Source organism: Corvus hawaiiensis, chromosome 27 (genome assembly GCF_020740725.1).
Source record: "Corvus hawaiiensis isolate bCorHaw1 chromosome 27, bCorHaw1.pri.cur, whole genome shotgun sequence".
In the NCBI taxonomy this organism is placed as follows: domain Eukaryota; kingdom Metazoa; phylum Chordata; class Aves; order Passeriformes; family Corvidae; genus Corvus; species Corvus hawaiiensis.
The window spans coordinates 183993-432477 of NC_063239.1; the positions used below are offsets into that span (position 1 = coordinate 183993).

The window sequence follows — 248485 nt, forward strand, 5'->3', positions numbered from 1 at the left end:
TGTTCTTTTGGAAGTGCATCTTATTTTCTCTCCGAAATAACTTCAATTTTTGCCCTCCCAAACACCCTGTGGCAACGAGCTCCACCACTGGATAACACAGGGAAAAATAACCCCAAAAGTTCCTTTTTTTTTTGTTTTTATAACCTGCTGATGAGTTTTAAAGGACCACTGCATGAGGCCCTGCAGATGCTTTTAAGTTTGAAAGAGGAATAAGTGCCAAATCATCATTCCTACCTGTGGGCTGAATTTGAGTCAGTTCAGGCTTAATTTCCATAAAACTGCACCGGTGTCGTTTTCCTTAAGTGCCACTTCCATAAGGAAGAGCTGATAATGGACCAATTTGTGCTGTTGTGTCAATGTAAATCCACAGCAACTCCATCACTTTGTTAAACCATAAATTGAACCAGGCCTTAGTTGGACTAAAAGCAGGATTGTGCAACTCACGGAGCTTTTCCTTCCAAACGCTCTCCATGTTTTCCATACCATTGTACCAAGAGCCTCTCCTGTTTTATAGCCAGATTATTTATCCACAGCTGCACATGATGGATTTCACCGCAGAATTATGGACATCTCTGAAAGTTTACAGCGTAAATGAAATTGGAGCCATAGCCTAAATAAACTGAAAGTTGCCTTTTAAACACCCCCTTCCAGGCAAAACCACCACCAAAGTAGAGGAATTTTAAACCATCTGAACAATGTCACCGTGTTTTTCAGTGCCTTTTACTCTCCTGGCTCCTAACGCTTGGTTTCCTGAAGATACCCAAGGAGAAAAACTCCTTTACATTCCTGTTCCCACTCTTTCAGGTAAGAATTGCAGGAGATTTTGACCAATTTAAATTCCCACGTGAGATTTTAAGATTGAGATGCTCCCAATGGTCTGTGGTCATTCCTCTGCCATCTCCCAAAGGGAGATATCCACGGTTGGGATAAAGATGAATCTAGAACTGAGAGTCCCCACTCCCATAAATCAGGAGATTCCAGGTGTGAATCCGTGCCCTGAGCACCTTAAATCCAGGAGAAATGCAAAGCACCCGTTGGGACCATCAGCCTTACTCATTTCAGAGTTCACGGGGGGTATTTATATCCCAAAGACATCACTGGCGAGGGCTGTTGGCTCTCAGGCTGGAAAAGTCATTTTCGTGGCAATTCTGCCACAAAATACAGCTCCTGTTAACAGAGGTCAGGAGAAGTGCGTTCATAAAATATTCCTTTCTGCTGACACCGTCCTTGGTCAAGTGCTGGGGCTGATCTCAGCGGTCCCTCCAAAGGCCTGTTCCTCCTCGTGTTGTGGCTGGGACATGACAACCTCATAAAAAATTCTAAAGGTCAGGCCTGAGCTTCAAGGAACCCATCAGCAAGAAGCAAAAGCTGAGCTAAATCACAACTGGCTGCACAAACATTAAATATAAAATTAATGCTGAACAGCTGTGTTTCCACAAAGACGAGCCAAGCCAAGGTGACCCATTCCAGGAGATAAACACCTCCCATCTCCCTCCTTCTCTCCCTCATTAAGGCATCACTGTGGCCTCTTTGGGTGCTGTTGCAGTGAACAGTTGGAGGCAGTTCCAAGATAATTAAGCCGTAGATTAACACCACTGTCCTATAACTGACTAATTCTACTTTAATTCACCTTGAGGATACTGCCGATCTTATTTTGGATCTGAAATCCCACCCCGATGCAGCTTTAAGCGACTTCTGCCTTGTGTTAAAGATGATTTGTCCAGGTGTTTCAACAAGTGGCCGCCAATGCCTCAGACCCAACATTCATCCTGTGTGATATCAAAGAGCTTCGAGATCTCTGTGAACTTTGGATGAAGACAAAAAGAAGTTCTGCAAAGCCACAACAGCCTCCCAAGCCTTTGCTCTGGCACTACTCCGTCCCTATTCACTGGCCCCGAGGGCTCATCCCACCCGTGGTCCATGAGAAGGATCTGCCAGCAGGGTCAGCCTCATTACTACATCCTCCGTGGCATCTCCTGCCCTCCAAGGTCAGGCAGGTTCTCCTTGTTGTGGCTCTCCACAGTTTATTGGGATAAGGCTGAGGAGGAGCACAAAGCTGCACAAAACCTACCCATGGGTGTGTCGTGCACTCGCCTCTGAAGCGGCGACTTCCGAGCTGTGACAACCTCTCAGAACCTTGACTTTCAGGTTGTCTCTGTAGTGGCCTCTTCAAGGCCCCTTTCCAGGCCTTTTCATCCAAGTCAGACAGTCACATCTCCTTGCGTGGGTGGCTTTGAACACTGCTGTAGCGGGAGGAAAGGCTCCGTTCTCCTGGCCCATGGCTCTGTTTCATTTATTGTGCCTGGAACAGCAGCACAGCACCCAGTTTTGTCAGGCAGGTCAGGAGGTTAAGAAAAAGGTCCAAGGAAAAATTTAACCTCCCTGAGATAGAAATTAGTGCTCACAAAGATGTGTGGGGGAAAGAAATATTGGAGGATAAAAGTGGCTACTCGTACGCCAAGGGCTGCAGTGACTTCTTTTAGTACAAGACCCACCGCAACTGACCTAGGACTCCACAGCCTGAAAAAAGGCAAAACTTTACCATATAAATAGTGAGAGTGAGGACTAAAATCAGCACAACCCATAAACATGACCTCCAACAAACTAGAAATAAGTAGATCTTGTGAAGGAATCCAAAGATGCTGGACTGGGATGTAGCAAAAAGCATCCCAATTGCCCACAGTGACTCATCAACTACTTCTGTGGACTTCAATCTAACTGAACATTATCCCCATCTCTAAAACAAACTTATTCCTTCGCCTTCCTGTCCTTATACCTGAAAATGATTCATTTGGGCACCTAAAAGCCACTAAAAGCCAAGTGCAGGACTCGTTTCCCTCAGTCCCTGCTCTCTGCCTGGTGCTTCCTTTCAGGCTCTGCCAGAGCCCGAGGCCTTGTCACTCGGAAAAGGTCAGGCAGGATTTACAGAGCCTGAACACGGCCTCTGAGGCACAGCCTGTCCCAAACCTCTGTGAAGCTCCAGCTGCATTGCAAATGGGCAGCAGTTCTGGAAATCAGGTTGCGGAAGCGTCAAACTTGTAGAGCCTGAGAATTCCGAGCAGGTTGCACGGCAAGAGAGAGGAGCTCTGCTGAAAGGCTCACATATCGAGGTGAATTAATTTCCTCCAGCAAGGCACAGCTTTGCCATGTTGGGACTGGTGTTACTGCCTGGGAACAGTCCCTTCTTTTCAGGGTTCTGGTGAAGGCAAGAGGTCATTTTCCCCTTTTCGTGTGGCAGCAGCTCTGTGGAATGTTAATGCTGGCAGACACTTGATTCCTGGGAACTTCAGTGAGACTCCTCATGAGGAGGATCAAGAGCTGCTGCTCTGGAAGTGACAAGGAGCCCAGGCTGACACACAGGGATTACAACCCCAGGCACTGATTCCTGGCGTGGAAATCTGCTCCTCTCTGCAGCACGACTCTGAGATCAGATGCACGACAGAGATGGGTTGAGCAGTGTGAGATACCAGAACAGGAGAGGAAGAGAGAGGCAAGTGGGGAGATAAAAATTCTGTACCACTGCATAAATACAGATTTCTCCAAAAGATCCCACTTAAAGGCTTCACTTCTGTCTTGGCCAGGGTGAGGCATTTATTTCTCTGCCCATGGTCAGCGATGCTGAAAACGAGGAGGCAGGAGAAGGGTTCATTCATGAACAGGAGTCCCACTCACCCCATCTGCTGCTACCTCTGCTGCCCAGGCTCTGACAGAAGCTCTCTCCACGCTTATCACAGGAGGGGATGAAATCCTGCTCTCTCCCAGCCCTGTCCAAGAGTGAAACCATCTGCAGCAGCAGCAGCCATGGCTTAGGTTTAAATTCCTATGTGCCAAGGGCTCCATTCAAGCGTTGCTGTCTCATCAGCCACAAGCCTGAAGGACCCCAAGGGTTTGGGAAAGGGCAGAAGAGCAAGAGAGGGGATATAACTGTCCTTATTAACAGATCCTTCATTATCTACACCTGGTTCGGTGGACTGAAGCTGCAAGGATTCCAAGAGCAGCAGGCACTGAGGATTAACCTGGTTGCTGATAGGAATCAGCCAGGTGCAACATTTCCAACTGCAGTAGGGCTGTGCCCAACCCCAAAATTGCTGTAAAACACAGGGGAACAACACAGAGGCAGCTGAGGAGGTGATGTGGGGTTGTCAGAATTCAACTTACAGGAGGTCGAAGAGTCACAGAACTCAATTTATTTGTGTCTAACTACGGCCATGGACGTGAGGTTTGCCCATATTTACACAAGAAAATGTTGCACAGGAGAGTTCAAGGCTCAAATAATCAAAAGTGTCTGAATTCCCCTTGGATTTGACAAAACGTGAGTGTTGAATAAACTCAGAGGTGGTCGTGGAAAGTGTTACTCTGCATCTCCAATATTTACCCTGTGCATTTATAAAGTGCAGGTACGTAAAATTCCACTTGGCCAAAGGATCTTTCCTGGAAACTCCAGCATTAAATCAAACTAAACTAAAGGTGGTCCCCGATCTATGAATCCCATGTACTGCACAATGGATAAATCTGAGTTTTGGGGGGATTTTAAAGGCATCTAAAAATTGATGCTGAACTGTGCAGCAATTCCCAAGTGATTTTTTTGAGAGGTTGAGGTTTGGGGCCTTTTTTCAGACACACTTGTAGAAAACTTGTAGATGACGAGAGAAAGTGCTTTGAAAACTCGGATTCTGTTTTCCATAAAGGTCATCCAACCCCTCCCCCTCGTGGTAAAGCTCTTCATGCCCAGGAGGAGAAGAAGGCAAAGCGAATTTGGAGCCTGTGGAGGGGCTGGTGGGTTGGTGAGGCAGGAGTGGGGAATATCTGCAATCCATTGGGCAGCTCCAGGCCACATCCCTGCGCTCCCTTTTCCCATCTCCTGCTCCTCTCTGTCTGCCCAGCATCGGGAGAGAGGCTCCCACTGGGCACCTCCGTCACGCTCACGTCAGTCCTTCCCCCGGCTCAGCTCAAATCCTCAGATCCCCACGGCTCAAGGAGTCTCAAACAGGCCAATTTCAGCATCACAAGCTACACAGAAACCCCCAAAATGTGCACACATTTGCAGTCTTGCATATTTTTGTCCTCCTTAGCTCTGCATTATCATAAATCAACACTGCAACGGATCCCCGGCCAGGGTAACTGGGACAAATTAATTGCAATGTTTGTTAATTTTACCTGAACTTGCTCAGGAACTTCCAAATTCATTCCAAAGGAATTAAATTCCAAGGCTGCTGTAGCTCTTACCACCTTTAAAGTATAATTTGAAGGAAAAAAAATGAAAATAAAACTACGTCAGCAGCATCCTGTTGGTCCTGTAATAGTGTGGAAGTGTGGGAAGGCAAAGACCAGAAATGATCTTGTCAGGAGAGGAAAGAATCGCTGGCACCACAAAGAGTCTTTTACTGCTGCGTCAAAACCAACCCCACAGCAGCTCCTGGAGAGCGAGAGACGTGTTTGTCCCCGGAGCTAACGGGGGTTTTGAGGCTGCTGGGATACGGGGAACGTATTTTCTCTAATCGCTGCTTCCAGGGCTGCGCAAGCACGAGCGGTGCGAGAGCAGATGAAAGCCCAGGTCCGCAGCAGAGCTCAGCAGGGTGGCCCCAAATGCTTCTCACAATGTCGGGCAGGGACAAAATGCAGAGAGCAGGCAACACACGGAGCAATTTGGCAAAACAAGCCCTTAGGCCTGGGAGGAGAAGGGGGATTTAAAGCCAAGCTGAGCCCAGTTCAGACCACACAGCCCAGTGACGGCAGCTACTGGAAATACACAGGGAGGAGGAACGAAATTCGTCCGTGGTCTGCATGTCTAAATCCTGTGGGAAAAGTAAGAATAAGTGACCATATGGAAAGTGGAATGCGATCAGCATCTCAGCTCTGCCCGACACAGCTCGAGGCCTCTCCATCGCCATGGACACAGAGAGGACACGCAGCACCAGCGGCGCTCAGGGAACGAGTGCTGCTGGAAAAGGTCACTGCTGAAGTGTGTGTGAGGAACAGGGCGCTTGGCACCAGGATTCCAGCTCTAAACGAAGAAATGGAGCAGAAATTCATTCCCAAATTGAAGATGTTTGCAGGCAGACAGTAACTACAGAGCCTCCAAACACAAAGCTCATCCCAACACGGACCAGGACCCCCCCCCCTTCATATCCAGGAGCAGACACAAGGCCAACAAAAACCAAGCACTGTACCCATTATTTCATTTAATCCCTTGCACACAGGGGCACCAAAACCACTCAGAATTTGTACAACCCTAAAGGCAGCAGAATCAATCCCTAATTTATTGCAGACACTGACGTCACCCAGCTCACCCCCAAAGAGGATTTGGCTCCCTCAGTTAAATTTAGCTGCCGTTAACAGGCGCCAATTTCCCTGCCTGTGCATTAATAGATTTATTCTTCCTGCTGGCTGCAGAATTCCTGGAGCTGGAGGTGACAGAAGCGAAGCTGCCAACGTGCCCAGGATTGCTGGAGCTGCAGGTGGGACCTCTGAAGAGCAGGACAGGAGTGCCGGATGGAATATTGCCTTCCAGCAGAAATCATGGAAGTTGGAACTAAAACCTGGATCCCAAAGGTTTGAGCGAAGAGGGGAGGAAGCCCTGCACTGCCATCACCACATGGCCACTCCAGCAGAAGATATTTCATGGGATTATGGAATGGGTTGTGTTGGAAAGACCTTAAATCCCACCCAGTGCCACCCCTGCAGGGGTGGACAGGGACACCTCCCACTGTCCCAGGCTGCTCCAAGCCCCATCCAACCTGGCCTGGGACACTCTGTCAGTTTGAAGCCATTCCTCATGTCCTGTCCCTCCGTCCCTTGTAAATCCTCTCTCTCCATCTTCCCTGCAGGTTCCTTCAGGCACTGGAAGGTCACAGCTCGGTCACCCCAACCCTGCAGGCTGAACCATCCCGGCAGAACAAACCAGAAATACTTCCCGATGTTTTAAGTCGGGAGGAATAAAAAGCAGGGAAGGTTCCCAGCTCTCACTGTGCGTTTCTGGGGAGCCAGGGGCCCTGCTTGTTAATTCCACTGGAAAACTGCAATTGGCAGTTAACTGGTGCCATTCCAGAGCTTTCCTGGGGGCTGCCTTTTCCATCAGTGGATTCAGCTGGAGCAAGAGCAGGAAGGAATGAGCTCCCTGCACCCATGGGAGAGGATGGAGAGGATGCAGGACCCTTTCCTAAAGTGTCCATTCCACAGGCACCTGTCCCAGGTGTGGCAGCATTCCCACAGGTGAGCTGGAGACAACTGCCCTGGGGTGGGAATGGTGGGAGGCTCTCCTACAGCAAGAGAAGGAGGCTTCCCCTCAATTTTAAATTATTATTTAAAGGATCAGGATGTCTTCTCCACCTTGAAATACTCCGGCAAAATTTCCTTCCAGGCCTTTTGGGTGCAGGAGTTTTGGGGAAAGAAGAGCCAAATGGGGGCTGCTGTCAGTGCTTAAAGTGACGCTGATTGCAATAACTTGATTTTTGGGGGTGAAGAGGTTGGAAGAAACAACAGTAAAATATTTTATTTGGACACGTGCAATTGAGATATCCCAGAGTTTCTCCTTTAAGTTCTTTTTAACTGCATTAGATGAAGTTAAACATGACACAGCTACAGAAATAGGGTTGGCCTCGGCCTTGAAGGCCTTTTCCACCCTAAATGACTCCAAGATTCTGTTTTGAAATGATACATTTCAATTTGAAACATTCGAATCTCTTTATTGTCCTGTAAAAAAGAGCGTTAAAGACATTTAAAAATATCTTTGTGAAAATAAAATCAATTTTTTGAACCAAAGCAGCTGTGGGGGCTGTCCTGAAACTGCTGGAAAACCAAGTGTGTGTTTATCTTTCCCCTCATTCAGTTCTGCTGCTGATTAACATCGCCCTGACTTCAGACCAGGTTTTGGAGCCCAGTTTAATCAGCCTGTGCACAGCCTCTTGCAGAGGTTTTCATCTCCATCGCTTGGGTTACTCAGAGGACTTTCTAATGCTGAATATGTGGAGAAGTAAGTGTTTTAAACCAAAAAATGAGGAAAAAAAGCAGAAAAATAAATATTTTTATTGTTTGCTCCCAAAATGTGCTGAGCAAATCTCTGCCACTCCTGAAGAGGTTCAGGACAAGGTGTGGGGAAGCTCCACAGAGAACTGAGCACCAATTCCCAGATTTATGGAATTCTCACTCCAAATGAGCCCTAGAAATGAGATTATTTTCTAAACCTGCCACCTTTCCTTTGAGACTTCCTTTGTAGATCCCAGACAGATTCCCACCTTTCCCCAGAAAACACAAAATGAAGCAGCCAAACATTTAAGTTGCCTTTTTTTCCTTCCCACTATTGAAAACCAAGTTCAGCTCTGCCGCCTTCTTCACCAGGACCTGTTATCCTGTGGGAAACAAAAAAATCCAACCCCAAATTCCTGTTTGAGCATGGAGATGGATCCCATTTCTCTGGAAAAACCCAAACTCCTCTTGTGAAGGAGAAGCTGTTCAGAGTCTCCGTCTGCTCAGCAGATCCTGGGATCCCACATCCCTGCCCAGCTCCTCGTCCTGCCCGGCCTCCAGCAGCTGCTCCCGCCATCCTCACAGCTGCTGCTGCCTCCCAACGAGATTTGGGGGATCTGAGGGACAATTCCTGTCAGCTGAACCTGCCACGGCAGCTGGGAGCGCACAGGGAGGTGGTGGGGATGGGAATCTGAGAACCAAAGGGAAATCATGGAATCCTGGGATGGTTTGGGTTGGGAGGGACCTTAAATCCCACCCAGTGCCACCCCTGCCATGGCCAGGGACACCTCCCACTGTCCCAGGGGGCTCCAGCCTGGCCTTGGGCACTGCCAGGGATCCAGGGGCAGCCACAGCTGCTCTGGGAATTCCATCCCAGCCCCTCCCCACCCTCCCAGCCAGGAATTCCTTCCCAATGTCCCATCCATCCCTGCCCTCTGGCAGGGGATTCCATTCCCTTTGCCCCCTCTCTGAAGTCTCTCTCCTCTCTCCTGTACCTTCAGGTCCTGGAAGGTCACAATTCCATCACCCCACATCTCTTTTCCAGGCTGAATATTCCCAGTTCTCCCAGCCTTTCTGTTTGCTCCCAGTTCCACCCTGATTTCAAACACCCAAATCCTGAGCCCCAATCTCAGCCTGACCCAAGGAGAGAAGTCCTTAATTTGAGGCATTATTAAGGATAAACCTCCCTGCTTCTCCTGGCCCCCTGAGCTGGGAGAGCTGAGCCCTTGGGTTTGTCCCTTCCTGGCAGACCCCACAGGGAGGCTCCTCACCTCTTGCGCATTTTGGGTGAATGAAGCAAACCCTCCCCTCCTTTTTTCCTTGCTGTTGCCAGCAAAACTCCCCTATTCTGTTGATTAAAATTCCTCCCCAGGCTCCAGTGTCCCTGGTTCCCGCTGCTCCAGCTGGGGATTCCAGCTCTCAGCACATCACCAAACAAAGATTGTCTGATTCCTTAGGGTTTGTCCAAAGCCAATGATCTTTAGGAAAATAAAAGATGTAATTCAGAATGTTATTAGTGCTGATGTGTTTTAGAGCCTCTGGTTTACCAGATCCACCTCTTTTACCTACAAGTTGTAGGTTCCTAAAGCAGAACCTCCACGTTTGGAGTAACCCAAGCTCTGTTAAACCCAGCAAGGAAATCTCCTGGTTTCACTGGCAATTCCTGCTGTGGAAATTGAATTTTTGAATATTTTTGTTGAATAGATTCCGTGAGGAGCTGTTGCAGGGAGGGTTGATCAGCTCATCACTTCCCCTGGTTCCAGCTCTCTGCCTGGTTCCATAAGGCTTCAAAAGGGGTTTTTTCCTGCTTGTTCACTGGTGACTCTTATGCCCAAAGGCTACAGAGAGCATTTGGAGGAAGACACTGAGCCCAGCGAGAGCTGCTCACTTGAGTGTGGCTCAGAGCCAGGGCCAGGCTGTGCTGCCACAGCCAGGAACCCCCAGAGGGGAACCAGGCCCTGCTCCAGGTGCTGGATGTGGGGCTGAGCACCCTCATCCAGGGAAAGCGTCCCTGCCCACAGCAGGAGGGGAATGGGATGGGCCTGAAGGTCCTTCCCAACCCAACCCAACCATTCCAGGTGCTGGATGTGGGGCTGAGCACCCTCACCCAGGGAAAGCGTCCCTGCCCGTGGCAGGAGGGGAATGGGATGGGCCTGAAGGTCCTTCCCAACCCAATCCAACCCAACCCAACCCCACCCAACCATTCCAGGTGCTGGATGTGGGGCTGAGCACCCTGATCCAGAGAAAGCGTCCCTGCTCACGGCAGGGGGGGAATGGGATGGGCCTGAAGGTCCCTCCCAACCCAACCCAACCCAACCCAACCCAACCCAACCCAACCCAACCCAACCCAATACATTCCCCAGTTCCCTCCCCGCTCCCCTGCCTTAGCACCAGCCCAGAGCAGCTGAGGACCATTTTTAAACATCCCCAGAGCACCAGTGTCACTCACCAGGAAAGGGTGGCGCAGAAGGTGACAAAGACTCAACAGGCCTCGTTCTGTTTCTTTGGGCTCACCAAATTGCCAACAAACACCAACAGGCACCAAATCCCTGCCGGCTGTCACTAAAATCCGTTTAAAGCCAATCCATTTAAAGCCAAGTCCCTGCCCTCACCACGTGGCACTGGGTTAATGCTTCAGTTTGGATAGCTGGGACATCTCCTCTCCTCCTGAATCTGTTCCTGAACCATTTTCCAGCCCGGCATTTTAAAGCAGCCAGCAGCTGAAGGCAGGGTTGGTGCCTGGGGACTGCAGCATCCCCATCCCTGGAAAAGGATGGATGGGGCTCTGAGCAACCTGGTGGGGTTGAAGACGTCCCTGCTCATTGCAACCCAAAACAGTCCATGATTTTATGATCCGCACAATAAACTGGAGCAGGATCACTCCCTAACACAGCAGAATGTGCCAAAACAAAACCAACAGCAAGATCCTGCGAAAATGAAGCGCCTGACTACTGAAGGGAGAGGAATAATTCACCCAGAAAGGAGCACAGCAGCTCTGATTCCAGCCTAGAACAAATCTTTTCCCTGGGAAGGGAACATCTTCATGGCTGCCTCAACTCATCCCTCGCCTACCTGCAGCGACACCAGGAGCCTTCACATCAGGTGACACTGGGACAGTCACTCATCCTCGGGGAGAGGCTGAAACCCAAACAGAGCTGGCACTGGAGCTGCACGCCCACCTTCCTGGCAGGGAGGGTGTCAGCTCCGCTCCTCGGGGTGCCCAACGCCCTCCCTGTGGGCTGCCTGAGGAAAAATAAATCACATTTCCTGAGGAAATCAGGGTTTGGTGTCTTTGTTTTCATGGCACAATGGAACAGAACGAGGCGTTCTGAAAAGGACGTTAAAAAAAGCAACAACCCAAGGCAGAGGATGGGTCAGAGACGGCACCTGAAGCGATGGAGGAGATTGAAGCTGGAATTCTCTCCCTTCTGGGAGGATGCAAGGAGGCTCAGCTGGATCACTGCTATCCCAAGGGAATGTCCTGCTCCTAAAGCTGCCTGTCCATAAATACACAACAAGCTTAGGATAACTCTGGTCTGTTTGGCACCCAAGGTGAATTTCTGGGATCTGGGAATGGGGCAGGGCAGAACTGGGCACTGGGCTCTTCCCCAGGCCAGGGGAAGGAACACCAACAGCTTCAGCTTTTCACCTCCTGCCTCACACTGCACCTTCTGCCAAGAGCAGTTTCCAAGCCATAAACACTCCACTTCCCTGAAAGCTTTGTTTCTGAGAGACAAACCCTCTGCACCAGCAGGTTTTCCTAAGGAAAACACCTCCCCGGGTCCCCGAGGATGTGCAGCGTGTGCACAGGAGACAGACAAATTCCCTCTCCAAACCCTGGGAAAGACTCAGGGAACAGCTCAAGGCATCCGAGGCGAAACACCTCCAGTTCCCAGCAAATTTATCACAAGTGAGAACACAGCAAAAGCCAAAATTGCTTTGCAAGGTGGCAATTTATAGCCAGGCTGAGGCCTCGGTTCCGTGTCAGTGCCGAGTTTAGCACATTCCCTCTGCCCCAGGCACTCATTCCCCTTCTCCACCTGAGGATTCCTGTCTACCAAGTTCCTCCCACACGGAAAAACAGGCAGGAAAACATCTCTGCTGCAATCCCAGCCCCTCAGCCTGTTGTGTAAGCAGACAGGCCCCAGCTGAAGCACAGACGCTGCTGAGCTCCCTGCAGTCCCAGCGCCTCCATCCCAATTTCCCGGGATATTCCCAGAGCAGCCCCGCGAGGTTGGATCCGCAGGCGAACGCCCACTGCTGCTCGGAGCCGTCCAAGCTGCTCTAATCCGATCAGGCCCACTCTGTGTTTGCCACCAGCTCTGCAAACCCACAGCACCTCCCCCCTGCTCCCACACACATCTGGTCACCAGCACTCCCCTTCCCAAACAAACTCCAGGCAGCAGAGCCAACTTCCCCGGGTTTGGGTTTATTTATTGATTTTCCTGCCATCTCTGCGCTCCAGCTGCCTCATATCCCATAAATTGTGGCCGTTCCACAGCTGGATGTGCCCTGTCAGGGGTAGGAAATGCTCCTGAAGGCTCAGCAGGGCTCAGCCCCTCTGTTTGGCACTGAAGGATTCCCACCCAATGGCAGCTTCAACGAATTCCTATTCCAATGCCAAAGGCAATTCCAGGGTGGGCAGCCCTTACAGGACCCACACACAAAGGAAATCCAAGGAGCTCAGCCCAGCTCTCAGTCCCATAATCCACATCTCTCCTTGGATCAGAGCCTCCCTGGGGATTTATCCCAGTTAAAGCTGGCACTGCAGCAGCTGAAAGGTGCAACAATGCAGCACAAAATGGGAAAAAGCTGGGATGCTTAAAGCCAACAAATCTCGCAGATGGAATTGAGCTGAGTTTTAGGGTCCAATGTGGAGTGGAGCCTGTTTGTCCTGGAGGTTTCCCCAGGAAAACCCCACACCAGCACCAGGTAATTCCCTTTCCAAGGGAAAGTTCTCTTTCCAAGGGAAAGATCCCTCTCAAAGGGAAGATGGTCAGTTCTGCTGCTGCCCCAGGTCTGTCCCAGCTGGTCCCACACAATCAGCTCATGGACAACTTTAAATGAAGCTCCTCATCCCCCGATTGGAGCCCACTCCAGAGCAGAGGTGCATCCCATCGGAGCAGGTTGTTTTTGGGGGAATTTACAGGGATTAAACCATCCTGGGGACACCCAGGGCACGCTTAGGACAGGCTGAGGTTCTGCAGAAGGAAACAGGCTGGGGAAGAAGCCAGAGTTTTGGGGAACTCCCTGCTCTTCAGCCAGCTGAGGGGGCAGAGCAAAGCTCGAGTTTGTATCAGACTAAAGAGAATCCCCAGCTTTGCAGAAGGAAGCAGGGATTGCTCTCAGAGATTGTGGAAATAAAAATCATTAAAATCCCCATCAGCTTCAGGAAGAGATTTGCTTTTTATACACAAACCTCCATTTATTTATTTTTAATTGAGACAGATGATCCACAGAGCCGGGTCCTTCAGAGCTGCAGCTCTCCCAAGTAAAGGGAAAACCTGGCAGCAGCTGCTTCTCCATCAGGGAATGTGGCAGGACAAGGTCCCTGGAGCTGCAGCCAGGACCCCTCACCTGGCCCAAATATTCCTAGGTGCCCTAAAGCCCCTCCCTGAGGCAGCTCCAATGCCCAGTGCCTTTGGAAGGATCAGGATCAGGAGGGAAACAAATGTTTGGTCCCAACCCCATAAATCTGCTCGTGGATGTTTCCACCCTCCCCTCCAAGTGACCGAGGAGATCACGTTGGTGTCACAGGAGTGCCAAAGCCTCTCAGTCCTCCAACACGAGGATCAACAGATTCTCAGAAGACAATTTGTGTGGCCACCCACTGCAGGGAGGGGAATGGTATCAGCCTCTATCTCACACGAATGTGCTGGGACTTCTTATCAGCTGCGTTTGTCGGTCTCTGGTTTCTGCAGCGAGTGGTACAAATACTCCAGAAAGTGCTGGATTCTAGCAGACCCCAGCTTCTGTAGGAAACCTCGCCTAAAAATCCCAACAAACCACTCGGTAACAGTTGAGAAGCACTGGAAACCACCGTAAATTCATTTGGAACAAGAGCTACAAGTGCAGAGCTCGCCCTTACAGACAGCGGGCAGGCAAAACCAGGAAAGGACATGGGAAAACTAAATGGATTTTGAGTGATCATAAAATCACTTTATCAAGCCTTAGCCTGTGGGGCTTTAGCTGTTCTCAGGCTGGTCACAGAGCTCTGCTGTGTGGGAGGGGGTGTTTCATTTCACCTGCTTGTTCAGGTGTTTTTAGGCCCTGGTCAACACCAAAGCTCAGACAGATGTGGGGCGCAGCAAACACAGCAATTCCATCCTGCTTAACCAACGAAGCCCCGGAGCTTTCTGGGGGACAATCCTTCCTCTTTCCAGGCACAACATCAAACACCAGCACAGAGTCACACACACTTTAATCAGTGCCATTTCTGCAGCAAAGCAGCCCTGAGGGATGGGAGGGGATGGAAGGCGCAGTTTGATCCTCACAGAGCACAGCAATTCCTATTTGAAGTTCCTGTGCCACTCAGTGAGCACTAAGGAACGCTCAGGACAGCAAAAGGAACGAGAAAAGGCCTAGGCCCAGTCTCATCTCTCCTTCTGAGAGCAGCTGGCTGATTTCAGAGTCAAATCTGTATGGTTGTGTCACCAGCATTCCGAAAAAGCCAGGTCTGAAGACCCTGGGTACACAACTGAGCTCTTGAACTTCCCTGCACACCCCAGCAATCCCAAAGCCCTGGAAGTAGGGTGGATGCAACACCACAGGCTGCAGCACAGCAATTCAACCCCAAACACTGGTGGTTTTTCCACCAGAAACAGCCCAGTTCCCCTTTTGGGTGCTGCTCCTGCATTTCTGGGGCTGATCAGGGGTTTTGGGATGTGCAGAAGGGCCTTGTGCCGACCCCACTGATCCCAAGCCTTCGGCCACACCTCCACGAGTTTCCTGCAGCACCTTCCAGCTCTGCAGCGCCCATATTCACACACTTGCAGGTATTTCACACCTCGCAGGCCTCTTGTCACCTCTGCCCCAGCTGGTGCCAGGCTGACAGAGCCCCAGTGCCCCCAGCCCCTCGGAACGCGTCACCCAGTGGGTTTTGTTTCCTGTGCAGAGCAAAACTCACGACTGTTTTATTTCTTTGTGCTCCCTCTCCGTGCGTGGCTCAGGCAGCCCCTTCTCCTTCTGCTTGCCCATCTGGGGGTGGGAGGGAGCACCTCCCTTCCCACAGTGGCAGATGCCTCCTGAATTCCAGGATGGAACCCAGCCCTTCCCAGCGCAGGGGCTGGAGAGCTCTGGAGCCCTGGCTGAGGTTTCGGTGAGACGGCCCCAGGGAGGCTGTGAATGTGAAATTCCAGCTGCTGAGCTCAGCTGGAGTGGGTGCAGCTGTTACTGAGCCACGAGAGGAGCGTTCCCATTGCTGTCTGGGCATCACAGCCACCATTCCTCAGGTTTAATGGAGCTGCTGCCTCGTTTGGGCTCATTAGAAACCCCCACATCGCTTTTCTCACCCTCCTCAGAACTAAAACCTTCCCTAGTTCTAAATTTAAGCCAAGCCTAACGCAACTCACCCAGCGCCAGCATCCTAAGCAGCACAGCAATGACACCGGCGGCTCCAATCGAGCCCCGTGGGGACCATCCCCAGTTTGTTTTCCAGGAATACAACATTCCCAGGCAAATGCTTCCCTCCCTCCCCGGCACTCTTTGTGCTCTCCAGGGCTATGGAAACGCTTCCCTCCGGGGAGCAGGTGCCATATGGGCGTGTAGGCTCAATTAGCACATGCTGACAGATAGCAAGACACTTCAAAAAAGATTAAAAAAAAAAAATCCCAAGCCTTGGCAAGCTCGGAAAGTTTCTCTATTGATTATGTCATGTTGCATCTTGTGGTGCCTTAACTTCCGAGGTTTGCTGGGAAAGAAAGGAAAAAAATCAGAGGAGAGAGGGAAAGGAAAAGATGGAGCGGGCTCCTGAAGGAGGCAGAGGGATGGGAGGGAGCCGCAAAGCCGTGGAGGAGCTTCTTGCCAGGTTCCCCTGCCAAGGGTGGGCACAGGCCCTTCCCGGAGCAGACGTTTCATTACTCACACATCTCTGACTGCCCAAACTGATCTTAAAGCACTTTGGCATGTCCCGAGGGTCATCAGGGACGGCTTCCTCCCTGCATCCTTAATGGAACGGCTCTTAACCAAAATTAAACCGGAATGCCTTAATAGCTTCTGAAAATTGACAAATCTGGAAGAGCTGATTTCTTATTCCCCTCCTGCCCATACAATTAGAACAGGAGAAAACAGCGAGGCTTTCTCTCTGAAGTGCTGAGGAATCTTCAAAACTTCTCCAGGAGCCCAAAAAGAGCAGAATCCCCTCCCTGATGAAAGACCTGACCCCAATTTCAGGGACCCCACGGTGGCAAAGCAAACCCAGAAACGGTGGCTGCTTCTCCCAGTTGGAAAATTGGGGTTGGGGTGAGGAAAAGGTTCCTCCCCTGCTCTGTCACAGATGGATGAGTCACTAAATTGCTCCCAGCTGGGAAGAGCACTGGGTTGTGTCCCTGATCCCGCAGCCAGGGCCAGCTGGGGCTGGCATGGGACCCCTTCCCTCCTGGAAAACCAACACCTGCCCCTGCAGACACAGCCCTGGCCTTCACAGCACAGAGGGATTGAGAAAAGCCCTCCCCACTCAAGCCCACCTGGGTGGCCTAGAAACCACTTCCGATCCTCACCCTGGAGTTTGGGTGCCTGGAGCCCTCAGGGAAAGCTGGAAGGGTTTCTGAGACATGAATTGGGTGCTTTTTTATTGGGATGAAGCACAAGATGCTCTTTTTTCTGGGAGAGTCCCGTGGCCTGCCTCTCAGCCCGTGAATTTATGGAATTTGAATTCCAAATTGATGGGGAGGGAAGGCACGAGCTGAGCAGGGAGCAGCTGATGCAGCCAGGCAGGACAGAGCACGGACACTGCAGCAGCTCAGGGCTCTGCATTCCTGACTCATCCAGCAGGAGCAAATGGAGGAAGTCACTGTGAAAACCCAGGAGGAATCAAACGCCACTGCAGTGATCTGACGAGCACAGCTTCCCTCCTCCAGAAACAGCACCCAGCCCCTCTCCGCAGGGTTTTGCCATGGAATCTATTCCTGCTCTGGGGCTGTGAACACCACACGTGGCACCTGCACAGGTGAGAGCTGGAGAGCCACAAAAAGGCTTTTCCCTCCTGCCTCTCTGCCATTAAATGAAAGGATGAAACCCATCCCCTCCACGTAAATACCAAACGTGCCCAGGAAAGGAAACAACAAACTCTGGCTGGTCCATCCCATGCTGAGCCTGCAGGGGCCCGGGGAACCAAATGCCAGAATAAATAAGCACTTAGAGGTGTTAATGGCCTTGTGACAGCAAGGGGGGAATTGGATGTGGGAGAGGCACGTGCGGCCTCGCAAACAGAGCTGCCCCACAGGCAGCACCACCTGAGCCACCAGCACCTCCCTCTCTGCTCCAAATAAACGTGGTGTGTTCAATTTATCCTGGATGGCAACTAGCTGAGCAGCTGAGACTCACAGCGAGGGCACAGCGCACCACAAGGGCTCAGGTCCAGAGGGTGTTGCGCCCTTCCTCATGTCACCTCAGTGCTTAAATACGGAGCTGTGGCTCTGGGGACTTCAAAGCTCCGAGGAGGTTCAGTGTCCCTGCACTAAAGGTGCTGTTAAAACTACAAAGACTCAGCCACTTGCGGCCCAGCACTCAGGGAAATAGCTGGGGACTTGCTGATCAAACAGCAGCAAGCAGAGAGCCCCTGCCCTGCTCCTGAAATCAAGCTGGGAACCTCTCAGCCACCTTTACAGGAATCAGTCTGAGGGAAGGGATTTGAAGATCAAGGAATTGTCTCACATCTGATGGTGGGGACCAGTGAGCTCTTCCAGCTTTGATGGAAGAGCAAAGGGGAGCCATCTTTGGCTGTTTGGGAGGGGCTGTGGAAGGAAATGGATTTCTTAGGTTGGACGAGCACAGGGACACTGCAGAGCACATTTCCAGGTTGTCTCCCAAAACCTGCTGTAAAGCCTGTGGCAAGAACCTCAGCCTGTGCCACATGGGCTGTAAGTGATCTCTGCTGCAGCCCTGCCACTCTCACAAACATTCCTCGTGCCAGAAGTTCTCCCACCCGGTGCTCAGCTCCCTCCCCGCTGCCTCACTCCCTTCGTGCCAAGAAACGCACAGAGAAAGGGCTCAGACAGGAGCAGTTGTTTATCCCCGAGCGGTGCCTGAGCCTGGATTCCCTGGCAGCTCCTTCCCCCTGTGGTTTCTGTGCTGCACAGATGTTCCAGGGACGCCTCTTTGCCTCAAGTGCCTCAGCGCACAGCTGGTCCCTGTATGGGCATTGTCCCCCGGCTCTCCTGCTGTCACCGGCACAAGGGGGCTGCTCTCCTCCTCCTCCTCCTCCTCCCTCAAGCCCTCCACCTCCCAGTTGATGCCAAACTCTCAAAATTAAGGTTATTTCCCTCCCTTGCCTTGTCTGTGGGGTTTTTTTTGCCCACGTTTCCACTACAGATTCCAGAGCCTTCATCCCATTCTTGCTGCTGCGCCAACTCCATCGATTCCACCCGCCCGGAGAGGCTGGGGGAGAAACTTCCAGCAGATTTTGGTGCAATGGCCTGGAGTAAAATTCCATTAGGGCTGAGATCCAGCAGAACACCGGCATTCCCGTTGTTCCCATAAGAAACAGCTGCGGGGAACTTAGCAAGGCACGACAGTGGTGGGTGGTGCCTGCACCGCGCAGTCAGACAGGAGATAATTCACCTCTCCCTGCCAGGCCCGACCAGAATCACTTCAAAAAGTGCTGTCAAACAAGAACCTGTGTTGATGGGATCAATTGTTGCCCTTCCCTGGGAAAATGGTAACTGAGATATAAAGCAAAATTGCTGATTTAAGCAGCTGTGCACAAAGCCTTGTGTTCTGCTGCACCAATGACTCCGGGGTAAACCGAGCTCCTCTGCCGCGTTGGGTTACATTTTAGCCATATCCCCAAAATACCAAATTCCTTCAGTTTGATTACCATTGAAAAGAAATCTGTCAGAGGGGTATTTTCCTGACACGCAGTTCCAGAGCAGTAGATTTTTTAGGGATGTAATTATTCCAGCTCCTCGTCACAGAAGCACAAATCCAACCTGCAGAAATTGTCCTACCACAAGGCCCACGGAACCCAGCCGATGTTAACCATCAGCAGGGCTCCGTTGCCAGCTTTTGCACCTGAACATGGTCATATCAGCTATTCCTTTTTTATATTAAAGCTGGATCTTCGGGAGACAATTCCTTCCCTCGGCAAGTCTGGTTAATGGGAACTCCCTGGAATTTTCCAGTCCCACATCCATTATGGATGAGATTATGATCTGCTCAACAACAACGGGGAAAAAACGAGAGAGACAAAAAGATTTGTTTTGGGAAAGATTTCCTTGCGTTCCCAGGGAAAAACCACACAATATACATGGAAAAATATGCTTGGAATAACACATCAAGTCATCTTCCATGGGATGCCAGAATCTGGTTTGGTGTTTTGGAAAGAACTGAATTTTGCAGAACAACACTGAAATACCCCTGGTTTGGGTACCTGTGAGCAGCTCTCCCTCGGAAAATGTAAATTATAGATTTCCCTGCTTTCCCAGCAAGCGAAGTTCTGTAAACCAGGCTTAGCTTCGGCTTTAAATGAATGTTTACATTGATAAGTAAATTGAAAATTACATCTCCTGCATGCATTACCCACGCTAATTCCACAGGCCTGGCTGCAAATATTGACAGAGCTCTAACTCATTCATTAGCCCAGATACTTACAGATCATTTGGATACTCCCAGTTTATGTCAGCTCCATTTTCCATGCTGGGATCAGGCACGAAAGGGCAGCAAAGCACCTGAAACTTCAGCGTTTCTGCTTCCCACTGCCAAGGCAGGAAGGTGGTTGTGGGTGTTCAGGCTGAGGATGGAGATTTAACTAATTCTGGCACCTTATGGAGCTGCTGTTTTCTACCTTCCCCCAAAAGCAGCTGTCCCTTCCCATTCCTGACCTTTTCCCAGTCCATTTGCAGCTGGATTCACCAACTGGAAGCACAAACAGGGAATGTGGCGCAATGAACTGGGAAGCTGCTGAAGGGAACAGAATGGTTGAGGTTGGAAAAGACCTTGAGGATCATCGAGTCCGACCATGACCCAGCACCACCACGGTCAGGACCAATCTGTGTCCCCAGGTGCCACATCCAGAGGTTTTTTGGACACTTCCAGGGATGGGGACTCCACCACCTGAACAGGCAGGGCTGGGCAGGTTTAGAAACTTGTATTAATCAAACTAATTGCAGAAGGAAGGGATTTAATGCACCACCAGGAGATGTTGGTGTATTAAGTCCTGGAAGCTGTTACTTTCAGGGATCCCACTGGATCTATTCCCTCCTGGTGCAGGACTGGGATGTCCTTTCTCACACCATGAGCAGTGCTTGGCTTTTTCCACACTGCAAGTATTTCACTCTCCCAGTGCAGCACCAGCAGCGCCACTGCAATCCAGAATTGGATTCCACATAAAATGCCACATAAACCCGGGATATACTGTAATGCTGACTACAGACAGACACTGGGGGTAACCCTTGCTGCTCTATAAACTGGTTTTATTTTAAAAAGTGCATCCATGATCATAAAATCCTATTATATTCCAAGCTGGAAGGGACCCACGAGGATCATCAGTGGGAATTGTTACCGGTGCTCTTAAAACCCCAAAGGTCAGAGGACGTTTAATAATGTTTCTGAATAGATTTTTAAATGATATGCTCAGTGCTGGCCATTCTTTCTGCTATAATCTCTGGGGTTTTAGGTGTAAAAACACCTAAAACAGGTCATCAGGAAAGGAATCAGTAATCGTAATGTGGAATCAAAAAAGGAAATAATCACCATACCCGCCCCCCCCTTCCCCCCAATCTTCTGAGTTCTCTCATCAAACTGCTGGTGGTTTGAACAAAAATGAGTTGTAATTTGTTTGGGTTTATTTCTCAATCTTTTGGCCACTTTAGGCAGGAATTTTGAGCATCACAACCTTCACAGGACCCCTGGAACCAGCCCTGCCTCCAGCAGGGACAATGTGAGGGAGCTGTTGGGATTTTCACATGGACGGGGCAGGACATTCCACTGCCCATCATTTCACTGCCACTTCTCTGAGAAACACGTACAGATCTCTGTAAACTCCCCCTTGAGGGTAAAATAAATGAATTTAGGCTTCCCCAAGAATGTTCAGCAAAAAGTTTACCACAAAGTAAAAGCCAGTATTGAAAATCATTTCAAGGAGGGCCCAAACATTTGATGGACACAATAGAAAGAGCCCAGAAAAGAGCTGTCGACATTTCTTTAGGATTCTTTCAGAGCTAAACTTGCAGGAGCCATTGATTTTTTGTTTTCTTCACAGGTATAGATATATTATTTAATACAACCCAACAGTTTGTAAACCAACTTTCTTGTGCTTCTGAAATATTGATGGCTTTTAGAAGGTTGGAAACTTGACTGAAAAAACTCAGTTCCACATATGAGGCCTAAAATGCTGCAGCTAAATCTATACCAAAGCACCAAAAACCCCCCAAACAAGCCACATTTTTCTTAACTGCTGCTTTTTATGGCTTTTAAAAGCTGACATTCGTCAAGCTCTCCCTAAAAAAAAAATCCCCCAAAAAGCCAACATGTTTTTTCTTTCCCTTGCTTAAATGGGACTCGTTGTCTTTTCCCAAACTTTCCTTCTTGCTAGTTCAAAAATGTTCACGTTAGGCCTCTTTAATTGAATAACATCACTCCTGCTCTGGCCCAAAAATCAATTACTTCAGAGAACACATGGAGAAAATTTGGTCTAAACAAGTCTGCAATAATCCTGACACGAAGTTATCAGCTTCCACTGTGCCTCAAAAGGCTTTTATAATAATATTTCCATATTTCCACAGGAATAGAGATGCTTTTGCAGGGAAGGAATCCACTGTGCTGTTATTTACACTAAAACAACCACTAATATTCCAATATAAATATACATAGCTGAGGTTCCAGCCTTCCTTCCTTTCCCTGGGATGGTTACAGAGCTGGGATTCACAGGAGAGGGGACAAATATTGAGGGGGCCTCGAGCTCTCCTGGGGTCCCCTGTGCCATCAGGGGAGTGTGTGACACCCCAGCCCCCACCCAGAATTGCTCACGGGACACTGGGGAGCCCCTGAGCAAGGAGCTCAATATAATAAAATATAAATTATTGGAGTTGAAAGCAATCTTCACTCTCGTGCTGCAAACCAGCTTTTCTCAAAGGGTTTTCTACAGTTTGAAGGGTGAGACCAGGGCTACACAAATCCCACGCAAAAATTCCCAAGAGTAAACCAGGGTTACAAAAATCCCACCTGAAAATTCCCTCAAACAAACCAGGGCTAAACTAATCCTACCCCAAAACCCCCCAGAACAAAGCGGGGCTAAAAATCTGCCAGAATTCTGTGTGCTGGTCACGCACACGAGAGGGAAAAGCTTCTGATGTTTTCCATGGATGCTCCCCACATAATTTAATTCTGAGGAAGTGAGTGCGGAAGAGGCAGAACTCGGAGGGAAAAGCACTTAAAACTTGATGGATTCAGCCTCTGGAAGAAGAAAAGGGAGGATAACTGGAGTTTATAGCACAAATCCCAGCTGCTTTGGGCCTTTCCAGCCCTCCCAATCCATCAGTGCTGTTACCAGCGAAGCCTTTTCAGCCACTGGCACAGGGCGGGTTTAAGATCCGCCTGATCCCAGCCTCGTTCCCTGTGGAATCCCCACACCTGTGGAACAGCTGCTGGTCTTTGCAGCAGGATTTTCCTCCCTTGACAAGTCAAAAAACTGCTGAGAATTCAGCTTTGCGTTCGAACAGCCACACCCTGGGCCTGCTCCTGCCCAGCACGGCCAGCTCTGCCCTGGCTGCTGCCCAAAATCCACTCTGTGCATAAAAATGAGCAGAAGCATCACATAAAAGTGGAGGGTCAGCTTTTAAAACCCACCCTGAAGGGTTCAAAAACAAGCAGAGCTGGCACTTCATGATAGGATTTATGGGCAGGGTGAGATTTGTTCGAATGTTGGACTTGGAGGCCTTTTCCAGCCTTAATGATCCAACAATAGGGTTCCTGCTGGGGTGAAAACTCACATCCCTTTTTTAACCTTATCCCAAAATACAACTAGTCTAAAGGCCCTCTGGACCTGATGCCAGTGAGACGCTTTTCCTCTGCTGCCAGCAGCTTTCCTCCCTCAATTTCCACCCTTTATTTCCCACACCACATCTGGCTGCTAAATTCAGACCTGTGCCTGCATTTTCCTGCACTTCTTAAGCTATAAACTGATTTTCTTCCTGATGGGCACAGACAGAAATTCCCTGAACACGGGGCTCGAGGGCTGAGCAGCTCCAACCTTAACGAGGCATTCACAGCACCAGGTCCTGTGCAGCTCTAACAAGCAGCCCTTTATCATCTCCATCAGTTAATTTAACTCTGAGCCTTCAGATGCTGCAGCACAGACTTGTTTTACTTCATCTACATCTCTATCGACCTGTCTGTCATTTACATTATTTATCAAAGTCTGGCAGAGCGTGCAGAGCTCCACCAAAAACCTGCTGGAACTGCCAGGCCCTGCCCAGACAAGCTGCTCTTCAAAGATACAAGGTTTGACGTGAGAGGAAGGGCAGGTGTGGCACAGAACACCTGCCACAGGTGCTGGACAGGACAAATTCCATGTTTTTCAGTGTAATACATCGATCATGTCAGGGCTGAGGTCAGGGGTGCTGAGGAGGAAGGGATGGCTCCCTGCAGTGCTTCCTGAAGCTTTCCCAGCTTTTAAACTCATTTTATTGCCCAAAATACCTGACATTTCCTGGAGGCCCTGCCCAGGGCTCTCATGGAAGGTTTGCTCTGCGTGGTTATTGCAGCAGGAGGCTGAAAAGGCCCAGCAATCACAGCAGCCCCGAGGGTGGGGGTTTCGCCGAGGCCTGAGGCTTGTACACAAATCCGACCTGAAAATTCCCACAAACAAAGCAGGGCTGCACGATTTCCATCCAGAAACTGCCACAAACAAAGCAGGGCTGCACGAATTCCATTCTGAAATTGCGACAAACAAAGCAGGGTGACACAAATCCCATCTAGAAATTGCCAAAAACAGAACAGGGCGACACGAATCCCATCCAGAAATTGCCACAAACAAAGCAGGGCTGCACGATTTCCATCCAGAAATTGCCACAACAAAGCAGGGTGACACAAATCCCATCCAGAAATTGCCACAAACAAAGCGGGGCGACACGAATCCCATCCAGAAATTGCCACAAACAAAGCAGGGTGACACGAATCCCATCCAGAAATTGCCACAAACAAAGCAGGGTGACACAAATTCCATCCGGAAATTCCCACAAATAAAGCAGGGTGACACGAATTCCATCCAGAAATTGCCACAAACAAAGCAGGGCGACACGAATCCCTCCCAAAAATTCCCAAGAACAATCCAGGGCTACACAAATCCTGCCTGAAAGTTCCAAAGAGTAAAACTGGGCCACCAAATCCTACCTAGAAATTCCCCATAGTAAAACAAGGCTACACAAATCCTGCCTGGAAATTCCCAAGAATAAACCAGAGCTACACAAATCCCACCCAAATTTTCCCACAAAGAAAGCAGGGCTACACAATTCCCTCCTGAAAATCTCCAAGAGTAAACCAGGGCTACACAAATCCCGCCTGAAAACTCCCACAAACCAAGCAGGGCTACACAAATCTTGCCCAAAAATTTCCAGGAACAAACCAGGGCTACATAAACCCCACACGAAAATTCCCTGGAGTAAAATGGGACCACCAAACCCTACCTGGAAATTTCTCATAGTAAAACAGGGCTACAAATATCTCACCTGAAAATTCCCAAGAGTAAACCAGGGTTACAAAAATCCTACTTGAAAACTCCCACAAACAAAGCAGGGCTACACAAATCCCACCTGAAAATTCCCAAGAGCAAACCAGGGCTGCAAAAATCCCACCTGAAAGTTCTGACAGACAGTCCAGGGCTACACAAATCCCACCCGAAAATTCCCAAGATTACAACAAGGCGACAGAAATTCCATTTGAAAATTCCCAAGATTAAAGAAGGGCTACCCAAATCCCGCCTGAAAAATTCTCTTAAAGCAAAACACATGGCTACACAAAATTTCCTTTTTCAGAACAGTTTCAGTTTGCTGCAATTGTCAACCTAAAACTTTATTAAATGGGAATAAACCACCAATTCCCTGCCACCAACCCAAAGATCCTGGAGTGAGTGTCCAGGTTTGTAACTTTGTACTCTGGTATCCTCTTCTTGACTGAAGTTGATGGATTTTAATTTATTTATCCAACTTCACCGGGCATTATCACATCTCTGGATGTTTCTATCACCCATCACATAATAGCTAAACCCACTTTAAATAACTTAAATAACTTCTTGCACCTTAAGAAACCTGTATAAAACCAATAAGCAGAGAGGGATGCACACTCTACCCAATTAGTACAAGCTATTTTCATTTCTAGAGTTCTAAACCCAGCTCCAATTAGAACTTTAATGAGTTTAAGCAACAAGAGCCCCACGCTGATCACTGGACCAGAATGAAATTCAAGCACTACTTCAGAACTAATTTGCACAGAGAAATATAAACCAGGAGGCATTTGCATCTCACCAGGGGCAGTGCCAGTTCTTTAAAGATTAATACCTCCTTATTTTAGCTGATTTTAGAAGGAGAAAGAGGTGACCAGAGCCCCCCCAAGCAGAGCAAGGAGCTTGTGATAAGCTCCAGATGAAGGGATTCAACCACTAAACCAAGCCTAACAAACCTTTTAAGACCCTCACTTGGGTCTTAAAAAGCTGCTGCAAATTTGGGGTGTTTCTTTTTAATCAATGTAAAAACCCTTTGGTGAGGCAACTTTAAACTTTCTTTTAAACATGTTTTAATAATTCAGTGTCTACAGAATGTTTTCTAAGACCTCCAAAGCTCTCCAGAAAGCACAGGATGGGCTTAAACCACTCCCAGCTTTCCAGCAGGCTCAGCACCTCTGTGAGGTTCCCTCTGAGGGTTCACCCTCGGTGTTTCCAGCTCTTCTTGGTCGTGGACAGGTTGGAGAGAGCCCAGAGGAGGCCTCAGAGTGCGCAGAGGGATGGAGCAGCTCTGCTGCGAGGAAAGTCTGGGAGAGCTGGGATTGTTCACCTGGAGAGGAGAAGCTTTGGGGTGACCTCAGTGTGGCCTTCAAGGACCTGAAGGAGCTGCAAGAAACATGGAGAGGAAATTTCCAAGGGCCTGGAGGGACAGGACACCAGGAATGGCTTCCCACTGCCAGAGGGAAGGGATAGATGGGATACGGGAAGGAATGAGGGGGGTAAGGGTGGGGAGGGGCTGGGATGGAATTCCCAGAGCAGCTGTAGCTGGATCCCTGGAAGTGCCCAAGGCCAGACTGGAGCACCCTGGGACAGTGGGAGGTGTCGCTGCCCATGGCAGGGGTGGCACTGGGTGGGATTTAAGGTCCTTCCAAGCCAAACCATTCCAGGATTCCATGATTTAGTCTTGCAGGGAGAGCAGAGAGAAGGAAAAACTCATTCCTGGAGACACTCAGGGTTATCCTGCCAATCCCAATCCTGCTCCAAGGGGTCTCCAAGGACGATGCACAAACCAGGGGCAGATCCAGCTCTGGGCAGAACTGGGACTGTGAACAGCCAGGCCTGGCCCCAGCCTGAGCAGGAATTCCAGCCCCTCAAGCATGGGGCTGGAGAGAAAGTGAACTGTAAATCATTCCCAAGGCACTTGCAGATAAAGCCTAAACTAATTAATATCAGAATTATTGATGCACAGCAAGTATTTTGCAACGAATTTATCTGAAACTCTGCCACCACTTCCCATTTTCCAGCATTGATTTATAAATCACTGAACAAACAGTGGCATGTCCAATAAATACTTTATGAATGTTTGCCAGCCATTTATCTTACATAATATGATATAAATACATTGCAAATACCACAATGTTTGAGGAGACTGTTTATAAATTACAACTTGAATATCATCAACAGTTTATGGGAGTGTTGCTCCCTTTGTCCAACACGAGGAGTTTAAAAGGGATTTTCCATCCCAGGCCATTCTATGATTTTATGACATGACTTTTATGATGTATTTCGCTCTAAAGTATTGTGACCACATTCTCTATCCCAGCAGAACACTGACATCACTGTGTTTGCCAACCTGCCCTCTCTTTCAACCCTAAATCTCAGGAGAATTTGGGAGGAAAATGCTTTCTTTTCCCTCCTTCATCAGCCTCTCAAGATGCCCTGGATCCTGCTGTTCTGAGCACACCCTTTTAGCAACGAGAGCCCTCCAGAGCACTGGGGAGCCCGAGGCACTGATTGAAAGTCACGAGCTGCTGGAGTTTGTGCCTTATCAACTTGATTTTCCTTTGCCTTTTTAATACACAAAATATCACTGGGGGGTGGCAGGGGAGGGGGGCAGGCACAGAGCCTGGTTTGACTTTGTCACTGATTTCTGTCTCACTCACACCAAAAGTTGTCACCGAGACCAAGCTTGCAAAGAGCTGGGTTTAAGGTATAGACTCGGCATTGGAAAGCTCCCACTTACAGCCAGGAAGGAATGGAAGAGTTAAATGCATTCCTGAAGTGTCCCAGTAAAGCAGAGACTCCACAGAGGTGAGGCAGCAGGACCCCCCAAGCTCCTGCAGGGCCCCTGCTCCACTCTTTTCCCACAGTTCCATAGGAATGCCACAGGAACGGGATCTGCTCCCCGGCCAGGTGGCAGCTGAGCACCTGCACCTCACCTGGGGGAGAGGCAGTAACTCCTGACTTACTCAAGGCTGCCTTGCAGGTGCTGCTGCTGAGTTTGGAATGACTCTGTTCCTTTCCTGCCCAATTCTGGGTAAATCCTGGAGGAAAAAAATTCCAGAAATTACTAAAAGAAGCGTGGATGGACATGGCAGTTTAATTGTGCCTGTTTAGAGAACTTGTCTTACCTGTAGTTCAATCCTGCAACTTTGATAAACATTAAATTATATAAAGATATTGCTCAGTTAATTGTTGAAGTCACCTAAATAATTCATGGGATCACAGAACCTTGGAATGTTTTGGGTGGGAAAGGGCCTTAAAGCCCACCCAGTGCCACTCCTGCCATGGGCAGGGACACCTCCCACTATCCCAGCTGGTTCCAACCTGGCCTTGGGCACTTCCAGGGATTTCCTTATTGACCCTTCTGAGGTTTTCTGTTTAACCCTCACAGTGTGGGGTCAGGCTGAAATGTTTTTAATCAGAGAATCATGGAATGGTTTGGGTTGGAAGGGACCTGAAAAATCCATTTCCAACCCCTTGCAGGGACACCTGCCCCTATCCCAGGTTGCTCCAAACCCCGTCCAACCTGGCCTTGGATGGGGATGGGGCAACTGCAGCTTCTCCCCCAAAAGGGGCTGCTTTATTCTTATTCGCCACTGGTAATGACACTTTTTAAAATCAAGATACTCAAGTCTCCTCTTCCCAGTGACGAGCAGGGTCTGCGGGGATCAGAACATTTCCTGCCCTTGCCCTGAGGAATGGCTGGTGTGTCCCTGAAATCTGTGTTCCTCCATTTTCTGGGGATCAAGGAAAGATCTTAATTCCTGCCCTCCGACAAGCCCAAACTCCAAGTCAGTCCGAGCCTTCTTTATTGCTCCCACTCTTATGAGGAAGGCATTAATATCAGACAGGTAATTTATTTTTCTTAATTTAAGGCAAGGTTCCAGCTTGATGGACTCACAGCCCCACCAACCCCCCCTTCCATTCTACAGCTTTAAAAGTGACAAGTGACATTTAAAGGAGCCAAAACCACCCCAAAATTAATAACTTTCAATACACACTGCATTAGACCCTTAAATCTTCATGCAGCTTGAAAATATCTATAAAAGCACTAGATTTGCCATGGCCAACGTGCCAAATTCCTTCAGGGACTTTTTCCAGTAGGGAGTCAGGATGAAATTGTGTTTATCAATCTTCGGAACACTTGCAATTCATTACGGAAAAGGGCAGCTTATTCCGAAAGATTTTCAAATCTCACAGCAAAATATTGCCAGCCTTGGAAATAACTCTGAACAGGAGAAGGGCTGGGACAGCCTCTGGGATGCAGATCCCACCCCAGCATTCCCAGGACAGGGGAATTTCAGTGCCCCATGGACAGCTGGAAGATGGTTTTGAGTGAGGGAGAAAAGCAGGAGCCAATTTTCCCAAAAAGTCTTCCAAAAACCTGGTATTTGGTCCCATTGGTTGCTGTTTTTTTGCAGAGCACGGAGCTCACAGCTCAGCAGCTCCTCTGGGGGCTCTGTGACCTCCGTGGTGCCACCAAAGCGAGGCCCCTTCATTAACGCCCCTTTTGCTGTTTGCTGGGAGAGGAATCCCTGGGAACAGCATCAAAGTTTAATTTTGGGGTCTTACCTGGAGATCTGGCGAGTTTCTCCATCCTCCCTTGCAGAGCAGCCACTTCCCTCACCAGAGCTGTGTGAAGAGGAGTAGAAAGACCTTCCCTAAGGAGAGTTGGGACACGGATTGAAGCTGAAGGTGCAAGAGAATCACATGAATCCAGGAACCGACACTTTAAAAACAAAACAACAAATATAAAACTCATAACAAAAGGCTGGAGGTCAACACATTAATCTTGGCTTCTGGAATAATGGATGAAGAGCAAATTTTATATAAATTTCTTTGGCTTTAATTGCAGGCAGGAGAGTTAAAATTTCAATTTTTGTTAAATCTGGAGCCCCCCATCAGCTTGTAAAGAGCCCTTTTGGTCTGATCACTTGAGCTCGGTCCAATGGCTTCTGCTTTGATCCAGAGCAATCCAGGACACAAATTTTTGGCTCCTCAGGACCTTTAGCACTTGAGGAAGGTTTAACTTCAGCCTTCAACTCATTCTTGGAGCTTTTTCTCCTTAATTTTTAAGGATACAAACAGGAGTTATGGGGTTCTTACCCAAACTGGCATCAGGGTATAAACAGAGGAAACCCGGCAACATTTCAGGCAGAAAACCATGAATTCACCCGGAGACTGAGCCCACAGGAGTTTATTTTGTTCCCACAATTCCCACTAATTGCCAAGAAAATCTGTAATCTAATGTCAGTTCCAAACATCCTCCAAATCGATGCTAAAATTAGGTTATTTTGAAATAAGGACATGAAAAAGGGGGAGTTTGTTTAATTTTCAGGATTCTCTTCAGGAGCTTTTCCCAGAGCACGAGGGGAAGCTGCATTCAAGACAATTATAAATGGAATTAAAAAATAAACAATATATTCTCCAATATCCACATGCCCAGCAGGTGGGGGGTTAAGGAAAAACACACCAAGACAATGAATATTTCTGGGTGACATTTCCTTCCTGGGTCCTGGCAGACACAGAATGATCCTCTTAAAAATTAAACCTGGATTATACAACTGCTAATTAATCATATTAATGATCCTGACAATAAAAATATTTCCATTCTCATCTTTCAGGAGCATGGGAATGCTATTCCCCTTTGGATATTTCTTGGAATGCATCCTCCTGCTGACCTGGAGCTACCAGGAATGGATGGAAGCTCTTCCATTTTCAGCTCCATGGGTCAGTGTTTCAAACTCCATTTGAAGTGTTTGGAGCAGCTTTTTCCCTCCATCCGTGGCACTGCCAAGGCTGGCAGATCTCAGGAGATCTGATCTGCAAGCTCCTCACCTGGATTTTCACTCCATTTGCTCTTTATTTCCCGCCCAACATTTAATTCTAAATGCGTTACCTTCCATGCATCACATTGACTCCGTGTGTCCACACCTCCCTGCGCAGCCCAGCACATCCACCCACATCCTTCCTTGCCTTCCAGGGAAAAATAAATCACTTTTTCAGGTGAGAAACACAGGAGACAATAGAATATTGTATTTATGAGACAGCACTCAGCGCTTGCAGGAACTCATTCATCCTTGTGGCCAAGATTTCTCATAACACACCCAAAGAAATACTTGAAATAATCACCAAATGCATTCTATCCTAAATGTTGTTGATGTGTTATTCCCCCTCCAGATAAAAACTCATCCCTTGTGTTCTGATCTGAGTTGGGTTAGCTCCAGTTCAGGTTTGCAGATGAAAAACCTCTCTTCTGATTAAAAACCCAACTTTTAGTTAAAAAAGAAAGTTGTTTTCCCTCTATTCCCCTCCCCCAGGCCCCAAACCACCTCTTTTTTCAGACAAACCAAATAAATTGAGCTTCTCCAGACTCAGGTTGTTTAAATTCAGAACAATTCCCTGATTTCCTTCCAAGGGGGGAGAAACAGGACCCAGCGTTGTCCCCTCTGTCCACGGAGTCCCCATGTCCCACACCCAGAGAAATCATTCAAACAGTAGCTTGGCTGTGGTGTCCCAACCACAAAATAATATGTTTATTTTTTTTTCCATCACTTTTTTTTTGTTGTTGTTTGTTGTTGTCATTTTATTGATAAAAACTACACAAAAACTAACTGATCATAATAATTAATTAAAAAAACCAAACCAAAACCAAAACCCAAACCAAAAAACAACGTTACACATTCTGCTGTGTTTTAGAAATTGTGTCAGCCAGTGAGTTGCACTAAATGCTCTTTAAAAGATTTTCCTTCTGATCCGTTTCAAGCGCTTCACTTCCATTTTGGTTCCCAAACGTCCGTGAATTTTGCTTAACAAGCACCACTGGCCTGGAAATCTGAGTCGTGACTCCGTTGCAGTATTTCCCCCTTTTTTTTAGAGCCCGAAAAGGTATTAGAGTGTCAACAATGAAGCACAATGAAGATAAAAAATCAAAAGCCCCCTCCATAGTGTACAGCCTGTGTCTTAAATGTACATGCACCCGAGTTTCTTTGTTTCTGCTGCATCAATTGCCAAGGTCCTTTTGGTTCAACATAAGCTTTAATGCCCATGTCTGAAGGTTGAAATATTAATGCTCGACCACTTGAAAAACAACCAAAAAAAAAAACCCCAACCCAAAAAACCAATCCCCGAAAGGAAAAAACAAAATATAGAGCTATCTTTTGTTGGTTTAAAAAGAACAAAAATAGTCAACGGATCTTTGTAATAAACACTTAATAAGGGAACATGGCTGACCCTCCCCAGAGCCTCGCCCTCCCCACCCCGTTTATTTTTACCTGTGGTTCTCCTTCCCTGGAACCGTGCAATGTAGAAAAATCAAATATACAAACAAAACTCTTAATCCATCCCTTTATGTAGCTAGAGTGAAATCTATTTGTTGTTGTTGTTGTTGTTGTTCTTTTTAATAAGAACTCGACAATCTCTCTCTTTAATATTTACATTGAGGAATTTGTTTGAAAGTTTAAAGCAAAGAAAATCCTGAAGTTCTCGGCGTGTGTTCCGCACGCCGGCGTTCGCGGTGCGCGGAGGCCGCGACCATCCCCTGCCCTCAGAACATTTGCCGCTGGAATGGTGGGGTTTTAGCGCCTTGCCTGGTCTCCTCCCAGACGAAAGGTCCCTCCCAGAGCTGTCCCCCGGAGGTGGCTTCGTGTTAGTTGGGTATTCTCTCGATGTAGATGGCGGGGGCGGCGGAGCGCGCGATGGTGGCAATGAAGCTGCGGTCCCGGCCCAGGTCCAGGTTGGAGGTCTCCGCCTGCTCCCGGGACACCGTCTCGTAGCCCTTGTTCACGTGGAGGGGCTTGTGGGCCTGGCAGTAGCCGATCACGGGCTGGTCGTAGCTGTAGTAGGGTAAAGTCTTCATGTGGTGAGGGACCTGCACCAAAAAACGGGACCAAAGAACAGCAACCATCAGCACCGGGCTGAGCCTCGTGTTCGTGCAGCATCACCAGAAATCCCAACGCGGCCTCAACCCCCCGGGATCAGCCCACAGGAGAAACCCCTGAGGGTTCCCAGCTCCCTGCAGCACATTCAGGTCCCTCTGGAGCAGCACTGCCAGGCTGGAAGAGCTGCAGCTGTTCAGCCTGGAGGAGGAAATGCTCCAGGGGGATCTTAGAGCCTCTTCCAGTGCCTCAAGGGGCTGATAAAAAGGAGGGAGAGGGACTCTTTATATGGATGGTGGTTTTACACTGCCAGAGGGCAGGGATGGATGGGATATTGGGAAGGAATTCCTGGCTGAGAGGGTGAGAAGGGACTGGGATAGAATTCCCAGAGCAGCTGTGGCTGCCCCTGGATCCCTGGAAGTGCCCAAGGCCGGGCTGGAGCACCCTGGGATAGAGGGAGGTGTCCCTGTGCATGGCAGGGGTGGAATGGGATGATTTTAAGGTCCCTCCCAACCCAAACCATTCCAGGATTCCGCGGTCTGTGCTATGGGTCCCCACTCCTGGATGGATCTCCCACCTGGCAGTGCTGGAGCCAGAGCAGAGGGAGCTGCTCTGCCTCCCTTTCCCAGTGTGTGGGCAGATGTTCAGACTGCTCCATTCTGGCTCTCTTGGACAACCTGGCTCTGAAGAACAAACCAAGGGGTTTGTAAAGCCAGCAGCTCCCAAAAACTGTCCCCTTTTTCCAGCGCCTGGAGAGGAGCTGAGCATTTCCGGAGTGCCCAGACCAGCCTGGGAATATCAAAGGCAGACCCAGCTGGCAGCGGGGTGGTGCCAGCACAGCTGGAACACGGGTTATTCCTTGGTGCCAGCACAGCTGGAACATCTGTTTATTGCTGCCAGGACAAAGCTGCTCACCCAAGGTCACAATTCCCTGCATTCTTTATCTTCCAGCCTCCCCAAGATAAACACAATGAAAGCAGCTCCACTGCTGCTCACCAGAGCTGAGCACATCCACACCTCGTACAAATGTATTTCCAAACGCTGCCAGATCCATCCTGAATCCCAGCTCTCCCTTATGTAAATCCTCAGAAACTGCCAGCCCCCCACCTGCTTTTTCCTTTTTTTTTTCCTTCCATAAATATTCTACGCTTGCAAATGTTAATCCTACGACTAAATATGATTTATGGCACAACATCAGATACAAATCTTTGCAGATAATTTTATCATCTGCAAGAGATGAGCTGATCAAGTCGAAAGAAATATGCTCTGAGGGAGAAAAACACACACGGCAGGAGAGAGAGAGGCGAGAGTTGATTCTAACGCTGCCAGCAAACCTGAGCTCATTATAGCTGGAGATATCCTACACATAATCCAATCTTGGAACAAATGCCTTTTGATTTTCCAGGCTGAACTTTAAGTGAAGACCACAGAGCTAATTTCTCCCAAATTTTCATTGCCCGGTGCTCTTCATCCCGAAAAAGCATGGAAAAAGCAAAGGCATTGAGGCTAATTGGGAACTTTTGCAGGGTCAGAGTTCCTCTTGATGTGGATCCCCTGCAGAACGCTGGAGAGATCCCAAAATCCTTCCAAGAGCTGGAATTCAGCTGCGAATATGATTTGACATGCCAGCTGAGCGGCAGGGATGCGGAGGACAAGCTGCTGGGGGGAATTTGGTGGGACAACTGTGCTCACGAGTGGATCCACAAGACCCTGGATGTCCCCTTGGATAGAGCAATATCTGTGCCAGTTCCTGTCAGGCCGGAGTTTGGCCTCAGCTTTAAGGCAGCTCTTTATGATTCCATAAAAGCCAAGGACTGTTTGTGTTGTGCAGAGCTGAGGGATGGAGGTCCTGACTCGGCAGCAATAACACACAGCCCATTAAGCACCTGAGGCCTGACTGCGAGCTCCAAATGGAGTCAGAGGGATTGGGATCTCCACAACATCCCTAAAAAGTGATAAACACGGGGTTTGCAGCCCTTTTCCAGTGGCATTATAGAATCTCTCGCTAATTTTCACTTCCAAGGTCTGTGCACATATAAATCACAGCAGTAAGGGTCGCTGGGTGGAGGGAGGGTGGATGTTCTTTATCAGTGTAAAAAATAAAACAGAACAGGTGGATCAGGTGAATTTGCAGCTTAAATAAAATCAGGATGTTGCAGGTTAATCTGTAGAGCTTTTTTAGGATAAGGAGGCCCAGCAAGGGGTTCTCAGGCCTGGCCCTCGCGCTGCTCTTCCTCTTCCTCTTTTGGGACCTGGGTTTCACTAAGGGAAATTAAAGAAATAATGGTGTCAAATGACTGTGGGAAGCTCTGTCCTTGGTAAAGACTGAAGGCAGAGATGCCACCAGCCCCTGGCACCCCTGACAGCCCTTAGGATGCCTCTGGAATCAAGAAAACACCACAAGAACGATTCAAACCTTCCTGGTCAAAGGGAGGAGCTGAGGACTGTCCCACAAAGAGCCCTGTCCTTCCCCGGAAGATAACTTTGCGTTTGCAGGAAGACACGAGGGCTCGGTTTTATTTACACCGAGGTGACCACAGGTGACACCTGAGCCCCCAAAGCTTTTCCAGGACACAGCCTTGATGGTGGAAACTGCTGCAAACGTGGGGACAGCTGTACCAGCACTCATCCCGTGAAACGATGGAAAACCCTGATGATGCTGCTCACTCTACACAAAGCTGTTACTATTCTATTTTTACAGATTCAGAGATCAACAAAACATATTCGAAATCATCTAAGCTGCAGAGAATTAATTTTAGAAGTGTTTTTGTTCCAGCTTCTGAGGTAATTTCTTTTTTCTTTCACTCCTGCTATGGAACTAATACCTGAGACACTCAGATGTGACCTTGCACAAGTCATTTTATGAGCTGGAAAATGAGAAGCTTCAGTCCTGCCCCTGCTTGTCCTTGGAGTCTGGAGCTCTTTGAGGTGAGGGCTATTTGTGCAGGGACTAAAACAACCTGGCTGTGGCCTAAGCTGGGCCTTTTCAGCTGCTTTGGGCTCCAAGAGACAAAAAACAAAAAACAACAACCAAACAAAAAATAGCAGAAAAAATTCCAGAGAAATAAATACAAAAATTCCAGACAAATAAATACAGCCCTGGGATTGTGTCCTCAAGAACTGGAACAGGCTTGTGGTGGAGTCCCCATCCCTGGAGGGATTTAACATGGAATCCTGGAATGGTTTGGGTGGGAAGGGACCTTAAAGCCCATCCAGTGCCACCCCTGCCACGGGCAGGGACACCTCCCACTGTCCCAGGGTGCTCCAAACCCTGGCCTTGGGCACTTCCAGGGATCCAGGAGCAGCCACAGCTGCTCTGGGCTGATGTATCTCTTCAGAGCATTTTCTGAAAATTTTGTATTTAATTTTTCTCTTTCATTCACATTTTAATTTCTCAAACCAGCACTGCCCAATCCTTTCCTGAAGTACTAAAAGTTTTTGTGGCAGGAAAACACAAATCAGCATGAGAATGAGCTCCAAAGTCACCGACACACGATGAACATTTAGGGTTTAGGCCATGTGTGCACCAGGTAGAATTCTCTGCCACACTGTCCGTCCTTCCCTGAGAGGGTGGGGAGGGGCTGGGATGGAATTCCCAGAGCAGCTGTGGCTGCCCCTGGATCCCTGGAAGTGCCCAAGGCCAGGCTGGAGCAGCCTGGGACAGTGGGAGGTGTCCCTGCCCATGGCAGGGGGTGGCACTGGGTGGGCTTTGAGGTCCCTTCCCACCCAAACCATTCCATGATGATTTCATTATTCTAGCCAAAGCTGCAAAGAGTTAATTAAGCAAAGCCTGGAGTCATTCCCCTGTGAGAGCTGTGAGTGTTCGGGCGGGTTTGGGCTCTAGGCCTGGATTAGTTTCCCAGTATTGACTTCTCAAGCCCACACCCCACAGATCTCCACTCTAAACATAATAAATGTTGCATCCAAGCAGCCACACACTTCAGCCAGAGCTCCTGTTACGAGCACAATTTACATAAATCCCCAGCCACGGGAGGAAGACAAAAGATTTAGCGGTGGAAATTTAAGGAATGCAAATCCTCCCTGTCACAGTCCAAGCGACACTGGAGAGGTTCCCAGCTCAGCAGCTTTGCTGGAGCACAAGTGCTCCCCTCAAAACCAACTGGAGTTGCTGGAGCTACCTGACATTGAGGGAGATCCTGGCCTGCATTGGAAAGGTGTCACCCAAAATTCAGAGAGATCCTGGCCTGCATTGGAAAGGTGTCACCCGAAATTCAGGGAGGTTCTGGCCTGCATTGGAAAAGTGTCACCCGAAATTCAGGGAGATCCTGGCCTGCATTGGAAAGGTGTCACCCGAAATTCAGGGAGGTTCTGGCCTGCATTGGAAAGGTGTCACCTGAAATTCAGGGAGATCCTGGCCTGCATTGGAAAGGTGTCACCCGAAATTCAGGGAGGTTCTGGCCTGCATTGGAAAGGTGTCACCTGAAATTCAGGGAGATCCTGGCCTGCATTGGAAAGGTGTCACCTGAAATTCAGGGAGGTTCTGGCCTGCATTGGAAAGGTGTTTCCCAACACCCCCTGCCCACTTTTCCTCTGCCAGCCACTACCGATGTTCAGCTCAACCCTCAGGCATCCAAACATCCAAATCCACAGACCCACACTGCAGTTTGGATTCTTTGTCTTTTACATTCCTTTGACACTGCACTGAATTTTACCAGCAGTTTTACTTAGGTTGAAAATACCTGGGAGTTAATTAGCTGTGATCGTCACACAGGAAAGTTCTATTAAAACTAGTCAGAGATTAGAATTTAGCCTGGACTTCTGTTTTTTGTAGGTGCAGCCATCAAACCCTAGATTTTTAGCCAAACATCAATAAAAATCCTTATTCTGGAGCTTGGAAAGCACAGCAGTAGGGACATAACCTCACCCTATTTCCACTGGAAGCAGGGAGCTGTAAAGGATTTGGGCTGGGGTCTGAGTGAGCACCGAGTGACCTCATTTCCAGAGTGCTTCTCTCTCACCTCTCCTTTGTTAAACACTCTCACCCATTCTTAATTCCTTGCTCTGCCTCCCAACAGGACACCTCAGACAAGCTGGAGTCCAGACCAATGTGATCTCTAGGATGTGGCACCTCCCTATCAAGCAATTCCAGGAGGGAATACTGAGTTCTTGGACCATCTGCAGCTCCTGCTCCAGTATTTCCCTCTGTGCCCACAGCAGCAACCTCACTGCAGGGAAAACTCCTCGAGGATCAGGCAGAGATAAACTCTGCCTCACCCAGAATCATTCTAGCCAGACCCAATCACCCATCTCGGGCTGAAACAATTCCCTGGTGTTCGATAAATCAAAATTTGGCTGCCTGGGTTTTGGGAACAGTTCTTTTCCGTGCTGGAAATACGATGAGTTTGTTCTTTATGCTCAGTTTGGAAGAAGGATCCCTCCCCATCCATTGTCCTTCAGAGCAGGAAAGTCTTTGTGGAGACACAGGAATGGCCGTGGGTGTCTGTGTGACTCACTGCCAGCATTCCCAGCAGGAGACAGGAGTGTAATCTGTGCAAGGACTGGCAAGCCCAGCAGTCTCTGGGGAGAAGTTTGGATGGAGTGGAGTTTATTTTATCCCTGAAAGGAGATGGTGCAAAGGCTCACGCTGTCACAGGAGCCTAAACCCCGGATCCTGGCAAGGGAAATGATGCATGTTTGAGTCCCAGACTGTCTCAGCTGTGTCAGTCTGGACACCTTGGCTTTATCCAGGCACTGTCTGGACCCTGCAATTCAAACCCTTCCATTCTGGTGCCTCTGTTTTCAAAGAGGAGGAACACCCTGGGTGGAAAACTCAGCACCTGCTCCATCCCTCCTGCTGGGAGCTGCCATGGGACAGCCAGCCCTGCCTCACAGGGGACACATTGCCCTTTTTGAACAATAAAAATGCAGCATGGATATTCTCTGGTAGTTGAACATCGCCTGGTTTCACATTTGCTGGTAATCTCTAATCCAGGTAAGATGATTCCTGTGGAAGTGCTTGCCCAGTTAATGATTACATGAATTAATTACACGCAACTTTAGGAGCTGTCCATATGCAGGGGAAACTCGGAGTTACAAAATGTGGAAGCGATGTTTTCTCATTAGTGCTAATATTTAGTCTCAGAGCACCATGACTTCATTGGTGAATTAGCATCAGAGCTGTTGATAAATCAAATTCAGAGTTCATTTCCAAGCCGATCATAATTTAGAGTAAAAATAAGCAAGATGTTCAGTGGTAGCACGGCGATTAGCGGAGCACGCGGCTTCACCTCAGAGACAGATTGATTGGGCACATTAGGCAGACAGAGCTGGGATAAACAATTCCAGCGCATTTCCCGCCGCTGAAAAATCACAGGCAACAGTCCTGGAACATCTCTTTGGAGTCAGTGCAGAAAAATATCCCTGTTCAGGAAACTGCCTCATCAAACATTCCCATCAAACCCATTCCGAGGGACAAACGCAGGCTATGAGCTCGGTGCTGAAATATGAGCGGGTCTGTGTGTTCTGCCTCCACTTGGAACAAACACAGAAGTGCCTGGCTGCTTTTTGGAACAGGCCTTTTGTTCTGCAGTCTGTGTTTCCTCAGGTAATGCTCATATTGATAAAAAAAAAAATCAAAATCTCGTTTATTAAAACGTTTCGGCACTTGGGTGTTGGAGCGCTCGGCTCTGATGAGGGTTTGTGAGCTCTGCTGTCACGGAGCTGTCCCTGGGACATCTGAGCAGCTCAGGAAATCTGCCAGCTGCAGTTTTAGGTGAAAGCCTTCAAGCTCCTTAATTAGCCCAGGTTTTCTGAGAGCTGCAGAGCCCACGGGGAGCTCCACCTGGGGCTGGTGCCTCCGTTAGGCACAAAGGGTGGAGCAGGAGCTCTGGGGAGCTGGAACTGGAGGTGCAATTCCCACAATCAACCTCCTGCAATCTCACCTCCAATTTCCTTCCCGCCGCTCAGAATCCGTGGCTGTGCCTCCTCGCTCTTCTGTCCTCCCAAATCACATCCCCAGTCTCTGCAGCTGCCCCTGGCACTGAGGGAGGAGGTGGCAGCTTCAGGCTGGAGGGAAGGTCCCCCGTGGCACTGAGCCACTGCCCCAAAGTCAGCAGTTCCACAAGGAACACCAACCATCTGCCAGTTTTCTCCAGGAAATCCAGGACAGCCTGCTGAACGTCCACCAAGGGCTGGTGTTCCACGGGGATGGGGCAGTTCCTGGTCAGTTCCTCAGGGATGGGGCCGTTCCTGGTCATTTCTGCAGGGATGGGACAGTTTATGGTCAGCTCTGCAGGAATGGGCAGTTCCTGGTCAGTTCTTTGGGAATGGGGCAGTTCCTGGTCAGTTCTGTAGGAATGGGGCAGTTCCTGGTCAGTTCTTTGGGAATGGGGCAGTTCCTGGTCAGTTCTTTGGGAATGGGGCAGTTCCTGGTCAGTTCCATGGGGATGGAGCAGTTCCTGGTCAGTTCCATGGGGATGGGGCAGTTCCTGGTCAGTTCCTCAGGGATGGGGCAGTTCCTGGTCAGTTCTTCGGGGATGGGGCAGTTCCTGGTCAGTTCCATGGGGATGGAGCAGTTCCTGGTCAGTTCCATGGGGATGGGGCAGTTCCTGGTCAGTTCCTCAGGGATGGGGCAGTTCCTGGTCAGTTCTTCGGGGATGGGGCAGTTCCTGGTCAGTTCTGTAGGAATGGGGCAGTTCCTGGTCAGTTCTTTGGGAATGGGGCAGTTCCTGGTCAGTTCTGCAGGAATGGGGCAGTTCCTGGTCAGTTCCATGGGGATGGAGCAGTTCCTGGTCAGTTCCATGGGGATGGGGCAGTTCCTGGTCAGTTCCTCAGGGATGGGGCAGTTCCTGGTCAGTTCTTCGGGGATGGGGCAGTTCCTGGTCAGTTCCATGGGGATGGAGCAGTTCCTGGTCAGTTCCTCAGGGATGGGGCAGTTCCTGGTCAGTTCCTCAGGGATGGGGCAGTTCCTGGTCAGTTCCATGGGGATGGGGCAGTTCCTGGTCAGTTCCTCAGGGATGGGGCAGTTCCTGGTCAGTTCTTCGGGGATGGGGCAGTTCCTGGTCAGTTCCTCAGGGATGGGGCAGTTCCTGGTCAGTTCTTTGGGGATGGGGCAGTTCCTGGTCAGTTCTTCGGGGATGGGGCAGTTCCTGGTCAGTTCCATGGGGATGGGGCAGTTCCTGGTCAGTTCCTCAGGGATGGGGCAGTTCCTGGTCAGTTCTTCGGGGATGGGGCAGTTCCTGGTCAGTTCCTCAGGGATGGGGCAGTTCCTGGTCAGTTCTTCGGGGATGGGGCAGTTCCTGGTCAGTTCCTCGGGGATGGGGCAGTTCCTGGTCAGTTCCTTGGGGATGGAGCAGTTCCTGGTCAGTTCTTTGGGGATGGGGCAGTTCCTGGTCAGTTCCTTGGGGATGGGGCAGTTCCTGGTCAGTTCCTCGGGGATGGGGCAGTTCCTGGTCAGTTCCTTGGGGATGGAGCAGTTCCTGGTCAGTTCCATGGGGATGGGGCAGTTCCTGGTTAGTTCCTTGGGGATGGAGCAGTTCCTGGTCAGTTCCTCAGGGATTAGGCAGTTCCTGGTCAGTTCCTCGGGGATGGAGCAGTTCCTGGTCAGTTCCTTGGGGATGGAGCAGTTCCTGGTCAGTTCCTCGGGGATGGGGCAGTTCCTGATCTCTTGAGTGCTTGTGCACACACACACAAAGTGGAATGTAAGTCCAAGTGCTTTACAGAGCTAAGCCTGTCTTAAATAAAGCCCAACTTCTCCTTGGCTTCCCTTCTCTGCAGGCTGTTTTCCCTTGCCTTACGCTAATGCCCACCTGTAATAATTCCAAAAATTGATCCTATGGGCATCCTGTATCCATTGCCATCCCTGGAGCTGTCCAAGGCCAGGCTGGACTGGGCTTGGAGCAGCCTGAGATAGTGGGAGGTGTCCCTGCCCATGGCAAGGGGTTGGAATGAGATGATTTTAAGGTCCCTTCCCACCCAAACCATCCCAGGATTCTGCGATTCCATGTCCCACCCTGAGCTCCACTCACTTGGATCCTGCCAGTCCGAAGATTAAATCACGGTCTTTGGAGCCAAGCCTGGAATATTTTGCAGGGTGATGGGGTTGGGCACAGGCTGGCTTCTTCAATGTATGGAACGGAAACCTGTTCCTTATAAAAATCTAAGCTGGAGGCAAAAGGTTGTTTTGGCAGGTCTCAGACCATGTCCTAGTGAAAAAAGTTGGTGTCAGTGGAAATTTGGAGCCTAAATTCTACAAAAAGATCATGAATCTTATTCAATTCTTGTATTTCTGTGGAAAAGGGATCCCAAAATTGGCATGGACTGACAGAAGAGAGGCCTTGGTACAGAAAATGTAGAGAAACAACAGACAGGAGACACGGGACAAAGATGCTGCAGCCCCCAGTTCCCTCTCCAGGCCCTATTAAAGGTTTATTTGTAGTTCATTAAAAGGCTACTGATAATTAATAGCTACAGGAATGAAACAAACATCATTGTGTTAGATGTGATTAGAGGCAGATTAACCCAAGAAATTGCGTATCTTGCTAATAAGCAATTTAGGAATCTATGGGATTATATAATACTTCATAAAATTGGTCAATTTAATACAAACTGAATTAAAATGCAGCTATTAATTTCTAATTTGAGATGAAAATATTCACCAACTTTAAACCATCTAGAGGCCTCACCAAAGAGAGAATTTTATGAGTTATTGGGTCACCCTTGCCGAGTGCATTCCAGGTTTTTAAACCCTGGAACATCACCCTGACAGTTCCACTGACATTGTGAACTGGATTTGAAGCTTTCCTTCCCTTCCCTACAGATAAATTCCTAATCCTTCTCTCCAATCACACAAACGCCTTTCCCTTTAAAGCAGAACCTCTCCACGGACTCTTTAACTGAGTGTGTTTTTCTAGAGATCAGGAGAAAAATCATCCACACCCCACTGCTCCCTCCATGGGCAGATTTGATCTTTCAATCAGGAAATGAAAAGGTTTCCCTAAAGGAAACTCCCAGAAAGAAGAAAAACCCTTCTAAGCCTTGTTATTGTTCCTCGGGCAAAATATTTCTTTTAAATGGCTTGATCTGTTTTTTATGGCGTGTCTGGCTTCCGACAAAAAGCCGCACTGATGAAAAACTCGGAGTGAGATGCACGGGAACCTTCGATTTTCCGCCGTGGAGGGCCGATCAAATAAACAAACTCTCCAGATATTCTAATTGGAAAGCCATTAATAATTGCTGTGGGTGCATTGGGATCGTTTCCTATGGAAGTCGATAGGGGTGGAAGCCTGGGGGGTCAGCAAAGCTTAGGGACAGCAGTGAGTCCCTCAAACACGGTGCAACTCCTTGGAGTAATTCCTTGTCCACGTCCAAAAGAATCCTATTGGGAGCCTCTCCATGTCTTTGGGTGCCCAAATGCACAGGGCTCCCAAAATTTAAGCCAACTCAGTTCTTATTTAGACACCTAAAGCTCTGTTTCCCCCAGGAATTTGTGCTCCCCACTCATGGCAGAGCTGGAGTTGGTTTGAACTCAGCCTCTCAGGCCAAGCCAAAGGTGCCTCCAGCCCAAGGCACCACAAAGAAAGAGCAGAGCAGGTGTCAAGCATCCCATAACAACTCCCCCAGAGCATTCTCCTGACCTTCAACGCTCCCAGCTTGCTGAATTCCTACCATTTCAGCCCCAAAATCCCATGGAGCTGGACCTTCCATGGTATTCCAGAGCCTGGAGCATCCTCACATCCGGGGCCAGAGCATCATGTGGGGAATGGGGCACGTTCTTCAGAAAAAGAATAATGGCAGTAAAGGAAACGGCGCAGTTGGTCTTCCATGCAGTGATCCAAAAGATGGCAACCTGTTACCTCCACTACTCCCAAAAAATAAATCCAGGATTTAATAGGAACATCTGATAATGTTGCTGCCACGGTGACAGATGAAGGTGCTGTAGAATGAGTGGAGTAAGTCTCTGTCTCATATTAAAACCCTGCTTTTCATTAGATCTGCCCAGAATTGATGGGCTGCAAAAGAGCTGTCCAGGAACTGATGGCTTCTCCGAAGGTTTTTAAATACTGTTTCAAGTTGTGCATTGATCCTGTGCATCAAGAGAACAAAACTGTGTTTCCTAAGGCAGGGGGAACATGACTCAAACTGCACAATATTTTGTCCTGAAGACATGGGAAGGTATAAACAAGGCACGTCTTGACTGGTGATTAAAACTGAAACAGTGTGAGAAGAAAGGGATGAAAGAAACGGGAATTTTTCCTTCTCTGGTATCTATTTATCCCTGACCCAAAAGGTTTTGGCTGTAGTCAGGTGAGTCTCAACCCGTTTTGATTAAAAACTGCTTAAAGCCACATTTGTAAATGGCACTAATTCCATTTAATAAGGCAATATTAAAAATACAAATAATATCCAGCCCCAAACTCTAAGAGGACAAAATCCTGCCCTGCCGTGATTTGAAATTCGATGTTCAGTCCTGGCCTAAGCGAGCAGATAATTTGGGGTTTTTCAGTCATCTCAAGGGGTCGTTCTTTACAGAAAATGGGTGTCAAAGGAAGGGATGAGTGGAAGGAAAATGACAGAGACGCTCCTGCTGCTGCTGTTCCACCTGAGCTGGGCTCGGCTGGGCTCAGCAGCCTCTCCACGCCCAGAGCTGCCGAGCAGGAACATCTGAAACTCAGAGGAGAGGCAAGCAAAGCATCTCGAGTGTGAACTGAGCACAGTCCAAGGAGTTGGTAATTTCTGCTGAGGAAACAGGGAGAGAAATTCCCTCCAGGGGGAGAGAAGCCAGGAGCCGCCGGCACTCCAGCTGCTCGGACACGGGAGGGAGCTCCTGTTTGTCCCAGAGGTCCCAGCAGGGTTCTATTTCTGGGAAGTTCCAAGGTTTTAATTGCCTCCACTGTCTCCCAGCAGAAGAATTGGTGAGGTGGCAAAAACTTTGTGGCAGGAACATGAATCCAGGAGCAGAATTCCCTCTCCTCCTGGCTGTGTCCCTTCCATCAGCCAGGAGGAAACTGCAGCCCCCTGGTTTTCCAAAGGGTACCGAGGTGTGACTCCTCTGTGGAACTCCCATTGGGGTGAGGATTTGTGTCACCACCACCCAAAGGAAGGAACAATCCCTGCGCCTGGCAGCACCAGGAGCTGAGCTGGGGCAGGGCAGGGCCAGAGGGAAATGACTGTTTCATGTTGAAGGAGGAAAAATAATTGAGGGATGGGGATGAAGATTGGCAGGAAGGTGCCTGGTGGGGCTGGCACTGCCAGGGGCCAAGGCTGCAGGCTCTGGGCTCAGGGCTGCCTGAGGGCGATGGGCTGAAGTCAGCAGAGAGCTTGGAGAGGCTGGAGCACATCCTGACCCTGGGAGCAAACCCATTCCCAGCTCTGCCAAACCCAGGGAACACAAACTGTGCAAGGGAATTCCTCACCCACTGAGGGTGGTGCTGCTGGCCCAGCACAGGAATTCCTCACCCATTGAGGGTGATGCTGCTCATCCCAGAACAGGGACTCCTCACCCATTGAGGGTGATGCTGCTCATCCCAGAACAGGGACTCCTCACCCATTGAGGGTGATGCTGCTCATCCCAGAACAGGAATTCCTCACCCATTGAGGGCGATGCTGCTCATCCCAGAACAGGGACTCCTCACCCATTGAGGGTGATGCTGCTCATCCCAGAACAGGGACTCCTCACCCATTGAGGGTGATGCTGCTCATCCCAGCACAGGAATTCCTCACCCATTGAGGGCGATGCTGCTCATCCCAGAACAGGGACTCCTCACCCATTGAGGGTGATGCTGCTCATCCCAGAACAGGGACTCCTCACCCATTGAGGGTGATGCTGCTCATCCCAGAACAGGAATTCCTCACCCATTGAGGGCGATGCTGCTCATCCCAGAACAGGGACTCCTCACCCATTGAGGGTGATGCTGCTCATCCCAGAACAGGAATTCCTCACTCACTGAGGGTGATGCTGCTCATCCCAGCACAGGAATTCCTCACCCATTGAGGGTGATGCTGCTCATCCCAGAACAGGAATTCCTCACCCATTGAGGGTGATGCTGCTCATCCCAGAACAGGAACTCCTCACCCACTGAGGGTGATGCTGCTCATCCCAGAACAGGAATTCCTCACCCACTGAGGGTGATGCTGCTCATCCCAGCAGCCCATCTCTCTGCACCTCCGAGGTTCCCTGGGTGCCCGACTACGCAGATACTCCTGGTAGTTACAGCTGCGTGGCTCACCCCACGTCCCTGTGTCAAAACGAGATGCTGCAGAGTCAAACGAGGACTCCAAGCTCCTAAAAATCCCTGAGCTCCTTGGATATGGAATGCTACAACTCCGTGTGTTGCTGAAGCCTCTCTTCATGGTGACAGAGCAAACGTTCTGCCACTGCTCATCTCTGACAGGCGAAGGAGGGAGGTGACAGCAGCATCGTTACCGTGCTCCAAATGCTCCGGAATGGCAAACGGGGAGAGTGGGAGGGGCAGGGCAGGGGCTCAATCACACCCTTAAAAAATTAATCACAAACAGGGCTTCGTGCTTCAGTCACGTTCTGCAGAATCTTTGTGTAGCAGAGATCAAGGGAGCAGAAAATGAATGTGAGACTGTCCGGCATTGCAGGCAAGGACATTCCCCAGTGAGAGAATTCTCTTCTAATACTCCACAGAAAACTAATAACTTTTTCATTCCTCTGGGCAAGTGTTGCAGTGTGCAGGGGAATCATCGGTAAAGGCATTTCAGAATCCCTGAGAAAACTGGAACAAAGATGGGGTGGGGAATATCCTGGGCTTAGCAATCTTTGCAATTCATTCAATTGTTACATGAAACAATGGCAATTATTAGTGAGCAACAGTAGTTTAGGGAGCATTTTGAAGCAGAAGGGAATGTCAGGATGGCACTAAAAACCCCCCAAACCAAACAGAAGCCCCAAATAAACCAACTGGCGAAGCAGGCACTGTATGACAGGAGAGGAGAGAGCACTGAAACACCAGAAACTGAGGTTTAGTGATCAACCCTGAGACAACTCTGCTGCCACAGAAGCTGCGGCTGTCCCTGGATCCCTGGAAGTGCCCAAGGTCGGGTTGGACGGGGCTTGGAGCAACCTGGGATAGTGGAAGGTGTCCCTGCCATGGCTGAGGTGGCACTGGATGGGATTCAAGGTCCTGTCCAACCCAAACCCGATTCAGTGAAATCTCAGAGAATCGGCACAGAAAATACACGGTCGAGATGGTGAAGATATAATGAAAAAGATGCTCTGAGCTGTGTGTTCATCGTGGAGAGGGAAAGCAGAAAATCTGAGTTTTGCCCCATTTCTAAGTCCCCCCAGAGAGCCGCACCGGACTGGTCCGGGCCGGAACATCCCCGGCACTGCGGTGTCAGGATCCCTCTGGAGCAGCTGGCAGGAGCCAGAGCTGTCCTTGCCACACACGGCCCGGGCTGCGTGAATCCGAGCGGGAGCCTGGGAACAGCTCTGGAAAGCGGAGCTCAGACACATCCAGCCGGGAATGAAGCGCTTTCCCCGCACAGCTGAGCGCTCCTGGATGCAGCCAGGAGAGGGCTGCAGAGCACCTGGACTGCGGAGCCGGCTCGCTGCTCACGCTGGGCGGGCTCCGGGCTTTGGGCAAAGCCAAACAAATCGGTCTCGTTCCTAACCTGGCACGAGGAACATTAACGAGCAAAAGCAGCCGCTGCCCTCTCGGGCCGGCTCCGGGCTGGGGCACAGCCGGAGTGATGCGGGGAAAGGAAAGAAAAAGGTTCAAAAAATCCTTCTGGACAATAAAATCTGCCCTGGGAGCCAGGTTTGGGAATATCTGTCACTGAGAGACAGCTCCTCTGGACAACCTCTCACCCAGCCAGGCACAAACCAAAGGGCTTCCAGCCACTCCGGTGCTTTCTAAGCTGGGTAAGGGAAAGGCGATGCCAGTGTGTCCAAAGGGATCAGCCAACAGGGAATTCCACGTTTTCAGAGCGCAGCACTTCCTGGGTGGAACACGGGGCTGCAGCTGTTCACATGGGATAATCCCAGAATTCCGGAGGGTTTGGGTTGGGAAGGACCTTAAAGCTCATCTCTGACATGGCAGGGACACCTTTCCTAGACCAGGGTGCTCCTCGCCCCATCCAACCTGGCCTTGGGCACTTCCAGAGATCATGGGGCAGCCACAGCTCCTCTGGGAATTCCGTCCCAGCCCCTCCCCACCCTCGTCGGAGGAATTTCTTTCCCTTTCCTGGCTCTACACCCACCACAGACACCTGGAATAAACACCCAGCGCCTGCTTCACCCGTGAGATCCAGGTGCTATCCCGACCTGCTCCCTGCCTGCACGAGGGTGAAATACTGGGAGAAGAAATCTAAAGATAAATAAACCTCTCATCATCCAAAATCTTCTGTTTGCTGTGCCCAGAGGCCTCGTACAAGAGCCGGAGCTGCTCTCGGTACCCGACGCTCGTGCGCTCAGTGAGAGCCCTTGCCCTACAGAGCTTGTACTCCAGACAGGAGTGACAGATGAAGGGTGGGAGAAGGAAAATAGCAAACAAGAAAAAGATCTCGCACAGATTGAGGGACAGATTTTTCCACAAGCTAAATACATGAATACAGAGCTTTTATCCCCAAATGACTCCCCTCATCATGTGGCCACGGCGGCTCCGTGTGTGTTTGGAAATGGAGACAGCCTAGGAGGAGCTGATCTGCGGAGCACAAGAGCTGGTGGTGAGAACACGGCGTCCACAACATCCACACTGCGAGGACTGACACCAAACGGGCTCCCAGCAATGCCCAGCAGCAGCAGGACAGGCCTTGCTGCTCCGCCAGCACGTGTGAGTGATGTAACAATTGGAATAAATCTTTCCCACCTTTAGTATTTCCTATATTTAGTATTTCCCTATTTCCTATATTGTGTCTTTCCCTAATCCATGAGTTTCCTACTGGATTTTTGGCTGGGGCTGATGCCAATGGAATCCTTGGATACAGGGCTCTGTTGTGTGGGGTGGCCCCAGTGCAGTCACACAAGGACCACACTGCCAGGAGACTGTCTGGGGGTCACCAAAAGGGGCTTTAGAACGCTGAGAATCTCAGATTCTTGCCCCAGGGTTGCAGATCAAGGGCCATCAAATCCTTTAGAGAAACTCCTCCAGTTCAGGAAAGTGAAATCATTAAATTGTTTCTGCAGCCCAACACAGAAAATTTTCTTTTATCTCCATCAAATTGAACTGATTTTATCCTTTATCAAATCAACGGGTCTTCAAGGTGCCCAAGGCCAGGTTGGACGGGGCTTGGAGCACCCTGGGATCGTGGGAGGTGTCCCTGCCATGGCAGGGGTGGCACTGGGTGGGCTCTGAAGTCCCTTCCAGCCCAAACCATTCCATGAGGGTTCTCCCACTCATATAAACAGAAACTGGGGAAGGACAATGGAGTGGGGGAAGGGTCTGGAGCCCCAGGAGCGGCTGAGGGAGCTGGGAAAGGGGCTCAGCCTGGAGCAAAGGGGGATCAGGGGGGACCTTGTGGCTCTGCACAAGTCCCTGACAGGAGGGGGCAGCCGGGGGGGTCGGGCTCTGCTCGCAGGCAACAGGGACAGGAGGAGAGGGAACGGCCTCAGGCTGGGCCAGGAGAGGCTCAGGGTGGACAGCAGCAGGAATTTCCCCATGGAAAGGGTTGTAAAGCATTGGAATAGATTGTCCAGGGTGTGGTGGAGTCCCTGTCCCTGGAGGTGTTCAAACAACGTGTGAATGTGGCACCTGGGGCCATGGTGGTGGTGCCATGTTGGCAACTGGATATGATCTTAACGGCCTTTTCCGACCTTAAAAGCCTTTTCCAACCTTAGCCATCCCATGACTCTATTTAAGTATCCGTTAATTTCTCATAATTATGGGGTTCCCCTCCTGATTCCTCACCCTGCAATAAAACACACGGACGTGCACCAAAACACAAAGGCCACCAGAAGGCCCAGGACCTGCAGGGTCTGTGACCAGCCCGAGGAAGAGGCTCGGAACCCTCCTCTCCGTGTTACAACGATGTCACCGCGGCAGGACGAGGGACAGGGAGGGATGAAAGTGCCGGTGCCTGCTGGACAATGGCTGACACGGTTCCCCTTTCCCTGCTTGTGCTGCACGTCTGGAGTGAGTTCAGCCTCAAACCCTTCTGACAACCCCCACAATGGGATGCAGCCACTCCCATCCCATGGAAAAAGGGAGCGTGCCATGGAGAGCCTCGGCGCCCTCTGAATGCAGAACAAAGCTCCAGCACTCCCTGGCAGCCCTGAGGCACCGGGGGCTCTGTGGGCAGGAAGGAGAACAGTTTTATGGACTTCTAAAGGGGAAAAAAATGATCTGCTGGAAATGAGTCTCTTGCAGAAAGTGCTGGGAATAACGAGCAGCTGCCGCGCTGCCTGCGGAAGGTGAGGCGGAGGAAACGCAGCCTGGATGTGCACGGAAAGCAGGAGCGGGGCAGGCTCCAGGATGTTTATTGGGCATGATGGAAACATTCGGCTGTCAAAGGGAACATTAAAATACAAAAGACAGGCTTAGGTAGGACGCATTATTTAAGCACATATTTATCTACAGGAAAGCAAACAGCTGCAGGTTGGAGGGGAGGGTGATCAACCATGGTGCCAGTGGAGCCTCCACCAGATGGTTTGGGGCTGACAAATGAGGGCAGGAGCTCTGAGGGATGATTTCCCCCCCTTTTGCCTGGGTATCAATACAAAAGGCAGATGATGAAGTACGTGTGTGTGTGTGTGTGTGTGTGTGTGTGTGTGTATCCTTCCCGATGTTCTTCCTGAGGGTTCTGCTGTGGCTCCGTGACACAAACGACGGCTGGAATCTGCGTGTGCAGGCTTCTTGTGCTGGGACACTGACCCTCATAAAATCATGGAATAGCCTGAGTGGGGAGAGACCCACAGGGATCATTGATCCAGCTCCTGGCCCTGCACAGACACCCCAAAATCCCACCCTGGGCATCCCTGGCAGCACTGTCCAAACGCTCCTGGAGCTCTGGCAGCCTCGGGGCTGTGCCCATTCCCTGGGGAGCCTGGGCAGTGCCCAGCACCCTCTCGGTGAAAAACCTTTCCCAAAATCCAGCCTGAGCCTGCCCTGGCCCCGCTCCAGCCGTTCCCTGGCTCCTGTCCCTGTCCCAGGGAGCAGAAATCGGAGGTGCCCCTGTTCCAGCAGAACAATCCCAGTGCCCTCAGCTGCTCCTGCACGGCTCCCCCAGACCCTTCCCAGCGCTCGTGTCCCTCCCGTGGCTGCTTTCCAGCAGGCAGACTCCCTTCAGTCCTGTTATCCTCCACTCTTCTCGTCCAGGGAGAGATCCACCCCCCCAGCACTGCCAGGGCCACCTCTGGCCACGTCCCCAAGTGCCACATCCCCCGTTCAACCCCCCCGACTCCACCACTTCTGTATTTCGTCCCACTTGACCTCGGGTAATTTATTTCTATTCAAATAAAGGATGGAGCCTCATTGAAGGAAACTGAGGATCACTTCTTGAGGCACCCCCAGCACTTCCCCTGGTAAATTAGAGGTGTTTATTAATTTACACAACGAGCCGTGTGGCACTGAGAGCCTGAGCACATCATCCAGCCAGGGAAGAGCAGGAATTCCTCGGCGTGGGGTAGGGAAGGGCTCTTGCACCTTGCACAGGGAAACAGGAATTTTTACAGGGGCTTTTTGCCCTCTGGGTTGCATTAATAGGAATTCTCCTCACTCCTGTCACAAGAAAACTCTGGCTATTGGTAACTCCCCCTCTCGGAGCTGAAGGAAGAGGCTGAGAGAATTCCCTGTTCCTGAAAACCTCGGTGTCACTTAGTCCCAAACTGCTCGTCGTTTGGTCCCCTTGAGGGAAATCCATTTCCCTAAGCTTGTCTCTAAAAGAAACACTGCTTTCTTTTCTGGTTTATTTTGGGTGAAGGTGAATTTCTTCTTATTTCCCCTGTCCCACTTCCATATTTTCAAATCCTGCAGAAGCCTCGGGAAGCTTAAACCTAATTTTGGAATTATTACCTTTGTTCCTTTAAAAGGCAACTTTTCAGGAAGCTTTTAAGCAGCAATAAACTTCAGGAAGTTTTCTTCTTGGTGAATTATCTGTTACTTTGTTCATTTTTAAACTCCCTTATCAGTATAAAAACTGAGAGTTTTTTATGTTGGTTTCAGGGTCATTTGGCTCCCTTGTATAAAATCCTAAAAATTCCGATTTTTTCAAGCTGATTTTTTGGGGATAAAACACCTGGAAAGTGCTTTCCAGGCCTGCTGCTGATGGATGGCATTGGCCAAAACACTGCCTAGAAACAGCTCTGGGGCTGCCTCTATTTCAGGCTCTCTCCAGAGGTTGGGTGTTTTTCCTCTTTCCTCAACTTTTTAAAAGTCACGAGGAAAACGTGGGGAACTGGGATATTCAGCTGGCTAAAGATGGAAACTGAATCATCTGCTGACTTTCAAAACTGTGAAACAGAGGTGAAAATTGGGGAGAATTAAGGGAGTTGGAGCCCAGCCTCCGGGAACACTTCTGTAAATCCCAGAAATCCCTTGTATAATATATGGAAACCACCTGAAAGTTTCTGGAAGTCTGTGGTTAAAGGAGGCCATTCAGACTGTTTTTTAAACCCCATTAAAGTGAAATGTAGCCCTGCTGCTCTCCAGATCTGTGTCCACTGCAGGTGGAGCAGGATCCCTTCAGCATTAACATCTTTAATGATTCCATCCAACCCATGGAAACAGCTCGGAGGGGACTTGGCACCACAAACTCCTGGGTCAGAGCTCCAGAACAAACTTCTCTGGGTTTTTTTAATTCCCACTGAGGTTGTTCTGTTCAGCTTGGATCTCATCAGTGCTGGATTGTGTTAGAACCAGCAACAACTACCTTAAATCCTTAACTTTTATGGTTAAATCCTTAACTTTCACAATTTATTCAGTTAATTGTGAGACTAGAAACACATAACTGAGCCTGTTTCCATGTAAATATGGAAAATAGATGGATATTATTCTCTAGACACACAAGTAGAAGTGAAGATTTGGGGATTACCCTGCTTTTAGTTCTGTTAATTCCGATGGCAGCAGACTTCCTTCTAGTTTACACAGGAATTCCTCCCTGGGAGGGTGGGGAGGGGCTGGGACGGAATTCCCAGAGCAGCTGTGGCTGCCCCTGGACCCCTGGCAGTGCCCAAGGCCAGGTTGGAGCCACCTGGGACAGTGGGAGGTGTCCCTGGCCATGGCAGGGGTGGCACTGGGTGAGATTTAAGGTCCTTCCAGCCCAAACCATTCTGGGATTCTCTGATTTAATTTTCCCATCCCTCTGTGGGTGCTGCAGGAACAGCCCTGGGCACTGGGAGCTGGCTGGGCAGGAGGGCCTGGAGTGCCAGGACACAGGGAATGGCTTCCCACTGCCAGAGGGCAGGGATGGATGGGATATTGGGAAGGAATTCCTGGCTAGGATGGTGGGGAGGGGCTGGGATGGAATTCCAAGAGCAGCTGTGGCTGCCCCTGGATCCCTGGAAGTGTCCAAGGCCAGGCTGGAGTGCCCTGGCACAGTGGGAGGTGTCCCTGCCCATGGGGATGGAAGTGGATGAGTTTTAAGGTCCTTCCATCCTGAACCATTCCACGATTCCACGATTCTCGGATCATGGTGCGTATTTAGATGCATTAAATCTCCACCCTGCAGTTTGATGCCTCTAAATCCCAGTGCTGGTGATCAGAAATGGTGTGAGCAGTAAAACCAACCCCAGCACCTTCCCTTCTCCTCTCCAACCCCTTTTTCCCAACTCCAGGCAGCCTCGCTGCATTCCTCTGTTCTTTGCCATGGAAACTGATCTTGGCTTCCCAGAGCTGATTTTTAATATTGTTTATTAAATGCCAACCCCCTGGAAAGGCTGTTCATCCCAGCTGCCAGGCCTTTCTGTGGGAATGCCATGGACACTTCCCCATAACCCATGTGGTAGAGCAGGAACGAGGGGATCGGTGCATCCTGGCACCATCGGCCCCAAACCCAGGTGGTTGGGAACAGGATGATGCAGTTGAGTGCAGAACTGGTAATTTGGTGCCTAAAACTCTTTTAGCTGTGCCGTCCATCCCGGAATCCAGCAGCAGGAGGGTTGGGAGGGGTTTGGAGCACAGCTGCAGGAGCTGAGCTCTTCTCTTCAAAGGCAGATCTGACCCCACTGAGCTCAGCTCATTCCCACCAACTGTTTGCCTCCCACCAGAAGCTGCTTCCCGTTAATTTGTGTTCTTTTGATGTTGCCAGATCCCACGCTGACCCCAAACCTCCCAGCTGTCCCCCAGCTCCTTCACCTGGGCGTCCCTCTGTCCTTCTCAGATCCCCTTCCCACGTCTGGACCCCAGATTAACACTCTTCCATCTTTCATCCCAAAACCATCTTTGACAAATGGATCCAGAACTGGGAATGAAGTTTCTACATTTTTTTCTGAATTCTACCAGCCAGGACTTGATCCAAACTCAAGCATGCAAAAAAATGAGCAAAGAAACTGCAGCCCAAGCCCCCTAAACAAGCCTGGAAAGAGCTTTTGGGTTTGAGACATTAATGGAGGTTGGCAGAGTTTAATGCAAGTGGAACAGAATTCATGTGAAGCCTCTCCAAAGGCTGAGATCCGTGGATACTTTTCCGTGTGCCACATCCAGCAACAGCCCCAGCAGAGCACAGGGAGCAGCAAATGTGTGGCTGGCAGTGGCTGGGAATGAGAACAACCTTTCTGAGCAACCCTTTTCCTGCTGACAGCACGGGATGCAGGGATGGATCCATCAACCCTTCTCCCAGGGATGGATCTCAACTCACGGAATCCAAGATTTCACTGAGATTTCTGCTGCCCCTTCTATGTGGCAACAGCTTGAACCACTGCAGGGAAAAGCCAGTCCTCTGCTCCTACCCAGCGACAGGGAGGGGGAAGGAATTGCACAGGTTGGACCTTCCTGCAGCCCACTTGGATGGAGATTTAACCTGGAACCCTGGGTTCCTGAGCCAGGCAAGGAAAGGTCCCTGAGGAAAACTGGCGGGAAACTACTCTGTGTCAATGAGGCAAAACACGACTAATTTGGTGCTCCTGAAGTTTTATTGTGCAATTCCAAGGAATTTCTCCTCCTCTGTAGCTAAAGCTGGTGAGTAAACAGTTCCTTATAGCTGCCTTTAGTTCATTTATTGTATAGATGGGAAATGTGTTTTTCAGGAAATAAACCCAAACCAGTCACCTATTTCAACCTATGGAAAAGTTACTGCCACCATTAGGAGCTCACAGGCTCTTACAGGGAAATATGCCCAGGACAGAAAAATGTGCAGTGCAGTTCTGGAATATCAGAATTCTTTTTTTCAGAACTGCCGTGAAATTAAACTGAGCAGGGTGAAATTTTGGGGGGATTACTTGAAAATTCAAGGCTATTTTGAAGCTGTGCTCCAAACCATGAAAGGGTTTAGTGATCCCTGCTTAAGTCTGGAGCTGTCTGGGGGCAGCACAAGGAGCTGTCCTGATATCAGGCACAAGAGGAATGACCAGAACATGTTCCAGATGTCAGGGCCGCATCACACAGCCCAAAACCCAAGATAAGAAGCCACAACATTCTCTTATCAGTGAGAAGTTGTCCCCTAGGGAATATAAACAGAGATGGAGCTCCTGTCTCCAGCTGGGTGTGGTCTCATCCATGGGGTTTCCTACAAACTCAAACCCCTCTAAAAGCCTCTAGATGGGATTTGCTGATTTGTGATTTTATCCCAAAACCAGAGCCATGCGAAGCCTTTCCTTTAACCCTTGCTAGGGAGATTCTGGAGTGGGTAAACAGTTGGATAAAAACAGAAACTCTTCAACTGTTCTGTATCTTTGTTTGTTTCAGCAGTTACATCAAAGTCCCGCATCCCTTCCACGGAGTCAGCAGATTTTGGTGCCTGTTTAACAACTGTCAGAGCAGGGAAGCTCCAAAGGCACCAAACACAGAAACTGCTGTTCCTGCCTGGCCCAGCTCCTGAGGGAAATGCTTCTCCTCGGATTTAGGAGCCAATAACACGCTTACATTGTTGAGGTTGTTGTTATCCTAGAAATTATTTAATTTCCCAGTGTACTAAGACTGGTAAAGAACTGTGAGTGTTTTTTGAATCTGTATTTTTGTTTTTCTAAATCTGTATCTTTGTTTTTTTCAGGAGTTCTGTGTCTTTTTTATTTTCAGCAGTTACATTGCAGTCCTGCATCCCTTCCACAGAGTCACCAGATTTTGGTGCCTGTTTAACAACTGTCGGAGCAGGGATGCTCCAAAGGCACCAAACACAGAAACTGCTGCTCCTGCCTGGATCACATCCCCAGGAAAGTGTTTCCCAGCTCGGCTTTAGGAGCCAATAACACAATTCCAGAGGCAGCAAAGGCAGGAGGAAGGAGAACAAAATCCGAGCACAATTAAGGAAAGCAGCGTGAGCCCCTCGGCACTGGGGAGCATCACCGAGTGGCACAGCAGCCGCAGGGACATCGTCAAGCTGTCGGCAGCTCATTCCAGCCTATCCCAGTTCATCCCAGCCTATCCCAGCTCATTCCAGCCCATCTCAGCTCATTCCAGCCTGCTCCAGCTCATCCCAGCTCATTCCAGCCTGCTCCAGCTCATTCCAGCCTGCTCCAGCTCATTCCAGCCCATCCCAGCTCATTCCAGCCTGTCCCAGCTCGTTCCAGCCTATCCCAACTCATTCCAGCCTGTCCCAGCTCATTCCAGCCTGTCCCAACTCATTCCAGCCTGTCCCAGCTCATTCCAGCCTGTCCCAGCTTGTTCCACCCTGTCCCAGTTCGTTCCACCATGTCCCAGCTCGTTCCAGCCTGTCCCAGCTCATTCCAGCCTGTCCCAAGCAGGGAAGTGACACCGACTGCCTCTGCCCTGCCAGGCAGGAGGCTCCGGGGGGATACAAATCCTTTCCTCTGCCAGGCACTGCAGGAGATAAGATAAGATAAGGGATGCAAATGGAGATAAGGCTTCTCTGGCTGCCGCTCTCTGCCATCGGCTCCGAGTCTCCTCCAGGTGATGCCGCAGCCTTGGGAGAACCAGGGCTGTTCCCAGCGGATTCGGCTCCGTCCCTGTCCCCCCAGCACCTCCAGCCTCTGACCAAACCAGTCTCAAAAGAACCAAGGCACAGCTCTGGTGTCACTGAAGATCCCCCTGGTGTTCGTCTGCTGCCTGGTTTTTGTCTCTGAGTGCCTCCGCCCGCTTAGGAAAAGATACAAAAAATTAAGGACCGGTAAAGACTGGTCCAGAGAAGGGAACGGAGCTGGGAAGGGGCTGGAGAACTCCTGAGGGAGCTGGGAAAGGGGCTCAGCCTGGAGCAAAGGAGGCTCAGGGGGGCCCTTGTGGCTCTGCACAAGTCCCTGACAGGAGGGGGCAGCCGGGGGGGTCGGGCTCTGCTCGCAGGGAACAGGGCCAGGAGGAGAGGGAACGGCCTCAGGCTGGGCCAGGGGAGGCTCAGGGTGGATATTGGGGAAATTTCTCCATGGAAAAGGTTGTAAAGCCCTGGAAGAGGCTGCCCCTGGCAGTGATGGAGTCCCTGTCCCTGGAAGGGCTCAAAGGCACTCACAGCTCCTCACCAGTCTTTGGACACTGGGAAGGAACATTTCTAGAACAGCAACAACCCAGACAGTTTAAAAATACTCTGATCTTAAAGATTCTTATTTAAAATACACCCTTCCAAACATTTATTCTTCTTACTCCCCTTCCAGTCAGCGGGGTAGGAGAGAGGGGTGGAGAGGGTGCAGTGGGGCAGGTTTGGGGTTTCTCCCCACCATCATTTCAGGTTTTTGCTGCAGCCACTGAAATGAGAAACCTCCCTGAGCTGCAGACTGAGCTGGGCTCGAGCTCAGGTGCTTCCAGCAGGGATAGCCTGGCTGGGGATGTTGTGGTCACTGGAGTCACATCATCAACCATGAGGGCAAAGAACCAGTGACTGCTTGGAACCACAGAATCCCTGAATATTCTGATCCCACAAGGATCATTGATCCAACCCTTGGCCCTGCGCAGACACCCCAAAATCCCACCCTGGGCATCCCTGGCAGCGCTGTCCAAACTCTCCTGGAGCTCTGGCAGCCTCGGGGCCGTGCCCATTCCCTGGGGAGCCTGGGCAGTGCCCGGCACCCTCTGGGGCAGCTCCTGCTTGTAAACCTCTGGAATTTCTGTAATGTGAGCATGGAACAACTTGTCTGCTCCCCACGAGGCCCTGCCAGCAGCAAAGGCTTCCTGGAGTCTGACACTCATTGCGCCGGCACATCCTCCCACCCAACAATGGTTTTCACTGAACAATCTCCCAACAACAACCACTTGGAGTATAATTAAGTAATTAATTATATTTCTAATCTATTAAGCCTTGATTGCTTATCAAAGCATTCAGCTGGATCATTTTCCTCTTGTCATTTCCAATTAATTTTGCCTTTTTTTTTTTTTTTTTTTTTTGGTTGAGCAAAGGAAAAAGTCTCTCAAACTTCCTGGGGAATCCAGAGCTTCACTGGAGCAGAAAGAGGAATTGCTGATTTTTTTTCCCATCTGTGGCTTACTAAGGGAGGATGTAATAAAAATAAAGAATACCAAGACTTTTCCAAACGCCTGAAACTCACAGAGCTCTGTCAAAGTCCCTGGGGTTACTCTGCTTTGGGAGAACTGGGAATGCCATCTGCATTTCGGTCTGGATTGTTAAAAATCACAGAAACCCAGACTGGTTTGGGATGGGAGGGACGCTGAAGATCCCATTCCCACCCCCTGCCCTGGGCAGGGACACCTCCCACTGTGCCAGGGTGCTCCAGCCTGGCCTTGGGCACTTCCAGGGATCCAGGGGCAGCCACAGCTGCTCTGGGAATTCCATCCCAGCCTCTCCCCACCCTCACAGCCAGGAATTCCTTCCTAAATAACAATGAGTATGTACTCCACAGTTTCATCACAAAATAACCTTTTTTCCCCCTATTCATTTGTCCTGGGAGTTTAAGCCAGCACAGAGAACAAGTGAATATCCAATAAAGGGGAAGAAAAGCTCGTTGCAGATCCTTATTGCATTCAGGAAGGAATTGTTTGGGAGAAACCCCATCCAAATGTGGGAAATCATTGCTCAACAAACTTTTTTACCCTAGAAGGCACTTAATAAGGTGGAATATTTTTGGTCTAACAACTCAGCCTGCTCTGGTATCACAGAGAAAAAAGAAAAATAATCCATGTATGAAACAAAAAGCAGGAAAATGAAGCAGTTTTCCTTCTCCTTTTCCAACTGGATCAGGAATTTTTGCACATGGAACCCATGGAAGCAGATGAGTGATTACAGAGTTCCTTGTGGGAATCGAATCCAGCTGTGATGGACGGCATGGCTGCGGCTGGAGCGCTCTGGGTGACACCGAGGAGGAAGTGCAGGGTGCCACACATAAACACCCAGTGCAGAGTTATCATCCCAAATAATCCCATGGATAGATAATGCAACAGATAAACACAAGTTTGGGATTACAGGACAAGGAAGTGCAAAATACGCAAAATAAGATGTTAAACATCGTTATGAGAGGGGAATTTGCGCCTGATGGAAGAGAATCATCTCAGTTATGTTGGTGTGGAGCCAAAATTTCCCTGCTGGCCATGTTGGGAGGGCTCAAGGTGTGCTTGGGCTGGTTTTTATTCCCTAATGAGTGAGGACAGGATTGCTGGGAACACAGGAGTGGGGATGGAGCTGTTTGCTTCCAGCCACGGCAGTTCACCTCTCCCTGCCCTGGCAGTGCCCTCCTCTCACGCTGGTTTTGGGATGACACCTTCTCATCTCAGCTCTGGGGTGTTTTTCCTCAGGACACTGCAGTTTTCCTTCTTTTCTGGCAGGGATAAAAGTCCCTGCAAATCCAGCACGTAGGGTCCGTTCACTGGGCAAGGGGCTAAAGGTGCCCGAAGTTATCTGGGAGAGAAGAGCCCTGGAAAATTCCCCGGCCAGGAGCTGCTCCCTCCCACATAAAGCACAGTCAGACGGAATAAACCAGGCAAAATTAACTGCAGCCGCCTCTGAGGATAACGATTGGGAAAGATGCTTCATAAAATCAAATGGAATGCTAATTATGCATTGATGGGCCACGACTGCTGGGTTTTACCGGGAGCAGGGAGTGGACTGGCAGGGCCAAGGCTCACACGCGGGTTGTGCTCACTCAAAGGGGCTGTTCACACCCAGGCTGATGTTCACACCCAGGCCAATGCTCACACCCACCCAGGCTGTGCTCACACCCAGGCTGTGCTCACACCCAGGCCATTCTCACACCCAGGCTGATGCTCACACCCACCCAGGCTGTGCGCACACCCAGGTTGTGCTCACACCCAGGCCGTTCTCACACCCAGGCTGATGCTCACACACACCCAGGCCGTGCTCACACCCACCCAGGCTGTGCTCACTCAAAGGGGCTGATGCTCACATCCAGGCCGTGCTCACACCCAGGCTGATGCTCACTCAAAGAGGCTGTGCTCACACCCAGGCCGTGCTCACACCCAGGCTGATGTTCACACCCAGGCCGTGCTCACACCCAGGCCGTGCTCACACCCAGGCTGATGCTCACACACACCCAGGCCGTGCTCACACCCAGGCTGATGTTCACACCCAGGTTGTGCTCACACCCAGGCCGTTCTCACACCCAGGCTGATGCTCACACACGCCCAGGCCATGCTCACACCCACCCAGGCTGTGCTCACTCAAAGGGGCTGATGCTCACATCTAGGCCGTGCTCACACCCAGGCTGATGTTCACACCCAGGCCATGCTCACACCCAGGCCGTGCTCACACCCAGGCTGATGCTCACACCCAGGCTGTGCTCACACCCAGGCCATGCTCCCACCCAGGCCATGCTCACACCCAGGCCGTGCTCACACCCAGGCTGATGTTCACACCCAGGCCGTGCTCACACCCAGGCCGTGCTCACACCCAGGCTGATGCTCACACCCAGGCTGATGTTCACACCCAGGCTGTGCTCACACCCAGGCCGTGCTCACACCCAGGCCATGCTCACACCCAGGCCGTGCTCACACCCAGGCCATGCTCACACCCAGGCCGTGCTCACACCCAGGCTGATGTTCACACCCAGGCCATGCTCACACCCAGGCCGTGCTCACACCCAGGCTGATGCTCACACCCAGGCTGTGCTCACACCCAGGCCGTGCTCACACCCAGGCTGATGTTCACACCCAGGCCGTGCTCACACCCAGGCCGTGCTCACACCCAGGCTGTGCTCACACCCAGGCCGTGCTCACACCCAGGCCATGCTCACACCCAGGCTGATGTTCACACCCAGGCTGTGCTCACACCCAGGCCATGCTCACACCCAGGCCATGCTCACACCCAGGCCGTGCTCACACCCAGGCCAATGCTCACACCCAGGCTGTGCTCACACCCAGGCTGATGTTCACACCCAGGCCGTGCTCACACCCAGGCCATGCTCACACCCAGGCCAATGCTCACACACACCCAGGCTGTGCTCACACCCAGGCTGATGCTCACACCCGGGCTGTGCTCACACCCAGGCCTTTGCAGGCTGATTCCACCCGCCTGCTCCCAGCCCTTCCACACCCCGCTGCAACCCGAGCATTCCAGCATTTGGATTCTTTCCCACCTGTGTGATCCCAGGAATTATTTACAAGGATTGCCTTGGTGGCTGTGCGCTTTCTGTTCAGCCTGACCATTTCTTGAGCCCCCAGGAGATCTGGCAATCTAACACCCAGACACAGCTCTCAGTGACACCCATTTTCTGCTCTAAATGGCCCATTACACGTCCTTAATTAACCTATTTATTTTTAAGTTTATGTGTTAAAGTATAATTCTTTTATGTATTCATTAATATATTAATACATAATATATTATAGATATCCTGAAGAGCACTGCAGGATCTGAATCTCTTCAAATAAGACTTAGGTGATATTCAACCTTCACACTTCAAACTGGGCCTGGAATGGGCAGGACAGGGGAAGCTCCTGGATGGACGAATTCCAGGCACGGGTTGTCTCAGGGATAAAACCACCTGACATAAAGGAAAGAAGGGACAGAGCCAGGGATTTCCTCTTTTCACACCTCTCACCAGCCCAACCAATGGAATTCCACACCCTGTGATGGAGTGGGATGGAAGCCAAAATTTTTCCCTATCAGCATGGAAAAACCAGTGCTGTGCTGGGAGACAGCAGGGCCCTTCCCTCCCCTTGCCTGGAGAAAGCAAATATCCAGGTGGGATCAGCTCAATGCCCACCCTCTCCCCCCCTTTCCCCCAAACAGCTTCCCCTCAGCTCTTCCACACAGGAACAACCTTTTCCCTCGAGTGCCTGTTCCATTTTGGCTGTAAATGACCCCAAGATCTGTCTCACACTAAAAAACCAGAATTCTTTTAAATTTTATCTTCCAGGATAACCAGTGGAAACAGCACTCAAGCAGAAAACTTTCTCAAGAAAAATCATCAAATCCATGGGATTCAGCTTGGAGGGGAAATTCATTTCTCTGTCAATACAGCACAAACAGGTTTGCTCATCCTTCTCCCGGGGTATTGAAAGTCACTCATTCCAAAGCAGATCCATGGATGTATTGCCATTCCCAGCTGCTGAAACAACGCTCCAGACAGGCACTAAACTGATTCTGGGCAGTAAATAAATTTCCTGCCTTATTGACTGAGGTGAATACAAAGAGATGAAGCACTAAATCCTGCCCACGGCGTGCCAGCTCTCATCTCAACTTGTCATGCCAGCAAAAATTATATCCTGAGCTCAGGCCGAGCCAGTTCTGCCTCCCAAACATCCCTAATAAACATGTTGGGGAAGATTTGGTTATTTGTTAAATGTGGGCGTGTCGCTGTTGTCTCCAGGGATGGCAACAATCACCACACGGAATGCCAGGAAAATGGGGTTCTTTAATTAATTATCACCTCGTTTATATAACTTGGTTCGCAATAGAGAAATGACATTATTGGCTGCTTGACCCTACACCTCCCAGAGTGATTGGCTGAATGCTACGACGCCTATTTCAAAGGATTTTCTTCAGTGAACCAAAACAAGACCGTGCAGGTGCGAGATCGAAAGTCATTTACAGAACCGTCTTTCTCTGTTTCTCAGCTAAAGCACGAGAAAGGAAAACTTCACAAAATGCTTCAGCAGCTGGAAAATTCCTCTGCTCCTGCTTTTCAGCATCCACATGGGTGAAGCTACAGCTACCGAGAGGAGGCTGGGGTGAGGTGGGGTCAGCCTCAAGTGACAGGGTGAGAGGAAACGGCCTCAAGTTGTGCCAGGGGAGGCTCAGGTTGGATTTTGGAAATGGATTTTCCGCTGGAAGAGGGGTCAGGCCTTGGAATAAGTTGTCCATGGAGGTGGTGGAGTCACCATCTCTGGGAGTGCTCGGGAGGCATCTGGATGTGGCACTTGGGGACAATGTTTAAGGGTGAGGATGGAGCTGCTGGGGTGACTGGAAGGTCTTGAAGGTCTCTTCCAACCTTGATAATTCTGTGAAGCCACAGATCTTAAACACAAATCTGTACCCAGAATTTCTGCATCCTGGAGAATCCCATCGTTGTCCTGAGCAGCTCCCGAGGAGCGTTTCAGCCTCAGAGGGAGAACCTGTGCCACTCTCAGTGTCTCACCTGAGCCCCCCCCAGGTCCCTGTGTGGGCAGCGCAGTTTGAAATGTGGTTTGGGGGAGTTAAAACCTGAAATAAATAACAATAATCACTTTCATCCCTGCTGTGTCCCTCTATAATTTCATTCCACTGTCCTTGGAGGGACACCTCCCACTGTCCCAGGGTGCTCCAGCCTGGCCTTGGGCACTTCCAGGGATCCAGAGATCCAGCTCCTCTGGGAATTCCATCCCAGCCCTTCTTACACCCTCACAGCCAGGAATTCCTTCCCAACATCCCTCTCAATCGAAGCAGGAACAGACACAGGTCAGACAGCAGATGGAACAAAAATTTCCCATATTTCCACCCATTTTCAGAGCTTTTTCCAGAAACCAAGGAATCTTATTTTTCCTTTTTGTCCTTTTGCTGCTGTGCTAAAAAGATGGAGAAAAGTTTGGGAATGCAGTCACTTGAGCCATGAAGAATTTGAAGTGTAAGACAATGTTCTTTTTAAGACTGGCCCTGGAGGGTGGTTTGCTCTCAGGCACACGAGACTCACAGCTCGAGCACAAGGCTAAAATAAAAAAATGGCACAAATAAAATAAAAAAGGCACAAATAAACAGAAAAATTTGGATATTTTAGGTCGCTGCAAAATACAACAGCTCCACATCCAAATGCATCCAAATGCTTTTCTCTCCTCCCCGCTTCCCACACTGTTGTTCCAGCACAGCATCAGGAGGTGCAATTTGAGTTTTTTCTTTCCTTTAATTAAAAAGAATTAATTAAAAAAACAAATCAATACATAAAAATATTTTGATATAAAGAGAGACCATCACTTTAAAGCGACTGGACCTGCTCCTGGCTGGCCTGTGGGGCTTTATTGGGATTTATGTCACGGAATGGAAGAGTTTTTCAATCACATCAGCGAAGAGCTGGAGATAAGATAGAGCCAGAAAAGGAATTACATGGGATATACCCTGTATAATTTGGCTTTATGGCTGGTGAGAAAAAAAATCCGAGGCAGTCACTGAAAGCCTGAGCGATTTTAAGATTTCAGCTTTAAAACAATTTATTTACTGGGGGACAAAATTGGGATAAGGACTCAAAAAGTGTCTCTGTGGCTTCAAAACTTGGATCAGGGTGTCAGACCTGCCTTAAGCTCTCCAAGCTCTGTTTAAATTTTGAGGGCCCACGAGCTTGACAGCAGCTGGGGTTGTTTAGGGGTTTGGAGCTCTTGGGGTTGGTGTTTACAAGGGAGACAACCCCACAGCTGGGAAGGAACATTCAAATTCCTGAACACATGGAAAAGTTAAGACAGGACAGAATTTCTAAAAGCTCAGGAGGGTTTTTTTTGACAAAAGCTCTGATTTTTCTAAAACAGGCAGGAGAACACTCCAGGGAAGGATGGAGGACGCTCAAAGAGCCACTGAAGCTGCACCTCAGGTTCCCTGATGCTCTCCAGGTGGGTCTGTGGTACCCGGCCCAACGAGCCCTGATGTTAATTGGGGTCTCAGGCCTAACGAGGAGGACTGGGCACTCCTCTGACCCCTGCAGACCTGAGCAGAGCCATTCCTCACTCAGCCCTGCTGTCGCCAGGCCCACCCTGTGCCCAGCCGGGTGACAGTCGCCCCTGGCCGGGTGATGTTCTGGGTGTGGGCGGCGCAGAGAAAGCCAACCCCGCACGGAAAGCCCCGAGTACCACACACAGAAACATCCCTTCCCCTCCTCCAGGCTCCAGCGCTTCCAGGACCGGCTGCTTTCCCCCTGGGCATCCCTGATCCCGGGATCGCAGCGGATGCAGGGCAGGGAACCTGGAGCAGCCCCTGGGGGAGTTCATTACCCCGCCTCGGCCCCAGGCCTGCTGCTGGTCCTGGGTTTGTGTTTGTTGGGTCCTGGGCTGTTTGTTTGTTTGGTGAGCAGCTGCTGTCACACACAGGCACGGCCAGGTCACCTCTTAACCACGGCCTGGGCTCCGGGAAATGCTCCAGGCAGGAGCAGAGGGAAGGGAAACGGGAAACTCGGGCTGGTTACTATGGAGAGGAAATAATCTGATTTAATAGACACCAACTGTGCCTGCTTTGTTTTGATGTTTCTGAGGAGAAATTCTCCTGCTCTTCAACTCCCACCCAACGTCACCTTCACAAACTCCAATGTATCCACAGATTTAAGGCCCTTATTCCACCTGCAGGAATTCCAGTGGGGAGAGGGGTGACCTTACACTTTGTGTGGATGGGGCACTTGGGGATAGGGTCAGTGCTGGGCAGGGGCTGGGGCTGCCGTCCTGGTTTGACTTGGTGACCTCAGAGACTTTTTCCAACCTTAAAAATTCCATGAATCCTTGATTGCTTTTTTACCTGGAGCTGTGTTGAGACCTGACAACCAAATGGAAATACTCATGGGATCACAGAATCCTGGAATGGTTTGGGTTGGGAGGGACCTTAAATCCCACCCAGTGCCACCCCTGCCATGGGCAGGGACACCTCCCACTGTCCCAGGCTGCTCCAGCCTGGCCTTGGGCAATTCCAGGGATCCAGGGGCAGCCACAGCTGCTCTGGGAATTCCATCCCAGCCCCTCCCCACCCTCTCAGCCAGGAATTCCTTCCCAATATCCCATCCATCCCTGCCCTCTGGCAGTGGGAAGCCGTTCCCTGTGTCCTGTCCCTCCATGCCTTGTCCCCAGTCCCTCTCCAGCTCTCCTGGAGCCCCTTTAGGCCCTGCAAGGGGCTCTGAGCTCTCCCTGAAGCCTTCCCTTCTCCAGGCCGAAAATGAGAACATGAGCATCTACAATTAAAAAAACTCAATTTATAAAAATCCCAACCCAATCAGCTGCTGGCAAACAGCTGGGTACGAGATTCGGAGTCATGTACACACAAAACTTAATTGAAATTAAAGTTATTAAGCACTGCAATAAATTCAGCTTGGGTGGATGAAAGGCAACACCCTTGAGGAAGGAAGGGGGAAAATGGGTTTAAATAATTAAGGATCTATTTATGAATGTTTTCCTGAAGTATTCATGTGAGTCTCTTCACAGGGATAATAAAGGATGAAATAAAGGATAAAGAGATTCCACGTGAACAGCAAAGGTTTTCTCTGAGCTGTAAACCCCTGGAAGGAATATTCGGAGAGGGGACAGCACAGGTGAGAAATTCCAGCTGGGGGTTGGGATGGCAGATTTGTGGGCCTTTGGAAAAGGCTCAGGCAAGCACTGCTCAACCAGCAAACAGCAGAATCAGGGAACCCCAGAATCCTTGAAGTTGGAGAAGAACTTCAAAGTCCTTGAGTCCAACACAACCCAGCCCCACCATGGTCACCACTCAGTCGTGTCCCCAGGGGCCACAGCCACGGGGTTTTGAGCACTCCCAGGGAAGGTGACTCCACCACTTCCATGGGCCGCCTATTCCAGTGCTTTACAACCCTTTCCGTGATTTCTTTCCCTTCTATCCAATCCAAACCTTCTCTGGTGCAACTTGAGGCCGTTTTTCCCAGTCCTGTCACCCCGAATCAAGATCTCTGACCCTCCCCATGCTCCTTTGCTCTGACAAAGGCCACAGAACACACATTTCTGGCCATCATTGTAATCGCTCTGCAAAGGTTAATTAACAATAACCAGGGAATGATTGCTTGCCTTGTAACAGCTCTCATTTGGGTAATTGAAGCTTTGTTCCACGTTTAATTTCCAAGACTTGCTCCCAGGACCCCAGTGACATTTGGAATGACAAACTGCCCAAGACAGGCTACACAAAGTTGCCCAAACTCCCTCTGATTCCAAAAAAAAAAGCTGTTAGATCCTGGATTACAGGGTTCCCAGGGGCTACCTTGAGGCTCTGGAATACCTGAAAAGCCTCTGGGATTCAGGGAGTCCTCAGCTGCCGGCCCCAGGGGTTGTCCTTGGGACAATCCCAGTGCAATCCCAGTACAGCTGGAGCCGCACTGGTGCCTGGCACTGGGCACCAGGAGCAGGGAAAAGCTCCAAGCCCTGCTGCTCCAATAGATAGATCATCATAGAACAAGGAGACAGAAGGATTTATGGAATGCTTCCCCCGCTCTGGGGCAGCAGCATCAACAGCCAGTGTGTTTTGTGGGGACAGGGAGAATGGAGGATTCCTGAGGCACCTGGACACAGCTCCGGTGCAATTCCCTAAATCAGGAAATCACGGCTGAGCAGGGCCTGATTGTCCCGAGGAGCTGTGGCTGCCCCTGGATCCCTGCAAGTGCCCAAGGCCCAGTTGGACAGGGCTGGGAGCAGCCTGGGACAGTGGGAGGTGTCCCTGCCCATGGCAGGGGTGGCACTGGAGGGGCTTTAAGGTCCCTTCTCACCCAACCCATTCCGTGAAAATATTCCAGTTAGATAAGGCCCAGTTCCCCATTGTTCTGTTTGAGGTCTGGGGTTGTTCAGCCAGACTTGCTGCTGGAATATCAATATTGATTTCCATTCTCACAACCTCTCCTGCTGCCAAACAATTCCCAGGAGCTGGAATTCCCCAGCACAACCCGGGCTCGGTGCAATGGAGGCGGGCCCATGGTTTTGTAATGGGGTTCAGAATAGCTGGGAGCCAACTTCCATCAGGTGCATTGTAACAGCCAGTAAATATTTAATGAGAATAGGGAGCAATTTGTCTGTTTAATTTAGGGAGGGAATCTCACTACAAAATGAATTCTTATTTTTATGTTTCATTATTCATTAACTCCCTGACAAGAGTTTCCCATGAATATGGAAGTGCCCAAGGCCAGGTTGGATGGGGCTTGGAGCCACCTGGGACAGTGGGAGGTGTCCCTGCCCATGGCAGGGGTGGCACTGGATGGGCTTTGAGGTCCCTTCCCACCCAACCCATTCCATGATTCCATGGTGGGCTGCAGTGGGGGGAGCTGGTGCTACCAGGACACAACAGAGAGCAAAGATCCGCCGTGTTTGGAAGCTCTGCCACTGCCCAGGCGCTGCTCTCTCCCTGTGCTTCACCAGGGAGCTGGGTTTGGTTTGGCAGGGAAGGGGAGAAGGCCCCTCCAAGCATTCCTGTCCCACCTCAAAGCCCTCAGCTCCAAGAAAAATACTCAAACTCTGCCTCCAGCAATGGAAGGCACATGAAAACATTCCCCTCTCCAGCTGAAACTGCAAAACCAGGAGAGGGAGTTGGGATATTTTCACCTGCACTGAAGTACTCCCCAGAGCAGCTCCCTGCCCCCTCTTTAAAGGAAGGAAAGACACAACAGGTGCTGGTTTGTGAAGGGGATATAACGGAGCAGAGCTGAATTAGAGAGGATTTGAGTGCCACATTCATCTCCTGGATCTGCAGGAGGATCCAGCAGGTCCCCAGCTGCCCCTGGCAGCTCCTTCCCCTGTTGCAGGTGGCTGCTGGTGCTGTCAGAGGGGAGCTGCGTTCCAGCCTGGAGCGGAGATGCTGCCTCACTGCAGCGAACTGACACCAAAAATTCCTCTGTCTGCAAGCACGACTCAGCCTCCAGATAAATAAACCCAAAATCGGGCTGGGGGAAAAAGGGCAAAAAGGGCAAAAAAGCTGCTGTTCGGGAATCTATGGAGCTGCCAAGGGAGATGCTCCAGAGGGGCAGAGAGCCCAGGGAGAGCCCAGCCAGCCCTGGCTCTCAGGATGCACCCCCAGAAGCAGCAGCTGGAATTCGGAGCGGGTTTGGCACCACAGCCCCGTGCCCGGGCTCGGAGGTGCTGCAAACACCATCTGCCCATCCCTGGGCACATCCAGCCCTGCTGCACCTGCCTTTGCTGGCAAGGAGGCTCCCAGATCCCGGGGGAGCAGCCAGGCCTTCCCTGGCTCCCCAGGGGTGACACTGGGCTGGCTTGTCACGCATGAAATTTTAGGTTTTAAGCAACTGATGACTTCCAGAATGGAGTGACTTCAGCTGCAGGAGCTCAGGGAGATGAGGTTTATTTGCTCAACCCCAGCATGCTCAGTGTCCCCAGCCTCTGCAGGGAGCGCTGCTCGGGCAGCAGAGCATCACCCCAACCCTTCCCCGTGTGCTTGTGTCACCAAACAAACCCCACGGCCTCCTGGGCAATGCCCCTGCCCCTCACGACCCGGCTTTTCCCTCTCTCAGTGCCTCTAATTAAAAGAATGGCCCAGCTCTGTGCAGGCTGCGGAGTGTGCCTGCCATCCGCAAACCCAATTTCACACAATGACAGCCTAATTAATCTTCTTCTTTTGTTTCCCTGGCATCCGGACTCCGCTCGGCTGTGGAATATGGGGGAATCTTGCTGAGAACACATCTGTCAGGACTGCAGCGTGGAGGAAGGGATCCAGCAGGCTTTGGGGTGATTATATCTGTATTTATAGAGCTCTGCGCCTCTCCGGCGCTCCAGACACACGTAGGATGGGACAATCTATACTGTAATGTCCCGAATTTCCAGAAACACCTGTGATCCCAGACACTGGAGCATCAGAATGCAGCAGGAAGGGCGTCTTTTTTGCCCAGGGAGAAATCATTACTCCCACACACAGCTCTCAGGTAGAGAAGGATTATGTGGCTTGGCCAAGGTCACCCAGAGAACGGTGACAGAGCTGGGAACTCAGCCAGCGCCTCACGCCCTCAGCTTAACTCCTACAACACTTGGCTTTCCAAAGTCTGCCTTCCCTCTTCCCCTCCAGGGCTGGCATTGCACAGACTGGCCCTCATTAGCTCTTGGGAACTGGCGTGGGACTGGAAATCCTGATTCTGACCAGCTCCTGCTGGGAGCCACCAGCACATGGAGACACCTGGGCACAGCCAAGTTCCGCTCTCCTGAACGGACCCAAACCCAAGCTTTGGTTGGATCTTTACCCACCTTGGGTAAAGATCTTTACCCACCTGTGCCAGCTGTGCCCCCTCTGACTGTATGAAAAGGATGATAAAAACTCCCCAGAGCCATCCGCAGTCCTTCATTCCTGTGGGAAACAACATCCCAACCTGAGCCACTTCCTGGGCTCTCCCAGAGCTGAGCACGGCCGGGGTTTGTCATCTCAGAATACTTGGTTCTGTTCTTAATATTTCAGTTCCTGACACTGTGAAATGGCAAGGCTGCCACAATTTTCACTGAGTTGAAGGTTTCGAGACCTTTCACCTAAGATAAGAACATGAAGCAGAGCCTCAAGAGCTCCAAAAGATTCAGGGGTCAGAAAAAATGTGTTCCCCAGTGTTTTGATGGGGGTTGGAGGCTGGGTTTGACCGTCTGGGGTTGTCAGGGCTGAGCTGAAATTACTTCACCACAAAATAATGAAAGGTCACAGGATTTCAATCAAGATCCTGGGCCAGTGTAAATCTTGTCCATGGAAGCTCCTGGTGCTGGGTAGGCTCAGGCCTGCTAAAGTCAGGCTCAATTTATAGCTTCAATATCAATCAATAAAATTTGGTGTCCAGGTTTTAAATGAGAGCTAAACTTGTCTCTGCATCAAGGGAATGCGGCTCCATCAGTGCAGCTTCTACATTTACACCAAGAGAGGCTGAGCTGCACCCGAAAATTTTCCAAAGGCAAAACTCTGTGGTGCTTTTTCCAAATTGGCTCCCTAAATTTCTGGTAATTGCTAAAGAACTTATTTGGCTAATGAGCAGCGATACCAACCACTTCCATCAGGAGCCACAGTGATAATTAGGAAGACAAAAAAAGAGGGAGGGGAGGAGGAAGAACCTCCCAGTTCTTTGGGATAATTATAATTTGTGTCAGGTAAGACAAATATTTCATTTTGGGGCAACAGGTAGGTGAGGAATCAATGTGGGCTGTTCCAGTCACAACATGTCAGGAGAAGTGGTGTGATCCCATTGCTGCAGTCATGCAATTAAAGCTGGCATGTGGTAATTAGGAAGGCAGGTGCACTCCACACATCCGCCGGGGCTCCGCGCGAGCGGCTGGCTCCCATCATCCCACCCCGGGTAAGTGATCCTGGAGACAGGAGGGAACTGATATCCCCAGGATGCAAAACAGAGGCTGGGAAAATTTATTTGTGGTGGGCGTGATGGAGAGCAAGGTGAAGGGACTGAGAGGAATTGGGGTTATTGAGAGTCTCTGCCAAGGACTGGGAGGCTGTAACACGCTCCCAGTGAAGAGCAGGATAAAGGGAGTCAACTTCATGGCAGCTCGTGGAGGACCTTTCCAAAAAAAATACGGAATTATCCTATCCAAGGTACCTTCCCAATGCAATTATCAGCCTGAAAGTGGGGAATGATGCACAGAAACTGTGATGATACCAGGAACAGGCTCCCCGGGGATGTTTGGAGTCACCACCCCTGGAAGTGTTAAAAAAGGAGTAGACCAGGCACTTCACAATGTGGGACTTTCCCCTGTGGTGGGATCTGGTCAAAGGTTGGACTTGGTGGTCTTGGAGGCCTTTTCCAGCCCTAATGATTCCCTGACCTTGTGTGCATCCCATCCTAGCACAGCTCCAAAAGGCCATCCTGCCTCAGACGTTGTTTTTGCAGAGACAAAAGTCAAGTTTTTATAAACCCTTCTGCACAGAAAATCCTGAACACCAGGAGCACGTCTCCCACTGCTGAGGTCTCCTGAAATTCTGGTGCCTGAGAATCCTTAAAAACCATCAGTCACTGTTAACAGGAATAAACACCCTGGAGGAAATTCCTGCCCTGTTCCACGAGCTGCCTGGCAGAGCTAATGAGCGCCGTAGTTCACACGGCAGAGCACAGGAAAACAATTAAGAGTTGTTCCCTTCTTCCTAAATACCAATATTGATAAAGCGGTGGAACTTAAACGACTGTGAGACGTTTTTATGGTTCCTGAGAACTTCCTGAGATGTATGAAGTGGGCTCAGGAGTTAAAAAGGAGCATAAACTCCCCAGCTCCAGGCCAACAACAAAGTGCTCCGAGGCAGGAAGGAGATGTCACCTCTGGAGCAGCTCAGGAGGTAATTAATTGTCTGGAAGAGCATTTTTTATCATCTCCAACACTAACGAACTCCTCACACAATTCAGCTAATTCCAAACACTCACTTTTATGCCTCCCACTAAAAGAGAAGGTTTTTCAAAACTACCCAGGGGCATTTGGGTGCTAAATTTTCATTAAAATTAATGGGAGCTGAGCCTCCCAATTCCCCCAGCGCCTCTGGGAGGCTCACACCAAACACACACAAGTCCTGCTCACTCTGAAGGCTGCCGGTGCATGGGGAGCGCTCCTGGTTCTACCCAGAGCACATTTCCCTGGCATGGAGCTGCCTTCGTGGCACAGGAGCTCTGCAGCAAAACTGGGAGGCTGGAAGGGACGAGCACCCAGGGGAGCTGGGTGAGACTCAGGGGTCTGGGAGAGCCAGAGCTACGGAGCTCCTGATCCAAGGGGCCCTCCTGGCCTCAGTGCCAGGAACTGGAGCTACAGCACAGCCAAGAGAAGGTTCTGGAAGGCCAGGGAAGGGGGGGCAGGGGCTGGAAGGAGACAGAGAGCTCCAGTTTTTGCAGAAATCCACCTGCACAGGGAAGTTCAGTGCAGCCAAGGAGGGGCAGCTGCCCTCAGCTCCAAATCCAGGTTGGGACTGAGGTGGAATGACCAGAATATCAGGATTAACTCCAGGGGTTCATGGAAGTGTGGGGGTGATGTTCAGGGGCTCCAGAGCATCAGGAGCTTTTCCACTTGGGATGTGACCCTGGACTGGGATCCTCTGGCAGTGCCGCAGGGCTGGGGGGGCCTCAGGAATAAACATTGGTGTGGTGTCCACTGAAAGGGCGGCCACAGCATCACCTGGAATTCCTCTCCTGAGGTTCTTCTGGAATAACAGACAGGACAAGGGGGCAGGGCTAGGTGGGATATTGGGATGGAATTTCTCCCTGGGAGGGTGAGGAGGGGCTGGGCTGGAATTCCCAGAGCAGCTGTGGCTGCCCCTGGATCCCTGGAAGTGCCCAAGGCCGGGTTGGATGGGGCGTGGAGCAGCCTGGGACAGTGGGAGGTGTCCCTGCCCATGGCAGGGGGGTTGGAATTACATGAACTTGAAGGTCCCTTCCCATCCAAACCATTCCACGATTCCATGATTCTCCAACTGAAAATCCTGTGCAAAGCCACAACGTGTCCCAAGACAGCAAATGAGGTTTCCTTTGAACAAGAGCAAGAAACAGCCGCCCTCTTTCCCCCGTGTCACCTCCTCTTTCCCCCCGTGTGACCTCCTGGCCTCCTACGAAGATCTCCGTGTCCTCACAAACACAATCCCATTTTTCCTGCTGATACCGATACAAAGCCAAAGGAAATATTGCCCAGGAAAGACCATGTGCAATTCTGGATGAACACTTGGAGCATCCTGAACAGGATGAGCATTTCATGACACCAAAAATTACAATAATTCCAGCTACAATTGGTTTTACTTGCTTATTTTCAGACTATTATGGGTCCTCTCTGGAAAAGTGGAATTGGTGCTTGCAGCCCTGACAGCAAAGGACAAACTTTGCCTTGGCAGGACATAATGCTTCCCTAAGGATAATTAGATCCAAGCGTGGTGTAAATCCCAGGGGTGCCTCTCCTTTGGTAGTATTTCTATCAAGAATCTTCAAAACCTTAAATCCAATATTTGAAATTTATGGCTTTCCCCCGTGATTTCAAGGTGAGAGGCAGCTGTAGCAATGCCTTGGTGCTCGTGCCTGCCTCACCCTTTGTTTAGGCCAGGAAAGAAAGTGAAGAGAACAAAATGCTGCCGTGCATGCCACGACACTGATAATTTCTGTCTGAACAAACACAGGTAAAGGGTTTCCAATAAAAAAGAATCCCCCTAAGCCACATGGGTAAACAGAAATACAGGAGGAACAGAACTGTTGACATTGCAGCCTGAATGTTACAGAAGTGTGGGCCTCAGGCAAGGTCAGGAACAGGGATTAGGAGACATCACCGACAGGTAGAATGAAATTCTCATTATCTTTGCTTAAAAATAGGTACCTGATGCACGAAAGGTTCAGTAAATTGCCCCAAATTATCCAGGTTTCTGCCAGAGAACTGCCAAGTACTGCAACTAAACACTCCCTGCTCAAACTCCAATCAAATATAATTGAGGACAAGAAGAGACACAAGAAAAGAGACAAACTTATTGATCCTCCCAGCTGCATCAACAAGCAAGAAGAGAGCATTCCTACCTCAAAAGAGAAGGAAAGAACATTTCTAGCTCAGCAAAAAGGAGGGAAAAATGGTATTTTCATGGAGAATGTCACAAGGTTCCTTCAATCATTCTGATTCCCACCCTGGGAATTATTAATGACCTGCAGGGTTGTGGAGTCTCAGTGTTTGATCTGGGTCAGTCCAGTGTCCACCACAAAGATCCCGATGTTTTGGGTCAGTCCAGTGTCCACCACAAAGATTCCGATGTTTTGAACAACCCAAATTCAAATTTTAATGTTTGTTCCGACATCAAACATCTGCACCCTCTGGTGAATCCTGAACCTCTCTGGGTTCAGCTGTTGACAGCTCTGAGAAGAAATCTTGTCCCAGGAGCTTTGGGATAAGCTCTGGATCCAAGGAACACGAAGGATTGTTTCCCTGCTCTCTTGCTAACAAAGGCATTGCTCCATTAACCTCTCCCACCTTGAATTCCCTCCATCAATTCATGCAACTAAAAACCCTTCAAAACATTTCCTCTACCCCTCCTGTGGTTTAAACCTCGAGCTGTGCCCTAATCTTGGCTTAGGGGAGTTACTGAGGCCATGGACTTGAAATGTTCAACCCAACTGGTCATGGCTGGGTAAAAACCGCATTTATTGAGCCGTGCTCCCACCTTGTTGTATTAATTCCTGAAACCATCACTGCCTGATGGGCTGAGCAGTGGAACTGCAGCTCCATCGGCTTGGAAGAGAAGGAACACCAGGACATCAGTTTTTCCTGGTTTTAATCAAATACCCACAGCCAGCTCCTCGTGGGCTGGCCAGGTCACACCCTGCCCTTGGGCCTGCAAAGATCCAGTGCTGTGCCAGGGCAGGAGCTGCTCTCAGCCCTGTCCGTGCTGGGGTTTTGTCTCCCAAAGGATGGCCAGCTCCCAGAACAAAGCCCCAGGGTTTGGCTGGCACAGATGAGCTTCTCCCACCCCAGGGCAGCGATGGCAGCGCCCATCTCCTGAGCCTTCGGCCCTGTGTGGACAGGGAAGCAGCGACAGGTGACAACTTCCCTGGGAACCGGGCACAGCCCAGGCTTGCAGGGTCCAAATCCTTCCTGTTTGTGCCTGAACACTGCCCACTGCAGTCCCTTTCCACGCTGGAACAGTCCAGAGAGAGTGGGGAGCTTAATTCCTTGGTGAGATGGTTCCAGTAACACTGACTGGCAAATCAATGCATCAAAACCCCAAAAAAGGGCCTGAACTAAAGCTGTGATTTATTATCTCCGTTAGCCAGTGTACAAAGGGAAGGTTTGATTGGAAAGGTGGGATAACATCGTGATTGAACCCATCCTGACACACAACACAAGCTCTCTGCCATTCCCCAGACACCCTGGGACTGCAGCCGAGCTCAGACTCCTGCTTTAAACCTCACCAGAGACGAGGGAGGAAAGGCAGGAGCAGAAATACAGCGAATATCATAGTGGGGGAACAAAATTTGAGTCTTCTCCATGAAAGCTTCCAGGCCAGCTTTGCTGGGCTCCGCCCTTCCAGCCCTGGCAGGGAGTTTTCAGTCACTCACACCTGGAAGTTTTGGATGGGGCTTGGAGCATCCTGGTCCAGTGGAAGGTGTCCCTGCCCATGGAACTGGATGAGTTTTAAGGCCCTTCCCAACCAACTCATTCCAAGGTTTATGATTTTCCAAGCGCAGAGCGGAGCACAGGAGGCCCTGCAGCCAGAGCAGGCACCTCAGCTGGAATAGCCAGGGAAAGATCCTGCGGCAGCAGCTCAATTAAATTAAATCCGAGTGCACTCAGTGCCCCAGAATGCTGAACGAGCTGGGAGTAATGAACGAGAGATCAGATTTGCAGATCCTTAGCAGACACACCAAGACAATTACAGCGCTGAGAGCTACCCAGGCAGGCCTGTACATCAACCTGCCTCTGCTCGAGTCCATAAATAGGTAATTTGACTCGGGAAAGCACTCTGGGATGGCTTGGGGTTGGAAAGCGATACTGGCAAAGGAATCTCTGTGTCCATGGGCTTATTCTGCTGCAGCTCGAGTGATTTGATCCCTTCCTCAGTGGATTTGCAGTGCGGTGCAATGAGGAGGAGGCTGTAAATGAGAGGTTGATGACTCCTTGCACTGATTTCTTGACTAGAGAATGCTGTTGGTGTCTAAGCAAATGGTTCTGGGAGCTGCAGCCATGGCCCCAGATATTCTGAGGGCCGGAGCCTCAGCTCTGAAATCATCTCGAAAGGTCGCATGGAGGGAGAGACAACCTGCTAGACAATGTAGTAAATAACATTTGGAATGTCAAGCCTAAAGTAAACTGCCACCAGACTTTTCGTGAGGGGATGCTGAACAAGGAAGATGAAAGGATGAGCTGACATGGAATGGAACAGCAAGTTGTGTGCCAGTGGTGGGGAAAGGATCTGCTTAAAGGATTTCTAAAATGCATCAAAATAGTCATCACAAGAAGGAATCCATAAAAAATCTAAACATCCTTGGAAGGCACTTATCAAAACCTCAGGGATATGTAGTGCAAGTGTGTTAAAAAGGGATCTTTACTATGAATTGATTCCATGGCTGGATGAACAGATAAAACATTAACCCAGAACGACACCCACCTCAAACAAATGCCTTGTAATTTATTCAAACCACCTAATGATCACCAGCTCAGCTTTCAGAACCTATTAATAGCTGACCTCTCAGAGCATGTGATCCCAAAACCCAGATAAGGAATTCCTCGGGGTCTCTGATGCAACTCTGGCTCAGAGTTGTCTGTTAATATTCAGCTCATTTTCCCCTCCTCACATTGAAAATGTAAAAAGCAGAGGCTCTGTCCAGAGCTCACCAAGGAAATCAAGGGGCACTTTTTTATTCTCTGTAGTACCGAGAGGGTTGGAGCGAGGACTCATGGAAACATTATCGTGCTCAGAGATGAGAAAGGCATTGCATGCTCAGATGTCTCTTTTCAAAGAGAGGCAGAACCCTGTGATGGGGAACTTCTCGTGGGCTCGACTGCTGCAGCACTGGAGCAGAGTCAGGAGGCCAGGGCAGGAGGAGGGGATGTCTCAAGGGAGGCTGTCCCTGGTGGCCTCATCAAGAGAGGCACCACAGCCCCACTGGAGGGTTCTGACTGCACAAAACCGCAGGGTGACTCTCCCTCTCTGTGCCAGACCTGCATGAGAAGGTCTGAAGGACCACGAGGTTATTTCCTCACAGCCCCTCAGGGTCTGAGCCCCAGCCCCTGCTTAACTCCAGCACTGATTTCTCCCAGCTCATTTTCTCTCTCTGGCCTTGCTGCCGCCCCTGGGAGAGGAGCTGCGGGGAGGAAGCAGAACAGAGCTGTCACCGCTGCCCCCTCTGACATGACACCACTGCCCTCCTGTCCCTGTGGACACCCGAACGTGGTCACCCTGTCACAGCAGCAGCTCTGACAGCAAAACCTCAGCAACGCCCAGGAGGGCCCAGGGGAGGCTTTAACCCCCCTTGTTGTGATGTTTCACAGCCTCCTGAGCTCTGCTGGAGCAGAAGACCCAGAGCTCCCTTCCAAGGCTCCAAACAAGGTCCCCAACAGCTCTGTCCTGTCACCAGCAGTGTCCCACCATCCCTTTCCCAGTCCTCATCCCGCCTTCTTTCATAATTAGGGTTTCCCTTCCAGCGTTAGCCGCTGGAGCTAATTTGTTGTACATCATTAATTTCCCCTGTAAACTTTTTCAACACCTCCCTTCCCTGGATGTTTGAAAGTCCAGCAATTAACTCCTCTCATCTCCCTTCTCCTGCTGCCACCTCTTCGTGCTCCCAGTTTTGTTGTTTCGCTTTTTTAACTGGCATTTGTTAGCTCCTGACAGCCCGTGGCATCGGGTGAGTGATTGTCTCTCATTAATTAATAGTTTTACATTAGGAAAAAAAGAGAGGATGAGCATCTGGAGAGAAAAGCAGAGTACAAGAACTAAAAATACAGCTTTGGCTGTCTCCCTGTCAATGGATGGGGTGATGAAATATTGCTTGTAGTCGACAGCTAATTAAAAATGTGAGTTTGGAATGAAATAAATTATCGGCTGCTCTTATTTTCATAGAGTTCAAACCCAAGATGTGCTCGGAGCTCCATAAGGTCACGGGGGATGTATTTCATGGCAGGAGGAAAGGAAGGAATCACGGAATATCCTGAACTGGAAAGGATCCACAAGGATTATCCAAGTCCAGCTTCTGTCCCTGCACAGGACATCCCAAGAATCCCACCAGGAGCCTTTGGAGAGAAAGCTGGGGGAAGGAAAGTGATAAAAACCTCCAGTTGCTAAAAAAATCCTGGAATGGTTTGGGTTGGAGGGATGTTAAATCCCACCCAGTGCCACCCCTGCCGTGGGCAGGGACACCTCCCACTGTCCCAGGCTGCTCCAACCTGGCCTTGGGCACTGCCAGGGATCCAGGGGCAGCCACAGCTGCTCTGGGAATTCCATCCCAGCCCCTCCCCACCCTCCCAGGGAGGAATTCCTTCCCAATATCCCACCCAACCCACTCCCTGGGCTGACACAGACAGCTGTGCCCTGCAGGTGACGCTCAGGGAACACCAGGTGCTCCCTCTGGCCTTCCACATCCCCGTGACAGCAGGACAGAGCCCTTGTCCTGGAAATCTGCCAGAGGAAAACCATGAGCAAACCCCACCTTTGTCACTTCAGCTTCCTTTCACATCAGCCATTCTCGCAGGGAACAGTGAGCATGGAAGAGTGATCCAAACTCTTACCAGGTCCCATTTTGTGTGTTAGAGGCTGAGCAAAACTGGGAAATCGCGAGATTAGGGAAATGGATGAATCCATGTGCACACAGGGACGTGCTCTGACTTCATGGATACTCCCAGTTCCACCAGATGAACCATTTGGACAGCCAGGAATCCATGGATTGAGTCCCTCGTATCCCATTTTGGTACCACAGACTATGCCTGAGTGCCTGGCTGTCCATGGCAGGTAGAAAACAAGCCCGGAGTTATGTTAGAGAAGAATTAATTAACATGAAGATAAAAATGAGCTGCTGGATTCAACCATAGTTTACAAAGACATAAAATGATAAATTAACCGAGTTTGAAACGGAAATTGCACATGGTAATTACATGATTTATATTACACAAATAATGAATTAATATTAATTAATTCCAGAGATCTGGGTTCTGTTCTCCTGGCAGCACAGTTCCTGTGCCAAAAAGACCTTCATCATTCCATCTTGGTTTGTTCAAACAACTTTCCTTTAATCCTCTTCTTATCGGGACCATTCAGATTCGCAAACTCTTCAGGAGAATTCCATTTTTCTTGTATCCTAATTCCAAATATTTAGAAAGCACCTTGAGACAATTGCAGCAGAACAGACGCTTTGAATTCAGAACCTGGGAGGGTTTGAGATGGTTCTGCTTCATTATTTCTTCATAGAAAAAGGCACTAAAGAGGGAAACACGACTCCCAAATCCACCAGTTCAGTGCGTCCCAATGGATTTCACTGGCTCTGTTTTCCCATGGATTGATCCCTGCATGGGCGATTCACTTAAGAGTTGGACCCACGGGTCCCTTCCAGCTCGGGATATTCTGTGATCCCACGATCCTTGTCAATGGAGTGCCAGTTGGATCACTGGGAGAACGGATGTGCCACCTCCCCCGATAGCAAATCCAGATTCCTACAGTGCCCGACATTCCCTTGGGATTCTGGTGGCTCCCAATTGTGGATACAAATATTGCTGTTAGCAAGAATTTTTCTTGCTTCTTTCCAGTCCCATGGGATCCTTTTCTCTCTCACGGAAGACATTAGCAGAGTTCTATAAACTGTGAACACCTGTGACCTTGCAGAGCTTTGTTTATGGTACAGTAGGAAAATATTTTGACAATGGATGTTTTAGGATTTTAGCCAATCACCCCAAGGGGTGGCTGATCCTGGTCCAACTAGACTATGAAGAAAAAAGTCTATAAAAGAGTTTGTAAAATAATTAAATAAATCAATCTTGCTGCACAATTCCTGCTTGTTGGATCTCTCCTCTCCTCCCTATCGCTGCGGGATATCGTAATACCCAACTACAGAATAATCACAGAATAACGAGGTTGGAAGAAACCTCCAAGATCTTCGAGTCCAACCCATGTCCTAACACCTCAGCCAGACTATGGCACCAAGCACTTTTTTTAAACACATCCAGAGATGGTGACTCTACCACCTGATGCCATGGAGCAGCTCACCCAGCCAGGCAGAGCCAAAGCAGCCTGAGCAGCGGCATGACAGGATGAAAAAGGAAATGCTTCCTGTTTCCAGAAGAAGAGGAACTTCTCCTCAACAGGGATATTTTGCTGCCAGTCAGGGCCCCTGAAAGATCCAGGCCCTGTAAAATCCCCATCCCTTGAGGTGCCCAAGGAACAACTGGACGTGGCACTCAGTGCTCGGAGTTGACAAGGTGGGGAGGGGTCACAGGTTGGACTCGATGGTCTGGGAGGGCTTTCCCAACCTCAGGGATTCGGTGATCACGAGGAAAGTGTGAAAGCCCTGACATTTTCCAAATTCCTGCTCTTCCTTCGCTCAGAAATGAATTATTGGGGGCCAACCCCTGCTTGGAGCATCGGGGAAGCACCACATCCTGAGCTGGGTGGGTATAACCCTGAACGAGGAGGGCAGTGCCACGCAGGAAAGGAGGAGAGAGAGCAGGACAGCAGAGAAATCTGTTCCCTGCACTGCACAGTGCCCTGGGAGTGGGTGGCAGTGATTTATCAGGTGCTATTAACGTGTCACCGTGCACCTGCCACTGCCGCGGCTCCCAGCGCCCCCAGCACAGAACGCTCTGCTGGGGGAGTGCAGTGGGATCTGACACTCTTCGTTCCTCTTGGAATTAGCACAAGTCAGGAATGAAACTTTCCGTGATGCCGCTGCTGTAATTTGGGGAGGCAATTTTGTCGGGAGTGTGTTTGGAGCAGGGTTTCTGTAAGGAGTGGGCAGGGAGGGGAGGGAGGGATGAGGTGCAGGGAGCTGTTTGCAGTTCTGGCAGGAAAGAACCAACCAGCCCAGTGTGTTCTGATAGTCAGAGAGGCAATAACCAAATTACAGAGCTTCCCAGTGGCTTCTTCCCAGAAAAACCCAAATCCTGCCCTAATCCTGGCACCTACATGCCCCTGAATGTGGAAAGGGCAGTGACCAGGCTCTGCCGAAGCACCAGGACAGAGGGAGTAGAAAAGGGAACACTTGGATTGCTTCTCTCAAAATCACTGTGCAAGAACTGGACTTTTAAAGTCCAGTCTTAAGGGAAAACTCAGCATGGAATTTCAGTGTGGAATCAGAGCCTCGATCCCATCTCATTGCATCACTTCCCATGCCATGCCATGCCATGCCATGCCATGCCATGCCATGCCATGCCATGCCATGCCATCCCTCCTCACCCCTCCCCATGTGGCACACCTACACCGTCATTCCAAGGCCAGGTTGGACGGGGCTTGGAGAGCCCCCTGGGACAGTGGGAGGTGTCCCTGCCTATGGCAGGGGTGGCACTAGATGATCTGGAATGTCCCTCCCAAGTCAAACCATTCTGGGATTCTAATTCTCTAAAAGAACCATTCCAAACAGACCGTCCATGACCTCCATACGTCGGTTTTCCAAGGGAGCACACGAGTCCCTCACCTGAGGTCAGGCATCCCCTCACAGCAGATTCCTCACCACGTCTGGGAGTCCTGATGCCAATCCCCAGTTTTTGAGGAGTTCACAGGAAGAGTTTTGTTATAAACCACAGAATTCCAGAATGGTTTGGATTGGAAGAGATCTTAAATCCCACCCAGTGCCACCCCTGCCATGGGCAGGGACACCTCCTGCTGTCCCAGGGTGCTCCAACCTGGCCTTGGGCACTTCCAGGGATGGGGCAGCCACAGCTGCTCTGGGCATCCTAAACTACGGCAGAATCTCCTTATTACAAGCCTAATTCCCCCTTTTTCTGAGGATTACAGTATTTTAGTAAGACTACAAAAGAATATTTGCATGTACTCCACTCCTCAAATTTGTGGAACTTTAATCTGGGAAGATTAGGCCTGTTCCACTTCGGATACTTAATAAAACAGATGGGGAAAAAAAAAATAAAGCCTTAAGTAACCAGTGTAGAGTTAATTTTCTCATTAAAAAGCTCTAATTTCCACTGCTTTTTCCCCCCTTTTGTAGGATTTACAGCGATACAGCCATGCACTCATGTATATCCAAGGGATAGCTTTGGAGATAAAAAAAAATCCTGTAACCCGTGGGAGATTTATTTTGCTAAGGAAGAATGTAAATTTGGCAGAGAAAAGCAGAATCAGGAGGATGTTGACAGCTGTCTGAAAAGAATTATTGGAGGAAATCTAATTTTACCACTGGAAGCAGATCCCAGCAATGAGATGAATAACTGGGAAAACAGTTTCCCATTAAAAACACTTCCATGGGGTAGTTTTCAGGCAGCTGAAGGATGGCTCCATACATGTGTGGATAAATTCATAAATCAAGGACCTGCAGACAAATAACAAGGAGGAAATTCAACCCAACCCTGTATTATGTCCACATCAGCACTTATTGATAAATAGACACCAGTTCTGGAAATATTTTGCTTCTGGTGAGGACTTTTGAGGGAAATATGTTCTGCTTGCATCTAAATTAGGATTGATGTGCATTTTATGAAGAAAAATGCTATTTTCTAGTGAATACTTGGCTTTTAAAGAGTTGTTTGTCCTCAAAAAGCAAACACAGGTTGACTTTTCAGATGTTCAAATGTGGACCTAAGAGTGGTGGTGTTGGGCCCTTTTAACTTTGATTTCTGCAGTCACGAACGTACATCTGGTAATTTCTTACTGTTTAAACTAATTAAGGTGCCATGTAAAGTCTGTGTAACGAGAAATGCTATCAGCTGAAACTTTGCAAAAGAGAAACTCCATGGATTTACAGGGCAGGTTCCAGCCCTGAGCAGCAGGAAAGTCCAGGCCCTTTAGCCAAAGGAGTTTTTGTCAATGGCACCATTTCCCTAAAATTCCATCTTCTTGACCTCACTGCATTATGAGGTTTTAGGACTAAATGACAGAAGGGGATAACTAAAAAAGGAGGAAAGAATTTATATTTTCAGAGTTCTTCATTAACATGTTAATCTTCTTCATTAACACTTCAGCTGTGTTTCCTACTCCTTACAGGAAGCCCCTTTGGATAAGGGCCTGGAGGAGAGGGAATGGCTTCCCACTGCCAGAGGGCAGGGATGGATGGGATATTGGGAAGGAATTCCTGGCTGGGAGGGTGGGGAGGGGCTGGGATGGAATTCCCAGAGAAGCCCCTGGATCCCTGGAAGTGCCCAAGGCCAAGCTGGAGCACCCTGGGACAGTGGGAGGTGTCCCTGCCCATGGCAGGGGTGGAATTTCGTGACGTTTTATTTCCTTTCCAACCCAAGCCATTCCATGATTATATTTAATCCTCTTCTGAACTTAAACCCCCTGTAACCAACTCCCACAAACAGCACCTTTCTCCTCCCCTGGCCTTACCACTCCTCTGGGAATGGGAAATACAAAGATGTCAGTATTCAGTGTCGTGATGTGATTGAACAGATCTGTTTCAGGTCTTGCTATTCCACCTTCCTGAGTAAAGAGACAAGACCTAGATTTCCATTTCTTTTTCCTCCCTTGCTTCCCAGTCTGAATGCCTTTGTCTGATAGAAACGAGAAGGAAGCCGGGGAAGTAAATCCATCACGGAGAAGAATAGTGAGAAGTAAGTTCTAATACAGGTGTCATACATGATTTAGGGCATTCTGGCCCCAGAACTAAATAGCAAAGCTCCTCATGCAGATTCATCGATAACGCCCTAATTTATGTGACAACATTTAAGGGGCAAAAAAAAAATTACGAAGGAGGAATACACAAAAATAAATTTCCTTCAACACAGCCTAAATTTAATAAAGCAATCTAGCAACTGCCAGCGAGCACCGCAACTCCAGAGTGATTAAATAAGGAGGAGCATAAATTATGCAACGCAGTTAATCAACGGGGAGCTGCTCTGCACAGCAGCGCAGGGCTTGCCCAGGAGAGCACCCCCTGCACCCCTTCCATCCCCAGAGCCCACATTCCCTTGGCTCAGCATTCCTAGTCCACGAGGGTTTTCCCACTGTTCATTCGTGGGATGGGGTTTTGGGGTCGTGCTGGAGGTCAGGCTGTCTCTGCTGTTTATTTGAACACACAAAAAGGATTTCCTTCCCCACCTCCTGCTCATTTGGGAGGATTAGGGCTAATCTGAACAGTGTCCCAGCGGAAATCAGGGATTTATTTTCCATACTGGCTCCTTCCACTTAAAAGCAGTAGCTTGAATTCACATTTATCCCTCTGTTTAGCATCACTGGCTGGATCTATTAATATCTTTCTTTCCCAGTTCCTAATGTTAACAGAAGTTTCTCCTCATCCACACTTGCACAGTTTTCCTTTGCCATTTCCAAGGCATGAATTTATGCTGGCAAATCCCAATGCATTTAAAGGGTGTTAAAATGGCATTTCCATGAGAGAAGCAGCTCAGTCTCTCCATCACCCACCTGAGCTGAGGGACCAAAGTTGGTTTTTTGTGCCCAAAGCTTTGATTTGGATGCCTCACCCAGGCCCTTATGTTCACAGGTATTCCCTCGGGAAGTGTTGGGATTTATGGAACTTCAACCCTCCAAAAACCTGGAAGCTTGGAAGTTTCTCTCCCTCTGCGCCTCACTTTCGTCATCTTTAAAACTCCTGTAAGTGAGCCCTCAACTCATCGAGATAATGAGGGATGTGCAGGGTGGAAATCATGAGGTGTCAGGATAATTTTAATTTAGCTGAGACTGACAACTGTCAGGCTCCTTTGAAAGTCGGAGTTTAAAAATAAACTCTGTATTATGAACAATTCCGGATGGGAAGAAACCAGAGCATTATAAACAAAGACCTTATGTTCTATTAATTGATCCTGTGCCGCTGCCATCAACAGACAGGATGGAAATATCTTTGATTCAACGCAGTATCAGTTTTTAAGCCCTTTATTCATGGATTCTGTGTTTTTATTTTTTTTCCCTTTCTTCAACGCCATCCTAAAAATCTCAGCTGAATCGAGGAATTAATCTCCAAAGCAGAGCAGGAATTCAGCCCCGTGATCCACTCAGCTCTGGGTTCTGGTTCAGGAAATGCCCCCACTCCACAACAGTGCCAAGACCTTCCACCTGAACAGGCAAAACCCCTTTCCTTGTTTCAGCAGGACCAGAGAAAGGATTTCCTTTAGTGGCCATTATCAAACACGATATATTTGAGTCATGAAGAACGGGTCCAGGTTTCCCCGTATGAGAGAAGAGTCCCTGAAGTGACAACTGGCAGTGAATCCATCCACGAGCCAGGAGCAGCCCAGGGAACCACAGCACAGCTGAGGTGCACATCCAGGTGGACCAAAACCTTCAAAAAACCCACGAGAAAAAAATGCCCATTTAATCTATGAACCATTGCAGCCCAGAGAGCAGATTTTGGAAGTTTTTTTCACATTTAAGGCCAAGGATGTGACAGAACCCAGGGAAATATCCCACAGCTCCTGACACCACAGGTCTTTATTCCAAGCAGAAGGTCATGCCAGACAAAAATCCTACAAAACATCCTGTAAAATTGCCCTTCCTGAGTTCCTGGTGGGAATTCACCTTCCCTTTGTTCTGCCCCACCCAATTATGCCTCAAATAAAGACACTTTGCCAGCCTCAACACTTCCCACTCAGGTCCCCACAATTTCCTCCCCTTTTCCTTATTGATGAAGATGGAAAGGAAAAGCCACGTGTTGATTTCCTTGCAGTTTCACCCAATTTATTGCCACCAAATTCCCAGTTTGAGACATCTGGGGCTGCTGGAATGAAGAGCCAGGCAATACCCATCACTTCCACAAAGTTTAACCAAAAGGATGTGGAAAATAATAAGAGAACAGAATATAATCCCTGTTCCTCTGAGGGGGGATCTGGATACCCAACACAGAGAACTGTGCAGTGGATTTTTACCTTCTCTCTGGTTTGACACACTGAGAAACGAGTCAAGGCTTTCCTAACTTCAAGGTGACTTTGGAGATATCACTTTGAAGTTTCCCATGTATTTTGCTTTTTGAAGTTAATTGAATTCACTCCAATACCACACAGACTGGAATGAGACCCTTGCAGCCTTCTAGCAAGGTAGGAACCTCTGAACAGCACCTAAAATGCATTTTTTGCCCATTTTGCTTGTTTCTCAGGCCCAGATTCTCCACAGTGACCCCCATGGAATGTCATTGCTCAGGATGCCTGCAGGCAGTGCAGGCCTCAGGTTTGCCCTGGCCACCTAAAACCTCCCCCATTATTCTCACCAATATGTATTAGATATATATGTGTATGTATAATACATATCTCGCTGAAATAATATTTTGCCCATCCCAATCCTCGTGTTCTGTCTAAGAGCAACTGTCAGAGCAGTTCATTCTTTAACTCTGCTGTGTAATTAAAGCACTGAACCTACATCAGCCTCGGGATGGGCTTGAGGAAGTCAACAGGCCTGAAGCAAACAACAAATCTGGTCCATAATGAAATTTCTCTGCATTTCTGCTGCAGAAATAACTGCAACATGTGAGGGTTCTGTTGGCCAAAATTTAGAGAATGTGCCTTAAATGTAGCCCGAGACTTCTGGGATAAAGCTTTCAGCTCAATCCATTCAAATGGCTCAGTTTAACACCTTATTTAAGAAGCTTTTGAAGGGACAGACAGAAATGAGGCAGCTTAAAGACCATAAATGTTTTAGGGCAAAAAAATCTTGGGCTTTGTCCCTCCTGCCTCATTCTGCACCAGGAATTCAGGGATGAAACCTTTTCCTTACTCCCAGCCAGGTGTTTTCAGTGTGGACCAGAGACTCTTTAAATCACGGATTGTTTACAAACGGGCCCCGGCAGCCCCTCAGCTCAACCCCCACACCCTGCTGTGCTCCTCTAATTAAATTGATTACTAATTTATCTTGAATTAAAACTCAATCAGCAACGACCAAACAGCACCACCATTAGCTCAGTAAGGCTGTATTTTCAACAGCTTTACTCCAGGTTTAATTCTGTTGATCTTTCCCTCTCCCAACAGAGGAGAAATGGGAGTGTGTAAAACCAGGACTCCTCTGGACTCGAGGTAACTAAAGCCACGCTAAAGAGCTGTGAAAAATAAACTTGTTCTACCACTGGGATATAAGAAATGATCTCACCTTGCTCCAGGTTTTGGGAAGAAGTCCCCTGCAGGTCTGGCTAAGCCTGGAGTTTAAGAATCTCCAGCCTTCCTGTTGTGGTTTATTAATTATTCAAGATGCACAAACAAACAAAAACCAGTTTATGCACGGGGTGGCTTTTAAACATTCCCAAATTCCTTCGAACCCCATCAGGCCCAGGCTGGGATTTATCTGAGTGACCTTGAGTCGTAACTCCTCAGCTCTGCTCTGCGCCAGGACTGATTTACTCCGGGTGACCTTCCAGGATGTGCTGTCTGGGAAGTTTTATGGGGACGTGATTAATGACGAACCCAAAGTGTGAGGGATCCAATGTGTCCCTCCCGGTGCTGAGTGACCCTCTGGCTCTGCCCCAGTTCCTCCTCGAGCCAGGGACACAAGGCATGAGCTGAAACAGGGAACATTGCACTGAACACCACGAAAAGCTCTTTCCAGTGAGGGTGCTCAAGCACTGGGGCTGCCCAGAGAGGCTGCTGAGTCTCTGTCCTTGAAAATACTCAACCCCAACCTCAGGTGACCCTGCCCGGAGCTGGGGAGCTGGAGCAGAACATCTCCAGAGGTCCCTCCCAGACTCAGCAGGGCTGGTTTTGCAGGGCACTTCAAAGACAAGCCCACTAGAGAGGGAGTCTCCAGGAAGAGGCTGGTACTGCTCCCACATATCCCCTTATGGAATGTAAAGGAATGTCACAGTCTTCTGAAACTGGGTTTTAATGGATCAGAGAACCAGGACAGGATCCCGGAACAGTTTGGGTTGGAAGGGACCTTAAATCCCACCCAGTGCCACCCCTGCCATGGGCAGGGACACCTCCCACTGTCCCAGGGTGCTCCAGCCCAGCCTTGGACACTTCCAGGGATGGGGCAGCCACAAATTCTTTAAGCAATGAGAGAAAATAATGAAAATTATTCCATGTTTGCCCCTTTTCCCCAGAAAATCCCGCTGTTCTGTGCAAAATGGCAACTCCAGAGCCCATCCTTGGGCATAATTTGCTGCTTCCATAGATTCCTTCCTGGAAGGCCTCCAGGTGTTTGTGCTTGAACTTGGGAAGAGCTGAAGTCGCGCCTTTGCCTTTCCCCTTCACCACTCAAATTCAGATCCATGGGATGATCCCAGCTGTGTTTTGTTCTCTTTCTTGCTCAGTGCCACAGAATTTCGTGCAGCTCTCACAGGCAGCTCCTGAACGCTTGGCAAACAATTTTTCCGATCACGATCCACAGCAAAATCCCATTCCAGGCCCACTCTCCCGTCCATCAGATTACCATTAGCAAAGGGAAAAGCTTTTGCTTGAAGCACTGCCCTCCCTCTCTGCCATCCCTAAACCTCCCACTCAGCTCTGGAAATAACAGCTCACATTGCTCTGGAAGCATCATCAGCAGGAAGATTTTCCTTTCTAATGAAGGGATCAGGGGTTTCTGGAACCAGGGGTGTGCATCAATCAAGCTCATTAAACCCCAGATTTGGCTCCTCTCCCCATCACTGCCTCCTTTAGGCACCTCAGGTGCAGCAGCTTTTCCAACTGCTCCGAACTCCGCAGCTCCCACAGAAATTTTTGGGGTTTGGTGCTTGGTGCTTAAAACCAACCTGTCCACAGCCACAGCTGTGGGGAACTCTGGTCCAGCGTTAAATTAGATCCAGGAACTCTCCTTTTCGTGCATCCTGCTGCCCTTGGCTGCTGGGAGAAGGGCTGCCATGGATCCACTGGGCAAAGGCCACAGGGACTGTCTCAAGAGAATCATGGAATCATGGAATTTGGGCTGGAAGGGACCTTGAAACCACCCAGTTCCACCCCCTGCCATGGGCAGGGGCACCTTCCACTGGAATAACCCAGGTCTGCAGAGGTGCTGGACAGGGAGACAAGTGACAGCAGAGGGAAGATCCATTCACAAAATCCCAGAATCTGTGAGGCTGGAAAAGCCCTTCCAGACCATCGAGTCCGACCTGTGACCGATCCCTGCCTTGTCACCCAGTCCAGAGCACCGGGTGCCATGTCCAGGCCTTCCTTGGACACCTCCAGGGATGGGGACAGGAGTCGATGGACACAAACAGGTCCCTGGTGGGGAGGGAGCACCTTTACCTGAGGTGTCCTGAGGTCAGGCCTCTCCTCTCCCTGGGATGACCAGGAGCTCACTCTGCTCCTGCCAGCCCAGTCCAGCACCCAGGGACAGGACACAGAGACAGGCTCCAGGACACACGGACAGGACAAAGGGACAGGCACCAGAATAGAGGGACAGGCTTCAGGACACAGGAAAAGGCTCTGGGACACAGGGACAAGACACAGGACACAGGAAAAGGCTCCAGGACACAGGGACAAGACACAGGACACAGGGACAGACTCCAGGACCAAGGGACAGACTCCAGAATTCAGGGACAGGACACAGGAACAGGCTCCAGGACACAGGGACAGGACAAAGGGACAGGCTCCAGAATAGAGAGACAGGCTCCAGAACACAGGAAAAGGCTCCAGGACACAGGGGCAGACTCCAGTTTGCTGAAGCCATGCCCACATGGAATTAAAATGCTAGACCAGGCTTTATCAACTTGTTTCTTGCAGGATCCATCACTTCCCTGGCTGATACCACTCCTTATCTCTGGTCTGCTCAGAGCAGGGCCTGTTCATTGCTCCACACAGCAGGGCCCCAGTCCCAGGACACCTCAGCATTCCTCCCATATAAATAATAATTTGTGAGTGCAAAGATTAGATAAACACCTTTCTCATAACCCTGGCAGTGCATCTGCTGCTCTGAGAGAGCTGAGATTCCTGGGAGCTGCTCCAGAGGTGAATTTGATCCTTTGTACAGATTCCCTTTGGAGTCTCCTGATCCTTTCCCGTTGACTCATGTTCCTAGCACTTGTTTCTGAATTATATCCCAGCACAAGTTGGCTCAGGTAATTTTCCTCCTATTTAATTGTAATTTTCCCCTCAGATACATCCACAGGAAACCCTTTATTTCACTGAGGGCTTTTTCATTTTTCGCCCTTGTAAATAAAGATAACATCCATCACATCCAAGGTGAGCAAGAGATCCAAGCTCCTGAGACCTCAACACACTCGTTGAGATGATCCTGGGTTAAGGATCTGAGCTAATTTTCCTTGAAAAAAGTGTCTGGAGTGGTGTTTATCCTCAACAGACTTGTAAGAAGTCCACAGAGAGGTCTGAGGGGGTGAAGGAGCCCTTTGCATTCCTTATGATCATCCCCAGGTCACGTTCCCTGTGCAAATGAGTTTCCCGCTGAAGTGAAGAGAGAAATGAAAGAAAAGGCGAGTGGGAAAATAAAAAGGATTCACAAGGAAAGCCAGAGGCTCAATTTAACAGCAGCTTTCATGAGCTTAATCAAGCTTTAGGTTTTTGTGTTTATCTTTGATGTTTCTCCAGCAGCTTCAAACCGCCAGAGGTGCGAGTGCACAGCAAATCCCGAGCAGTGCCTGGGTTTGGGAGCTCTCACGGATATTCCAAGTGAGAACAGGCTCCTCTCCTGTTGGGCTGGATCTTCACCGCCTTCAGCGCAGGGAGAGGTGAGCTGGTTCCCACTGCCAGCTCACAGGGAATGGGGATTGGGTCCTTGGATTGTTGGAATCCCCGTGGTGTCTGCAGAGTTGTACGGAATTGTCCTTGGTTAGGAATGCCTGGCTGGCTTCCACAGGATCCCAGGATGGTTGGGGTTGGAAGGGATTGTAGAGACCCTGGGCGCCCCTGGCAGCGCTGTCCAAGTGCTCCTGGAACTCTGGCAGCCTCGGGGCTGTGCCCATTCCATGGGGAGCCTGGGCAGTGCCCGGCACCCTCTGGGGGAAGAGCCTTTCCCAAAATCCACCCTCAATCCTCCTGGCACAGCTCCAGGCCACAGAGGAACTGCAGAGATGTTGGGACCCCTGCATGGTCAGAAAGTTTTCTGCTGGACTTGTGACACCATTAAACCCCTGACAAGGTGGTGATGGATCAAAGGCTGGACTTGATGGTCTTGGAGGTCTTTTCCAACCTTAACTTTGTGATTCTGAACACCCTGAGGAAGATTCTCTCACCTTTGTATGACGTGGAACTCCGAATTCCCATCCTGGAGCAGCTCTGCCAGGCAGGTCCTTCAGTGAGGGATTTGTTACTGAGGTGGGACACAACCCATGCAGAGCAGAGAGGAATTAAAACCCATCCAAGGCTTCCAGCCTTGGCCCAGGGATCCATCAGGCAGAGCTGGACCTCCCTCCCCGCTGGATATGGAGTTAGGGAATCATTCATGTTGGAAAAGATCTCCAAGATCACCAAGTCCAACCCTTGACCGAACCCCACCCTGCCCACAAAAGCTAAAAGTGCCCTTTCTGCTCCTGTTTGGAACATCTCCAGTGGCTCCGCGACTTCCCTGGAGATCCTGTCCCAATGTTTAACCACTCTTCAGTGAAGAAATTGTTCCTAACATCCAACGTACAGCTGAGAAAAGGCTGAGGAAAGGGAAAACGCTCTCAGGTTTGTTTAGGGTGAAGAGGAGGAAGTTACAGGAGCCCAACCTTTTTCTATTCCCTGCAAAAATCTGGGAATGTGGAGCTGGACTCACCCCAGGAACACACAATAGGACACAGAAGCAACAGGTGAGGAGAGAAATTCTGGTTGAGCTTATTTTAAAAATAGATAAAAATGAACCAAAGGAGTTGTTAAAGACCAAACCATGGCCCAGAAAGTCTGGGGAATCTTCATCCTTCAGACTCGAACTGGACAAGGCCCTGTGGAACCCTGAGCTCTGAAATTACCTCCAGAGGTTGCTTCCAAAAGAAATCTCTCTTCAGTTCTGTGACTCGGAGGCCTTTCATCCTGTTAAATCCTAATGTTGCCATGAAAAAATGCCCAGCAAATGTCTTGTCCTGTGGCAACACAAACAGGTTAACAGGGCACCCAGCGAAAATGAGCAGGATTTTAGACAATGGGTGCCTGCAGCCTGTGAGGCCCCTGGGAAAAACAAGCTCAGTCCAGGCCAGGAACATCCCCGCAGCCTGCAGGAATCCAGGGCCTCCGAGCCAGCCCCATCCAAGGGGAAATCTCTTTATTTGCTGCGGATTCACGTGTGATTTTTATAATTCCCTGATATTAAACCCAGCTAATGATAACCCTTCATGCTCTTCTTCCATCAAAATATTTCAGGGATTGTTTACAGACAGAGAGAGCTCTGCTTTGGCTGCTGCCTGCTTGAACCGTTGGGTGAGCAGGAAAAACCAAACACAAATTATTTCCATTTCTGTGCAGCTTCCCTTGGAAAAGCTGAAGGAGTGAAAGGAATAAACTGCACGGAATTCATGCTTTACTTTGGTTTTTTTGAACAATTGCTCAGCTCCTTAAAGAGAAATGCCAGGAACTATAATTTGGAGTCCTGCCTTGCTTGCTATGGATCATCTCCACCCCAAAATGTGTCAATTGGCACTGTGCTCCCAATTTCCTCGGGAGAGCAGGAATAATCTGACTTTTAATAGGAATTTGGACCCAGCAAAGGAGATTTGGGATCTGATTTTACCTCAGGGGTTTAGGCACAGTGTGGGGAGCACAGAACTAAAGCAGTCAGATCTGAGGGAGAAATAGCAGGAATCTAACAGGGGTGGGATTGGGATTTGTTCCTTCTGATCCCCCCATTCCTAATTCAGGACCTTAATTTCCTAAGGCACCCCCAGAAAGCAAATCTGATCCTTTCACTGATAAATTCCCAGGATTAAATTGAAAATATTCCTAATTTTAAGCCTTTCATTAAATAAGAGTCCAGAGTTTGATTAAACATGTAAAATTCCACTCATCCTGGCATTAAAAACAATTTAAAAAGCAAATAAATACACAGAACATTGGGATTTTTTCCTTTTAATTCTCCCTTTTTCAGTCAGTCCAATAATAGCTGGTAATTCTGACAAGTTTGGGATTGGCACTGCTGGGAGAGGATGTTTTTCTGTGCTCTCCAAAATCCTTCAGCAGCAATTGTGAGTTAACCCAGGGACTCCTCCAGCACCAGGCTGCTGCCAACCAGCTGATTCCCAGGCAGCTGCCTGATCTCCCTCAAAATTACTCACAGCTTGGGGATGGAAAGGATAATAAACATATGGAATAAGATGGTGAGAGGCTGGAGAAGAGAGGGGATAAATAAAGGTTCAAAATCTGCCAGCTGGGGAGATATGAGCCAGTAGGTGCAAAGTGGGAGAAAAAGAAAGTCTTGTCAAAGAGACAAGAGCGACTTGGTCAATTTTGGGAATGGAAATCCCTCTGTAATGAAGAAAATGAATGGAACAGCCACCGATCCCAGGCAGCAGTGACATTTTCAAGGAATACTCATTTAAGCAGAGAGCTGAAAATTTCATTTTTAGGCACCTGCCAGCTGCCAATCCAAAAGACAAATCTCAATAAAAGAATGTGTCGTGTGCCAGGGTTACTTTTGAAAATCAGTTTTCACAGAATCGTGGAGTGGTTTGGGCTGGAAGGGACCTTAAATCCCACCCAGTGCCACCCCTGTCCCACACCTCCCACTGTCCCAGGGTGCTCCAAGTCCCGTCCAACCTGGCCTTGAATGCTTCCAGGGGGGACCTGGGGACAGCCACAGCTCCTCTGCTGTTTTGTTCTGGAAAATCCCATCTGGAAGCTGAGCTGGGTTAAAAACTAACCAAGATCCTCTCCAGGATAACATATCCCAGTGCAGGAGTAGGAATCAGAACCATGGAATGATCTGGGGTGGAAATGACCTTAAAGCTCCTCCAGCTCCAGCCCATGCCATGGCAGGGGTGCCCCTCACCACATCAGCCCCGTTTCCCTCTCCTCAGCCACGTGCACAATTCTTTCAGTGCCTTTAACAGCCGCAGTTTCCAGGAAAAAGATCAAAGCCCAGGCAGCGAGAGGGTTCTGTGGCCTGGTCATTAAAATCATCATCTTCTCACACGGATTTTTGGTTCTCATTCCCCACCAAGCCCTGCCTGAGCTTCCAAGTGCTGGGAGCCAACACAGAGGACAATACTGTAGGGATGGACAAAGGATCAGGAAAATGGGTAATGGAGGGAATTCCCAAAGCAGCCCAACCCCGTGCTCCTCCAGCTCCCCAGTCTCCTGCAGATGTGCAGTTTGGGCTGCACCATTTAGAGCAAAGTCGGGCTGGAAAAGAATTCCCTCCCAACAGCATTCCCAAACTTTTGGCTCAGGGAAAAGAGCTGACAATTACCCTGCTGGATTTTTTGCTGTTGAATGCAGGATGGAGTAAGCAGAACGCTGGATCTTCCCTGACAGCCTGGGAGATCTCCAGCTCCATCCCAGCCTCTCCAGCTGGGCTGCTGCCTCTGCTCCATCCCCTCCCTGGCTGAACACAGCTCCCAGAAATCCCAGTGCAAGCCCTTGGCACGAGGAGGCACCAGTGTAAAGGATGAATGGACACAGTTTCATTCTGGTGCATTGCTGGGGTGGGGAGCGCACTTTGCATTCCACGAGGATTCAGTGCATCCCTGCCCAGGCCAGAGAGGGAAAGAGGAACTGCCCTGGTTTCCTTTGGCATCAGAACGATGCCGCTTGAGAGAAACAACAGAAACCCCCAGGGCCCAGCTCTGTGCACCAGATTCCACCTGAAAAACTGCAGGATAAAAAGTTCCAATGAAATCACTGCTACTACAGCCCTTGAAATACTTGTTAAAGTTTGACTTTAATGCTAAAAATTCCAGTTCTAGGGAGCTTCAGCTGTCCCAAACTGACCAGGGCAGTGCAGAAATTCAGGAGGTTTTCCCTGTGCCCTGCAGCACATCCTTGGGACAGCTGCTCATCCCAGAATTCCGTTTAAAACACGGGATTTTCACCTGTTCCTCTCCAACCACAGCACTTCCCACCTCTCCTGAGCACAGTGACTGGGCTCAGCTCAGCAGGGAGCTGTGGCTAAAGTGGGATTTTTAGGGATAAATTCCCGGTAATACTGCAGAACCTCTCTGGAATTCCTGCTGACTGAATCCAGGCTCTGTGCACCACGTCTGCTCCCCAAATATTCCTCAATCCTGGTTTAAACCAACCCAATGAGAGCTCACAGTGAGTGTGGGATTGAGCATGGCATTCCCATCCTCCCCAGGCAGCAGAGAGCCAGAGAAAAATCAAATATCACTCTCCAAATATCTCAGAGCAAATCTTACAGACATGAGGATTTAAGTCGTTCAGAAAAAAAAATCAAAGGAAGTTAATGGTTAATGTCTTGTAAAACATCATTTCTTGCCTCTGTGCTGTCAGGAAAAGCTCAGAGAAGAGGTGGTTTGGGGAAAAAGGATGAAAATCTTGCAGACATGGAATAAAACAAATAGTGGGAATCTGCCAGTTTAATTCCAGAGGTTTTCCTGCTTGGTTAACACTCCAAACCCAGGACTCTGCATTCCTGCCCACCCTGGGCAAGAATAATTCCAGTGCCTTTACAGAAAGGAGTGGAATTCTGGTTGGTCAGAAATCCTGCAGCAGAAACTCCTGTAGAGGATGGTTTTTACTCCAATTATCTCAATATTTAGGAGCAGCTCTCCAAAACACACAGATTTGGGAAAACAGCCATGCAATTTTTTGCTCTGCCACAAACAAATCCTGTGAATCGCTGTCCCCTGGGGTGGCATCAGCTGTGTTTGGGCACTTAGGGCCCAGGGACTCATAAATGATCTTTAAGGAATGAGGAATCATCCAAATGCTCATGAGAAACATTCCCTGAGGTCACCTTGCAGCCTCTGCAGGACACGGGGCATCCCCCAGGGGAAAGAATTCCTTGAGGCTGAGGAAATCACCTTTCCCTGCCTCTCCCATTCCTCCTGACTGGCAGAGCAAGGCCCCAGAGTGACATTCCAATTACCAGGGAGCTGGAATTTTTGGAGTGACACCAAAGGAGACCAGCAAAAGGCTGGGATTGAAGTGCTCCTTGCTCAGTTGTTGCTTATTTTAAAGCACAGAATGCCAAAAGCAGTTTACAAACTGCAGCTGTGTCACCACTGTCGGTGTTGAGCTCCAGATGAGCAAATCGGTTCCACATTCCCAGTTCTGGCAGCAGCCACATCCACAGAAGGAGCAGGGAACTACAGGAACTCAAACCCAGCTCACCCTGGTCTGACCCTGGGGCGCTGCAGCTCCCTTCTTGCCCCAGCAGCTGCCGGAAGAAAACCCTCCCAGTTTCAACTGGAAATGAGAAGGAATTCTGGGGATGGAAGATCCCTTTCCATCACTGTGTTTTCTGATGGGTCTGAAGGTTGTGCCCTCTGCTCAACAGACTAAACCAAAGCACCACAAGTGCCCGGAGAAGTTGTGGATTCCCCATCCCTGGAAGTGTCCAAGGCCAGGTTGGAGCAACCTGGGATAGTGGGAGGTGTCCCCTGACATGAGGTGGGGCTGGATGATCCTTAAGGTCCCTTCCAACCCAAGCCATTCCAAGATTTAATTATATTTTACACTATCATTTTCTTCATTCTGTCCGATAACTCTATTTGTCCTCCCTTTCCCTAATTCATTAAACCATGCAGCAAACAGAGAATTTCCTCAACAATTTCAGAGGGCTTAGGAAGATCCTCAGTGAGGCCAGGCAGACCCTAATTCCTGTGGTAAATCCCACTACTGATTTCCCAGGCATGAACGTTCCCTTCACCTGTTCACTCCAGCTGGGCCAGGTCGGATCTGATTATTCAGGGAGGTAAAGTGGGAGTGTCACTGGACAGCAGGGAGAGACAAAGAATTCACTGAACACTTGGGCTGGGAAAGGGCTCCGATTTTAGCTTCTTTTAGTTTAAATATCTGACAACTCTTACAGACACCCCGAGTTTTACCCTGTTTTACCTTAACTCGAACTGAACCAGGTGGAGGAAAATGTGTTTGAGAATCTTCTGACCGAGAGGCCAGCACTGAGGAACAGAGGATCCCTGCAAGATTCCCAGGTGTGGAGGCTTCAGGAATGTTTCATTAACCAAATTACCCTCTCCCAGCTCACTGCCTGGGCCTTTCCTACGTGGTCAGTGCGGGCAGAGGAGGTTTGGCACCGCTTCTTGAGCCTCTCAGCTGTGACCCCAGCTCCGTGTGCCTGCCTGGAGCTTCTCCCCTCATTGCAGAACTCTCAGGCTGCTGTTTATTTCTGACCTCCAGAACAGGCCCAAAAGCCCACAATTAAATCCAGTTAATTCATTACTGCCCTGGGCCAGCCAGTGCTGCAACGACCCATCCATTAGCAACCCCAAACTTGAGTAAAGTGAGAGCACAGAAGTTCCAGCACCGGCTCCGAAGCTTCTTTAAAACACAAATTTAGGGCGGCCGGGGCCGTTCTGAGCAGGAGCTCTGAAAGCACTTTTAAAATGGGGATTTGGCCACGTCATGCAGAGGTTTCAGAGGGGGCTGCAGAGAGCTGAGCACGAAACACGCTGGAAAGGCTCTGGGGCAGGACTGGGGCACAGGAACGAAGCAAACGCGTCTCTGCTTGCGTAAGTCAAGTGGAACAGGCAGGGCTCAGGGTGATTTTCCTTACTTAATTTCATAAGGAAAGTGGGGTTGGAGAGCCAGGCTCTGGTTTGCAAAGGGATTTGAGGCCAAATGAGGATATTTCCCCTTAAGAGGAAGGTAAAGGAACAGAATGCACCAGTGCAGAGATCCAGCACAGGCAGCACTGTTAGCCCTTCGTGCTTTGGCTGCGATAGCAGTCAGGAATCAGCTCCTGGAAGGATTTGGGCCTCTGTCCCTGCACATTCCCGTTCCCTGCCATCAGTGGGCCGGCACATTCCCATTTTCCCCTCAGTGACAGCGGCACTCCATCCCTCCATGTCCATTGGCACGACCAATCCTCATGACTGCTGTGCCCATCCTCACTCTCCAGGCCTCCCCTCCCAGCTCCCATCCACGGCCAACCACTCGCTGTGAGCCAGCAAAGCCACAGGATCCTTCTCCAGCAGCTCTGGCTCATTGCTGCTCCCAAAATGAGGGATTTTCTCTTGTCCCCAGTGCTCTGAATGCAAGGCCTGTATGCAAACAGGCCCAGCCCTTCCTTCCTGGAGAGAAATATGGACAACTCCAGTTATTAATCCCCCATTGTTGTTCTGACTTTAAACTGCTCTTTAAAGCCACTGTGATCTCTTTCAAGCAGTGGAGGAAAAGAACACTTTAATCACTAAAAGTGCATTAAAAATTCAGCACTCGAACCCTGCCTAATAGATTGATATTTCCCATGAGCTGGCAGGGGAAGATTAGCTATTAAAAATTCCCTTGTCCACAGGCATGTTAAATCCACCTGCAATTGGGCCCTGCTTGTTTGCTTGTTTGTTTTTCTGGTTAAAGAGACACTTAAATTCCGACCTCTTCACACTTTAAATAAATCAGGGAAATTTATTGCTGTGTTTTTACAGGGTTTTAAGGCCAGCTTCAATTCCAAGAGCTGCAGACACTGGATCCTGCTTTTCCTTCCCAAATTGCCAAGGCTGCCTCGATGTTTGCAGGACACTCTGGATGAGGTGCAGTTCAATCCGGGTGTCTTAAACTCCCCAAATTCTGCCTTGTCACCCCAAACTTCTCTGTTAGCTGGGATGAGGATTAAGTTAAAGAAGACACAAACATTGCAGAGAATCAGGAAATCCAGTGAAAGCTTAAATCAGCCTCTGGAAGTGCAAATTCCTCCCCACTGATGGATTTAGGGTACGTAGGGAGGAGTTTAATCACAGTCTAAAACCCGGAAAAATCATCAGTTCCTTCCTCAATTCTTCATTCCTCCCATCCACCCCTTCAGGGAGCTGCAAGAATCAAGGCTCTGGTGTTAAAATCGTTTTCGAGAGCTGGACCTGGGTGATCTTGGAGCTCTTTTCCAACCTTAATCATGGAATCATGGAATGGTTTGGGTTGGAAGGGCCTCAAAGCCCATCCAGTGCCACCCCTGCCATGGGCAGGGGCACCTCCCACTGCCCCAGGCTGCTCCAAGCCCCATCCAGCCTGGCCAAACCCTTCCAAATCCCCCAAAACCAGGCTGTAAACTGCAAGAACTTGGGGTTTGAAGCTTCCTCAGGAGACAACACCCACAAAATCCAAGTCTTGCCTGCCTTTTGTGGCTTTAAAAACAATGGAGCTGGAAGTGCCCTGCATGTAGGGGCAGAGGGGTGAAGAAAAGAGGGATGGGTGGGTCTGACAAGCAGATAATTACAGGAAGACATCGCCTGCTTCCTCTCATAGTCCCTACGATGGTTTTTTTGCAATTTTTTGCAATTTTTTGCCATTTTCAGGGGTTTGCTGCCAAACCCAATGACCTTCACGTGTCTGGAGTGTCCCTAAGGCCGACCTAAAGAACAGAAAGGAGGAAATAAATTGTCTGGATGCTGCTAAAACCCATGCAGTTGGCTCTGCCCACCCTCCACAGCCCTGCCTGGAGCCAAGGAGCTGCAGAGCCTTTGCTGCCCACAGAGCATTGATCCAAAAATCTCTGGTGGTCACAGGAGAGCCCCAGGATCAGGCTCAGGGATGGACACGGTGTTTGAACAACAAACCCAAGCCCACCAAACAAACCCCCACAGTCCTCCCACCGCCCCAAGCCTGGCTGCTGGTGGCAAATGAGAAAATACCGTTTGCACAACCCATGGGTTACTTTTTCTGGGATGTTTTCCCCCAGCTGAAGGAACTCAGGGCTCTCCTGTGGACACTGCAGTAAAGGAGCCTCCTCCTTGTTCAGCTCATGTGCAACAACCAGACACCTCACAAAGGGCATAAAAAGGACTGAAATAATCCCAATCAGCATGGAAAGCACTCAGAATTTCATCTCAGTGCTCTGACTGAGGTCGAGATTTTTATTTTTTTGCCTTTTTTCTCATAAAAAGAACCCAAATGCCTGAATTCGACCAGTGCTGCACATGTCAGAGCTTTATTGTCCCAAAAAGTAAGAAAGAAAATGTAATTTAGAGGCAAATCCACGCTGGCCATGCCAGCTGAGTGAATTCTGCTCTGACAAGATTCCACGGATAAATTTCTGTTTCATTTCATGGTATTTCTTCCACCGTGATGTTCCAACCAGAAACCACACTGGGAACAATTTGGGGTGGAATAGAAAATGATAATGTCTAGACAGCAACGCTGCCTGAAGTATTTTCAGGGAATATAAAAAACAAGCATTAGCAGCAGCTCTAATAGCTACAAGTTAATAATGACAATGTTAATTTTAATTTTAATGATTCGAGGTGGGCACTTAAAAAAACCCAACAACAACCCCACCACAGAACAAAATCAATGAGCTGGAATAGGAATTCTAATGTGGAGAGCTGGACAATTATTAATCATTTGTATTATTCAATTAATAGTGACTTTTCTAATAAATAGGATGCTTTATGTCCCCATCTGGTATTCGAAGACATCATTCATTTTTATTTTTGGGAAATAAACAGCTGCAAAGGGGTTGATGCACTAATAGGAGAGGGAAATTAAGCATTGGATTTGCTTTTCCATTTTAGACCCAATAATTCCCCTGGAAAAGAATATTTTGTAATGCTCCAATGATTTAATTTTCTCTATCCCCATCTACACACCCCCCCCTTTTTTTTTTTTTTTTTTTTGGAGCCTGCCAAAATTTTTCTTCCCAGAACATCTTCCCTGGATTTCTGTGCAGATGGAAGCTGGAACCCCTTAAAACTGGGAGGTTGCAGATACTCGGAAAGTGTTTCCATGCAAATATTTACACAGGGCATGACCCGGACTGGGACTCAGCACTTCAAATAATCAAAAATATTCCTCCTAAACTTCTTTTGTGTCTCCAAAAAGGCAGCTGGGACTGAGGAGGAGCCTCGCAGGGACTTGTCACATCCAAATACTTGCAGGGGAACTTTAAATTTTGGTTCTGCCGAGGTCAAATTAAGTCAAACGGGGGATATTTAGTCATTACCTCTGTTTTGTGATAAAAATAATTACATGTTTTGGGGTTTTTATAAAGATATATGGATTAGGAGTATAAGAACGGCATTAAAAACATGATAATCAGGTCTTGTCAGAACAAAAACAACGGCTTGGGGGACCTGGATCCTGTGGGGTTGGGAATAATCAGAATCTGTTCCTTGCTGTCCAAAAAAAGGACACATTTTTAGGAGCTCAGCTGAGTTTTGCAGCCCAGCTCCCCCAGCCAAAGCTGCCACTTGGCTTTTCTAAGGGTCAGCAGGAAAAAGGGGGGGAAAAGCACCAAAAACTCCACACTATGGAGGAGGAAAAACCTGACAGAGCAGCTTCCAGCCCCTTCCTGAGGAATCAAGCACTGCCCTTTCCCTAAAAATGCCGGTTTTCCCTCTGGAGGAGTCCCTGCTCTGCCAGTGGATCCAGGAGGGATTCAGGCTCCTTCTCTGGAGCCCGGAGCCAGCGCTGCTGGCAGGGAAGGGAATCAGCGGCTCCAAAACAAACAGCCCAGGCCCACGCTGGAGCTGTGAATTCTCCTCCCAGCCACAGCAGCTGCTCCAGGTGCTCCAGGGAAAAAAAAACAGGGAAAGGAAACAGGGAAAGGGAGAAGAAGGAGGGGGAGAAAGAGAGGGAAGGAGAAAAAAGGCGAGAAAAGAGAGGGAAGGAGAGAAATGGGGAAGAGTGAAGAAGAAGGGGGAAAAGAGAAGAAGAAAAGGGGGGAAGGAAGGAGGAAGAAGAAGGGGGAAAGACAGAAGGGGGAAAAGGAAAAGAAAGGGGAGGAAATAAGAAGGGAGAAAAAAGGAAGCAGAAGGGGGGAGAAGGAAAGAAGAAGAAGAAGGGGGGAGGAAAAAGAAAACACCCTAACATTAAAAATTGGAAATAAAAGCCCCAACCAGAGATAAAAGTCCACCCTCCATCCATCATCTGCTCACACCATCATCCATCAGGCTGGAAATGCTTACACAGAGGGAAGTCACGTTCCCAGCCAGCTGAAGGTCCCGATTCCCTGGATAAGGTCTCAGGTAAGATTCTTTCCCCAGTACAATTTCTGGTTCTTCACCTGCCAGCCCGGGGAATGGGCTCAGCTTTATCCCGCTGCTGGAGGGAGCTGTTCGAGCTCTCCAGGCGTGCAAGGTTCTCCCACCAGGTCAGTGCCTGGCCCACTGTCTGTCCATGAAACAGATTCCATTTACCACTGGCAAAATGAGTCATCTCCTCACAGCCTGAATTTCCCATTAAAATAAAGAATTAAAAAAAAAAAAAAAATGAAACCCTAATTATTTCTGTGAGCAGGAAATGAGACAGGAGAAAACTGCAACCTGAGCTTCAGCTCCCTGCATTTGCTGTTTGTGCCTCTCTCTGCACTGGGTTGGGCTTTAGCACCAATCCAGACCCTGCCCTGGTTCAAACATTCCCTGGAATGGTGGGGCTGGGTCAGATTTTTGCTGTTTTCTCCTGGGCTCTGTCACATCCTGGCTGTTCATCTCCAGAGAGAGACACAGATCGAGACTGGGCCTGAATGAATTGATTATTTTAAGTATTTTCAGTATTAACTCAGGACCGCAGTTTTCAGCCCAGGCGTGGTTTAGAGGCTGAGGATGTTCGTTAATGTGTTTGCCTTCATAAAAATGGCCATAAAACTGCATCCAATTAAAGCACTGAGAGAAATGGGGCAATAAACACAACTCATCCCCTACAACCTCCCAGACAGAACCTACCTGGCTTCTCTAAAGTTGCTCTGAGAAGCAATTTTCAGGGCAGCAAATGGAACTCAGCAATCCTGGCCACAAATATTAAGTTTAAACTGCTTTTTCATTGAGGGGCGAGCAGCCAGGTGCATGCATTTATCCTCTGGGCACTGAGCCCTCCATGGCATCTCCCCTGGGCAGGAAAGTCCCAAAGGGCTTGGGACAGGACAGGACAGGACAGGACAGGTGACCCCCACACCTCCAGACAATCAAGGAATGGTTTGGCCTGGAAAACACCTTAAATATGATCCCATCCCACCCCTGCCGGGGGCGGGGACACCTCCCACCACCCCTGGGTGCTCCAAACCGTGTCCAGCCTGGCCTTGGACACTCCCAGGGATCCAGGGGCAGCCATAGCTGTTCAGGACGGCCTGTCCACCCTGGGTCCATGACTCCCTGTCCTGGCAAATCCCTGGAATCAACACTCCCAGAGCTTTTGTATTGAATTTGTTTTGGATTTGTTGGGTTGTAAGTTAATGAACGCCTCAGTGGCACCGACTGGATAATGAGAACAATCACGTGGGATCTCCTGGATGTGACGCAGGGTAAAGGAGCAGATATTTCCTATTTAACCATTCCAAGGGTCAGCTCTGTGCACAGGCACCACAGAAAGGGAGGAAGGAAAAGATAAGGAACTCCTGAACAGATTTATTCCAAACGAACAGAGCGCTTGGCATTCACACAGGCAGCTCCAGCTTAATGAAATATTAAATTTAAAGCTTGGGCTGCTACACGAGCACTCCCGGAGTTATTTTATCCCACACAATCTGACTGCTATTTGAATTCCCTCCCATTAATGCTCCGGGTCAGTTCTGAACAGGCCAAGTGGAAACTGGAACACAAACACCACGACAGCCCATGGAAATTCACCTTCTTTACCTCCTGTCCCCTTTCCAGGACTCCTACTGAACAAAATTTGGCATTTTCACCTGCACCCAGGTAAAGATTTCCATGGGCTTGTCCCTCCCAAGCCCCTTTCCCTGACGGCTGCCTGTTGGAATTTTCCTGCAGGAGCCAATGGAGTTAAAGGATTCTTCCACCACGAGCTTTGACTTTCAAATGGAAGCCTCGGGATCAAGACAAATCCATCATTCTAACGGCCAGGACGGAGCTGCTGGAGCCAAAGGAAATGAATCCGTGCCGTGGATCATTAGCCATGTGTGGAGTGCTGCTCCAGAATTAATGGATGCTGTGTCATGCCCTGGGACTGCTGCAGCCCATTCCCATCAGCTGGAAAAGGACAGAGGGAAAATTCTGTTCTATTTTTTTCCCTTTCTCTCTCTCTTTTCTTCCTTCCAGCCTCCAGAAAACTCACACTGCTGGGAGCTGCTGCACAGAGTAATTCTCGATGTGAGTAATTCATGCCCTGGCTCTGGGTAAGGGCTGCTGCTGAGCATTAACCCAAAGGTGAATCAGCAAACAGAACAGCACTAATGAGGAACTCCAACACCTTCCCAGGCACGGGACACTCCTGGCAGGAATGGCTGCCTTGGGATCAGGGCTTGGGCACCTGCACAGGAAAACAACAAAAAAAGCCTGATTTTACTGCTCAAATGTCAAACTTTGGTGCTTCTGGTTTGAGACTGGCCATGAAAGCCAGGAATGCTGCTGCCTCTGGATCCTGCAGCAACCATAAAATCCTGGAATGGTTTGGGTTGGTTAAATCCCATCCAGTGCCACCCCTGCCATGGGCAGGGACAGCTTCCACTGTCCCAACCTGGCCTCGGACACTTCCAGGGATCCAGGGGCAGCCACAGCTGCTCTGAGAATTCCGTCCCAGCCCCTCCCCACCCTCCCAGCCAGGAATTCCTTCCCAGATAATAAACCCTGTGGGGAACTCGACATCCCCTAATTAACACTTGCCAGACATCCCCTAATTAACAATTACCAGACATCCCCTAATTAACAATTGCCACGTGCTGCCTTTTCTCTGAAGGTTTCCAAGTACTTTCTAAACCTTGGGATGCATCCCAGGGACTCAGTGAACGAACAGCTCCTTCAGGATTGTGAGCACTGCCAGAACCCGGAGAAAGGAGAAATCCAACCACGAAGCCTCCACTGGTGCAAAGCAACAACGACCCAGCACTAATTCCCAGCTCCAGCACCACGGGAGGGACCCCACGAAGCTGCAGCTGCTCAAAGACAGGCTCTATCCCACCTTTAAGGCTGGAAAATACAAATATAGGTAATATTCCAAGGAATCAGTAGGATTCCTCACTTATTAAGCCATTTCCCAATTCTCTTACAGAATCCCTTCCCCGCACAGACATTCCAGGCGCTCCCTGGTAACTCCAGCAGTTTTACAGGCCAGGAGATTTCCTGTCCCAGCTTATCCCATCCCACTTGTTTCTCCAGAAACCCCAGCAAACATCACAAGGACAGCTGTCTATTTTAAGGAAATCACTCCTGGCACATAAAAATATTGATCGGCCAAGAGATTTTCCCTTTCAACCAAAGCCTTTCCTGGCCGGGCACTGAGGTGGAGCAAGGCCCTGATTTCCTCCAGTCTGAAATGAAGGGAAGAGCTCGAGGAACAGCAAGTCTTGGATCCCCTCTGGTGACTGAGGCAGACTCATCTCCCAAAAGCTGCAAATATTCATGCCCAGCTGCACTTTCGTGCTTTATCTCAGGTGCTGCAGCATCAGTGCCACCAAGCCCCAAAGGAACCGATTTTTACAGCTAATCAGAAGACCCCCTTAAAAAGAAAGAAATAAATAACCAGAAGGAGCTGCTGGAAGGGCAACGGATGCAAATTCAACATCTCCTGATTTTATTCCAAGCTTTTGCCAGTGACTTAATGAACAATCACAGACAAGCCACTTCACGTTGTTTCTCAATACATTAATTAGGAACAGCGACACTCATCTCCCAGGCAGCTCCCCGGCTGAAGGTGCTGTGTGGCAAAGATTTCCTTTTTATTGTGCTTAAAAATCCCACCCCCACTTGGGGATGCAAACAATTTGCCAGAATTTTCCACATCAAAACAAACAGCAACTCCCCCGGAGCAAGAACAACAAAGCTTTGTGCTCACCCAGGGGCACTGCTGAGGATCCAAATTCATTTGCCATGAAAAACGACAGATTTAGGGTCATGCTCCACTAAATAAAGGGAAAAAGGCTCAGGGAATTTCGTAGCAGGTTTGTTTTGTTTTTTTTTTTCCCCATGCCTAACTATGCCATTTGGAAGAATTTATCATATATATTTATAAAAATAGACTTTAGAGTTGTCAACACTCCCAGTTCCTGCTGAATTTGCTTTCCAGGCCTTCTGGAGATGCCAAAGGAAGGGAAGGAGAAGCTGAGCCACCACCAGGACGTTCCCGTGTCCACTCCTCTGCAGTGGGGAACACAGCAGCGGATCCTCTCACACAGCTGGGGTTCACCACTCACCAGTGCATTGACACAAATGATTTCATTAATTTAATTAATTCAATATCCCAGCCAGAAGCTGGGGGAAGGAGAGGTTCTGCTGTGGTTCCCTGCAACAGATGGGAGGCATGGAAAAATGGCTTCACTTTCCACACTGAACACACAACATCCGGGAGTGGCTTTGGAATTAAAATCCAGAATGGTTTGGGTTGGAAAGGACCTTAAAGCTCATCTGGATCCAACCCCCGCCATGGACAGGGAATCATTTTGCATCTGGTTTCATGTTTTATAGACAAAGTAAAGATGATTTCATCGTTGTCACATTGTTTTGGGTTCTGAGCTCTTGAATTCTGGATCTGTTGGAAATTCAGGAACAGAACAGCTATGGCTGAATTGGCTGAGCCAATTGGCTCTGCAGCGTGGTGACAGCTGCAGAGTCTGCATTGAAAAATCCCATTTTTCATTGAATTTTTAGGAATCCAAACTTTCATGGACTTGCACTGGGTCACAGCCGTGTTCTGAGAGCTCCAGCTTGGCTCCAGCCAAGGACCACACCAATATTGCATCAGCTCCCAAAGAACCAGGCGGCACGGTGCCACGTTTCTGCTAAAGAAGGACAATTTGGGTGACTGAGTAAGGAAAATTTCAGTAATTTGGGTAACTTTGAGTAATTTGAGTAACTCTGGGGAGTTTGAGTAACTCTGAGTAACTCTCCCCACCTGTAGGAGCTACCAGGTCACAGCTGCCTCGAGCACCAGGAGGGTTTGGCCACCCCCAGGTCACACCTCGACTGCAGGGGTGTAAAACCAGACAGAAAGATAAAGATTATGTCCTTAAAACGTCTCACAGAAATGATGGAAAGAGCCAGAGTTTAATCTTAAAAGTCATCATTGATCATTTTAAGAACTCTTTGACGTCCCTCTCCTGAAACAATATCATTCTCTGTAATTATCCCTGCAATCTGGAGCTTTGGCACAGCGCGCTGGGAACCTCTGGAATCACGGCTGCAGTGAATTCCATGTGCTTTGCAGGCTTTCGAATAAATACAGGGGAGTCACCAGGCAGGAAGGAAATAAAGTGATCTGCCTGACAAGGACTGCATGGCTGAGGTGATGTGGGGTGTGCAGAACGCAGTGGGTGTTTCCTTGCAGGAATTATCCCTGCACTGACACCGACAGCTCGGCCGGTGCCATCCAGCTGTGCCCTCCAAGCCCATCTGTTGTGGCAAAAGGGCTGTCAGAGCTCTCGTTTGTTAGTCCCAGCCTGATGTGTGCAGCCTTCCACGCCACAGCCTCCTGCAGGTGTTTGGGCTTTATGTCCTACAGCAACAATCCTGCAGAAATTACCTTATTCCATGCGAATCCATCAAATTCAGCCAGTCCCAGCCACCCCCAGTGTCTGGTGCACAAACTGCCACTAAACTGCTAAATAAACAGTGCCAAAGAAGTAAAAGTGCCCAGTGAAGGAACTTTTTCACTGCTTATTATAATTGGATCTGGAAAAAGGATCAAACAGGATCATTCTAGGACATGGAAAACATGAAACTGATAAAAAATCAGCCCAAATATCCTCTCCTCTGACCCCGGAGTTCATTTAACAGGTGTAAGGATGGAACAGAGACAAAAATAATTGAAGGAAGTATTTGTAAGATGCACAGAGCCAGGCAATGGCTGTGTAGTGGTTTGACATCCCCAGGCCAGGGTCTGGGTGGCAGCAGGATGCTGGTTAATCATGGAATCCCAAAATCCCTCAAAGCCCATCCAGTGCCACCCCTGCCATGGGCAGGGACACCTCCCCCTGTCCCAGGGTGCTCCAAGCCCCGTCCGGCCTGGCCTGGGACATTTCCAGGGGTGGGGCAGCCACAGCTGCTCTGGAAAACTCAAATAATACCTCAATAAACACCTCAATAAACACTTCAATAAACACCTCAATAAACACCTCAATAAGCACCCAATTCCCCGCTGTCCTGACTCCTCAGGGACAGATCCTTTCAGGATGCAGAGCCCGCAGGTCTCCCTGGAATTTGGCTCTTTGCTGTTCTCATTGAGTGAGAGAAAGTGGAAATCTCTCCCCAGGCACATTTCGTGTCCCTAAATCTCACTGAAGTGGGAATGAGCTCCTCTCCTGACTAACCCCAGGGCTCTCCCTCACTCCCTCATTCCCAGGATTGTCACCACGAGGAAGCTCATCAGCATCTCGCTGTAAGTGAGCAAAGTTCACCAAGTCCAACGAGCTCAATTCCCGCTGCAGTCCGGCCTAACAAAGCTCTCCCTGACACCAGCAGCCAGAGCTGGGCTCAGTTCTGTGGGTCAGGCTCCTGCCTCCTTGGGGAGCACCCAAGGCACACAAACAGGAATGATACCATGGACAGGACGTGACTCAGCCCTAACTCAGCGCTGGTTTTGCTGAGCCCCCCCCAACTTGTTTACATGAGGAGAGCAGGACTAAAAGAAGGCACAGAGAGGCTGAAATGCAGAGGGGGGAGTGACAAAAGGCTGAGGAAATCATGGAACTGTGTAGGCAGGGGAAGATCGTTGAGTCCAACCATTCCCCCAGCACTGCCAAGGCCACCCACATCCCCAAGTGCCACATCCACTGTGACACCCCCCAGGGACAGGCACTCACCCCTGCCCCGGGCAGCTGTGCCAGGGCTGGACAGCCCCTTTTGGGAAGGACTTTCCCCAGTATCCACTCTGAGCCTCCCCTGGCCCAGCCTGAGGCCGTTCCCTCTCCTCCTGTCCCTGTTCCCTGCGAGCAGAGCCCGACCCCCCCGGCTGCTCCCTCCTGTCAGGGACTTGTGCAGAGCCACAAGGTCCCCCCGGAGCCTCCTTTGCTCCAGGATGAGCCCCTTTCCCAGCTCCCTCAGGAGTTCTCCACTCCTGGACACTCTCCAACCCCATAACCCACCCCTGGACGCTCTCCAACCCCATAACCCATCCATGGATGCTCTCCAACCCCACAGCCCACCCCTGGATGCTCTCCAATCCCCCATAACCCATCCCTGATCCTCCTTTTCTCCAGGCTGAGCCCCTTTCCCAGCTCCCTCAGGAGTTCTCCACTCCTGGACACTCTCCAACCCCATAACCCATCCCTGGACACTCTCCAACCCCATAACCCATCCCTCAGCCTCCTTTTCTCCAGGCTGAGCCCCTTTCCCAGCTCCCTCAGCTGCTCGTGGTGCCCCAAACCCTTCCCCAGCTCCGTTCTCTGCCCTGCTCCAGCCCCTCCATGTTTTGGGGTGAGTGGCCCAAAACTGATCCCTGGTCCTGTGGCCACACTGGGGTGACACAACGCAGGTGCCCTTTGGCTCGTTGCCCATCTGGGCACACTCCAGGAGAATGATGGAAATCATTCCTTTCCTAAAGTCCAGGCAGACACCTCCACAGCCTTTCCCTCACTCACTCAGTTACCTGGCTGAGATAATTATTCCCCTCTTTCAGGTCATTCAGAGCAGGTTTATTAATCGTACAGGAAAAAAAGGTGCCCACAATGTCTTCCATATTTCCTTTATTAATTTTTAATTATTTTCTCTTAATTATTAGGGCCCACTTTGCAGTGTCCTGGGTGAACGCTCATAATTAAAGTTCAAGTATTTGCTCTAAATTAAATCTGATCTCAGCTCTTGGGCAGAGGGAGGTGTGTGGGTTTTTTGGGTTTTTTTTCCTTTTGAACAGGGAATATTGAGGAAACACATTTGTTTCTGCCATCCACGGACGAGCTGCTTCTTTACAAGCCAAATATTCCCCCGAGTTAATGTGGAGGTGGTTACATAACGCAGATTATCAATTTGGGGTGGCATATGGGCAGAATAACAGCTCCAGCCCAGCTCTGGCATGCCAGTGACCATCACTGCTCTGTAAAGCACCTTGCTGGGGCCACACCATCATTTCATCCCTTGTAGAAAGAAGAAGACCTTCAATAGACCAAAAAAACCCAAGAAAAACCCCTTCAAAATGAGAAATGCATCACATTTTCCCACATAAATATTCCCTCAAGGCCACAAACCCCTGCCATGACAGAAGCACCTCCTGGCATGGCTGCAGTTTATTAATCCAGCCCCACTGCAAGGGAAAAAAATTCCATTGGGGGCACCACAAAGCCCCTTCTCCTCTGCCCCTTACCAGCAGGGAAAGCATCCAGCAGCTTCCTGTTAAAATTGGGATGAACACTGTGAAATACCACCCTGAAAGCTCTTCACTCCCGTTTTTCTACAGCCCAGAAGCTGCCTGCAAACAACCCCAGAAAATTCCCAATCCAAGGCAAACAAGTCCTGAAATTTCCCAGTCCAAGGTGATTTTTTGTGCTCTCGTTGGATCCCTTTTGGTTGGACAGATTTGTGCTTTAATCCTACCTGATTCTGTGTCAGTTCTCCCAGGGATGTTGATGGAATAGCAGAGAATTCCATTGGTTTTAGTGAGGCTGAAACCTGTCCTGGAGAATGGATATATAAAAATAAAAATAAAAATAAAAATAAAAATAAAAATAAAAATAAAAATAAAAATAAAAATAAATAAACCTGTACCTATGGACCTGTCATGCTGCTCACTCCTCCGGGTTTGACCCTGCAGGACAGCCCCGCCTTTCCATGGTTTGAAAAGCACCGAGAACTTCCCTGATACCATGAATTTCAGGGCTGCACTTGTCCAGAACTCAAACCTAGCGCTTTCCTCCCCTCATTCCATCTAATCCTGATGGTCTGTACAGTCCTTGCTGGTTGGGCTTTTCAAGACTGAGCACACAATTTACATGTCCGGGCTAAGCAGTGGAACTCTGAGCTTCAGGAAGGCAAGAAACCACCCAAATTCATCTTTTTATTTAACAATTCTACTCTTCAAACATAATTCCTTGTTCCTTACACTGGTGTGTCACACCATTTCTCAAATATTCTGTGAAGACCTTTCGCAGTGTGAGGGCCCCACAGCGTTTGAAAACAAGGGGAAATCTGGAGAAACAATCCCAGATCACAAAGTCTTAAAGCAGAACTGCTCTGGAGGAGATTATCCAGAGTTCTGATCAGTTGGAAATGCAGAAGAACGTTCTCCATGCTCCCTGCAAGATCATTCCCGACATTTCTGGGAACTATTTTCAGGCATTTGATCTGTGCTGGCGTCAGTTGTTGCTACCCGGAGTAATCTCCTTTCACAGGAAAATGAAAAGGCTCCGTGAGATTATGTAAAGTCAGCCAGGAATAGCAGTGAGCCTAAATACCCCGGATGGATGGACAGGAAGCAGCCAGGCAAGGAGGAATCCTTGGGAAGCACCAACGTTCGGTGCCTCCAGCAGGAGTTCACCCACTTGGGCTGGATCTGCAACATCTTGAACTGATCCTTTAGGCAGGCTTGGGGCGGGGATTTTGGGAGGCTGGAGCAGCTCTGGAAGGGCTGCAGGATCAGCCAGGACTGAGCTGAACCACGAAGACTGAAATTTCTCATTTTTGGCACTGGAGCAAAGCTGGGCCCTGTCTAAAGCTGAGTCAGGTCTAAAGCTGAGACCTCTCTAAAGCTGAGTCAGGTCTAATGCTGAGTCAGGTCTAAAGCTGGGCCCTGTCTAAAGCTGAGACTTGTCTAAAGCTGGGCCCTGTCTAAAGCTGAGACTTGTCTAAAGCTGGGCCCTGTCTAAAGCTGAGTCAGGTCTAAAGCTGAGACCTCTCTAAAGCTGAGTCAGGTCTTACACTGAGTCAGGTCTTAAGCTGGGCCCTGTCTAAAGCTGAGACTTGTCTAAAGCTGAAGCCTATCTAAAGCTGGGTCCTGTCTAAAGCTGGGCCCTGTCTAAAGCAGAGACCTCTCTAAAGCTGACTCAGGTCTTCCTGTGTGTTTCTTACGGGAGGAACATTTTGTTCCTCAGGGGAGGGAAAGTGAAGTGATTCAAGCACATTTCAGCTTTACCAGTTCTTACGCTTTTTAAGCAGCATTTTCTCTTTAGTTTCTGGTTGGTTTTTCTCTCTGTGTGCACTTTTTAATTCCTTTCCCTCCATCCCTGTGATTCCTCTGCTCCATGGAATGAAGAGCCTGAAGCAGAACCCAGCTCTAATCCTGACCGCGATCACGCAGCCCCTGATTGCCGGGAAAAGCTTGGCAGGAGCGAGCTGGAGCTCCCATTTCTTCTGAACCAGGTTAGGGTGAGGGTGTTCCCAGGCAGGAGACCCAAATTCCCGCTGCTGGCTCCGTGTGAGGTGCCTGGGGCCCTCAATTCCCTCTGGGCTGCAATTCCCAGATGTTTGATTCCCATCTTTGGGCTGCCGGTGCTGCTGGACGTGATCAGCAGCTTGCAGAGAAAATCGAGGGGGAAGCAGTCAGGAATTTTGGGTGGTTTTTTGGGAGCTCTTGGATTTCACTTCAGCATTTTGGGACTTCTGGAAGACTAAAAAGGTAAATTTCCACATTCCTCTGATATTTCTGCTCATCTACTGCAGTGTTCTGCTGCTTATCTGGAGGAGAAGCTCACAGAAAAGGGATGGCAGAGCTCACACACCCTCCCACCACCCTCAGAAACCCCAAACCCCAGGAGTGAGGAAGTTACAACTGGTTTGCTCCAAGGGAGAGGAATGATCAGCACTTCCCCCAGACCCGTGAGCTGGGCACGTGAACGCCTCCCCAGCACACTGCGATGAAACCTGCAGGGAAATTGCTCACAGGGCCGTTTTCCCCTCTCAGTCCCGTGTGCAGAGCCTGGGAGCTCCTCTGAGGCCCACGATAATCACATTTCTGGGCAGGCAGAGGTCACAGCGCTGCTCTCCAGGCGCTGATTTTTGCCTGGGAAAAAACATCCCCTGGATGGAGCAGGGAATAAAGCAGAGCAGGGAGAGCACTGCAGCAGAGAAAGGAAAATCCAGGGTAGTGCTCCTCTGAGCAGAACATGCAGGAGAACTGCCCTGGGTGGTGGCTCAGGGTCTCCCGACATCGGGTGGAGCTGCTGGAAGGACTCTCCTGGCTGTAGCTCCTGCCAGTGGCTGGGATCAACTTTTTAGGCACTCCCCGGCTCATTTCCTGTCAGTTTATGGCTCCTGGCACCCCAAATCCCCCGAGCCTTGGTCCCACTGTCCTGCCCTCAGCTGAAAGCTCCCTGCCCGTGCTGTGAGGCCGCCAGGGCCCAGGAACTCCTGGGGACAAGGTGGTGATTCCATCGTTCACATGGAGCTTCCCCTGGAGCTCCCAGTGCCGGCCCCACTCCAGGTCCCTTTCCCTGGCCCTGCATCCCGGCTGCCAAATGCCCTGGCACCTCCAGGCTGCATTTCTGAGCAGCTCTGGTCTCTACGCAGTGGCTCTGCACTGGAAATCAATTTTATACCCATCTTGTTCAGCACAAGATCCTTCAGTGTTTACAAATTTGGCCGCAAGTCGCAACTAGAAATATTATCTTTTATCCTCCCCCCCCCCCCCCAATCCCTGCCTGTCCATTAGATCACAGCAGAAATTCAGGATAATGAATATAAAAACTGTCAATGCCACGCCAGTACCTAAACCCTGTAGTTTCCTCCTGAAACTCTAACATGGAGGAGAATAAAGTTTAAAACAGATTTCAAGTCACCATAATTAGGAAATCTGTGACAGTGTGAACATGAAAAGCCAAAGGCACACTCTGCTTTTAATTCATTCCACTCCTTACAAACAATACAGATGCTCCAGAGGCAGGAATTGCGTTCTCTCCCTGCAAGCACGGCGAGAGGCAGGAACAATGGGATGTGACGGTGATGGAATGCCAGCCTTTACGGCTGATTCCAGCCCGCTGTACCACTGCAAACTCAAGGACTGCACTGCTCCCTGTAAAGCAATTAATCTTCCTCCTCCCAGCCTCTCATCTCCCAAGTGAGTGTGAAAGTCCCTGTGCCTCCCGTGGCTGGAGTGAGAAACTCCGGAGCTGTCTGCACGCGGAGCATTGGTGATGAGGTGCTCGTGCCTCTGGGGGATGAAATGCCCCCAGATTTAAGGTTTCTGAAGATTTCCTTTGTGCTCCAAGAGTCCTCCAGGCCTGACAAGGCTGTGGCATCAGGAGCAGTGCAGGTGACAGAGCTGTGCCCAGGGAAAAGTGGGGTTATACCCCCTTTGTAAACGTGTTTTGTCACGTTAAAGGGTTAAAAGCTGACAAGGGCAGCAAAGTTTCCCCAGGCCAGGCTGGATGGGGCTTGGAGCCACCTGGGACAGTGGGAGGTGTCCCTGCCCATGGCAGGGGTGGCACTGGATGGGCTTTAAGGTCCTTCCCACCCAAATCCTTCGGGGATTTGAAATAAATAAACAAACAATCTCAGGATAAATGCTGTAACTATAAATACTGTAACTATATCAAAGGGGCTGCCATTTTCCTGCTGCCAAAAACCTCAGGACTCCAAGAGGCAGCCCATACCGGGAATGAACATCCATTGCTCATCTCACCCACGGCCAGAGGCAGCTGGATCCTTGGGAATCCCTGTTCACCCCAGGGAGCAGCAAAGCTTTTTGGCTGACCTGGTCCCTCCTCTTCCCTCTCTCTGGGTTCTGATCCCCAGCCAGGGCTCAAACCTTGCAGAATTGAAACTCGGCTCCTAGAGCTTCCAACTGCTCTCCCTTTTCTGTCCCTGATCATCCTGACTGATTGCTGTGGATGGACACAAACAGGGAGCGTTTGCCAGGCAAGCAACGAGGGGATCACAGCAGTGCCAGGGAGAGAGGTCTCAGTTTCAACCCAAACAAAGCCCCAAATGAGCCAAACCCCAGCAGCACAGAGATAGGGATCTGTTCTGCACGTCTGGAGCTGATTCACGGTGCTTTGGTGATGTTATCAGGGAACTGAAATAAATATGTCTGAAATTTGCATGTGTCTACTTTATCCATTTATATCAGCAGGGCTTCCAAGTCTTTTATCAAGAAAGCACAGCTAATGACAGAAGGGAAATGCTAATTCTGTTTGGTGGCTCTTCCTCCATTCAAGTTCTCTGATCAGGCAGACAAATTAAGAAAGATTGTGAGCTTCTCCAGGAGCCATTTGTTCGACATCTCCCCAGACCAACGCCTGACACACGGAGCATTTTGTGCAATAGGATTTTATTTGTCATGTTGGGCCAGAAGCAGCAGTTAATAATTCACTGCACAGCTCCGCGAGGCTCCCTCGCTCTCTTTCACACAACCTTGCAGTTTCACAGGCTCGTGCTAGGAGCAGCTTAAAATAGTCTGTTATCAGTGCTGCCGTCGCTGTCGGAGCCCCGGCAGAGGCACTCGCTGTGATCGTTCTGACAAGGGAACAAAATAAACAACCAGGAACTTCGGGAAGGACATGGACACGTGGAATTCATCTCCACGGGATGGCGACTCTGGAGCTCAGACCCGGAGAGATGGAAAAAAAGGGCAAATCACCAACACTCAACTGCTCTCCCAACCTTGTCCCTGGAATCATGGAATGCTTTGGGTTGGAAGGGACCTTAAATCTCACCCAATCCCACCCCTGCCACGGGCAGGGACACTTTGCACCAGACCAGGTTGCTCCAAGCCCCGTCCAGCTTGGCCTTGGAGTCATCTCTGGTTCAGATTTGGATTTTCTGCTTCCCCAAGTCCTCGCTGCTGGCACATCATCACCTGCTTGGGGTGCCTGAGGTCAGAACAGTCAGGCTCAGGTCAAGGTGCCTGGAAATAATAGGATTGGAGAACACAGGCAAATATTCCAAGGAGCCAGGCTTGGTGCTCTCTGATCACCACAGAAACTGCAAAAGCCCTGAATAAAACTCTCAAGTAAGAAAAGGAGTTCAGAAATGGCACCTCCTCGGAGTCCAGCACACTGCGCTTAATCCTGCAGGGTCAGGACACTTCCCGTCCTCAATCTCAAATCTGCCATTTCTGATTTAGCTCAGCTCCCTGATTTCCAGGCTCGTGGACGAGGTGTCAGCTCCGAGTGTCACCCCGGACTTCACTGCACACAAAGGCAGCAATTCACACATCCCCAAGTCTTCAGGGCAAGAAATAATATTGTTCTCTGTGCTAACAGAGACAGAGCTGCTCCTGTCAGCCGTGAGCTGCCCACCCCAACCCCCCGCACAGCTCAGTCCAGGGCTCTCTCCCGCTGGGAGCAATCCCATGGGAGTGCAGGTGAACACCTCACCGAGCATCTCAGAAATGCTCTGACTCCCCAGGGGGCAGCTTTAGGATTTGATCCAATAAAACCCTGGCAGAGGAGCCATTCCCAGTGCTGCCTTAAGTGCTGGCAAGGTCATCCTGAGGGTCAGCAGAACCCAAAAAGAGAGGGGTCACTGCTCAGTCCAGAGGTGAAGGAAACTCCAGGCATAGGGAAACTTCTGGCTAAGGGAGTTGGGATTGTCCAGCCTGGAGAAGGGAAGGCTCCAGGGAGAGCTCAGAGCCCCTTGCAGGGCCTAAAGAGGCTCCAGGAGAGCTGGAGAGGAACTGGGGACAAGGGATGGAGGGACAGGACACAGGGAATGGCTTCCCAGTGCCAGAGGGCAGAGATGGATGGGATATTGGGAAGGAATTCCTGGCTGTGAGGGTGGGGAGGGGCTGGGATGGAATTCCCAGAGGAGCTGTGGCTGCCCCTGGATCCCTGGAATTGCCCAAGGCCAGGTTGGAGCCCCCTGGGACAGTGGGAGGTGTCCCTGCCCATGGCAGGAGTGGCACTGGGTGGGATTTAAGTTCTTTTCCAACCCAACATTCCATGATTCTGTGACATTTCCCTTCTCCCAGCCTGCTGTCCGTGTCCAGCTCAGTTTGTTCCCACAGGAGGGACAGCCCCTGCTCCTGGCCCTGCACTGCAAACCCTCCCGGAGCTCCCAGCACCTCCCGACCCCTTCCCACTCCTCATAACGGGACGCTGCTCCACAGGCTCAGGGGGGAGAAACTGCAGGAGAATCCCAACGCCCGTTTCCTCCAGGAAATGGGGAATTGGTGGTACAGAACATCAGGGCTGTGGGGCAGAGCAGCGGGAAAAGGGCAGAGCAGGATGCTGCCAGTGCCACTGGACTTCGAACACTACAGGAATTCCCAAAAAACTGGACTTCGATGGATTCTGTACAAGCATGTGGACACAGCTGTGGGATTGGGCGGGACACAGCTGTGGGATTGGGTGGGACACAGCTGTGGGATTGGGTGGGTCACACCTGTGGGTTCTGGGGTCACACTTGTGGGATTGGGTGGGCCACAGCTGTGGGATTGGGTGGGTCACAGCTGTGGGTTTTTGGGTCACACCTGTGGGATTGGGTGGGTCACAGCTGTGGGATTGGGTGGGTCACAGCTGTGGGTTTTTGGGTCACACCTGTGGGATTGGGTGGGTCACACCTGTGGGTGTTTGGGTCACACCTGTGGGTGTTTGGGTCACACCTGTGGGATTGTGTGGGTCACACCTGTGGGATTGTGTGGGTCACACCTGTGGGATTGGGTGGGTCACACCTGTGGGTTTGTGGGTCACACCTGTGGGACTGGGTGGGTCACACCTGTGGGATTGCGGGTCACACCTGTGGGTTCTTGGGTCACACCTGTGGGTTTTTGGGTCACAGCTGTGGGATTGCGGGTCACACCTGTGGGTTCTGGGGTCACACCTGTGGGATTGTGGGACACACCTGTGGGTTCTTGGGTCACACCTGTGGGTTCTTGGGTCACACCTGTGGGTTTGTCTGCACGAGGCCAGCCAGGAGGGGAGTTTGGTTGCAGCCTAAGGACACAAACCCTGCAGAAGAGGAAACTCAGAGCAAACAGCCCGGGGAATCCAAATTCCTTCTCTCACCATTGCACTGTGCTTTATCTCCGGGATATGCAGCCAGATGGGAGTTAGGAGTAAAATCCATATGTTTTCCTAAAAAAAAAGCCCACAGAAACCTCTCAGAGTGTGTTTGTGGAATTAATCAGCTGAGGGGCAAACATCACACATTTGTCATGTGTGTGAGCAGTGTTGGTATCACCAGCACTGAGTTTTTCCATTACCAACTCTGATGTTTGGAATTTAATATTCCCAACTGTGGAAAAAACCCCAAAACTTTGGACTGAATTCACTGGGAATCAACTGGAACCTTCGTGGCACTAAGAAGGATTATACTTATTACTGAGCTAAAAAATCTGTAAGGCAAAAACATGGGAAAAAGCCATTCCTGATGGATGCAAAAATCAACATAAACACTCATTCATACCTATTCTTTTATAGGAATATCAGTTAAATTCCAAACACTGGGAACAATTTGCAGGCAGCACAAACAAGCCTGGCTAGAGGATTAATTATAATGGCCAGGAACACTTCAAAGGAAGATGTTTCTCTGCTTTCAAAGCTTTGCCAATAAACGTGTAAATAACCCGAGTCCCAAAGAAGGAGGTGCTAAGATCATAATTCTGAGAATTTCTGGCTAAAAGGTGTTTTTATGATTAGGACAGAAATTAAAAAAGAAGAGGCTGGGAACTTCTATCCCCGTTGTAATTGAGATATTGTTCCTCAAAGGGATTTATGAATATTTCCCGGTTCGGTGCAAGCCCTCAGGGATGGGTTAAAGCGGGTGCCTGGTCCCACATTTTCACTACAAACACTGCAGTTCCATATTATTTAGCCCCAGGACAGGGGTGACTCCCTGGTTTTGCTTTTAGAGGTGAAGGAAGCAGCTCCAGTGGTTGTTTCCACAAATAACCTGCTTAAAGGATCTCCCTGGGTGTGGAGGAGCAGCGCACCAGCAGCTGCTGCTTCCTCCTGCCTTCTTTTCCTGCCCTTTGCCTGCAGCCAGAGGTGTTCCTGCAGTGGGAATAACACCTGATTTCAGGGATTTGGGAATGATCAGCAAATTAGCCCCGGAAAAGGCAAATGCCGCCAATTTGTTGATTCAATTTCTCTAATTATTAGAATAAAATCTTTATTACAGTAAACACCTTTTATCGTAACCAGCAACAGTTCCATACAGTCTGACCCACAGACGAGCTCCATCCCAGGAGAACAGCTGGGATTTCACAGAACCACAGAACAAACCGGGTTGGAAAAGACCTTTGAGATCACCAAGTCCAACCTATGACCCAAAACCCATCTTCAGCCCAACCACGGCACCGAGTGCCACATCCAGGCTTTGTTAAACCCCTCCAGGGACGGTGACTCCAGATTCCAGTGCTCAACCACTCTTCCAGAGAAGAATTTTCTCCTGATGTCCGACCTAAACCTCCCCTGGTGCAGCTCAAGGCTGTGTCCTCTCCTCCTGTTGCTGTCGCCTGGGAGCAGAGCCCGACCCTCCCCTGGCTGCCGCCTCCTGTCAGGGACTTGTAGAGAGTGAAGAGGTCTCCCCTGAGCCTCCTTTTCTCCAGGCTGAACAGCCCCAGCTCCCTCAGCCATGCCTCACAGGGCTTGTGCTCCAGGCCCCTCACCAGCCCTGTTGCCCTCCTCTGGACATGTTCCAAGCATCTCCACGACCTTCCTGAACTGAGGGCCCAGAACTGGACGCAGCACTCGAGGTGCGGCCTCACCAGTGCCGAGCACAGGGGAAGAATGACCTCCCTGGCCCTGCTGGCCACTCCATTCCTGATCCAGGCCAGCATTCCTGATGCCATTGGTCCTCTTGGCCACCTGGGCACACTGCTGGCTCATGTCCAGCCTGCTGTTGACCAGCACCTCCAGGCCGTTTCTGCCTGGCTGCTGGCCAGCCACTCTGTCCCCAGCCTGTGGCGCTGCAGGGGTTGTTGTGGCCAAAATGCAGGACCTGGATGTCTTGTTGAACCTCACATGGTTGGATCGGGCCCCTGGATCCAGCCTGTCCTGGTCCCAGTGCAGAACCCTCCTACCCTCCAGCAGATCCACACTCGCACCCAGCTCGGCGTCATCGGCAGATCTGCCGGTGGTGGATGCAATCCCCTCGCCCAGACCATCAGTGAAGGCATTAAACAGGACTGGGCCCAGCTCTGATCCCTGGGGGCACCACCGGTGACCAGCCACCAGCTGGGTGCAGCACCATCCCCACCTCTCTGGGCCCGGCCTCCAGCCAGTTCTTAACCCAGCGAAGGCTGAGCCTGCCCAAGCCGTGGGCTGCGGCTTTTCCAGGGAATGCTGTGGGAGACGGTGTCAAAGGCTCTGCTGAAGCCCAATAGACACATCCAGAGCCCTTCCTGCATCCACCAGGTGGCCACCTGGTCATTAAAGGAGATCATTTTATGGAAGAAAACTTGGATTTTCCCCTGCAAACACAGCTCTGGTGACAGAACTTGTGTGACAAATCAGAACTTGGTAGAGGATGCCCAGAGCAGCTTTTTGCAACCCCCTGCTCTTTATGTCAAAGCTTTTAATGCATCACCGGCTTTTCGGGAGTCTGCGAGGGGATGTTGTGTCTGCAGGGAAATGGATTTGAATGTGCCAGCAGAGGAATCTCTGGGTGTGTGGTGGAGCACGGGTTTGATGCTGGAAAACGGCACTGGCCTCAGTGGTTTGGGAGGTTTGGGCAGAATTAAGCATCCTCCCACTTCCTGGGAAACTCATGACTTGAAATGCACATAATGCACTCTGCAATACTTGTTTTTTATATGTATAGAAAGAGATATAATTCTGTAAAATCTATGTAGTTATATAAAATCTATATAATTATATAAAAATAGGTATAGATATACATGTTCATACATATATGAACATGAACATGAACATGAACATGAACATGAACACGAACATAAACATAAACATAAATATAAATATAAATATAAATATAAATATAAATATATATAAATCGTGTGTCTCTTTGCATTCCTATAAATCTGAACAGAAAATACAGCAAGTGTGGGGCTGCCCACATCCCACATTTGGATACAAGAGAATTCTCCATTTCCTAGTTCTTAACTCCTGCTAATCTCAGAATTGAATTATTCTTACAGGGTGTCCCCAGGACCTGCCAAGCTGAGGAGATTCCCTGTGGGATGGGATGGGATGTGTGGCTATGGAAAAGCATTTGAAAGGTTCCTGAAGAGCCTGAGCTGATCCAGCAGCGTAATCAGGGAGGACAAATAAAGTTCAAATCTAAAAACCCCCCAGTTTTTCCCCTCATTCAAGCACAGCTCGAGCCCTCTCTGCCTGGGGCTGTGTGGGCAAAAGTCTGAGGGTATCCCAGCAAACGAGGGATTTGGGAAAACAAGGGAAAACCCAGACATTTGGCTGTGCAGCATCCAGTGAGATGGATGGTGAAGGACAGGTGTGGAATTCTCATTAAATCCCTGTGTTGGTGAAGTTTAATTAAAGTCATTGTTACACATCAGATCTGTAATTAGGCAAATGCTGTGCCCTGACTAAAAACCAACGTGATTGTAACTAAAGGCTGGAAACAAAGAGAACTGGAGCTGACAGCAACGTGCACAGGCAGTTCTGAGCCTGTGCTTCAGCTCTGGGTGGATTTATCCCTCAGACCCAGCCTGGAGCTGGGCCACGCTTCCCCCAGGCAGAATCACAGAGTCCTGCAATGGTTCAGCTGGAAGGGACCTTAAACCCCATCCCAACCCATCCCATCCCACCCCGGCCATGGGCAGGGATGCCTTCCCCTATCCCTGGGTGCTGCAAGCCCTTCCAGCACTTCTAGGGATGGGGCATTAAACAAGGAATCTAAACTGGGTAAGTGTTGCAGTTCAAATTCCTGGTTTAAATCTGGATGCCTTACAAAAGTTAAAATTTCCCTCCCTTTTCCATGGGAAGGGTCTGTGTCCATCTTTTCCTTTGAGCACCATCAGATTCAGCCTGAAAGCTCGAGTTTAGCAGCTTTTGCTGCAGCACAAATATATCTATTTATATATTATAATATTTTCAGTAGCAACAGGGTCAAAAGGAGCAGAAACCATTTTAATGCTCCTCCCGTTCCTGCTGGAGCCATTGGATCTCCTTAAGGGGATTCCAGCCCAGGGTCTGGAAGCCATATGAGACCACCCACTCTAATCCCGTTTGCCTTCCCCTCCCTCCCCTCTCCCTCCCCGCTCTCCCCTCTGGATGCTCTGGGTCTGTCACGTTCCAGGGGGACTCAGAGCCGAGGTCAGAGTGATTCCCTCTCTGAACATTCCTGGGGATTACCCAGAACGGGGGATTAGAGCAGTGCAGGCAGCTGGAAACCTCATCCTCCCTCCTGCCTCCCCCTGGTCCCCTGCCCGGGGTGGGAGGGGGAAGATACCCACAGAGATACTCCATGGACACGTTGTTTTTGGTGGAGTGCCCCCAAGTTAACCTTCAGCCTGTGTTTTATCTCCTTTCTGGAAAAACAAGGAATAACTGGTTGGATCGTGGGGTGTGAGAAGTCAGAACCGGCTTGGGAAAAAGCTCAGGGCTGCAGCCAGGGATAACACTGAAAGATTTCAGGGAGAGAGGAGCCCAGACTGGGTGATCTGGAGGTTCCTTCTGGCTTCTAGAACACATGGGAAGGAATCTGCGAGCCAGCTGATTGTCCCGGTGTTCTCAGCCTCAGCTCGGGGCCGCTGAAGGAACAGCCCCACACCACCGGCTCAGGCAAGGGGAAGTGGAAGCACAACGAGGGGCAAAAGGTTTCTAAGGATTTATTTTGGCCCCTGCTAGACAAATTCTGTCCTTAGGGAAAGCTGCACATTCCTGCTTGTTCTCTGTCCCATGGCTGGCAGCAAAAAGAAGTCCCACGGGTTTAGAGCAGGAATCACTGATCAGATTCTGATCAGATCCCACTGAATTTTAGGCAATTTATCATTAAGAAAGAACCCAAACCTCACTAACCCTCCATGCACAACCACCTGGTGTTTGGTTTTTAGGGAGCTGGAGGTTTGTTATTGCTCTCTGTTGTTTCTGAGGACAAACTGCTGGCAAAGGAGCACGGATTTCACATCCCTGTAGCACCAAAGTACCCCCAAATCCCAGGAAAGCAGCCAGGAAAAGCCGACCCAGCGCCCAGGTCCCGTGGAGAGCAGGGGGCAGCGCACAGTGTCGCCTGTCTGGTGACACAAACCACCGTGGCAACACCTCCCTGGCACTGACGCAAACAGTACAACAAGAATTCCAGTGCTGAAAGAGGAGGGAAAGGGAGAATAATTCCACCAGACACAGACACAGCTGTGCTTAAATTAAAATATAAAGCCCAAGCAGGCTTAGAGAATGTCCTGATTAGCCTTGAAAAACTGCTGTGCATTAAAGAGACCCCAGAATATATTTCATTTTTTTCAGTCCAGCAGAGGAACCCACTGATGCTCTGCCATTTGTTCATTTACAGCAAATATTAACATGAGGCCCAATTTTCTGCCTGGCAAAATCATTTTAATTTTTACCAAGACGAATGTTTGGAAGGGTGAGGAATAATTAAATCATTTTCTACTCCAAAAGAAGCCTCACGGTCTCGTCGTGGGGTTCCAGTGTTTTGTAAATCATCTAATGATTTTCTGCTCGTTTAAATATTGCCTCCCCATCCCAAACTGATTAGCCAAGGGAAAATGTACAGGGTGGAGGCACCAAGTTCCTAAATCATCCCGAGATTTCCTACTCCTGGGAATGTCCCTCGGCCTGGGAAACTGGAATAATCAGCAGGGCTGAATTCCTGTCTGGGAAGTTCCTCCTTCACTTCAAAATGCTGCAAAAAGACAAAGAAATTGCAACTTAAATTGCGAAATTTGAAATGAGCTCTTCAGCCACTGTAAGGGAAAACTCCCTCAATTTGCTCAAGGGCCTGCACTGGTAGGAACGGGGGCACAGGTGTGGACAGAGGCGGATCCTGGCCCTGGAGAACTCCCTGGAAGCTGCTCTAGAGCGGGGATGAATGTGCCCCTGCTGGGATCACAAGGAGCCCGCAGAGCCCCCAGGTCTGCCCCACACACCCGGAGCTCAGAGCTGGAGCACCCAAACCCCGGCCAGGACACACAAACCAACCCTGTCAGAGCGGGGCGAGAAAGGAGATTCACATTCTGAACTCGAAAATCAACTGGTTCCTGTCAGAAACTAAAGAGTGGGACCAGAGATTCCTTCAGTATCAATTCAAAGATTTCTTTTCTTGCCATAATGAATCTGGAATTCGCCTCTGCTCAATGACAGAAAACCAAGTTTTAAAAGCACGAGGCTCATATGCAGGCACTGAATTTTTAAAGGACTGGGGGTTTTTTTAGGGGGGAAGGAAGAATATGACAAGTTAACAATGGTTGCAAATTATATTAAAATCTTATTGAAAAGCAAGGAGGACTTGCTTGCTCTCACAGGCAGCAAAACTGTAACCTTCCAAAAGCATCATTATTCTGCTGCTAAAATGACAAAAAAATAACCCTCTGCCCCCAGAGATAATGCAATTTATTAGTATTTCAGTGCTGAATGCACTTGTCAAATATTTAATCATCCGATTCTTTACATTAAAAACTCTGCAGAGGGAATCTGCCACTGGGGAATAGTAACAATCCACAGAAGTGGGAATATTTTGGAGGATTTACGGAGAAGAACCGGAGGTATCAGTAGGGAAGATGGTTCTGCTGCTATTGTGCGCTGGGGAAAAGCTCAGGAGTGGCTGGCAACGGGGAATGTGGGAACAGCAGGGCTCGTCCAGACCTTCATTTGCTCGATGCACACTGGAGAGAAGATTCGCACGCCGGGGTTTTGGGCTGTCCTGGCACACAGGGAGTGGAGATTCCTGGTAAAGGGGTGCGGGAGCAGCAGACCTGGGGAATGTGCACCTGGAAGGCTGCTGGGTGTGGAGATTCTGTGATCTGTGATCCTTGAGAATGAGGGGGGCACAGCCAGAAGCTCCTGAGGCTGGGGGAGCCCCAGAGGCTGGTGGAGCTCCAGAGGGTGGTGGAGATCCAGAGGGTGATGGAGCCCCAAAGGATGGTGGAGCTCCAGAGACTGGTGGAGCCCCAGAGGGTGGTGGAGCTCCAGAGGGTCATGGAGCTCCAGAGCTGGCCCTGACAGACAGCGTGAGATGCTGGAGGCTGGGGACAGGACAGGACAGGACAGAATCTCAGTCTCACTCCTGGACTTCCCTCTGGCTCCCTGAGCACCAAGGCCTGAGCTGACAGAGGGAACAGAACTGAGTTTAACTCAGAATTGAACAGAGCTGACACAGCTTCCTTAACTCTGCACCATCCTCTGGCTCTTTCCTGCCCAGTTCCTTCAACACTTTGCTTTTCTTCTCCTCCCCAGCTGCCTCCTCCCTCCCAGCCTGCCCATTCCCACTTTCCCTCTCGATGTAAATCAGGAGTGCACAGAAAATCTCCCTGATAAAACACCTGCCCACTTCAGAGCAATCCCCAGTGCTGACAAGTGACCTTCCATCAAACTCCATCCACGGGTGCCAGGAAGAATTTCAAACCTGTCCTGTTTGAGGAACCTGGGTGCTTTAACCTGCAGAGATTTATGGCTCCAGAGAATATTTAACTCATGAATGAGCTGATTGTGGTTGGCCTCACTTTGTAACAGAGCACTTTGAGTCAGCAGCGTGGTGGACTGAAGCCTTCCTGCAGTGAAATGTGTTTCCATCTGTCATTTCCCAGGAATCCAGCTCAGCACTTCCAGCAAAACCCCTGCCCTGCTCCTTTAGCTCCATTTCTCACCCTCCATTTGCCATCTGTGGATGTGACAGGGACAAAGCAGAGAGCTCATTCCTCGACCCAGAGCAGCAACATTCCAGACACAAATGGGAGTCAGGAGGCAAAACCAGACCCGGGAATGTATGGAAGCACATCCCAGCCATGGAAGCGCATCCCATGGAAGCACAACCTGGCCATGGAAGTGCATCCCATGGAAGTGCATCCCAGCCATGGAAGTGCATCCCAGCCATAGAAGCACATCCCATGGAAGCACATCCCAGCCATGGAAGCGCATCCCATGGAAGCACAACCCGGCCATGGAAGCGCATCCCATGGAAGTGCATCCCAGCCACAGAAGCGCATCCCGGCCATGGAAGCACATCCCAGCCATGGAAGTGCAACCCAGCCATGGAAGCGCATCCCATGGAAATGCATCCCAGCCACAGAAGCGCAATCCAGCCATGGAAGCGCAACCCAGCCATGGAAGCGCATCCCGGCCATGGAAGTGCATCCCGGCCATGGAAGTGCATCCCATGGAAGTGCATCCCGGCCATGGAAGCACATCCCGGCCATGGAAGTGCATCCCATGGAAGTGCATCCCAGCCATGGAAGCGCATCCCATGAAAGCACATGCCAGCCATGGAAGCGCATCCCATGAAAGCACATCCCAGCCATGGAAGTGCATCCTATGGAAGCGCATCCCAGCCACGGAAGCACAACCCAGCCATGGAAGCGCATCCCAGCCATGGAAGCACATCCCAGCCATGGAAGCGCATCCCAGCCAGTGGGAGAGCTGCCCCCAGAAAACGGAATTTCTCTCCCAGGGAAATTCTGGCATTCCAAATTTAATCTGCCTCTAACAGGAGACCAAGACAACACCTGCTACTTTCGGCAAACGAGCTCTGGACTCGTTTCAGCCCTCGTAGACAAAAGATTTTTCGTGTTTCCAGGAGCACAGAGCACAGAAACTGAGAACACCAGCACAGATTCCAATTTCTTGTACACAACACCCTGATATCCACAAATCCCATGCAAATCTCAGCAATTTATACTCATTTAGCTGCAGCCTGAACAACAGTAAACGACAGACAGAACTTTTCTCCTAAGGGATGTGGAATTCCAGCAGGTGTCCACACTGCTTGGTTAATTATAAATTGTGTTCATATATTAATTATAATTATAAATTATTATCCCTGAAAAGTGGTGAAATGTCCCTGTGACACGGGCAGGGATCTGGAATTCGTCTAAAGATCTATTCACCATTTGCTTCACGAGAAAATCCCACTCTCCACCTCATCTCATTCACTGCTATTCCAGGGATCATCCTGGATGACCTGAGAGAGGCACCACGACAGGATCTGACTGAAACTGAACCTCCAGCCAGTGGTGTGAGGTTGTACCCTGTGCTCCAAGGCCTCACTGAGAGGGAAAAGTTATCAATTAATATCACTGGGACTTAATTCTCTTCGACTAAATCAGCTTTTGTTGGAATTGCAACAGCCCCTCAATGCACAGGACTGTGGTGTTTGTCCAGAGCAGCTGAGGCTGCCCCACCCCTGGAAGTGTCCAAGGCCAGCCTGGAGCACCCTGGGACAGTGGGAGGTGTCCCTGCCCATGGCAGGGGTGGCACTGGGTGGGCTTTGGGGTCGCTCCAACCCAAACCACTCCAGGATTCCATGATCCCTGGTATCACCACCATTCACAGCAGCAACAGCAGTGGAATTCCAAGAGCAGGGAGCTCAACACCCCCAGAGCTCCCAACTCTCCACCCAGCAGCTCCTGGCAGTCCCGTGGTGCGAAATTCCCTGGAATCAGCTCCGTGTGATCACAGCAGCTCGGCTGGGACCACTCACGCATTACTGAAGGCACATGAGCCCCCAGATCCCCTTCCTTGGAGCACAGGGCCTGACTCACCCTGCCCATCCCCAAAGCTCAGCTCCACTTTCCAAATCATCGGATTTTATCTTTTAGTTTAACTTTAAACTTACCAGCTGGGCCTCGGGGGGAAGGTGCCCCTGCCCATGGCATGGGGTGCAATGAGATGGGTTTGAAGGTTTCCCCCAACCCAAATTATTCTGGGATTCAGGGATTATAAATTCTTGACTCCCTCACTGAAAATGGAGCTCCTTCCTTCCCAATTCAGCACACATGGATTGTCACATGCAATTTATTTCCTTAAAAATCAAAGATTAAAGAGCCACAAGTGTAGAATAAAAAGGGACAGACGAGGAATAAGAAAAAGCAAGGATTGCTGTCAACATATGGAAAGTGTGCCAGGCAGTAAAATGGTGATTTTAATATTAAAATTAATATTAAATGAACCTGAGTCACTTTGCTCTGCTGAGTGCAGAGCTCCTGAGCAGAGTGTGGGGGAGGCAGCAAAGGAAATGGAAAGTGACAAAAAGGCACCGATAAATCCGAGCTGTCAGAGGGTGGCACTGGAGGGGAGGAGCCACACGTTTCTTGTCCATATTTGCTTCACCACAATCACGGTTTGGTCTCTGTCACTGACATTTGCTGCGCCAAACGCCGTTAAAACTCACCTGGCAAATCCCAAAAGCCATTCCCAGCCCGATCCTCGCGTGCCCTGTGTGCTGGGGGCACAGGTCTGCGATACAGAACAGCACACGGGGTTAATTAACTCCAGCCTCGTTTGCCTCACCCCACACATCCCAGCCTTGCTCAGAACAGAACTTCATTCAAAGAGTTCTGAAGAAAATGCTCCTGATCAAATCCGTGGCTCCGGCGTCAGGTTCCTTCAGCTGTGCTTGGAATCACAGATCCCTGGAATGGTTTGGGTTGGAGGGACCTTAAATCCCACCCAGTGCCACCCCTGCCGTGGGTAGGGACACCTCCCACTGTCCCAGGGGGCTCCAGCCTGGCCTTGGGCACTTCCAGGGATCCAGGGGCAGCCACAGCTGCTCTGGCAATTCCAGCCCAGCCCCTCCCCACCCTCCCAGCCAGGAATTCCTTCCCAATATCCCATCCATCCCTGCCCTCCTTCATCTCAAAGCCATTCCTCCTTGTCCTGTCACCCCAGTCCCTCTCCAGCTCTCCTGGAGCCCCTTTAGGCCCAGCAAGGGGCTCTGAGCTCTCCCTGGAGCCTTCCCTTCTCAAGGTGAGCACCCCCAGCTCTCCAGCCCGGCTCCACTGGGCACACAGAATGTATGGAATTCCCTAGAAGTTAAAACAGAACTAGAAACAAAACTTCCCCATTTCTCCGTCTCAATTTTCACAAAATTTATTCATCAGTGAACTAATTTGGCTTATGGGGAACTATACATAAAAAATCGGAAAAATCAGAAATATTCAGCCCAAAAAAACCCTTGGACACACCTGAGGACTGTAGGCCTGTAGGGCAGATGGTTTCCCAAAGGACCCACCAGCTAAGCTGTGGTTTAGGATTTATTGCAGGAAAAAGGAAAACCTGAAATTCCAAAGGCATCCAGGGAACAGAGGGGGAGCAAAGGCCCAACGCTGCCGCTCCTGCCCAGGGCTTCCCTCTCTCCCACTGCTTCCAGCTGCAAACTTTGCCACATCCAAACCATCCTGCAATTTCCTTGGCTCCGGAGCTTAATGACAGGTTTTGGAATAAATGACCTTTTCCAATAAGATTTGGGAACTTTATGCATAAAGTGGATATTTATAGATGCGTTTCCAACCTCTGGAAGCATTTGAAGGAGTCGTTTCCAAAGTTTTTATTACACATTAAAGCCCAATCTCATTCCGGGGTGTTGCGGGGATTTGTTCAGCCCGACTCAGCAAGTCCTGGGTTTGCAGGGGGAGGTGGGAGAAGGCAAATGCAAACTGTCAAATCCCATCCACGGAAGGGCTAAAATCTCAGTCGAGCACTCAGAGAGCTTGTCAGGAAAATTAATTACCCTCTTGAGTTAAGGAGTTCATTCCTGTCCCCACGGACAAAGGCAGCGTTTAACTGTTAAAATCCTGCACTGGCCAACAAGCGACAGCAACTCCGAACACAGCCAGAGGTGAAATAGAGCAGATTTAAAATAGACATCCCCAGTGCTTCACCCCTTCTGTGATTTAATTTGGGTTTTACCCAAATTTCTCTCACCCCAAACCCTTCAAAGATTTGCCCAGAACTCCTTTGAGTCATTGTTTTATTGCCTCAGAGCGGTGATTTGCAACCTGAGTTTTCTGTGACATCAGGATGCTTCAAAAGTTAATAAAAATATCCAGGTTATGTGGAAAATGCTTAATTGGCCCCAGAATGCACCCACTCCATGCCTGGCTCAGAGGGATGCTGTCAGCCCTGGCAGCTAAATGCTAAAAAAGAGGAAGATCAGGGTTTGCTGCCTTCCATGTTATTCCCTGTGTACAGAAAATTCCCCAGGGAAAGCCCAGTGAGGAGAAGGTTTAAAGCCAGACACTGAGCAGGCTGAAGCAGAGTGTGCAAAGAGGAGATGAAGCAGAGTTTCTGAAATTAAACAGGTTTTCGTTGAGAAAAATGGGTCCAAATGGGTCCAAAATGTTGGATTTATTTTGGAATGGAGTATTTTTTACCCCCCCCACCCCAGAAGGGAGAGTCAGCCTAAACAAACTGGAGCCACGTGCTCTGGGAGAGAGAAAATAAACACAAAGCACACAAAAACTCGCACAAAATCTCCAAGGATGTGCAAGGGAGAATAAAAAGAATTATTCAACCATCAGCCCCCACACTGAGATGTGACAGCAACTGGAAAAACTGGGGAGCGCACAGAGGAGCAGCTGTAAAAAGCAGGATTTGGCAAACACGGATCAGAAGCACACAGCAAGCACAGAAACTATCCAAGCCCTTGCCCATTTGAGATCAGAAATGATGGAAAACTCACAAGAACATCTTTTTTTTCTACCTTCTTGTCCATATAAATGCAGCAGTGCTGTCCAGCCATGGTGGGATTAAGCCTCAGGATCCCTTTATGGAGTAGGGAAGAGTTCTCAGCGCTGCTCGGAGTGCCCAGGAGGATTTCTCAATGTCAGCAGATGAGTCAGTAGTAAAGCGAGGCCATCACCCCGCTGCCTGTATCCCATAAATCACTCCAGGAGCAATAAATCCTCCGGCTTTATGCCCCTCCAGGTAAAGGGTGAGCTGCCAACACCATCAGGGAAAAGGAGCCCTGGTAATGCTCTTGTTCTTTGCAGATCTTTTAAACAACCAATAAAACAGGCAAAAATCACCTTTCCTTCCCCGTCTGCACCAGCCTGACTCCACAGACAGGGCATTCTTATCCAACGCCACATTCCCTGCTGCCACTGCACTCTTGGGATCACTGAATGGTTTGGGATGGAAAAGACCTTAAAGGTGATCCAGTGCCACCCCTGCCATGGGCAGGGACAGCTTCCACTGTCCCAGGGTGCTCCAAGCCCCGTCCAGCTCGGCCTTGGGCACTGCCAGGGATCCAGGGGCAGCCACAGCTGCTCTGGGAATTCCATCCCAGCCCTTCCCCACCCTCACAGCCAGGAATTCCTTCCCAAAATCCCATCTCACCCTGCCCTCCTTCAGCTGAAGGCCATTCCCTGTGTCCTGTCACTTCATTCCCTCCAAGCCCAGCCTGGCCTTGGGCACTTCCAGGGATGGGGCAGCCACAGCTCCTCTGGGCAACCTCTGCCAACCTTTGAAGCCTCTCAAACCCTTAACTCTGAGAATATCATGACGAGATGACTTTATTTGGATATTCAAGCCAGGCACAGAGCATTAAGAAAGAACCCAAATCCCCCAGCACAGCCTCACAGGAGGCACAATTGACACAAGTGCCCCAGAATGTCACAGGATCATCCAGGTTGGAATGACACCATGAACATCGAGCGCAGTCACAGCAACGCTGCTGAGGCAGCAGAGTTTCAGACATGGAACTCGGCTCCTCCAGGATATTTTTACTGCCTACACCAATTGCTCTTTGAGCTGACTGACAAGTGCAGGACAGAATCCCTTTTCACTTCCCTAATCTCCGTGGGGTTGATGCGCAGGGCCCCGGCGGAGGTTTAGGGGATTTATGCTCCCAATCTCTGCCCCTCCTCACACGATTAATGCTGGTTTACACTCCATTAAAAAATGAGGCCATAAAACTGCCTTCATGGGGATGAGTCGGTCTCCAGTTGTGTGAAAGAGTAAGCGAAACTCAGCTAATTTTATTAGCAGGATTGATTTCTTGTCACAGTGTTCACGTTGCTCCTGCAAACTGCTGCAGAGCTGGGCTTATCCTGCCAGCCCAGCAGAAGCAACAGTGGGAATATCTGGAGTCAGTCTCCTAAGAAAGGGGAGAAAAATAAACCAAAAGGGAGGTTTAGGCTGGAGAGGGGAGGGACAGAGGAAGGGAGGCAGAAAAGGGGGGAGTGACATTTGTGGGTCACCAAACGTGGCCTGAAGAACCACCAAAAAGTCCCACAATGTACACACAGAGTAAAAACACAAGAAACCTGCAAATATTATAATTAAGCCATAAAATCATGGAATGGGTTGGATTGGAAGAGACCTTGAAGCCCATCCATTCCCACCCCCTGCCATGGGCAGGGACACCTTCCACTATCCCAGGCTGCTCCAACCTGGCCTTGGACACTTCCAGGGATGGGGCAAAACCCCTCCAGGGAAGCACTGGAAGCTGATTTTAAAGAATCCAGTGCCCAGCCCTGGCCATGGTGGGTGGTGGAGCTTCCTTTGTGCCCTCACCAAAGCTGTGAATTACACTGAACTCTGGCTCTATTTCATTCTTGTACCACATTTTCATTTCCTGATTTCCTCCCCTACCTCCCCTCTCACCCCAAACTTCCCTGGACCATCAGCACAGCAAGGGCAGGCAATTCCCAGGTTGCCAGAATGAAACTCTGGGATCCCTCGGACGCTGCAGGGGCTCTGCGGCAGAGCCCGGGATGAATCATGGGTGTGCACGGAAATTAAACCAAATCCAATCCAGCCTAAGTAGCGCCATCCATCACTCCCAGGGCCAAGGGGGCTGCCAGAGCGCACAGCAACACTGCCTGCATCCTGAGGAGCAGCATTTCTCTCTGGGAATTTTCTCTTGGGATGGGCAGGGACACTGGAATGTGCAGTCATTTCTGCCTTGACAGGCACAGACTGATCAGACAGATATTGGGAGTTATTTACAAATAAACAGATCAATATAAACAAATGAGCATTTTTGCATTATTTAGCAAATGACCACCCTATGAAATGATCAAGGCACCTTTTGGTTGCACACCAACACAAATGAATGCTTGGATAAAGAGATTTTTCCAAGCTAATGATCTGACTGCAGAGAACAGGAACCACACGGATGTGGGAGAGCAGCACCATGAACTGTCAGCTCCAAATGCCATTTTGGAGTTGGTTTTTATTGTTTTTCTTTGCAGACAGAATGTTGAAAAGCGGCTTGAAAGAGCAATCAGGGTTATTTTGCAAATTGCCCTGGAAAATCGGCGAGCACATGGGGAGAAGGCATAAAAGAGCCTGTAAATTTAACGGGGAGAAACAAACACAATTATCCAAGGCAGAGCAATTCCAGTTGCTCCAACACTTGCTCAATACAGAACGGCATCTTAATCACTTCAAGGCCAGAGCAGGTGGGTAATGAACAGTCCCTGTGAGCGCTGAGCACCCTCAGCACTCCCAGCCGCAGGAATTGCTCCTTCAGCTGCCAATTTAGAACTTCGGGAGCAGGGAAGGATTTCCCGTCTCTGTGACCGTATCACTGATTTATTCTTTGCTTCACCTGTCCGCAGCCAGGCTCTGGTTGTTCCCTGCCCTGTCCCGTGATGGGCATCTAAAAAACACCAGAAGAAGGGTCCTCTTCCCGTGTTCCCTGGGCTTTCTCACCTGGAGGGCTGAAGTACAGCAGGGTTCCCAGCAAGGGCTGCTGCTCTGCCCAGTGCAGGGGTTTGGACACAAACTGGGGAGCAGAGCCTGTCAGGAGGGAGTGGTTTGGCCCTCATCAATATTGAACCCAAATATCAGCATCAGCTGATGGAATGCTGGTTAAATTAACTCAATTAACACCTTTACAACAGGAAATTATCACTAATATTATTATTATTTATTATTATATTATTATTACTAACAGTTTACAAGGAGGGGATAAAATCATTTGATCAAGGAAATCCAAGCTGGGAGTTTGAGGACTGCTGTGTCCCTGTGTCTTGGGGTGACTTTATGATGTGGATCCCCTATCGCCGCTCTATGTCCAGACGTGATTCCTGTGCCTTTCTGTGTCTTTAAAACTGGGTGAGAGAGAAAGAAAAAAGCCAGACAAACTTCTCAAAGCAGTTTTCAAAGGTCACTCTGCTCCTCTGTGCGCTTCTGCGGTGGCGAGAGCGGAGGAAGGACCCTTTGCTGCTTTCCAGCCCTCTTTCGGCACTGTTTGCTCCAGAGAGAGACAGAGAGTTCAACTTTTTTCCCCTGGGACTTCTGCTTCTTCTTCTTCTCTCCTGGAACTGTTCAGAACTTTCCACCGAGGCCCGGAGGGGGCCCAGGCCTACCCAGCTCCAAAGAGGAGAGAGAGAAACCACACCCAAAGAAAGGACTCTGAGAATTTACCAGGTTCTCTCCACAGTGAGAGGTTTTATTGTCCAGCATTATTCTTTTCCCATTGTGCACTGTGTCTGTTAAATAAATAGGTTTTTTCCTTTTCACTTTCCTCTGAGGTAAATTTATTTTTTCCCAAAGCTGGAGGGGGACGGGTGGCTGTAACCTGCCTTCCATCAGAGGATGCTCATTTCGGACGTTCCTCTGAATTTTTCTCAAACTGGGACACCCCGTTTTGTGCTCTGCCCACTGGGTCAGACACCAGGAATACTCCGATTATCCAAATCCTGTGGGTTTTGGTGCTCTTCCAGCTTTGTCTGATTGTTTGACTCACCCTGTTATTGACACCTCTAAAGGGGGTTGGAAAACACACAGAGCAAACCCAAACAGCTCAGACGCACAGAACAATCCCAAAGAGCTGAACTCCAACCTCAGCTCAGGAAAATGTTCTACTCCTCTTAAATCTCTTTTCAATTTCTCTTAAAAGAGAGAAAGCCACATAATGTCTCTGACTTTAAAATCTGCATAAATAACCTGAATAATTGATGAGTTTTGCACTTTATAACCATTCTGCACTGAATATGAATTATTCTTTAAAAAACCAGAATAAAGTTGAGAAAAGGAATGGATACATTAAGAACATTCTTTGAGGATGAGAAACAGAATTGGCATAGAAATGTAGAATGGTTTGGGTTGAAAAGACCTCAAAGCCCACCCAGTGCCACCCAGGGACACCTCCCACTGTCCCAGGCTGCTCCAGCCCAGCCTTGGGCACTTCCAGGGATCCAGGGGCAGCCACAGCTGCTCTGGCAATTCCAGCCCAGCCCCTCCCCACCCTCCCAGGGAACAATTCCTTCCCAAGATCCCATCCAGCCCTGCCCTCTGGCAGTGGGAAGCCATTCCCTGTGTCCTGTCCCTCCATCCCTGTGTCCCCAGTCCCTCTCCAGCTCTCCTGGAGCCCCTTTAGGCGCTGGGAAGGGGCTCTGAGCTCTCCCTGGATCTTTCCCTTCTCCAGGTGAACACCCCCAGCTCTCCCAGCCTGGCTCAGCCACAATCAGCTGCTCCCACCAGGTTGGTACTGGTTCTAACTGGTCTAAAATAAATACCCAGACTGGTTCAGTTGCACTAATTCCTATTTTAGAAGGATCCCAGGTTTTCACTGCTGCCCAGGAGGAGTGAGACACACATCTTGACTCTGCTTTTCCTGTCTGTACAAGCCTTTAATTCCCTGTTTTTTCTGTATCCAGCACAGTCCAGACTGCCCCAAAATCCCCACCTGCATCCCCAAAACTGTGAACAAGCAGCCCAGGAGCTGGAATTCCCTGCAGGCTGTGGGTGTGGGTTGCAAGGACAGGCTGGAATGAGGTGCTTCATCATCCCTTTCAACCCATCACAAACCGAATCTGTTTTATGGGGTAAACTTTCAAAAATAAACCCCCACCTAATCAGAGAGATGTTTTCATTTCATATAAACACTGAATGAATTCACTGTAAATGGTGAAACAAAATGATTCCATCTCAACACCACCAAATATCAGGATATTCTCAGAATGAAGTGGAAACCCTTGAACAAGATGTCTTGAGTTATGAAGTTGCTCTGCCAGCAAAGAAATGTTTCCAGGAAATGCTTGAAGTTTTAATGAAATTGCACATTGTGACAGAAAACTGCTCCCCAGAACACTTGTGCTCATTCCCACTCCACACTGACGGCTCTGAGGAGCCGGGATTGGGATATTTTTAATATTTTTATTTCATGTGTGCGGTGTAAAACACAACCTGCCTCCTTCAGTTCAGCAGTTCCAGATAAAAGCAAGGTCTTCTCACTAATTAAGGGAAGGGAAAACGTTCCTGGAGCTGCCTGGGGTCTGTGAGCTCTGGATCAGGCACTGATGGAACCAGTTCTGCTGGTGGTTTTCCATCGTTACCTCTATCCCAGGAGACAGAGGGGTCATGGCTGGGCTGCATCCCGGATCCATCAGCCTTCATCCCGTGGGGGCAAGGGGAAAGGAAAGGCTGGAGCAAGTCCAGGGGAGGCCACAGAGATGCTCCAAGGGCTGGAGCCACTCTGCCGTGGACTGGAAGTGCCCAAGGCCAGGCTGGAAAGGGCTTGGAGCAGCCCAGGACAGTGGGAGGTGTCCCTGCCCATGGCAGGGGTGGCACTGGATGGGCTTTAACCCCTTCCCACCCAACCCATTCCATGATTCCATGAGTTGCAAGAGCATTTCAGGATTTCAGGAGCAGCACATCCTGTTCCCTGTTGGCTGCTGGATCTCAAATCCCAACAAAAGGATTTTAAATGTGGTGCCTTTTCCTGTGCAACATTTGGGGATCTCAAATCGAGCTCTGGAGCCCACAGGACACTGACTGCACACTCTGGACTTACACAGCTTGGAACCTTTACGATCTGTTTTTTCCTAGAAGCTCTGAAATAACAAAACCAGAATCCGAGATGCAGCACCCTCAATTTTCACATCCCTTAATGGTTTCTTGCCTCACTGTTGCCTTTGAGGAGGATGATCCTGGGCATGGCAGCAGAACAAGGAGAGGGAGTTCTGGCTTTGTTGGAAAGGGAATTGCTACACTCTGGACAAGGCACATATCCCTGCTGTGTTCCCAAAGGGTTCTTCATTCCCCAGCAGGAACACAGTCAGGAAAAATGGGATTTGATCCCCAGGGTGCTCTTAAAGGGTAAACAGTGAGAAAAGCCAGCTCTGGAAGGGAAGCAGGGCTAAAGATGGGCTGAAAGACACCCAGTGCCACAGGAAAGGATAAACTTTAAATACTGACAAGGACATTAAAGCCCTTTGTGCCTCTTGCTTTCACTGGATTCAGGCCGTGTTTGCCCCTTGGGCTGGGAAAGCCGAGATTAGGGAGAGCAGAAATCTGCGGGGTTTGGTCCTTCTCGCTCCCCCTCCTGCCAGACATAAACCAACTCCCTAATTGTCAGCACACCCAATTAATAACCCCGGGAAGAAAAGAGCCTTTTGGCATCCACCTCCCCCAAGGGGGCAAAACCCTGAGCACAAGCCCAGCCCTGCAGTCACACACACCCTGCCAGGGGAGAGGCTCCCCTTCCCGAGGGATGGTCACAGTCCCAGGCAATCCCAGGATGCCAGAGAATTCCAGAATGCCAGGCAGTTCCAGGATAATGCCACAATTCCTACTGCTGCCATCATTGATCCCTAATGTCCAAACACCGCCGGCTGATGGGCACGAAAGGACCCAGCCCCAGCTCCAAGGAGCCTTCAGACTGGAGGCACACCCGCAGGAAAGAGCTGTAAATCCCTGGATCATTAACAACTGTGAATATTTAACCCACGGAAGAGGAAGGAATTCCAAACAAAGAGCCACAAACGCTGAGAATCCTTCAATTTAAGCGCTCACCCGTTTTTTTTAACCACAATTTTTTCATTAGACCATTTCCCCCTCTCCCCCCAGCCCCTGGCAGAGATTTTATTGTTGGAGGATGTCATCGGGGCTGTTTCAGATCTGTCAGAAATAATCTTCTCATCTGCCAACTGCTCCCGGGGAGGAGATGAGCTCGCGTTCCGACTGACAAGACGTGCTGAAGAGCCTGGGCTTTCTCGGAGCCTGTGAGAAGCTGAAGTTCCCCCATTGTGTGAATCCTGTCAAAGTTGGCCCTGCAATTTTCCTAATGACAGCTGCTGTCAGCTGAGGAGGGGAAATTATTCTGCTCAGCTGGGAATGCTGACAGGAACTGCAGAGAGGGCCTGAGCACTGGAGGAGAGAAAAAGGGGCCAGGTATCTGAGGGAAGGTGTGGCAAATTCACTCAGGCACCCTGGAAAGACTCAACTCGAGGTATTTTCAGTCTCCTTCCAAAATCCTGGGGAGTTGTTTACTCTGGCAAGAAAGGAATGACACAAAGTTAAATAAACCACCTCAGGAATAACGTTTGAGAGACCCAGCCAAGTTCACAGAGCTGTTTTGGTGTCTGTAATTGCACATTTTGACACCATTTCCAAGGGCACGATGCAATTGGGATTGCCTGGCTCCCTTGTCCTTTCAGTGGGAGATCTGAAATTATCTGAGATGTTTTTTGAAGTCATTAAAAAGCTTCATTAGGTGCCTGTGTGCATTTTTTAGAACCTGTTCCCACTCTTTCCCATTATAAAGGGGCCTCACCATTTGAATTTTGCAATTCCTTCTTTGCCCCAGAGCAGAGCCAGAGATGCACCTTTGCAAACACATTTTTGTGGAGATCCATCCGGTTTGGAGATGGACAGAGGGAAAGAAATGGCAATTCCACTCTTCAATTTGAATGAAAATGAGGAGAACAAACAGAACACCAGAAGTTCTTAGGGCTCCAACCGAGTCCTTCCTGCTCTGCCAGCGCCTGCAATTCCCATTCAGGATCTTCCATCTGCTCTTCCAACAAGCTGTGCAGGTACTAAGGGTGGGAAGCAGGAGCAGAAAGGGGAGAACTTCCACCATCTACAGCTGTATTTCCAGTTTCCTCCTGGAACTGGTGGAGCAGGTGTCAACAACCACCCTGTGGAGTTTGCCACATGTTGTTAAAATATTACAAAAAATACACAGATAAATTATCCGGGGGGACATGGCTCTTTGGAAATGGGTTTATTTCAACTGAAATGCACTAAGTCAGCCTGGAATGAGATAAAATGTTATCATTACTCTACAGCAGCCTGAATAAAGCACTATTTAAATCCATTCCAACCTGCACCATCTATTGCTGATGCCAGCAGGCACTGGGACACTTGCACAGGAGCCACCAGAAACACGAACTCCCAACGGCTGAGTATTTCCCTCACTAAGTGTCATCTCTGCATTGCACGGTCGTTCTGCCCACCCGTGCTCCTGCTAATCCCATGCTCCCCTGTCCACATCTCAGCAGACTCATTTGCTCACTCGGAAATAGGATTTCAGCCTCTCCAGGAGCAGAAATGCCACGCTGAGGGCAGTCAGTGCCTCAGTTCTTGGGGCTGAGAGGGGCTGAGCAGCCACAGATTTGATGTGGGTCCGTGTTCACCTGTCCCTCACTGCCAGATTTTAAAACTTTAACTGTTTAAGACTCAGAGTGATGCAGATTCAACTCTGGAGGAAATGTTTTATCCAGACTGTGAAAGAAAAGATGCTTCATGAGTCCCCCAACGTTGTCTGCAGCATTTTTCAGCTGCCCAGGTCAAAGGAGCCCTCCCTGTGCAGGGAGAATTGTTCCAAGCTCTTGGCCATTCCCTAAGGAAAGCTGCAGCACATTCTCCTCCTGACACCAGGGCTCTCATAAATCTCCCCAAAATTTCTCCAAGCTGAGGAAACTTTCAGAGCAGGCCTGAGATTCAGTTTTGTTTCTCCCTGTAGTTTGTATGGAGCAGAACCATCATTTCCTGGGAATATCAGACAGCCCTAGCTCAGTTTGCTCCCAGTGCTTCCTCCAATCCCTACAAACGCTGAGCTGTTCCTTCAGCACCTGAACATCAAACAGATGATGATGGTGGGGATTTTTGACCTGGCTCCCAGAGTCACTTTAGGACTGATGTTTACAAAGCTGTGCTTAATCTGCAGCTTAGTTTTCAGCAAGTGACTCGTGTCCCCTCTTTATCCCATGACATCTCTTGTATTTTAAATGTAACCATCTTTTTAAGGGTTATATTTCAACTTACCACAAATCAAAACCCAAGCAGAAAAGAAACCTTCTCCCATTCTCCAGCTGTTTTAATGACCCTCCAAAGCTGCATCCCTGCAAGCAGAGCTGTGCTGAGAACACCTGAAGTGTGGGGAGGAAACAAATGGGACAGTCTGCACAGATTCCTGGGATCCAGGAGCATTTCAGAGACTTTCCCAAGGATGGGATCAGTGACACCAAGCCCTCACTGGGTGAGGATCTCAGGCAGGTCCAGCTGTGTGCACCACGTGGAGCTCCAGCAGGTTTTCCACCGAGAGAGCCCAGGTGAAACACAGCTCTGCTGCCGAGAAGAGGGAAAAAAACAAACCCAGAAAAAAGAAGATAATGACAATTCAAAATTCATCATCTCCTAAGGAACAGATTAAATGTGTTACAAGCAGGAAACTCTTCTCCCAAATGTGGAAGGAGACTCAAGTGCGGTAGCCTGAGGTTCCAGACTCGTATTTGTTATGCAAAACTGCCCTAAAAACAGACCTCAAAGAGCCACAGGATCCCAAAGCTGGAGTGGTTTTTATCTCCTAAACAGTTTTCCAGCTGTTGCACTTGTAATTAACACCAGAACAGCTTCTTGCCTTTCTCATTTCTACTTCCAGGGGAAGAAATGATGAATCAAGAAACGGGGAAAAGGAAGCTTTGCTGGACAATCAGGAACAGCCAAACCAAACAAAACCCCTGCAAATTATTCCCAGCTTAAAGCCTTGTCAGTGTCTCAGTGGCTTTAAATCCTATTCAGGTGATTAGCCAGTTCCACTGTCAGAAAGATTAAGAGACTGATCTTTGAGGAGGATTAGAATAAGATTTTCAGTAATTTTTCTAAGCACGGTGCACGCTTTTAGTGGGAAGTTTCTCCTCCTGGACCCGGCTGTTGTATCAGCAGGAACAATTCCGCTCCTTTTCTCCTTTCACAGCCTCCTCGCGTGGTTGTGGAGGATCAGATGACGGAGCTACACGCAGAGCACTTAGAAACCTCTGAGATAAACACAGCGCCGGGATGTGGTGGTGGTGGGGAAAATAAGGAGGAGGAGCTGATCTTTTGGGAACAGCCAGTCCTCCATGAGCCACCCGTGACCTACAGGTACCAATTTAGGGAGCTCTGTGTTGTGAAGAGGACAAAAAAAGGGTGATGTTTGTGTTTGGTCCATGAAGATCCTGATAACGTGGGGCTGCTGCACAGCAGATTGTCCTGGGAGTGCTCCCACCAGCAGGGTGGAGGCATCCTAAATAAAGCCAGGCTTCCAGGAGCTGCAAGAAAGCATCAGTCCTGCTAATTATTTTGCATTCCTACTAATTATTTTACATCATTTTCCCCAGAGGAGCTGTGGATTCCCCATCCCTGGAAGTGTCCAAAGCCGGGTTGGATGGAGCTTGAAGCACCCTGGGATAGTGGAAGGTGTCCCTGCCAATGGCAGGGGTGGAATTAGGTGACCTTTAAGGTCCTTCCAACCCAAACCATTCAGGATTCTGTGATTATACCTCAGAAAAAGCAATTTAGGCTGGGGAAAACCCAGTGAAAGCCCTGTGTACCTGTCAGGACTCCAGTGAAACTGCTGGGAGCTGAAAAGGTTTTCCCAGGAGGAAACCTGGAGGAGGTACCAGAGGTGCCAGTTTGGCAAAGGCCTCCCTGCTCTCCACAGCCCCAGGGCCAGCTGTGATTTACAGAAGGTTTCAAGAGGTCACTGCCCCCAGCTCTCCTCTCCTGCCCTGCTCCTCTCCTGTTTCCTGGTGCTGCAGTGAAGGAGCACCGAGCAGGACAGAGATGAACATCACACCCTTCATTCCCAAGGGCTGCTTTCAATTCCCCCAGACACAGCTTTGGCTCTTGCACTGCATCCCTGTGGATTTATAACTTCTTAAGGAAGCTCAGCCTGCCCCCAGTCCTGGTTTTGTTGTGTTTTGCAGCGTTTCTGTACAGGGGTCATGGAGAACATTCCCTTCTGAGCAGCCCCTCCTGGAGCAGCCCCACCTCCCAGTCCCACATTATCTGGTGCCTCATCTCTTGATTTTAATTCCTCACCCCATTTCCTTTATGGCTTTTAAACACCATAACAAAACGTTTAGGGTTTCATTCTCCATAATTTCAGTATTTCATAGCAAATAACTTCATTCTAATGCAATTTGAAGTGTTCTCAGCACATTATTTATATTTCCACCCAATCAGAAGTACAAAACAAACAGCTTTATTCTCCTGTGACACCCACTGCCTGCTACAGGGAAACTCCAAGCACTGAAAGCTGCAAATGGATGAAACACCACTTTCTTAAGCACCTACTGTGATTAAAAATTCTGGTTAGGCAAAAAATCTCTTTTATTTCCCACCCAGGGACCTTTAGAGAGAGACAGGAAAGGCCATGGCCTGGAGAGAACCCTCTTGCCACCCTCGCAGGTGAACAGAAACATCACAAAGGAATTGTTCCATTTGATTCCTATAAAAGATCCTTTAACTTTGTTGTAGCATCTGCATGAAGCCTTTGACTTCCGGCTCAGAATTTCCCAGCTCTGCATTTTGTATTTTTCTTAATTCTGCACTTTCAGAACTGAGAGGAATTCCCTGTTTGTTCTCCAGGAGTCTGTGTTTTCTTTTCTTCCAATTCACTGAACAATGGTTATATAAAGAGAAAAAAAAGTGGGCAAGAAGGATCAGAATTGGGATTTTTGAGATCCCTCCCTGCCCATTGCCTGAGCATCACATGAGGCAACAATTTAATTTAGAGCAAGACTGACAAACAACATTCAGACCACTGAGAATTGTCAACTCCAGGCAGAGGAGATCAACCAGGTGGGATTTTGGAAATCCCATATTCAATATCTGCGCCAGGATGCCTTGGCAGCTTCTGGAGGTGTGGAGAACATTTAATTAAAGCTGATTCAGCTCGGCGGTCCCAGATGTGGAAGGCAGTAGATCGGGGCAAAAGTTGTTAATTAAAGGCCCCCTGTCCAGACAGTTTTCAACAACCTGCCCTCAGACGAGGAAAACAAACAAGTTGCAAGAAGGCATTTTAGTAATGAATTTCCTGGGCATCCCATGGGAGCAGCAGGTTCCGGGGTTCCGTGCAGCTTTGGTCCCACTGGATCTAAACCTGGAGCTAAACCTGGATCCAAACCCTCCACACTTTTGGAGACTTTAGAGAGGAACAAACCCTGCTCTGGAGAGGCAGCACCCGTGCAAAGTCAATTCTGGCCCTCCTGGGGGCTGGAAATTCCTAACAGGAATTCTTCCACTCCTCCCCTTTTAATACATAGAGAAACCAGAGCCTGATGTACTAAAGGGCAATCCAAGGTCGTGAGGTTTTCATGGGGCTTTTTTGTGTGTGGTTTTTGGTTTTGTTTTTAATTTTGTTTGGTTTTTTAAATTTTTTGGTTTCTTTGGGGTTTTTTTTTGGGTTTGTTAATTTGTTTTGGTTTTATTTTTTTAAGCACAATGTTCCCCCCAAGAGTTTCTGCATCTCCTTCAGACAGCTTAAAAGCACATCTCCAAAATGCATTTAGGATATGTCTGCACCCTGGAAAGCCTTGTTAGCTTCCTCCTTTATTTGGGGAGAACAAAGCCAGTATGATTTAAGCAGCAACTTCAATAAAGAGAGAAAAATAAATGTTATTACAGTTAGTGGGATAAAACCCTCTGCAAGGGCTTGACAGCTGAGAGGAAGAATGCAGCCTCGGAGAAATGGAAATAATTAAAAGGGGGAGCATCAGGAGGCAAAACTACTGTGAGTAAACAGAGTGGATGCCTCAGTCTGGGTCAAAAACTCATCCAGGCCGGGCTCAGGGCTCGGGGAGGGGGATGGAATGAGCAAAGAGAAATAAATTCCAAGTATTCTAAACTCATTAGCACAGTGCAAAGCTCTGCACTGCATTAAACATCATTCCAAGGCCTGAGGAGGCACAGCCGTGGCCAGTGTGGGATTGATGGTGAAGGAAAGGTGATCCACATCCCTGAGGGCATGGGGAGGGATGGGAAAATGATCCACATCCGTGAGGGCAGGGGGAGGGATGGGGAAGCTGTAGTGCCAGCTTGTCCTGTGTGAAGAGAGGCTGAGAGACACCCTCAGTGGCTCTGGAAGAGCAGCACAGGGATCAGGAACCCTGAAATACCAGGGAAAAGCTAAACCCCAAACTCTCCTCTCCTCCTCCCCCCTCTGCTGCCTCCAAGATCACCAAGACACCACAGACAGAGACCCTTCCCAAGGACAGGCTGGAAACCTGTGTAGGAAGGAGGTGTGGAATCCCAGCCTGCTTTTCCTGCAGCCAGGGAACAGCTGAATTCCCTTCTCCTGTGCACAGAGTCGGAGGAAGGAGGCCCTGGCCAGTCCAGGGCGAGTCTGCTGCTGGTCCCACCCGGCTCCAGAGGAGCCCTCCTGGAACTGGAGGTGCCTGAGGCCGGGAAGAGCAGAAACACCACCCGGACAACAACTTCTCCCTTGCTGTGAGGGAGCCATGGGTGAGGTACCTGATTTCCAACCCTTCGTCTCTGGATCTCCTCCCAGCCAGCCCAAAGGCTCCAGAGGGTGTCTGGAATAAGCACACCTGGTGTGGGGAGGGGACGAGGCTGTGCTGCCTCCCATCTCCCCCCACATTCCCTCGCACCCTCCGGCTGTTCCCAGCTGGAATCAGGTGAGGGAAGCACACACCAGGTGCCCAGCACTGAAGGATGGCCCATCCTGGCTCTTGTTTCTCAGCCCAGCTGGAACAGCTCCGCTCCAGGGAGCAAACCTGAGTGAAAACCTGCACCCCAAAATGAAGCCAGCTCCTCAACCATTCCCAACCCCAAAGCAGCAGCACATCCATGGGTCAGACACCACCGGGTCTCTCCTGGACAGTGACACCTCCTCCAGACCAGTTCCTTGTTTAAAATCTTCACGCTTGCAAAGCACAGAGCACTTGGGACATCACCAGAGCCACAGAAGTAATTAAAACTCAGGAAAGAAGAAGGAAAAATGACGAAGCTTAAAGTTCCCAACAGCTGCTGAACGTCAACAGAAGTTTCTGCCCACCAAACCAATACGAGGTGATTTTTAATGGACAGGTTGGAGCAAGTTCAAGTGACAGGAGTGGGAATGAACGGTTGCTCAATGGGAAGTGACAGTGAGAACACCCAAGGGTTGCTGCTTTACTCACTTACTGTGATTAACAATGTTGTCCACAAAGATTGAAACTTAATTAACATTTTTAAATTGTGCTTTGACATTTTTAGCTCTTCCTATAAAACACTTGCGCAGCTGTGCGGGTACACCGGAGCTTTAACTGTTTGAACCGCTCACCCACTGGAGGCTGATTGTGTTTGACTCCTGACAACAAAAGCACCAAAATCCAGATTTAGCCGGCATTTAAAGACTGCTCCAAGCTCCTGGGGTGATTCAGCGCCTGAGATCAGAGCCCCCTTCTCCAACAAGATTAAATCCCTCACAAAATGTTCCATTAACTTTGGTAAAAGAGTTTTGCTCAAATGGGATCTTGGAGCAGAGGATTACAGTAAGCTTGACCCTGGTGAGTTGATAAAACACCTATCTTTGGGTGAAAAAAAAGAGAAATTCAAGCTTCTGCAAGAACTTTTTGTTCACTGCTCCCACTGAATTTCCAAAGTCAGCTTCCCGATTAAAGCAGGAGCAGCAAAGCAGATGGAATGGGACAGAATTATTTACTTCTCCTGTGAAAGGGCAGGGCATGCAGGAGGAAACTCAGAATTATATTTGACTTTGGGGTGCTGAAGTCAGAGTTCCTCGAACATTCCCAGTCTCCCAAGAGTTTACCCTCTTTTCCAGGTCACTCCTTGGCAGTTTCACAGGTTTGATCCAAGGACAATCAGTATTTCTCTTTGAGTATTAAAAAATAGGACAGAAGGACTCTGGAAAAGAAGGAAATACAATTTTCTGAAGACAGTATTATGACTCAGTTAACTCAGTAAAGGAAAAGATACAACTCCTATGTAAAATACGTGGAAAAGTAGGGAAAGAAGGAAATTTTTTTCTGAGTTCTGGTAGGAAATCCACAGTCCCTTGAAGTCTCTGACACACACCAGAGAACAGGTCTCATCTTTTGAGTGGGAACACAATGGATTTAATAAAATTCACGCTACTGGCAAAGGAATGTAAATATCTGGAGTGACATAAACACTGCAGCAGGGCAGAGTGGCCATGCCCAGCCAAGCTGGGCTACAGTAAACAACTCTCCCTTGTTCCTCTGAATATTTAACAGCTGCGTTTAGAGAGCAGAGCTGTTCCACCTTTTCTGTGTGCACCAGGTGTCAAGACACAATCACATATCAATCCATTCAAATCAACCCTAAACCAGAGCCTCTTATAGAAAAACACAATGCAATTAGCAGGAAATGGTCAGCTCAATATTGGCCCGCTAATGAGAACTGCCTCGATGAAATGACTATATTCATTTAATTAAAAAGCCCATTATGGACCCCATTCAAAGTGCTGTTCACTGAACTCTTTCATATCAATCTCATTTGTGTTTGCAGCATGTTTGGGGCATTATGTTGATTTGCACAAGCAGGTTCTGGAGAACAAAGTCTTGGGGAAAAAACACTTGGCCCCTCATGAAAGCGTTTTACGAGAGATAAATGTGTATATAGATGAAAATGAGCTCTAATGGTTATTTTCTACAATACCTGCAGCTCAGGTTCAGGAGTAGGAGGGATGGAGTAATTTCCAACCCAGAGTACAGCTCAACTTCACGTGCAGCAGTTGCTGAATCACCACAAATTTCACTCAGGTGGTTTTGGAAGCATCAATGCCACCCTGGAGGAAGGAGAAACCTGGAGGGGGGAGCTGCAAACGGCTCCAGCAGCCCTGACTGTCAGTAAATGCAGAGGAAAACTGCATTTCTCCCACTCCCACACACAGACACCATGGAAAATGCAGCAGGGCAGAATTAAGGAGGGATACAACAGGAAATGACATTTTCCAGCAGTTGCATGCACAGATTTTGGCCTTCGCTGAACAAATAGGAGTTGAAGCTGAAAGATGCTGAAGAATATCAACCACTGCTGTGTGAAAACTTGAGGGAAAGCACTGCAGCTTTTTAGAGCAAGTTAAAAAGCTTGTAATCAGCCAGATGCACAACTCCTGCTTTGACAAGGCACTGCAGGGATAAGCAGTTGGATTTTTATCCCCTTTACCTCGGAGGCTTAAATACCGTGGAGCAAAAGCACCTTCAATATGCAGAATCACTGTTTGGACAGACAAATTCCAAAAGGTAACCCCAGCACAGGGAGAGCTGCAAAATATTTGCATTTTCAGCTCAACCTCATCCCTGAGCTGACCCAGCTGTGAGAAATTCCCTGCATCCTGGGAAATTATTTGGAATCTTAAAGATTATAACATAAATCTTTGCTTATCACAGGCACAGCCCTGAGTATTGAGTAATAAATACCCAATATCCGTCCCCCACCAGGCCCTGGTACCACCAGTTGAGCAGGAGTGGCAAAGCAGGAAGAAATTCTGATTTGCACATCTGATTTTTCAGCATTTCAGGGCTTTGAGGGCAAATATGGCCTGTGCAGTTTGTGTCTAAATCTGCCAGGAATCTGCATTTGGATAATACCTCAATAGAACACAGAGCTGGGATGGCCTAAAGGTCAAAGAGGGCCTCAGTCCCAGGGCTGAGGGGCTCAATGCTAGAGTTGAAATATTCAGTTCTAGGGCTGAGGGATTCAATTCCAGGCCTGAGGTTCTTCATTCCAGGGCTGAAATACTCAGTTCCAGGGCTGAGGGGCTCAGTTCCAGGGCTGAGATTCTTAGCTCCAGGGATGAAATACTGAATTCCAGGGCTGAAATACTCGATTCCAGGACTGAGGTTCTTCATTCCAGGGCTTAAATGCTCAACTCCAGGCCTGAGTGTCTGAATTTCAGAGCTCAGGGTCTTAATTCCAGGGCTGAAATACTCAGTTCCAGGGCTGAGGGGCTCAGTTCAAGGCTTAGGGGTTCAATTCCAGACCTGAGGGGTTCAATTCCAGGCTGAAATACTCAGTTCCAGGGGCTAAAATATTCAATTCCAAGGCTAAAACACTAAATTACAGGCTAAGGGGCTTAATTTCAAAGCTGAGGGGCTCATTCCAGGCCTGAGAGTCTCAATTCCAGGCTGAGGGAGCTCAGTTCCAGGGCTGAAATCCTCAATTCCAGGGCTGAAATCCTCAGTTCCAGAGCTGAAATCCTCAGTTCCAGAGCTGAGGGGCTCAGTTCCAGAGCTGAAATTCTCAATTCCAGAGCTGAAATCCTCAATTCCTGCTGAGGGGCTCCGTTCCAGGGCTGAAATCCTCAATTCCAGAGCTGAAATCCTCAATTCCAGGCTGAGGGGCTCAGTTCCAGGGCTGAAATCCTCAATTCCAGAGCTGAAATCCTCAATTCCAGGCTGAGGGGCTCAGTTCCAGAGCTGAAATCCTGAATTCCAGGGCTGAAATCCTCAATTCCAGAGCTGAAATCCTCAATTCCAGGCCTGAAATCCTCAATTCCAGAGCTGAGGGAGCTCAGTTCCCGAGCTGAAATCCTCAATTCCAGAGCTGAGGGGCTCCGTTCCAGGGCTGAGCTGTGCTGTTAACATTTAGCTGAGGTCCGGCCATGCCAACACTTGAATTATTTATGTGATTGCCAATGTTAAATCCCAGCATTTCCAGCTGAGGCCTTGTGCCCCGGCCTTTGGCACCGGCAGCTCCTGCTGATGAAGGCGTGCGGTGCCGGTGACCTCCGTCCGCATTCCAGCTGCACATGGGCGCTCTGGGGACTGGAAATCATGGGCTGCTCTTTCCACCCTCCTGGAGCTGACAGAGCTCTGTGGAGCACACAGAGAGGGCCATTTGGAGCACAAGGCCCTCTCAGCTTTCAGTGCCGATTCTGGCCTGTTTTGCAGAGCTGTCGGATCTCTGCTTAAAGCAGCCTAAAACTCAGTGGCAAGCCAGCAGTGCTGCCCTTGTTTGTTTTCACAGCCCCTCAGAAAGCAGGGCTTTTGGAGAGGCTCGTTAGTCATAATGTCTAATTCTCGTCAATGCAATTGTGTCCCAGCAGATGTTGCTGAGTGCTCTGGACACTCCTCTCTAACCTCCAGGGCTGTGTTGGCCACCAGCAGCCCAGCCCAGGACCTGCCTGGGGGTCACAGGGGTGGCACAGAGGTTAATTTGGGTTCTCCTGGACCTTTGGTCATTGCTCCTGAACATATCTGAAGGTAAAGTTACCTTCTGGAAGTAAAAGAAGACACAAAAAATACAAAATGATGATATAAAGGGTCATTTGTATCACGGTAAATGCCAGAGAGAGAAGTGTTTACCAGCCTTAGAAATGCTGCCAGAGTCCAGACAGGCGCAGTTTCTTCTGGAAGCTCATTTTCTGAACCCTTGGATAAGAATATTTTGTTCTCTTCCACATGTTAAAAATGAAAACCTAGCAACAAAAATGCAATTGTTTTCTTAAAGAGAGCACGAGCTTCATTGAATCTCTCACATCTTTCACCTTACCAACATCCTACACTGAATATCTCTGCTCCACGTCCCTGGCACTGATGGAATCTGGACCAGCACGACTGGGAAAATCTCACACTTCAATTCACTGAGCAGCACCAGGTCTTAGTTTTCCTCCAGTGACCAGCACACAAACAATCAAAAGATGCAAATCATCCCCTCACTTGTGCAAAAACATGATGGAAGAGGGGAATATTTTCTGTTAGACCCACCTGAACATCACTGCTCTGTCAGGAAGGGAATGAAGAGTCATCAAAGTGTCTTTCTGAGATAACGGAATAGGCAGAGGGGAGGAAAAAGGACCTATTTTTAAGCCACTGTTTAAAGATTTTGTTCTTATCCACAGCAAGGCCTAACAGGGAGGTCCCTTCGGGCCTCCTCCTGTTCACCCCGGTGTCTGGGAGACGGGGAGAAAGTTAAATGTTGTTAAAAGGCACCAAGCAACATGAAAAGACTTTTGTTTTTGCACTCCAGGTTATCCTTAAAGCTGCACAATCCTTGTAGCCCCAGTTTACGCAGCCTCTACTCCATATTCTGTAGTGACTACTTAGGAAAGGCCAAGCATTAAGCATCCCCCCCTCTAATGACTTCTGGAGGAACTTGGCCTCCTCTCTTCGTGGGCCTGTTTGCACCAGGAAAACAATCCAAGGAATTTAAAATTGCATCAAGCATTTTAAGGGGGCTGTTCAGAGGCAAAGAGCTGCTTAACTCCAAGCTGCACTTTTGAGGGATCATAATTTGACTCCAAAATCAGCCTTTGCTTGAGCAGTTGTCGGGATCAGCACGAAGCCTCTCATTGCCCTCACTGCAGCCTGGACTTCAAAGGTTTCTGACAGCAGTGAACACTGAGAATTATTTAACAAAGAGGGATGGCAGACAGCTCTGCACAGCCCTGTTTGCCCAGAAACTGCAATCCCTCTGCACACAGGATGCAAAAACAAACAGAAAAGACAACACTGACCATGGAGATCTGCTTTGTGCTGCTCCAACACCAGGCAGTGCTCAACCATGAGCAGCACACACCCAAATTTTGTGTGTCTGCACACCAAAAACACACTGATGATGGCAGGCAAAAGCTGCCAAATGAGCCCAAAATCTCAGGTTTGGTGCTGAGTGACTTGGTTCTGACTTGTTGTTTTCATAGAGGTTCAAAGCCTGGGATTTGAAAACCCCATCAGGAATTTTGACATGATGCTTATCAGTCAAAATGAATGTGTGTCAATAGGTTTTGACAGAAAAGTGATTATCTATGTTATATAAACCATGGAATTTCATATTCAGCATATTATTAAAATACATTGACATTTCGATTTAAGTCATCTGGATATTGCTGTGACTCTCCACTGCTACTCATCCTAAAACGGGGTGTAGAGCAAGGGAAGAGCTGCTGGAGAGCCGGGTTCAATTCACAGGCAACTCCTTCCATCCACAGCTCCCAGAAAATTCAGGGAAAAATCCACTTCTGTAATAATGGAATGTACTCATTTCCCTCTGGAGAGAGGAGGTGGCAGGAGAGAAGTGTGGGGGAACAGGGGACAAGAAACAGGAGCCCTCTGGGTGTGGGGTGGCTGCAGAGCCACTCTCAAATCACAGAATCCTGGAATGGTTTGGCTGGGAAGGGACCTTAAACCCATCCAGTGCCACCCCCTGCCATGGGCAGGGACACCTCCCACTGTCCCAGGCTGCTCCAAAGGGGCAGAACTGGCTGGTCTCAAAGGTCCCTTCGCAGCCAAACCATTCCCTGAATTTCTGATTCCCAAACTTCCCTCCTGCCGCTGGGAAATGTTGGTTGTTCCTGCTGGGAACAGCTCCACAGCAGTGGCATTATCCTGCAGGATCTGTCACCTTAATCAACCCCAGAACAGACAATTTATTCTCAATGCAACATTAATTTCAGACAGGCAAGAGTGAAACCTTTTAGTGACTTAATGCAAAAAGGGGGGAGCAAATGCAGATATCCCACTAAACACCAGTAGTTAAGGATAAAAGGGAAAGTAACAGCTATCATGGGATGGAATTCATCCCACCTGTAGGAGAGGAATTACCGACAGAATTCACAGTCAGGAAAATGAAAAAAAAACCCAACAAGGCTTGTCTTATCCATGGAATTAAATCCAGATCCTATGGAGAACAACATGGACCCCTGGGGGGTCAGTTCTGGGTATGTAAACACATTCAATAACTGGGGCAGGTGGATTTTAAAGCCCTGAGGCTCCTCTGAAGCCATGTGGAACTCAAATAAAGGTTTCAGCCCCAAGACTGGACGCGACTGGGTTTTTTTAAAGATAATCCCATTCTATTTGACACTTTCAACAGGACATGTTTTCAGCTCAGGGATATCAGAATGGGTCTTTGGGGATGGAGTGTTTTGGTTTTGCTTTTTGGGTTTCTTTGGAGGCTGAGCTGTCAAAAGTTAAAAACAAGTGATGCCTTAAGAGGCCTCCTAGAAACAGAGCCTGGACAGGAATAAGGGAATAAAGGGAGGTATTTATTCAAAGGGCCTTCAAAGGTACCCCTGGGAGCCAGAGGCCACTGCCCAGATGGACCCCAAGGTGGACGTCAGGTCACGAGTTCTTCACGCTTTTATAGGTTTGGTTCATTTGCATATCTGGGTTAACTCTCCAATTAAAGCTTCAGTTAATGATGTAATTTCCCCAAGCTCACCCCCCTTCAGAGGCTTTTGATTTATACTTTTTGGGCCTAGGACGGTCTGAGCATCCTTGGAGAGCAGGCCCAGAGAGGCTTTGTTATGTCTGCCTGGCACGAGAGAGCAGAAGTGAACAGGCTCCAGGAAACTCCAGAGTTACACAGCAGGCAGTGAAGGGCTTGAAAAATGTGAAAGTTCAAACCTAAGGCATCTCAAGTGCTGTGCAAACAATCATAAAATCCATGGAGTAGGGCATTGGAAACTTGGATTTATTCACTTCCACGCTCATAAAGCACTTTCTCTTATTTCACCCATGGATCAAACAATGGCCATTTTGTTACTTTATTTCTAACTATTCCTTCAACTATTCCTTGGGCTCCCAGGTAGCTTTTCATGCAATTCGAGAAGTCTGCACCATTTGGGGTTTCATTCCACGAGCTCTTCTCTAACTTGAGGTTTGTACTTCCTAAAAGACACCTGGTTCTTGTCATGTACGAAGAGACTCAGCGAGATTTTCCTCCCTCACTGAGCTCTGCTGGCAAACTCCTCCCTGCTGCTCCATCAGAGATCTTGGCTTCCCTTTGAAAATCCGAGTGCATGCATTTAGTAAAAGCCATAACGGGAATTTATTTGCACTCCAAACCATCTGACCACTGGTTGTCACCAGAACGCAAATACCAGATGGAAAACACTCCGTCACTTCCCAGAGATCCCGCTTATTTAATGTTTTCTTCCAGAATGCTTCCACGGTGACTTAAATACATTGCAACCATTTCTAGTTAGCAAGAGGCCTGGCTGTGGCTCTCACCTGTGTCACTGCACACCCAGAAATCCAAGGATTTCAGTGGGATTGGATGTGAGTTGTGGAGGAGGAGGAGGTGACGCAGCCAGGGCCACGCTGCAGTGACAGGTGGCAAAGCCAGGAGTTGCTGCTCGGCCACCAAGCACCACTGTCACACACACAGGGGATGGCTTTGAGCTGCCAGAGGGCAGGGATGGATGGGATTTTGGGGAAAGATTCCTCCCTGGGAGGCTGGGGAGGGGCTGGGATGGAATTCCCAGAGCAGCTGGGGCTGCCCCTGGATCCCTGGCAGTGCCCAAGGCCAGATTGGAGCAGCCTGGGACAGTGGGAGGTGTCCCTGCCCATGACAGGGGTGGCACTGGATGGGCTTTGACGTCCCTTCCAAGCCAAACAATTCCATGATTCTGTGATTCCATGATCACCTGGAACTACCAGTGGTGTCCCGGTTGTTGGGGGAGCCAAGCACATGGCATTTATCCCTTCTTTGAACAGCTCTTATCTCCAGAGGAGCCCACAGCAGATCCAGCTGCAGGTGCCGTTTCAGACCGATCCAGCATCCATTCCACATGGAATCTGCAGAAGAAAAGCTGCTCATTCTGAGGTAAATATGGAAAGCTCTGTATCAGAGTGTGGCCTTGGCATGCCCTCCATCACATAAGTCCTTTAAAAAATACACATTTTTTCTTTACTCTTTATCTCTTTTCTACTTCTGCCTCCAGCAGCTCCCATGGATGCTCTGCACCCCCTTTGCTGGGACATCCACAGAGGAGAGCAAACAACTGCCAGAATTCGTTCTGACCAGTTGTCCCTGAGTCACCTCCCTCCACTCTCTGTTACTGCTGGGATGTGAATCCAGCTGGAGGTAACTCGCAGACTTTAAACACGCAGAATTTAAACAAATGCAAGACTTGCACTTGTTGGCCCCTGGATCTGCTGGTGCTGAGTGACCTTGTCTGCTCTGGCTTGGAAAAGGCACCAGCCTGCTCCCAGCATGGACCAGCCCATGCTCCGCTCCCTCTGCAATAAGAGAACTGAGACTGGTGCTGCAGGGAAGGAGTTTTTATCTGGGGGTGAGATGGGATCAGCCAGCACGTGCTGTGCTCTGTCAGGTGCCACTTTGTCCCCGGGCACAGGCAGAGGAATTCAGAGCAGCCCCTGGAGCACCAAGCCAGCAGGGAGTTTATTCCAGGCGTTTCCAGGAGCAGCTCTGCTCTCTGTTCTCTCCCTGCCACACAAAAGGCAAAAAGAACAATGTAATTATGCTCGTGAATCAGCAGCACTTCGTTATGAAAATATGAGAGACTAATGAAAGCGGCCCCTTTCTGTGTCACTGCAGCAGTTCCAGCAGGTTTGGAGCTTGGAGCTGAGAGATATTAAAGATTCTGCTCTCCCTTCCTCTGGAGCCAGGCGAGGAGCCAGCAGACAGCACAAACAGCTTCCACTCGCAGCAGAAATGACAAGGCTGGCGTTACATTAACACATTGCAAGGCACACTATTATTTTGTTCAAATACACTTCTGAAAAATCCTCCTGAACTCCGAGGATGGCCTGGACAAAAGGAAGAGCTGCCCCAAAGCCTCCCATGGGCATCTGTCACCGAGTGTCCCAGTCTGAAACGCTCCATCCTTTAAACCTTGCAATATTTTGCCCTTACGGAAGAAAATTTCTCCGTTCTGTAACTTTCCTGGATTTTGCCAGTTGCTCGTTCTGCCAGCGGAGGGCTGCCAGGCAGCAGTGGCATCAGTCTCATGTCAGAGTGTGACATGTGAGCCAAGAGCTGACTCGAGTGGTGCCCCTGCAAACGGTGACATCAAAGCGAGCTGGGCACAGAGAAATTCAGAAACAATTGAGGAAAACAATTCCACCCCTCCTGTGCAGATGAAAGCGAGCTCTGTTTCTTTACATAAATAACATTCTGCTGGATTCTAGCATCAGATTTGCATCAGAATTTAAATTAGAGCTGCCACGCAGATATTAAGAGTTCTCTTTGCTAATACTGGTTCTTAATTTGTCATTTCTGAGCTTGATTGAGGTTATTCTCCCCTCGCCCCCGATTCCTGGAGCTTAATGCCAGCAGTAACTGTTTCACCCACTTAAGTAATGACGTGTTTATTAAAAACAGAAATCAATCCCTAACAAATAAAATCAGAAGCCAGTGAAGAGTTAAACCAAAAATCCCCAGCTCCCGGGAACAACACACACTTTTTTTCTTAGCTTCCCCAAAAATAAAGCACAAGGCAGGACTGAAACTGAACCAAGCCTAAACCTAAATAAATCAACCTGTTGTTAAGAAGATTCAGACAAGGTCCAGGAGCGCAGCCTGTTCATAAATCCATCCCTGACCACACAAAAGGTGGTGTTGAAACCCAACGTTTTATGATGCTCCAGAATAGAAATGTTTTTCTCTAACAACACCAACAGATTACACCCTCAACCCATGATCCTGCCAATAAACAGCTCATTATCAGCCTTGTCTTATGGCTCATTAATTTTTTTAAAAGTGGGAGGGAAGAAATGGAGAAAACAAGAGGGATCAGTGGGGTCTGATGAGGATTAAAGGCAATGATGGTTCCTTCTGTCTTTGCCTCCTGCTTGTCCTTCCTGCTCCAACCTTGGGAGGTTTGTCAGGTCTGCAGGTGTGGAAAAGGTGAGGTTAGAACCCAAAGCTGGGCCTGTGTGCTGCTGAGAGCTGGAGTTTGGGATTAATGTTGTTTAGGTTCCCTAAAATCCAGTCCTTGTGCTGGCTGCTGCTGGGAATGCATTCCGGGATTGGGGCAGGTTTAAAGCCATTATCACTCCGGCAGAAAATCCTGGCCTGGGGAAGGGCAAAACACCGGGAATAAACTGATCCTGTGGCTAAACTGAATTCCTTTGGAAAAGGAACTTCTCTGGGAGTTCTGTGCTAAAGCAAAGGATGAAGGCCGTAAAAAACAGGGTGTGAGGAAGGGAATTTGTGTTGGAATTAGTGAGAAAATTGTACCCCCAATTTGTAAACACCTGTACCTTTAAAATCCCTGTCTCAGTTCTCCTGAGACAAGTCCTGAGCAAAAACACTTTAGAAAGATTTTCAAAGATTTCAACATTTAATCCCCTTCCATCAACTAAATGTTACCATTAAGGGTTTTTCTGCCATTTACCCCTTTGCTTCCATAGGAACAAAACTGCTGGAACAGAAAGGATTTCTGGAGATTTCAGCCTGAATATCCAGAATTCCCAAAGCTTTTGGCATGAGTGGGTGCCCTGGAGCTGCTCTGCACTCCTGGCAGATCCAGTTATCCAGGATTCATCCTCCTGGGAGAACATGGAGCTGATCCCAATGAGTTATTGCTGCTTTTTGTGTTACTGTCCAACCCAAACTTTAATTCCCGGGGAAGGGAAGAGCTCTCTTTATACAAAAATTTGATATAATGCACCTAAAACTGCATCACCCTGAGCCTCAGAGCCCAGCACTGGCATTGCTGATCCAAGTCTGCCCATCCATGACCTCCTCCAGTGTTTCTGCGATGACTAAAACTGAGACCGGCACAAGAAGTGAGAAAAAAAAATTAAAAACCACCTTAAACCACCAAAAAAACCGCACCAGAAATACAGCTTTGCGTGTGCTGGCTGCTCCTCCAGCAGAATAATGGCGTTCCTGGGGTTTCAAAGGACGGAACAGCTTCCTTTGTCCCCTGGGGACAGGAGCTGGTGAGAGGCCAGCCCAAGGTGCGCCAAGGGACAAGCAGAGCGGCGCCGTCCCTGTGCCAGGGCTCCAAGGGGCCCGGAATGGCTCCCCAGGGCTGGGATTTGTCTCCAGCTGGGGCCACTGGATGTTGTGTGGTGCTCCCCAGAGCTCGCCCATTGCAATCTCTGTTTATAAATCTGGGAGAAAAGCGCGTTTTCCTGAGCTGCAGCTATGGCAACGAGCGGCTCGATATTGAGCGGGGTTGCAGGGGGTGATAACCAAAGGATTTGGGGTTTTTTGTTAACTTGTGAAATAATTTATTGGGAAATCTGGGACAATTAGAACTGCTGGCCACGTATTTGCTCGGTATGGAGGGGTTTCATAGTCAGCAATGTTGTCTGGTAAAAACTCGATATTTTTTTTTAGCTTTGTTTCTCAGAGCTGATTTTTATTGAGAAAGAAAAAAGGAAAATAAAACCCCCAACTGACTCACTTCAAATTCTGAACTTTGGTTCAGCAAGATTTCTGAAAATCCGTGATTTCACAGTTAGCCCTAAAGTTTCCAGTTCTTCCAGAAATGAGACACCTGATCCCATGACATTCTGAATTTGGGGATATCTACCACTGTCTGTTCTTTTAGCTTCCTTTTTGACACCATTGTGGGTCAGCTGCTCCTGAATTACAGCAAAGAATGGGATCAAGATTTAGGCCTTCAACCTGTGCCTTTAATAAATACAGCTCTGAAAATGGCTATTTTGGGGGTAAGTATGAAATATCCAACTGCTGGCACCAATGCTTCAATTAACCACGGCCTTGGTACCACCTGCTCATGTATTCTTAGGGTGTTGTCATCTGAATTTATCACTTTATGGGGAAACCAGTCATTTTTGTCCTACTTTAAGAGGCAAATTAAAGCAACTCCACAAATCATGAGTAGGTGTTATTTGGCCAAGGAATGGCACTTGATGTTCACGGCTAAAATCAGTCCATGAATCAATAAATGCCTCGATTTCCCCTTTTTTAAAAACACAGAAAACAGCATGGCTTTTGTTGTGAAATACTTTGAGATGCATCAGGAAAAGGTGGATATTACTGGCAATATCCAGCTGGATCCTGAATCCCTGCGTGTGTCTCCTGCAGGTCCAGGAAGCCATAAAATAATTGAGGAACCATCTGCATCCAAATGACCAAACAATGGGCTCCAAATCCTTGGATTTCTTTTGATTTACTCCCAGCACTCCTGCAGAAAGCGCAGCCTTTCCCCTCGTGGTGCCAAGCACTCGCCTCTCCCTCACCCTGTGTTCGCCCAGAGCTGTTGCCACAGCTGCTGGGAACGGCGTTATCAAAGGAGCAGCTTGTCTAAATTATTAAGAAAACGGCACAATTGATGTTTCTATAATTCACAGAATTCCCCATCCGAGCCTTGAAATCAATTATGGAAAACATCAGGCTCCTCTGTCTGCCTTTGGAGCAATTTCAAGATGCACTATTTTATCCTCATTTGTTCCAACGCTCTAATTGGTCGTTGACTTTGATGAAGCTCTTGAGCATGAAGGCTCCGTCCTTGCCCTGCTTCTCTTTGCAGGGGATTCCACCCCGTCCCTCACTCTTTTGCATTTTGTTGCAGCTGAGTTGGTTATTTCCAAAGTATCTTCTGTCATTTCCCTCCCATAACTCCCTTTTCCCCTTTTACTCTCAGATTTGGGGACTATTCTTCCCTGGGTTTCTTTTCCTGATTACAAAGTCCTCACTCCGTGTTGGAAGCACGACAAAACAAGGAGATGCTCAATGCTCAACTGCTGGGCACCAGGTTGTTGAATTCTGGGCAGGATTCCTCATTCCTTTCATCAAATTGCCACAATCATTGAAATTCTCTGCAAAACGATTACTTCTCCGAAATCAGGAGGTGCCTGAAATCAATTCAGTGTCTTAAATGCAAAGCAGCTCAAGTGCCAGCTCATCCCTGAGAGCTCCAAGCCCTCACTGCACCTGGATGTGAGGACAAAAGGAGGCTGAGCTGAAAACCAGGCTCCAAAACTCTGGGATCACCTGTGAAGGTTTTGGTCTCTCCCGGTTTCTGCCCAGTGCTGGACAAAAATGACATTTTTATGCTATCGGGAGGATGTGTTTTAAAAGCATCCCCCTTACAAAGGTAAAAATGCTGTGGCATTGCTGAATGTTGCCGAGTGTCCCTGGTTCCACTGTTTCCCTGGCAAGATGAAGGGAGGAGAATCCAGCAGGGATCAGGCAGGAACAGGTCCTGTGTTTCACCGTTAGCAGCTCCTAGAGAAGATTGGTAAACACTCAGCTCTGACAACACCAAGCGGGGCCCTTCCCCACGTTTCCCTTTGATCCCTGGCTCTAACGACAGCAGATCACCTCTGTCCTCTCCCCTGACTCCATCCAGCCTCCAGTTCCATTCCTCTGGCTGCAAAGCTGTGGATGAGGGCAATGACAGGTAAAAGCAATGCCCTTTTTAACAGAGAAAACAACACAGATGAACCTCCTGAACCCTGACAAGACCCTCGGCGTTTCACCACTTGCCCTGCAAAATGTTTCCTTTCGCCGGGATGAGCACCAGGAGTCCCAAAAGGTGCCTGATTCCAGCATCTGCTTGACCTGGCTGCCTCACTCTGCCAGGTGTTCAAGCATAAACTCTGAACTAAACCCTGGGGGACATTTGTGCACAGTAAGGAGCTCACTCAGTGACCAACACTCTTCCCACACCGGAATTCTCCGTTCCAAACAAATTAAATCTACCAAACTTCAGTGGGGCAGCTGAATTTCACTGAGGAGCAGAAGAGAGACGGGAGGGGCAGGTTTGGAGGGTTTGTCAGGTCTGCAGGTGTGGAAAAGGTGAGGTTAGAGCCCAAAGCTGGGCCTGTGTGCTGCTGAGAGCTGCAGTTTGGGATTAATATTGTTTAGGTTCCCTAAAATCCAGTCCTTGTGCTGGCTGCTGCTGGGAATGCATTCAGGCCACTGGGATCAGGGCAGGTTTAAAGCCATTATCACTCCGGCAGAAAGTCCATTATCCATTCAGCCATTTGGGCCTACTCTTTTTTTTTCCCTTTCTTTTCCCCTTCCCTGCACATCAGCTGACAGTATTGACTCATCCTCCTGCAAAAATAAACATTCTTGGATGTTGAAAGAATATTTGAAATCAATTTTTGACTCACAGCAGATACCCAGGTCCTTGGGCTCGTTTGGCTCCTTCCTGAACTGGAAGGCAGAACTCTCGTTAGAGACAAATTGCTCCCATAAATAAAACAAATCCCTGAGACCCTGCAAGGTCCTGCAGAGGGATTTTCCTTTGGAATGGTCAAAGCACTGGACAAGAAAAGCCAATATTGGGTTATTTTGTCAGGATTTCACACAGCAGCTTCCTGAAAAAGCAGGGAGAAATTGAAGCGGCACCGGCAGAGGCAGGGAATGGATTTATCTGAGTAGAAAGGGGTGTGCGAAATATAAATCCTGAGTTCCTCCTCAACCCTTGCCCCTGTTTGGAGACCCAGAATTACATGGCTGAGATGTCCAGTTTTGTGCTGCAGTCTACAGAGGGGTTTGGAAAATTGGGATGAATACAGCAAGATGGCCAAAAATGAGTGGTAGGCTGGAGAAAACCTCCTCCAGCACGAGATTTTAAATCCTCAGTGTATTTATGCCATCGCAAAAGAGTGAGCAGCTTATCCTGAGTACAGAACTCCTGAGGAAGCAAATAGCACCAAGGAGAGTTTTAAAATCCAAATTTAAAAGATTTTAAAATATCCAAAGGAGCAGTAGCCAGGCATGAATCCCCAGAGCAGCACGAAGGCAGAGTCAGCAGTAATTCAGAGAAGGATTTCTGTGCTGGCCACCAGGGAAAGTGCTGAGGGGAGGGGAGGCACCTTTGTTTTCTGGGTGCCCCAGTCAAGCCTGAACGGCTTAATTATTAAATTAATTAATTGGACACAAGTGAGGGAAAGCTGACACCCCCTCCAAGCAGGTTTCTCTAACCCAGCAGGTGTTTTAAAACTTTTAATGGATCTCTGTCCACTGCAGCCTGGTGGAGTGAGCACCGCAGTCACCCCAGGGCAATGGGAACCTATTTTATATCTCATTAGCAGGAATGAACAGCCAGGAGGTGCTTTCTTCTGCCAGAACCCATCAGCCCCACCTGAACACGCAGCGTTTGCGTTCTGCCTGCTCCAGACAGCACATGAGGATGTGTTTTAGTCTGGCCTGGCCTCATTAACTGCCGGGCACTGGGGGGAAGAGCAAACCCAAGAGAAATTGGTGTGTTCTGTGTACAGAACACGCGGGCTGGGCAGGGGGATGCACGAGCAGATAACAGCAAACAATAACCTGAGTTTAGGGGAAGGAGAAAAGCAGGAGAGTTAAAAATAAGTTTACCTGGAATTGCATTGGGAATGGGGAAAAGTGTAGTCTGCCTTAGAAATGAGAGCACAGAACTCCTGTTTGGTCCCACTCCCAGAAGGGTTAACGTGTGTTTGTGACAGAGGGTGTGGGGCTTGTAGGTAAATCACCTGAGAGGACAGAGCTTATTTTATATTTTATTTTAATTTTTAAAATTTTATTCATTATTTCCCTCGCTGGCTGGAGGGTGGCCCTTCCTTAGCTCAAGTGCCAGGTGCTGCCCACAACATTCCAGCTGCAGCCAGACCCTCCTGAAGGAATAAAACACCCAGGATTCCCCAGGAGAGGAGCTGGAGAGGCCACGCATGGGGCTGAGCAGAGCCGGGCTCCCACTCATCCATCCCACTGGACACAGCCGGAACATTTCTGTTCCCTGTTCCCAGCTCAGACTCACAGCGGGTTCTGATTTCTTTGGGACTCTTGTGGCTCTCCAGGAGTGACACACAACCACCCTCTGAGGAAGGAGCGGCCCAGGTGCCTCAGTCAGTCCCTGTGATGCTGGAGCTCCCCAAATCCATGTTGTGGCTCCGGCACATCCCAAATACGGACCCTGCCCAGGGCACAGGGATGGAGTCTGACAGGGCTCAGGCTGATCTTCACTTCAGTGCCCACAAACCATTCAGGCCTTGGCCCTGAGCTGAGTTCTGCTCCTCACCCAGCTCTGCTGGGGCCGCTCCCTGATCCCACGTTCCCTCATCCACCGGGAGCACGCGGCTCCTCCAGGGCAGCGGTTTGTGCATGGTGCTGGGGCAGTGCCAGGCATGGGGAGCCCAGAGCCTCGACTGGGGCTGTCATGGACATTTTATCTTTGAATCAACCCAAATGACCCCACCTTGCGTCGCTAACGAGCTGCTCCGAGTGATCCCAGGGATTTCCTAACAATGTGTTCCCACAGGGAAGGATCCCTCGCTGTGCAGTGTCTGCAGGGCTCGGCACATCAATGTTTCAGCAAACAAGATTAACATTCCACAATGCACTTCCCCAGCCCAAAATCTGCACCTGAATAACAAAAAAATTATAAAAACATCCCCACCTGTGAAAATTTCATTCGTTTTCAAAGCGAGCATTGAGTCCCAATTATCCCAAGCAAAGAGGAATGCTGCAAAAATTATCAGAGCTTTGCCCTCCTTGTCATTACCATTCCTTGATAAACTGTGAGCAGGATCATGTTAAAACTATTACATTAATATTCCTCAGAGACTTGGGCTATAATTTTAGCTTCTCTTTCTCACTCTCCCTCGTTTTGCCCTGTGAGTCAACATCGGAGGATGGCTGGCAATCAGCTCCTGCAATTATCCTTCTCCCTGGATTGGAATTGTTAACTGTGCCTTCCACTAATAGAACTGCAAATGAAAGGGATCCTTTTCACTGGTATTTACTGGCTGAACGTTCTGCTCGATGGCTCTGGAGCTCTGGGCACGACGCTGAACAGAGGGCAAAGAGGACGAGTTTGATTTGCACTCGCTGCTCCGAGGGCTGCAGTGGGAACAGAGACGGGAGCAGAGAGCAAAGGGCAGCACAGGCCCAGCTCAGGGAGATCTCAGTGGGACACAGGGGTTTCCAGGCTGGGGAATTCTTGGAATCACGGAATGGTTTGGGTTGGAAGGGATGGTAAAAATCAGTCAGTGCCACCCCTGCCATGGGCAGGGACACCTCCCACTGTCCCAGGGTGCTCCAACCCAGCCTTGGACACTTCCAGGGATCCAGGGGCAGCCACAGCTGCTCTGGGAATTCCATCCCAGCCCCTCCCCACCCTCACAGCCGGGAATTCCTTCCCAATATCCCATCCATCCCTGCCCTCTGGCACTGGGAAGCCATTCTCTGTGTCCTGTCCCTCCACTCCTTGTCCCCAGTCCCTCTCCCTGGATCTGTGAATTGTGCAGCCCATGGCAGTTCTGTCCCACAGCCCTGAGCTGCCCTTTCCTTGCCATTGGCCACTGGCTGGAGGCGCCACAGAAACTCAAGATGCTAAAATTTGACACAATCGAAGTTTTAAGGCCTGGCTCTCACTTTATTTATCCTGACTCTGAAGAAAAAGCAAACTACGGATATCCCACGATTTATGAAACTTGATCCCAGACCTAGAAATTCCAGGTGGGACCTGTTCCAGGGCTTTTCTAATGGAAGAGCCCTGTTTGAAAATGTCCTTGTGCTCCAGAGCCAAACAAGCATGTCCTGGTGGTACCTGAGCTCCCGGGGGGAAGTTTTCTCCTGGATCTGATCGACTTTGTCTGCTCTTCCAACCTTTTTTATACAGAATTATTCCTCTTCCCAGAAACCCCTGCTCCTTCCTGTGTTCCCCTAAATTCAAGCAAATCGGGATCTGGACATAAAATGCTTTTCATTCTCAGCAAAACTTCCAGCAGAGGAAAAATAATTTCCTTTTTCTCCCACCTCCTTTCCTTTTTGCTGGGTTCTCATCAGCACTCCACATGCTAAACTCCTTTGAAAATCCAGAGTGGAATTATAAGATTTAAAATACGCAAGTCCCCTTTGCTTTCAGGGGTTGTTATCCAGCAGATACTTTTCTCTTTGGAAAATCCGGTGCATAATGACTCAAAATTATCTTCCCTGGCTGCTGTTTGGCTCTTTAATGCTCAGGTCTTTCAATCCTTCTGCATGCTCCCTGAAAAATTCCATCTCTTTTGGATTATCCTCCCCTGAATCTTTCAGTTCCTACACCAGCACATACATGGAATTTTGTGTCCATAAAAAGGAGCGAAATTTCCCAGAGTTTCTAATTTTTCCTGAAAGGAGCAACTTATTCTTTTATCCCTTGGATGAATCTCCACAGCCCAGATCCAGCCACAGGAGATGAGCACAAACCTGCTGAATTGGGGCCAAAAGAAACAGAAACAAGACAAATTCCCATTGGGAATTTCTGCCATGGCTTGAGCTGGAAAATTTGGATTGCAGCCTGAAAATAGTGTAAAATCCAGAGGTGCCTCATTAACATCCACTTGTAATGAATCAGTCAATGAACCCCCTTGGAAGGGACACCCGGGAAAGGGGCGGGATCCTTCACAGCGGCCACAGGGGTCAAATCCCGTCCCAGAAAACTCACGGAGAGAATTTAATCCGGAAAATTACACTGGATCACACAATTCCTCTTTACAAAGCATTAAAACCAGCAGAATTCACCGGGCACTCAACCAAAAAGCGATTAAATAAGGAGAGAAATGGGGCAGCATCTTCATGGCTCCCAGAGGATGGGGGATGGATCAAAGCACGGGAAAAGGAGGGAAGGCTTTGGGTTTTGGGTCGTGGAGCTTAGAGCTGCTTTGGTTTGGTTTTAAGCAGAAAGTCTGCAGGATCCACAGCTCTCACCTCTGCCCAGAAAATACCTGGATCTGTTGGATTTAGGCTGGAGAAAATATTAAATGGAATTAAGGAACAAAGGAAAGAGAATCTGCATAATCATAAAAGTCCTTCCCCGGGAGTGGAATTTCCTCCAGGAGAAGGTGAAGGGCAATCACAGGAATGTCAGGAAGCAACACTGTGAGTCCTAAAATCATAAAATCAAAGCAAAGCAGAGCACTGCTCACTGCTGGAAATGCTGGACAGGAGATGCTGCTCTGGAGCTGGAATGCTGAGATGATCCAAGCTTCCAGGCCACGTCTTTGCCTAAAATTTTATTTCTTCTATGGAAACAACGGCTTGGGTTTGCCAGCCGGATGATGTCAGCAAAAGGATTCTGATGAAGAATTTAACTTGGTGTCAACTTCCCTCTGATCTGCTGCTTGGCATTAAAGACTTCAAAATCCAAAATTACAGGCCCATTCTACAGGCAGTGAGTTCCTGTTCCCATGTCTGAGTCCCAGTGGTTGCTGCTTCCATAATTCCAATCGCTCATTTCCAAGGCAAATTTTCCAAAGCGCCTCTGAGAACGCTTCCTGCAAATCCGTTAAAATCTGTCTGAGCAGCCCCTGGCAGCGCCCAGCAATCCCCATTCCTGCCTGCATTTCCTGCCTCGAAACGGGTGCTGAAGATGGGAATATTCCCACTGCACATCCGCATGGAATTCCTGAGCTGCTTCCCAGAAAGAGAAGGAGTCAGTTAAACAAATAAAGGTGCTGCTCAGGCAAATAATCTCCTCTTCATTTATTATAACATTATTATAATAAATATAACTAACGATATTTATAGTTCTTATCCTTTTCTCTACTTGAACTGTGCTTCAGGAAGTCTGAGTTGAGGAGCCCCTCCCAGCTCTGCTATTCCAAGCTCCACCTGCTGGCTTTCCCTCGGTGCCAGCTCAGACGGAGCCACGGCGGCTCAGGAATGAAGTCTCGACCTGCTTTAATTCTTCTTCCCTCACTCCACATTTCCTCAGAGCGTCCCCAGGCTCCTGCGGGATTCTCCCAGCAGCAAAACCGTGTGGATGGAGTTTGTAAATCCTCAAGGGAAAGCTTGAGTGAGCTGGAAATTTCCTATTTCCTATTTTTTCCTATTTCCCCCCTATTTCCCATTTTTTTCCCATGCCTTCTGACAAAAGGAGGAATTTCGGAAGAGAAAGGAAATCGGAAGGAAATTTTAAAAAAGGAATTGTAAAGGCTCAGGTGAAGCTCAGAGCTGGTTCTCTGCCAGGTTCCAGACCTGCCCACCCTCATTCCAAATTCCCTCCAAGGGCTCTCCACTGCCAGTGCCCCTGGAATGTTTCACTGGTTCCACATCCCAAACCAACCTCCCACCTCAATTTCAAATAATTCAGAATTTTGCAGCAAACCACTCAAATTCCGTGTTGGATCCTTTGTTTTTCCCTGCTCAGGTTTTCCATAATCTCTCCATCATGGGAATTATTGGCTTCCTTTCCATATTTTCCATCTATTCCTGAGACACTCGGTTCCTGTGCACTGAAGCCTTCCTGGGATGAGGATCAGGAGGAAAAAGGGACATGTGGGAACAGCTCCAGGAGGGAAAGTGTTTTGTGCGAGGGGAGACCACTTAAAGACAGGATTTTTCCCTGAAATAATGAAATTTATTAAATTACTGCCACTCAGAACAACCTCTCTGAGAACTAAAACCACATTTTAAGTCCCTATTTTAGACTTTGCTCAAAATATTTGGGTTTTGACAGTGACTTTGTGGGGATTTGGGATAAAAATTGGAATATTCTGTGGACTCAGAGTTGTAGAAGATTCTCAAGACTCCTGAAATCCATACATTTCTCATTATTCCCACACTTTCAAAGCCCTGGATCATTTTCCTGCTTCCCACTGAGTTTCACGAGGCTGCCAGAGATCCCCAAAAGGATCCACACTGTGAAAACTTCCACGGAAAAATCAGCAAAGGAATCTGATCCCCAGAGTTAATGAGGCATTTTGGAAATGCATTTTTAAGGAATAATCAATAAAGCCTGGCATTATCCATTGGAATGTTGGGAAATTCAGGCTGTGCACACAACTGAGGATGTGTCAGTGCACAAATAAAGCAGAGATCCCCATTTGTTGTTCCTGTAATCCGGGGAGGAAAAGGAAAATTCATTGAAACAAGCTGCAGAAAATGTAATTTCCGTGTATTATTTAATTATAAATAACACTGATATCTAAAGAGCAAAAGCTCGTGGATCATGAGAACATCTTTCATAAAGGAGATTTTTTTTCCAGAGAATTTTAATCTATAAAGAATCAGAGGAAGCGTTTGAGAGGGGCTTTTTGGGGCTCACGTGAGAGATCAGCAGAGCTGGGGGAAAAATCCCACTTCTCTCCTGTCATTCATTAGAATTCCTTCATACTCTGAATTCATCTTTATTTTAACCCCTGAAAAAATACAGGTCCTGTTTTTCCAGCATAAACCACACCAAAATCCGCGTTGGATCTCTGGGTGTCCCTGCCATGCGAACGACAAACGCAAGCAGATGAAGCCCGAATTTTGGGAGGCTGCGCCCACACCTGCCCAGCCTTCGCTGTGAGCGGGATGGGAAAACGGGCAGGAGCCAAAGCGGGGCTCAGGGCTCGGGAGAAGCCAAGTCCGACGGGGCGGAGCGAGGCTGGAATCCCGCTGGAGCTGTTCCCGTGCCCAGCTGGGCCGGGGGAGGCTCTGCCGAGGCTGGGCCGATGTCAGCGGCCGGGGAGGGGCGGCCGCTCCTCGGAGCTGCTGATGACGGGAGAGGCCGCAGCGCTGAGCCCGGCGGGGCTGCCCTGGAGCGGGCTGAGCGGCACAGCTGGAATGGGGATGCGAGGCACAGCTGGAATGGGGCTGAGCGGCACAGCTGGATTGGGGATGCGAGGCACAGCTGGACTGGGGATGAGAGGCACAGCTGGAATGGGGCTGAGCGGCGCAGCTGGATTGGGGATGCGAGGCACAGCTGGACTGGGGATGAGAGGCACAGCTGGAATGGGGCTGAGCGGCACAGCTGGACTGGGGATGAGAGGCACAGCTGGATTGGGGATGCGAGGCACAGCTGGACTGGGGATGAGCGGGCACAGCTGGATTGGGGCTGAGCGGGCACAGCTGGACTGGGGCTGAGAGGCACAGCTGGATTGGGGCTGAGTGGGCACAGCTGGACTGGGGATGACACGGCACAGCTGGATTGGGGCTGAGCTGGCACATCAGGATTCGGGGCTGACTTGGCACATCTGGATTCAAGAATGACACGGCACATCTGGCTCAGGGCAGACCTGGCACCTGTGGCCTTAGGGCAGATATAACACATCTGGCTCAGGGATGACGCAGAAGCACATCTGGCTCCAGTGACGCCCCAGGTCCCTTTGCTCTCTCCTGGCCCCGAAGCCCGAACGGAGCCGATTTCCCAGCGCAGCTGCAACGCCACGACCCCAACCCGCTCTGTCAGCGTTTCTGTGCAGCCCCGATGGCCGCGCTCTGCAACCCATGGAACAAACACGCAAAGAGGAAAATGTGGAATGTTTAAAACTTAAAGAGTCTCTGATGGGACGTTTCAGAAACGGATTCTCAGGACATGCAGGAGGGTAAAATCCTCCCAAACTCTTTTCCAGTTCATGGCAGGAGCTATGGGTCTGCGTGGCTGCAAAGGGTCAAACCACCCACGTCAGAGAAAGAGAGGAAGCAAAGCAAAGAAAAAGAAAATCTGCCTGCCCCCAGAAGCAGCCGGTGATCCAGAGCTTCCCGGGAGCGCTCTGGGCCAGCATTCCATGGGAAGTCCTCCCTCTCCAGCATAACGAACACATCGAACCCCCAGAGACAGGGAAGAAATGTTCCCTTTTCTATGTCACAACTCATTCTTCTCATTTGTATTCATCTTGCTCTTTCAGGAATGAGAGGCAAACCCTTCAGGCCTGCGGATATTTACAGCAGGAATTTTGTTGGAGTTGGAACTTTAACATCTTTCAGTGCAGGTTTTCAGGGAGAAGGGATGGGCAGTGACCTGTGGCTCTGGAAATAAACAGAAATCATGGCAATTTTACACTCCAGATGCCACAGAAGGAACTCAGGGGCTGTAGCACCACTTCTGAACGGGAAAATGGGAATCGCAATGAGCTGAGCAGCACTGATAGGCTGGAGACAGAACTGAGTTTTCCAAGGCTGAGTTTTCCAATTCCTGCTCCAGTCAGACACAGCCTCCGAGCAAGTTGAGTTACCTTCCCTGGAAAATGAGTTGTTATTTTTCCATCATCTCCCAGGTGCTCAAACTCTCTGGTGTTTGATGTCATGGGGATATTTGCATTCCATCCCAATCCCATCTAGCTGCGATTTCCCCCAGTCCCTCACCTGCGCAGAGACAGGATCTGTCTCCCATGGAAACATCACTCAGGAGGTCATGGAAACGAATTCCCAGACTCCCTGGGCTCCCGTAATTCCAGGCAGGAGCAAAAAGGAGCTGCCTGAGGATATGAAAGTCCTACAAATGCAAAAACCTCCCTCCTTTCCATCACCTCAAGGACACCTCCCCTGTCCCAGGTCTGTGACAGGATCACAGGGAGGCCTCAGGAAATTGGGGTTTTCTGTCGTGGTTTGTGCTGCAAAAGCCCTAAAACTGCCTTGACTTCACTAAGGCCCTGTTAAAGGACTGCTTGTTTATTCTACTCACCATTCTCACTCAAGACACAGCTCCCCAAATTCATTTGGTCATTTTCCTTCATTTTGCTTCACTTTGCTCCCCAAATTCCTATCTTTAGTATGAAATCAGTATTCATTATAATCAACTATTAGTCTGAAATGAATATTTTTACTATTTTTATGAATGTTGTTTTTGTATTTTCTCTGTATTTCGGTCAGGGCAACTCTTCCCTCTCTGCAGTTACACCCAAATCCTGACCAAATCTTGACTTTCCTGCCCAGATTTTCCCTGCTGGTCCATCCTGAAGCCTCCTATGCCGTGTAGCTGCTCTGTCCCAGGATGCAGCCCCCTTCCAGGAGGATGGAAGCCTCTCTGAATTCCCAGCGTGACCCAGGGGTGCTGTGCCTCCTCTCCAGGCAGACACAGGTGCACATTCCCTCAGTCGGTGGATCTGGAACATCCATTTCCCCCCATTTCTCGGGATAACCACCCAGAACAGGATTCCCTGTTTCATTCCCATGAAAATCCCATCACAGCTCACTCAGTTTCATTACCCCAAACCCGCTGGGCTTGCTCAGGACCTCAGAACCGCCCTAAAATTTAACACAACCCTAAATCCTGCCTTGAAGAGGAACAACTTCCCTCAGCTGCTACCTAAAACCTCAGGATTCCCCTAAGAAATCTTCACATTTCAAACGACTTCCCGAAACTTCTCTGTGTGAAAAGCACTTTGAACTCCCAGCTGGAAGGTCCTGGGAGGATTTGTGCGATCCTGTCTCCTTGGAGAAGCTGATTAGGTGACATTAATACCTCGCAAAGAATCTTCCCCCAAAGCTCCTCTCGCTGTGCTGCCAGAAAGTGCCAACGTCAAGCATTTCATTTTCCCACTAATAACATTTCCCTATTATGGCTTCAAAAAAGAAATCCCAATCTGTTTAGCACTTGCTGCATTTCAGGCCTCCCATCACTCCTCTGCTTCTCATTTGAGAAGAGGGAAAGGAAAAAAATTCCATGGAGTCACCTTGAGAACGTGTTTGAAATTTGGGAGAGTGCAAATTAAAGCGAGGGATGGGAGGGGCTGTGAAGGTGCCACATTTTTGGGGGTCCATCCAATCAATCAGCAATCAAGGGAGATTAAAATATTGCTGGGGAAATGGCTTTGTTCTGTTTGTCTTCCCAAGGATCCCATACTCAACCTTCCCCGGAGGGCTGTACCTGCCTGGAGCTGTTTGCTGAGTCTCATCAGGGAGGGCTGAGTAGTAATCAGAATTTCCTGATGGAGAATTGTGCTGTTGGGAGATCCACAGCAGCCCAGGTGTGCCACAAAGATTCCAGTGTTTGACAGCACTGCAGAGTACAGCTAAGCTTTGCCCCACTGACCTGGCACAGAGGAGAGGGATTATCGGGACAATTACGGGGACCTTGGGCACGTTTCGCAAACCTCCGCGAAAGCCATCGGTGCTCGGAGCCACCTCAATGACGGGGCTGCTCTTGCGGTGAATTGTTTGGCAAAGAGGGCGGAATTCCCAAGGAATGTTTGTTTTTAAGGCACAGGTCAGAACTCAGGGCCCGTGGAGGTGGCTGGGATGGAGAGGTCACAACAAATCCCATTTTCCTCGAGCACAGTCCAGCTTTTGCCTGGAGCTGCTGCTCCTCCCGAGGCTGAGCTGCAGCCTGAGCTCACAGCCCTGTGCCATTCCCTGGAATTATCGATGTCTGTGCCATTATTAAACTCCTGATTGTATTAAAGCAATAACCTCTTTAGTGAGAGCTGTTCTGGGGTTTGGACTCCCAGGGAGGGAGCAGATGTGGATCCTGTGGATCCTCCTGCTGGAAGTTCATTCCTGACTGGCAGGGACAGGGCTTGGAGCTCCCACTGCTCCTCTCAGCCCATGTCCCACCACCCAGCTCCTGCTAGCCCAGAGTTTTTGGGAAGCTGCTGTCTGACTCCATCCTGACTGCAGGAATGTTGGGAAGAGAAAGGAAAGCAGTTTAAGGCCACCGTGCATGGAATGATGGAATGGATGGGTGGGAAGGGACCTTAAAACCCACCCAGTGCCACCCCTGCCATGGGCAGGGACACCTCCCACTGTCCCAGGGTGCTCCAACCTGGCCTTGGGCATTTCCAGGGATCCAGGGGCAGCCACAGCTGCTCTGGGAATTCCATCCCAGCCTCAGTCCAATGGCTGTGTCAGGATTCTCACCCCAGTTTGCTTTATCCAACTGGTTCAAACACAAAACCTCAACAAACAACGCAAAATATGAATGAAATGTCCCCTCATTTGTCAGGAAAACAGACTTCTGGTGATATTCCATCTCCTCTGCTCTGAGGTGATGACTCAGTGGTTTCCAGCTGGAATTGTCCATGTCCTCCTACAACGGAAAATACTCTCAACTCTGAATTGGTGCCATTTTTCTGTTCCAGGACAGTTTTCACTTCCATGAGACACAGAGAAAGGAAATCCAGAGGGACCTGGGCTCCACAGAAGCCCCTTTGCCCTGGGGGTGCTCCCTGTCCCTTCCCTGTGCCTGGAGCCGGCACAGCCCCATCCCCTCCCTCAGAGTGACACAATCAGGACCCGGGAGCCAGAAACGGCTCCTCACGGTCCCTCCCAAGCCAGCCCTTTTCTGGAAGAGCTTTCCCATCCTCCCTCTCCATCCAAGGCAGACAACTCAATCAAATCCCATTTCCTGGCTGTGGAGGTCCCACCGCCAGCAAACCCAGCACCAAGTCACAGCTTCTCTCATTAAGACCCTTTCAGGATGAAAAAGCATTTTCATTATGAGGTATCGAGGTGTTTCTCAACAGGAACAGCCAACCTGGAATCTTCACTTTTAAAGGAGCAGATTAACAAAAGGCTGTGAAAATGGTGAAGTTGTTCTGCAGGATGTGCAGAAAATGCTCAGCTTGGAAAATATTCCGTGGTTTTTCCCCGTATTGTGCCAACAGGCAAGGATCTAGAGGGTGCTGGGGTTGTTTTAAATAAAATTCAGCGAGGGAAAGGGCACTTTTTTCTGGGATGCCTCTCCTGCCCTGACAGCTCCCAACGCAAATGAACGGAGACGGGATTGGCAAAACCTGGGAATTCCCAGTGCAGTTACAGGGCATTGCCACCATCAGCTCTGTGTGCGGGAAACACCAGCCCAGAGCAGTTTCTGTCCTTTGCTGGGGATGCTGGTGAGGTTTGCTGCACCTGCCCCATCAGAGCCTTGGCTCGTTACTCAGTGGGGCACCTTTAATTGTCCCAGCCCTGTGTTAATGAACCTCAGCAGAGGATTTGAATGCTCCTCCTCTTTCCAAGTCTCTCATTCTCTACTTGGGTAAAATTCTGCCTGTTCCTCACCTTCTGCACACCCTTTCTATCCTCATTTTGCTCCTCTGTCCGTGTTTGTTCTTGTGTTGGATGGGCTCAGGAGCCAGATGGAGTAATTTGAGCAGAGTATTTGTGCAGAGAGACACAAATACGTCCATTTTGGGGTTTTTTGGGCCAGGGCCACCTCTTTGATCTCTGTTTCTACAGCTTCTACCACCGTAGGCTCATGATTTGGTGCCTCCTTTGAGTGTCACCATAATAATGATAATGATAATAATAAAGGAAAACGCACTGGTGCTTTTCCAAACCCACCAGGAGCTGCTGTGCAAACCCAGGGTTTTCCACCACAGCAGCCCAATTCTTCCATGTTCGCTGTCTCCAATGGACCCTCCCCATGCAGCCTCCATTTCCATGGTAACTGAATTCATCTCATCTGCACTGCTCCCGACACAGCTGCAGACCACGGAAGCACAAGGATGCCGGGGGGGATGCTCAGGTTGCTGCTTTGCACCCCGAATCCGGCACCTGGGATTCCCTGCTCTTGCCCTCCATGCTAAACTGGATTTAAACCAGTGCCTACGTGGCTCCTTCCAAGGGATTTTTCCCACTTTGAAGTCGGTGATTGGGGTAAATACCCCAAAATTCGCCAGTCTGCCCTGAAGGGCAGCACAGGGGACTCCTCTGTCCCAGCTGCAGCCCTGGGGGAAGGTGCTGCCCCTCTGGCTCCCTGCATTCCTCCCCCAGATCGATTCCTGGGCACAAATACTCCCAGAAATGTAGAATTAATTCCTATTTCCCCCTTTCAGCCCTCAGCCCGCCCTGCCCCGTGCCAGGGAGAATCCCGAGATGTCCTGAAGAGAGGCACAGGAGCTTTTGTGCCCCGCCAGCCCCTCCAGCTCCCCGAGCTGCGACAGGAGTAGGGAATGCCGAATGAACCCTTCTCCCAAACGCCGCCTCATTAGGAGCGTGTCCTCATTAGAAGGGACAAATCTCCCACAAACAATCGCAGCCTTCCCGCACGGCCCTCGGCAGCGGCTGAGCAGAACTCGCAGCGTTCACGCCGCGCTTCCCGAAAGCTCGGGAACGCTGAGCGAACCACGGGGCAGCTGTGCCAGCACCGCCGGGGCTCCGAGCAGAGCTCCCGGGCCCCGGTGCGAGCCGAGAGGAGCGGCCCGAGCCTCCGCTCCGGCCAGCGGGAGCTCCGCGTGGGACCCTCAGGGGCTCCGGGCATCCCCTGCGCCCGGAGCGGCTCAGCACGGGCGGAGGGAACGAGAGAGATTTGTCTTTGCAGACAAACGGCGGGGCTGCGAGGTAAGAGCAGGTGCTGAGAGGTGAAAGGAGCAATGGGAGGAGCCGTAAATTCCATGGGAATGCCGCTGATTGACACAAGGAGAAGAAAAGGGGGGCACCCGTTAGAAGGGGTCTGTATTAGGGGATTCGGGGAGTCTGCGCCTCTCGAGTTCCTCAGCCAGTGGGGAAAGAGAGAGGGAAATGCGGCCGGGAAATTGGGATAAAAAGGAGGCTGCGTCCTCCAGCAGTTTGAGAGATCCCAGGGGAATGCCCATGGCCTCTCCCTTTATTCGAATAAAGCAACAGGGCTCCTCTGTCTCCTCTTTGGACATAAACCCCTGGTGTTGGTGGATTAATTTTCCTGACATGGGCCACACCATGGAGCAGTCAGGCTGCCGAGCTGTCCCCGCAGCACCAGCAATTCCCTTTCCCCTCTCAGGAGCTCTGAGCTCCACAAGATCCCTTGGGTTGGCGGTCAGGGCACTGGCACCGAGGCGAGGTGCTCGGAGCTGCGGCACCACCTGCGGGGGCAGCTGCCCTTTGGGATTCACGGATTTATTGCAGGGCTATCACCAGGCTTGCCATTGTAGTCAATCTTTCCTGAAAAATCAGACCTTAGAGTCAAGCTCACCCCAACCCTTCCAAGGACATAACCTAATTCCAACCCCTCTTAATTAGAGACTCTCTCAGATTAACACCGTCCCCACCTGATGGCTTTTCCAAACCACAGGGGCAGGACAGGATTTCCCATTTTCTATTTTTCCCACCCCAGCCATATTTGTGAAGAACTCCTTCTCATAAAATGGGAAAATCCCAAAGCAGATGCTTGGAGGGACCCTGGATCTGCTGGAAAGCCGTGGCAGTTCCAAAGGCCGGTCTGCAGCAGAAGCTCTGTAAATCGGCCTAAACCCACTCAGCTCTGCAGAGACGGCGTGCACAGGAGATAATCTGACAGCCATCACTTCGTGCCGGTTCAGGAGCCACCCCCTCACTATTTTTAATTTGTTTGTTTGTCTTTTTGAGGTTTTATCTCCCCAGATTAAAAAAAAAATAGTCACATGATATAAAAATTTAAAGTTTTTAAGTAGAAATCCTAAACCTATTTCCCTGTCACTGCCTCAAAAGGCATCTCCCTCTCCCCATACAGGTTTTTCTTGCACTTCTGAGCTGGAAGACACAGAAGATGCTCCAGGAAAGCATGCCAGGATTTGGTTGTTTTGGAGGTTTTTTCTTCACTTTAAAATCCCTTTTTTTTTGAGGATTAGGAATGTCAATGCAGGGTGGGGGAAAGGGGTAAATCTATGAAAAATCTCCCCTGCTTTTCTCATTATTTGAGTTTCCTGACTGGCTGCAATTCCAAATCCTCCCAAACAGGGACTCTCCAGTTGTGTCCAGGATATAATTCCGGAGTTCTGGTTCTCTGGAGGCTTTAATTGTCCAACAGATAACAACAAAAGGAGACGAGTGAGGAAATTTAACCCTCAAAGCAGCCTGAAATAATAAAGCAGCTGCTGAGGTGCATTAGCACCATCCAAACAGCTGCCAACAGGAACATGCCACACCAAGAGAGGCACCCAGGATAATCCCAGTTTCCTTGGAAAAAAACATGCAGAGATGAAAAAAATACTGTAAGGGAAAAAAATTAACATGAGAAAAGGCTACAGGACTGAACTGTGCCACTTGATCCCACGTTAATTAGGGGACCCTTGGACAAGTTCTGTGGTCCTTTGATTTGTTCTCAGATGCAGCAGGACACAAAAAGAACCCCACTTCTTCCTTTTCTTCCTGATTTTTACTTTAAATGTTCATTTTCAGATGCTCCAGCTTCAAGCTGGTTCATTTCCAGCTTCCCCTCTCTGGGCATTATCTGCTTTCTTTTTTCTGCAGTTGCCATAAAAAATATGTGAGTCAGAAAAAATAAAAATGGCTATATTTTATATCAGCCTCCAGTACAAAATAATTATAGCATCCCCTGCTGAGTGATGGGCTCACACAAAAGCCTGGAGCCTAATCCCATCCATTTCCAGGAGCTCCCAACAACAGGTGCTGCCGTGTCCACCTCTCGCATCCCGTGGCTCCAGCACTGCCCGGCTTCCCATGGCCTGGGAGGGTTGGTGGTGCCAGGGAGGGGTGAAAGCATCAAAATTTTAATGGTGCAGCTCATTTAACTCCAGGAGTCCGTGAGGAAAAGCAGGGAAAGCTGCTGCCCAGCACCAGGAAAACCTCTGGAATTTGGTCCCTAATAATGATTGCTTTTGTTTCTCACATGAACCCAGAAAGACAGAGATGCAGGTTGATAATTTATGGAATTATGGGATCCTGGAATGGTTTGGGTTGGGAGGGACCTTAAATCCCACCCAGTGCCACCCCTGCCATGGGCAGGGACACCTCCCACTGTCCAACCGGGCCTTGGGCAATTCCAGGGATCCAGGGGCAGCCACAGCTGCTCTGGGAATTCCATCCCAGCCCCTCCCCACCCCCACAGGGAGGAATTCCTTCCATAAAAAAGGGACCCTTCCCTTGCAGAAGGAGCTCTGCAGCTCCCAGTGTCTCCTTCCGAACCAGGACACGCTGCCAGCCGGGATGCAGAAGTCAGGAGCATCCCAAATTCCAGCAGGAGCTGCGGACCTGCAGCAGGTCCTGAAACCACAGCAATCCCGCATTTCCCTTTTCCTGAGTCCCGCTGGAGCTGCCGGATGAAATGAGCCCCACTGCCCAGGCCAGGCTCTCTCCAGCCCCATTTATCCTTGCACAGCATCTTTTAGGATGGGGAGAGATCCCAAACCTTCCCTCTCTTCTTGCTCCCTCCTTTCACTCTCTCTCCCTTGACATCCCAGCCTCGTGTTCCAGCAGGAGCACGAACATCCCTGGGAGCTTCCCAGGTGAGACACATCCACCACGAGCTCCTGCAGAGCCTCTGGCTCCAGCTCCAGTTTCCTTTTAGGGCTGAAAAGAGGATTGCTGGAACTTTAACCTCCCTAAAGCATCCCAGCTTTTCTGGACCCTTTCCCACTTGTCAGCATCACATTCATCCTGCACATTCCCTGTCTGAGCCGGGAATTTTCAGCAAGACGAATAAACCAGGTTTTTGTGCAAGTTTCATGCATATCTGAATTTTCTCCCCCACCCCGAAAAGCCTTCATTCTTCTCCTGAAAGCTCTGCCAAACTTAGGTGCTATTTCTGGTGAGCAATTAGCAAAAGAATCAGTCCCAAAAATACTGCGGTTACCAGGCAGCAGGCCTTGGGAAAGGGGAAAAAAGCAAGGGAAAAAAAAGGGAAAATGGAACACATGCTGGAGCCCATGGCATCTGATATTCCTTGGGAGCATGAGCAGGGTTTCACATCCCAGGCTGGGCTTTAATTGGAGAATCCTCTTTAATTGGGGGCTCTTCGCCCTCTGCACCACGATCCCATCTCGTCGTGTCCCCGGAGCTGTCCCGTTCCCGATCCCTGGCACATCCAAGCCCTGCACCTGCCAGCAGCTGCGACACGGGCTGCTGAAATGTGTCTCCTGCTAAAGTTCAGCTGCCTGTCTGTGCCTGGCCCGATGAGAGGGGTGGGAATTCTGTGCGGGCTCCGAGGCAAGGACAGCCCGTCACTGTCACAGTCTGCAGCACTTCACGGCCAAATCAGCATCGTTATCCGCACTCTACAAGCGGGGAGGATCTCTGAAGGAATATAATCACCCACTCGAGCTCAGGGGATCAGACACCCCGGACCCCTGAATTCCATCACCCCTGCATCCCCAGGAGGAGCGGAGGCACACGGAACGCTCTGCTGGCTGCACCCAGCCCTGATTCCAGGGAGCGCTGTCAGAGCTGACCATAAACCTGTCCCGGCTTCCTTGGGGAACCAGGAGCCCCTGGGAGCTGGAGTGGGCAGAGGGAAGGAGGGGAAATGTGCAGAGTGCACGAGGGCAGGAGCACCAGAGCAGCCCAGCAGTGCTCCCTGGGCCTGCCGGCTCGGTGTTGGTGCCGGTGTCAGTGTTGGTGCCAGTGTCGGTGTCGGTGTCACTGCTCTGCCTGGGGTCACACCGGGGTAAATTCCTCTCCAGTAGTGTTCTGGCAATCCAGGATGGGAGAGGAGCCCAGGAGTGCTGGCTCCTGCCTCAGTTGTGCCAGAGAGGAGCACAGATGGCTGGTTCCACCTCCCTCACTTTACATCCTTTCAACACCCAAAAAACTTCCCAAATTCTCTTTGCCTTCTCTGACAGTGACCTACTTAATTATTGCAAACTGGGCCCCGAGTCTGGCACAGCCTCCCACGTTCACACCCAGTCCCACAGCACCCAGACACCTCAGGAAGGAGTTAAAGCAACCCCCAGCCCCTCCAGAGCATCTCCTGTGTTCAGAGGTGTTTGACTGCACTCACAGTGCCTTGGTAAATGATGATGGAGCTGCAAAGGGAGGAGAAATTGATAAATGAAGGATATAAATCAACTTCTTTCGAATAAACTCATACAGTGACACCACATAATACCAGAGTAATTCCATAGGAAAACCTAAAAACATCCTGATGAAGAGAGAATTCACTGGAGCTGTATCAGACATGGAGATAATACAGAGACAATTCCTGTAGGATCCACTCTTAGATCCATAATGGGAAAAATTAAAGTGAGGGACGTGAATTCTGCCTCACCCCTTGGTCTCAGCAGTAAACCAGGCTGGGAAAGGGAAGGGGTTAACTCTGGGAATTTTTAGGGATTTTTTTTAGGGGATTAATTCCTCAAGAGTGGGTTCACAGAAAGCCATCAGTGCTGGATTTAAATCAAGGGGATGGAACTTCCGACAGGGAGCAGGGAATGGCAGAGGGAAATTCATCAGAATTGTCAGCTGGCCACTTAAACCAAGGGAAACAGGCCAGGTGCAGGAGGTGCTGGCTTTCCAAAGGTGGCAGCTGCAGGTGCTGGTTCCTTCCTGAAATGAAAATCAGGAGGTGACTTCTTCCTGGCCTGAGGGCCTGATCAGATCTGTCCACAGGATCAGAGCTCAGAATGCCCCAGGGATCTCATGCCAACACCCCCACACAGCTCTGAGTGCCCACCAAACCTTGCAGTGCAGGGCCTCTTCCTGTCACCTGCCTTGGCACTGTCACCTGCCTTAAATGCTCCTCAGGGTCAATCAAATCTGTCGGGGTGAAGGATGGAAAACCAGGATAATGCCAGTTTGCCAAGCAAGATATTAAATAATCGATGATTAATTGATATGAAATCATCAATCATTAAAGCTGAGACAAGGAATGATGGAGAGTGGGAGCTACAGAACCTGCTAGGGGGAGAACTGATGTGGGATGAAGGGATATGATCCAGGATAAATAATCCTGCATGGAGGAGAGAGGAAGGTGCACATGAGAAGGGAACAAAGAATTTCCTTGCATGAGGCCGTAACTTTCCTTGGACAATGTTTGGAAGTGAGCAGGACACTGGTTTTAACCTATTACTGCATCCGAACAGAGACTGCAGGAATTGCGGTGATATCCCAGGGGATGGATAACCAATGACCCCTTTGGTGACTCTCTGGGTGCTTTTCCACACCCCAAATCCTGCTCTCCTACCCTGGGTGCCCCTGGCTCTCTCCCAGGGCAGGTTTGTGTTGCAGCCACAGCCTGAAAAACAATTTTGCAGTTTTATATTGAAGTGCAGAGTGAGCTGATACAGAGAAATATCCCAGGATAAACAGAGTCTCTTCTAAACAGATCCTTGCAGAAAAGTTTGGGGCCAAACCCTTGGATTTGCTGTCTGGTTGGGAGCATGAAGGGTTTCCAGCACACAAATTCAGGAAAAACAGGATTGTGCCTCCATATCTGCCCAGAGCTCGAGAGACTGGATCACCTGCTGGACACTCAGTGTGCTGTGCTCGGAATTAGTGCTGGGGGGGAGACCAGTGCACAACAACAGTGCGCTGCTGATCCTGTCCTGGTGCCTGTCCTGGAGTCTCCCAGCTTAGAATTTATCCATAATTGGCGTGATTGGCAGCTGGTTAACAGCACTTTTAATCACAGATTTCAACTGCCAGGAACTCAGAAGAGTTTCCAAAGAACTGCACCAGCAAAGAACACTCTGAGATCTCCCAAACCCTGTGGATATTGGAAAAGATGCCCAGAATTCCCTGTTGGCGCCACCAGAAGGGGTCCCAGCCAGCCTTAAACTCCAGGACCAAGCCCCTTCAGATCCTCGTAATGTTTCCAGCCGCTCATCCAGAGGAATTATTCCCAAAGTTGGGAGCTCGGTAGAAATGAGAGCCACAAAGTTTCCAACACTGTTAGGTGGAACTGGCTCAGCCGAGCCGCAGCACGTGGACTGCAGAGACTCGTCCTCCATGAGAAGCAGAGGGTGGGGAGGGGCAGAGCCTGGGCTCCGCCAGGCACTGTAATTTTAGTTGTTTTGCTGGGGGGGGGGGGAATAAAATTGATTTAAAGGTTGATATTTTAGGCTGCATTGCTGCGCATGAATCCGAGTGCAGCGAGTTCCTCTAAAAATAAGCCTGTGCAGAAGAAATGAAAAGAACAAAAAGCGAGGTTGGAGGTGTGCTGGAGTGACTAATGCTCTATAATAAGTGAGCAGTTCAGTGCTTCCCCTCAGAGTATGTTGGGATGTTATTTTTGTGAGCCCAAACCCAGTTATTCCTTTGGGGCTCAAAACTTGGTTTTGCTTTAGGTGTTTCACTTTATTTTTGTTACCAGCATCATGGTGAGTACAAATTCTTGTTGTATTATCCCATGTCCACCAAAGAGTCTTGACCCAGAGCCCTGCCAGCATTTATTTAATGAATAAAATCAGCAGCCTGGATCTGGGTGCACTGGGAGCATCTCCAGTGGGAGGTGTCCCTGCCCATAGCAGGGGTGGCACTGGGTGAGCTTCAAGGTCCCTCCCACCCAACCCACTCTGGAATTCCGTGATTCCATTCTCCATCCCAGGCATCCCAGCTGTAGATTGTGACGAACTCCAGGCTTTTATCCCCAGCTGAGTGATTGATAAAAATCTGTATTTCCGAGGGATGTGTGGGTTCCTCTTCTGGCAGTGACACTGAGTGTGGCATAAACTGCCTGGCATTCCTTGGAGTGAACTCTTGCCCAAAAAAATCCAAGAGAGGATTGGCTTTGAGCTCTTGGATCATGGCTTCAAGGTCTGGGATCAGAGCTGAGAAAATGAGCTCTGAATGCCAGAGAGGAGCACAGAAAACGGGAACAGTGCAGGTGGAAATCCCAAAGGTATCATTAATAAGGGAGGTAACTCCGACCCTGCTCAGTGTTTCCAGCCAGTGTTGGACCACCTGCATCTCCTCCCTGACTTTCCAAGAAGTCCACAATAAAGTTTCCACTACGGTTTCAAAACACAGCAATTTTCCCCAGTTCTTTGGGATGAAGTTGGCAATTCTCCTCCTCCCTCCGCACCAGGCCCGTGGCTGCTGATGCTCCTGAAGAATTTGTGATGCTACAGATGTACAAAGGTGCAATGGGACAAACCCAGCCGTGGTATAAACACAGCAAATCCAGATTCCTGGTGGTGGTGGTGGTATCATTATTATAATTATTACAATTATTATAATTATTATAATTATTATCATCATTATCATCATTATCATCATTATCATCATCATTATTATATTATCATCATAATAATTAATGATATGTCATATTCAATAATAATCAATAATAATCAACATAATAATCCATAATAATCAATAATAATCAATACAATAATAATTGTTGTTTTCATGCTTTCTCTTCACACCTTACCCCAAGGGCAGAATTGGCCTGAACAGCCAAACCCCACAACCTAAAAGGAATCTCTTTGCTGGATAATGAATTGGCCATTCTGGAGCTGGTCAGGGTTTGTCCCAGACAGACCCAGTCATTTCCCTAAGTGCAAGGAGCTCAAGCCAACTCTTTAAAATTCGGGGGCTGTTTCTGGTTGTAAGTGGGCCGCAATCAAGTTTGGGCCATTTCCTGTCTGTGTCTTGGACTCTTCTTCACAAGGAAAGAAAATTATCAAACCCTTCCCTTCAAAGCGCTCCGGGCTTCACCACCAGTCCCAATCATTTCCATCAGTGCTTGGGATGTGCAGACAGGGCGGTTGTGAGCTGTGTGGCACAGCTTTGGCAGCCTGAGGAGCTGGCAACTGCAGTGCCAGGGGTTTCACAGGTTCACAGCAGAACTGGGAACCAAATCATCAAAAATTGAGGTGCCAGGTTGGGATGCGATGGAATCCCAGCTCCAGCTGCCCCAGGGCCCACTGAGGAGCAGCAATCCCAGCGCACAACCATGGAATTGAGGTTGGAAAATCCCTCTAAGATCATCCCATCCAGCCAACCAAGCACCACCACGGCCACCACTGAACCCCATCCCAGGTGCCACATCCACACGGTTTTTGAACAATTCCAGGGATGGCGACTCCACCGCTTCCCTGGGCTGCCCCTTCCAATGCTTTACAACCCTTTCAGTGACAAAATATTCCCTAAAATCTGGTCTAAGCCTCCCCTGGCACAACTTGAGGGTGTTTCCTCTCATGCTGTCACTTGTCCAAGTGGGATGCAGGCAGTTCTGCAGGCATGAGGGAGGGGAACACAGACCAGAAGGAGCCACATTCCCAGCTGGACACTTCTAATCCAAAGCCGCGTTACTGCTCATTCTCGTTCTGCAACCCAGAGCGAAAACAACGCTCTCACTTCTCCCACTTTGTGTCTGGGACCCAAATTAAGCCTTTTCTTTACCCCAGCATTGTCATAAACAACTAAAACCACAAAACTGCGCTCATTTTATTGCACAATGCTGCACAATTATTGTCAAAAGCTCTTTGATTTACTGGCAGAGAAGAGGAAGATTGTGCCCAGTCCCAGCCAAATGCAGTTTTTCCCCAGTCTCTGGCTTGCCCACCAACCCTTTGGCACGGTTTGTTCTAGAAAGTTCCATGCTGCTGAGGGAGAAGGATTTCAGGCCTTTCTCCTCCAGGAACAAAGTCAGCACCATGCAAAACCTGGTCCAATTTGGCTGGGAGTCACCAGATCATGAGAAAGCAGCAAAAAAATTGTTGTGGGACGAGGAGAAGTGAGCAGAACCTGTGTCCTGGTAAAGGTGATTTTTGAAAGGGCTCGTGGTGACCGCCTGCATTTCCAGGAGCCTCCTACTGCACTTCTGCCTTCACCTGGGAGCAGTTTAAAATTCTGTTTACAGTCACTGCCCCTCAGAGTCTGCCCTTCTGTTCATGCCTGAAAAACCCCTCCTTTCCCAGCTCTCAGAGCACTGAGGAGTTCATCAAGCTCAGCAATTCCTCCTTCCTCCAGAGAAACTCTGCTCTGGGGGGCTGCACAAGGGCAGGGAGGGCAAGGCAAGCTCAGAATCAAAAAGAATGACAAAAGCTGGATTTTGGGACACCAGATTTTGGGAGTTCCCCAATCTGTCCTTGGTCACTTATTTAATTCCCTCATTGTAGTTGTTGACTATTAGTATTAGTGTTAGCAGTAGTATTTTCAAATCCTTGGGTTAAAGGCATCAAAGCGGTGTTAAAATATTTCCGAAGAGGCAGTGGATGGGAGGGATCATTGTTATTATTTCTGTAGGTCCTGGCTGCGCCAAACCTGCCAGGTGAGCCCGATCCAGTGAGGAATTTGGCACCAGGGCTGGTGGAACTTCATTAACTCTCCAGTAACTCCCTTTGAACTCAGTTGTTCAGTGTGGTGTTGATCTGAAACACTTTGTGCCAGCCCCTTTCCCCTCCACGTTGCCAACGGGGAAGGCAAAAGGAGTGCAGGGAAGGGAGCAGGAAAGAGAGCAGGGAGAAAATGGAACTGAAACTTAACCCGGGGTTGTGCTTCTCCAAACCACAGCTGAGAAACCATGCCCAGCACAAAACACACCTCAAACAGGTTAGAAACTGGTTCGGGTTAAAATTTACTGGTTGTTATTCTTTTTTGAGACATCCTAACCTCCCAGACCTCTGCCTTGGTCACTCAGTTTATGTCCTTGAACTTACATTTTGCATCCCCACCAAAAACCCAGGATAACAACCTTTGAGAATCCCTTTCTCTTTGAATAACCCTGAATATCCTCATAAATCACACACCTGTCCTTTGAAAATATGTTATTTTTACCCCTTGTTGCTCTGGATCTCGAAGCCATCTCAGAGTCATGAGCTCCAAAGAATGACTTTATGTTACATAAGCTGGAAAAAAATCCACTGAAAAGCTTTTGTTTTAAATGTTTCCTGTCAGCTCCTCGAAAGGTTCCATTATTCTTTGGGCTTTGAAGTGAATTTCAGGTTCTGTGGGATGCTTTTCCTGCCCTCCTTGACGAGCAGGGAGCTGTCCTTAATCCAGAGCATCCCAAGTTTCCTGTCAGCCCAGGAGCTGACGCTCAGTTCGTGTAAGCCCTGACATGTTCTCATTTTTAAAGCAAATTAGAGCATGCAAAGCCTTTATGGAGCTGTCTGGACTTTACACCCCCTCTGTGTTCTTGTATAAATGATTTAACGTAATTACCATATGGAATTTGTTAAATATTCCGCAGGCCAGGAGCGGGAGCCGTTCCCGTGCGCCGAGCCTCGGTGACGGACGAAGGTGCAGCAAAGGCTCATATTTAATTTATTGCTGATGAGGAAAGGCTTTGTGTGCTGGACTGGAAACGGCAAATTCCAGTCCATGCCTGAGCTCCAGTCACACAGAACAGCTCCTGGGTTTTAATTTTTTTTTTGGGAAGCCACAGCTGCTTTTACCCACAGACATTCCCCCTCCTGCTGGTCCTGTGCCCAGGTTCCAGGGCATGGAAAGGGATCGTTCCCAGCCCTCCCCGAAGTGACAAGTGGCTCCAGCACTGGTAGAACCAGGAATGAACCGGGGAGTGGAAAGAATTAAGTTCAGTAATCAGATTATTTCCCCCCAGGCACTGCCTCTGTCTGAAGCCAGACACAACTTTGGGCCCTGCCTAAAAAGCTCCAGGTAATTTATTTCAATAACGAGGGAAAGAAAAAAAAAAATCCTCTTTGATGAAGGGTTCTGAAGAAGTCGAAAAGATTCCTGCAATCCCATTCCCTGATCATTCACAGGGAATTATCTCCTCAGCTCCTTTCAGTGCCTCTGAGGAATCAGCAGCAGCTCCCGGTCAGCTCAGGCTGTGCCTGTGCCGCACCACGAGTGGCACCAAGTCCCGTGGGACTGGGAGTCCCTGTCTCACTCAGCTCCCTCAGGCACCTGGGGAATGCCAGGGAAGCCGTCCTGGAGGGAATTTCCAGTTTAACAGCTTCCATTTCTCCATGGAGGGAATGGTCCATCCATAACCTGCCTCCCTGTGGACTTTAAAAAGCTCCCACAGCAACGCCGCCACTGCGATTTTGCACATTAAACATAGAATATGCACTGTAATAGATAGCTCTATTGCAGTATAGGGAATTTATACTCTAATATATATCATTTCGTACCTACATGATATAGATATCATTTCATATATATAATGTATTTTTTTCTGTATTTTATATATAAATATATAGGCTAAATGCAAATATTTACTCCACTGCATCTTGTCCTAAAAATGCAACCAGCCTGGGAACCTCCCTGGGCATTTTCCCTCTGGATACCCCTGTAAGTGAATTCCAGGACATGGCTCCTTGTGAAACCTCAATCCCCTTCCATTTCCAGAGGCAAATTTAAAATGCACTTGGTTTTGCTTCCGTCTGCATCCCTTCAAACTCTGGAATGCTTATATGGGATTTCCTTCAAATTGTTGCTTTGCCACGGGCTACGTCAGTCCAGCTGGAATTTTGAAGCTAAAAAAAGATTAAAATATCAAATGGAGGGCTCTGTGGATATTTGTGTGCGGGGTCGAGAGCAGGTGAGGGCAGTAGCCCCACAAGGAAACTTCCTCGGAGCTGTTCCAGTTCCAAACTTCCGAGCTTCCCTCTCGGCGCTGGGATGAACCTGCTGTGAGTGTTGGGTGTCCTCGGAGCCAGACCTCCTGCAGCTGGAGCCTGCTCCTGCAGAGCCCACCGGCACTGAGGGCGTGCAGGAAAACTACGGCAAAAGGGAAACCTGGGGGGAAAGTAAGGGAAATCCGGGGTTATGCGGTGCTGGGCTATGAACTGCAGGGAGTTTTCAGCAGCCACGTGTGAGGTGATGCCACAGCAAAGCTGCACAAGCTGCTCCTCCTCCCTGAGCTCCTGGACCCTCTTGCCATCTCCCTGTGCTCTTATCCTGGTGCGGCACTGGAGTTTGGGATCAGGGAGCTGCTCCCACGCCGTGATTTTCTCTTTACTTTTCAGAAATTCACTGCAATCAAATGGGAGGTCAGGGGCTCACCAGGAGCATCTGAGAAGGGATAAAAACTAAAGCTCTGAAAGCATATTCTCTTTTCAAATATAACTTATTCACCCTCAAAAAAACTCTGACATTGGAAAACCCTAACCCAGACACTGCCTCGGGAACAGCCTTTTTCCCCGGATCATTCTGTACCCAGCACTCGGATCATGCCAGACTCAAACAAGCAGCAAACAGCAAACTGCCAATTTGGACAAAAGAATTCCTTGCTGTAGTTCCATAAACACAAATCAGACAACATCTGCCTCAGAGCATTTTGAAGTGCGTGTCTCTATAAATTGCATTTTCATACCTCCATTCCATTACATCCCTAATAGGAAGGAAACACGAGATTTTTTTCTTATTTTCCTCTGCAGTTGAGCCAGAGGTGACTTTATTGCAGATAAATCTGCACAGTTGGGCCACAGCTGGGCTTTTTTGGGGCTTCCTGCCTTTTTTCCAGAGCAGCTCCATGTTCACCACCACCAACTTCTGGCTGTGTCTTGGAATTTATTCATCTGATCCAATTCACCAGTGAATAGAAATCCCAATAAAAATGATCCATTTGATTCCTGAAGTCAGCAGATGGAATCCCCACGTGGGATCCCCGACCCTTCTGCAACTGATCCTGTCGCACTGACTTCAACCCCACCTTTTATTTCAGTTTGCTTTGCTATTCCTGTACAAAACCCAAATTGTATTAATTGGGTTGTAATTAGCTGGAGCTTGGTAAGTCCAGGCTTTTGGATGTAACACCTGCAGAAGCAGAGTGTTCATAGAGGGCTTTTAAAATCATTGTGGGAATAACAGAAATCCGCTTTTCACCTGCTCTGGGTTGGAACTCACCTCATTTCTGCTTCACCAATTTAATTCAAAAATCAGGGTGGCGATGTCGCTGTCAGAGGAAATTGCAGCCTGGGTGGGTTTTTGCTCAGATGGCGAAGAATCTGTGCTCGTATTTCAGCTGCTTTGCACAGGTGGGAAGGATGAAAAAGGTTAATGCTGCTCCAAACCTCACCAAACCCTGGTTCCATCTCATCAGCTGCTCCAGGTCTGTTACTGGTACAGAGAAAATCCTGAGAATGTGGAGGGAGAGTCCTCAAATGCTCAAAACATGAAACCAAACGGTGGCAACTTCACATTTGGGAGTTCTGTTGTTTAAATGGCTTTGGGGATTTTATGGACTGTATTTAAACTCTGAATTTTGGGATTACTCACCATTGTATTCAGTCTCTTCCAGGCAGCTGGCACAGGGTGCCCAGAGCAGCTGTGGCTGCCCCTGGATCCCTGGCAGTGCCCAAGGCCAGGCTGGGTGGGGTTTGGAGAGACCTGGGACAGTGGGAGGTGTCCCTGCCCACGGCAGTGGGTGGAATGGGATGGGCTTTAAGGTCCCATCCCACCCAAATCATCCTGGAATTCCAAGATTTTCCATGCACTGTCCATCCCATACTCCCACCTGCAGCTCAGCCTGGCTGTGTTTCCCCATTCCACATCCCAAATCTCCAGATCAGAGAGGATTTCAGGGCCCCTCTGCTCTTCCCATCCCTTCCCTGGGCTGTGCTCTTTGTAACTTAAAACATTCATTGGGAACACGATGTTCTTCGGGGGTTACAGCAGAGTCTGTAAAGGATGCAAGCCCACATCCTCCCTGTAGGAAATTAATGGAGAACTTGTGTAAGATTAAGCACCGGGCTTTTATTAAAGAGCATCTCCAGCCTGGAAGGGAAGTGCTGACTCCAACACTTGTTGCCAGCATACAGTGAAGTGCATGAAGCTCCCTAAAATGTGGCTTTCTTGTCAGATCCAAGGGTTCTTCCTGGTGAAATGGTCATTAATGTCTAGATTTGCACAGTGAATAAACCCCATGGAAAAGGAATGTGACACAGACAAGTTAGTTTTAGATTTTTAAAAGAAAAGTCAAATATTTGTGTGGGTTCAGAGTAACTTCCACTGACTGTCAGAGGCACTTAGGAAGCAACTGGGCTTTTTCCAAGTGTAACCCATGGCAGGACGAGGGGGAATGGCTTTACAGCGAAGCAGGGCAGGGATAGACGGGGTATTGGGGAGGAATTCCTCCCTGGGAGGGTGGGGAGAGGCTGAGAGGGAATTCCAAGGGGAGCTGTGGCTGTGCCTGGATCCCTGGGAGTGTCCAAGGCCAGGCTGGACAGGGCTTGGAGCAGCGTGGGACAGTGGAAGGTGCCCATGGCAGGGGTGGCACTGGAAGAGCTTTAAGATCCCTTCACACCCCAGGCATTCCAGCATTCCTTGACTCCCTGATCCCATGCCATGGCCCTGGAGGGAGCTGTGCAGCCCCTGAGATTCCCAGAACTGAAATCGCTGCTGTCACCCACTGCCTCCATCACAGGCTCTGTTCAGCTGTGATTAATCTGAAACCAGCGGTGCTCTGCCTGGGCCTTGTGCCCGACCTAATCACGGCCACGTGCTGGGCATGGATGGCATCCCTGTCTGCCATGGAATGAGCTGGGAATGAGCCACTGGGGCAGGAATGAAACACCAGGGCTCTGGCCACACAGGGAGCTTTAACCGAAACATCTGGAACCACCTCAGATCCCTTCAAAACCTTCAGAGTTGGTTTAATGCTTTCTTTTGTTCAAATAAGGAGCAGGAGCCGAGAAGAGAATGAAAAAGAACTGAGTTTGCTCAGCCCTGTTGCCCTCACAACCCTGGGAAGGGCAAAATTCACCTGTTAATTCCGAGTCAATTGATGCCATCATTCCCTGAGGGACGTTTTGAGGGATTGGAATGGTTTAGAAGAATTGGGATGTTCCGATAATCTGGGAAGTTCAGAGGATTTGGGAAGTTCAGAGGATTTGGGATGTTTTTCCCCTCAGCACCTTTAGAATCAGTCATTAGAAAGTACCAAGATAATGCCCAGATTTTTAAATGTTGTCTTTAATAGTCCCAAACACTATAACCAGGGAACCAATCCAACCCCTCATCCCACACAGGGAGTATTCCAAGGAACATGTGGATACCAGAAAGAAACCAGGCTGGATACAAAACCGAGCCTAAATTATTGATTCTGAGTCGAATTCTCTGCAGCATTTTGGTTTTTTCTTCATGGGATTTTATTTTTCATAATTATTCTCTGTTCCAATATTGGAAATATTCAAAATTTCATGAGGTGTAAGCTCTTTAGGCTGCAAATGCTCAGCTCATTTTTTTTTAACAAATAAACATCCTTTCAAGTGAAAAAATATTGTATTATTAAATGCAAATTAAAAATGGGATTTTTTGGTCCTTTGTTTTGATTTCTGGGTGAGCAAGGCTTGCTAAAAATGCAGCTCAGTGGGGGTTTGCTTTTTCCCTAAGAATCAGCATCACAGAGATGCACCAACACTCCGTGTGCCATCCAGTTCCTCTTCCACCTCAAATTCCTGAGCTTTCCAGCCCCCGATTCTGCTTCTGGAGCCCGTTTGGTGTGCGAGGAGCTGTACCTGGGCCACCTCCAGCAATGGGACCTGTCCTGAGCCACGGCTGGGTGTGCACAAGTGTTACCCAGCAATGATCCGGCGGCAAAAACGCCTCTTTCCTTAAAAAATGCAGCTATGGGAGCCTCTCCCGCATTTCTGCTCAGTGACAAGGCTGCTCCCCAAGAGATGCCAAAATACTTTTATTATTTGAGAGTTCCTCTCCCTCAGAGCTGCTCTTCCTCGCCTCCTCAGGTGGGCACTCCGATGGTAAAGCCAAACCCATCCTTGGGACACTTCACTTCCAGCGTCACCTCCTGGCTGATGATTCCTGCTGGGAACAGGACCCCAACAGGTTTTGGGGCAGTGGGAACCCCCAGCTCGGGGTTCCTCCCCGTCCCTCCCCAGTGCCTCCTCCCTGGGCTGGCATTATGCAAACGAGCTATCGCTGTAAAGCGTTTCATTCTGCTTTGCTTGATTATGCAAATTCCAGCTCCATGGAGCCACTCTGCTTCCTCTCCTCCTCCCTCCTCCCTCTGCTCGGCTCTGCTGGCAGAGGGGTTTCACTGGAACCACGAGCAGTTATGAAACAGAACAAATTAAACACAACAGTTGGGATCGCTTTTCCTTCACAAGACATCGCATATGTCGCACTCAAAGGGCTACAGGAAATAGCAGCTTTGCCTTCTGCACTCCCTGTCCTGATTTCCCAGCCCCAAACAGGACTGCAGAGGAATCCTGGGATGTGTTCAGGGGCCAGTTTTTCCACAGCTCCAAAAGCCCAGGGCTGTGTGCCCTGTGCCCATTCCCGGGGCTTCCAAAGGTTGGGTGGTGCAGCCTGGAGAAGAGAAGGATCCAGGGAGAGCTGGAGCCTAAAGGGGCTCCAGGAGAGCTGGAGAGGGACTGGGGACAAGGGATGGAGGGACAGGACACAGGGAATGGCTTCAAAGTTACGGAGAGTAGGATTTGATGGGATTTTGAGAAGGAATTCCTCTCTGTGAGGGTGGGGAGGGGCTGGGATGGAATTCCCAGAGCAGCTGTGGCTGCCCCTGGATCCCTGGAAGTGCCCAAGGCCAGGCTGGAGCCCCCTGGGACAGTGGGAGGTGTCCCTGGCCATGGCAGGGGTGGCACTGGGTGGGATTTAAGGTCCTTCCAACCCAAACCATCCCAGGATTTGATGATGATTCCATGACCTGTGGTGTTGACCTGACTCCAGAAACGTGGACAGGACCATAACTGGAATTAGGGGCTCTTATTCCAAAGGCACAGAATCCATGTCTGTGCCCAGGAATATCATGGAATTATGGGTTGGAAGGGACCTTAGAAACCCTCTCGTTCCACCCCCTGCCATGGGATGCCTTCCTGGGCAGGGGAAGGTTTCCAGCTCCAGAAGCCCCGGGATGTACAAGCCCTGGGGCACTCAGGGGTTTATTTCATTCACTGTAAGTGATATACCTGACTTTAGTAAATCCTGAATCCCAATCCTTGGCAGTGGGGACGCCCCCACCAGCAGTGTGAGACCAGAGGTGACAAAGGCTTGTCCCTTGTACCCTGAGGCCAAGAACCCAATAAGAGAAATCTGTGTCAGACAAAACCCCACAACTTTTCCAGGGAACACACTCCCGGAGCAAACCCAAGTTCTGATGCACAAGAGAAAAATTTTAGAAGGGTCAGGAGATATCCAAGATCCTTGGGAGAGCAGGAGAGTTTTGAGGAGCAAGGAAACCCCCCAGCCTTGCCCCAACTGCAAAGGAGGGTGGAATATCCCTGGCACTTGATCCACAAGGAAATATTCCTCCTCAACTCTAAATCCAGCAACTGGCTCCACCCTGAGCCCAGGCACCACCTGGGAATTCTCCACCTAAATTCCATCGTGGCCCTGCTGGCTGGAAATACTGAGGAGGAGAGGGGTAAAGCTCCCTGCAGGAGCTGGGAAGGGAAGGGGAAGGGGAAGGGGAAGGGGAAGTGTTTTCCTCCTGGTCTCTGCAGTCATCCAGCAAAAGCCCTGGAGGATGGGATTAGTGCCACACAAACATGGGCAAAAACCCACAAACTTGGATCCTGGCGAAGGATTTTGTAATTCCAGTGCAACAGGTGGCTGAGGGCTTTTATCAGAAATTAATGACTCCTCTCCAGGAATTCTGCTGCTCTGGAAAACCACACTCCAGCAGTTCTGAAGCTGTAATTTATCCCTTCCTTTGAAAAGGCCCTATTGTTTAATGCATGTCTAAAAATCATAAATACTGTACCTTTTACCTAAACAAACAAGGCTTAGCGCTGAAAGCAGTGACAGGGAAAGATGGATGAGGGGAAAATGCTTCCCTTTGGGAATGGTGGGGAATCCATTGTTCAGCACAGCCGTTCTCGTGTGTGCACTGCAGCAGCCTGACTGCTTCATACCCCAGACATTGGCTCTCGGGATTTGTGCTGAAGAGATCCTTAACAGCTCAGAGGAGGCGACACGGAGACGATGGGAGCTCCTGAGACAGCGCAGATGTGGTCAGGGATAAGAATCAGTATCTGCGGAAGTCAAGGGTGCATTCCTCCCTGGGGACTGGGCATCAGGAGGAGTCTGCAGACTCCAGGACACGTCTCCTCTGCAGGGTGGGAAATCAAACCAAGCCCTGGCACTGAGCAGAAAAGGGCTGATGTCAGCCCTTGGTGCTCCAGAGACTGGGATTGTTTCACACTCCCTCCCTGCAACCTCCAAATTCTCTGTGCGAGAGGTTTGTGGCTGACAGTGACACCTCAGCCCTCCTTTTGTCCCCTGCCCAATCCCTCGAGTCAGCCTGGAAATGGGAACTTGCAAGGCTGGGAATGGGCTCAGAATTCCCCGCAGCTGCTTCCCAACACCCTGGGGAGAACATCAGCAGTGCAAGCTGCCAGCGTGGGGAGCTCAGCAAATCTTTCAACAAATTTAAATACTATCAGGGCTTTTGAAGAAGGTCAGACACCCACAGGCCATTATCAGTCCCAAAATACACACACTTTACCTCTCCCACTGGATATTTCCAAGTGCTGTCCCAGAGCTGGAAGACATTCCCCAAATCACCACATTTCGTTCTGAATGTCATCAGAATTCCACATTTCCCTAACTTCTTTTTCAACTGCTCTAGAAAGAGAAGGATCCTCCCTGAAGCAGAATTCCAGCTGCAGCAACACCGTTTTGTCGGTGCCTTTGGTTTAACTGGAGCCAGGATTTGGCCTTGATGATCCCTGTGGGTCCCTTCCCACTCAGGACACTCCACCATTTTCTGACTAATTACCTCCTCTTGCTTAACCGGATCTCCCATCCCACGTTTTAACTCCATCATTAATTAAGGAGGGCTGAAAACCGAAATCTACACCGTGCGGTCAAGACTTCCCCATGCTTTGATCCATGTGGAAAATTCCTTTGATCCTGCAGCACACTGGCACCACGGGACACCCGTTTGCCAGATCTGTCCAGGGAACACGGCTGAACATCAGATCTTTTTCTTCCTGGGAGGCAGAAGCCGGAATAGAAACTGGCTCTGCTGCTGCTCGGATGGGTTTTCTGGGGTGAAGAGGGAAAGGTATTTCTGAGAGCTGATTTAATTCACTTCAGGTTTCAGAGACCTCAAGACCCCACGGAAAAAAAAAATAATTCCTTTGCAATCCATTAAATGGCATTAAACAAATCACTTTAAGGACAGCGATGCCTCCTCCTGAACACTCGGTGACACAAAAGGGGCAGTTTGGTGTAAAAACCCAAATTTTATTGGACCTAAAGAAGATGCAGGAGCAAACCCCAAAATTTCCAATGTTTTGCGACGCTGGATATTCCCAATTAACTGTGATAAATCCTCTCTAACAGCCTCTTCCCATTTCCAGAGCCTGCCTGAGTCAGAACATATGGAAAACTCAGCCCATGGAGCTGGAGGATGGTACCAAACAGATTTCTCCCAAACCCATCTGAGGGTTTCTTTTTCCCCATCGCCCCTGGAACAGAACAGTGAGCGGGGAAAGCTCTCGCAGGAGTGATGGTGATGGAGTTCCCAGTGCGGTCCCCAGGCTGGAACTGCACATCTGCAGCGCCTCAAACGCAGCTGCCCCATTAGCTCAGATTTACAGGGGGTCCTTCCTGGGTTTTTCCTGCTCCTGTTTCTTAAAGAGAAAAGGAATTCTACGTGTTCTCGGCAGGAATTTACAATTCATGTTCTTTTAACAGCTCTCCTCCCCCAGGCTGGGAGAAGGAACTAAATCCAGAGCCTGCGCTGGCACAAAGCGATCTTCCCAACACCTCCTGCCTCTTCCCTCACGGAATTCCACTCCACCTTCCTGCTTGCAAAGACCCTGGATTTCTGTGGTCTCACCCACCGAGAGTCCTGCAATACTGATAAACTATAACACAAAATAATAAATATATAAATTATATCTATCATAAAGGATGCATTTATAATACATTGTATTGGGGGGGCATTATCACATTATGGGGTGATTTGTCTGGTTTAGACCCAGAGCTCTGAGGGATGAGGTGCCTGTGCAGGCTCTTGGGGTCACTAAGGACTGGGGGAGTTGAAGGAAAGTTGGCCGCAAGTGGCTCTGTTTCTGTCTCTGGGGCATCTCTGAATTCTCTGCTGGGTTTAGGGTGCTTTGGGGTCTTTTTTTCCCTTGGCTTGTTTGTTTTTTAAAGGTGGCTGATGTAGTTAATATAAGATAAATTGGTTCAAGCTTAGAACCAAACTGTTGTCAAAAACCAGCACATGCAGAACCCCGAGATGGAAAAGAAATGGGGCACAAAGGCCATGAAGGGATTTAATCCCTCACAGCCGCCCACCCCCACCAAATCTGTGCTCCAGAGTTCTGTTTAATTAGCTACTGAAAGAATTAAAATATCTGAGGCCTAAATCCTGCAGCCTCCCTCCCCAAATCCTCGAGGATTTTGGCCTCTGCACTCAACTGAGGTGAAGCTTTGGCTGCAGTCCCTGCTGCCACAGAGGAGCTGCAGCTCAGATGATATCTTATTTATTTATTTATTTTATTCATGTTATTCATTGCCCTCAGCCTTGGAGCTCTGGTTCAGAGCAGGGAAAACAGGATGTTCATCATTATCTTCCTGACAGAACACAAATTTCATGCCTCTTTTTGTCCGGTAGAAAGGGCTGCACGCAGAGCCAAGGAAAACAAGGAATGTGTCCTCTGCCACATGAGTTTGAGTGGCTTTAAGGTGGCCTTTAGGGACAAAGCCTTGAACCCCCGAGCTGTGAGAGGGACCACAAATCCCGGTCAAGGAGCAGCAAGAAAAGACGGGAGAAGGGAAAAGCATGAAGTTACTGCCCAAAAATTGTTGTTGTGCAGCTCCATATTAATTTAAAGTCTAAATGAATCACCTCAGAGCAGGTTTTGAACTTGGGTTTTTGATATGGATTAAAGAGAAACCCGAGTCAAGAGTGGGTGTTAATGACAATTAAAGTGCATTGGAATATAAAGAATTAATGACTGTGCAGGGGGAACGCCTCATCTCCCTCCTGCTCCCCATCTTTGAGTTCCCCCAATTCCCACTCAAATAACTTCCAAAATCTGAGAATCATGGAATCATGGAAAGGACCTTAAAGTTCATCCAGTTCCAACCCCCAGACACCTTCCACTATCCCAGGTGGCTCCAAGCCCCATCCAGCCTGGCCTTGGACACTGCCAGGGATGGGGCAGCCACAGCTTCCCTGGGATCTGGGATTCCATCCCAGCCCCTCCCAGGGGACAATTCCTTCCCAATATCCCATCTACTCCGTCTCAGGTTGAAGCCATTCCCCCTGTCTTGCTCTGTGTGCTCAGGTCCCCTGAGTTTTGCTGTTGGCAACAGCTCCAGGGTTATTCCTGTGTTCTGTGATTCAATCTGAGGCAGAGCCCTGCAATGTTAATACAATATCTGCCATCATTTCCCACACAGCAAATGAGAGTCAGCCCAGCTCTCGGCAAGACAAATCTCTTTTGTTGTTGTCATGCACATTATTCGAACTCTCTCCCACTTAAGACAGATGCTTTTGTGCTGGTGTGTGCTCTGAGTTTGTAAATGTTCATCTTTTTAGTGATGTTTGCCTGATAACAGAACGATGGAATAAAACAGAATCTGCGGTGAAATCAATGGAATGGGAGCTCCAACAGGCACGGGAACGTGCAGAAACGATGCTCTGGCCAATAGCTCCAGTCAGCAATGAGGAATTGTATCCAGGACACGTTTGGGGAGGTAAACACGTTGACTTGCTCCTTCAGCTCCCCAAATGTACCTCGTTTGTCATCGGAGCCGCTCCAGAGCTTTGGCGTTGGCACTCCGGGACTCTCCATGCCAATGATGATTTCTATCCCCAGCCATGGGCTGCTCCAGTGCCACTTTCAGAGCAGGTTTTAGGGAGATGAAAGAAACTTTTGTGTTTCTTCATCTAAAAGAGGTAAATACAGCTGAACTCATCCCACAGGTATTGGCTGCTGCTTCAAAAGCAGCAAGAATTCTCCCTGAGTTGGGGACAGGCAGGAAATCGATTCCCTTCCACATAAATCCCCTTCACGGAATTCCCTGCTGGACTATCACTGTTCCTCTGCTCACTTCAAATGGAATCCTGGTTCCCTTCAAACCAACAGCAAAACTTCTTGGGTGCCTGATTTCGATTCATGCCTGGCTCCTCCATGCCCAGGGAACACACCCAGGTAAAGCTTTCAAAGGGGAAGGAGCTTCTGATGGAATCCTGGAATGAAAGGAGGTGGGAAGGATGTGAGGGAGGTAAACAACCTTCCCCAGGAGCAACAGGAGCACTGAAAAGTGAAATCTGAGCTGCAGCCTGAGGAGAGACAGCAGCGGAAAGCAGGGATCCAGGGATCCAGGTACAGCCTCAGTGCCAGCTTAGCCTGTTCCTGATGTTGGGATTATTGGAGACATCAATCCATGGAAATCTCTGCCTCAAACATGCAGGCAAAACTACCCATAAAGTCACTAATGTTGGAAAAGACCTCCCAGATCACCAGATCCAGGGATGGATCAGCCGAACACAAATGCAGGTGTGACCCACAGCCCCCAAAGTGCTGAGGAAACACAGAAAGCAGCTTTTATGTCACCAGGATCCCAAAATAAGGGAGCAGCCAGGGCACAGGGGACACCACCATTCACAAACCTTTGGGCTGGAAGGGTCACCTCAGGGTCACCGACAGGATCCGTGAGGGAACATCTGTCCCATCACAGCCAGGAAATCATTATCCAGAATTAACCATCACACCTGCTTGGAGCAAAGGTGCATCCAGCCTTTTTCCTGCCCCCCTTCTCCCCAAGTGAAATAAATCCATGCTGCAGCGCACTGCGATTCCCAATAGCTCTGCCTGCCTCGGAAGGAACACAGAGGATTCCGACAGTAACCGTGTCCCTGGGAAAACGTGTCCTGCCAGCACCTCCCTCCTCGGTACAGCCAGGAGGGTCCAGGCTCGAGTTCCTCTCGATTCCTGCTCTGGGAATCTCACAGGCAAATTTCAAAGCATTAGCATTCAAAGGATTTTAGAGGTCAAACTCTTGAATTTAATTGGAAATTGGGAATTAGACAACCAGCCCAGAGAGCTGAGTGCCACGTGCAGGTGTCCCTTGGACACGTCCAGGAATGGGGACTCCAAACCTCCCTGGACAGCCCCTTCCAACCCCTGCCATGAAGAAATTCCTCCTGATGGCCAACCTGATCCCTTAAATCTAATTGGGAATAAGGAAATGATCATTCCTGATGGAATATCGATGCAGTGTGACACCATCCTGAGGTGACATGTGCCAGGCAGGAAGAGCCATCACCTTTGTGAGGTGAAATACTTGGGAATAAGCCAAAGGAAAAGGACAGAGTGGACACAGGGATGAGCCAGGGACAGCCAGAACCTCAGGAAACTTCCAGGCTCAGCTCACAGGTACTGGGAAGAGCCACAGCTCTATTAAGGTGTATCCAGCTCCAGGATATTCTCCTATCCATGTAAATATTTGTGTGTTTTGATAAAGAAAATGCTTATTTTAAACTTATCTCAGTGTCCTTTAACAATATTTACAGAAGGGAAGGATTTAAATAAATAAACACATTAAAAATTTGAATAAATGCAGTTTCAGGTCCCTGAAATTCAAGCAGGATCTCTCTCCCTAGATGTAACAATGTTCATCCTCCTCAGTTTCGAACAGAATGAAACTCCTGCTTTGCTTTCTGTCTGTCCCCACCACAAATTCCATTATTCCACTAAAACTCCAAGCTCCATCCCCTGAAGCACTGGATAAAATTAAAATCTATTGTTATTATGGCTGATTGAAAAATAGAACTTTGGCTGTGCAGAGAATTTGGATTTGTTTTTGCATTTGCCATTGTTTGCCATAGATCCAAACCAAAGGAAGCAAATACTCGATGGAACAAGAAGTTCAGCACAAATCCATTGAGAATTCCAGAAGGATTTCAGTTCCCATGAGCCTCTCAAGCTGCAGGTCAGGAAACCCTGGGCCTCCACTTCTTCCAGCGATGTCCCACCACCTCCTGAGACTTGCTTTTCCTTCCCTATTGTCACCGCATGTTTTTATGTGCTTATTTCATTCTCCAACCGTCTTTGGGAAGGGGAGGGATCAAAACCACTTTAAAAATGCTGGTTTAGGGAAAAGGAGGTTGTAGTAAGGTGGGGGTCGGGCTCTGCTCCCGAACAGGGAACAGGGACAGGAGGAGAGGGAACGGCCTCAGGCTGGGCCAGGGGAGGCTCAGGGTGGACAGCAGCAGGAATTTCCTCATGGAAAGGGTGGCCAGGCCTTGGCAGGGGCTGCCCGGGGAGGTTTGGAGTGCCCATCCCTGGAGGTGTCCCAGGAACTCCTGGAGGAGGCACTCAGGGCTCTGGGCTGGGGACAGGGCGGGCATCGGGCACAGCTGGGACTCGGTGACCTTGGAGGGCTTTTCCAACCTAAATCATTCCGTGATCCTGGGATTCTACAGGAGGACAATCGGCAGGAATTGACTCAGCCCCAGGGCAGCCGGGCTGATGAGTGACAGGTAATGAGTACATGAGGCTTCTGCTTAATTATTAACCCTTGATTGCCTGACCTGCCAGATAAACAAAGTTCAAAAGTGCTAAAACTCCTGACGATTGTAAGACAATTGTAATCAAAGGACTTGCACTCCAAAGTCCCAGAAACTCTTCTGAAGATGCTGCCATGACACCCTGAACACGTCAGCCCCCTCCAATTAAGACATCCTTACAAACACTTCTTAAGCCCAAAGGTGTCAGCTCATTTGCATATTTATGAGCCTAATGAGGGAATGGAGCAGACAGACGGATGCTGGTGTTTGTCTGTTCATGGGGAAGGGCAGCAGCTTTCCCTGAGCTCACAGCCTGGGGAGTTTTGGTTGTCCCAGAATGAGGCCACTCAGGCCAGCGCTGTCCTGGCCACCCTTGGAGCTCTCGGGCCAACTCCCAAATTCCAACATCCCCTCTGAGCATCCTGGTGATGACAAAGCTGGTCTACAAGCAAATTCCAGGGAACTGAAGCATCCCGCTCTCTAATTTTCCACCAAATCCACGGCGTAAGAGACCCCGAGACAGGCAAAAACCCACAAGACAATTTAGGGGCAGGAAGTTTTAGACTAATTGGAAGAAGTGAGACATGGGCCAGTCTGGGTTTCTCCCCAGCCAGATTTACTTTTCAACAGAAAAATAAAATATTAAATTAAAACAGTGTTGATTTGAAACTGTTGGAAAACAAGGCTGGGAAAGCCAGTAAAATGTGCAGCCTCCAAGCCTCCGTTCCAGGTGCTTGGCACCTCTCTGACAGACCTCAGGACTCTTTGTTTTTCCACGTTCTCAGCACAAAATTTGCAAAGCTGTCCTTAAGAAAGGAACCTGGGATAAAATAGCAAAGCAAGCATAGGAATCCTAACACTGAACCTTTCACAAATGATTGCAAAGCCCTGAATTTGGGATGACAATGAGTCCGTGAGCTTGGATCATTCCAGGACTCCTTGCTGAGCTCCCTCTGTTAATTAAAGACCTTCAGAGCTGCGTTTGCAGCCGGCCAGCACAGACAGCTCTGATGAACTTTCCATCCTCTGAGGTCTTTAGGGCAGGAAAAGAAAGCAACACATTTGCAATGGAAGTTTAAACACCCACAGGAGGGAGATTAAACGTGTCCTTCCGAGCACGCTGAGGCTGTGTCATCCTTTTCCAGGTGCAGAGGGAATTCCTGGACATCAGGTGAGGCTGTTCTCTCACCTCTGCTGGCTTTAAAGCCAGGAATAAAAGCTTGGCCCAAACCTGGGAATGCCAGGATAACCTCACCAGGGGAAGGGCTTCCACCTTTGCTGGTGTCTGTTGGAATAAACAATGTACCTGTTCAGAGGAGCATAAAATCACAGCTCTTCCTGCTGCCCATTCCTTCCCCTTCTGTGTCAAGTGCTTGGAGATTCTTTCTTTCCCTGACAAAAAGTCCCACTTGTTTGGGAACAAGTCCTGACCTCAATTCCATGCTCTATCCCAGAACTGCTGCAACTTTGGGCCAACAAATCTCATTTTTCTGGCTCTCATCCCATCAAAAGCAACCAGGACTTGGATCCTGAGCCACCATTCTGATTCACCCCTTGTTTTTCCTGAACTTCAGTTCATCAGAGCCTCACAGACAAACCAACAAATAAAAAAAACCCCCACAAAAAAGTACAAAATAGGTGAAGATTACTCCAAAACCAGTTTGTCTAAGCAGACGTGAACCACTGAGCAAGATCATCCCCTTTGTGCCGCTCCCACAGTGAGAACTCCTCTGTTCCCAAGTAATTTGTAAACCAGGCAGGGGAAGGAAATAAGGAGAGAAAAATGAGTTTTGTTACTCCCACTTTTGTTTTTAATATAAGGGTTAAACAATTCAAAGAGAACCAGACTCAAATGAATCCCCAAACCCAGGAATTGCAGACATCCCAAATTTCAGCTGTTTAGAGACATTAACTTAATATTTCAGTAAGACAGGATAGGAAAAATAAGCCTGGATATGATGTTCTCCTTTTTCCCACATAATTCAGGGCGCTGCCATGAATTTTCTTCAAAAGCCCAACTTTTTCGGGGGCTCTCCTTAGCGCCCATGCCAGGTGTGTACCATGGGGAATTTCTTTATCTGCAGAGAGGAACGAGCACGATCCCTCTCTGTGGAAACCGACAGCTGGTCAGAAGCTTCACCGACATCGATTTGGGTGCAATTGCTCTTTGCCCTTGAGAATTCAGCTTGCACCCGTGAGAACTTCAACATCAACAGAAGCAAGAAACCAAAACAAGAGGAGAGAACACGCAGCTGGCCAAGGGATGTTGGTTTTAGCTTCGATTTGTTTCCTTGTGGGTGGTGGTTGCAACCTACCAGTAAGTGTTAAGACGTGTTAATGTAGAAGCCTATGAGGACACAGCACCATATAAACAGAGACTTTGTCGAATAAAATGTCTTTTCTGTCCTTTTGCCTTCTGACGGAGTTGGCGTGCGTTATTCCTGAGCGTCTCACCCGCCTCAGCTGCGACACCTCCCATCTCCCTGCCAGGGAAATGAAGCAGCATCCATTTCTTTAATTTAGCTTTGTCAGGAGCAGCCCTTTGTGATATCCCTGGGATCATCTGGAGACTGCTCCTGGGAGGAAGGAGCCTGTGCATCCCTGGGTACATGAGAATTCGGGGTGGTTTTCATTTGTCAGTAATTAGCAGGCACTTGGATTCGATGGCCGCAAGGAGCACAAAACCACCACAGAGCAAACTGAGGTTTAGACAGGCCTGGAGAGTCTGTGCCAAAGCTGGGGCTCAGATCTCCAATATCCCATTCCCTGGGAAATCTGGCAGCAGGTTATAAACTGTGCTCAATCCTAAAAATATTTATCAATTGACCAATCATTTGTTAGGCTTTGGTTGTCAGGGAAACAGACATTTAGGGACATCATCTTCAGGGACACGGAGCCAGAGCAGCTGGGATTGGGATGTAGGAGAGCAGCAGCCCCAGCCCCAGGGCAGCACCACCCTGGCCCACCAGGAGTCTCCAGGGAATCTCCCCCACACCAGGACCCTCCATTCCCAGCCACAGCTCCCATAACATCCCCTTGTGTCCCCAGAGGCCCGTGGGCTGATTTCTCTGTCTCACTGCTTGGTTTTTGTCATCAAGTCTCACTCTTTGGGCCACTAAACAGCAAATCTTCCACCCCCAACCCCCAGAGAAATTGGCCGAAAGACGCCCTGGCTCTGAATTATGGGATTAGAATCAAAGAATCATAAAAATCACAGAATGGTTTGGGTTGGAAGGGACCTTAAAACTCATCCAGTTCCAGCCCCTTGCCACAGGCAGGGGGATTCCAGGCATCATTCCTTGGGCTTGGGAGAGGAAACTGCCCAGGAACAGGACTTCTGCCCCAGCATCACTTACCAGACCCTTCGTGCACAAAAGCCACCTTGAGGATTGATTAATGCCTTTTTGCTTGGGAATTCTTTGAAGATCAGCCAGCCAAACACACCTAGATGGGCTGAACATGGATCCTGCAGTCAGAGCTGACAAATTCTTATCCGAGACATGAGTGCTCCTCCTTTATTTCCTCAGTAAAACCTTTTAACAGTTCTTTTTTCATGGAACACCACTAAAACCGCTACAGGGACCAATTCTGGAAGCACATTCCAGGCAGGTATTTATAAATTCCCCGCTTTTGACAAAAAGTGGCATTTTCTGGATCCTCCCTGCACCGCACACAACCCCCCCCGGTTGCTGTGGTTCCCTGCAGGATGCTGTGCCCACCGCAGTGACCCCGGAGCTTTCCCAGACTAACAGACTGCATTTAGCCGCTATTTGTGTTTCCACCTCCTCTTCCCTAAAAGAGAGGAGCAAAAATGCCAGGGGAGGGAATGAGAGACTCCCTTGCAGCTCTTCCCCTCAGCCTTCTGCTCCATCTGCGGCCGCCCCAGGAGATAACTGGGGGAATTTTTAGAGTGTGGCTTTGAGCAGCAGACCAAAATCCGAGCAACTGTTAACAAAAAGTGTGAATATGGCAGACAGGAGAGGAGTTCCATAAGGAATGTTCTTCTAGGGGTGTTTTCTGTCAAGGGAGAGCCTTGTTTCACCGAAGGGAATGTTTCAGATCCGGAGTCCGGCTCCCTCAGAGCAGTGTGGACAGAGCAGCCACGAGAGACAGCAAGAGGAGTGAAAATAATTTACCAGATGAGAAACTCATCTTTTCCCTCATGAACTGAGGCTGGCCTAAACTCAAAGAATGAAATTTTATATCATAAATCATCGTATCATGGAGTGGTTTGGGTTGGAAGGGACCTCAGAGCTCATCCAGTTCCAACCATGGGCATCCAGTTCCCTGCCATGGGCTGGGAAGTGTCCACTTCAACCTGGAAATCGTTTCCAAAATATTAACAGACATTCCGTAAAATGCCTGCACATATTCCATAAAATACCTGCACATATTCCATAGAACACCTGCACATATTCCATAAAATATCTGCACATATTCCATAGAACACCTGCATATATTCCAAAGAATGCCTGCACATATTCCATAGAACACCTGCACATATTCCATAAAACACCTGCACATATTCCATAGAACACCTGCACATATTCCATAAAATATCTGCACATATTCCATAGAACACCTGCATATATTCCATAGAACACCTGCACATATTCCATAAAATATCTGCACATATTCCATAGAACACCTGCATATATTCCATAGAATGCCTGCACATATTCCATAGAACACCCGCACATATTCCATAGAACACCTGCATATATTCCATAGAACACCTGCACATACTCCATAGAACACCTGCACATATTCCGTAGAATACTTGCACATATTTTCCAAAATATCTTTACATATCTTGAAAGCTTCACCCAATCCATTTTCCATTGTTCCTGCCCAGCTCTCTTTAAAGCCAGGAAATCTCAGCCCGTGGACATCTCGTGACAATGACTCCCCCAGATTTATTTCTCCCAATGAAGAAAAGTATTTTTGCCTGATTTTTTTGCTTCCCATCTTTCAGTTTCACTATCTCCTAATTTCTGAGCAGACAGAGGAGAAGCTCCAAATAACTCTGCTTGAAATCAGCCATTATTGAGAATTCTTTAATCACGCCTCATCTCAGTCATCTCTTTTCCAAGATTAAACACTTCCAACCTCCCTCATGCTCCCGAAAATGCTGGGAAAGCAGCAACAATTAAGCAGCAAATCTGAATACAGAGACATTTGCAGAAGAAGCGGTGACAGAGTGCACTTCCCTCCTGGTACAAATTCATCTGTGGATAGATGTCTCTACATATAGATGGAGAGACATCTGTGTAATACAGAGACACATACACAGGTTTTCACGAAATTAAATTCCAATACAACCGCCCGGAATGGATTTACTTGTCATGGGGTTTGGGTTTTTATTCCTTCTCCCTGCATCCATTTCTCTCCCCACCACTTTGCTCCTTCTCTTGGTAACAATTTTATAGAGTTATTAAGGTTGGAAAAGCCTCCAAGGCATCCAACCATTAACTCACGCTCAGGGCAGCGAGGGGAGGCAAAGCCCCTGTGCTTCGGGGCCTGACTCACCTGAGCTGGGAGGTAAATGGAGACAAGAGAAGTCAAAAAATAAAGAACAGTTCCAAGATAGAGAACAGCCCCAAACCAGCACTGGGGCTTGGAACTGGGTGGTCTCTAAGGTCCCTCCCAACCCATTCAGGGATTCTGGGATCAAACAACTGCAGGAATTGATGGCTCAGAATCCCAAGGACACCTTTTACTCCCACTGTGGCTGAGGTGGGATCAGCTACAGCCACACCTGGGAATATTTTGCAAACAGATTCACGACAGGAAAGGGGTGGGGAGAAAGCAAAATATGTCGGATAAATTCTTCTCAATGAATAATTCCTCCAGCTCTGACAGCAATGCATAATTGCAGCCCGTGATTATGTGTTAGTTGTGGGTACTAATTAGTTAATGTTTGTACAGCTCCTGGAAGATGTAATGTGCTCAAGCATTATCATTAACTAAGCGGAGCGTTCGGGTTTAAATTCTTGTTACCATAACTCAGAGCAGGATCACCCACACCCTCTCAGATCAGTTGAACATGGTATCTACTGATCTCTTGTCAGGGAGGAAAATTCACAAATTAGGGCCTGCGAGGACGCACCGCGAGCTCCTCGCTGCTGAGCAGATTAAAAGGAGAGGATTTATTGCCAGTTTAGAAGATCCTGCTTTGAAACCGAGGCAGGACTGACACACTCAGGTGGCAGCAGCTGAAGTTTACCAGGTAAGATCAGTCAGGTTCTTGATTTGATGGAAAATCAGAAGCCTCTCTGGGCTTCAGAGGGTTGCTCAGCACCTCTGAACACCAGGATAACACAGTCCCGAAGCCGTGGAGGCGCCTTATATCAATGTTAATTAGATCAGAACAGTCAAAAGCCACTGGGTACATCTGTACTTGCCCAAACCTGATCAACTTAGTGCTTCACTACTGCAGAAAGGAAGAAAAAAATACCCCAAAATCAAAAATCCTTTGATACTCAAAGCTTCAGTATGTGCCTCTGAGGCTCAGAAAGCAAGCATTCTGAGAACCGATAAGAAGGGCTTTTAATTGAATCCCATCTCCACTCTGCACAGACAAATGTGACTTGGCCACGAACAGCAGAGGTTAACGAGCTCCGAAGCCTCACTGCTGTTTTTCCCTCAGCTGGGAAGGCAGCAGGGGATGCTGGTGAAAATTCTCCCTGTCAGAGCAGCTCACTCTCGTTTGGAGGGCGGTGTTGGGACTTGGAGCTGTCAGACAGCCCAAAGGACATTAATGCCCCCAAACCCATCTGCACTGCTCTGCTAAAAGAAAGGAGGATTATTTTTCATGAGGAGATTCATCAAAACCTGTCTGGGTTGCTTTTAAGACTTTCAACATTTGCATTTTTTAATAGTTCTGGGCTGCAGGTAAATGATCCATGAAAGAGGATGTCGAGCACGTCCTTTTTCTTTGCCACAGAAAATCCTTGTGAGACTCCTCTGCAAAGGGCAAACCTGGGGGCTGCTGCCTCTGGAACCTCTCCAGGAGCATCCAGGGGTCTGCACCTCACAGGAGCCTTTGCCACACGCGAGGAACTCTCTGTACACCAGGGAAATGTCTATGAAAGGTACATTACATATATTTCACACTAAATGGTTTGTTAAAACCTCCCAGAGTGGTTTCTTGCAGGGTTCTGGGCTGTGTTTCTGAAGTCAGAAGCAGATTCACCCCACAGCTGCAATCACACAGTCCCTGACAGTTTATTTGTGTCCATCACTGCTCCTGGCAGGTGCTGGAATGAACATCCCTGATCCAGTGCAGTGTGGAAATGAAAACCGAGTATTTTGTGCTGCGTTGAGGCATTGCTGTAAATCTCCTGTATCGGGAGTCTGCTGGGACTCCACGGACTTCTCCCAGGGTGAGTTTTTAAGTGTGTGTGAAAGGGAGAGAAGGGAGGGGCAGGTCGTGCTCTCTACCTTCCCTGTCCCAGCCCCGTCCCATCCCTGTCCCATCTCTGTCCCATCCCTGTCCCATCTCTGTCCCATCCCTGTCCCAGCCCTGTCCCATCCCTCTCCCATCTCTCTCCCAGCCCTGTCCCATCTCTGTCCCATCCCTGTTCCACCCCTGTCCCATCCCTGTCCCAGCCCTGCTCCATCCCTGTCCCAGCCCTGTCCCATCCCTCTCCCATCTCTCTCCCAGCCCTGTCCCATCTCTGTCCCATCCCTGTTCCACCCCTGTCCCATCCCTGTCCCAGCCCTGCTCCATCCCTGTCCCAGCCCTGTCCCATCCCTCTCCCATCTCTCTCCCAGCCCTGTCCCATCCCTCTCCCATCTCTCTCCCAGCCCTGTCCCATCTCTGTCCCATCTCTGTCCCATCTCTGTCCCATCCCTGTCCCAGCCCTGTCCCATCTCTCTCCCATCTCTCTCCCAGCCCTGTCCCATCTCTGTCCCATCCCTGTCCCATCTCTCTCCCATCTCTCTCCCATCCCTGTCCCACCCCTGTCCCATCCCTGTCCCATCCCTGTCCCAGCCCTGTCCCACCTCCGTCCCAGCCCTTTCCCATGAGGGAACAGCTGCAAACCCCCAGAGTGGGTTTGGGTTGGAGTTTTGAGCTCCCTCCTGGCCTGCTGGCAGTTGTCCCTGCCCGTGCCTGGGTCGGAGCTGGATGGTCTCTGAAGTCCTTTGCAACCCCGGCCGTTCCGTGCAGGAATTTAGAAGTTAATTGCTGTTCCGTTCATTTAAAGCAGCAGGGCACAGCCGCCGGGATGAACTTCAGAGTCCAAACGACTCCTTCACCTCGGCCAATTCCTCTGTGTTACTCAGGTCCATTTGTGAGCAGATCCCAGCTGTAAAAATCAGGGATCTGGAGAGCACGACCCAGAAATTCATTTACAAACCCATTCATTCCTGTGATCCCTCCCATCGAGGTGCCTCATTTGAGGGGGCAGCACCAGCCCTGCACTCCCTGTTATCCCTCAAAAAAGGCCCGAATTTGGAGGAAAAACCAGAGCTGCCACCCCAGCTGGGAATGGGGATGGTGAGGGCAGGGATTGCACAGGGAGAGCAGAGACCTGAACCCAGCACACCCCAAAAATCCTAAATTATTTCACTAGAAACTCGCTTCCCTCCTTCTCCACACACATCCAGCAAGGCTCAATAATCCCTAGCAGAGACTATAACACAAAATTAATTAGCTGTTTAATTAGTTATCGTTTTAGGAGCGAAATCCCTGCACAGTCGCACACAAACACACGGATTTCACTGTGCCAGAGCCAGCTCAGCCCACAGCCCCGAGCCACAGCTGCTTCCAGAGTTAAACAGGACTAGCCCAGAGTGCCTCCAAGGGGGTTTCTCCCATTGGAACTTCACCCTGGACCACCCATCCCACAATTCAGTCAGGGAAATACCCCCCAGGCAGTGACAGTGACAAGGAAATTCTGTGGGACAAAGGGAATAATGCAAAATAAGCTCATAAATGAGGAACAAAAAGATTGAGAAGAGGTGGGAGAATCTCTGCTCTTCCAGAAATGCTGATGGGAAATGCAGGAGGACACTTGGACAATCAATCCCTCCTTGCTGCAGCGAGTCCGTACCTCAGCCAAACAAATGATGCTCTGATCGTTATTTGGCATTTTTGTATTTGCAGACTTGGTTAAAATGTAGAATATATTGATATATGAGCAATTCCAGCAGCCATGATTCACAGCTTTTGAAATCCAGGACAAAATTCCATCGCTGTGTGGAAGGGAGAACTCCTTCCTTTTGCCTTCCAGGGAGAGGCAGGATTGTGACATGGAGAGGAGGGGGTTTCTAAACTAACAAATACTGGAGAATGCAGCACAAATGTCTGTGAGAGCAGCTCAGTCATGGCCTAAATGCGGAACCAGCTCCAACTGCACAGCCCGAAGAAAAGATTCCCTCAGGAAGTGCCAGTCCCAGCTGGGAATTCCTCAGGAATTCCACACAGCAATCCACAGGTTCTCTGCTACTTCTGACTTTTATAACTCTCCACCTTTTTTTTTATTACCTGCTTGAAATGCTCTCTCAACACATCAGACTTCTCCAATCCACTCCATGCTCCAATTTTCCTCCCCAGAAGTCCAGGAATTCCCCAACTTTCGCTCCCACAGGAGCAGTTCATTTCCAGACTGAGACCTTTGAATCCGTGCAGGAAAACATCAATTTTCAGGCTGCCCTGGAGCCCTTTCTTTCAGTGGTTTCAGGCGTCAAACTGGTTAAAAAAAACCATGCAGGGTGTGCAAAGGACTGGTTAAATGAATGTGTGGAGCACAGGACACCGAGGCTCTCAGGCTGATTTGGCTGATGGAGATAACTTCCAGTCTCTGCAGGAGCCACCACATAAAGCACAGAAAGCCACTAAAATGCCCACATTCCTGTCTTTGAGCACATGGCCTGTCTTTCTCCAAGAATTTTTCATTAAAGCTATATATTTCCTATAGAAAGAACTGCTTTTTTTTTTTTTTTTTTTTTTAAACTGATTTTTTTTCTTTTAGAAGCAGATTTTTTTTTCCTAGAAGTTGACGCCCTCCAGGCAGGACTCGAGTGCAGCCTGTCAGCCCTGAGAGTGTCCATCGGACACACAAATATTTCCATGGTTGCTTTGCTTGTGCACACTTGGCTGGGTCAATAAGCAATTTCCCCACGTGTGGGATATCCAGGAGCTGTGACAGGCAGCAGATGGTTTATTCCAGCTGCAATCCGCTTCAGCGCCTTACAACACAAGTAACAACAGGAGGAATAAACAGAAGGAATTTTCTGTCTTGACCAAAAAATGCTCTTTGCTTAATTCTTCTTGTGCACCAAGACAGCCACCAGTAACACCAGTCAGGGGCAGGGAGAGTTTAAAGACGAGGGCAGCCAGAATTCCAGGCAGGGAATTCCATGCTCGTGTTCCCCTTGCATGAGATGCGCCTCATTCCGGCTCAGCCCTCTGCCAGCTGACCCAGCCAGAGGAAAAATGTGTCTATTTATGTGTTCAAAGTGAAATAAACCCCACAGGGAACCCAAAGTACAAGTGCCACCCTGAGTTTTTGCTGGTTTTCCTTAATTTTTCTCCTTAATTTTCCTTGGAACAGCCCCTTATTCAAGAGCTTCTTCGCGGGGTTTCTCTGGTGCCTTTTCCTTGCCCTGCTGAGGGAGTCCTGGCTAAAGAATTCCCATTCCTCACCTCTGGAAGCCAGGGAGCATCCCAGGCTCCCAGGCTGAGGGGCAGGACAGCCCCATCCCAAAGTACTGGGCTGTCCAAAGGGACCACAGGAAAAGGGGAAAGGGGAAGGGGGAAAGGGGAAAGGGGAGGAAGGAAGGAAGGAAGGAAGGAAGGAAGGAAGGAAGGAAGGAAGGAAGGAAGGAAGGAAGGAAGGAAGGAAGGAAGGAAAGAACCCTTGGCTGAAGGAACTCTCAAAGGAACAACACTGCTTCCCAATTTTATGCTTTTCCTCTTTAAGTACAAGCAGAAAAGCTCACAATTCTTGCTGGAAATGATCAAAACCCCTCAAGTTTTCTCTTAGGTTTGAAAGCAGAGGTGAGGCCTCAGCTGGAAGTGCAGACAGAGCTGGGAAGGGAATTCCCTCTCCATTTCTGGATGACACAAGGAGTTTTTAAGAAAAGCCAGGAGCAGCTGCTTGCACACGTTGGAATAAAGTCCAAGAGCTTGGGACAAGCATTCCATGGTTGATTCCTTTGCCTGTCACCGAGGACGGACTCGGATAAACTGCACCCAGGGCTGGGATGTGCCTGGATGCAGCACACGGGTTCTTTGTGAGGGGAATGGAGTGTTCCAGACAGACCTCCCCTCTCCGCTGCCACCAGACAGGTACAGCAGCTGTGCCACCCCTCCACCCAGCATTCCAAACCCCAGCTGCAGGGAATAATTGAGTTTTTAATTCCTGGGATGGCTGTCAGAGCTGCCCAAGTGCTGCTTCTACAGTGGGTTAATCCTGCAGGGATTATTCCTTTTGTTGTGATCCCAGTGCTCTGGGTGCAACACAAACAGGGAAAACCATCCACCCTTTCCCATCCTTTTCCATCCTTTCCATCCATCCTTTAAGAAATTACCTGAGTATTTTAAAGTGTTTTCCACGTAGGCTGGGACACCACAGAGCACGGACCCTTTCCAGCTTTGTGCAGCTGGGTTTAAACTGACACTGGAGGTAAGATCTGGGCTCCAGAGGCAGAGGCTCCTGGCTCTCAGATGTTCCCCAGGCCCAGTGTCCTGGGCTGTCCAGGGCTTTGTGGGGCTGGGGATGCTCCAGGTGGGCTCCCCAGCCCCACTGATGAAAGGTTTTAGCACCCACCCCATACCCTGGGCATTCGCATGTTCAGTGGGGAGGGGATGGCCCTGACAGGCTCTGGGAGAGGGGACGAGACTTTTCCACTGGGGAAACACTCACAGAACCATGGAATACCCTGAGCCACAAAGGACCCAGTAGGATCTTCAAGTCCAAGTCCTGACCCCCTGCAGGAGCTCGACAACAACCAGACCAGTACCATTCCCTGCCTGATTCCCTGTGACTGCTCCGTGAGTGGACCACACAGAGCTCAGCACCACAGGCCTGGTGAAATGGGTCACACCCTCCCTGCCAGCATCACAAAGAGCTTTTCAAGGTCTTCCTGCAGGTTGGAATGGAGGATGGCCCACCCCAGTTTTCATTTCTAGGCTTCATTTCCATAAATATTCCCTGTGTCCCATTTCTGCCCTTGCACATGTACAAAAATCTAGAATTTTGTGGTGAGCCTGCTCTAAAGCAGCTCCAGTGAAGGGCAAGAGTGTGTCCCTCCTGAATTCCTCATACCCAGATGTCCTGGATGAGATTCTATTCCAGAGGACAAAATTTTCTGGTAAATTTGGTACAAAGTGAGTTCTAAAATGGGAATCAGACTGGAGGTCCTGGTTATCTGCTTGGCTTAAGGAAAAACAGTTTAAACTGGGTAAGTCCTGGTTCTGCTGTGTGGTTGAGGGTGTTACAGAGTTTATTGGCTCCAATGGGATTCACTACATGAGAAAGAAGATTATAAAACTCAAATTTATAGGCCAAAGGTCGTCTGGTTTTTGGCACAAGTGGAAGAAGTTGTGGAAAAAACACAGAAATCTTCCAGCCTGGGGACTTTGAAAGGAAAGGAAGGATTCTGCAGATGGGAGACCTGAGAGCCCCTTGCAGGGCCTAAAGGGGCTCCAGGAGAGCTGGAGAGGGACTGGGGACAAGGCATGGAGGGACAGGACACAGGGAATGGCTTCCCACTGCCAGAGGGCAGGGATGGATGGGATATTGGGAAGGAATTCCTGGCTGAGAGGGTGGGGAGGGGCTGGGCTGGAATTCCCAGAGGAGCTGTGGCTGCCCCTGGATCCCTGGAATTGCCCAAGGCCAGGCTGGAGCAGCCTGGGACAGTGGCAGGGGTGGCACTGGGTGGGGCTTTAAGGATCTTCCAACCCAAACCATCCCAGGCCAGAGGACGGCTCCTGAGCCCAGGACACGGTGACACAAAGCCAGGCTCTGCTGATGCCCAGCTCACTGGAGCAGGGACATTCCCAAGTGTGACACAGCCTCTGGAACAGGCACTCAGACTCAGCAGAGCCTCTCTGCTCCACCCTCCAATAAATACAAATGATTGTTATGGAAAGCGAAAATAGGAGGAAAACGATGATCAGACCTTTTATGAATAAAGTGATTTTTTGCTAGAAAATTTAAGATTGCCTCGTAAAACACGAGGAGGGAAATATCACTTCAAAGTGCCTTTGGAAAAGATAAAATGGACAGAGCAGCAGCCTCTGTAAGGATCCTTCCCGTAAAGAAACCTGGCAAGTTCAAGGACCTTCCCTGAAGAAATCAGCTGAGGCTCAGAGGTGGGGAAAAAACACCTGCCAATGAAACAGGGGGAGGGAGGATAGAAAAGCTTCAGATAAAGCATCAAATGGATGAAGGGATGGAAATAAATGAAATAAAAAGATGAGAATTGCCTCTTGGCAGGGAGACAGGTGGCACGGAGAGCTCTGTTTGATATTCCTGCTGCCGTCTGATTCCAAGCTGAGGATGAAACAGTCCCAAGCAAAGGCTTTCCAGAGGAAACAAAGCAATCCTTACATCCACATAATCAGCAGTCAGCACAGGGAGAGGGGAGAGAGAAAATGCCCACCTGAAAGAAGGGAAATACTGCAGAGCTCTGAAACAAAGGCAGAGCTGATGCCCAGGGACACCTCGCCATGAGCAGGGCTCCCTGTGGGACCCCAGTGTATCAACAGCGATTCAGGGGAGGAAAACAGAGAGGAAAGAGGATTTTTTTTTTTGCTACTCCTCTTTTTGGAAGGTTTGAAAAGCCTCTGGAATTCACAGGACAAGGGGCGCGTGTTATCTGGGAGCAGCACATCCTTCCTGACGCAGCCCCTGGATCTCCTCTGGAACTCGGCCGCTCACAGCTGGGGAATTTTGGAATAACTCCTCCACCTGCATCGTTTCTGCCACTGAAGGAAACACCAGAGGGTTTGTTCCATCTGGACAGGAGGGACGAGTTTGCAGTGGCTCCAGGTTCTACCATTCCCCGTGGAGATCCAGCCTCCCACACTTGCCTCCCCCACTTGCCTCCCCCACGCCGATTTATGACCTCTGCCACGGTTTTGTGCAGAGAACAATGAGATATCCACAGATTTCAGAGTGGTTTGCACAGTGTGAGGCTCCAACAGCCCAAGCTGCCACTCCCACCTCTCTTCTCCAGGATAAATAAAATCTCCTTGGTTTGAAGGTGCTCCAAAGAGTAACTTTACAACTCATAATAAGGCAAGTTTGTTAATGTACAGGGATCCCCTTGTGACTGTTCTGACTCCAAGGTAACTCAAACCACACCACTCCTGTGTTTAAAAAGTCTGGAATAACATAAAACATCCAAACTGAGACCTCTGCACCAGAGCTGCCTTTTCAAACACCAGCCCCGGGCTGGGACTAGCCCAGAGGTCCAACATCCCCCACTTTCCATCTCAGCACCCAAAAGGAACGACTCCAGCCCACGTTTTGTTCCCTGAATGGCTCATCCTGATGCCCCTGAAGGAGGGAGGTGTTTCTGTCGAGTTCTCCCTCCTTTTCTGAGGGCTTTATTTGCTTTCTGACTGCAGCTGGTGCCAGGCAGCTTGTAAACAGCTCTCCAGAATTAATAAAAAATAATACACGCCGTGAGAAATGATCAGCAATCACATGTGACCTCTTATTTATGTGCTTATCCTGCTTTAAAATTCATCAGTGTTTAACCAGTACTTCTTAAACCACTTACAAAATGTGCACACAGCCACTAATTAATTGCTGCTTTAGGTTTCAGTCGAGGCCAGCCCCTACCTTGTCTTACCTGGCCACCAGGTCAAGATGAAAAATAACACCCAGAAGGGGATTGTGAAAACTATAAAATTTTAAAAAAGGGGTATGGGGAAGGTTATGGGGTTTGTATGGGGGTTTTATTATTTGTTTTATTTCCTTTGACCTGAATTCAGCTGAATGCTGCTGGTTTGGGTTAATACCTGATAATTACTTAAAACAGTGAACATGGAATAGTTAAATTGCTCAAAGGCTTTGCCTTTTTTTGAATATTAAAGATTGAACCTGTCCTGGCACCCCCCCAGTGAAGGAGGGATTTAACACTCCCTGGAAATGAAGAGAAATCAGTTCCATTTTTTCACCTGACACTTTTTCAAAGGGAATAATAATTTTTTTCCCTTTTTGGATCTTGGTTTTTCTCCTTAGTGGTGATTTAACCTGCTGTTCTAGCTCAAGCTAAGAGATAGACTTCAGGTGAGGATTTAGTTTATAGTAATGTTCTGTCTCTGAAGGATCCATCCTCAGGTGGGACCAGGAAAAGGAATTTTATCCGCTGCTGGGAGGAAGGATGCAGAGAGAACTCAGCATATTCAGCTCCTTCTTCAGCAGACCTGGCCAAAACTGTTACGGATTTGTTTAAAGTGGAAAAAAGCATTTCCTAGTCAGGAATCATCCACAGTGAACGTCCAGCCCTGGGAACACTGCAGGGATGTGGCTGGGTGGGTTTTCCTGGGAACAAGCACCTTCAGTTTGCAGCTTTGAGTTTTAATGAGGGTGTCAAGAACGCAGGATGTTTCTGGAAAAAGAGATGTTCTCAAAAGAAGATGTTCACAAAACCTGTCTTTTCGTTGGCCTGCAGTGACTTCATAAATCCCCTCACTCTTCTGACGTCAGCTTCACCTTCAGCAGCTTCTCGTCCCAAATTAACAGGAGAAATAATTGCAGGACTCCTCGAGGGCTTTAACGAACTCCCTGTAAGCAGGAATTTGTTCATTCTGCAGTATAGGACAGGCCTGGGGGCTTTGACAAACACCTTCCGTTTTTCCTCACTCAACTGCCCAAATCCTGAATTTACAGAAGCTCTTGAATTGACTTATTCCAGAATAACCCTGACCCTTCCAGAGCCTGTTTTTTAGTGGATACGGAGCTAAATATTCATCATTACATCCCCACTGGAGCAGGAGACTAAAAGTAAGACTACAAAATTCCATGTGGGTGAGGCCAAAATCCTCCCATGTCTGGCGCCTGGGTGGTGAAAAAAATCTTTTCTTCAGGCTGTTTTTGGACAGTTGATATTTAATAATCTGTTAAATTGCTCTGAATGAGAAAGGAAACAACTTCCAGAATTCCCACCAATCTGAGAATGTAATAACATGATATCGAGCTTGGTTCACAGTGATTTGTGCATGAATGAGGTTTTTGGTGACTTCCAGCTTCACGGGACCATGGATTGCACCACTTTAAAGGGTATTTAAAGGGTACTTGGCCTTAAATGGTATTTCATAGCATGAAAAACATCCATATTTTTAATGCTATCCCCTCCAGATTGTGGTCAGTTTTCCATGGAGAGAAATGTGGGGATGTCACAGACTCACAAAGGGTGTCTGGTTCCTTCTTTTGGACTAAGACAGCTGGAACAGCAAGTCCATGAAGGGAAAACCTGGGAATAACTCCCATGTGGAGCAAGGCAGGACCACAAGTCACAGATGGAGCCAAAACAGATTGAAAGGAGCAGGAGAAGTAGAGCCAAGGTGGGAATTTCTTAGCAGCACCTGGGATAAATGTCTGCTTTCCTGGAATGGTTCTGTTCAATGCAATTCCATTGAGGGGCAAGGGTGGGGCCGTTTCCATGTGCAAATCTCCACGTGGGTCCCTGCGGGTTTGTGGCCACGGAGTGGGGAACACACGCAGCTCTCCTGAGCCAGAAATTAAACCCCAGATTTGTCCTCCTCCCAGATGAGGTTAATGCCACGCTGGAGAAAGGAATGATTTTAACAGCTGGACGAGTTATTTCGTGCTGTGGAGGTTATTAACCTTTGGAACAAATTATCAGGGAAGTGGAGTTTGCTCTGTGCGTCCTCAAGTGACTCTCTTGAGGCACCGTTTAGTGCGAAGAAATTATTGGTGGTGGGAACGGCGTAATTTGTCAGGTTGGGTGGCCCTCGAAAGACAAGGAGGTAAAGCAGGGGGGGAAGTGCCTCTGCCCCACCTCAATTTTTTATACAGAATCAGGGAATCCTGGAATGGTTTGGGTTGGGAAGGACTGTAAAGCCCATCCAGTTCCATTGCCCTGCGATGGGCAGGGACACCTTCATTACACCGATACGTTCATGAGACTCAGGGCAAAATACCAGGGAAATATGAAATTTTCCCCTACTCTTTCCTCATCACCTCCATGGAAAACTCACTGAGGCAACATTAATTCCAGTCCGTCACCTTTTACAGCAAAGCAGCGGCATCTAGACCTCGGTCTCGAAAATTAATAGAATAAATTTGGGAGCTAATCATAAATAGAGAGAGGTTAATCAATTCCTCAGATTGTTGAGGCTTTATACACACTGGGACTCTTAATATATTCAACAAAGCAATGGCACCAAAGGAAATACCCATAGATTTTGTTTTCAAATAAAAATTTCTCATAATTCAAAATCGCCAGTGGGCTCCTTCCTTCCCTGATTTGTACAATTTGTGTTCCCTCTGCAGAGAAACCACGCTCTGCCTTCATCTCCCTTCACAAGTGACATTGATGTGGCTTTTAAAGCCAGCAGCCCAATGTGTGATTTAGAGGCTCTGAGAAAGAAAATTATAATTCTGGGGGAAGAAATGGCTGCAAAATTTCCATTGGAGTCGTGCAGTTTCACTCCGGGACGAGGCAGCACCTGAGTGGCTGTAAGTCAGTCTCTGCTGCATCTGAATATAGGATAGACTTTTAAAAGCACTAAACAGCCTTGTGCTAATGCCTCCCCAAGACAAAGCAGAGCTCTTCAGGCTGGCTTTTATGGCAGGAACAAAACAGGCGCGGCTGGGGGCCCTGGAGGCTCTAGACAATACCTTTCCCTTTCATGCTGCAGCAGCAGCCAAACCCCAACCCTGTTCCAGAGCCCCCACAGAGGCAGCGGTGAAAGGCAGGGCACCCCAGTAAGTGGAGGGGAGGGCAGGGACAACGAGACAGGAGGGATTTCAAAGCTTCGAGGGCCGGTTGCAGCGCTCAGGTTCTAATGAAAGTCAGTGTGACCTTGCTTTGCTTTCTTCTTGTGAAGCGCAACAGATGGTGATGAAGAGATCTTTGCCTGCTCTCAATAAATTACAGCACAGTTTACAACAGTTCCCAAATCCTGTGGCCGCATCCTGGATCCTCCTGCCTTCCGAATTCACAAGGAGGAGGGACATCCTCCAGTCTTGGAAAGAAGGGTTGGGTTTCCTGGGTAGAAACTTTCTCCAACATGAGGAAACGGCCTCAGGTTGCACCAAGGGAGGGTGAGGTTGAATATTGGAGGAAATTTCTTCCCCAAAAGGGTTTTCAGGCATTGAACACGGGCAGTGGTGGAGTCTGCATCCCCAGTGGGATTTAAAATCTGTGTGGATGTGGGACTTGGGGATGTGATCAGTGGTGGCCTTGGCAGTGGACTTGATGATTTTAGAGAGTTTTTCCAACCTAAACAATTCCATTTTAATTTCCAACCTTTTTGATTCCAAAATTCTGTACATCCTTGAATCTTGCAGAACCCTGGATTGTGCCAATCAGCAGGACACATCCCAGCACTCCAGAGCTCAAGGAGCTGGTGTGGTTTCCTTGGATAATTGGAAGAGGAAGGAGGATCCAAAGCAGCAGCCCAAGCTCTAGCCTGAGGCTCTTCTGCAAATTAGAGCTGTAAACAGCTGCAGACCCACATTAAAGGGGAGCAGAGCCTAAGAGCCCAGCGGGACCGTGCACAATGCCAGCCTGAGGGTGCTCCCATTCCTGTCCTTCTTGCCTCTTCCCACACGCTCAGGACAGAGCTGCTCTGAAGCTGGGAAAGATCTAAAGTGAAGCAGAGATGAGTACAAAGTTTTGTTCGCCTTCAGTGTTTGTAGCATTTTCTTTTCCATCCTCTGAACTGTAACGGGAATTTGTTTCCAGACCAGGTGCGATCCCACCGGGTTGTTCTGCCTTCTGCCAGTGGCTGCACAGCAAAGCTGGACCTGCCCAGGTGACTGAAACTGCCTTTAATGGCTTTGAACTGAAGGGTTGGATGGGATATTAGAAAGGAATTCTTCCCTGGGAGGGTGGGGAGAGGCTGGGATGGAATTCCCAGAGGAGCTGTGGCTGCCCCTGGATCCCTGGGAATGTCCAAGGCCAGGCTGGAGCCCCCTGGGACAGTGGGAGGTGTCCCTGCCATGGCAGGGGTGGCACTGGATGGGCTCTAAGGTCCCTTCCAACCCAAACCATTCCAGGATTCCATGGCAGCAACAGAGGAAAACGACTTTCAGAACACCAAGGCTTCTATTTCCGCAAAATCTTGGACGAGACAGGATAGATGGAGGTAAAACGATGACTCGAATATGTCAGTATTTATTCAGAGCATCCTGTCATGAGTGTGTACACGGAACCTCTGCCCTGACCTCTGGAGCTCCTGACCTCCCATCCCAATAAATTAGAGGGATTATGATGAAAACCACTTCCATCCTTGTCCCTTAATGTGAGAAGTGCCTGGCAATTAAGCAGCCTTTGAGGATGACACCGCTGATTATTTCAGGACGATCAAGTCACAGCAGAGAAATGGGGTTGGAATGGCAAGAGCAGTGTCAAAGGCACAGTTAAACAATGGCTGCTTTGCCTGTCATTCCCCCCAATTACTGCAGGAGGGGGAGAAGGAAAACTATTTATAACCTGTCAGTCTCCAGAAACCACAATTATGATGATTTAATTAACACATGGAGAGGCTTTGGGCAATCACATTGTTCTAAATTTAAGAAGCAGCACGTTTCAGGCCCAAGATGATTTAGAACATTAACAAATGCTGGTTGAACCAGGGCAGGAATTTGATGGCCTTGTTGGTTCCTTCTAAAGCATCCATCATGGCCCAAAGATAATCCAAATGGATGTGGTGGTGAAGGATGAGAGCAGTGAGGAATCAGTGGGGCTCTCAGAGGCCATCATACAGAGGGAGGAGCTGATTTTTAACCAGGACTGACTGAAAATGAGCAAAACCACACAGTTCAAGTCTCTTCAGCAAAGACACCCTTGGTGCATTGGAAAAGTCTGGAAAAACGGGGTTGGGATGGATGAGAGTGTAAGACATGGAGAATGAGCCTGACCTTCCCATGGACACCTTGGAGCTTGCACTCAGTGCCACACAGGTCCTTCCTCAGCCTGATGCCCTGGAGCGAGGTCTAACATGAGGCCTAACCTTGGGATGAACTCTTCCATCCCTGGGCTGAGAGCTGGAGCATCCAAAACCAGGATTTGCCAAAGGATCCTGGGCTGACCCACTCCCTGGCCCACTCCTCCAAGGAAATCACACTTCAGGTCTCATTTCCTCTTTCTGGCTCAGATTATTTGCTGTGTCCTCTTCTCCCAGGCACAAAAATGATTCCTTCGGTGTTTCCACACAGTGATTAAACCTGGGAGTTGTCAGCTGCTACCCAAACACAAATAATTCTTACCTTTTTCACCATCTGTTGTTTTTAAACTGGGTTAACACCCAAGTAACATAAAGGAAAATCCCACTTCTTCCACACAAGAAGGAAAATCTTGACCAGAGTTTACATGCGGGAAAAAAGTTGACAAAGAACCTGCTGCTCTATAAGTGGTTCTTTCATTCACTGCCTATCGAAACTGGAGATGGGGATTGCTTTTCCCATCCAGGAGCAGCTGGAAGCACTGGATCCAAAGCTTTGTACACCACGCAATTCCTGAGCTCTGCCCGTTGCCATGAAGGACGTGCCACATCCCCTCCACATTTCACACCGAGTGACTTCACAGCCAGCTCATTTCTCTCCTGATGCAACCCTTCTGCAGCTGAAATGCTCAGGCAGAAAATATTCACTGGTTTTATTTGACTAAAGGACTCACAAAACTCAGGATAAAATCAAGGATAAGGTCAGTCTTCCCCATGAACAAAATACACACCTGTACAAGGACATGGCATCAAAGGCTCCCTCGGATCATGGACAAACTGACCATGTTGGTTTCCCCACAGCCTAAACCCACAAATATTATTTTTCTTTTTGTTATTGTGCATTTCAGTGGAAACAATAAAATTGAGATGGTGAAAGAACAGGAGAAAAAGGAACCTCCAGAGCAAAGAGATATTGCCTAAGATCACCAAGTTTGTGATGTAGGGACTAAAACTTAAGAGAATGTTCCTCATCTCATGAACTTGGAGAACTTAAGGTACAAATGGAAAGAAAGTCCCAGGAAGGACAGAAAACAAAGCAGAGAATCTCCAGCATCCTCACAAAGCCTTTTTGTAGGAAGTTGCCCAGAGATGGAGACACAGCCCTGGACCACAGAACTTTTAGGAGACTCTGCCTTGCCAGCACCCATGAACTGCTCCTGTTCCAGCCAATTTTATTCAAATGTATCGAAAGAACCCCAAAATAAATCTGTATTGGAGCTAAGAAACAATGGCGGGGGGGGGGGGGGGGGGGGGGTGTTGCTGTAGCTGGACGTGCACAGAAGGTGAGAAATCAGAGATCATCAGCATTTTCTGGCCTTCCCTTCCTTCTCCTTCTTGGAGTTCCCAATCCATTGCCCATGACAACACCATGACTGATCCATCTGCCAGGAAGAGATTCCTATTTCCCTGTAAATTAAAAAGGCAAAGGCAAAACAAATCCTCCAGGCCAAGAAGCCAGCGTTCACAAGAGCCGCTCATGTCATCCCTTCCCGGTGTACTGCAGCTTCAATGAAGTGGAATTTGCAGTTTGGGACAGCGCTGACAACTGCCTGGTAAGCCCTCAGGATCGATCCACTCATCTTTCTGTGGAGGTGGGAAGATCCAGAGGCAATCTGAGCTTGTTTGGCTGCACAAGAGGCCGAGGTGATAAAAGCTGAGCAGTGTCGGGACCGTTTCCGGCCGCAGCCCGTCCGTGTTCGGGGCTGGAATACCTGGCTGGGAACGACCAAACCCGGGGGTTGGGCGCGCTGCAAACACAGATCACACGGAGATTCTCATGTCACGGTGTTCACACCATGGATAACAGCAGGGAGGGATGCCACACTTCCAGTGCTGGCAGCTCCAGCTGGGTGAGACTGAGAATTCCAGCGGTAACGGGAGCATCTCCAGGGAAGGCTGAGACCTGAACTGCAATCCAAGGGATTTGAAACCTGTGGGTGTCTCCTACCAGGGGCAGACGGTCCAAAGGAACGTCCAGGAGCAGAGCAAACCATGAACACAGCCCTAGTTATTCCCAGCCCACTTCGTGCTGCTGCAGCCACTGGATTTCAGGGAAAATTCCCAACATCCAGGCTCAGGTCAGCTCTGCTATCCAGGAGGAGAGTCTCAGGAACATTTCCATCAGCAGGACATTTCCTAATAAAATTGTTTGCCCCCCACAGTGTTTGTTTTGTGTTTTGTGTGTGTTTAAAATTAAAACCCACAAATGAACAGGTTCCTTCCCCAATTCCATGAGCGTTCTCCCTCCCGAGCTACACAATGAACTAAAATTGATTCTTTTCTCCTCCTTAAAATACTGGCAGCAAATCACAGAGCATAAGCAAAGGCAGGGGAAGGGTGGAGAGCACAGAAAAGGGAGATGGAGAGGAAAAAGGGCATCTGTCACAATTCCAGGAGTGCAGGAATCCCTCACAAGGAATACAATGGGAAAAACAAGGGTCCTTCTCTCGTACAAAGCTCTTCAGAGCAGCAGCCTCTCTGTTTGAGCACCCTCACTGGGCATAACTGAAACCACGAGGTTTCTGGAAAGTGGCAACATTTGGGGAAATAGGAAAAAAGGTGAAGAGGAAGCAGAGGGAGGATGATCCCAGCTGGACATGGTGCCTGAGGCTGGGAACCCACAGTGCAATTCCAGAGCTCTGTTAATGAGCTGCCAGCCTCAGGACGGGACCCAGTGGAGCAAATGCAATGCCTGGGATCTGCTCAGGGAAGTTCCCGAGCTCAGGAGAGTTTGGGAGATGTGGGTTCAGCGTCTTCATTTGCCTCTGAGCTCTGCATTATCCCAGAGCAATCCACTTCCAAGGTCTCAGCAGCACCTGTATCCCAAGCCCAAATTCCTGATGAGCTCCTCTCTCAGCCAGGCACTAGAGGAAGCACCGAGTAAGAGTTTCAGAAGTGTTCCACATCCTCCTGCATTTCCTTTCCAAATTTACAGCCCTCAATTGCTGCAGGAGGCACAGCTGGCTCAGCTCCACCGGAAACATGGCCAGTCAATTTTGGGAACATCTTTGGGAAATCTCACACTTTACAAGTGCTGAGCCCGGGGAAAATTTACCCCTGTGCATTTCTTGCTGCATCACTGGTGCTTCTCCAGCACAGCTCCCCTTAGGCTGTGGTTGTATTTGCAATGCCAAGGGCAAATAAAGGCTCTGAGTGGTAAAAACTGCCCCTGGATCCATGGAATGTCCAAGGCCAGGTTGGATGGGGCTTGGAGCTACCTGGGACTGAGGAAGGTGTCCCTGCCCATGGCAGGGGTGGCACTCGGTGATCTTAAAGGTTCTTTCCACCCAAAGCATTTTATGATCCAATGATTTCCAAAATGTGCCTTCTCTGAGCCCCTTCTGAGCTGTTCCTCCCATGGGCACAGCTCTGAGGAGCAGCACTGTCACCTTCCCCTTTCCGCACTCTCCACATCCAAACCCAGAGCTTGGGACACTCTCCTCAGGCTGGTTCACCCTCAGTTTACAGCCCAACATGAATTTAAGTCCCACAGTTACAGAGGGGTGGAAGAAGAGAGGAGAGGAGGAGCCACAGCACAGAAGGAAGCAGGAAAGTTCAATTAACAGTGCTCATCCTCCTGTGTTGCAGAACAGTCACTGGAAAGAAACCCATGCTGCTTCAGCCCTGCACTGAGCACAGAGGGTCGATGAAGAGTTTCTGCTCCCCATTCTCCCCACTCCTCACCTCCCGTGTCCTTCTCTTTGCAGTATCCCACCTGTGGGATCACTTCCTTCCCATTTCCCCAAGCTCTGATGAACTCACACCTCAGCCATGAGGTCCTCGCTCGGCATCGCTCACGAACCCCTCAGGCTGCTGACCAAAGGAACTGCAACCACTGCTCTCAAAAGAATGAAAAAAATGGAAACTTCAGGCAGTCCTTGAGTGATTTTTCCCATGAGGTCACAACACTCCCTGAGCTCAGGCTGAGCCCCCAGGGCACCCCTTCGAATGCAGAGTTACAGAACTGGAACCTTGCCCTAAGCCCTCTCTGGAGATGGAAGCTTCTGGTTTATTCTCCTTGCTTCTTGATGCACCATAGTGTTTAATAAATAAATAATAAAACCAGCATGTCAACATTTCCCTTTAAATTAGACTCAGAAGAAGGTCGGCAGCAGCCCACCAAGCCCGCATGTGTGTAACTCCTTTATCAACGTGTTGCTTCCAAGAGGGGAAGGAGCAGAATTCCAGTGGAAGGTGACTCTGTGTGGCTGATTTAAAACGTGTGAACACAAGTGACAAGCAGCCCTGTTTTCACTCCGGTGGAAAACACAGCAGAGCTGTCCCTGTGTGTGAGCAGGTGGCTGTTTATCCACAGGGTATGGCCAGACATGGAGAAGGAGAGGTGTAAAAAGCGACCTCACAGCGCTCAGTTCACACAAAAAAGCTGTTCACCTGTCTGGCCGTTGTTTGTTTTGTCCCTGCCAGCCTGGGAAAGGGGACAGGAATGACCTTCCAGGAGATAAAAACATTTTCCTTCTCCCCACAACACCTTCCCAGAGAGCCATTCCCAGATATTCTGAGTGTGATATGCATGAAATACAGAATATCATAGCTGGCTTTATGAAATCCCTTTTTACAGCTTCCAGATCTCCAGCAAATGTACAAATAAATGGGAAAGTGAGAGGGAGGGAGAAGCACAAAGCAAATCCCAGGCTGAGGGGGTGGCACTCTGCTAACTGGATGGCCAGAGCCAAAATCAGGAGCATCCAGTTATTTTAGCAAGCCTTGCCAAGAGACTAAATAGAATAGCACAGGCCAGGTGTCAGTGATTATAATCCCACTGCTGCCAAAGTCGCTCCCATTTACAGCCAGCCTGCCTTTGGCTCTCTCTCCCCAGCAAAGGAATAATTCCTGAAGCCCCACAAAGCACGGCTGCACCTGCCCTACTCCAGGGCAGCTCTCACCTGTGGGCCTCTGCTGAATGCTCAAAACCTTCTGAAATTTAAAACCAACACCAGCCCTGGAGCTGCTGTGGAGAAAAGAACCGGTGGAAATACCTCAGCACATTATTCCAAGGCCAATTCTGCTGTGGAAAATGAGTGGTTTATGGATGAGATGATCTGGAATGCTCCCACACCCAAAATGGTCCCTGTGAAGGTACCAGCTCTGCTCACTTGACCTCAAAAACCACCCCACCATCAGCAGCAGCGTCTGATCAGGCATCTCTGCCCTTTCCCAGTCCAGATGGAGGTGATCCATCCCCCCTTTCCCAAAACCACTCCATTTCTGGGCCCTCAGCTGCCCCCAGGAGGTGGGGGGGTGAACAAGTGAAAGCAGACAATGCTCTGGAAAATACTGCTAAAAGAAGTGAAATCAGTCAACTGCTGAGCAATGAGTCCTGGAGCCTGCCTGCCCTCACTCAGGTGTCCAGGCACTCCTCTCCCCTCTGAGGGCTTCTTTATTTGGGAGAAACCTCAGGCTGCACACAGGGAATGAGCCAGGCAGCCTGGGGGGAGGATGGGCCTGCGCTGCATCACACCTGCACAAAATAATAGTTTTCCACAAGTATGGGTAAATGAGGAAATAAAGAGAGGTTCCATTTCCTTTTTTTTTTCACTAAACACAAACCCTTTCCACTGCTGAAGACTCTACAAGGGGTTTTATTACCATTTTTAAGTGCTGTACAGTGAGTATCTCTCCTTTTACAAGTGGAACCTTGTAGCTATGGAGACGCAGAATGTCAAATCCAAGCTGAAGACAGGATTTCAGTGGGGGCTTTGCGTTGCTACATGTGCCTTCAATGATCTGCTTTCCATCTCCTGAGGTCTTTATTATTCTTCATTATTTATTAGTCTCTAACGGTGTGCAAGGAGCCACTGGATGTTCAACAATCACACGAACACAGAGTGACCCGTCAGACACAGAGCTGGGGTGTCTTGCACAGTCTGATTTACACCCAGGGACACCACAAACCCCACCCCCGAGTCCTGCAAAGTTGTCATTCGTTTAATTTAACCGAAATAAAGCTGCTCTGGTGCTGGCACAGCATCTGGAGGCCGGGTGAGCTGGAGTCCCCTGGTGTTTAATGCTGTGTGTAACAACCACAGCCACCTGGGGGAATTACACCACACCGGCCTCGCGTTACTACACCTGGAAGGACTCTTCAACCTTGTAATTACCTGCTGTAATCCAAATTATCCAAATTCCAGTCTCCCAAACATCATCCCTGTCTTCTGTGATCCAAACTGCATTAGGGATGATGGTGTCATGACCTGGATGCTCAGTTACCACGTGCACATTCATCTGTCTGTTTTACCACCATGGAGTAAATTCAACATTTTACTCAAGCTAGTGAAACTTCAGTGCTGTTAAACCTGAGCGTGAAGGGGACAGAGCCTCCCAGGCCAGAATAATGCTCCTTGTGACAGCCAGGGGAAATTCAAGATAACCTGAATGTCACACATTTTCTACTTGTGCTGGTAACAGCGAATAACCGAACCCCACACCTTCCTCCTGCGCTTTCCTGGAGCAATGACAGGGTCATGGCAGGTGGGTTTCTGTTCTGAAGGCACCACTGCTCCAGAGAAAGCAACCCCAAATCATTGCATTTTCCTTCCTTCCCCTTAACTCCATGGTCCAAAACCAGCTGGGGATTTCAGGTGCCAAATATGAAACCTCTCAAAGGTGCCCCATTGTCAGAGAGTGAAAGCACTGGGTTTTGAACAATCCAGATCCCAGAACTGCAGATCCCACTCTGCTCGTTGTCACCACACCTCCCACAGCACCTGGCTGCCACAGCCAGGGCTCAGAATTCCCACAGCCAATCCCAACCTGCACAAAGGGGTGGGAATAAACTCCAACAGGCACGTGAAACACTCCCAGGTAGAACATCCACAACCAAGGAAGCAAAATCCACCACGGTCCCCTGATGCCACATCACGAGCAGGGTTAAGTAACCAGGACTGCAATGGAATTGTGCAAATCCTCCTTTGCCAGCTCTAAATAAGCAGCAGCATTCCAAGCAAACCCATCCCCTGCATCCACAGCAGTGGAGTCATTGGCAGGAGAGCAACAAAACAATTTGGAATTTCCTTGCAAAGCTGGACAGCAGAAGAGACGCGCTTTTCCTGATTGTGCTTCCCGTGTTGCTGAGTCAAACCCCGACATGGCCTGAAGATTGTGAATATCAACTCCAGGAGGGCTGTCTAAGCCTCCACTGATCACTAAAATGAAATTAAACCCTCCAAGAATCCCCTTCTCCCAACCCAGATATTTGCAATTGTGCTGTTTGACCAAGGCTCACGTTCAGAGAAACCCCTGTGTTCCCGTTGCTCCAGGAAAACAACTCCAAGATCGTGCTGCAGTCCTGTTGTCCCCTGGTTTGCTCCTGAGCCGGACCAAAAATGCAGGAAATCTTTGGCATATCATTAAATAGGCCATAAACCCCTCAAGATTTCATGTGGGGTCTGGAGAAAAGAGGTTTCCATATTTAGTTTTAAACCAGAAAAGGCTCTTAAGCTCCTCTGTATCTACCAATCCATTAAAAATAGGATTCTCTTGTAGCCACAGCTCATCAAATGGGTGCAAACAGGAGGAGAACAACACTCCAGATGCCTTTATCACAGTTGTTGGCTCCAACTTAATCGCTTTTTTAATAAGTCTTAATTATTCAAAATAATCACCATCCCTTCCCTGCCTGTTGTCATTTAACATGAGAGAGCCTTCTACAGACAAAGCCCAAAGCAGGAAAAAAATAAAAGAACAAAATCTCATTAATCTTTCTAATATTTAGAGATACCTCAAGAGCTTCGAACATTTACCTCTCCTTCCCAGCAGCTGAAATGGTTTTAGGAGGATCATGGTTCATACCTCGCATTCCCTGGAGCCAGAGATGGTGTAGGTGCAGGGCCCAGATCCGTTAACGGATACATCCATGGTCTCAGAGTTTGTTGGCTTGTAGTCCACGTAATACTCCTGCAAAGGGGAGTTCATTTGCCTCTCCGACTCCCGGGCCTTTTTCCTGCGCCTCTTCATGAGCGTGTGCTGCTGGAGCTGCTTCATGCTGGCGGGATAACGCTTCCAGGACACGTAGATGACCAGCAGGATCATGGCCACGGAGAGGAACAGGGCCACGCTCCCCGCGATGATCTTGTGGAAGGACATGTGCTCGTATTCCGGCTCCACTGCGGGCGTTGGGATGTCTGCGGAAGGACTCGGCATTGCGGATGTCGGCTGGTGGCTTTCCAGTTTGGAAACGGTGGGTTTGGGGATGAACACGGGTCTCTGGGGCGTTTTGGGAGCCTGGTAGGACCTTTCAGTGGCCACCACCTGGATTTCGGCACAGATATTATAGGTCTCCACAGCGTCGCTCACCTTCTCGCCCTGGATGTGTTTGGGGCCTGCACAGATCATGGTGCTCTCCTTATTTCCCTTGAAATTCTTAAGCCAATTAAACAGAGGGCAAATGCTTCGAGTACATTCCCACATATTCCCAGACAGAGTGATGGAGATGAGCGAGATCCACGTGTTGATGGTCTCCTGGGAGATGTTGGTGAGTTTGTTGGAATCCAGGTTCAGCTTTTGCAGGTTAGGCAGGCACTGGAAGGTGCCGGGCTCTACCCCTGCGATGTCATTGCCTGATAAATCCAAGTTGTGCAAGGAACTCCAGGTCCACGTCAACCCCTGGCTGATGGAGCGGATCCTATTCCACTGCAAGTAAATGGAGCGGAGGTTGAAGAGCCGTGGGAAGTGGGCAAAATTGATCTTAGAAAACTGGTTGTGCTCCAAGTGGAGCTCTGTCAACTTCAAAAGGCCGGCGAAAGCGTTGCGGGACAAGCTCCGCAGGCGGTTGTAGCCCAAATCCAGGAAGTCGAGGTTGCGGCAGTCCTGGAAAACGCGGATGGGCACCGTTTTCAGCGAGTTGGACCTCAGGTGCAGGATCAGGAGCTTACGGAGGCCCTTGAACTGCTCCGCCTGCAGCACCTGCAGCTTGTTGTAGGACAGGTCCAGGTTGCGGAGGTTGGGCACGGGGTGGAAGGTCTTGTTGTGCAGGTGGGTGATTTTGTTGGAGCTCAGGATCAACTCCTTCAGCCGGCGGATTCCCTGGAAGGCGTCCTCATCCACGGAGCTGATGTAATTATGGTCGAGGTAAAGCCATATGAGCTGATTGAGGCCCGCGAACTGGTGGGATTTCAGCTTCTGGATGCTGTTGTAGCGCAGGGACAAGCCCTGGGAGCCGCCGGAGATGTTGTGGGGGATGTCTCGGAAGGCATGCGACTCGCAGTACACGATCTTGCCATCGCAGCGGCAGTTCTTGGGGCAGGCTCGCTGAGCCCCCGCCAGCCCCGCCAGCAGCGCCAAGGGAAGCAGCCCCAGCAGCACCCTGGAGCCTCCCCGCTGCTTGATCACATGGAAACCTGCAACGTCCGAAAGGAAAAAGGGGCATTGGAAAGCCTTGCAGATAAACTACCAGATTATCGCTCACTGGGGGCTCGGGGTAAGCCTGAGCGGAGCGGGGGATTTGGGAGACAACCTGTTCGCCTCCCGCCTCGGCTCTTTGTGGTGCAAATCGCCGTCCTTTGAGTGCCTGCCTGGCCATCTCTCCTGCCCCCACCGCCTCCAGACTCCCTGTGTGGGGTTTACGGTCCCTCGGGAGCACCAGGAGCCTGATCCCTCCTGGCTGTGCTCCTGTCCCCCGGCTCTCCGAGGAGCTGGGATGTCCTTATCGCTCCGTGCCGAGGTTTGAACAATAAACATATTTGTCAAGTCACTGTGCTGGATGCTCCACAGTGCTGGAGAGGAAATGAGCCAGAGCTTCTGCTCGTGCGTGCTGCTCAACGTGTTCCTCAAGGAAAGCAACTGCAAGTCCAATCCCCCCCCCCAAATTACCCCAGAAAGGGTGAAATCTACTTCTCCTGAAGTTTGATCCATCTTTGGAACGTGTATTCATTGCAAAATGAGGCACTAAGTAAAGGTTTGAGTTTTGGCACTGAGTGGTTCGGGTTTAGGAGTAGGTTTAAGTAAAACTCATGGGGTTTATGTACCTAAAATACAGAAATAGATGCAAAGAAACAAAGTTCATCCATAGTGTACCAGGAAAGCTGGCATGGGACCCCAATGCCATGTAAAGGCAGGAGACATATTCCTTTGAAATGAACCACTGCCTTAACCCATGTTCATCTAAACTTATCCATAGGTGGCTGTGAATATCTAAACATTTATTAATTTGAATTAATCCAGTAGATGATGAAAATACCCACCCCAACACTTCCAGATAGCAGCAAAGCCCAGAAAGTTTAAAGGGGGATATTTCTCTTTCAATTCCCCTCTCCTGATTGATTTTAAGGGTTTGCCTTTGAGATGTCAGATTTGTCACACAGCAGCAGTGCTGGATGTGAGGACGTATGTAATAATTGAATATATAGAATCCTGAATAATTATGAGAGGGCGTGAGGGGGTGTCAGAACCCCCAACACCCATCTGCACGCCTGGAATAATTTTAGGGCTGCTGCCTCTGTCCAGAGTTGCAGCCTTGCTAAGAATGAAAATGCATTCTTCCAACAGGAAATATTTCAAGGGCTGGTATCTCCTTGATAAATAATCACTTTATTATTTGTCACACACACAGCAGACAGTGCTGCAGCTCTTTAATCCAATTTTAAACCAAGGGGCAATCTGCAAAAATAATTCCTGGTCTCGAATGCCCCTGCCTTCCACTTTAATGGGTAGATTTGTAATTTAAATCCTCATTTTTTTGCTCCGTTCTCTTTGCCAGCAGCAGCCAGCTAGAAATATGTTCTGGCTGTTACAGACTCGGGGGCTGGGGAGGGGGAAGGAAGGAGGGGAATAAACCTGTCACACTCGGAAAAAAACCCGACTGGCAAATGACTGCTGGAAATGTAGCAGAAGTACCAGGGGCATCTTTTCAGCCTCTTCAAAACCACCTATGCAAGAAACAACTCCCCCCTCCCTCCCCTTTGCTTCCCACATCCTGCGAAGTGTTAACGCCAGTCCTTCCTGACAGCCCGAATGGTGCCGGGGGATCGGGAGGAGAAGCCGGCAGGATTTGGGGTGTCAGGCACACACGCAGCTCCCGGTGCGAGTGCAGGTGCGGGGGTGGGCGGCACAGGGGGTTTGCTCCTGCACAGCCCCTCACGCGCGGCAGGAATTCACCGGTGGCTTCCATGGGAAGCCACTGCGGGAGGAAAGGTGTGCGTGTGCCTGGAGGGGGGGGACATGGGCTAAAAATACAATGGCAAGTACAGTGAGTCACCTGGCAGAGAGAGGAACGCGCTGCCGCCGCTGCCTCCCTGAGGCCCCCCTCCGCCGGCGAATAATCCAGCTGCAAAACCCACCCCACAGCTGCAGCCGTGCCAGCAAACAAACCACAAAAGTTCACTCACCCATCCTTTTGTCATCAATAACGTCCTCCTTCGCCTTCCTCCAGCTGTTTTCTCCTCTCTCTTCCCTTTTTTTGCTTTCCCTTCGCCTCTGTCTCTTTTTAAAACTGGTTCCTCTGCTTTAAACCATCAGCATCTTCATGTCACAGCCCGGCTGCCACTCGCCCCGCCGCCATCCAGCGTGCCTGCCAGGAACCCCACAAAGTTCCCCGGAGAGGACCAGCGAGAATTTTGGGGATGAGGAAGGGAAAGGATAGGGAAGGGGTTGGGGGTGGGGAAGACAGGACGAAGGATGGGGGGGAGTGTGGGGGGGGGTAGGGAGGGACTCTAAGCTCTGAGAGCCATTGTGGAAGTCATCAGAGAACCGGCGGCGTTAAGTGGCAATCGGCGAGAAAAGCCGGAGCAGGCGATGGAGGCGAACCAACTTCTCTGGGAGGAAGGACCAAACCTGTGCCGGCGCCTCGCATCCCTCATTCTGCTGCCTTTTGCCATTGCCAGGCAGAGAGATCCATCCTCCGCCGGCTCCCGGAGCAGGCAGGGCCTCCCGTGCTGTGCCAGAGCCCGGTTTAGCAGCTCCGCAGGCTCGGTTTATCCATTTAGCTGGTCGGGTTTAAAGTGTTTTGTAGCTGTGCCGAGAGGCAGCTCTCGTCTAATTCCGAGGCTTTCCAGAGAGCGATGATGCTCCGGAGCTCGTTGGTGCTGAGGCTGGAGTTTGTGGAACACGGAGTGCCCTCCACTGGAGAAAACCCAGCGCACATTAAAGGCTGAACAAGTGAGGCTGTCATGGCTCTGCAGACTTCGCTTCCCTCGGAAAAGAAAATTAAAGACACAGCATTGCCTTGCCCACCGTCCTCCCTTCCCAGACCCCTCCACCTGCCCTGGATTATGGAATGTTTACGGTGTGGGGCTTTCTGGCAGAAACGCCAAACAAAACACCCGCTCCCCGAGGGATCTGCCAACCTGAGCTTGCTCTAATGCACCTGACCTGGGTATTTGGCTTGGGCAAATTCTAAACTGTTCTTCTTTTTCTCCTGCATTCCCGGGGGAGGGGGGGGGGGGCAGGAAGAAGAATGTTTGCAGGTTAAAAGTGAAAGTCTTGGTACAGGGTCGAGGGGCAGGGGCTGTGATCAAACCGATCATCCTCACAAAAGGCATTTGTTTGACTGCAGGCAGCAACTCCAAATGTAAACACTCCGTGTCCTGCTGTGGCTGGGACAGGGTTAATTCCCTGCTTTGTAGCCTGTAATTTTTTTCTTTTTAAATCTAAGAGCCTTTTAGTCAGAAAAATACTGACTTTGATAAACAAGGCAGAAGTGAAGCTGCAGAATCAGTGACACCTTTTTTCCTCCTGAACTCCCCTCCCGTGGCTCTCCCAGTGCCGGAGTTGAGATCCTGCAGAGTCCAGCCCCGGATCCAGGGTGGGATCCAGGCTGCGGCACCTCCGCAGGGTCTCACCTCCTGCTGTGTCCGGCCAGGTCGCCAGGGCTGGGTTAATTCCCGGTTCAGCAGGGCTGCGTTAATTCCCAGTTCTGCAGGAAGGTGTCAGAGGGATGTGGAACAAGGGCAGGGGCAGCAGGAGCTCCCTGAGCTGGTTCTGGGAGCCTCTTTATCCAGGAGCTGCAGGGAATTGAATCCTTGGGGCAGCTCCAGGATCCCACAGGGACCATTTCTGGCTCAGGCACACTCGGGTTGCTCAGAGGGCAGCACTGGACTGCTCTGAACAGCTTTAACAATTCCTAAAATTTGGGTATTTGTGCCATTTCCATCCCTCCCTGTGCTGAACACCCCCATCAGTTATTTGGGAAGCAACTCCCTGCCCAAATCCCACTTCAGTTGCCAAAATGGTGGCAGTGCTTTATAAAGTCACTCATGAGCCATCCACTGTGTGTTATTTAATTTCTAAATATTCCAAATATTTCCCACTGCGGCCCAGCAAGTCCCCACTCAGCATTGCACCCCCGGATCTCTGGGGGTGTCTGTGTGCCACTGATGGCCCCACTCTGTACCAAAAATGAAAATTGCACAAATCTCAAGGTCCGATCCCAGCTCTTCCCTCCTAATTCCTTATTCCTGGCTCACTGCTTGCTCCTGCAGCCCATCCCAGATGGAGTCACCCCTGGCCAGCCCCAGGATCCAGCCCTCTGAAGGAGCAGGAAAAAGATTGGGACACAGGATGGGCCAAGAGTTCAACTCCATTCTGAAAAATAAATAATAACCCACAAAACAATCCACAGAAACCAACTTGTCCTCCCCTATATCCGCATCCAGACTGCATCTGCACCCACAGTGCATAAATATTCACTTCTGAATAAAACCCTTGCTTGGTTTGTTCTGTTATGACAATTTGTCGCTACCTATAGATCAGATATTCATTTGCATATGAAAAATATCATCATTAATCACTATTTTTATTCTGGGTTGGACAGCAGCACACACAACTCCCTCAAACAAGATTCAGAACTTAATTATCATAAGTGATGTTGAAAATACCTTTCCCATATCTCAGTTAACCCCATCTGCATCACAGCCAGGAACACTGGCGCAGGAATTCATATTTATTATTCCCAATAAATGTAAAAGCTGAAGCGTGCAGTTATTTATTCCACCTTGTGTTGATAATTCTCCAGGATGGGTTCATTTGAAAGTCTGCCAGATCTGGGAGTGAGCAGAGCAATGTCCACAGGAACTGCACCATTTCCAGGGATGCCTTTTCCCAGATCCTTGGATCCTAGGAGAGCTGAAGCAGCACTGCCATGAGCTCTCCTTCTGCCATGGACTGAGCCTCAAAGTCCCCACATTCCTACCAAAAGGTGGGCATGATTTTTCTTCTTTAAAAATCCTGTGATGCTCTAATGGAAAATCTCACAAATTGCAAGGCAGAAAACCTGAGGAGCTGAGCTGAACCAAGGGACCTTTCACTCAGCAGCACTAATGCCACCCCCTCCTTTCTTAATTTCTATTTTACATTTTCTGATGAAATAGAAAACAAACCCACTTGACCATTTGCCAAAGGAGAAGTGGGGAAGTTTTAATCAGCCTAAACAAGCGACTCTCTGAGCTAAAAACCACATGGAGAGGAGGAGGTTGCAAAGGCCTTTTTGTGGTTTGGTTCCACTTCCTTGGAGCAGGGAGAGAGGTGAAGATCCCTGCCCAGAGGAACTGGGAATGTTGTGAGTGCGCAGCTGATGCTGGGCCAGCTGGCAGAGCTCCCTCCCACCTGAGCAAGGGTTACCCACAGAAATTATCCACCCTGGGAAGGGTGTGGGCCATGGGATCTGGGGGTTCTTTTCTGGAAAAATGGGTCTGGACAGGGCTTAGTGTTTGATTTTGAGTTGTGATTATTTTATATATGAATATAAGTTTGTGTGTGTGTGTATTTATTTATTTATTTAGATATGTGCTTTATTTATTTATGTATTTATTTATATGTATTTCCACAAATAATACATATATGCACAAATGCTGTATGTATTGTATGTATAATTATACATTATATGTTATACTATATATTTATATATTACATCTTTATAAATTTACCTGGTTATATATTTATACATTTATTATATACAGATTTAAATACTTATTTATATATTATAAATATATATTTTTTATTTATAATACTTCACATGTGCGTGGATGTATGTATACACACAAACACACAGACACAGATGTACACATAGTGTAAAATATGCTTGGAATTTTCATCGTACCCACTTTTTTCCATGCAGAAATAGTTTAAAATGAACAATAACTGATATTTCCATGCTTCACCAACTTTGCCACAGCTACCAGCACCAGCAGCCCTCCCAAGCTGCCTGCAAGGGAGAGAAGAACACGTTTGTATTTCCTGTGGTCCCAGCTGGGGATTTCCAACCCTGAGTAACTGCTCCTCGTAGGACCAGTGGAGGAGCAGCCGCTGGAAGCTCCTGAGCTGCTGCTCTTTGGCCAAATTCTTCTTTCTGCCCCATCTCGGGTCACTCCTCTCCTGCCCAGTCTGTTCCAGACGCTCCTTAGGGAGAAGGACATCGCTGGACGGGGCTTGGGGCACCCTGGGACAGTGGGAGGTGTCCATGCCCATGGCAGGGGTGGCACTGGGTGGGTTTGTCTTGGGCTGATTTTATGGCAATGCTGCATTCCCCCATCGCCTGCACACACATTTAACTTCTCCGAAGTGGTCAACTCTTTCATCCTTAAGTGAAAGCAAAAGCCAAATCCATCCAGAATCCCACTGGACGGTTAGTGACCCCCCAAAATGTCCCAAGTTTCTGTGTTTTTCTGCTCTGAAGGGCTGTGACACCCTGTGAAGGTGACACTGGCCTCTCTGGTGACAGGGCCACCCTCGTGAGAGCTGAACTGATGGAAACCATCGTGGGTTTCACCCACATTTCCTCACTAGTGGGACTACTCAGGAATGCACTGAAAGTCCCCAGGAAGTGTCCCTGTCTTGCTTCCCTGCTCACACAGCAGCCAGTATGGTCAGGGCAGCCTTTTGGAGTATCTGTACCTCATCAATGCTTTTTAACCCGTAAAAAGAACTTTTTTATAGGGATAAAACAGCCTTTGGTATGAGACACGTGAACCAGGCACTGGTAACACCCCAAATCCAGGAATAAACACCACGAACTCGGGGTGGGTTTTAGGGAAATGAGAACGTGTTCCTCCCTGTCCTCCTGACCACAGGAGTGCCTCGCTCTGTTAGCATTCAGCTGCAGGGAATGATTTGGTGATAAGGCCTGCTTGGAGTCAATTTATCTGGGCTGTGTTCACTTGCTCCCATTTAATTTGGTCTCATTCTCCAAGGATGAAACAGATCCACAGCTCAGGAATTGGCTGCTGCCAGCGTAGCCCCTGTGCAGCTTTGTTTCAAGGGCTGCAGAACTCAGACCTTGGGTTTTCCTTTCCCCCCTCTCCCCACCGCTGGTAAATGATGAATAAATTAGCAATTGGCGTGTAATGGCTGGAGCAGCTTCATTAATACCCTGTCAGGGCGGGCTTGGTACAACTTCTGACATTGAGGCTCTAATGTCCTGTGAATTATTGATGGCATCGCTCATATCCAGGTTCTTATCTCCAGCTCTTCATGTGCTAAGTGTTTAATTGTCAACAGCTCATGACCACTGCCTTGGGCTGGCGCATTAAAACCCGAGTGCAGCAAACCCCTCTGGATTCCTGGGTGTGTTTGTGCTCTGTCAGTGGTTTGTTCTGGATGCAGGACGTGCCTGCAGCAGGGCTGCTCCTCTGCCTGTCAGAGACACAGAGAGTTTGGGAGCTACAGGGATGCAGAGGCAACAGGAGTGTCCCGTTTGACAGATGAGGAACCAAAACTTCAAGGGATTGATGTGCCCCAAGTGTCACAACAAATGTGCTGAGCTGAGCCGGTGCCTATTCCCGTTCCACCCGGGGCTCACCTCTCTTGTAGTCCAGCTGCTGGAAACGAGACAACTTCTAAAATTTTTTACAACCTTCAGTCAGGGGTTTTGTTCATCTTTGCCCAGGGGGAAGGGAAAGGAAATTTCTTTTCAGGAGACTTTGTTCCCTGGGCAAAGCCTGATGAGCTTCACACCTCAGTGGACCACTGAGAGCTGCCAGAGGATGCACAAGAGAGAAGCGACCATTCATGAACATCAACAAACATCAATGCCCAAACATCTCCCTGGTGGGTCAGAGACACCTGGTCTGGGAAAAGATCGGTAAGAGAACAAAGAATGAGGACCTGATTCCCATCGAAGGTGAAGGGATCAATAACCAACAGGAAACTGAATACTAGGAGTTGTGTAACTTGGGACTCATGAACACCGGAGCAATGAATTTCTCTGGGTTTCGATTGTGAAGTCTGTGAAGAATCGAGTGAAGGACCATGTGTGATGGAACGATTTTCTCTGCACAACCTGGAATACCATACACATGAATCTTTGCTGTGGTTTCCATTTGTTCAGGAACGCAGAAAGGCTTCCTTGAATTTCCCCCTGGTCACCCTACCCCTTATGCTGCTGCTCACAGGAATCTTCCAATTTCCCTCAGTTCAGGACCCAGATGGCCAAGAGGGCAGAGACCTCCTGTAAGTCCCTGGACTGACCATCAACCCCACATGAAAAGAAGCCAAGGAGGAGACCTGACATGTGAAGGAAACACCGAGAGCACCACCAGGAAATCCTGCCCTGCCACTTCTCATTATCCCAGCTCTTCCCAGCCAGGTTAAAGCCTTGTCCAGAGCTCCCTTTCCAGAGGCTGAGCATCCTTCACACCCATCGACATCAAGGGCACTCAGCACCTCGCCATGTCAGGCTTTACTTCCTCGCAGTTGCCCAAGGAGCCTCTTGTAGGAGAAGGATTGCACTTGAAAATAACAACTGAACGTGTGTTGGATGGGGGAGACGCTCAGAGCAGCTCCTTTTCACCTCAGGACCCGGGTAAAACACCCTAGGGTTGAGATTTTCACTCCAGATCCTATTCCTGATCCCTCTCCATGACAGGTGGGGGTGTGTCCCCCTTTCAGGAATGAGCCTCTTGTGTCTGGCAGGATAAATAGATTGGACAATGGGGTTCCAGGCTGTTATATTTCATACGGCTCTTTTAGGATTAAATAAAGGGTCTGCAGAGAGAGACACTGTAGGACAGAAGAGTAAAGAAAGGGAAATGACCCAAGGTAGCTGTTAAATCACTAAAAAAGGAAATCCAAGCCATATAAAAATATAAGAGAACAGGAAAATGGGGATAAAGCCATTTAAAAAATAAACCACTTTAGCCAGAAAAGGGAGTCCCAGTGATGCCCATCCCTGTCCTCCCCATGGAGGAAATCCCTGTTATCCCAAATTGGATAATTGGCTGAATAATTCCATCTCCAGGACTCAGCCCGCACTCAGCCACTGAGCCTGGCTCATAAAGAAATGGATTGGAGCTGAAAATTCCTGTCCCCTTCAGGATTCTGCTGCGTGCGCCCATTTTGGATAAAATCAAACAATGCCACAGTCTGAGGGCCTGGCACTGCTGACCCCTGAAGCAGCCATTTAGTAGAAACCACAAGCAAAAGCAAAAATAAAGGTAATTTATTTAATTTTGAGCTTGCAGGGTGCTAAACGAGCTCTAACGGCAACAATTAATTGAAGTGGCTGCACATCCTGCCAAGCAGGGAGAACCCCACCTTTCCTTCCCCTCCAACTTCTCTTATCTGCATGCCAGTGTCAGCGTTCTCCCACTTGAAAACCCAAGGCAGGGAGTGCAGGCTGGGCTGGGAGCTGGGATGATTACGGGATAATTCGTGTTTGCAGGAGCAGACAAAATCAATTGCAATTGTTTAGGTACCGGGCGCATTTAATGGGGGTGAAAAGGTATTTGCTGGACTTCTCCAACAGAGTTTTTTAATCCCGGTGATGGTACAGGATGCAGTGACAAATCCCCTAGGAATTGTACATCTCTCCTCTCGCAGGGGGAATGCAGGGAGCTGCTGGATCCGCTGCAGGTGAAGCCAAACTGGGACTGGACAACGCTGGAAAACCACCAGCAAAGACCCAAAACAATCAGAGAGAGAGAAAAATCGATTGGTTCAGGAAGTCAATCGAATTCTCTGTTATAACAGATTAAATACAGAATTACTCAATTAACTTCAGATTAATTATGCCTTTCAGGTAAACACGGTGATCATCATCTTTGCTAACAGGAGGCACTGACTCCTGAGGGGTCACACAACAACTTCATCCCCTTTTCCATACATCCCAAACCTCCCCCATTGCTGGGATACACAATTCCCAATTCTTATCCTGTGCTGAGGGTTTCACGGATTTTTTCCCAAGAGCTCCACATTCCCAGGGAGGGGTGGGGAGGGAAAAACGAGTCCACCCCTGTTCAAGTTTTAGCTACAGACCAGGTTAATTTTAATTTTTCCTCTCTGCTTGAAACTAGAAATGTGAATAGAAAAGGAGATCAAATCAGGAGCACATCAGGCAAGGAGAGGTGGGATGCCTTAGCCTCAGGAAGAGAAGGATCAGGGGAATTTCATCCAAGCAACTGCTGGGAAGGAGCAGAGATGCCCAAGCCAGACTGCCCGAGCTGCCCAGAGCCAGGGCAGGAGGTGATGGGCACACACTGAAACCTGGAAATGGATTTTAAATGGAATAAAAGCTTTTTATTGTGAGGGAGCTCAACCAAAGAGGCTGTGGAGGCTTCGTTTTTGGCAATATTCGTGAGTCAGGAGGACACAGCCCTGGGATCCTGCCCCTGCCTGGATTGAGCACTGGATGCTCCAACCCCAAACATTCCCATGGAGGGTTAAGTGCAGAGTGTTGGGAATCAGCCCCAAATGTTCCCATGGAGGGTTCAAGTGCAGCTCTGCCGTGTGGGATCAGCCCCAAACATTCCCATGGAGGGTTAAGTGCAGCTCTGCCATGTGGGATCAGCCCAAACATTCCCACGAGGTGCAGCTCTGCCCTTGGGGATCAGCCATCACACAAACGTGCAGATAATGAAGGACCTGGAGATGCCCGAGGAAGGGGAGCAGATAAAAGTTCCCCAGTAATGTGTCTTGGGTTAATTATGGATGGGGATGCTTGATGGTCTCATTACCAGGTCAGCCATGACCTCTGGGCAGTGTCTTCATCTTTCCAGATTAATAAATTACTGTGACACAAACAACTCTGGCAATTACCTTTTAGTGCCACAAAAATATCTATTTTTTAGCTGAGGAGAAAGGTTGATTTTAACACAAGCAAATGTCCTTTAGAAACAGACTGTATTTATACTCAAGAGGCCAATTACTCATTTTTTAGTCATTTTTTAAAATCCTGCTTTCTGCTTTACAAGACCTGGGCAAGTTGTGAGGGGTTATCTTGACTGAGGCCCTTTCGATGGTGTGCATAAAATGTGTAAAGGGAATTTTAACATGTAAAAAACTTCTCCAACTGTTGGAAAATATATCAGGCAGCACCTATTTTTAATTCTAACTCAATAAATGAAAATATTTTCTTATTTATCTGCAGAACTCCTCCATTCTATACAAGTACAGGCTCTCCAAGGACAGGTAGGTTACAGGACATCCCAGTCTTGCAGGTTTTTGTCCAGCTCATCATTTGGGATTAAATTCTCCCATAGAATAAGAATGACCCAAGATTACTCTTAGCAACAAAGGCCTTGAGGGGAAAAAAAAGCAAGGATCCACTATAGGAAGTTATCCATAAATATTGGATATTGATATTGCTATTGATATTCAATTGTGATTATGAATGCCCTAAAGACGCTGACCTGCACTAATGTGGAAAAAAAAAATCAGGAAATAATGGATGGAAAAACACACAGTAAAAAATAAAATCCCTCAGCAGACAGCGTGGGATGAACTTGGAAATTTGGGTTCTATTTCTGGCTGAGTTCTGACAATCTCCTCCCCTGCCTGTTCTCACCTTGCTCCTCCTGGGACCAGGATTTTCCCTTGTCACTGGCTGGGTTTGGGTTCTGGTAGGGTGGGAACCACGACTGTGCAGGGAAGGAGCCTTGGGAGATGTTCCCCGGCAGGAGGAAGTGCCACCAGACCCCAGTGACCTTCCTGGCCCCTAGAAATGCTGATTTATCAGTGAACCCCTTGAATTTAAGCAAAGCAAACACAGACTCATGGTGAGAAATGTTTAACCTGGGCCTTCCCCACATGTGGAACGAAATCCAGCACCACTGCAGAGAAAATCCAGGGAAAAGCTCTTCAAGAGTGAACAAAACCCAGTAAGTAATGATTTCTCACATTTATAAAAATTTCTATTTATTCTGTTGAAAAGGCTGCTTTAGTCTATTATTTAAATGTAATTACAGGTGCTCCAGAGCCTGTAATAAGGAAATATTTCCTGTTACCACATTTATTTACAGGAGAGGTTGGATGTGCCCGTCCAACTGCAATGTGTTTGATGGGCTTTTAACAAAATCAAATTTAGAACCTCGCTTCATCTTCATCATCTCGGCACACACGGAAACAGCTCCTCAGGATCTGCTTTGGTCTCTCCCATACAGATTTTTCCAGGCACTCACTTTTACCTCTGTGTTACCTCCAAATTGTCCCACAACTCTTTGGCAAAATTGCCTTCAGCTCTTTTCTTTTCTAACAATAATGATGAAGAATCTCTTTTGAGCTTTTCAATTCAGTCCCAGATCAATTCCCCAGAACTCTGAGGCGATTCCTTGCATCCCTCCACACAACTCTTCCAGTAAAGGCACCACTTTCTAAAGCCTTCATGAGTTCATTGAAGAGCTCCATCATCCTAACACCTAAATAAGAGAGAGCTGAAGAAAATGGGCACCTGGATTCCAGTTTCATCAAAGATTCAGACAAATCACAGAATCCTGGAATGGCTTGTGTGGGAAGGGACCCCAAAGCCCATCCAGTGCTGCCCCTGCCACGGGCAGGGACACCTTCCACCATCCCAGACTGCTCCAAGCCCCGTCCAACCTGGCCTCGGACACTTCCAGGGATGCAGGGGCAGCCACAGCTTCTCTGGATTCCCTGCTTATTTCTGCCTTAACTCTGTGGAACAGGGATTTATGGATTTCAAATCTGCTTTTATTTGAGAAGATCCTGATAAACACCTGCCAGTGTTCAGCTCCTTGGGGCTGCACCAACACAACACTTGATTTCGGTGCTATCCTGCACCTCTGAGCCCTTCACAGTGACAAACAAGCAGCTCAGGCTCTGTTTCCTGCCCAGCTGCCTCCCTGGAGGTCCCAAACCTGTAATGAGGGACCCCTTGAGCTCACAGAAATCAGGTGTTTGTCAACGGGTTCTGCACATTGCTTTCCTTTGGGCCCCCCTCTCAGCAAATTAAACTCTGCTTTCCTTCACCCTCTGGTTAAACTGGAGCCATTCCAAGCCCATTCCCACACGGTGCTGCACCCAGGAGGGTGGCACTGGGTGTTGGAGCAGTGGGAATGGCAGGGATGTAGGGAATGGGGCTTGCTTCCAACAGCAACGCAGAGCTCTCCGTTCTCCCGCTGCTGTAACCACTGACAATTCCTTATTGCACCATCACACAGACAAAACCTGATTTAAAAACCAATTATTTCCTTTCTGGGGCTCTGTGAAGCTTCTGTGTGTTGCTAAGGCAGAAATGGATTACAAGAGGCCATACACAGAGTCAATGTTTCCCTCCCATCCCACACAACTCCGACAGCACGAGATTTCGTGGGGCATGGCTGCAAAAGCACCAGCAAGAGACACTGGGGTCACATCAGCCACGAACTAATTCCGGCCAGGACTCACAGGTCACACCAGCTCAGGAGTGGGTCTGGATTAATTAGGTTTGCCGAGAGGCAGAACTAATTAGCCCATGCATGGTGTGGACACAGCTTCAGGAGACTGAAGCCAGCATGGTCAAAAATTTGGGAAAGGCTTCACTTGTCTGTCTTGGTGCTAAAAGGCCAGCGATGGCCAATCCCGGTAGGTGGGGAAAGAGGAAAAGGGGCCCCACAATAATTAATCCTGCTGAGAACAGCGGCATTGATTCGGGTAGGAAACCCTCATTCCGGACATGGGAATTCCAGCCTGGCCTCTCCTTTCCCCCTCATCTCCCTGCCTGCTCCTGCTGCTCAGGTGAGGCTCAGGCTGCTTGGCTGGACACGGGAAAGGTTCATTTACGTGCCTGCAGCAGCTGGAGTGGAATTAATATTGGGCTCATTATCTCCGCTTAGGATGGAGAAGCCCCCGGGTTTGCAGCGCATACTGATGCAAGAAAGAGACAAGGAAAAGGCAAAAAGCCCTGCTGATTGCACATGGCAAGGAGTTGAGGAAATCCCAGACAGGAGAGAGTTAATCTGGAGTAATCCCCTGGAAGTTAATGGCACCTAATGCCATTTATTAAAGGAAGGTGTTGGAGCACACAGCCCACGCCACAGTGCTTTTAATTAAAAGGTGGAAGAGAAGCGAAATCATTTATCCAAATCACCCTGCTTAAAGTTAGGGCCCAGTTTAGAAATATCTATTTCCATACGTCCCCAGCCTGGGCATTAGCAAGTCCAAGATTTAAAAATTCAAGAGACTATTATAAAAAGGATTTATTGGCTGCTGCTGTTTAATGAGGCGGCAGGATTCACCCAGGTCAGCTGTGACAAACCTTTGTCCTGCAGCCACACGGAACCAAATCACTGTCCTGGGGCAGGGCTGTTAATGACAGCAGGGAGATTGGACTTCCAGAAAGTGATGGAATGTCAGGAAACTTCTCCACAAAGTCAGGGAGGGGATTGTGCCCCTGTGCCCAGCTCAGCTGAGGCCCCACCTGCAGAGCTGCCCCAGCCCTGGGGTCCCAGCACAGGAAAGGCCTGGAGCTGCTGCAGAGAGCCCAGAGGAGGCTCCAGGATGATCAGAGGGATGGAGCAGCTCTGCTGGGAGGAAAGGCTGGGATTATTCACCTGGAGAGGAGAAGCTTCCATGTGACCTCATTGTGGCCTTCCAAGGAGAAAGGAAAGATGGAGAAAGAATTTGGACAAGGAATGGAGTGACAGGACAAGGGGGAATGGCTTCGAACTACAAGAGGGCAGGGTTAGATGGGATATTGGGGAGGAATGAGGGTGGGGAGGGGCTGGGATGGAATTCCCAGAGCAGCTGTGGCTGCCCCTGGATCGCTGGCAGTGCCCAAGGCCGGGTTGGGACTATCTGGGACAGTGGAAGGTGTCCCTGCCCAGGGCAGGATGGGCTTTAAGGTCCCTTCCAACCCAATGCAATCTGGAATTCTGTGACAGACAGGAGTGAGTGCTTTGCTCACAGATCCCCCAAGTCAGTCCCCTCCCTGATTCCGATGGATCCAGCCCAATCCCACCATGCTGTGAAACACGGAACAAAACAGGATTTAAAGCTGCCTCCACAATGAAGAACTGGACCAATTGTTTAATGATTGATGAGGGAAATGCCAGATGAATTATTTGCCAAATGATACTGGTCCATCTGTTGCAGAATTTTGCATGTAATGACAGAAAGAAATTAATTATGTCTCATTCAGAGATAGAAACATTCCAAATTGTGAATCTCAGCTCTCTTCATAAACAAGTCCAGCAGCATTATCTCCACTATCCAAGTACAAAAATGGGAGCATCAGTGGAAGGGAAGCCTGAACTTTAGGGAGATGAGGAGCCCAAATCCCCAGCAAGTGCTCCAGGGGTGATCCAAACATACTCCTTTCTCAGAGGCCGGGAATCACAGAGGGACCTTCCCATCTCCAGGTGATTGCCCCTGGAATTCAGTGATGGGAGTGCCCCCAAAGCTACCTGGACACCAGGAAGAACCAGCCAAATCCAGGTCTGGGAGCCCCCACGCTCCCTCCCTCCCCAGCTCTGCCTTGGCCACTGATTCTTCATGCAACCCCAGTGGCCTCAATTCCCAATTCCACTGGTGTGGTACATCAAAGGCAGTTGGATTTAATGCCATTCAGATTCAGTAACATTGGAACTGCAGCATTTAATACTTTTTTGCCTCAAAGTTAACTCTTCGCTCCCCCCATCTGCTTTGAGAGAATACCAAGCACAAAAACTTCTCCACTACATTTCACACCACGTTCCCCAAACATATGGATCTTCCAATCCCTTAATCTATTGGGATTTCTCAAACTAAGAATGTTTTGACATTAGGAAAAAAAAAATCTGGCAACAGGAGGAGCATCCCTGTGGCACAGTGTCAATGTACATATTGAGAGTAACTGAGGAGTGCCAAGAGGTAAAATATAAACATTTAACCTCTTTTTGGTTTAGTTTGGGAATTAAAATTTCATCCTGAGCCACATTCTGCCCTGATTTTCAGTTAAAACCACATTTTACTCCAGACATTTCACACAGGGAGGGATCTCCTCAGCTCTGTGCAGCGCTTGGGTTTAGAGATCTTTACATTCAGGTTCCTCCGGGCTGTCTCAGCCAAATTTCGTTGCTGTATTTCACATTCCTACACAAATAAAACCCCAAAGCAGCAACTTGACCTATTATAACCCAACTCCACTCACTCCTCATTTTTAATTCATCTTTCTCCTTTGACTCCAGAAGACAATCCTTCTTTACAGGCCATGAAAAATTCAGGAGATGGAGAAAGGGGAGATCGAAAGCAGCCCAGTAAAGAACGATTTGGCAAAGCCAGGGTTTAGCCCAGGACTGAGGATGTCACCGGGCAGGTCTGCAAATGCTAAGTCAGACGAGTACAAATCACTCTAGAGAGACAATTCCAGATAACAGATTTGCAGCTCCTGGGAGGGGGCTGGGGCAGCTCGAGCTCCAGATGCAGGGAAAATCTGGGAATTGCTGAGGTGGATGCACTGAAGAGAACAAATCAACCTGATCATCTCAGTCTCTTTCAGCCCTTCCGTGGATGCTCTCCCGAGGAGGAGAAGTGCTCCACATTAGCTGCAAGCTGGACACTCTAAGCCTGCTCAGAAGCTTAAGGCTAAGAATGCTTTGGGTTTTGGTTAAGCTAGTCCCAAAAACCTTTTCAAAAAATGACAGAACTAATGAACATTAAAAAAAAAGGAAGTTTGTTTCCAATTGTGCAGGCATGGCCAGAAGGCTCTGGGTTTGTTCTCAACCAGACAAAAGATACCAGATGAATTAATGTGACAATTAATATCAGATTAAATAAATCTCATGCACTGAAGATGAACTGTGTCAGAAAAAGGGTGATTCAAGAATTTTCAGATTTGATCACGTGGTCTAGAAAGATTTCATCTTTACCAGGAGTAAAGATGAACTCTTGAACCCTCAGACTAAACATCAGAGTTTGTCCTGCTGCTGATGCTGAGGCAGTGCCTTATCAGCACATCTCTACAACGCCCAAAAGAACACCTCAAAGCCTTCTCAGCACTGCTAAAAGGGGAAAGCCACAGCCACTGAGGCCGAGGCCACGTCGGGAGCTGTCTGCAGGCACCATCTGCCACCCAGCTCCTGCCACAAATCCACCTGCTCCTGATCTCCCCTTCCCCAGGCTAGCTGGCCAGGTCGGACACGCCAAAAAGGTCAAGTGGCATCATTTGCTCTCCCTGGGTGAGGTGAGTCTGTCCTGGAGTGCGAAGATCCGGAGGTGGGAAACCCCTGTAACAGGTGTGGGTCAGGCAAGCTGCATAAAATGATAAAATATTTCTGTGCTGTTACAATTAAGGATCTCTAGTGATTGGGGTGATGCTGCCAGCCGTGGCACATGGAGGGGGTTTGGGTTTGTTTCTTCTGTTGAGTGGAGAACGAGGAAAGACACGAGGGAAAGAGAGCAAGAGCAGCAAGGAAGGAGGTGAGGGAGGGAAGAACAGCACTGTCAGGAAGAACGGTCCTGAAATACTGAATCCAGGAGATGTAGCAGCACTGACAAAATCCTGCTTTTGTCAACTTAGCTCACATCATCTGAGCAACTCGGGGAGCGGTGCCAGCACGGAAAGTTTTGCTGGCATATGCTGCGGTTCTACAGGGAGGAGCTGCCAGCACGGCTTTGCAGAAGTAATTATAAAAGCAAAGACGGGTCTCTGCTACCCTTCAGTCCTGCCAGGAGAGCTCACATATGTTCTCCCTGCTCCTTTCCCTGCTACGTCCGAGCACAGTCCTGGAGCCAGGAAGAGGGAAGAGGGAAGAGGGTGAGGAAAAACTGAAGGAAGTTTGGTGTTTCCATCCGATTACTGGGTGCAAATGGGATTTAGCAGCAGTGCCCAGGAATTACAGAGCAGAGAGAGAATCTCAGGCACCTCCCAGCCTCCAGCAATAACTGAGGCAGCACTAAAACCATTTCCAGGTGAGGAACTTGATGAGGAAATCCAGTTCCTTCCAACAGCCTTGTGCTCAGAGCAAGGCAGGGGCACACAGGACAGTCCCCTCATTAATAACATCCCAAGTTATGCCTCTTCCCATCCCCCAAGTCTCAAAACCAAGATAGGATGATTGCTACATTCTTATCTATTTTGTTTTCCCAAAAATCACACAAATCTCTGTATCAGTTCAGGGAATTCCAGCAGCTGGAAGAGCTGGATGTGGGTGCTGAGTGCAAGAGGTGCTGCACGTAAAACAAACCCCGCTCGATTTTCAGAGCAGGGAGCAGACGAGGAGAGCTCTTTGTTTATGAACTAATCCTGTTGCTGGTAACAGGATTAGCAGCAAGAACAGATGCAAAGCAATTCTTGGTCCTTTCTCCAGCCACGGACAGTGCAGAGCTGCTCCGGGGCAGTGGCCCAGCAGGTAAATGATGTCTGCAGTTACCTGCAGCACAAAGGAACTCTCGCTTTGCCCGTGCCCAGCCTCCTCTCAGCACATTTCCAGCAGACAGGACAGGTGGGACAAAGCAGCTGCAGTCATTGTCACACGACAATGGCAAAAGCAAAAGACTGAAGTGTTCCATAAGAAATGCTGCTGGTTTTGAGAAAGGAAGCACTTTGGTAAGGTATTTTTGGCTGTCGTGCTGGAGATAATGACAGCTTCGCTGGTGACTGTCTGCAGGCTGCTTAAAGCTGCAGACAGACCCATTTCCATGAGGGCAGGTTTAACTACACCACCTTGGGCACTCTGGGCTGCAGTCTGCTCCCTAAAACCCACCTGCTCCGGGAGGATGCGTCCACCAGCGGATTTCCCTAATGCATTTCCAGGGAACTACAGTCACAAAGGACAGAAATCACAAGTTTCAGAGATCTGTTTTTGCCTCCTACACAGCCACACGAGTGGAGACCTGCCCAGCTCTCCCCCTAAAAACCCCCACTTCTCTGCTATTGATTTAATCACATTTAATTATTTGACACCCAGCCTGTGCTGCCTGACTGCACAGGGCTCACTCGGGGGTTTAATCAGGAGGTGTGGGGGGACCAAAGCAGGAACTGACTCCAGAGCAGCTGCGGGGGCACTGAGAGTTTTGCAGCAAATTTTGTGGCATCAGCAATCCTGGCACTGCTGGTACTGGCACAGGAGGGTGTCCCTGAGCCCAGGCAGCACCACTGAGCCCCTCAAGTGTCCCACCGCAAAGGTCAGGCTCCACCTCTCCTCTTCCACACCAGAACAAGACCCCATGGGCCAAATTCCTGTTTGAGGAGTTTGGAATGGCTTCAGGCCCTACACCAGCTTTACACTGTCATTATCAAAGCCAATCTACCACTCAAATACATTCCCAAGTGTCCAGGTGACGCTGGAATTGCCTGCACATGGAGGAAACAAGGAAGCAAAGCCCAGCAGTGCCAGGCTGGTGTTGCTGCAGCAGTGTCCTGGCTGCTTTAGATCCTGGAGTTCCAGCTGGAAAACTCCAGTTAGAAACTCAGGAGAAATAAAAGTTGAACTTCATGTGCCACTAAAACCACTAAAAGGAAGGGGCATAGAGCTGGAAGAGGAATTTCCTTCAGATAATCCACATTCTGATAAAAAATATCCTTCCAGTTTTGCCATCAGCCAGGCAGAGGGTGCAGAATGAAGCATTAATTTTGGTTCTTTCTTTAATTGAATCTCCCATTAACACCACCGTGCCTGAGGAGGGTGAGGCAGCCAGACACGCCGTCAATAAGTGGAAATTGAGGTCAAGTTATCTTGCAGGGAATTTGAGTTTTCATAGACAAATCCTGCAAATTGGAATCACAAACTCAAGTTATTATCCCCTTTTTCGCTACAGAAGTAATAAACAATATTTGGTGTTTCCAGCACGCTCCTCAGTGAGCAAGCTCTGTGATACATTCAATGAATTTTAATTAATTAAGCCTTCCATGGGCAGAGCATTACACACATTTTGTTACTTAAATCAGATTGACCATTGCTAATTACATTTAACAACCTCCTAGAGAACCTCTCTGAAATCCAAGGCCAGGGTGCTCAGGACTGTGCACAGACCTTGAAGAACCTGGAATTAGATGCAAATAAAGAGAAGAAAAGAGAAAAAAACCCCCAATATTGCCCTTTTCCAGAGATGGAGAACTGATATTATAAAATCATGGAATCGATAATGTGGAAAAGACCTCCAAGAGCATCAAGTCAACCTTTGACCAGATCCCACCTAACCAAACCATCATCACCAACTGCCACATCCACTCATTTTTGAGCATCTCCAGGATCTGGGACTCTGCCCTGGGAAGCCCCTTCCAATATTTACCCACCCTTCCAGTGAAGGAATTTTCCCTAAAATTCAGCCTGAACTTGCCTTGGTACAATTTGAGGCCATTTCCCCTTGTCCTAGAGGGGAAAAGATGCCAAGATTCTGGGAGAAAACCCATAAATTTTGATGCAAAGAGTAGAAATGTGAGTTTGTAAATCAGCATTTAGAATTGTAACAACTCAGAATTCCAAACGTGCTGAGCAAACCCCAAATTCCATCAACACCAAGGGCTTGTCAGTCCTGGAAAACGAGGCCACGTATTCCAGGCTTCCTGTGGAAGCTCCTGTTTTTCCATTTTCCTCACCCAAATGCCAGCTCAGAATCCAGGCACTGCCTGTGGGGAAGGTTTGGAGGGACAGCACTGACTCTCCACCTCTCCTGCCTCAGACTCAGCCTCCAGAGATGGATTTAATGCCTCTTATTTCAGATTTTCCAACACTGGAGCTGTTCAGAGGGAGCCAGCAAGGGCTGACCCACCTCAAACTCACCCCCAACCAAAATGAGGAACACACAGCGGAGAAGTTTCATTTCTAAACCATGGGCACAGCCTGGTCACTCCCCTCCTGCGGAGCCTCTTCAAAATTCCAATCATTTTGTTTAAAAGCACGAGCTTTGTGGGGAGTTGGCTTCTTCTGCATTGGGATTCTTTGATTCAGAGCTGTGTTTTATTCTCTGGAGGGATGCCACACGTGTTCATT

At 49.2% G+C, this 248485-nt stretch overlaps 1 protein-coding gene and 1 long non-coding RNA gene across 5 annotated transcripts; both read right to left on the bottom strand.

Annotated features, from left to right (window-relative positions):
* Window positions 1-26893: 26893 nt before the first annotated feature.
* Window positions 26894-30196, bottom strand: LOC125317616. Its single transcript, XR_007200136.1, has 3 exons — window positions 29948-30196; window positions 29414-29570; window positions 26894-27882 (listed from the first exon to the last, which is right to left on the bottom strand). It is a non-coding gene; the product is annotated as an uncharacterized LOC125317616 (long non-coding RNA).
* A 1147-nt stretch (window positions 30197-31343) lies between these two features.
* Window positions 31344-230573, bottom strand: LRRTM4 (leucine rich repeat transmembrane neuronal 4). Of its 4 annotated transcripts, none has more exons than XM_048287394.1 (3): window positions 229757-230569; window positions 226224-227770; window positions 31344-32711 (listed from the first exon to the last, which is right to left on the bottom strand). In XM_048287394.1, the coding sequence occupies exons 1-3, from the start codon at window positions 229758-229760 to the stop codon at window positions 32490-32492; spliced, it is 1773 nt and encodes a 590-aa protein (XP_048143351.1). In that variant the 5' UTR covers window positions 229761-230569; the 3' UTR covers window positions 31344-32489. The 4 variants fall into 4 exon arrangements, with proteins under 4 accessions (XP_048143351.1, XP_048143355.1, XP_048143352.1 ...); XM_048287398.1 differs by having other exon boundaries at window positions 32652-32711; window positions 226175-227770; window positions 229757-230572; XM_048287395.1 differs by lacking the exon at window positions 31344-32711 and adding an exon at window positions 185503-185535 and having other exon boundaries at window positions 229757-230573.
* Between the last annotated feature and the right edge of the window lie 17912 nt (window positions 230574-248485).

Excerpts from the sequence above, each read along its gene's own strand:
- LRRTM4 (XM_048287394.1), bottom strand. Across the intron at positions 32,712-226,223 it reads CTGGCTCCAGGGAATGCGAG|GTCCCTCACCACATGAAGAC; the intron begins GTATGAACCATG and ends TTTTTGGTGCAG.